General features: G+C 37.6%; 3 protein-coding genes, 1 long non-coding RNA gene and 1 pseudogene across 10 annotated transcripts; 3 read left to right on the top strand and 2 right to left on the bottom strand.

Moving 5' to 3' along the window:
• Positions 1 to 59261: 59261 nt before the first annotated feature.
• Positions 59262 to 86682, bottom strand: CYBRD1 (cytochrome b reductase 1). Of its 2 annotated transcripts, XM_010960672.3 has the most exons (4): positions 86227 to 86572; positions 74114 to 74322; positions 63256 to 63410; positions 59262 to 62698 (listed from the first exon to the last, which is right to left on the bottom strand). In XM_010960672.3, the coding sequence occupies exons 1-4, from the start codon at positions 86417 to 86419 to the stop codon at positions 62398 to 62400; spliced, it is 858 nt and encodes a 285-aa protein (XP_010958974.1). In that variant the 5' UTR covers positions 86420 to 86572; the 3' UTR covers positions 59262 to 62397. The 2 variants fall into 2 exon arrangements, with proteins under 2 accessions (XP_010958974.1, XP_010958975.1); XM_010960673.3 differs by lacking the exon at positions 74114 to 74322 and having other exon boundaries at positions 62424 to 62698; positions 86227 to 86682.
• Positions 86683 to 107171: 20489 nt separating this feature from the next.
• Positions 107172 to 111913, top strand: LOC105065125 (structural maintenance of chromosomes protein 6 pseudogene; annotated as a pseudogene).
• Positions 111914 to 117799: 5886 nt separating this feature from the next.
• Positions 117800 to 155007, bottom strand: DCAF17 (DDB1 and CUL4 associated factor 17). Of its 3 annotated transcripts, none has more exons than XM_074363880.1 (14): positions 154925 to 155007; positions 153977 to 154080; positions 148093 to 148183; positions 145319 to 145455; positions 144460 to 144538; positions 143765 to 143854; positions 141478 to 141582; positions 141070 to 141175; positions 133896 to 134038; positions 129986 to 130095; positions 127334 to 127424; positions 126535 to 126618; positions 124474 to 124629; positions 117800 to 123703 (listed from the first exon to the last, which is right to left on the bottom strand). In XM_074363880.1, exons 3-14 carry the CDS (start codon positions 148150 to 148152, stop codon positions 123536 to 123538), a joined length of 1329 nt encoding a protein of 442 aa, XP_074219981.1. In that variant the 5' UTR covers positions 148153 to 148183; positions 153977 to 154080; positions 154925 to 155007; the 3' UTR covers positions 117800 to 123535. The 3 variants fall into 3 exon arrangements, with proteins under 3 accessions (XP_074219981.1, XP_010948479.1, XP_010948480.1); XM_010950177.3 differs by lacking the exon at positions 154925 to 155007 and adding an exon at positions 154497 to 154792; XM_010950178.3 differs by lacking the exons at positions 133896 to 134038; positions 141070 to 141175; positions 154925 to 155007 and adding an exon at positions 154497 to 154792.
• METTL8 (methyltransferase 8, tRNA N3-cytidine) lies at positions 154767 to 229224 on the top strand. 4 transcript variants are annotated; one of them, XM_074363882.1, is made up of 13 exons: positions 181410 to 181562; positions 184326 to 184480; positions 190600 to 190737; positions 194341 to 194432; positions 203320 to 203690; positions 205074 to 205123; positions 209748 to 209811; positions 211036 to 211175; positions 214998 to 215104; positions 215251 to 215316; positions 216103 to 216740; positions 222892 to 223147; positions 224017 to 229224. In XM_074363882.1, the coding sequence occupies exons 1-11, from the start codon at positions 181551 to 181553 to the stop codon at positions 216237 to 216239; spliced, it is 1332 nt and encodes a 443-aa protein (XP_074219983.1). In that variant the 5' UTR covers positions 181410 to 181550; the 3' UTR covers positions 216240 to 216740; positions 222892 to 223147; positions 224017 to 229224. The 4 variants fall into 4 exon arrangements, with proteins under 4 accessions (XP_045368940.1, XP_074219983.1, XP_074219982.1 ...); XM_074363881.1 differs by lacking the exon at positions 224017 to 229224 and having other exon boundaries at positions 222892 to 223272; XM_074363883.1 differs by lacking the exons at positions 190600 to 190737; positions 224017 to 229224 and having other exon boundaries at positions 222892 to 223272.
• Positions 229225 to 244125: 14901 nt separating this feature from the next.
• On the top strand, positions 244126 to 283075 carry LOC141577710 (uncharacterized). Its single transcript, XR_012507022.1, has 4 exons — positions 244126 to 244890; positions 245420 to 245502; positions 279246 to 279341; positions 281855 to 283075. It is a non-coding gene; the product is annotated as an uncharacterized LOC141577710 (long non-coding RNA).
• Positions 283076 to 288358: the final 5283 nt, after the last annotated feature.

Raw genomic sequence — 288358 nt, 5'->3', positions numbered from 1 at the left:
GTTAACCTCAGAGGCTGGAGTAGGAATGAAGGAGCAGGTGGAGTCAGATCCCAACTTTTGGCTTCTAGGACTTTGGGACTGGAGGTCATCACATCAGCTGTCACTGGGTGCTGTCCATAACTCCTCACTAACAGCTTCCTCACTGTTTTAACTCACTGCCCAAGAAGCTTTTCTCTGAATTATTGTAGAATTTCGAACGAACAGTGTTTGTGCCATTGATTTGACTATTCTCAGATGTATTCTAGACTGTCAAGGTACCCAAGTAAAGACAGTAAATTGCAGGGGTGCAGGCCCCTGTCTTGCTTGGCACCATTGCTTCCCCAGCCCCGAAAACAGCATCTAGCCCATGGTGAACACTCAAGAAATAGTCACTGAATTTTGGATGAATTACAAGGTAATTCTAGTGGCACTTATTACTTTGGACCTTACAGATTTACAATTATAACAGTCTAGACATCATATATCTCACTTTTCACATTGTAATAAAACAAACAAGGAAACTTAGGAGTGATGCCCAACATATTATTTTCAAGCAACTCTGTAGTGAAACGTGTATTAAAATCAATGAATGGTCTACGTATAAATTATTTTTTGACATTCAGAGAACTCTTAGAAATCATAGAAAAATTACTAGTAAACTAGGAAATAAATAGGCAAAGACAAAGACAGTTTATAACAGAGTAACTACAAATGGCTAATGTGTATGAAAATGTCCAATCCCTAGTAGTAAAGATATGCAATTTTAAACAAGGAAATATAATTTTGTAACTGTCAAGTTAGTAATTCTGTAAAACTCCTAGGCCTCAATAGTTGGACAAACACTCTTAGATGCTTTCAGTTAAATGTGCACGTTCTTGTTGCTGTCTTTAGGAAAATAATTTTCAGTGCTTGAAAAATGTTTTGCATCATTAAAGAGTTGGTTTTATACCTGAGAGTGCATCCTAAAAAATAATTTTAAAAAGAGTATTTACAAAGCATTTTGTGACTTCTTAAAATAATTGTGAACAATTAGAAGCAATCTGGATGTCTAACTATACCGGATAATTGGCATCAATTGTGGTACAGGCATCATGGTAGAAACGCTTACCTGTTAAAAACGATGCTTCTGAAGAGTGTGATGATGCGAGAAAATCTTCTGTTAAAATGGCAAGTGAAAAAAATAAGAATATAAGTTTGTATATAGATGGTCTCAATCACTTGTAAACAATTGTGCAGAGAAGAAACTAGAGGAAAATGCACCAAAATTTTAACATCAAGTGAGACAACAGGACAAAGAAGAGTTGGCAAGAGAGAGGTGGGTGGTCCTAGAGGGAAAAGTTTTCATCAACTAGGTGAGGATATTAAACCCCTCAGGGAGAACCTAACCTTCTCAGAAAGCATGTCTTCTATACAAAGGACACAGGGAGTGTGATGTCAGAGAACGTGGTATCCTTAGCAGCCTTTAGACAGGTATGGCTGAGAATGGCATGCCTTGTGGGAAGAACTTGATGCTGAAACAGTGTTTGTCAAACTGTGTTCCAGAGAACCCAGAATCTGTATACAGTAGTATTTTAGGAAGTCCATAAGCCTCTGATTCAAATTTCTTCAGTGTTTACATTGCTGACGGCAACTCTCAACTATTAACCCCAGTTTCACATGTTCGTGTTCATCTAAAATGTGCTCTTTGATTAACTTTATAAGTAAATGTTAAATGTTATAAAGCAGACTGTTTAAAATAAATCCATGCTGATAAAATGCTGGTCTTACCTATCTTCCATATTGGGGTTTTAATTTATTAGGAAAAAAAGGTTCTGATGTTTAAAAACAAAAGTGCAAACTGCTGCCTTCTGGTTCCACAGTCCACGTCTTGGAGATGCCCACTGCGCAGGATGGTGGAAACTGAGTCAGGGCTCACGTTACAAATGCTATGGAGTCCGGGTTTTATCTTGATGGCAATAGAAGACAACTGATGAACTTTTTTTTTCTTTGAAATATAGTCAATTTCTGGTGTACAGCACAATGTTTCAGTCATACATGAATATACATATATTTGTTTTCACATTCTTTTTCACTGTAAGCTACTACAAGATACCAAATATAGTTCCCTGTGCTATACAGTATAAACTTGTTTATAAAACCACTGATGCACTTTTAAGCAGTGGGCTTAACATGTTCTAATTTTAACATGTTCATACTTTTGGTAGCTGTTCAAAGATGGATGGGTGGGCAAACCAAGAACAGAGAGAGGTAGGGAGACCAGTTAGTAATTTAAGTGAGAAATGATGAGATGAAAGACAGTGGGAGAGCTGGGAATAGAGTTGAGAAATACTTACAAGGTAGAATCAGTAAGATTCCAGGGCAGGGCACACGTGAGAGTTCAGAGCAGTAGAGTAATTTGGTTCAACATTTATTGAATGAGTTTAGGAACAAAGTGATATTCTATGAATACAATTAGAATACAAATACAATTAAAGATGAAATTTGTTTCTTAATTTACTTTCAGTGACTAAAGCAGAGTCAGTGGGCTAAGAGATGACACACTCAAATTAAGATAATCCAAAAGAGGGTTTATTTACCAAACGGACCGTAACATTCCCGGGCATGAGGGTTGGGGTTTATGAAAGAACCATGAGTGATACTGCAGGAACCAGCAGGTAGCGCATAGCTATAGAGCTGTCCTCACCCCTGAGGTTTGAAAGATGAGCGGAAGGAGAATAACAGGATTCTGAGAGAAGACCCTAGGGTGTGCGCTGCTTTGAGAGGAGCAGTGACTTTCTACCTGGGAACCCAGGCAGCTCAGTGTATCTTACAGGGAAGCAACTAGGGAATAAGCACCCTAATGTCACTCTCACTCTGATCTCTTCCTGGGGCTGCCCGTTAGTCAAACCTACAGAGAGCACAGGAGGTGAACTGTTGCAGGTCAGCCTCTTCAGGCAGAAAACAGGGTGGAGAAGGGTAAAGCAGGGTGGGGGGCAAAGTATCAGGGGGAGAGTATCGGATGACCCAGTAAAGGGGTTTTAATTCAAATAATAGAATAAACCACTTGTTTCTGGTAGACAACCTTGCATTATTAAGTTTTGGATTTCAACTAACTACAACTCCTGGCTTCATCACTCAACAGAGATTAGAACAACGCCTGCAAGGAGTGTGCGTGGATTTGTTTCTTTTTTTACTAGTCAAGGGCAATATTTTCCAGGAATGGGAACAGTGTATATTTTGCCACTTATATAAGAAATTGCATGTGGAAACCTGAGTTAATTTGCACCATATTTCTAATTAATTCTAATAATAGTTAGCACCCCTTATTGGACCATATCTCTACATTGCCCTTTATTTTGAACAGATTGGATACAGAGGAGTAGAGGAGATGGAGGAATCTAGAATGCTTTAAAGGCATTGTATTTGATGGGGTAGATCCATAACACTCCTTTTCCCTCACTCAAAAGTAGAACCATTTAAGAGAGAAGGGGAGAGAGAGACAGAGAGTCAGAAAGTCAGAGAGTCAGAGATAGAGGGGAAGTCAGGCAAGTGGAGATCAAAACATCACCTTATTATTGTCAAAGTTGTTGGATAATGTGGTGTGCTAATATTCACCTCTGAACTAGGTAGCCTTACCCAGTCAGTCACTGGCAGACCCAAATAGCACCATGTCTCCTTGGGGAGGAGGGTGTTACTTCTATAAAACTCACAGCAGAGAACAGCCAAAGGAAAGCAGAAAGAAGAGAGGAAGGAGGAAGCTGAGTATACCCAATTTTTCCTCTCAGACTTACCAGTTAGATAATTCTCTCTTCCTCCTACAGGGAGGAGTAAGGGAAGAGATGGAGATAGGCCAGGGGTGCTGCTCTGAAAGAGATCCCACCACAAGGAAATGTAAGGTGAGGAGAAAGGAATCTCTTCTCCAGTAGAATCCAATCTCTTGGGTAACTGGATATTATTAGGGAACATAGGAGAAGAGGAAAACTGGTAACTTAGTTTGGAAATGTTCAACTTGAGAAGTAGTGGGCATCAAGATGGCGGTGTCTGGCAGGCAGTGCGTATATGGATCTGCAGTTCAAGAGATGCTGGGCTAGAAACAGAGATTTGGGAGTCTTACACATAGATAAATGATAGCTGAAGATGGATATGGATAACAATGCCTTGGATTTAATGTGCATAAAAAGAGAAGAGAGCCCCATATGGAACCCCAAGGAATACCAACATCCAAGGAACAGGTCTTAGAGAGTGATTATAAAAAGGTAATGGAGAAAGGTAGGTAGGAGAAAAGCCAAGAGAAGGTGGTGTTATGTAAGCTATAGATTCCAGAAGACAGAAGCCACGACCTGCTAACCAGGCTGCTCAAAGTTGTCAGAACTTCTTAGAGTATACTGTTCACATATAACCTGGTCAAAGTCACCTTCGTGGACCAGTTTTAAGAGGCACCCAGTGACTCCTTTGGGAAGAGCTAACACAGGTGAAGGTATTCAGAAGAGTTCAATTCAAACCAACAGATTTTTATTATGCACATTTATAAGGTGTGGTGATTGAAGGCGTGGTGGGTAGGGAAAGCAGAAATTAGGAAGATGTGGGGATTTGCCCAAAGTTGGGAAGATACCTTGGTTTAATTTTTCTAGTCTCTCCTCAAACTCTGAAAGAACGTTTAACAGAGATGAAGAGAGTATTGATAAGGAAATAATCTGGCTTGTGTTTCTGTCAAGCTGACCTATTCCTGGTTGTCTCAGTGTGCCATGTTTTCTTTCCAGTTGGTACTTCATTTATGTTACAAACCAACCATAACTAGTCTCATTACTACTGATACCACCTTGGATATCAGAAGACGCTGAGCAACCTGTGCTTGCATTAGTAACCCTTTTACCTTATTTGTGGGGGGCTGCCCATGCTTGCTTGGTGGGATTGTAAATAATTCTCATACACAGAGAAGATAATTTACTTCAATTAAACTTTGGCAAAACTCTCTTCCCTCCTTCCTGTTGGTTCACTACCTTCAGGCCTAATTGTAATGAGCACGTGATTAGGCAATAAGTTAAGGGGCAGTGAGGCAAGATTTAAAAAATTAGAACCATCTCAGGAATCCCAGCAAATATGGTTATCCTAGGTTCTCAATTGTGTAGTTTTTTTGTTTTTTTTTTTAAGTACCAAGGTTGTTGGGCAAGATTCTCAATTTATAGGTTAGTTTTCTTCTACTTGTTTTCTGGGTTAAGAGGCCTTAATCTTCATTACATATTTCCCCATTAGGTTGTGCAGTTTCATTAGCTGGTTTTAGGAAGAGGTGTCTAGAAGCAGGAGGAGCTGGAGCAACCGGCCCAAAGAAGCCAAAGAACGGCAGGCTGTGGACACAACCAGAGGCAAAGCGACAGTGTCTCTCCCTGATATTGACAATGTCCCATGACAATGGCTCTGTTCTATTACAGTTCATTCCATATTTACTGAGCATCCCAGTGCCTGTCACTCTTCTAGATGCTGGAGATACAGCTGTGGACACAGTGTCCTGCCTGATCATGTCTTTTTCAGATGCAGCCATGTAAACTAAGAAAATACAGTTGAATTTTCCACCTCTTAATCAAAACCCAATCTAGGGTCCTTACCTGGCTTCATTTAACCAAAAATTTCACGGGAAAGAGACTTTCCCGTGAAATTTGCTGTGTTCCCAGCTTCTGATCCCTGGGGGGGATCAAGCTTTATTTCTGCGGCAGTTTGTCTGCTTCAAAGTGCGCTCCCACCTCACCACCTCTTGGATAAAGAACTAAAATAGCCACAGCCACCCCAAAGTAGAAATCACTCCCTAATGATATTACACTTGCACAAATTGAAATGGGGTTAAAAGCTCAGATCGTGGATTCTTAGCTTTCTCGCTAAGCTGGAAGCTTTTATGGGCTCACTTTAAATTGAGAGGCAGAGTTTAGATCCTTTTGTTACTTAAGAGACTGAGCAAATTAGCAAGTCCGAGGCAAATCTTTTTTGATTACTGAACTATTACAAATGCCTCCTGGCCAAAGAATAACCTCTCTCCAGAGGGAAATGTTCAGCAGGACCTTTTGCTTAAATTCATAAAATCTGTTAAAGCAAATCTCTCACATTTCCATTAAGTCAGTAAATTACTTCTATGGGAAAAGAATAAAATGCCGGCAATAAAATGGATGGACTATATTAATGACGGGAGGTGGGGCTGCAAAGGTGGAAGAATTGATGCTACATTTACGGTGCAGAGAATTTCAGGCTTTTTCATGTGTTGAGCTAAATGTAAATGATGTCACCTTCTCCTCCCCTAGTGAGAGGCAAAGTTATCCGTCCTCAGAGGCTTCACCGAATGCGTTGTGTGCCTGACATTAAAATGACTACAAGGTTATTTCTTTCCATATCTATTCCCTTGGAAAAATTTTCAAGATTTTATTGTAGATGGGGAAAATGCATAATGCTACAGGAAACAAAGCCCTAGCGACATTCTTGTTGCTGGATTATTGCCATTCTATCTCAATGCTGATTGAAATCCAAGATTTGGTATCGGAGCCTTAATGAGATGCTGGCAAATATCTTTCTGCCCCACTGGAAATGTAATCTTTCTATTGAACATTTTGTCCCAGTGAATTTCATCTGCAACAGCACTTTGCATTTGAATCAGGGAGGTCAGTGCTTGATAGCAGACCATGTGGTGCTGGCTCTGTTCACTTTTGGGGGAAAATGATCCCTGAAGGTGTTGAAAGTACAGCAGAGAGTCATTATACATAATTATCTCATTGTTTCATCCAGATGATTAAAGTCATAATACCACTGCCCAATTTGTTGTTTCTAAGAATCAGATTTTCCTATGAAAATGACTTGCCAATTCCCATTTCCACAATGCTTCCCAAATATATAGAATTAGCATATTATCTCAAAGCATCTTGTATACTGGCATTACATTTACTTAAGGAAACTCATGCATAGCAGTTGTCCCTAAAAAGGCCATATTTTTCTACATTTTTCTCAGTTTTGTGTGAGTGAAGAAGCAGTCCATGCTGTGAACTTGACCTGAAATTTAAAGTTAAAATATTCTGTCCCTTGTCTAACCATAAGCATTTTCTGAGCCTTTGGACAGAGTTAATCATCAAGCAAAGTGCTAAATTATACTCTTGTTTCCTAAGGTTGAGACAGCAGAGAAGGGTGCATCGAGCTAGTAGTTTTTTTTAATACAGATTAGAAGCAACAGCAAAACACATTTGCAAATATTTGGCTTGGTAGTTAAATAATTTATTCCATATCTGTAAGCAATAAAGCATACCCCTAGAATGTATGTACACATATATATGCATATTTTTAAAAATCTGTGCTACCAAAATATAAAAACTGTTGCTTTTCATGCTGTGCTAATATCAAAAGACTGAGCATTTAACTGCTATGTGGACATAGCTTTTACAAGTAAATTTGCACATCAAAAAAGCCTAGCTATTCTAATTTAAATTCACTTAATTTAAATAGTGACAGCTAATGGTTCTATGCAATATGATCAATTTAATGAAAAAATGAATACAACTACTAGAGAGATTTGTCTATATTAGTAGACCAAAAGATTGGGCTACAAACCCAATTATTGAAATTCCAAGTGTAGAAGAAATTCAAGAAAGTAAGCACCTGGTAAATGAAAGAATTTTAACTGAGCAGAAATAAGACCTATTACTATTCAGAGTAGTAAATACATTGCCATCATAATGTAACCTTGTTATGAATCTGTTAAGCATAGAAAAGTGAAGTGAAAATTTTGGTATGACAATATAATAGATCAATAAAATTTTCTCTAAGTAGAGAGTATAATTCATAAAAATATTTAAATGTGCCTCTTGAATTTTTGCAATATGTATTTAAAAACTTAACATTGTACACTTCGAATCGGCAATTCCAATTTTCAGAAATTATTTAAGGAAATTAGGAGTTGAATGAGGATGTTTAAAGGAATTTAGTTACAATCATAGTGCTATTGATTATAACAAAAATAACACTGGAAAAGCCTAAAAATCCTATACTAATGATTTGATTGTGTACATTATTTATAATATAGAACATAGATTCTATATAATGGAATACTATGTAGCTATTAAAATTATAATGCAGAAATATAATTACAGAAATGTATTTGTTGATATGGAAATATATTTGCAATGTTATGCTGTGTGAAAAAAAAAAAAGCCCAGTTTATACAACAGTATATACGTATGATCTACATATATGAATATACGTATAGGTGTGTGTGTTTGTTTTTAGGATAAGTAATCACCAAAAAGTTAAGTGGTGATCTCTGAGTGGTGGGATCTGTGTGATTTTTACATTCATTTGGCTTCTCTATTTTTAATTTGCATAATTTAAAAAATTAAAATATAACAGGAAGTGTTATATAATATTCTAGCTAGAATTAATTTTGGCTTAGCCATTATTCTCTTAAAATCGAAGGAATCTAATCTCAGTAATTTTCCAACCCCCTCTCTTCCCTTGAGATTATGAAAGAACCACCAGGACATTGGAGAAGGGCCTCTGCTCTTCAGTTCACTGTGGCTGGCGCTCCTGATCATCCTCACCAAGGTGGCATACTCCATTTGAAAGAAAATAGCTTTACTGGTGGCCCCTTGCTTCCTGCTAAGTGTGGCCACAGAGGCCTCACTGGGGTTCAGGGCTCAGTCCCCTGGCACCCACTCAGCCTTTTAACTTCATGGTGGTGCTGGTGGAGGCTTGGGAGGAACCACTCTTTCTTTCTCCTCTAAATTAACAGTATTCAACAAACAGTAACAAAAACAAAAAGAAATTTTTTAAAAAGTAAGTTATCTTGTTATGCCCTTTATTTAAAAGAAAATATGCTTATGCCTTTATTTTGAAGGTAATGGCACTTAAACTTTATTTTAAAATTCATAAGAACAACAACTAACTATTCTTAACACTTTCAGGCAATGAACAATACCAATGAAGACATAATCCTTGTCCCCAAGAAACAGCCATTTTTCACTGCTTCCTGGAGAAAAATAAAAAGCAGGTCTATGGACAAGAGAGACTTGTTCAGGGCAAGCAGCTATATTTCCCCCTCAGCTCCCACCTCTTCCCATATCCACCCTTCCCAACCCTTGTTGCTGCTGCAATGTTGGGTATTTGGATAGTCAGCTGGATCCTAAAGCATTAAATTGAGATCCTTTTCCAGATGAATGGATAGGATTTAGGGCCAGGAGATCACTGGACTGGCTGGAGATGGCCTAGTGACTGACCATATACAGTCCCTTGGAAATAACATAACAGTTTTGTCATAGTCTGTGGCGGGGGCTGGCTCTAAAGGATTTGGTTCTGCAAGGTTGGAAGAGGGAAAAATCTTTTGCACCAAAGGTCACTGGCATCAGTAGCACCTACCTGAAAAGAGCTCATCTGTAGAGACAATGAGACTGAAGCCCAGAAAGCTGACACAGTAAAGACCATCCTGATGACTGTTTACTGGACACGTGATGGTGACATTCAAGTCCTACCCTACTGTGTTCCTTCAGTAAGGACACAAATTAACTGGATGTAAGACAGTTCATAGTTTTGGTTTTAGATATTTAGTTGAGATTAACAAATGAGACCCTAATAATGACCTCCCACAATTGTAATGAATTATACAAGCAAGAAATGATCAATTGTCTTCCACCCTCACTAGAGGCAGATTAACAGCCTGAATTAAAAAAAAAAAAAAAAAAAAAAAAGAGCCTGAATTACAGCCTGAGACAGTTCGATTGCCATTTCAAAGAGCCAATCTCTTAGGTATTAATTATCTGTTTCTCCTTAGTGTTACAATATCCTCTTTATTTAGCACTTACAATGCATCAGGTTCTGTGCTAAACATTTCACAGGCTTTTTTTCTCCACTAAATTTGTACAATAACTCTGTATAGTAAGTATTAAATACCATAATATATAGGTGAAAGAACTGATGTTTAAAGATTTTCATTCATTTTCAAGTTTACATAGAACAAGTTAAATGTTGGAAACAGGTTTGCCTGATTTCAAGGTGTTACCCTTAACTGCTGCTTTTAAACCATTTAGGATGCTTTTGGCTGCAAGTGACAGGAAAAAAAAAAACAAAAAAACAACAAAACCAAACCCAAGTTGCCTTAAACACAGAAAATGTTATAAGTAACATAACCCGAGGTCCACAGGACACGTGGCCTTAGGGCAGTGTGTCAGGGTCCTGACTCCTCTTCACAGAGATTCCCTTGTCTCTGCCCTGACCCCATACTCCCCACCACTCCCATCCTCCACCCCCACTCCCCTACCAAACTCCCAATGTCCTATGTTTTGGCTTCATTCTAAGGCAGACAGCAAGATAGCTTATCAGTTCCAGGCATCATATACAAGCAAAACAATTTCAGAGGAAGAAAGAGACCATGAATTTTTCTCTTCTTTAAGAATAAGAATGAGAAGACCTTTCCTGGAAATTTCTCTCATTCCCAGAAGCCTTTCTCCTACATCTGTTTTGCCAGACATAGATCATATACATTATTAATCCACTTCCTGACAAGAGGGATAGGATTACTGTGATTGGCTTAGATTAGTCATCTGGGTTGAAACAGATTCTGATGATTGGGGAACTTGCACCACTTTATTACAACTGTTATTAATTAACTGGAATGCTCAGAACCTTATTTTAGGTCTACAACTAGCAATGTCATGAACGTTGGATATTACCATTACCCTAAGCTGTATCTTATTTTCTACCTCAGTTTTCTCATTCTTTTTTTTCAATATATTGGACCTCAAATATTTTTTAGAATGAGGTGGAGTAAAAATAATAATGATTAAGTAGCTATTTAAACATTCACATTTTAAAATGGTGCTGATTTTATTTCTAACCTGCTTTTTTATCTGTGAACTTCCTATGAAGGAACAGGGCTAGTACAAATTTTGTGCATATTTATGACATTTCTGGGTTATTCAGCAAGGCCAGGTTATATTTTTAAGAGAAACTCCTTGACAGTGATCATTGGTAAGCCTAGGATTTGAATAATGAGAGAGATTATTGGATTTTTTCTAGAGGTTTTTGCATATAAAAAATTAAGACTCTATCCACATGATTGAAGTGTTCTGCTGGATGAAGAGGGATTGATCAGTCAATTACTTATTCAAAACCCATCTCTTATTTTTCTAGACACTGATTCAAATTCTGTCCCAAAGGAGTTTATCAACTAGATGGAGATACAACTGCTCCTACATAAAACAATCAGATAAAAGTCACAGACTCTGCATGATTCAGGCAACTGTGCGATGAACTCTCAGATTTTCCGCCTGCAGTAAAAGGAAGCCAGGCTCCCACATGACTTCTTGGTTCTGACAGTACTTTGTCCTTCTGTAACCTGTGATGCTTCCAATGCTAGGAATCTGCCATTATTTCCACTTCTTTCCTTATCTCTACAATGAGATTTAATAAGGTTAAGAGATGGGCCTAAAACAACACAAAGTCTAGAATCAAACCCTGATAGATCAGGACACTCAGTTGATGGATTTTATGGGTCCCTTTGTTGGGGGGGGGGCTGAAACTCACAGCAAAAGCAGCTTATGTCACATTGGCATTTATTCAAAACAGAAGAGAACTTCCAAGACAAATTGTGAGGTCTTCTCCTAAGTCCTTAGTATCTATAACTAACAAATGAGGCCCCAGAATGGTCAGCTTTGGGCACCAAGAGATCCTGATTTACCAGAGAAAGATTCAAATATGTTCCCTGTGCCATGCTTGTGAAAGAAAGCAGCTGGCACATGGTAGGTGGTTAATAAATATTTATTGATATAATTAAATAAATTGAATGAGTGAATCAATAAATGAGTGAATAAATGAATGGGTAAATTTTCTCAGAATGTTTCAGGCTGGGTTTCCTGTTAAGCAGAATCAAGAGATGGGGTAGGGGTGGGTTGAGGGGCGGGGGGCGTGCAGAGGAGGAGAATGACCAGGTAGAGAAGATGAGCTCTGGTGCAGCCTGAATGAAAGCCTCCACTAACCACAGTGGGACTCTGGGACTGGAAAGTCTTGCAGAGTCATTCCAAGTTGCACCAAGGGGGCCTGGCCTTTATATCCACTTTGATCAGTTTGGGATGTGAGTTTCCTGTAGAAGGAAACCTTGCACAAGGCAGTTTCCCAAAGAGGCAATCCTCAAAGGGAGCTGACAGTGGAGACAGCCTTCTAAGAGTCCTACCAGTAGCTGGGGGAGTAAGTCTGCAGCAGATTGAATAGTAACACCCCCTCACTCCAACATTGATATGTCCACATCCTAACCACCAGAACCTGTGAATGTAACCTCATTTAGAAAAAGCATCTTTGCAGCTGTAATTAAGTCAAAGATCTCAGGATGAAATCATCCTGGATTACCTGGATGGCCCCTAAATCCAATAACAAGTGTCCTTATAAGAGACAGAAGAAGAGAGGCCAGAGACACAGGGGAAATGTCCCTGTGAAAACGGGTCTGGAGCCACCCAGAAGCTGAAAGAAACAAGGAAATATTCCAACCTAGAGCCTTCAAAGGAAGTGAGGTCCTGCCAACACCTTGATTCCAGACAACTGGCCCCTAGAACTGGGAGAAACTAAGTTTCTGTTGTTTTAAATGATTCAGTTTGTGGCTTTTTTTTTTTTTCTTCTCTTTTTTTGCAGCATCCCTAGGAAACGAATACAAAGTTCTTCCTGAATAGGGATCCGGTAACTCATCACAATGTCTACCAACACTAGGATGGAGAAAAATGAGGTTTCTGGTTAAACCTATAAAAACTCAGAAACCTTTTTCTTAATAATCCAGTTTAGGCAAGGTTTTTTGAGGAAAGACTGCTCACAAGAAGTGATACAAAACAGACCTTAGTAACCTTAACAATAAGTGTACATAACCACAGAATTAATCCAGATTCTGAGATTGGTGCATGTTCTCAGTATAAAATGACCTAATTAAGTGGCAGGACCCCGTAGGTTTCCCACAGAGGCAGGCTATACTGGTATTCTTTCAGAGAGACCTACTTTACTTACTTTATACTCTTACCTAGAAATGGTATTTTTGCTCTACTGTATCTTATTTCCAAAAAAAGAACTATAATATTTCTTATTCTAATGTGGTAGCTATGCATTTATCCTTTCTACCAAAAAATTCCAAATTATACACATTATGTAAGTATAATTGCTTATAAACTGTGTATGCTATAATTTAATTATATTTTGAATAAGACATTTGCATTTTGTAAGAGCAGTTGGTATTTAGCCACTAAGTCACTAGAAGAAAAGAAATCAAATTGATATGGATGTTTTAAAGATATTTACATTTCAACAAAAATAAAGGGAAAAAAAGTCCCAGATTTTTCTTACAGAGAATTAAAGTAATCTTTACCATTTAGAAATAATGTTCCATCAAGAAAATTGCATTTGTGCTATTTAAAACAAGAGAGGATACATATCTATGAAATATAAAGCATAGAACTATAGGTTTATAGCAAAACCTGGAAAATCATCATAGCTTATTTGTGAAAAGTCTCTTGCCCCCATGAAATTTTGACGTGTTCTTTACATAGCTGAATTGTTTCCCTTCATTGTTGAATGTCACAAGACAGAGGTCTAGATTACCATGTTATGAATGTGACTGAATTGGTTTCAAAAATATTTCAAAATAGGTAGTTATCAACAGAGGATTGAAATTCTCATTTAACAATCAGTATTATTTTAAATGACTGCAAGACTTTTTTTTTCCACATCTAGGCAGTACTAATTAGTCACACTAAACACAAAGAAATGTTATATTTGGAAATGTTAAGAACATCAGTTAAAATATCCTAATACCTGGGCTTCAGCCCAATTTCCTTGGTGCTTTTAAGTCAAAGAAACTCTTTACGGAAAAAGAAAGTGACTGCAGCAGGAGGGAACAAATAGAGAGAGGGGAGGATGACTGGGAATATGGGATGAGAGGAGTCAAATTAAAAAGCTCAAGGACAAATGGTCAAGCACTGAAGGAAGAGACTTTCAGTCTTCAACTCTTCTAGAGAATAGAAAAACAGAGCATACTACCTAACTCATTTTATGAAGCTGGTATAGCCTTGATACCAGAACCAGACAAGGGCAATGGAAGAAAGAAAATTCACAGGGCAATTTTTTTTTTTCATGAACATAGATCTACAAATTACAGGTGAAATATTGGCATCCTGAATCCAGCAATGTATGAGAAAGATAAGCCACGATAGAGTTAAATTTATTTCAGGAAATAAGTGTTAGTTCAACATACGTTTGTTACCTTTACCATATGAACAGGATAAAGGAGAAAAAGTACATGAACATTTTGATCAATGTAGAAAAAAGATTTGATATACAGCAAGAAAAATTCATGATTTTGAAAAATATTTAGCAAACCAGAAACAGGGAGGAAGTTTCACTCTTATAAAAGATATCTACCAATTACACAGAGCAAACATTAAATGTGAAAAATTAAAGTAATTCTCTCTAAAGTCATGAATAAGACAGGGATGCCCACTATTGTTACTGCTTCCAGTTCAGTATTGTACTGGAGGTACATGAGGGGAGGAAGGGAGAACAAGAAACTAAACTGTCAATATTTTCAGGGGATATAATTGTCTACATAGAAAATATAAAAGAACATACAGACAAGTTATTAAAAATCCAGACCCCTCCCCCACAAAGTCAACACATTTCTAGAATCCAGAGACAGACAGCAAAGGTATTTCTAAAGATATTTATCATTTAAAATATTGTAAAAAAGGAAAGACATCTAGAAATAAATCAAACAAAATATATAAGTCTTGTATAGAGAAAATTATAAAAGTTAATTGAAAGACATTAAAGATGACATAAGTATATGGAGAAATACATTATGTTAATAGATCAGAAGACTCAAACTTATAAAATGTTTACTCTACAAAAGTCAGATTAATAGAATAAAGAAGAAAAACTATATTATCATACTGAGAGATGGAAAAAAAATCAGTAAAATTCAGCAGCTCTTTGTAAGTTAAATAGATAAACCTCCTAGCAAAGTAGGAATAGGAAACTTCATTAGCACATAGGAAACCCTATACTCCATAGTGAAATAATAGCATTTTCTGTAAACTTAGAACAAACTGATGATGTCACCACTCTGTTCCACACTGCACTGGAGGATCTAGTTTGTACAATAAGATAAGAAAAGGTAGTAAGTTATAGACATTATTGAATGAATTAGAGAGTTTATCAGGGTTTTTTTATACAAGATAAATATAAAAACTGAATTTTTATTTCTATATACCAGCAACAAAGAGAAAAGATAAGAACAAAAAATGCAGATTATCCAAGAATTAACATTACACGTAAGTGTAAGATTTTAATAGACAAAATTATGAAACAACAGAAAGATATTAAAGAAGATAAATAGAAAGAAGAAAACTATGATAATCATAGGCAGAGAGACTCAGTTTCATAATTGTGTAAATTTCCTCCAAATTGATCTAAAAATTCGATATAATTCCAATTTAAATCCTGATAGAACTTGTCAATAGAACTTGGTGAGCTGATTCTAAAATCATATAGAGAACAGCAAAGGTTAGGAATAGCTAAGACACTCTTGAAGAATAGCAAAGTGAGGAGACTTGTTCTACCCAGATATCAACACTTAATACAAAGCTATAGTAACTAAGCCACTACGGCATTGTTGTAGGGTAAACAGGATGGAGAGTCCAGAAGCAGACTCACATGTTTGTTGAAACTTGCTCTAGCAGAGAGGTGGTATTGCAGACCACTCAGGAAAGGAGGGTTAGTCAATTAATAGTACTGGAAAACTAGATATCCATATAGGAAAAAAAAAAATGAAACTGGACTCAATACTCTATACCATATCCTAAGTCTCAATTTCAATTTGGATTAACGATTCAAATGTAAAAAGCAAAACTTTTAAAATTTTAGAAGAAATTATGGGAGAATTTTTGTCTCAGTTTTCTTAAACAAGATATACAAAGTTCTAACAGAGGAAATTTGATGAATTTTATTGCATAAAAATTAAGAACTCTTGCTTATCAAAGACCACCATCAAGATCGTCATTCTAAGTGAAGAAAGAAAAAGAAAGAAAAGTCGTAAGATACTGCTTATATGTGGAATCTAAAAAAGAGGCCACAAATGAACTTATCTACAAAACAGAAACAGACTCACAGACATTAGAGAACAAACTTATGGTTACCAGGGGGTAAAGGGGGTGGGAAGGGATAAATTGGGAATTCAAAAATTACACCTCTTGTGAGTGATGGAAATGTTACCTATCATGATTGTGGCAGTGGTTTCACTGGTGTACATACATCTATCAAAATTCATCAAATTGTACATCTGAAATATGTGGACTTTACTGTACAGGAACAATACCACAATAAAGGTGTTATAAAAAAAAGAAAGAAAGAAAATGAAAAAACAGAGGAGCGGGGTAATAGCTCAGTGGTAGAGCTCATGCTTAGCATACCTGAGGTCCTGGGTTCAATCCCCAGTACCTCCATTTAAAAAAAAAAAAAAAGGAAGAAAATGAAAAGGCAAGTAATAATTTGGAAGAAAATGTTTGCAACACTGATAACAAATAAATTTTTGGCATCCAAAACATATAAAAGTGTTTACAAATCAATATAAGAAGAAAAAAAATAGCCCAACAGAAAAAGGAGCAGAAAGTATGAACAAGCATTTCACAAACAGGAAATACAAATGCACAATAAATGTATTAAAAGATGCTTAATCTTACTAGTAATCAGAGAAAAACAAAGTAAGACCATAAGGAGATACCATTTTTCATCCACTGTATTGGCAAATATTTAAAAGTTGGAAAATATCCATTGCTGGTAAGGACATGAAGCAGCAAGAACTCTCATATACCACTGGTGGGAATATAAATTGATGTAGCTACTTTGGAAAACAGTGTGCCATTATCTAATAAAGCTAAAGAGGGGCATACTCTGTGTTTCCACTATATATATACACCACAACAGAAATACATTCATACATTCATCAAAAACATAGGTGTTCATGATATCCAAGAATTGGAAACAATTCAAATGTGAAACTCTTTCCTTAAGTATCAATTAGGATTCTTTGGGCTGCAGAATAACAAAAAACCCCAAGTCCATGGCTTTAAATAGGAAGAGTAATTATTTTCTCATATAACAAGATATTTGAGGTAAGGTAGCTACATAATATTCCACAATGATATCAAGGACCCCAAATCCTTCCAATTTTCAGTTGGGATGTGGTTATGTTAGCTTTGATTTTGGCTAGCATTCCTCATGGCTGCAAAATAGCTATCATAGCTCCAGTCATCACATGTAGACATGACAACATCTAATCCAGTTAAGAAAATAAATGATTATTTCTTCTGTTTCTTCTTTCCAAAGTCACCCAGCAGACCTCCTCTCACGTATCACTGGCCAAAACTGTGCTCCATGCCCACCCATACACCAATCCCTACAAACAACATGGGATTATCATGACTGGTATGGACTGATCAGGATTTACTGTTGAGTCAGGCTGGGAAGAGGGGGACAGCAACAGCCAAATAAAATAAGACTGCCATTACAGAAGAATTCCTTTGCTGCCGGGGCTCTAAAGACAACGTCCACAAGGATTTGCTGTTGAACCCCTGGAATATCCCTGCTCCCTGTATTTCCCAGGTTTAACTGTTAGCTCTTCCTTGAAATCCAGAAACTTCCTTGGAATACCTCTAGGAGATTTATTCTCTCTGTTGCTTAAGTTAATTCATGCTGATTTCTGCTCTTTGCAATCAAAACGACCTCACCTAGTTCGCCAGGCATTTTTACAAATTAGGCATACAAAACAAAAGGTAATACTTTGTAGACAATACAAATACAGAAACAAAAACTTTTATTCAGTTGTGGAGTATCAGGTAGCATAGATTTGGAAAGGGCCATTTATTATTCCAACGGATAACCTATTGTCTTAACCCAAAATTGGGCCCATAATTGAAAAACCATAGATGCATTTATAAAATAGAATATTTGGAATCATGATGGACTTGGAAAATAAATATACAGTTGCTGTAATTAACTGAGACTGACTGATGGTATGCTCCCCAGAATGCTGTGCCTCAAAATTTAGAGTAATAAAAGGCATGGGGAGTGTTTTGAAAACATAGATCATGGGCCCAATCTCTAGAGATTCTCGTTCAATGGGTATAAAAGGCAGGCTTAGGGACGTAGAAATTTTAAGTTGACACTGACTCAAAATATCTGCAGAACAATTATGTAGGTTCATACAAAAGGATATAGACAGCTGTATATATGAGCCTGGCTTGCAACTAAAATCCAAAATGTTCGGCAAACCAACTTTTGAACACCTTTAAATACTATACAATATGGGCCAATCCTAAAATGGCCTGGAACATTTTCCTTCTAAACCATTTCATTAAACTACCAGCAACTGACCCATTAACAAACCAGTAACAGAGAAAATATTCTTATTTTATATAGGCAAAGTATAAAAATCTACTTGGATATGAGAGGAAAATTGGCATCTGGGTTCCGCTTGGCTGCCCTCAAAGTTAATTTACTCATACACATAATTTTAAAGATGCCACTAAAAAAGAAAATATTTTTCAAAGAGTTCTTTCAGAATAGATATTACAGAGTCACTTTTGGGGGCTTTTCCAATTTTCACTAGAAACTCTGTCCCTCAAACTAGGTAAAAATAAAATCTGGAAATGTGAACAAAATGAGACCAGCTCTAGTTGTAAGGGAGAATTAGAGTCTAAAATAAGACTTATATTAACAAAAAAAAACCTGATCCAATGCATTTATGTAAATCTTAAATGCATTTGGCAAGAATAAACATCTACCCAAAACCTTGGTAGAATTCTGTGAGGAACTGTTGTTTTGGTAATGTCCCACCTCACTCAGTCACCCTGAAGGCAGAAAATGTCTGTTCCGTTAGCAAAAATCTGGGTGGCTTTTGAACAGTTGACAAAGAATTGTTGGAGGTTTGGTAAAGTAAGGGTCAGTGATGCGGTAGCCAGCATTCAGGTCCTGTGGTCCTCGGCACACCGCAGTGTGGTCTCATCTCACCGCACAACAGGAGTGAACAGAGGGGAGCAACACACAGGCCCTGGAAAGGGCACAATTCAAATGCGGCAGCTGGACCGCCTGGAGGGTCTCACACACTGCAGTCTCTAATCCAGGTGAGCCCAACGCCACCGTCTGTAACCCAAACGCTCAAACACCACAAGCTACAATCCAGGCGAGTAGAACATGAAGCCCCTCTAGGTCCTGGTGCAAAAGGGCCACTGTACGCAAACACTGTCCAACAAACCAACAAAAAGAACCACCAAGAGTGAGGGACCAACCGGGCCAATGAACTATTTTCCATTTCCGCCCTCAGCAGTTTTTCCAACACCAACTCAGACACCTCACAGAACTGACATTCTGGATGAGAGTGGGGAGTCCTTCCTGGTATGTCTAATAGTACCCACTTTAATTCCAGGTCAACATTTTCTAACTTGACCTCTACATCCAATCAGTGACCATTCACAATCACTGTTGTTATCTGCTTTGTATAATAAATAATGATCATTTCTTCTCTTTCTTCTCCAAAGAATGTAGTTACACTTAAGAGAACAACTATCATTAAAGCAAAAAAAAAAAAATATATATATATATATATATTTTTTTTATATATATAAAAACAATTAATAACATTAAATTGGTATTGAAAAAAGAAGCTAACGCATGCCTTGGCTGAGATTAGAAGTGAGAACTTACCAATGTCATTGATAAAGGCCCACCCTTCGCACCCATTCCCCCTCTGCCATCTTTCCCCACCACCCTCACAAAGGGTCTTTAAAAACACCTCTCAAATTGCTGGGGTTGGTTACAGTGCCCTCTTGTGTCTTTACCTTGCAATGTTATTTTAAGCCTTTCAAAGGATGTATTATTTTCATTCACAGTGTCATGTAATTAGCAATGGCATTTCTAAACAGTAGAAGCGAGTCCAAAATTCTCAAAATATACATACAAGGTTAGCCAAGCTTTGAAGAGCTACAGGTAGCTCAGATTGGTCGCCCCTGGGCTCACACAGTTGATTTTTAAGTTTAATGACAGAAAACCCACACAGATTTGATACCAAGAAAAAAATAAATCTAAGGGGCAGATGATGAAAATATATCTCCCTTAAAGATAAACCTAAAGCCACCTTAAACCTTGACATTTTATGGTTTTGAAACCAGGTTGCCTTTATCTTCTCTGTTCAGATTCTGAAGAATTGTAATTGTACATTTTGTGAGAAGATGCATGTTTGACAGTAGCTAACTCTCCTATTCCCTAGCAGAAAGTCAGAACTATTTATTTCAGAAAGGTTAATTTCAAGTCAAGTTTCACTTTTTGTTTTAAAATAGGTCTTAAGAGAGAATATTTAAGCACAGCCTCAGTTTAATTGGTTTAGCACCCTGGAAACTCACGTTAAAAATAAAGACATATATAACAAAGAGAAACTGCCATGGCAGAGAAATTATTACATTCTCTGTTCTCTTTGAATTTTTGATTCATTGTTTTATAAGCCCACCTCAACTTAATTGCTTTTAATCTTTTTTTTCCCTCCCCTATAAGCTTAATAGTGTAGTCTCAGCCCAGGAAACTGCAACCATTTGTTGAAACTGGCAAATAGGTCATCCTAGTCAGTAATAGCAACCAAGAGCAGGTATCAAAAGATGCAATTTCAAAAACACAGCTTTTAAAAGAACACACATAACGTTTTTCTCCTTGCTGAGAAAGCCAGTAAGTGTTAGCAACCACATTGAAATTGAAATTCTCTGTAGACATCATCCTGATTCTTCATCCCACAAATTTTGGAAGAAAGAGTTAAGTCCCAGGTCTTTCAAGCAGGATCAACCTGGGGAAAAAGAAAGGTTTCTCTCTGACCTTACATTTCAAGTGAAAAGTTCTGAAAGACGTTATTGTCTATCTAGAAAATTGCCTTTCTGTCTCTTGGTTTCAGCTTTTATTTCATTCCCTATGTCACTCTCCATATGACAGAGGGATGGACAAAGATCAAGGGCATTCACAGTCTGGAGAAAGTTTTAACCTGTGATCGTGGAACAGGAACAGGAAGTGGAGACAAGGAGCAGCAGCAAAAGTTCATGAAGACTTTGGAAAAAGTATCCCAGTTGCACCGTGTTGGGTTGGCATTGTACAGAAATTAACAGCCACATTGGTCTAGAAACATTAAACATAATTTTTTTTCCATTTGTAAAGGGGTAATGCACTGTATTAAATATGTAAGGTCTTATCTACATAGGTTTGATTACAGAAACTAATAAAGTGTTCTCTAAATAATGAAAAAAAAATTCATGAAGAGACTCCGATAGCTTAGCAAGAAGGTAATAAAGGCCATAGTCCAATAAAGTCTGAAAGAATGCAGTCAGATATCAAGCAACAAATAAGTGTTTCCAACCCCAGTGGGAAGTTTACAAAATTCTGCTGAATGGCACTGGACCTGTGAGAACTCCAGAAACTCTTGGCACAAACCATTTCATCCAAACCCCGATACTAAGAGACTTGACCAAACTCTACCATGACTTCTAACAGCTTAAAGCTAAGAAGACTTCATGATAATTCAGAATCTAGAACCAGACAATTCCCAAACCAAAACAAATGAACCCCATAATGTTTTATTTAAGTGTTATAGGAACATACAACTGAAATGAATCTTAAGGTTTTTCTTTTTGAAGCCTGGAAAATATACAATGAGGAGGCGGGATAAATAACTTTTTGGGAAAACCACTGAAATTCCTCATACATTATAGTTATCAACTATATTCAAATGGTCATGGTGTTGACTGGAAAGAAAAGAATATTTGTTATTGTGATGTTAAGAAAATTCACTTTTAATAATGTTGAGAATCAAAGTTTGAATACAAAATAAGATAAAACCATCTAAAGGATTATAACATTTTTCTCCAATACCTCTTCCAGTGTTAGTTTTACTAAGAAACTTGTCTCAATACCCAAAACTAAAAGTTAGTGTGAAAATTTAGAATGCCCTATTCAGGGAATGACCTGGAATGCAATCTAAAGCAATGAATTCATTTGATGTGGTGGTGGGTGGGGTGAGAATGTCATGCTGAATGCCATGTGATTTAGAGGACTGTGCTTGGGTGTAAATGTGTGTCCATTTCCCATCCAGAAAACCATAGTCATATGAAACTGAATACAAATTGTCTTGGATCTTGGCTCTCAAATGTTTGAGAAGCTCAGCTATGAAAAGTCACTCTGCTGCTTGAACAAAGACTACAGAATCTGCATTCAGAAACATGAGTGCCTTGGAGAATTAAGAGGAAACACCAACTCAGTTATCAGGCTTGGGGCTAAATGTTTACACTGGGATGTGAATAAACAAACACGCTGAAATCACCCCCTGTAAGGTTGAGGATTTTGTCCTGGGAGAGAAATTTAATAAGTTATAAGAAAAGGGATTTTAATTTTAGAAATATATTATCCAGGAATTTATTAATGTTAAAATACCTGTTTCATTTCTAAAGCTACCCCAGAGATTTACATCTCGGTTTCTTATTCTGAGAAACTGGGACTAACTGGAGAAGAATGGAAGTAGTTTGAAAAACATAGAATTCTTTAATCTGGCTACATCTATGCTAAAGCTATCCCCAGAAAGCGATACAGATATACAATTTGATCCTTACTTTCCTTAATTTACTTGTTTATATGAAAAAATAATATATCTTTTGTGCTCAGGCAAAGAAATTCAGACTTTCTTTAAAAAAAAAAAAAACCACTGTATAAGGAAACTGTTGAAATGGTAACATGAAAGTGATAAGCTAACCCAAGGCTATGATTTATTTAATAAATATTTACTGAGCATCTGCTATGTGAAAGACACTCTGATGATTAGCCTAACAACTTGAATAAGAAAATGTGGAAGTGCTTATAATACTAGTGAGGACTGTCAGAGTTAAAAGGGATAGATTATCTTTCAAGTCAGCTTTTTAAAATCAAAAGTGATAAAGGGAATGTACTGGCCATTGTTAATGAAAAGTTCAAGAACTGCTTCAGGCACTGCTGGATCCCGGGTCTCAATGTCATACTCTTTTATCTCTTGGCTCTGCCTTCCCCTAAAAGAGTTAAATGAGCTAGAAAGGAAACCCCCAATTTAAATGCTTTAAGGTCACATTTACAGTCACCGTTAAAGAAAATCTCCCTTGAGACTCATGTCTCTTGGTCCCACTTTGTCTTTAAAATGAAAGATTTGAACTGTCATTTCCAAGCTTCAACATTTAGATTTAGCAAACAAACAGACAAAAAAACCCAAGTAGATTTGAATTTCAGATAAATAATAAGTAGTTTTTTAGTCTAAGTATGAGCCAAATATTATATGGGACATACTTAGACTAAAAAAGTACTCATTTATCTGAAATTCAAATTTAACTGGGCATTCTGCATTTTACCTGGCTACCCTATTCCTAAACCTTAAATTCCATCCATCCATCCATCCATCCGTGGATTTATTCAAATAGATAGTAACTGAGCACCTGCTGTGTGGCCAGACAGGTGCTAGGGATACAGTAATAAACAAAAACAGACAAGATTTCTGCTCTTAGGGGACTTTCAACCACCCTAGCGGGGAAGAATGACAATAATCACGTAATTGCCAAGGTGAGTTAAGTGTGCTGAAGGAAAGGAGAGCACATTACAAAGGACCAAAAGTCAGAGAGAGCTTCCCCAAGGAAGTGAAATGAGGGCTGAAGGCCGGGCTGGAAATCATTGTGTGGGGGAAAGCGTTCAAGATGGAGGAACTAGCCAGTATTTCTCACCTATGTTGAGATTAGTGACTGCAGCACTGGATTGAAAGATTGATTGGCCTGTTCTTCGGTAGAGTTGGAGACAAACAAGAGTAGAGGCACCCTCTCACCTCCTCAGTCATTCTGGCTCCTGTTATACCCGCAGCCTTGCTTTGTGACCATAATAGGACACTCTCCACCAGTAGTACCACAGTTACCGCAGGTTACCCTTCTTCAGATTTAATTATAAGGAAATGTGGGCATTAAAAGATACAACGTGATGCCAGTCCTGAAAAACACATTTCTGGTCTTATTTCATTTCAATTATCCAAGATGAAACTTCTGCTTATTAACCATGAGTAACACACAGAATTGTTTTCTAAGTCAGGAGACCTGGATTCTGGCAGTCATTGTTTCTAGCTAGCTAGGTGAGTGTGGGCATGTCATTTAACCTCCCTGTGCCTCCATTTCCTCAGCTATCAAATGGAGTCACATCACTTATTCGGCCTCCCTCACTGAGTTGTTGTGAGGATTAAAGTAACATGGAACCTTATACTTGGAAAATGAGTTTTATTGTCCCTATATTATCAGTCATACTGGAATGGTTACTACTGTCATTTTTGGTGTGGAAGAACTTCTATGCACTATTCAACAAAATACATCTCCTGAAGTTATACTGGGTATACTGAAATGTGGACACATAAATATGACGTAAATAAGTGCCTTCACAGGTTTTTCATTGGTCTAATGAGAATAATCGTTTATATAGCATTTGCTAGTTTTCCACCAATGTGGGGTTGACAGGGTTAATGGGCTTAGAGCTTTTTGAAAGTAGGTTGCTTCCTAAACACAAATATAAATCTCAGTTGTTATTATTACTATCATTATAGCCGATGTTTCTCTTTTAACACATTAACTTCCCTCCACTGAGCAAACTGCTCAATTGTTGGGAGGACGTGTCGTCATTTGTCTCTTCTCGATGTGTCTCGCTGCTGTTGAGCTAAACAATTCTTTAGCTCCCAGGGTGCTTATTTAATAAATGATGCTGTGAAGTTCCCAAAGAAAGACTTTCAATTTTCCTCTTGTGTGATGGCTGTGATCAAGCGCCAACACCCCATGGTCTGGTTCAATGAGAATGTATACTTGAAACTCATTCACTAACTTGCTTGTTGTATTTAATCTGTTAAGTTCTTCAAACTGTAGAAGTACCTAATGCTTTTCTTCTTCTCTTGACAATTTTCTCCTTTACTTTCCCCCAAACTTGGGGGTCAAAAAAAGGTTAATTGCTCTGTATTTTTGAGCTAACTTTCTTTGACTTTCATAAGCCACTGCGAAATAAGAAGGTTATCAATATTTTATGCATCTCTTAAAATGCATACACACGCACACACAGACACACAATACATCCTGGCTAGAAGTTGATTGGAAATAATGGTTGATGCACTGAAATTGCAGAATCATGGAGTTATCAGAGACTTTGAGATCAGGTTCAAATTCTTCATTTCACAGATGAAGGAACCAAGGTTCAGAGAGTTTACATGATGAAGCCAAGATCTTATGACAAAGGCAGCACTGAAAGGTGACCTGAGGACCAAATCCAGCCTACCACTGCCTGTTCCTGGAAATAAAGTTTGATTCCAGCACAACCACACCCATTCATTATATTGCCCGTGGCTGCATTTGTGCTACAATGAGATGAGTAGTTTCTTTTTATTGTTGTTGTTTTGTTTCTAATTTTATTTAGTAATAGATTATTTTTTACTGAGGTATGATTGACATTCAACATTGTATTAGTTTCAGGTGTACAACATAATGTTATGATATTTGTATATATTGCAGAGTTGAGTGCTTTCAACAAAGACTTCCTGGCTTGCAAAATCTAAAATATTTACTGTCTGGTTCTTCACATAAAAGACCATCCACCTCTGTCTAGACCTTCGGGAGTCGTCTGCCTCCAGCTGGCAGAAGGGGAGTAAGCATGAAGTACATATGAAGTAGGGGCTGGGGAAGAGGCGGGGACAGCCAGGCCTGGGGGTGGGGCACGTCATTCCTGCTCACATCCCGTTGGCAAGCACTCCTCGTACGGTCCCACACAGATACAAGGAGGGCTGGGAAACGTAGTCCTGAGTAGCCAAATCCCAGTGCAGATGCTGCCCTAAGGAAGTGGGATCATGACTTTTGATGGCTAGCCAGCTGTCTGTGCCACAAGTGGTCAGAACCTGCTGGTCTCCTGTAGCGAGCATAGCAGACACAGTTGGTGGATATCTGCTCAACACATGGCCCCACCTCTGAGAACTTTAGCCTCCCAGAGGGTGCGCCTCTTTGGCCATGTCTTCAGTAACTAATCTCACCATTTATCATATATTATAATTGAATTAAAGGATAACACTTGGCCCAAAACAGACTTCTAGAGATTTTGATCAGATATTGAAAAATGGTAGTCTCTGTGGGTTTTTTTTTTTAATGTTTTTATTTACTAAACATTTTAACTAAAGTGATATATGCAGACTCTCAGTAGGGGCCACGTTTTGTTTTAAATCTATTCTGAATGTTATATATTTCTGGACCTATAAAAATAATACATGTAGGTTTTTTGACTAAGATAGGAGTACAGCATCACAAAGATAAAAATTGCTAATTAGTTATATAAAATGCACAAAGTGGAAAGGCATAAGGTTTCACATTAATTAGGAACTGGGAGCCTTAGCCATGGATACCTTAGTTTGCAGGACAAACATCTGACTACGGTCAATAATCTAGAGAGACCCATTCTCATTCTAGGATGTTAAGGTCCCAAGAGAAGCCCTGACATGTTTTCTCACAGTGACACAGGTGCCTACAGAGGTGGCCTAGGGAGAGGGGATCAAAGGAACCAGGGAAACTCTGGGGAATCTGACAGAGGCAACTCAAGTCCCTGGGAAAGTTCTGTGTTGTGTTGTCTCTCCTCTCAGAATGTTAGCTATAAACCAACACAAGTGGGTGTATGTGTCCTAAATATGTAACCACTCCACCTCCCACTTTGATTTTCTCTAGCCAAGATTTATTCAAAGGTTAAGGTACATGGGCTGTACATAGGAATATTGGGAAAGATGTTTGCCAAAGTAGAAACCGTGGCTATTTCTAGGCAGTGGGAATTCAGGTGGTTCTTATCTTTATAATTTTTTAATTTGATTTTTTTTCAGTGAGCATGTATTAGTTACAAAATCAAAAACTACCTCACTATAATTTAAAAATAGTTGTGCATATGAATACTTTAAAAGTGCATGTGAGATGGTAAACAAAATAATAACAAATGTTTGAGATGGTGTTGAATAGCAGCCCAGTCCATTAATTAAGATTCCTTTGTTCTCTGTAGCTGACTATTCTACAGTGAAGTAAGTCAAGAATAAAGACAGGGGAAAGGGGGGCCTGTGGCTCTCCAACAAGAAGTTTTATTTTCTCTCTCTTCCCTTCCTACCTCTCAAATCTGAGGATGAGGAGGAAGGGAGAGAGGAGGTGAGTCAGAGGAGGAGAAGAAGTGGGAGGCAGCCCGCTGGGTTCAGGGTGTGGCTGAGATCCTGGGCAGCCAGCAGAGGGATTTGTTGGAAGACAGATGGAGAGCTGGAATACTCCAAGTCTATAAAGGGGTTTGCTGAGATTTTTATTTACTCATCAAGTGTGGTTATAACAAAGGGTATTGTATTAATAAATAAATGATTTGATTATACGATATCACTTATATGTGGAATCTAAAGAAAATGATACAAAGGAACTTATTTACAAGACAGAAAGAGACTCACAGACGTAGAAAACAAACTATGGTTACCAAAGGGGGAGGGGGAGATAAATTAGGAATTTGGAATTAACAGATACACACTACTCTATATAAAATAGCAAACAATAAGGACCTACTGTATGACACAGGGAACTAGATCCAATTTCTTGTAATAACATACAATGGGAAAAAATCTGAAAAGAAAATACATATATGTATATATGTATAACTGAATCACTTTGCTGTACATCTGAAACTAACACTGTGACTGTAAATCAACTAGACTTCAATAAAATATTAAAAATAAAATAAAATGCTGTGGTGGATTTCAGAGCACATCGGTCACTGGGGCCCTCCAATCAGTTGCACTCCCTGTAGTTACAGACCTACGAGGTCCATTTTCATGGCTACCACACATGAAGTTCAACCACAAGTGTATTCTTGGTGCCAACCATGTTAATAGTTACCTAAAATGCATTACATGCAGCCCTGAGCAGAGTAATGGACTAACTTATTTCCCCCAAATGATTTCTTTTCCCAGGATTCAGTACATGCATGGTCCTGAATTTCTCACTGAAAATATATGAGTTTTGATGTTCCTATTTCACTACTGCAATCATCTGGATTCAGAGAGAGCAAAGGATATATCAGCAGAAAGTATAAAACAGTTTCAGATCTACTTTGTGATCCTAAAAAAAATAAAAAGAAGTACGAAACAACTTGGCATTTTCAACTGCTGACCAGACCCACACTTACGTGAACTGTCATTGGGACGTTACTGCCATCATCCTCACTTTGGGCAAATCAAAGGGAAAAAAGGAAGGATGGGACAAGTCCTGCCAAAATAAGATGGGAGTGCTTGTGACTCAAGCTAAAGGGTAATTTTTTTTAATTCCAGATTTACTAGACGAAGTGGAAGATAAGCCAAAATCTAATTCTGAAAGATTTCGCAGAGAGATAGAAGGGACAAAAGGAGAGACTAGTGAAAGAAGCCAGACATTTCTGAAATTTCTTTACTCAGATGCTTGACTTTGGAAAGATGTAAACGTTTTATATAACTAAAATAAAATAACTGAAAATAAAAAATGAAATCAATAAGCCCAATTGTGGATTGAGTGCATGGTTTAACTACACAGAGAACTGTTTCAAGGTATTTTAAAACATAATAATTTGACTGAGATGTACCCTAAGACAAAAAGAAATGCAAAAACAAACCTGAATTTTTTCCAGTAGTCATATTCCTAGTAATGAGCTTGGTAGAGTTATTCTAAACTGTTATATACATAATAGGATAAAGCAAATAAGCAATTCTGTTAATTCATTAGGAACCAGGATTTTCAACATAAAAGAGTTACAAATATAAAACCAGAGACGTTAAGTAAAAAACATGTAATCCTAAATTTGAATTAGAAGTATAAATACATGATGCATTTTCTATGAAAAAATATTTCCTAGTTCTATCTACTGGAAAGGCCTAGGAACAATGGTGAACCCAGTCTCACTGATCCACCCTAGCGCCTAAACTGGGGTCTCTAAGTACAACTTCCCACCAAAAGGAACCAGGGCCTCTTGGGGAAATAATTAACTGGGGCAGGAAATGACTATGACAAGCTTGGAACTTGTCCAAGTTGTCCAACTATCCCACGCTCATTACTAGCAATATGACCACTGCAAGAAAATACCTTGTCATATTAGAAAATAATGAAGCGATGAAAAACTACTGAAGTCATGACCAAAGGATTCAGAAGCCAATTTGAAGAGGCTCCCATGGGCCAAAAACTGGGACAATTCAAGCATCAAGATTAATAACTGCAATGAAATGAAACGCACCAAAACCAATGAGCTTCATGTTTGGAGAATGTTAAGGAATCAAATCATTTTTCTGAAAAAGAAAGAAGCATTTATTCTACTTCTCCTGTATAAATTTTACTTCAGGACAAACTGTTGATGAGAGGAAGTTTCTCTTGATAGATTTAGGCTAATAAATGAAGAAGGAATGATGTAAGTAGAATACGATCATTTTGCGATCCTCTAATGAATTAATGGATATAGACAAGGATCATCAATGGGAGGGCTGCGAACATTACAGAGACCAGCAGACATTTTTCGCCCCCTAGTGGAAGCTCACCATTATAACATATTCTTGACAAACAAGCAAATCTGAATCCAATACAGTAGCAACATGTGCCTATTTCACTTTCAATTGACATAATTCAAATTTAAATTGATCTCTATATGTTGTCCAGTATGGTAGGCACTAGCCACTTGTGGCTATGCAAATTTAAAGAAATTAAAACAAAATAAAATAATTCAGTCCTTCAGTCACACTCATGCAACAGCCACATGTGCAGATACAGAACTTCCTATCATTACAGAAAATTCTGCTGGACCTGGGTGAAAATGTAACTACTGGTTTACAGGAAGTACAGGGAGCTGAAGAACATGATTCACACAGTGAATCACCAAATCCAGGATGTGGGAAACTCTATTGGACAAATGATCCAGGTTTTTCAACAAATAAATTACAAGGGGAAAAAAGGAGGGAGTGAGAACCTATGGTTTTAAAGAAATTTAAGAAAAACAATAACCAAATTCAAAGTATGGATCTCGTCTGAATACTGACTGGATATTTGATGATACTATGAAAGTAGTAGTACTTTTTAGTGATAGTGATGCTATGGTTAAATCATATATGTGTATATAAAATTATCTTTTAGAGATATATCCTGAAATGTTCCCAGAAGGAATGACATGATGTCTAGATTTAGCCTTAAAGTAATCCACTAGGGAGAGAAAGGTAGACAAGGGTATAAATGACAGAAGATTTGCCATATGTTGATAACTCTTGAAGTTAGAGATTCCATTAAAGCACTGTCTCTATTTTTTTGTATAGGTCTGAAGTCTTCCATTAAAAAAAGTTTAAAAAGTAACTGGCTTAACTTTTAGGTTCATGAAGCAAGCCTGAAACCATCTGGTATCTTATGCTGTCATATCTTTTTTATTCTCCACATCAGAATGTTTGGAACATAGAAATGGTGGCATCACATAGTGCCACTGTGTTCTCTGACAAACTCTCTCACCCCTTGATAAGCTACGTGAACTTGCTTTCTCATTACTTTAGCGGTAAGACCACTCGGGTAGGTGTCCAGTAGCCATGTAATATTCAATGTACACTACGAAGTAACCATGGCATCCAAAGAACCATGGAAGATGCTAGATGTACAATGATGGATAAAGTACAGTCTTAACTTCAGGGAGCTTCTACTCTCATGAGGAGGTGATCCTATAACTTGTAATAAATAAATTACTAAAATAAAATAGTCACAAAGTTTAGAGAAGCCTGAAGAAAAGACTGGTCTATTATACCTCGGGCTGGTGTTGAAGAAAGGCTTCCTATTATAGAAGGTAGACTTTGCACAACATTTTGGAAACATGAAAATGTGCTTTTCAAGTTAACAGCATGAGCAAAGACAGACAGGCATGGAAGAGGATGGCATGTTTAAGAGATTGCATGCAGTGAGCCTCACTGCTCCGGGGTGTTCATTAGTAAAATTCCTGTGCATTTCAAGTAATTATGGTCTTATTAATTGGAAATTTCAATTTAATTCAGTAAATTCAATTCAGTAAACTTGCAGTTCAATTTAATGAATACGTAGCAAAGCAAATGAATAACTGAAAATATTCTGTCATTTAAGTAGTTTCTGTGCATTTAACACTTCCCCAGAGTCTGTGGAGGGTCCAAAATAAAAATAGGAAAAACTTCTAAAGGATTTTCTGGCCTTGGTAGAGAAGTAGGGTTATATGTGTGGAATAATTACAGAGAATGATTAGAGAATTCCTGAGGAAGGAAAAAAAGCAGAGTTTCAAAGAGACTTAGGAAAAAAAAATAGGCCAGGGTTTGGCTAATTTTGTTGGTAATGACAGCCAATACTGAGGGCTCCGGTACATGTCAGGTCCTGTGTGAAGCACTCACACACCACCTCGTTAAAGCTCATATTCATGAACATAAAAATCTAGGTCCCAGTGTCTTGTATAATGGATATTTTTCTTCCATTAAAATTTTTTATTGAAGTATAATTGATTTGCAATGTTTCAGCTGTACAGCAAAGTGATTCACATATATGCATATGCATGTATGTGTGTGCGCACGCGCACACACACACACACACTCTTTTTCAGATTCTTTTCCATTATAGGTTACTACAAGATATTGAATATAGTTCCCTCTGCTACATGTCTCCCGTATTTTAACTGTAGATACTGGGAACATCATCCCCCAAGTATGCCCCACTCAGCTTTAACTGGTCTTCACGTGTACCTGTGCGCCTGCACGAGGGTCAGGGAATGCGGTGGGTTGGGAGGTGTCCCATGGGATGAGACTAATACAGGGAAGTCTTTGGGCTGCGTAACTATGATGAGCGTTGGTGTGAACAGATGAGCTCTGCCAATGTGATTCCTTCTCTAGGCAAACTGGTCTGCAAACAGAAAGAATCGGCTAGTTGGAAGAAGAGAGAAGGGAGAAGGGAGCAAATACATGAAGAGCAAGACGGTGAGTCACATTAATGGCCAAACACCAATGAGGGCCCAGGCACTGCCCTTTCTGTCCAGGGAGCCCCCCACCCCACAAAATGCTAGCTTTCATGTAACAATGTGCACTCTGCCACATATGATTTGGCCAGGCTGAATGAAACCCAAGTCCGCGATGAGTTCTTCTAGAATCATCTTTTCCATCCCCTGCTCAAAATTCACCTTTGAAAGACAAGCAACCTGCTCTGTGTGTTCACGCATGCTTCTCCTCTCTGGGGGTTGTTGCATCATGTTCTCAGTACTGAGCCCTTTCAGGGAACACAATCTCTCTTGATCGGTCTGGCTCCTGCATTAGAAAATTTACTTCCAAGACTAGTTTTATTTCTTGTCTTAATTTTAAGAATCTAAGTTGGAACTCAAAGGTGAACAATGATTTCTTTGTTCTTGCCTTCATATAGTCTCTTCCTAAAGACAGTGAGCATACAAAGTTGCCTGCCATCTGAAAGGGAGAAGGAATATAACAGTTACAAGAAAGCTTAAGGAGAAAACCTTAATGGATATTACAAAACGTTATGTGCTATATAATAATACTTAAGTATCTTGGAATTTCTTACAACCTGTGCAACACAACACCAGAATCTTCTTTAAAATGCTGATATTTGCACTCCAGGATAATTTAGGGTATAGATTTTCTGAGTTACAGTGCTAGATTTACATGACATCATCCTGTCCACAAGAAACAAGCCAACCCACCATACAACCAATCCTTGAAATAGCTCCATTACTAGATTTTTCTACATAACTAATTCTTTCAATTTTACATGTAAGATACACAAAATCCACAATAATCTACTCACCTCATTTTTTTCACCATTATCTCCAACATCAATCTAAACACATTTTTTTTTAAGGGCATGAGTAATTATATCTAGTAAAATACTTAGAACACTAGTTTGGAGTTTTTATTTCTTTTCCAACCCTTGAGGAAGATACTAAGGAAAAGAGAAAAGGAAAAAAGGCAGGATATGATAAAACGGTAGGGATTTAAAAAACCCAGTCCATTTGGAAGAATTATTATTATTATGACCATACTACATAAAGCAATCTACAGATTAAATGTAGTCCCTATCAAAATACCCAGGACATGTTTCATAAAACTAGAACAATCCTAAGATTTTATATGGAACCACAAAAGACCCCAAATTGTCAAAGTAATCCTGAGAAAAAAGAACAAAAATGGAGGTATAAACCTCCCAGACTTCAGACTACACTACTAAGTTACAGTAATCCAAACAGTGTGGTATTGTCACCCAAAAAGACACATAGATCAATGGAACAGAATGGAGAGCCCAGAAATAAACTCACACACATACCGTCAATTAATCTGTGACAAAGGAGGCAACAATATACAATGGAGAAAAGCTAATCTGTTCAACAAGTGGTTGGGAAAACTGGACAGCTACATGTAAAACAATGAGATTAGAACATTCCTTCACATCATACAAAAATAAGCTCAAAATGGTTTAAAAACCTAAACATAAACCTGAAACCATAAAACTCCTGGAGAGAACAGAGATGGAACACTCTTCAACATAAATCATAGCAATATTTTCTAGGTTCAATCTCCTAAAGTGAAAGAAATAAGAGCAAAAATAAACAAATGGGACCAAATTAAACTTAAAAGCTTTTGCACAGCAAAGGGAACCATTGACAAAATGAGAAGACAATCTATAGACTAGGGAAAAATATTTGCGAATGATGCAACCGACAAGGGGTTAATATCTAAAATATACGAACAGTTCATACAACTCAATATTGAAAAAACAAAAAATCCAATTAAAAAAATGGGCAGATCTGAATAGACATTTTTCCAAAGAAGACATACAGATGACTAGTAGGCACATGAAAAGATGCTCAACATTGCTAATTATTAGAGAAATGCAAGTCAAAACTACAATGAGTTATCACCTCACACTGGGCAGAATGGCTATCATTAAACAGTCTACAAATAACATACACTGGAGAGGATGTGGAGAAAAGGGAACCCTTGTACACCACTGGTGGGAATGTAAATTGATACAGCCACCATAGAAAACAGTATAGAAGTTCCTTAAAAAACTGAAAATAGAACTACCATATTATCCAGAACTAGCATATGAGCAATTCCATTCTTGGGTATATATATAAAAAATGAAAGCACTAATTTGAAAAGTTACAGGCACCCCAACGTTCACAGCAGCACTATTATGATAGCCAAAACATGGAAGCAACCCAAGGGCCCATCAACAGACAATTGGATTAAAAAGATGTGGTATATATACATATACAGTGGAATACTACTCAGACATAAAAAAGGACACAGTGCCATTTGCAGCAATGTGGATGGACCTAGAGAATATTATGCTTAGTGAAATAAGTCAGACAGGGAAAGACAAATACTACGTGATATCACTTATATGTGGAATCTAAAAATAATACAAATGAATCTGTATGCAAAACAGAAACAGACTCAGACATAGAAAACAAATTTGTGGTTACCAAAGGGGAGAAGGGAAGGGGAGAGGGACAAAGTAAAGGTATGGGGTTAACAAACTACTCTGTATGAAATACATAAGCAATAAGGATATACGTATGGTACAGGGAACGATACCCAGTATCTTGTAATAACCTACTGAAATATAATCTGCAAAAATACTAAACTACTATGCTGTACACCTGAAACCAACACAATACTGTAAATCAACTATATGTCAATAAATACAATACAAATTTCAAAAACTCAAACCATGCTAGGATTACAACTATGTGAAATGAATGCATATAAATTCAGTGCATAAAGGAAACCTGGAAATGGAAACCAGCTGACTTTTTAATGAGTCGGGATTGTGATTTTTTTAAATCTTTAAAAAAATTTAGGAAATATTGTGTTAAGTAGAGGAAACATTCTAAAGCACACAGTGCTTTCACCAGAAAGATCACTGTTAACGGTTGAGAGGAAATGGGAGAGAGAGTAGAAAAATAAGGTCTAAATAATCTTTAAACCTTGGTGAATTCTAATTAACCAATTCTCTTTGCCTGGGAAGAAATGACAAGAAATCTATGAAATTTAAAAATCACATTAAAACAAAGCTAGTCCATCTCTGACATGTAGGCTTTGGGTAATTCATTTCGTTAAATGGGTGTGCAGAAAGGAGACAGTTTCCCTCAAACTGAACAATTTAGATGTCTAATTTGAGGTCAGATCCCTTTTTGCAGAAGACGTTTTTCTGTCTGGTGAATACAGCAAACGCCCAGCCTCTCCTACTTGTCCTCTCTCTAGATTATTTGCTTACTCTGGGAAATGAAAGGATGGCATGGTGTGTGAATCAGGAGCTGTTATTCTTTGCCAGTGTATCATGTTGGCTTTTTTTTTTTGTAAGAAAAATCACAAGAATATATAAAAGTTTTTTGATGAATAGAACCCTTTATTTTTAGGAGAAAATGGATGGAACAGTTTGGGCTTTGGGGCCGCCTGTTGCTCTTGTGTGAGCACCTCCCACTGCCTTGACTTTTTATTCTGCCGTGTACTTGTGCCAAGATTTACATGGCCGCGGTGGGGAAGAACTGGGTTTAGCATAAGTAAGAATAACTGCTTTTCCCCTGGGGAGAGACAACAAGGATAAGTGCACAAGGTGCAGAGACAATATTATCGGGAGTTCTATTCCTGTTCAGCTCTTTATTCACTCTGAATCTTGGATTCTGTTGCAAATAATAAAAGCAAGAAGCCAGTTGGCTTGGAGCCAAGGTCTGGGATAAGCAGAACAGACTATTTTATTTGAGGCTAAAAATATGTTTGCCAGTGATGGTTCTATACATTACAAATATGGCCATTTGGATTAAAAATTGTGGGTCCCTCCCCCCACAAATTGAGGTATTGCCAGGAAAGCACAAGTTATTCACGACTTGAATTAGACAGGGGAAGACAGGTTTCTATGAGTGCCTGGGTTCGTGCACACCTGTTAACAGTTTGCCACACTTGCTCAGCTTGCACCACGTTCTCTCAGTTTGGGTTGGATTGTTGTTATTCTCTTAATAACCTGTGTCTTGTTCTCTCCCTTCATTCAAATTGTGAGATACTTTTTACTCTAATACTCTAAAATCAAATGATGTTAATTTTTCCTTTTCACCCTCATTTCAAATATCTCCCCTTCTTCCCCCATAAAATACATCAAATGAATTGCAAAAACTTATTTTGAATTCAGGCAAACCTGGGTGAGAATCCTAGTTTCCCTGCATGCTACTTGACTTTGTGGTCCTAGGGAAATTAATTTTTCTCCACCTTCAGTTTCCTCATTGATAAAATGAGGAATAATAATAGTACACATCTCCTTGGGCTTTGTGAAGATCAATGAAATAATACATAAAGAGCATTTCACATCCCACCTCTGCAGTAGTAATGCTGCTAGTAATGGTGAACACTTACCATTTTATTGTTTATTGTGGGGTAAAGTGGTATTCAGAGGGAAATTTATAGCTTAAAAATATAAAAAATAAGAAAGCCTCAAAAAATGAGATAAGCATTCAACTTTAAAAGTTAGGAAAAGACAAAGAAAATGTTTATGGTACAAATACGATGACTTCCGTTTCTGGTTATCTGGAAGATCATGTCCAGAGAAGTCTTCCAGCATGGAATTAAAATTTTTGGATAAAACATAATTTAAAAAATCTTTTTAAAATACTTGGCTGGCCTACTGGGAAAAGAAGGCATATCCTTGCCATAGATAATAAGACAGTAAAAATTCAGAGATGGGGGTGTTTGCCATGGAGGTGTCTGGCTATGTCAGTCAGCCATACTCTGGGGAGGACAGACAAAAACATGAAGCTTGTAACAGTGAGAAAACATCTGCATGAAGCCAGAATTCCAGAGAGGTTATACCAGGTACATTTAAGAGCACTGACCTGGTGAGGGTGGGGTGCCCCAGAGAGAGACAAGGAGGCATTTACCTATTGTCCTCAGATCTAAATGAAAAGTAACAGTGGGGGAAAATACTTGGAGAAGAACCACAATTTTGTTATCACATGTGTTTGGGGCCAGAATTTATACTATCTGTGTTACCCATCCCCCCCAATCAATCTGAGCCGATTATTTGGTTAAAATTGTTCCCACGTATTTGGTTAACAAGAACAGAATATCACAAATAAATAAAGATTAAGAAAGTAGAAGGATGGAAATCATGACAGAAAAAATTAATGAAATAGAAAGTAAAGGAACAGTAAAGGACATCTTTTGAAAAGATTAATAGTAGTGACAAACCTTCAGACAGCTTGACCAAGAAAAATACAAACAATATTAACAACGTTAAGAGGATATAATTTGCCAATAAATTTGAAAATAGGTGAAATGCACAAACTCCTACAACAGTTTCTCAAACTTCAGCGTGTATCAGAATCACCTGGAAGCCTTTTAAGGACACAGATTGCTGGGATTCACCCCTAGCGTACCTGACTTAGTCGGTCTGAGATGGAATCTGAAAATTTGCATTTTTAGTTAAGTTTCCAGGTGATGGAAGTTTTGAGACCACCGTCCTAGGAAATATAAATTACCAAAACACTCTAGAGGAAATAAAGTTATTTTGTAATCCAGTGCCTTCCTACCTTTCTTCACATCATGATACATACACACAAAACGCAATTATCTTGTGTAGCACACTGGGGTAAACAGATGAGCCTGCTCTTGGCTGAGGATAACATGCTCTTGAATTCTGCTTATTCCGGCCCGCCTTGACCTTACCTGTTCTTGGCAGCCCCAGTGATCCAAGGAGCAACATCTGGGTTCACCTGTAATCCATACTCCGCATACCAGTGTGCTATGGTTCACCTGCTGGGAAGCACTGTGCCAGGATTCACACTCAAATGTAATAATGACCGATTGCAGCATTAAAAATTATCCCCAATATAAACAGCTTAAAACAACATACATTTATTATCTCACAGTTTCTATGGGTCAGGAATCCAGACGTGGCTTAGCTGGGCCCTCTGGCTCTGGGCTCCAATGAGGTTGCTATCACGACGTGGCTAGGTGCTGCAGTCATCTGGGGAAGAATCCGCTTCCAAGCCCACTCACTTTGTGGCTGGGAGGAGTCGTTTCCTCCTGCGCTGTTTGGCTGCAGGCTCAGCTCCTCCCTGCGTGTTGACTGCAGCCCGCAGTTCCGCGCCACGCAGGTCCGCGTAGGTGCAGCGGGCCTTAACAGCTTGCTTCTCGCGAGAAAGCAAGAAGCGACAGAGAACGAGAGCTGGGCGGGTGGAAGTCAGATTTCGGAAACCTACTCCCAGAGGAGGAGCCCCATCATTTTTGCTGTATTCTATTAGAAGCAAGGTGCAGGCCCCCCTTCGGGGGAGGGAATTACACAGGGGCATGAAAACTAGGAGGTGGAGATCTTTGGGAGCCATCTTAGAAGTCTGCTTACTACACGGGAGGAGGTCACGGGTGGCAGGGTTAGTGCGCATGTCCAGCGGTACTGGATTGCTCCCCAACACTGTATGATAGTCGCCGTTATTGCAGATTCTCACCAACACTCGCAATTGTTAAGCTTGTTAATTTTTGTCAATCTGGTGCGTATAAAACAGGGATTCGTGTTTCCCTAGTAACTAATGAGGCGGAGCATATTCTCATGTTTATTTACCACGCAAATGCGATCTCCTGTACACAGATGTTCCTACTGACCCATTTTTATATTAGAATTTTATCTTTTTCTTATTGATTTTAAGGAGCTCCTCTGTCTGGTTACCAACCCCGTGTCTACTATATGTGTAATAAGGATCTTCCTCCAGTTTTTGGCTTCTGTTCTCACTCTCTTATACCTTGATATCCTTTGAGGACCAGCAGTTTTATTATTTTAATGCAGTTGAATTTATGTTTCCAGTTTTATATTAAGAAATCCTTTGTTAACTCAAAACTAGAAAGATAATATTCTACATATTCTTCTAAAGTGTTAAAGTTTTGTCTTTAAGCTCTCTGTCTAGAATTGATATTTATGTACGGTGTGAGGCAAGAGTTCACTCAAGTTTTTCTATCATATGGCTAATCAGTTAACACTTACAGAAGAGTCTGTCTCCCTCTTCCTAACCTGCAATGCCAGAGATAAGTTTTCCTTACACTCATCTATTCATGGTTCTTATCCTGGCCTCTGTTTTGGTCCATTGATCTGTCTCTGAACGGATCACATATTCTTAAATTAAAGAATATTATTCTGATAGTCTGTTCTTGTTAACCAAATATTTGGGAGCACTTTTAACCAAATAATTGACTCAGATTGATTGAGGGGTGGGTAACACAGATGGTATAAATTCTGGTCCTAAACACATACTTCTGCAAAACGGGATTGAAAAAGAATCTGATTCATAAAATTGTTATGAGGATTAAATGAGTTAATCAAAGTTAGGCAACAGAACGATACCAGGTAAACAGTAAGTGTTTAATTACTGCTAGTTGGTTTCCTTCCTCTTCCTTATACTTAAGACTTTGTATTCCCCTTCTGCAGGCTCACCCTGAGGCCCTAGGCTATCAGCAATAGTTTTGACCTTTTTTGGGTCTTACACTCATTTTAGATCATGAGAGAAGCTTTGGATCATTACCCCAGGAAAATGCAAAAATGCCTGATTTTGCATCTAATTTGAGGAAGGCCAAGATCCCCTTGTCTATGTGCTTGGATCTTCCCCTGCCTCCAAAAGATTTATAGAACCAGGTTGAAAATCCTGCTGTAGAACAATCCTCCTGGTTTCCTAGGGGGCTTTAAACTGTTCTAGTGGGATGCCCTGTGGATTTGGAATTCATTTACTTTGTTCCTAGTCTGACTCTGATACTGTGCCCCCGTTCTGATAAATGGGATTCAGTCCTGCTCCTCTGACCTGCAGCCCAGCTTTGGTAATCAGGGCCAGGTCTTTCCTTCTTGAGCCTGTGCCCTGGCAGACAGCTCGGGACCCCTGACATCTCTGAAATAGGGGGCCCTGCCCTGTTAATGTTAGTCTCTAAGGCAGGGTTTGTCCACATTGGCACTATTGACATTTTATGCAAGACAATTTTCTATTGCATATGTCTGTGTGGAGTGGCTGCTCTGTGCATTGTAGAATGTTGAGTGGCATCCTTGGCCTCTCCTCGTTAGATGCCATTAGCATCTCCCAATTATAACAATTAAAAATGTCTCCACACATTGCCACATGTCCCTTAGAGAAATAAAATCGCCTCCAGGTGAGAATCACTATTCTAGGGCCCAAAGTCCTGTCCTTAAACTTCTGCCTGTTGCTTGGAGACCTGCTGACAGACCTCCCTAATACCAGCTACAAGCCGAGTTCTCCAAATACAGCTTGCTCCTGGATTTCCCAGTGCCATGTTCTGCCTTCCTATAAAGAGGCGCCTGGTGCCAACAGCTTGTCTGGACTACCAGTTGTTCTGTTTCAAGATATAATTTTCTTTGACTTGAGTGAATGCCTCTCCACCCCCTACACCTGCTAGTTTTCCTGCAGGCCTGGGGTGGGGCTGATTTCAGCCTTTGGATCCAGTTGAGATCCATTTAGATTCTTCCAAGAGTGGCTGTATCATGAGATACGGCAGTGAGAATTTGTTTGTTTTCCTTACGGAAGTAATCTTCCCAGTGGTTTTATGTGAGAGAGTCTGTCCTTTTCCCATGTAAGTGGAGATAGAGTTTTCTGAAGGCAATAAATTGCCCCATTCTACTCTGCAACAAGTCAGCCGACAATGAGCAGCAAAACTACAGAATTGCAGCCTTAATAGATGCCAGCAGCAAAAGGTGGTGAGCTTAATAACAGAGCCTTGGAGAGAGTGAGAAAGATTGATTGATTGACCGAACGCCTAGAGGAGAGAACAGAATGAGACAAAGAACATTGTGTAATGCTTTTCAAAGAGAACTTATCTAAGAACCACAGGAGAGAGAGAGAGCAGAGAAAGAAAGTACAGAACAAATTGTACCTGGCAGTACCCTAAACCTGCCCTCGTTAATGACAGTGGGGCAGGGGGCACTGGGAGGGCTCAGAGCCTCGCAGGTACTCCAAGGGCTGACACAGATATTGACATTGGGAGAAAATCCGCTCAAGAGGGAAGAAATGGTATCCAATGGCTTTAACAAGTTAGGTGATATCTCTCTCTTGTCAAAGGATGGTGGCTTTCCTGTGCAAAGTAATCACGGGCCCAGGTATTTTTCCCTCTTGATGCTCTGTCATCTTTTGGATGTTGCCCTCTTCTTGATGATCAGGATGGTGCATTCCCCGCCCATATTCCTGCTAGCAGAAAGAGGGAAAGAAGGGAAAACACACCCCTTCCTCTTAAAGGCTTCACCCAGAAGTTGCACACATTATTTTGGCTCACAACCCATTTGCCAGAACTTAGTCATATGGCCACACCATATGGTCACACCTAGCTGCAAAGGAAGCTAGAAATTCTGGAAGGTCATGTGCCCAGATAAAAATCAGGGGTTCTCTCTGAGCAATTTCTCTACCACCACTACCCTGGGTGCTTCTTGGACTCAGTCTTTTCTCCAAGTTCTGTTTCCCAAATGCCCCATGAACCTGTCTGGCAGGTCCATCCTTAGAAGACAGAGGTTGGAAAGGAAAAACGTGGACAAAGATGGAGTCCTCTTTAACTCAAAGGGTTTGCTAAGCACTGAGATTTTGTTTAACTCCTAAAAGAAAAGCAACTTTTAAGTTTAATGCCATCAGGCAGGCAAAGTGATCTTATCTGGTGCTAGGGCCCCACGTCTACCAGAAGAGTTGCTGGCTGGTAGTCGTTGTGAAATTCCAGAGAGGACTGAGGCAATGCTGTGGGCTCTTGGACAGTGAGGGGCCCATGCTTATTGAATTGGGATCTGAAAAACACCCAGTGTTCTAAGGCAATCATCCCCAGTCATGCTCATCTTCCCAAGGAGAGAAATTTTAAGTTGTGGATGCCAGCACATTTCTGAGACTGACAGAGTTAGAAACCTAGAGCAGAAACGTGCCTTTGGCACTCTGGCAAAGATGCCTCAATATACTGAGAGACTCTGGATTACGTGGGATGTGGTCTGTTGGCTGGAAAATCCCAGCCCTCTTGTCTTCAACATCAGGAGGACTGGAGGCCTGTGGTTATAGGACATCACAGGATTGTAAAGTGGTCAAGGCAGAAACAGAAATTAGGAAAGAACTATATATACAAAAGGTATTTTGATATGATGTGTGTAATTTTATGAGATTGTCTTTTAACATTTAAATAAACTTTTTTCAAAACAGTTTTAGATTTACAGAAAAACTGAAAAGATAGTACAGAGTCCTCATACATATCTTATACTTTAATTTTATTTTATTTTCAGAGATAAAGGAATTTATTATAACACAGCAAGAAGCGTGAACAGCTGCATATTTATATCATATTTTTACATGAAAGCTTTTTTATCCTGCATATTTTAACAAGGAAATTAAGAACAAAAATTGGTCAGTAATAAAAAATCAAAAAAGGTACCGTTTTCTCTGTTTGGCTACTCCCTGAATGTGAGATTTTTTTTTTAGCAAATCAATATCTTTGAGCCTCAGTTTTGCCACTTATAAAACAAATAAAACTAACGTTTCATAGAGTTGCTATGGTGACAACATAATGAAGTACATTTGAAATGTCTGTATGTGGACCTATTGTAAAATCTGAAACACTCACCAAATCATAGTCCTAGTAATTGTTCTGCAGTACCCTATGATATTTTAAATGATTGAACACAGTATGTGAGCTGACACACAGGGGTTAATGTATTTAATTAACTTGTCATGGTGTGGGCTGCTGACTCAAGGAAGGGTTGCTAAACTGATGTTGGAAAAAAGTTAAAATCATTCTACAATTAAATTTCCACTTGTGAAAGTTTTCACTATGAAAATAAATATAATATTTTAGATGAGCTAGTAATAATTTTCCCCAAATAAAACATATTTAATATGACTGATGAAGGATGTGAAGAAGAAACAGTTCTTAAGTGTCTCAGATTTACTGTGCCTACCTCCTAGGATAAGGAGCAGGAAAAATGGACAGGATTTGTGTCCTAAGTGGTTGTATGAACCAGAGAGGAAGTGACGATTTTCCTAACTTACTGAGGTTTTACCAAGTACAAGCTCATTCTGCTCACCTCTGGAAGGCCAGTAAATTGAGAGATGAGTTGTTGGGGCAAGGAATAGCGACTTCATTCAGAATGCCAGCTCACCAAGAAGATGGTGGGTTACTGTCCCTAAGAATTCTTACTCAAGTCAGAATTCAGGCTCCTTTTATAAAACCAAAAAGGGGAGGAAGTATGGTTGGTTGTTGCAAACATCTTGGTGTCAGGAACCTTTGTTCTTGCAGCTGTCCATGTAGGTCAGGTCAGGACATTCCTGTAAACCTCCAACAGAACAATGCTGTTTTCTGTTCTGAAGCTTTTTATCTCCATATGAATGAGAAGGTGTTACACCTTAAAAGGTCAGAGCTTTGAGAGTGAGCTATCCTGTATATTTCAAGCTATAGGCAATATTCTTTTACAAAAGGTGCAGAACCAGCACGACTAAGCACAGAAAACAGAGCACAGAGTTAAAGGAACAGATCTAATATCGAGTCAGATTTGTTCTTCCCAACTACAGAGGTATTTGGGGATGTTTATAATGGATTATTATCAATGGCTATATCTAGGTGATTGGATTTAGGGGTAAATTTTTTTCCTGCCTTTTAATCTGTCCAAATTTCCTACAATATTCAAAGTAGATGGTGGGTTACCTTACCTTGTCAAAACCAAAACTGTGAACCGTTTATTTAGTTATTTCTGGTTAAAAAACAGTGTTTCCTGGAAAACCCAACCAACTACTAAGCATGTTCTTTACACTTTGCGTTTCCAAGATAAGCCACACATGAAGGTGGAAAGATTCCTATAATGCGTGGACGACAGGGTAGGTTACCTTATTCACTTTAGGATCTGTGGTATCTCATCAGTCTCAGCTATAAAACCTTGAATTATCTCTTTAATATAATTATTAATATTGAAAGAAAAGCTGCCTAACATTCACCTGGAAATTAGAGACAGCACTGAAAATAAAGAGCAAAAAAATTTTTGTTTCTTTCAAAAGCAAGGTCCAAATGAACTGGCTTGAATAAACACAGTATTGAAAGTAGATATTCACTTCAACCCTGCCCTTTATTTGTGAAGTCATTGTGTTTTGTATAACTGGGAAGCTCCAAGAGGAGACACAAGTGTACTCAGTAATGGGGATGTAATTTTGGTCTTTGCTACTATGCAAGTGTGGTCCACGGACCAGCAGTTATCAGCTTAATCTGGGAGCCTGTTCAATAGAATCTCAGCCTTCACCTGAGATCTGCATTTTGACAACCTCTACATTTGACACCTGATTCATATGCACATTAAGCTCTGAGAACCACTGGTCTATTGACTGCTTGGTTAATTTTGAGCTGCTCTACCTGACAGTATTGGCTAGGAGGTCCAGCTGTTCCAGAGGTACTTGGGGAATGTGGCTGTAGGTCATTGGTGTCAGCACTTCCAAGAAGCTCATCTTGTTCATTGATTGGTCTAGAAACCTGCCCAAACTGGTCAGGAGTAAAGTTGAAAGGTGGAGTAATTATTCAAAGAAATTATCAGAGCTTTGTGAAAAAAAAAATTACAAGCATTCATTGTAATATTTTTAATAATAATTGAATAATTGAAAACAGTCTAATGTTAAACAATAAGAGATTAAAGAAATTATGGGGCAAATAATAGCCACAGAGTAGCCATTAAACACTATGTCACAGAAGAAAGTTTATTGGCATGGGAAAATGTCCACACTGTATTCTTGAGTGAACAAAGTTGACTACAAAACACAGCCTGATTCCATTTTCTTTTTTTTCCCCACCCTTTAATGGAGACACTGCGGATTGAACCCAGAATCCTGTGCACAGCAAGCACATGGTCTACCACTGAGCTATACCACCACCCTCCCCCTCCTTTTTCTTTTTCTTTTTCTTTTTTGTGAGGAGGTAATTAGATCTCTTCTTTTCTTTTCTTTTCTTTTCTTTTCTTTTCTTTTCTTTTCTTTTCTTTTCTTTTCTTTCTTTTTTTCTTTCAGTGTTGGTACTGGGGATTGAACCCAGTTGCTCATGCATGCTAAGCATGCACTCTACCACTGAGCTATACCCTCCCCCTAGCCTGACTCCATTTTCATATTTCAAACATACAAAAATGAACAAGAAGAAAACCTGCAAGAACATGCTTTACAGATTTAGAGTGACTTTTTTTTTGTTTTATTTTCACTGTGCTTTTCACATTTTCTGCATCAAAGCAATATTTATTTTGTACAAAGAGAAAGAGTACGTGTTATAACAAAAGAAAGTGATCAAGACCCAACCTTGTATTTCTGGCCATAAATGGTAGCAATTTTTTTCAACTAGAAACTCATTTCTTCTCTGATTCAATTATAGCCAATATTCAATAATGACACTAAGTTACTTTTCACCAGAGCCATGGATTTCAATCCTGGCTTCATGTTATTATCACCTACGGAGCGTCAAACAACCAAACAATAACACAAAACCAATAGCTGGTTTCTACCCCAAAAAGCCTAGGCACTGGGAATTTGAAAAAGCTTCTCAGAGTTAAGAACTACTGCTGAGTATGGATAGAAGGATATTCATAGTTCATTTCTGAAAACCATGACTACACTATCTGTGTTAGTTATAAAACCCTATGTGTACATATTTTGGGTTGTTTATTGAAGTACAGTTTTTAAAATCCTCCTACATCATTTTATTTAACACTATTCAACAGACATTTATTGAGTATCTTGATATTTTGTCCCATTTGAGCCTCACAGTAACCCAAGAGGTGAGTAGGAGAAGTATTAAGTCCATTCCACGGAAGAGATAGCTCAGATCCCACAGTTCTTCAAGGAAAGGGCTCAAATCTGTGTTCCCAGATGCCAAAGCCAATGTACTTTCTGTCACCACATTGTTCCTAGTGTTCCACAATGTTTAGTTTGGAGAAGGCACTTTTCTAGGTAATGGTTCTTTTCCTTTATACACCTCAAGCATACTTAGCATGTTTACATCTGAGAAATTGCACGAGTTTTCCTTTACACTGAACATTAGGCAGTGTCAGCTCAGAAATTTCTGAGAACCACCGTATAATCATTTTGTTGGGATCCTTGCTCAAAACCCACCAACTATCACCTTTAACAGGAGTTAACATAAATCTTTAGGTCACAAAGTCTGGAGATAAGACAGGAAGCTATAGAAGAGAAAAACAAAAACCAAACTGAACCAGCTAGAACCAAGATGGGGACGAATCTGACCTCCAACAGACCCTGAGTCTCATTACACACTGATTTTACTACATTGATATATTAAATGACACACCTACCAGTGGCCATGACTGGAAGTCAAGGACCAGAAAAGGATAAAAAGAAGGTGGCACCCACTCCCTCGGAAAGCCCTGCCCCTTCCCCAGCACACTGAAGTATATGCCTCCCCATCGTTAGCCTCGCTCCTCCTCCCTTTGTCTTTACTCTTTAAAATCAAATCCCTCTTCCAACATGGGTGAGAAGTTGATCTGTGAACTAAGTTCCCACTTCTCCATTCTCTGGCCATTGAATAAGGCTTGTGATGTTTCAATTTCGGCTTTAGTTTCATTTTTGGTTGCACAAACCCAAATGGAAAAAGAACCTTCTCTACTGAGGCAGAGGGCCTTGGCTGGGTTAAGGCCTGAGCAGAGTCAATACGACTTAATTTGGTAGCACTTTAGGGGGCTCAGGTACGCAGGAGTTCAGAGATTCCAAATCTGGGTACTGTAAGATCGAATAAGAAAACTAGAGACTTGATGTGAATTTCCCAGATGAATCTGGATTTTAGCAAAAGTGTCCTACAAGAAGAGGCCACTGGAACCAGCTGTAATTTACCAGCTGTCAATAAATCATTCTGCCCTTTATAAAATGCAAACTGTTTGAAAGATGGTTTCTCTGAATATTGTAGCTATTGACTTGCACTGTACCTTCACAATAGATACGTATGTCTAATTATTTAAAATTATTCACATGGCCACTACACTTTGGGAAACAGGTTTTAAAATAATAAAGCATATCACCAAGTATATTGAAAAAAGGGGGAAAGAAAAGGAAAGAAGAGAATGTGCGGCTGTTTTTACCAGATATCAAACTATTGTTTGTTAGTTGCGATTAAACCTGAATAATTTTTAATTGAAAATGATCACAAGGTTTTTCTAAATCCCAGCATAAAAAGAAACAACCAAATCTGACTTTGAAACCATGACTGCCCTGTTGGTGATGATGAAGTCAAGGGGGGGGGGGGTGTGTCTCAGCTGCCCTTGGAGGCCACTGGTTGACAGCCGTGATGTTGCTGCCACCTTGTGGTTAGTCCAGATAGCGCAGCCAGGGAGGCGGCCTGGCCACGCAAGGGAGCAAGTGCGCCACAGCCCAGCTAGTCAGTCACACTTTGATAATGCTTCAGCTGAGCTCACTTATTGCCTGGGAAGACGGAGGGCCTATGCGGCTTATTACGGGCTTGTGGTATTTATTAATCCACAACAGTATTGTTTTTGATAGACAACCTAAGATTAAGGCTAATAAAGGACTCTGGGAATGTGGACTCAATAATTTTGTTGGCTTGAGAACAAAGAAGAAAGTCAGTAAATAGTACCTGGATCCTCCAGTAATTACTCCATCTTGTAAATTACTGTTTTCTCTTATTCCAGCCCACCACCTGTCATTCTAAAAAGTATGATATATTAATTTTTAGCTAAGCAATAACCACAGGGAGTAATCAGAGTTGGCCCCGTACAGGTGTTTTTCCAATGAAAAAGGTTACTATTGGAATTATTTATAAACGACATCAGAACACTGAATATTAACAAAGTGATTTTCATCTGCTTATTAAATACCCGGAGATACGTATGCACTAAATCATGTTGTTCTGGCTGACATTTGAAAGGTCGTGCGTCATCTGGGAAAGAAAAGCCCCAACTTCAGGTTGTCCTTGACCTTCTTTCTTGTCCTTTTTCTTTTTCCTTGTACATTTTATTTTAAATTTAATTATTATTAAATAGCTAAGCCCTCCACAACGATATAAAAATATGATATTGATCATGCTTGACCTCACCACTCAGCTTAAGAAACACAATGATGGGGGGAGCGTATAGCTTAGTGGTAGAGCACATGCTTAGCATGCCCCAGGTCCTGGGTTCCATCCCTAGTACCTCCATTAAAAAATAAATAAATAAACCTAATTACCTTCCCCTACAAAAAAAAAAAAAAAAAGAGAAACAAACAAACAAAATGTTATCAACACAGGTGAGGCCCTCTGTGAACCCCCATTGTGGCCCCTTCCTTCCCACTGAGTCATGGTTTCCACTGCCCTAAATTTGGTGTTTCATTCTCACTGTCTCTTTATGCTTTTATCAATATAGATGTATCTATAAATAATATAAAGTATCACTGTTCATGTTTTTAAGAACTTTATTTAAATCTTTTTTTCCTATAACTTGAATTTTTTCCTCCAATGTTATGATATGTGAGATTCATCTGTTGCATTACTTTCTGAGGGCTGCCATAACATATTACCACAAAGTTGGTGGCTTAAACAACAGAAAGGTAGTCTCTCACTTGTTCTGAGTGCTAGAAGCTATAATCAGGGTGTCCTCAGGGCTGTCCTCCCTCTGGGGCTCTAAGGGAGGATCTGTTCTCTGCCTCTTCCAGCTTCTCGTGGCTCCAGACAGTCCTTGGTTGGTGGCTGCATAGCTCCAGTCTCTGCCCCATCTTCACATGGCCTTCTGCTCTCTGTCTGTGCCATTGGATTTAGGGTCCATGTGTGTAATCCAGGAGGATCTCCTCTTAAGATCATTACTTACATCTGCAAAGAGCCTAGATAATACATGGGGGAGGCGGGTTTCCAACCCATGCATTTTGACCGACTGCCCTGATCACTGGATTACATGCCTGTAAGCTCAGATATCTGCGACTTCCGATTATTCAAATGAAGGGCATTTCATGTGGCCTTAGTTCTAATGCTTAGCCCATGTAGGTGAAAACTAACTGGTATTGAGAGGTTACAGGTGGAAGAGATGGTGCACTTGCTGGGGAGGCAAGAAATCTGGGTGCTGGAGTCAATCTTCTGTTGGCCCCAAACTCCAATGGACAGGATGCTGTTTTGTCCCTGTTCCTCTTCCAAATCATTTACCTGATTTAACCAGCTGGGAGGTTGACAAGAAATAACAACTAACTCACTCCCTGGGTTTGGGCTGGGAGTGCACAATGGGATTTTTGAAAATACATTCTTCTATTACTAAAGTAAATAATCCTATAGAAATTTGGAAAATGGAAGGAAAAAATTAATTTTAAGGCCACTAATCCATCTATTTCTCATGTGCACATTTTTACAGTTGTAATCATTGAATCTAGTTTTATAATCTACAATATATCATTATTTTCCTTGTTGCTCTATAATCTTCATAAATGAATTTTTTTTAAGACAAGTATTTTCATCTCCATTTTACAGTTGCAGAAACTGAAGCTCAGGAGACTGACTTGCTAAAGGTTCCAGAGCTAGTAAGTGATAAAGCTGAGGACCATGAAGAAATTGTCATTTGTAATGCTTATCATGTTGTGAGTGTTACCAGGTTGTATTTACATATGTGGCTTTTTCCTTGTAACCGTTTGCACATCAGCATCCAGTTATCTGTTGCCACATAACAAATCACCCTGAAATATAGTGTCTTAAAGCAGTGATTGCATTTATTTTGTCATTTGGGCAGGGCTCGCAAGGACAGTTTATTTTTGCTCCCTGTGGCATATCTGGGGTGGCTTGAAACTGGTGGCTGGGACCATCTGAATACTCGCTGACTCACAGGTTGCCGGGTGCTGCTGGCTGGGAGCCAGGACCTCAGCTGCGCTGTGGCCAGAACACCTACACACGGCCCTTCCCCGTGGCTGCTTGGCTGCCTCCCACAATGGTGGCTGGGTTCCAAAGGCAAACATGCCAGGAGAAGAGAAACAAGGCAAAAGCTGCCTCCCCTTTTGTGATCTTGTCTGAAATCACAGGATCGCTTCTGCCGTATTCTACTTGTTAGAAGCAAGTCACGGAGGCCAGTCATTTTCAAAGGGAGGGGAATTAGGCTCTATCTTTTGTAAGGGAAGAATATTAAAGAATTTGTGAACATATTTTAAGACCATCACAATTGGCCCATTGGACATGAATTATTTACATTTCCCCCTACGTGTAAGATATACTCACTCCCCTCCTCCATGTCCCTCAAACATTGTACCTCTGGTAGCATCAGGGTGAAGGTCCATGATCTGGACATGTAAATCAGGTCCAGGAGTGCCTGAGGCTCCTTGGGTACTGCCCTCTGAGTGCATCTCCTCCCAATCTGAAGGCCTGTGAATCAAGAGACAAGCCATCTGCCCACCACACCCAATACCCACTTGTGGGACAAGCTGTAGACACTTATGTTCAAAAGGAGAAAAACAGGAAGCACACAGCACCCCCTGTCCACAGCAGTTCTGAAATCCGCCTGAGTGCGTGCTGCTGCTTCCCTGATCAGGACTCTATCCTCCTTCCTGGAAGCCATTCACCATAGCTGGACCTTTGATTTCACCCTTTGAGTCATTTTTTTCTTTTCCACTAACAGTAGCCTCTCTTTCCAACTGAGTAGTACTCTTAGATCGCTTCCTGCACTTTGGGAATTCAAAGGCCTGAATGTCTCTTGTTTTAGGTTGATTATAATGCTTTAAAAAAACCCCCAAAACTTCGTAGGCTTCTCATGAATCAGTTTATAACCAACTCCGTGAGGCAAAAGCCACACCCACAGATCTCATTTAGCCTTTCTCTGTCTTAGTCTCTCCAAAACTGCTGGCTGAGAATGTCTTTATGGGTTGCAGGTCTTTTGTAAGAAAGAGTCTATGCAGCAATACCTTAAAACTTCCTGGAGTCTTAACAAAGAGTTTTATACTCACGAGCCTGGCTTCACCTTCGGGCCGTGTCTCATGACCACTCTGGATTGGAGCTTCACCTGGAAGCCACTTCTTTTGCTATATAGAGAGTTGAGGAAGGGAAACCATTACAGGGTCCAAACTCTTTCTCCTTGCTGCACGACAGGCCAAGAAATCCGGAGACAAGGTGTTGGGGCAAGGAATAACGACTTTATTTGGAAACCAGTAGACTGAGAAGATGACAGGCTAATGTCCTGGAGAACCATCTTCCCCAAGTCAGCGTTCAGGCTCCTTTTATACTAAAAGGGGAGGAGATGTGGTTGGTTGTTGCAACTTCTTGGTGTCAGAAGCCTTTGTTCTTGCAGCTGTCCAGGGAGGTCAGGTCAGGATGCTCCTGTAAACCTCCAACAAGACCAATGTTATTCTCTGTTCTACAACTTTTTATCTTTGTATGAATGGAAAAGTGTTGTTATACCCTTAAAGTCAAAGCCTTGAGAATGGGCCATCCTGTATATTTCAGGCTCTAGGTGACATTCTTTTGCAAAAGGTGCAGAACCAGCATGACTAAGCACAGGAAACAGAGCACAGGGTTAGAGCAAAAGGAACAGATCTAGTATGGACTCAGATTTGTTCTTCTCTGTTAGAGAATTGTTACTTCAAACCTAGCAACGCCTGTGTATTTAACAGTGCTTTCTTTAGTTTCTCTCTCTTGCATTTTACTGTAGACGATGAGAATAACCAGGCAGCACCAGCAATGATCTCCCCAAAAATCTCCTTCGATAGGTCTTTCAGGTAATTTGGTATATTTCCTTTCTTCCATGTTACCATCGGTCACACACGCAACTTCCTACCACTGTGTGACAGCTCCCAATAACACTGCCTCACATTCCTGTCAGCCTGAACCAATCACTTCTTTAAGAACTATGAGGTTTCCTTCAACAGTCCCTTGAAGCCCCTGCCTATTTCTGCCTGCTGGCCAGTTCTGAAGTCACTGCCACATGTTTTCATTTTTTTGTTATGGTACCAAAATCTGTTCCAGTTAGCTGTTGCTGCATAACCAATCACCCACAAACTTAATGGCTTAAAATAGTAATGACAGCTATTTGCTCATTAATCTACACTTTTGGGGAAGAATTTAGAGAAGACAATTTCTGCTGCACTCAGAGTCAGCTGGGCTGGCTCAAAGATTGGGGGCTAGAATATTCTGAAATCTCACCCACTCACATGTCTGGTGGCTGATGTTGGCTGTCCCCAGGAGCTCATCCCTCACTGTTGTTGGAATATCTACACGTGACCTTTCTGTGAAACAGCTTGATTTTTTCATCAAATGGTGAAGTGATTAGGCTCCGAGAGTAAGCATTCCAAGAGAGAGAGAGTCAGGGGGAAACTCATCTCCCAGGCCACACAGTATTATTTCTGTCACATTCCATTCTTTAGATGTGAGTCACTGAGTTTGGCTCACACATAAAGGGAGAGGAATTGGAAGCTACCATTTAATGGGAGGAGTGTCAAAGAATTTGAGGACCTGTTTTTAAACCACCAGTAAAAAGGCATTCTTACCCCCATTTTTTACAGATGTAGAAGCTGTAATTCAGAGAGACTGACCTGCTGACGATCTTACAATTAGTCAGTGATAAGATGTGGAACCACAGAGCTTACTTTCCATATTTAATAACATAATATGTAAGGTACAATCTGTAAAGCACTACAATGCCACAACATTTGACTAGGAAAGCCAAGCTCTAGACATGTGAGGGAGAGGGAGGCAAAGGCAGAAGCTTTAGTAGGTCTTGGCACACATAAAATTGTCCAGTAATGTTAGAATATACACAGAGCATGTGTCTATCCTTGTAATATCTGGAAAAATCCTCAAATGGCACATTTCTGGATTAATATGATCCCAGTTATTAATTGAGTGACATTAAGATGATCTTAATTGAGCTTTTCTAGCTTCTTAACATGAGGAGGAGAACCCATCAGCCATGTGTGATATGAATTGAAGAACTTTATTATTTGTATGTGGAATGAAACTTGAGCTTACTTTGATGCTCATGGTCTTTTAATGAATTAAACTGTCAAAATAGCCAGAAACATCTTCAGTCCCGACTTCAGAGCACCTAACTAGGGTCTATATCCCCATCAACCACCCTCTAGTTCGACACACAATGCACTTTTACCTGACGGGCCCCAGATTTGGCTAAGGCAACTGAGCAGAGGGGAGTCCTTTAAAGCTGCATGACACTGGACTCTTTGAATTCTCCTAAAGAAGGAATGCATCCATCAACTTTTGCCCAAAGGTATTTTTGGTCTCACAGTTAAAATTCTTAGATAGCATTTTTCCATGTCTGTTTGTGTGTGTTTGAACACAAGCGCATGTCTTTATGTGAGTGTGTTCCAACTAGTTTGTTTTCCCATTGTTTAATGCTGATAGGCCTTTGAATTTTCTTGGTATGCAAGCTGTTGTGCAATAACGAAAAACAATCCAGTTATAATATACCAAAACCAAAATATAATGCTGTGTCTAGTAATGTGTCTAAATACCTTCTGAGAAGGGTAAAAAGAACTTTTCCCGACGCTATTCTGTCCTTTGTGATCATGTTTAGTCTGTGTAGTTTTTCTAGAACAAAACACCAGTGTCTATTGATGTGGGCGCATGGTCCCTATAGTTGTGAAAACCAGTGATCTTAACCATTAGGTTCAGTATTAAATCTCCAAGGACAAAGATGTTTAGCTTAATCTCTCCCTCTCCTGCCATAACAGCAAACAAATCAGCATTGTTTGGTTCAGGCTGTGGTTGCCTGAAAAGACTAGTGAGTTGTACATTGAGGAAAATAAGGCATTTAGACAATCAGGCTTAGGAACTTGCCACCATGATCTGCACCTTTCCCCACCACTTTTGCTCAGAGGCTCTCCACGTTGCCTGCTTCCTCCAAGCTGTTCTCAGCCACGTGGATTCGGTTCTGGTCCATCCCTCTTTCCTTTGTTTAGCCCTTACCCCAGTCTTGCCTCTTACATCATCTTTACAAGGACCACTAACTTTCTCTTATTTCTAGAGCCTTCAATACCTAGATCACAAAAGGTTTACTCCATTCTTAAATCTTGAGAATTCTAGATAATTCTCTGCTGTAAGATGGGAATGGTGGTGTAAATTAAATTGGGTAAGATTCTGTGAAATAACAGGCTCAAAGCATCCCAGCCTGAACCTTGGGCAGTGCCTGTGCACACAGGAGCGCCTCAGTGAGTGAGTGGTGAGTGAATAAGAAAGGCCTGTTTTTGTAGAGGATACTAGATCAAGTGACCTGTTTGAAGTTACACTCCTGGATGGTGGCAGAGTTCTTACCAGAATCTAGATCTTCCTGTGTTATCCAGTGCTCTGGATTCCACTTGGCTCGGTTTCCAGGACTCTGCATTACATTTGGAAGACTTGCGCAAGTCTATGCCTCCAGAGATGGGGATCCACAGTGCTGCAAAGCAAGCGGTTCCTGGGGCCACCTGGGTGACTGACCAAGTTGGGTTCTTGGCAGATGCTCTGGTCTCTCATTCCTGGTGTTAAGAAAGTATTTATTTTGGTTTTTAAAATATTGTCTTTGAGTTCTTGTTAATTTAAACTGAACAAGGTTTTGGACACTTTCAACTAGGCAGAGTTCTTGGGTTCTTTAATCAATGGAGATTGATAAGGGGCCAGACGAGAAATTCAGGCGAGGCTTTATTGCAACTTCTGCTGCAGCAGGAGGGAGTGAAAACAAGCAACAGCTGCTCTTGCTCGCTCTCCGAAGCGGTGGGACCTGAGCCGGCCCCATAAATGGGGTGAGGGTAGGGGTGGGTCCGTGGGTCTGGGCAGAGGAGTTGTTTAGATGATCTGCCCACAGCCTTGGTGGTGCTGTGAGCAAGGATCCTCCATAGTACCCTGCTTTTGCTCCCAGCACTTCCGAAGTGGCAGTTGGACTTTGGCCTTTTTATATTTTTTTGTTCATAATTCACCCCAACTGTGCATGCATGCAGTTAAGTTTTAGTCCTTTATAGTTTCTTTTTATTCTGTTGCTGGAGGAGACATTTGTCCAGGTGCAAGCACTCCAGTAAATAGTCCCAGGTCTCAGGTCCCAGCCTGTCTCAATAACATATAATTTTAAGTACTTGTAAATGTTTATGTTAGTACAAATTAATACATATTAATTATAGGAAATACAGATAAAACAAAAAGAGGGAAATTTAAAATGTCCATTATCCTACTCTGCCCCAAAGAGAAACACTATTAACTAATTAACTATATGATACATTATGTTTCCAGTTATGTGTATATGCATATGTATTATATATATTCACATCCACAATTACAAATTGTTTTATACATTGTTTATTTTACTTACTAATATTTTATGAACATATTTCCATATTGCTAACTACCTATAACATAATTTTTGACAACATAAGTTTTTAGTAGTATGACATTGTATTTGTCCACTCTCTTTCTACTGGACATTTTTTCCAAAGACAAGAAATCTTTAAAGATAATTTGCAGAGGGAAAGTATAGCTCAGTGGTAGAGTGCATGCTTAGCATGCATGAGGCCCTGGGTTCAATCCCCAGTACCTCCATTAAAATAAATTAATAAATAAAAACTTAATTACCCCCCAAAATTAATAAAGATGATTTTCCATACAGCCAATTATTTCCAAATTAAAAGCTTTTTCTTCTTTTTTTAGGTAGAAGAGGGACTATAGAAATGTAAAATGATTTGAACTCTTGTTAACTAAAAAATGTATATAATTTTAAAAAATGAACAGAGCCTCAGTGATCTGGGAACAATATTATAAGCTCAAACACATTGTACACAGAGTTTTAGTATGAGAAGAGAGAATGGGGCAGAAAAATATTTTATGATACAATGGCTAAAAATTTCCCAAATTTGATAAAGAATACATTCAAGAAGCTCAGAAAACCCAAAGCACGATTTTTTTTTTTAAAAAAAGCTTACACCCAGGTATATTTTAATTAAACTGCTAAAAACCAAAGCTAAAAAGAAAATCTTGAAAGCAGCCAGAAGCAAAGGACACATTACACACAAGGGAACAATAAACAACTGATTACTGTCTTAACATTAGAAATTATTAAGGCCAAAACACAATAGAATGACATCTTTAAGGTGCCAGAATTAAAAATCTGTCAGCCCAGAATTCTACCTCCAGTGAACATATCCTTCAAAACTGAAAATTATATACGTATTTCAGGAAAATGAAAGTAAGAAGAATCTATCATTAGCAGACCTGCTGTAATGAACTGTCAAGGGAAGTTGTTCAGGATGAGGGTAAATAATGCCAGATGGAAACTTAGACTTCAGGAGGGGATGAGGAACACCGGGAAAGTAAATATGTGGGTAAATTTTAATAAAAGGCTATTTTTTAACTTCTGCATTTCCTTTGTCTTCCCTTCTTTTTTCACTTACTTGGTAAGAAGATTTTTTAATTTACAATATGGGCTGAGTATGTCTTCATTTCTTTAAAATACATATGACTATATAAAGCAAAATTTTTAACACTATATTTTGGTTTATAACATATGTAGTTGTAATACAGATGACAGAGTGCAAATTTGGTTCAATATTCATAAACCAATCAATATATTCTACCATATTAACAGAATTAAGGAGAAAAACAATATGATTGTTTTGGTAGATACAGAAGTCATTAGACACAATTTAATAATTCAATTCATGACTCTTTAAAAAACTCAACAAATTAAAGTTCCTCAGTCTGATGAAGGTTGTATATGATACATGTAATGATAAAATATTGAATATTTTCCCTCTGTGACAGTGAACAAACTAAGAATGTCCACCTGTACTAATTTACTATTGTTTGTAATGTATAAAAATTTTTGAAATGTATAAAAATTTAAGATTGAATATTTGATGAATAAAGGGGTGGATACATGGATAGAAATGTGATAAAGCAAATGTAGCAAATTGTTAATTATAGACTCTATGGGGTAGGTATGTGCATGTTTACTCTGTAATTCTTCCCATTTCTCTGTATGCTTGAAAATGTTCATAACGAGATGTTGGAGGGAAAAGTTTGCAAAGTTCTACATTAGAGAAACCTGTTTAACTTTCTTTAACCCTGTTTCCAAAATTTCTTTTTTCATCAAAACAAAATAAAACCCCTAAGGAAAATGTAATAAACCCTGCAGAACATACTCTGGAAAACACTTTATATTTAGATTGAGTCTACACCCATTTAGATTTTTAAAGTAAGAATGATGTATCACATCCACCGCTGTGTAACAAACTACCACAAAACACAGTGACTTAAGGACAATGTTCTATTTCTCATGATTCTGTAGGCTGACTGGAACTCAGCTGGGTAGTTCTGCTGATCTCACTTGGAATCTCTCATACATGTGAGCTCATCTGAAGCTTGAACATCCAAGGGGACTTCTCACCCTCCAGGGTCTCTCTCCAGGTAGCCTTCAGGTGTTCTGGTCTAGCTTTCCTCACCAGCATGATGGCTCAGCTCCACTGTCCACTGTGTTTCCTGTCATCAACTACCAATTCTTCCTCTTTCCCATCAGCATTTTCTCTTTATTACATAATTCTTGATTTCTCACCATTTCAGCCTACCATGAACTATCACGGCCCTACCTCACGGTCTAGACCAGGGACTGGCAAAATTTGGCCTGTGGGCCCAATGTGGTCTGCAGTGCCTTTGTAAATAAAACTTTTTTGGGACATAGTCATACTCATTCATTTACTATTATCTGTGGCATCTACTGGCTACAAGGGCAGAGCTGAGTAGTTGCAACAGAAACTGTGATCCACAAAATCTATTTGGCTCTTTATAGACTTTTTCCTGATCCCTTATGGCTTGTGTCTCCAGACGTTCATTTAGCTTCTGTTCTCACTGACTTATGCTTGAAGTATTTTCCAGTCTGAGTTCCTAGAAGAGAGAGAACCAAAATCCTCTGAAATCCTTATTCATCAATCTGGAATGAAATGAAAGAGGACATTCTCATTTCATGCCAGGCCACTGCACGGTGTGTTGGCCAGCTATGAAGAGGCGGAATGTGGGCGATGTGTTCTCTCCCCACCTTATCCAACTAGCTGTGGCTGAGGAAATGTGGGTAATGCACAGGCAGTAAAACGGAGCTGCCTGGATGGGTCGGGGCATCGTGGGCACTATATGTCTAGCGCAATTGCAAATCAAACTGAATGAGCTAATATATTTAAAATTACATGATACTGTGTGTGAGCCATATATTACAAAATGTCGAAAGTACTTGTCATCATCTTTTGAGACTCCAGTGAAGTCTGTTAAGTGTCCATTCACTGGTCATAAACAAGAATCTAATGTATTAAGGACGTTTCCGTCTATGCTTTTCATTCACAATAATGCTTTTAGAAGTACTTAAGCTTGCTTAGGTATTGTTCAATCTATGAATGCATTAATTATATCGCTCTGTCTAATCAACCTCACAGAACTGAAAACCAACCTTTAAAAGAATTTTTTTTGTAGGAAGATGTGAAAATTAATATAGCATGTAGGTGCTGTTTGTTCTAATTAAAATCAATATCTGTCCTTAAAAAAAAGGACTTATCAATTAAGATCAATTTGAAGTTAAATACAGTACCCTTGAAATTAATAATATAAATCAGTGACAAAGTATGATGTAACTTATACAAATCCAGTTCGCATAAAATATTATAGCTCTATTGCATAATAGGACATATAATATTATAGTGTTATTATACCTGCACAACATAATATACCACTAACACTTCCCAGGAGACAAAAAGTAGGTGAAAAAAAGACTACATGAGCAATTAAACTAAGACTGGGTGAGTACTACTTAGATACTAATTGTTCTTCTTATTTGAAAAAAATCCAATAGTTCATCCAGTATGAATTACGCACTTTCTCAAGGATAAGTTACTATAATCACAGAGTTGTAATAAGCAGCACTTTTAACAGGTTCTTCTTCCGTGCTTTTCCAACTTAAACTTCATCAGCTTTGGTTGCCTACATCTTGCCTCCCTTCCACACTACAGATGGCTCCAGTTCAGATCTTATATGGAGGAGAACACCCTGACAATCCTGAAACTGTCCTCAGATCCTTCTAGCAGTGTAAAAGGTATGGTACTAGAGTACACTTTATGGAGAGATCTGACAGCATTTTCAATAAACAAACTTCAAAAAAAATTTTCCCCACTGAAAAACAAACAAACAAAACATGGGAAAGAGACTTTCAGAACAATGCCTACAAATTCTTGCCTGGACAAATTGTAACACACACAAATAGCTTCCAAAATAACTTTTATTACTATATAAAAACAAGCCAAGAAAAAAAAATAGATGTATATTTTTTCTACAAAATTATAAAATATTCAGGCTATTTAATATTTTTCCATAAATGTGTTGAGACAAAAAGGCAAATTTAAACATAGAAATCTTTTCCACTTAAAAGTTTTCAGGTACCTTGTAAGGGATAAATAGTTTTCGTTCTTCTATACTTTCCTATGCAGCTCTAAGCAGTTACAGTTTTCTGTCAGTTATCTAAAAAAGGACATACAAAGATAAAAATGCCACCATGTTGCAATAAAATTAGCAAAAAGCTTTATTTTTTCCTTTGGGCTTTCAGATTCGGCAGTTGTAGTCAACTGGTATTGCACTGGAATTTCCAACCCAGCAGGGAAAAGAGCCTAATTAAAAGTGAGACATCTTTATTTTGTCCTTTAGAAAACAGGAGCCACTTGTCAGTATTTCTTAAAAAGGGCAATTACCTTCTTTGTCATTTGATTGTAAGATCTAAGATACTGTTTCTAACCCACACAACTTAAATGAGACCACGCAAAGAAAGGGAAGAAGGACTTGGGAGGGTGGATTTAGTTGGACACGAGGCAAACGGGAAGCTGTACACATTTGATAACATTAATTTAAAAAGGATATTCCTTTGAGTTTCTCAATAAACCCTTTGAGACAAAAGGCTTTAGTGTTGATTTAGACAAGTGTTAAAATAAGGCTTTTTTTCTTCTGAAATTAGATTATGGGGTAAGCCAAGCCAGGCTATCTCTGCAGATGATATAAGCTATAATTATTTGGGAAGATTTCAATCACTGTTTTGGAATTGATACTTAAGGCTTTCTTCTCTCCTATTCTTTTTGTGGGCTTTTTAATGAGATATTTTTGGGGGAGATACTTTAGGTAGGAAATCTCAGCTTTTGAAAGATAAAGGTACAATTATCATTAGAATAAAAAAAGCCCATTAAAAGAAAAGTCTCAAGCAGAAAGGTTTCCTAGATACATTTTACTATGCATTGTTTTCATAAAGGTTGAGAAAGAAAGAGAAGTTCCTATAATATCTGTAAGATTACCCTCACATTAGCCCACAAGAAGGATAAAATAAAGGGCTGAGGTGAGGGGTGCTCAAAGTCTTCTCAATGGAGCAGAAAAGTCTAGAGCCAAATCCAGAATTAACTGTTCACTAATAACCTCCTTCTTGGCCTACATGAAATGGAATGGCAGCTTCTATCCTTGGGGCTGTCACCAATCCCTTCCCCTCAGAAAACTCTGGAATTTTGTGCACCTCTATGTAATGAAACATCCATTTACCAAAATACATCTGTGTGTGATGATACAATTACTCCTTCCACTTAACACCAAAATTGCAGCATGCTCCACTTATACTGAATTTACTTCCTACTGCATGCCAGGCACTGGGCTGGACACTGGGAATCATTACGACACTACTGACAATTTGGGAAATAGAATTAAATAAGAAGAAAACAGTATTTTGGCCAGAGACTCTTCAATGGTTATCCATGAAGCTTAAGGGACCTTATGGAGTGTAGCTCATACTCAGTCTATGGAAGTAATTACCAGTTACCCTAAAAGGAAATTCACTAAGCACCAAAAATGTTAAGTTTATTTGGTATAAACTGTAAGGTTTTAAATCAACATTAAAATGCTCCAGTATAAAATTGCAGGGAAACCAAAAATCAACCCCAAAATGAAAAGCATCATTTCAGCATAGGCACTGTTCTAGGTTTTAATTTAAGTCAGTCCAGAGCCTAGACAGAGGTCTCCATGCAGGAAAGTTGTCATCTCTAAGTCTCCATCCAAAACTCAAGATATCCCCTAAAATTCCACCAAAATCAGGAAAGACCCTAGCTCTTGCCCCTAGGGAAAGGCAGACTATGAAGTCAGTCTTTCCTATCTCGAAACCCAAAGTTGTTCAGCAGCTAAGATCCTGAAGAACAAAAATTGAAATTGAGGAATCTTGGATGCTATGGATATTCTTGCCTAATCCTTTCTTTGTCACCAAGACACAACTTAAAGATCAAAGAGGCATCAAGGTAGACACTTTGGCAGTGGCAGGGTGCCCATGATGAATTTCCTGGCCAAACTGCCCATGATGAATTTCCTGGCCAAGCTCATAAGTGGTGGAACTGAATCTCAGTTCCACCACTTATGAGCTGTGTGACCTTCAGGCAAGTGACAGCTCTCCAAGCCTCACATCTCTCATCTGTAAAACAGATTTTAACAGTACATACTGCATAAGTTTTGTCTGGGGATTTAATGAGCTAAGGTTTACAAAGTGCTTAGAACAGTGTCTGGCACATAGTAAGTTCCATGTATAAACAAAACCCCAGAAACTTGGAGTAAAGTACTCTTTGAGATTTGTTAAGTGGTTTATACTGCTTAAGCATTCATGCATATTCTCATTCTAATTAAGTTTGGAATCTGGATCATAAAGTACACTGAACCCAAGTAAGCCTTGAGACTAAGTCGGTTTTGGAAAAACTTCCAGGACCAGCTGGAGATTTCTTCAGCTACCTACAACCCAGTCACTGCTCCAAAATACCCTAATACAAACCCTGGTCCCCAGGGCCAACCTAAGGCCAAACCGGCCAGGGAGGGAGCAGAGGGCAGGCACAGGGTAAAGGGAACCAGTTACTTTCCTACATTTTTTTCTGTACTCTAGTCATGATATCTGTGGAGCATAAACCCTGTCCCAGATATTCATGACCTCATTCTAAAACTTCAAGACTGGACTCCCAGAATTAACAGAAAATGACTGCAAGACAAGAGGCCAGGGATAGTTTAGTTTATCAAATTTACCAACCAACAGACACATTTTGATTGTATGTTCTATCATATGTTCAAGGCACTGTGCTAAATGCTTTGGTCCTCAACCAGGGAGAGGTAACATCACCACAATTTATATCCACTATTATTTACTTTGATCATCTCCTTTCTAATTCAGGTAAGTTCATAGGCCTCAATCAATACAAATGCATTCAAGATATTCTGCTTTATGATTAGAATAAATATGGACTCAGTGGAGCCCAACCATCTTAGGGCTAAATACGAGAAGCTAAACTGTAGAGCTGGTTTTTTAAAGTGAAGTTACGTGGCTATATCTCTACCCCGTTTTACATGGTGGATCTCTGTCCAGCCTCGTCAAGGGTGAAGTTCCTTTTCCTCGCTGCTGCTTCACTGTTTAACTCTGAATCTGATTTGTCCACATTGCCAAAGTTCATTGCCATGGAACTTTCCACTCCCTCTGGAGCGCCTCCATTTGGCTGAAGAAGGACAGAATTTGGTTCTTTAGGGCGTTTCCACTGTGGTCTGGTGACTATCCAAAAAATGAGAGCCCCATACAGTAGAATCAGAAGGCTGAGGGTATTTGTGAAAACACCTTCTGGCGGGAATGTACTGTATGCAGGATCTTTCCTACAAAAAAGGAGAGAGTGTGTCCAGTTACAAATAGGGTGATAACAGCGACATGGCAAACTGTCTTGAATTTATCTGCTCAAAACACACATTGGCAGAACTTCAGTGTAAATTCCCTTAAAGCTTGATATTAAGGAGAAATTTAAGTAATGTTTATAATTCACTCAAAGGAATTGTATGAAATACTGTAAGTATGAAAACAATATAGCATCTGGAACACCCGTATCACTTAAAAATTGAAAAAAGGATAACACAAAATGTACGTACACTACAATTATAGTTACTATAAAAATATGCACATCAACATGGCTGAAAGGGCATGTATAACTTCAAGAGTTGTTTTGTAAGAGTGGTACAATTTGTTGGACTTTTTGGTTCTTCTTCCAAGCATTATTAATGGTACATTACATGTATAATAGTCTTCATTTGCAAAAATAAATATCCAAACTTTTTATTTTCAACATTTAAAAAATGTTATTACATTTTCCCAATGGAACAAGTATTTAACATTATACAGTTTAAGAATTGAAAAGTATTAGGAAAACTATGCAACTTACAGGGCAAAAATCAGTTTCTCGGTCACTCCCATAAGTACTGTCGCAATCACTGTCCCAAAGATGAGAAGCCCAGAATAAACATGCAGGGGTATGAGAAGTGCTCGGAGAGAGAGTGGAGCCCAAGGAAGCAGAAAGACGAAAAAACCTAGGAGAAGCTAAACATCAAAAAGTTCAAAGGTTATCATTTAATTTTGTTTTAACTGATTTTAAAATTATTATTATAAAAGCAATATGTACAAAATGAGAAAACATGTCATATAGATCCAAAGGCATAAAATGAAGTTTCCCCACTTCGGTTCCACTCAAAAGTAACACCTATTATCACTTTCTCAAGTCCTTCCAGAAAATTTCTATGATGAAATAGGTATAGGTGCATGTGTGTGTAAAGAGAGAGAGGAGGAGAGGTTTTAAAAGCAGTAGTGGGTTTTACTATACGTATTTGTTCTGCATATTGCTTTTTTTCCCCTGAATAGTGTATCTTGGAGATCTCTGCATGTCAACACATGCTTACCTAGTTTATCCTTTTTCATGGCTAATATTCTAATTTAAGATGGTAACATAAATTATTCAGTTCCCTATTAATGAATGCTTCTGTGTCCAGTTTTTTGCTATTGTTAACAAGGCTACAGTGAACATTCTGATACATACTTGTTTGTTTTTATCAATGTCCCCAAGGTTGCCAAGTAGGAAGGGAAGTAAAAGATTCTTAAGTCACTACATCCAAAAACAATAGGACACATTTAGTCAGTTCACCCTAAAAAATTATGTGGAAAAAAGTTGGCAATTTTGTTTTAGGAGGAAGAAGTGAGTTCTGCAGAAAAGTTCTCTCCATTTCCTTGATAATTAAATCCCTAGTGGGATAATTCTCTGCAGAGAAGACAAGATTCCTAGGTAAACTATTCCGCTAATGATTTCGCAGTTTTGTTTTTATTACCCCACACCCGCTGCCTGTTAAGTAGTCTGTTCTCCTCAAGAAAATGAAGATGACTTAGTGACCATTAAGTTACTGAGTTTAAAGGGACTTTTTTTTAGGTATCTCTTTGGGATCTACCACCCTAACAAAGCAACTAGGAGCAGATAGGAGAATGAAGAGAAAACGCTAACATCATGTTCACTATTCCTGGTTGAGAACAAAGGCTTAACGGGGGATAGAGAAGAATGAAGGCTGAAGGGGAGTGATGCCCTAAAACACATTTAGAATCAGCTTACAGGCAATGGTGATGAATGGAAAGTAATTGAAAATGCATTCGATAGGCAGGTTTGCATGTTTTATCGTCCTTTAATACCACAAATACCTGAATAGATTAGAAATGGTTCAGAGAGTCCCCCCTGGTGTTTCAGAATGTTCCTAATTCTCCTTCAGTGAACTTTGGTGATTCTATTAGTATCCACGGGCCAGCATCCTCATGTACAGGCTGTGCTTTCTATACAAAAATGGGGCTCAGGTGAGTGGCTGCCTAGGATTTAGCACAAATATATTTCTATGAGTAAGTCACCATATCTTTTCTGTGACTTACCTATCGAAAAATATATTTTCCTTATTTCTGTTCTCCTGCCTCTTTTCATTGCTAAGAGTCTTACTGTTCTGAATGATTCTTGTTTTCTCTTCTTTCAGGATTTATCATGTGTGTCTCTTGTAATCCTGTAGAGTTCAATGATCTAAGCAGATGGGACATCAGAAATTTGCTTATAGGAGCAACCTACTTAATTTGCCTAAATGTCACTTTCACAATTAAAAAATTTTCTTCAAAAAATTAAAAATAAATAAATTTTTTTTTCAACAAAGGAAAATCACTTTAAAAGGAAAGGAAAAAACTATAGAATGCTTAACTTTGATTGTAAGTGTTCCAAATGATGCAAACTTATAATTTATAAAACTTTATAGTTTATAATAATCACTCTTTATTTCCTTTTAATCATCTTAACCTTACCATCTTAGAAGTAATATGTCAACTTAAAATCTAGTGGACTGAATATTACAAAATCCCTTAGCCCCTTTAAGTTAGTGGTTCCTGAAGTATTGTTCATAGAAAACCTGCACCAGAAACACAAGATTTTATTTAAAGAGACCCCTGGGCCACATCCAAATCTGCTAACTCAGAATTTCTGGAAGCAGGGTCCAGGAATCTGCATTTTGACAGAATGTCAGGGTGATTCTTAACACATACTGAAGTCTAAAGACCACTGCTTTTGAGTCATTCAAATTATTTTGGAGATACAGGTTAACTGCAGTCTGGAAAATACCTAAAAGTGAAGGCAGTAGAATCTTCCATTCTGTTCAATCTAAAACACTAAGTGCCAACTATGTGCAAAGTGCTCCAGTGTTTAGGAACCATCACCTACAGAAAACTGTTCTTCATCAAAATGGAGTTCTTATGAGAGCTAAAGAAAAGTAAAATCTCATTTAAAAAGTTATTTTTTAGATATGAAAGTGAAAATGTAGTATGATCCTATTATACTTAAAATTTTCTAAAACTATGTATTCATAAACATAGTAAAAACCTGAAGGAAATAAACAAAATACTATAACATCTCTAGATAATGGCATTATCAATGTTTTGCAGGGTTTTCTTTATATTTTTCAGATTTTGTGAATTTTTCAATAAATGTATATTACTTTTATAATTAAAAACAGACAATAAAAGTTTAGTCTTAAAGTTCCCGTGTTAAATACCTGGGCTTTTCTGAGTTAATTATTATTGTCTTTTAAAGATACAAATGTACTTTACTTTGACAATTTTATCTTACTTTATGAAACTGATGAGTTAAAAAAAGATATGTGTAAATTTTTAGACATAACAAAAAGTTTTCTTTGCAAAAGTCATTAATGAGATCAGGAAACATGCCTAGCTAGCTTTTGTTTTGGGTATGATATGCTTTTTTTTTTTTTAAAAGATAGAGGTGGTTTTAATGAGCAATCAAGGGATTTACAGATTATTATATGAAGGCTCCTCCCAGCTCCTCTTCATTTTTCTGCGATGTATACACAGTCAGCATGGATTCAAACAACTGCAGACTGAAAATATTTTTTAAAATTCCAAAAATTTCCAAAAAACAAGACTTGAATGTCAGGCAATTATTTACATAGCATTTACATTGTATTTACAACTGTTTACATAGCATTTACATTGTGTTAGGTATTGTAAGTAACCTAGACATGACAAAGTATACAGGAGGATGTGAACAGAATATATGCAAATACTACACCATTTTATATAAGGGACTTGAACATCCTTGGATACTATGGGGGTCCTGGAAGATATCCCTCGCAGGTACTGTACTCACTCATCCCTTCATTAAATCACATATTTCTGGTCCCCATCTGTAGAGTTTCTGACTCAGTAGCTCTAGAGTAGAACCTATCTGAGGCTCTGTATTTCTAACACCCCTGATGATGCTAATGTTACTGTTCTAGGAACCACACTTTGAGAAGCTCTGTCTTAGGTCATTTGCAAGTTGTGTTCTTCAAACATGGCTGGTCGGAACCAACTAGAATATGTCCATAGTTTTTTATAAAAAGAAATGACAGACATTCAAATTGGACACTGTCTCCAATATCCTACATCTTCTTGCTGCACTGTCTTTCATCAAGTGCACCTGGGAATACCTCAGCCTGGCTTAGCCACCCTCAGGACTACCCCTGGTCTGCTAGGCACCAGTGGAGTAGATCATGCAATCAAGGAGATTAGCACTGCTATAAATGGGTGGTTATGATGCTCACGGTTACAAGCACTTCAGCGCTGATCAACAATCCTTCTATTGTCTGATTTATCAACTGGTCCTCCATGCTACCCCATACTCACAATTCTGGCTCTCCTGGGTGCCTCCCCACTATTGGCAGATGACCCTACAACCACTGCATGGGAAAAACAGAGGCAACTTCAGAGAACAGCCTCAATTATCTGCCACCAAACAAACCAAAAAATCATCCCAAGCCAATAATTCTTTGCCTTCTTGGATTCCAATGGAGTTGGTGGCCTCCAATTTTCTAGCAGTCTCAGAAACCTGCTTCTCGAAGACACAGCTATGATTATTGCACCTCTCCAGGATTCACAACCTTTCCTTCTCTACTGATGCAAAGTCAAAAAAAAAAAAAAAAATTGCACCCAAACATCTGCCATGACTCTTGTCTCTGACCAGTACTACCCACTTTATCCTCCCCTTCTTACCCAAACCTCTTGATTGAATTGTCTCTATTTTCTCACTGTAAGCAAAGGAGCATTTTTTCTCAACATCCAATTCTGCAAGGATTAACCTGCTGTGGTCACTGACCAACAGTGCACTCTGTGCTTCAGACAGAGGAAATGAAGACAAAAACAGGATGCTCTGTGCTTTGGACAAATAGTCCCCTTAGATATTTAGATGTGTGTCTCAAGGATTCTAGTCAACCCAGATTCTCGCATCTTCTCATATATTAGAAAAACACTAAAATCATAAACTTGAAATATATGTTCTTTGTGACTAGCAGTAATCTTTTACCAAGATGAATACTTGACTGCAGTTATTTTCTGGCCCCAAATGACATATATACTGGCTTCTTCCCTACTTTGTCAGAGCAGTTTACTCAGAGCTACTGAGTGGATGTCTCTCAGGCTACAGTTCTTAGTAAGACCCAGAATAAAACCTAAATTTACAGCCCTCACGTTGTGCATTTTTCTATCAGTCGACAGTTTTGGCAACCATGAAGGGACCCAGAGCAGACTTCTCTCCTTCACCTGAATGCTGCAAGGATCCAGAGCCTTGGTACCAGCAAGGGACCAGACCCTTGTGCCCGCTGTCTCTTTGGAGAGTCCAGATGACCAAGTGAGTCTCTTCAGGGTCTTGGATCTCCCATCTTGGTTGAGAATCAGGAGTTTTATTGGTGATGGATAAACTCACTATGAGGTACAGGTTTTCCTTGAACTTAAGGCAGTTCAGGAAGAGGTACCTGAATTCTCAGTTGAAAGTCACTAAGAAGGTTTGGACTGGGCAATTAGGTAAGGAAGGGGCTGACTTGGCATCTTTTCTTGAATTGGCTACTTTAACAGAGTTTGTTGGACTAAAAGTGAAGATACCATATGAGAGCTGTTAGCTCTGAAGATAAGGGACAATAGCTCCTGGCCAGCTAAGACTCTGTCAAGCAACTGAGAAACTTGTGGAAGTCCTCTTATCACGCAGCAGTCCCACAGAAAAACCCATGCACGGATTAAACACCATTTGTCCAGTGCTCTGTGTGCCAGAGGTGGTGTTAGACTGCTGAAAGGGAAGCTGAGACACATAAAAGGACTAAAACTACTCTAGGGTGACACCTAAAGGAATTAAGCTCACAAACAGCACACTGACCTAACACAGTTTTCAATAGCAATTTTATCCTTACAAACAGACTTTAAAATAGGGGGAAAGCCTCCCAAACAGAAGAAGGAGTACCAGATGATCAACCTCTGACTAACACACCGGCCAGGTTTATGTACATATGAAGCTTATACTTGCAAGTACTAACTGAGATGGGAAAACTATGCTAAAGAAGATCTCACCCTGAAATGGCCAAGATGGAGCTCTTTTGACATCCCCAGATTGGCTTTGTGTACACAACTAGAAAAGCTGGTTTGGAACACACACACACACACACACACACCTTTTCAAAATTCTGACTTTAAGGGAACAAAAGTCTATCTTAGGAGGAGCTTACATTTATCTCCCTGTGCCTCTGAGACGTAAACATTTTACCAGGTCTTCTCAGGAAACTCTTATCTAGACTATTTTTTAACTGAGACTGATGGGGGAACAAATGGGAAAAGAAACCTTTTTAAACTCAGGTGAGTAAACTTAATTTATTCCAACTGTTATAAACTAGTGAGTTTTACATTGTAATATCTGATTCATGACTAAGTTTTAAAATGAAGCTATGAGATCTCTGGTAGTGTCTGCCTATATGCCCATCTGTACATTATAGTATGATGTGTTTCTGCTTTTGGATGATATTATCAAAATTAGTTTGTAAAAAAGCTCTTTAATTGGCTTAAAAGTAATTGCTTATAAATTAAATATTTCTAAATGTAATAGAAACTAACCCCAATTTTTCCAAGATCATGTGATCTAGGATTAAAACAAGTTTAAGTTTGTTAGTTTAACAGGACTATCTTTAAAGTTAACAGCATTAAATGTAAAACTTTTATTGTATCTAGGTTTATTAAAAGTCAAATAAGTTCATGTTATCTCTGTTACAAAATCTGTCAGTAAGAAAAATAATTGGCATGATGATATTTTCATAAGTAAATTATCTGTAAGAGATAAGAGTGTGTAGGTGAACTCTTTAAGAGTAACTATGTTTTACGATATGTCTACTTAAAAATAGTTTCTTCAAATCTTTTTGGTAACTTGAAACTTTAGAATTTTGCTATGTTAAGTTAAATGATGGGAATTCATTGACTGTCGAGATCATTTCCAAATAAGATAAAATACTGAAAAATTAATTATTAAGCAAGTCTAAATTTACCTACTTTTGTCTTCTTATTAGAGACAAATGAAAGATGTTTGGATTTTTTACACACATATCTTGTACCACATTGAGGAAAGAAATTATGCTATGGGGAAATGTATGTTTCTAGAAATTATACAATGCGTCCCTAAGTTTGCCAATCTGGAAATGCTGGTGCAACAGGCAGTTCATAATTGCGCATATCACATCATGAACTAAACTTGCATCCAGATGAATTAAGTACTTAAATAACAAAGACAAAACTTTAATACTCTTAATAGAAACCATAGGAGAAATTAGGATTTCCAGTAGTATGACTGTAGTGTAACCTGTTGGCTATTTACAGGCTTTTCTCTTAGGCCAATTGTTCTCAAACATCAGAGTGTATCTGAATCACCTGCAGGGCCTGGGAAAGCACTTACTGCTGGGCCCCACCCTCAGGGTTTCTGATCCTGCTGGTCTGGAGTACAACTTGAGAATCTGGTTTGTTTTGACCTCAGGGTAGGGGAGGATTTCATAAACAAGTCATCAAAACAAAACAAAAAATAATAACCTTAAAGGAAAAGATGATTAATTTGTTTCATTAAAATTAAGAATTTCTATTTATCAAGAAATACTAACAAAAGAGAGAAAATACAAGCTCCAAAATGGAAAATGTAAGCAATATATATAAATGAGAAGGAATTTAACACAACTCCCACAAATCTTGAAGAAAAAGAAAAACAAACTCATTTCTTACACGGACAAGAGACATGAATGCAGTGCCAACAGGTGCCTGCTAAGGCCCTGTGGCCCCCAAACTTCCACCCTTAGGCATCTGCCTGCTCCTCTTCCAGAGATAAACTCCCGACACGTGTTCGCCTTCACAGAATGAACAGCCCTGGGAAATGACAGCCTCACTGCAGCTCAGGCTGACTTGTCTCAGCCCACATCTCCTCCTTATCAGGGTCATAAATTCCACTGCCTTACTTGTGTCAGCCCATGTCTCCATCTTACTGGAGTCCTAAATCCACTATCCTCCCACATACCAAAGCCCCTTACCTCACTTACAGCCAATCAGAAATCTGTTCCCCCATCCCTTTGTGTTCACAGCGCCTTTCTCAATAAACGACCCTGCACATTCCCACTCGGTGGACATGCAGCCACCTCTGGTCTGTGTGGCCTGCTGTTGCCGGTGGCAACGTACCTATTAAACTTTTCTTTGTTCTTAAACTTCTCCCTTTCTGGTAAATTCTTCTTACCAACCCATGTCACTGGCCCTGCCAAGTGTCCCCCAATCCTCTGCAGATACAGAAAGATGACTAACTTTTTAAAAATTTTATGTAGGCAAATACGTCTTTCTCTTCCTTTCTTGTTAACTTTATGGTCTCCCCTACTTCTGATTATACACTTCTTAACATTCTTTTTCTCTTCATTGACTTAGAGATTTTTATACTCATATCTTTAATCTATCCGGAATCTTCTTTCTTCCTTTGTGTGATGTACAGAGTCTTTTTGTTTGTTTGGTTTCTTCCAAACAGATAGTCAATTATGATGGTAACATTTGTTAAATAAACATTCTTTCCCCAGTGAATTGAAATACCATAGTGTCACAGAAAAAGCTTTCAGACACACCTGGACTTTTTCTGTACTCTCTATTCTTTCCATGAATGTATTTTGTTTATTCCTGTGTTAATAACTTGTTTTGAATAAAGCAGGGCTCCCTTCACTACTTTGTTCAAAATTTTCTTGGTTATCCTTGGGCAGTTGTTTCTCTGCATAAAGTTTAAGACTCCCGTTGGGTTTAAAGTGAGAATTATATTAAACATAAATATTAGTTGAAGAGGGAAGGATGTCTCCATATGAGATTTTCTTTCAGTAACGTGGTATCGCTCTAATCATACCATGTTGTCTGTTTTTCAGTAAGATTTTATAGTACTGTACTCTAAGATTTATAGGATTCTACTTTCTATGGGCAAAAGATACTGAATGGCTATCTTATATCCAGCCACTTTTCCAAGTTCTCTCTTTATTCTAGTCATCTCTTGGGTTTCTAGACATACATTATATGATCTGCAAACAGAAAAAAAAAAACTCACAAATTTTCTATTATTTATACAGATTTCTTCATTATCTTGTATATTAGCTAAAACTGCTAAAACAAATTTGAAAGACAAATGGTAGCAAGCATCAATATCTTACTTATTGAATGGAAAGGTCCTCAGTATTTTAGAGTTTAGGCTGATGTTTGTTGCTGGATGTTGGTAGAGATGTTTACCATCAGAGCCGCCACCTTAGATGTGAAGTATGGTACACATTGGGCCACATCTCAGAGGAGTTTGTTTCCTCCCAGTGTATTGGAACAGCTTAAAGCATCTGTTCCTAAAGGTTAAAACAATCTGGACTTGATGCCTTTTTTAGTGATAGACTTCAAATGACCTTACCAATTTCTTCTAATGTTATTGGTCTTTTTAGGTTTTCTAATTCCTCTTGGATCAAATTTTGTAGTTTATATTCAGCAAGAAAATAATCCTTTTTCTTTCTTTAAGATTTTTTCAAAGAATATTATCATATTAAAATCTAATAATCTGTCCTTACTTTAAAATATTATTTGTATTTATGATTATATTTCTTTCTTATTCTGAATGTTGTATATTTAATTTTTTCTCAGTCAGGTTTGCAAGGGTTTACCTATTGTAGTCTATTTTTTTTAAAGTTTTTTTGGGGGGTGGGTAATTATGTTTGTTTATTTGTTTGTTTGTTTATAGAAGAGGTATTGGGGATTGAAACATGTGCTAAGCACGTGCTCTACCACTTGAGCTATACCTTCCTCCCCCTTTTTTTTAAAAAAAAGAATCAACTTTTCATTTTACTTATAGTTTTGATTTATAGTTGTGATAGGTTAAATTATCCAACCCTAGAATCTGGCCCTAGAATCCCACATTCTGGAGCGGTGCAGAGGAAGTGAGGCAAAGTGAGGGTAACAGACCAATGAAAGCAGAACAGTGGGCTGAGAAAAAGTCCCCAAGAGATGCCAGTAGGCCAAGGGGATCCCCAAAGCAACTGGCAGCATCTCAACAGCCCCTGCTCTTACCATCTGACTCTCTGAAGGGGGAGGGTCCATCAGCGGGCAGTGGAGGAGGAAGCTGCCTCCCAGATGAGAACACCAAGGGAAAGTCAACTTTGAGGACAGGAGAGCTGAGCTCGGCTCAGACACCCAATATGAGATAGTCTTCTTGTTCATTCTTGATCAGGAAGATCATGTTTGACACAGGATCTGCCCTGTGCTCCCCTCATGTCTGGCACCTTTCAACTCCCCAGTCCCTACCTCCAGGCATGCTAAGGCAAACTTAAATAATCAATCATATCTAGATATAAACTTTTATTTGATTAAAATTCAAAGAGACTTAAGGCTTTAAAAGTCTTACTTTAAGAAGAAAAATCACAAATTAATGTCTGCTAAGAGGTCCTTTTTTAAAGAGGTCGTACACTCATATATTGTAAGCTATGCCTTGGGGTTTTGTGGATTCACTCCAGTTTCTTACTCTCCTATGACTACAGAAAAGTAAAGTTAAGTGATGTCCTGATCAGGAGTTTGTATATGTACTGACTAAAGAAAGGAAGTGAATCGACATAGTTTACAGATTTTTCAACAAAGTGGTTAACACCAAAAACTTTAAAAATTAACCTTAGATAAATAACAAGGGATATCCCACTGTACAGCACAGGGAGCTATATTCCATGTCTTGCAATAACACATATTGAAAAAGACTATGAAAAGGAATATACATATATATATAACTGAATCACTATACTGTACATCAGAAACTAACACAACATCGTAAATCGACTATACTTCAATTAAAAAAATTTTTTTTAATTAAAAAGTTAATGAAAATACAAAATTAACTTTACTCTAGTGACCTAGAACAGCCAAACTCCTATCTCACTCCATTAATTTACATTCAAAGACAGTGCTCTCAAGAGTATGTGTTTTTAATAAATGAAGACGGGAGGAAAATAAAATAAATACCAATTCTTCAAAATCTAACAAAGAGATAAAAAGTCACCTCCTTACTCATAAAGTTAAACTTAGGAAATAGAAGTGTCAGAAAATATGGGGAAGAAACCTAGAGCTCTTGCCTGTGTTAGTTTATCCAGCACATGGAATGTAAAGTCCAATCAATGGCAGCTTAGATGTTATGAGATGGCAATTTCCCTCCACCCATGTGTCTATATTTAAAACCTCACATTCAAGCAAATTCTGCAGTTCCAGGGCCCCCTCAGGGGAAAATACAAATAATGGAAACAAATGGAACAATGACCAGTGGGAATGAAATGATTTCTAAGAAACTATGAATGAATAGTATCTAAATTGTTTCACTTTTTACATCTCACTTATAAATACGCTGAGATACTGACCTGTAAGATGTAGAAAATGACAGCTATCAGACCAACCCAGCTGTGCAGACTGTACATATTGGGGATGTTCCTGGAATTGTGGAAATCAAAAACGGCCACCAGAGCAATAATGGCGAGAATGGTAGCAACCGTGTGTAAGCCCGCGTGGATGGATTTCATCAGGAGCTTGCTGCATTTCCAGGTCCATGGCAGTCTGTATACAATGATGGCTAGAGAGACAAGAGGGGACAGAACATTTGGGGTTTTTCTGAATCAACATAAGATGAACAGTTTGACACACTGAACACTCCCTATCGTGAAATCCTTTTCTCCTGGCTTCTCCTTCTCCCTTCTTCCCTGCCTCTCAGTGGTTCCTTCTTGGGCTGTTTGCTGGCATCTCATTTACTCCCAACTTATGAACAAATCTTGGTGCCCCTCAGGCTCAGTCCTAGGACTTTTCCCTCCCTCTGCATGCTCTATGGGTGATCTCATTCACTATTTCACTGAAATGCAACCCACATGGCAGGGACTCCAAAATTCTCATCTCCAGCCCAGAACTTTCTTCTGAACTCCAGACTCACATAATCCAATGGCTTCTCAACATCTCCATATAGATGCCTCTCAAATATCTCAAACTGAACACATCCAAAACTAAATTCTGAATCTTACAATCTGGTTTCTTCATCTAAGTGTCTTTGTTTGATAAGAAAAAGACTAAAGAATAGAAAAATATGCACAAAGATTTAAATAGACGAAAGAGTATGTCCAAGTTTTTCACAAAAGAGAATATCCAAGTGGCTAATAGACATAACAAAGATATCAACTTCATGAGTCAACAGAGAAATGAGGATAACTCAGCCACATATGTGAGTGGCTAAACATGGAAAAATACTGAGTACTGGAGAGGTTGTGAAGCAATCAGAACCCATGTTTTGCTGGTAAGAGTTTAAATGACAACAAACACCTTGGAAAACTAGCAGTATCTACTTAAGCTAAACTTATGTATACCTTATGATCCAGCAATTCTACTCCTGGGTATATAACTCAAAGAAATATGTACTTATGTTCACCATAAGAATATTATTAGCAGCACCATTTGTTGTGACCAAAACCTGGAAATTTCCCAAATGACCATCATTAATAGAATGAATTAAATAAATTGTGATATATTGATAGTATGTTATAATATATAGCAAAGAGAACGAATGATCTAAAAGTAGAACTTCACCCAAAGATATGGACCAAGCTATAATGTCAGTGCCAAGAACCCAGACATATACAAGTATATACTGTATGATTCAATTGACATGAAGTATAAAAACAGGCAAGACTCTTCAATAAGAAGTCAGGATAGTGGATGCCCTTGTGAGCGTACAGCAACTGGAAAGGAATGTACAAGAGATTTTTAGGCTTCTGCTAATATTCTGATTTTCAATCTACGTGCTGGTTACGTGGGAGATCACTGAAGGAAGAGTCATCAAGCTATATATTTATATGTACGCTTTTCTGCGTGTACATTAAGCTTCAACAAAAAGATTTTTGAAAATCTTTTCTTTTCATTTTTTTTAAGTGTCCTGGTTTAGGTAGTAGATTATATGGCCACCCTAACCAGCATGCAATTAGTTTTGGTTCTGAAAACAGTCTCCTGCCCCATCCACCTTCATCCTACTCCTTCAGTCCATGTCAGGGAAAATTCAGATAGCTGGAAATGTATGGCAGATGGTAAAAGTTTAAAGGCTGCTTTCTTGGAAGATGGATTCCATTATATCAGCAGTGAATCATCTGTATTTCTTAGTGCCAGAAAAGAAGGAGAGGAAGATGAAGCAGCAGCAGCAGCCTCTCCCCACTAAAGACATAATTTGGATGTATGAAATTTCATTGGATCATAAAAATATAGATTACCTAGTCCATTTTCAGGCAGAAACACAAAAAACCTACAAAGACAAATGTGAATTCAGCCTCTTTAAAGCTTTCAGTGCAAGATGTCAGCCTTCCTGTTCCTTGGCTTCATTCCAACACTAGAGATCCCTCACCATGAGGACAGAATTCCTTTTATCTAATCCAAATTCTAAACGATCACTACTTACTAATTTTAGTGCACAAATAGGTGTCTTATAAATGTTGATTGATTATATTTCCTTGAGGACATGGAGACTTTGTAGATAATCATTTCTATATTCAGTAAATCTTTTCAAACCATTTAATGCAACACCTTAATAGGTATATTTTTAAAAGCTAATTCAAGGGCCCTTCTCATCCCTACTTCATCCTCTCTGAGGGCAGGAAAGTGTCTTGCTGTTTCTCCTTGTATCTCCAGGGCCCAGGACAGCCCTGGGCTCAAAATATGTATGAAGCTCCGTAAGTATTTTTTAAGTCTTATTTTGAGATAACTGTAGATTTCTATACAGTTGTAAGAAATAATGCAGAGAGATCCCACATACTCTTCACATAGTTTCCCCCAATGGCAACACGTTACATAACTACAGTACAGTACTACTACAGGAAATTGACATCAATGTAATCCACTGACCTCATTCAGATTTCATTAGTTTTATCTGTGTTCATGAGATCCTTAAGTATTTTTTAAATAAATAAATGTAAAAGCACTTTCTGCAGACTGATCGAAGTTCAGAAATCAAATTGATGGCAACTCCAACTTTACAGTTTCCCCTCCTCATGCTTTTTCTCCTCTGATGATTCAGAGGCACACCCTCCTTGTGTCTCTAGTGGGTTTTTTGCTCTGTTTTTTGCATTTTAAAATTATTTTTATGCTTAAACTTATATCACAAACATTGCACACATCGTTAAATTATCTTTGAAAACATGAATTCAGAGTGTTACTATATTCTCATACACATTTGATTTTCTAGGTAATAGACTAAACAATAGTATATTATTGAAATGTAATTGACATATAGATTATTTCCAATATTTACTAAAATAAATTTCATTGTCATAACTATATCATTCTCTAGTTTTTAAAGAAAGCAAATGTATCTTCACCCAATGGCTTAGTGATCTTTTATCCAAACAGTCAAGCCTTTTACAATCTGTGTGATCAGGCAGCAGTAAAATAAAAATGGGCAAAATATTAAAACCTAATGATACATCTCCCTTTCTCCTGGTTTAGCCTCATTTAACACATGCGCGCGCAAACACACACACACACACACACACACACACACACACACAAATACCTGAGTCCTTGCAAGGTGTAGGTACCATGCTAAATGCTCTACATGTTTACATAATTCTCAAGTCTGTGAGGAAGGTGTGATTATTATCACCATTATACCAAGGAGGGAGCTGAGGCACAGAGAGGAGAAGTACCTTGTTCAATCTCAATTAGTGTTTTAAAATCAGTACCATTGTTGTTATCATCACCATCACCATATCATCCAGGCACTGCCCCAGGGGAAGGACTCTTAGAATGGGAACTTGAACATCTACATGTGAAAAGGAAATACTCAGGATGTGCGCTTGAAAAGCAAATCATGAACAGTAAGTCCCAACAGCTTTTCCTCCTCAATCTGGACTGTATTATACCAAAAGTTTCCAAAATCAAAACTAATCTCAGATGTTAGAACTCAGGAATAGTCATCGTGACTGAGGAGAGTTACAGGTGTTACCAGGGGGTTCCGGGGTGCCTGGAATGTTGTTTCATGATTGGTACATGAGTGTTCATGTGATGAAAACACATCACTTATAATTTAGGTACTTTTCCGCATGTATGTGGTTCTTCAATAAAAAGTTTACCTAAAAAAGTGTTGCCCAAAATGCAAAGACAACTATGTTCCCAGTAAAGAATTTTCACTCTTGTCAGTACTATGGGCACCACAGAGAAATGTGTTAAACTTCTCATAAAACTGCAGTCTACCCACTGTGAGTGTCAAAATTTGACTTTTAAGCCTTTCACATTTACTCAAATGTTTTTCAGATTGGTTGCACACTAGCTTTCCTTCTCCAACAGTAGCATGAATGGAACACAATTTAATTTTTTATTGACGATTTTGGGTTATCAATAAAACATACTATACTATTACAATAAGGGAAAGCCCCTAGGGACTTCTGAAGCAGGAGAGGTCCCTGCCTCTGATCCCAAGGGGCCCAGACAATTGTGAGTTTTTAGTCCCCGGGTCTAATTTAGAGTTTTTCTATTTCTCTTTTAGTTTCTTGCTCACGTTAGGGTGCCTGCCTCCAACCTCTCCCCTCCATCATCCTGCATTATCTTTTATTCCTATCAGCTTGGCTTGTCAATTTTTATGATGGCAAAAATCTTACCATCTGTTAAACCTGGGTGGTGAGTATGTGGGTATCTGTTATATTACTTTCTGTATGGTTGAAAGAGTTCATAATAGCCTTAAAGTTAGAACAATGTTTTTGTAAGCTTGCAAACCCCAGAGCCAATTAGTCTCAACTCTTAAGCAGGCAGCTTGTGGAAATCTGAGGGGCTCTCACATGAGTGAGGCAGTTTTCAGCCCATACCCTGGCGACAGAGAAATCCTGCTGGATAGCTGAACAGGCTTCAGAACACTCTCTGGATAAACGAAGGAAAACCGCAAAATGGTGCATTTGCATAAGGTGTTTACATGCTTTTAAAAATGTATAAATAACCAAAATATGGTGGACTTCAGGAGAAAGGGGCAACCTTAACAAATCAACCGCATTTCTTAAACAAGAAGCTCTTCTCAACAGTTGTAAAAACCGCCTGGAGAGCGGAATTTAAGTAATTCCTGCTTCTTTGGCTTGGCACTCACCTAGACATCATTCCTGAGGCTCAGTGAGAAGGAAGAAAAAGGTCCCACGAGCCCATGAGGAGGGGAAATGGTATCAAACAGCTGCTTGGGATGGAAACAAGGGTTTTCTGTTAGATGCGCTAGTTGGCAAGACCATTTTTGCCCAGAAAATGAGTGGAAACATCAACACATATATGGGAAAAATACATTTTAAAACTTTTTAAATGAAAAATTATTGGTGGTGAAACATGCTACTGTTGATAAACTTAGAAAGAAAGGGAGGAAGGAAAGAAAAAGAAATCCACACCTGTGTACAGTTATTCTTTCGACAATGAAGGGAAATATGAAGTCACTTGAATTGAATTGAATTATTAGAAAATTTCTTGGGGGAAGAGTGTAGCTCAAGTGGCAGAGTGTGCGCTTAGCATGCATAGATCCTGGGTTCAATCCCAGTACCTCCATTAATAAGTAAAAATAAATAAAAACTTAATTACCTACCCCACAAAAAAAGTTAAAAATACATAAATAAATTAAAAAATTTTTTAAATTACCTCCTCTCCAAAAGTATAAAAATTTAAAAAAAGAAAGAAAATCTCTCCCTTCCTAGCAGCATAATCAACTCAGGAATATGTGAAATACATATTCTCTAAGATGTAATCTCAGGGTTGACACCAGCCTTGTATCCACATACGATTACAAAACTATCCACAGACACCAGTTTGTCTCACAGCAGGCAATGCAAATACAGAATTTGTCAAAGTGTATGTGGGGAGAAGGGCATTTGCAGGGAATGACATAGAAAACAATTTGACTCTAGTTCTGTGTTTAAATCTTGTGCTTCAAGAAGGTAGCAGCATGTCTGTCTTGCCTATTGTCACCTCCCAGCATTTAGCACGGAGCCTGACACATACTAGGAATTCAGTATGTGTTGAATAAATAAATCTTAATAAAGTACAGTAATTCATTCAGTATTTCCCAGCAAACGAGCAGATCCTCTTTTAGAATACATGAACTAAAAAATAAGATAATTTGTAGCGCTGACCCAAGTGTTAGCTCACATAGAACCAAATGGTCTCCTTCACATAAGTAAAAAGTATTCTGCACTTGGATCCATGTAACAGCTTTAGGGAAGCTTTAAATGAACCCCCAAATAAAATAAGAGTAAGTTTCTGAGTTTGAAGTATATTAGAATTTTAAGACACTTATAATCTACTGAACTATGGTGTGCCCATTACACTTTTCTTCACTCTTTGAAAAAGGTATTATTTTGATCTCCTTGGTAGAGTGTTCAGAGCAGGATGATCAAGATTTATAACTAATTTCCCTGTGCACCTGAGAATCTACCAGACTCAATCCAGAGGACCTCAAGTTTAAATGGAAAAGCAGAGAACCCTCTTTAAATACACTCCTTGAAAAGATTCCTGCAGTGGCTATCAATGGGAATCTGAGCTTTGAAACACGCCTGTGAGGTCAGACTGTCTCATGGAGAAGTATCATGAAACTGAAAACCTTTGGAGAATTGAAATGAGGGAAGTGATTTGGGTGGTTTGGAAGATTTGTTTTAGCATCTTGGCTATAGAAGCATCTCTTTGAAGTGACTGAAATCCTCACAAAGGCAGCTACTTGGTAACAAATAGTGTATGAAAAGAGAAAGATTCAATTAATTGACTAGATGTTTACAAATACCAAGAAATGTTGTGTTGTTAGAGACACTGGCTATATTTTCTTGTGCTGCATATCAGTATTATGACAGATTAGAAATACTATTGGCTCTGACATCATCTGATGGTCTAATCCTGGTCAGGCATTTGATCTCTAAAATTAGGAGGTGAACTTCAAATCCTAGACAGCTCTGAATATTTAGGGCTCCGGTTTCCTAGAAGAAACCATAGCTCAGCTCTAACAAACTCTGATGGGAACAGCTTGTAGACAGGGCTATAGATTACTCACTTGTTTTACAGTGTCTGGCATATAGTAAGTGCTTAATAAATGTATGTTAGTTTCCTTGTAGGTAGGGCCCCTGGCTTAAAGGACTGGCCAAGCTTTCACTAATTTAGTAAATATTTATTAAATGCCGACTATGTGTTAGGTAATTTTCTATACGCCATGAATACAATACAGCAGTGAAGAAACAGACAAGGGAGCCTACACTCTAGTAGAAGACAGACAATGAATGAATAAATAATGAAAATAGTCAGTGGTCAGAATTTGGATAATACTATATTTTGAATCTGGAGTCTATATGATTTTCTGATGGGTTGGATGAGAAACATGGAAGAGGAGGAGGAATGAAAGACAACTGTACAGACGACTATTCTGTCATGATCCAGAAGGATGAAGTTGCCATTTACAGAAACAGGGAAACCTGGGGGAGGAGTGGTTTTGGGGATGTGAGGAAGATGGAGAGCTGAAATTTGGACATGCCTATTTGACGCCCAAGTAAAGAGTCTGAGTAGACAGATGGGTCTGGAGTTTAGGGGAGAAGTCCAGGCTGAAGATATAAATATAGGAGGATTCAGTGAATACATGGTGTTTAAAGCCACGAGACTGGATGAGATCACCAAGGGGATGAGTGCATCGGGAAAGGAGAAGTGGTCAGAAGACTGGCCCTTGGGCTGTCTGTCTTAAGCAATCAAGGAAATGAGGAAGAACCGGCAAGGGATACTGAAAGGAGTAGGCAATGAGGAGAAAAGAGCCAAGAGTGTCCAGTGTCCTGGACGCCAAGTGAAGAAGCATCCCAGGGAGGAGTAAGGGGTCGGTTACACCAAAAGCTGCTTTCTGGTCCAGCAAGGTAAGGACTGAGAATTGATGAGGACTGGAATTAGCCATGTGGAGGCCATTGATACTATGTTAAGAGCAATTTTGGAGGAGTAGTGGAGTAAAGCCTGACTGCAGTGGGTTCAAGAGAGAACAGGAGGAGAGGAATTGGAGACAGCAAGTACTGACAAAAATTTCTAAAAGTTTTCTGGTATAGCAAGCAGAGAATTGAAGGAGGAGCTGAAGGGGGAATATGGGGTCAAGAGTGTGGTTGTTTTTAAGATGATATAAATTATAACATATTGGACATAATCCAATTGGGGAGAAACTTGATGCACAAGGAGAAAGGGAGAGTTGATGACATGATGTCCTTAGGTAGGCAAAAGGGGACACAAAGAGTAGTCAGGCAAGTAGCATTCTAATGAGCTTGAGGCCTTAAGAATAAAGATGCATTTCCAATATAGTATCATCATGCCCTTTCTTCCCTGAGGTTGATGGAATCAGTGCTTTCAAACTGGCTCTCAACAGGAGAATCACTGAGGGCAGAGGAGGGCGCTTTTACTTTAGATCCTTACCATTGTCACCACAAATGAACGGCTGTAAAATTGCATTTTGTTACTCACAATTAACGATGGTACCGGAATAAGCACTCATTCATTCAACAACTATTTACTGGATGACTTTATGCCAGTGCTAGGTGTTATTCCAGATGCTGTGGATATAATCGTGAGCAAAACAATCATGCCTAAAACATTTTTAATAGTTACATTAAAAAGAGATCTGCACGTACTTACTTATAACAAAAAAATGTGTTTCGGGTCGCCTTGAACGCTGTCTTTATGCTTTGTAAAAAACCCTTGTTTCTTTTAGATTAATAGGTTTCATTATCTATGGTGTCCCAAAGGATGGTTTTGGAGTAGGTATTTGGGGCACCTTGTCCATTATCTTCTTTGCCAGGTTTTACCCCATTTGCCAGGTTTTACCCCAATAGCCTTTTAAAATATATTCTTGAAATTTGGTCACTTTTAGAGACATTAATAGGATCTTGCATTTGGCTTTCATGAACCATTCTTAATTTCTTTTAAATGTTACTTAAATGAAGTTATATTCTCTCACAAAACCAACCTGAGATCATTATACTATTGAATTTCTCCTCCTTCAGTTTATACAGTGACGAGTTCTACGTGTGGAAAAGTAAGGAGTACAGAATTGCCGAGACTTCTTTTCACTAAATTTATATCCTTGAATTTCCTACTTTTTACTAAAGAACACATTCCACCTTGCTGAACCTTTTAAAAGGTCAACAGCCACTTTGAGAGCCTTTATTTGTTTCAGTCTTTTCTGTGGCCTTTTCAAGTTCTGTTTCTCTGATTTCCTGGCAGTATACTTATTTCATGGGAAACATTCCTTCTAGAGAAGCACAAAGCCTCTTCTAAAGTTCTCTTTGGAACTTCCTCATTCATGTTTGCTAGATTTCCGACTAGCTTAAAGTTTTATTTCACTTTTAGATATCCTATAGTCTGTTAGATGTTATTTTAGAATATTTATGTTTTCCAAAATACAGACACAGATACTTACTTTATTCCTTCTATGTCAGCCTTGCTTTCTTCAGCGCTTACTTCTGAAAGGTGTTTCAAGGGGCACATACTTGTTCTCATTTAGTTTTAAATATTGTTTACTGTTTGCATTTGTAAAGCATTTTATGCTTAGGGTAATAACTAAAGGTACTTTAGCCTTCCCTTCTCATCTCTAAACAGTTGTGTATCACAGAAGAACTCAATTACATCATGTTCATTATTAGAGATCTGAAACAGCATAGCCTAAAAATTTGCAATTGAAGCAATTACACACAGGAAAAAAGCTTTTATAACATGGCTAGTCTGTAACATGTGTGTTTTCCACATGGTCTATAAAGTCAAATATTTACTCCTAGTCCTTCTGGAGGCTTCAGTACTGCTGGATGTGAGGGGGTGCAGGTGGGCCAAGACTTGCAAGAACTCATAAGTGCTATGTATCTGTATCTATGTATGAAAACATTTATAATCATGCCTATTAAATGTATTATCTGATTAAATCTGGAATCCAAACAGGATGAGTAATGTTGACAGGACAAACATTCCAAAATTAATACAAACACAGTAGCTAAGCTTAAATAAAAGCAGCAGATGAAAATTTCCAAAATACCCATTTACACATTTTTGCCGCAAAGTGAATATAAGCAGATTAGGAACAGTCTAAAGTTCAGAGAAATCAGAAATTCTTTTAGGAAAACTATAATGGACTCTAAGTTTCAAAGTGTATTTTAGATGGCTTTTGCTTCTCTAAAAAGGATATTTTGCAGAAAATCAGCATATTGCCATAAAAGCAGAGAAATGAACCTCGAAAATAAAGCCACTGAAAACATTTCTACTACTTGTGTGGGTAAGTTGCTGACCTGCTCCGGTCCTCAGTTTACTCTTAAATATCTGTGAAATGATGAATTTAGTGGGCACACCAAAGGCACTCAATAAATGGTAGACTGTCTCCTCATAACAAGGATTATCATCTATGTTTCCCTTACCCTCAGTCATGAGAAGGTATTCCAGTCCCTCTGCAGTTTCTTAGTATTAGGAGCTGCTCTGAAGAATTGGTAGAGAGATGAAGAGACTGTTCCTACCGCTTTGAGCAAACAGAAAGTGTTGACAGCTCTGGCCAATCTTAAGAGCCCCACCTCGAAGGAAAGAGTGCTTCTGCTGACAGTGACTTTGGAACTTGAGTATGTTTTTCTCATTTTAGTGGTGAAATAACTGGGACTTACGCAACAAAATAACTCAGCTGGCCAGTGGTACTCACACCCGGGTGCCAATCTCACAACCAGGAAGCCTCCCAACCACAGCTGGACATTAGCAAAGGCTTCCACTACCTCCCAGAGTGTGAGGATGCTGGCCAGGCCAGCCAAGGCGGCTGCCCAAGGTTTGAACGGAAACAAAAATCTTTTCTTTAGGAATGAGGTCGGCGCTTTTTTGTTCTCATTTGTTTGTGGAAAGTTAAATGCTGGTGGAGAAAAGGCAGCCTTGCTTAGAGGCAAGGCCAGAAGTTTCAGCCTATGGGCACCTCTACCCTAGCCGTTTCCACTCTTCTTTATTTTCTGCGACATTAACCCCAGTCCACCACTTTCTACCTTTACCTAATTACTTTCTCCGCCAAGCCCTTGAGTTCACTTTTTGGAAAGCGGTTACAAAGAAATGGTGTTTGCACCACTAACCAGAGGTTCCTCCAGCCCAATAGCAGCTGAAGGAAAGGAAACTGTGAGGACATTGTGAGCAGCACTACACAATGACAACAAAAACTGCCATTGTGTGGCCGGGGGAAGGGGGCAGGTGAAATGGGTGAAGGTGGTCGGAAGGTGCAGCCTTCCAGTTATAAGTCCTGGGGATGTGATGTACAGCATGGTGATTACAGTTAATTATAGTATATCCCGTATCTGAACGGATCTTAAAAATTCTCATCCCAAGGGGGAAATTTTTTTTAAGTCTGTGAGGTGATGGATGTTAACTAAACATTGAGGTGATTATTTCCATATATAATCATGTCACACACCTGAAATTAATGTCAATTATATCTCCAAAAACAAACTTTCATCGACTGAGTCCTCCTCCCTCCGTGCCAATCTCATCCCAGAGAATGCAGGCCCGCAGCTGGCTCACCCGAGCCAAACGCCGACACGGCAAACCCGAAAGATGTCCTAAGTAGAAGCATCTCTTGGATCCAGGCAGCCGCGGGTCCCCTGCGGGCATCTCTGGCCCTGCGTTCCGGGCCAGCGCCCAACAGGAAGCCCCGCAGGGGAACTCTGGCCAGTTCGCAGCCACAAAAACAAGTCGGGCTCAAGACTGTCCAATGACCAGGCAAGGCAGCGAAACACCCTTTTGAGTCCTGGCAGCTTCTCGGGCTCTACTGCGTTTAACGCTCTAGGAGTGAAACCAGGGCTGATGCTGCCTTCATTCACCCCGGCCACCGGCAGCCTGGCCCCTTCACTCAGGGGTGTGGATAAGACAAGAAGCAAATTGTTGCCCCTCCATTTTCCCTTGCTGCCTTCTCCTAACCGGTAGCTTCAAGCAAGTTTCATGAAAGGCCTCCCCTAAAGAGATCTCTGCGCCCCTGATTGCATAAGATCGGCCCACTGGGGGCGATTTTCGGGGGCTCGTGGTCTGCCGAGGTACACCGCGCTCCCGCATCTCTCCTCCACTCCCGCGTCCGGCGTCGCTGGCGCGCCTCAAGTGGCGTCCCAGCCACTCGCACCAAAGAGTTAACCAAGTGGGGCCGTAGCGCCCAGGCTGGCCCTCCCCGCCGTAGCAGTGCCTAACCGACCCCGCTACGCGTCTCGCTGCGAACCCCGGCCCCGCGGGCCCCTCCGCCCCGCCCCAGCGCCGCGGCTCCCCCGCTCGCCCACGACCGCCCTGCCCGCGGCCCGCGGCCCGCGGCCCGGGGAGCCCGCCCTCCTCCCCTTCCCGCGCCGTGCCGCGCCCCGCCGACTCGACTCCCAGGCTCCGCCGCCCGCGCTCTGCTCCCTCACCCCCTCCCTCGCCCAGCCCCACTCGGTTGGAACTGAGTCGGGAACCCCTGGCCCCTCCCTCCCCGCCGCCTCCCAGGAGGTGCCAGTACCTATGCCCTGGATGAAGACGAAGCCGGTGACCATGAGCACCGGGTGCCAGTTAAACTCGAGCGCGGTCCCGTCCCAGCCAAGCCCCTCCCGGTAGTGGAGGACCCAGATGAGGGTGAAGATCACGGACAGGAAGCCGACGAGCAGCGCCGACACCAGCAGCCCCAGGAAGCCCCTGTAGCCCTCCATGGCCATCTGCGCCCATACTCCGCGCGATGGCAGCCGCAGGAACTCGGCGAGGCGGCGGCAGCCTCTGGGTACTACTCGGGCCCGCGGCGGGACGCGGCGTCTACTTCTAGGAGTCGTCTCCGCCCGGGGGAGGGGCTTTCTCGCGGGCCTGTCCCGGACGTGGGGCCTCCACGGGGTGGGCAGCTGGCCCTTGTTCAGAGACGAGCCCCACCCTCGGGATCTCGTGGTCGCCTAGAGCTCTTGCTCCGCGGTGGCCGCCCCTGGCCCGCATCTGAGCTTGCAGAGAGCTCGAGATACCGATCCGGTTAGTTGTTCAGAATGACAGCCCGGAATAGTCCATACCCACCATTTTCTTTTAACTCTTCCCGTGTCTCTTATTTGAGCACACTCTCGGTCAACAGAAGAGGGGGGTCCTTTGGGTGGCGACGTGTGAGTGATTTTGACTCACGGACCCTCCTGAGCCGCAGTCCTAGAGGACTGGCGGTCTTTGATGTCAAGGATGTGCCAAGGAGGAACTTGGGGGACAGTATGGGCTTGGCCTTACCTAGCAAGGAAACTGCTTGCAGTTTGCGCTTTAGAGGGAAGGCAGACACATCCTGAACCCTGGGCTGGCCATATAGTGTGATAAAAATGGATCTTAAAAGAGCCCACCTGCCCAAACCTATTTGGACTAAAGCCCCACCTTGGTGGAGTGAAGCTCTCTCACTCCCTGCCCTCTTTCCAACATTAATTTCACCCTTCTCCATTGGACTTTGAAAAGTGTCAGTGTTATCTGTCGCTGTTAGAGAAAACAGTCCTCTGGCTCTTAGGGTTCCTAAAATGCATTTGGGAAGGTTCACTTCTAGCCCTCTCCTGTAGCTTATCTCCAAGGACTAGTTTATTATATTGTCTTGTTGCCATTTTGAAACACCTGAGAATGTGCAGGAAGTATACGTACCAGTGTCAAGCACTGGTAGTGGGGCAAGATTAAGGCTTAAGGGTAAGAGGCTGCAGACTTTACTGGTGTCATTTTTCACTTGATAGGGAAAAAGAAAGGGAGAGAAAACAAATGGAAAATTAGGACCCCTCCCCACAGTATAAGGCTTTCTATGGTCTGGCCCAGCCTCGGCCCCTACTCTAATCCTCTACCACAACCTGACTGGCCCTGATGTCCATTGCTTCTCTCCCAGCTCCTGAATAACTCCCTACTCATGTGTCTGCATCTACATTTGACTGACCCCATCTCCACTAAGAAACCTCCCTGAGCCTGCCTATGCCCCTGGCTATTTCACATCTCTACCCACCTCACTTCCAGTGCCTCTCTGCATCACTTACCAGGATGTGATATAACCATCTGTCCCTGTGGCTATCTCCACTTCCCAGATAGGGTGGTAACCGTCTAATTTATCACTTTATTCTTCCTTGACATATAGTAGTTACTCAGTGAGTGTTTGTTGGGAGAAAAATGAGATCGAGTGTGTCAGTCAGGGTCCTGACAGGAAACAGATGGCTCATTCCAGCTGGGCAATTTAATAACGAACTGAACTATTTACAAAGTTGTGGGAAGGGTGTGGGGAACCACAAGGGTTTTGCAGTGCCCAGGCCTGAATGGGAGAGGGTCACTGAAATCCAGAGAGAGAGAGTGAGCAAGCAAGCTGTGTAGAGAGGGCAGTCAACTGGGGCTGTGACCTTGAGTTGAGGGATGCAGCCAGACTGCAGGGACCCCACAGGGAAGAAGAGTGGGAGGCTGCATGAATATTCTAGCCTTTCTCTCTTCCCCTCCAATCTCTTGCCTGCCTGGTCCCACATGGCTGAACATAATCTGAAACCCATAGGAAAGATGATATAGCTCGTATAGGTCCCTCCAGGACACAGCAGAGTGGAGAAGGGTAAGAGTAGATCCCTAGGAATAAACCAAAACTATCACTGACTCTTCCAGTTATATTTTTTCAGACTTTTAGGTTCCTGAGTGCTACAAAGTTTCCCTGTTTAAATTTATGCTGTTTCTCTTCCTCTTCGACCTTTAGCTAGTAATTCTTTAACAACAATGTCATTGTGTCCCTAATCTTCTCCCTAAAAGTATCTAGTCCTTGTCCCCAGTTACCTTCTTCACCCCCTTAATCCAACACCTTCACTCTGCTCTTGGTTGATTTTGCTCTGCAGCAGCAGCAAAGAAGAATCTTGGGGATTCCAGACTCCATTTAACAAAACACCTCAGGAGAATGAAAACACAGCCAAATAGTATGGATGGTGTCGAATCATCCTGAAGTTATAAGCTAAACTGAGAGAATTTCAACATTTAAGCTGTCCTCTAAGGACCTAACTTTGATAAAACGTGTCACTTGAAAGAGGAAATTTTTAAATAAATATTGTTGTTATTAAGAACTTTTGAAAATGGAGTTGTTAAATAATATTAGTTTCCCTTGGGGTGGTAAACAGTTTGTCACTGAAGTAGTTACTAAAGTACTTGGTATAGTAATCAAGTACTTTACTCAAGTACTTGTTACTTCAGTGCTATCAAAGGGCTTCCTGATGTGTGAGGGGAGGACAGGGGCCAGGGTGGAGGCATTGAACGATAGCCTTCCTAAAGACCTTTGATTCTAGAAACATGTACATATTGACACAGAATTTTTTTGAGATTTTTCTTTTTTTTTGAGGAAGGCCTGGATCACTATGAACTTCCATCTTAGTACTGCTTTTGCTGCATCGCATAGATTTTGTGTGGTTGTGTTTTCATTGGTATTTGTCTCAAGGTATTTTTTAATTTCCTGTTTGATTTCATCATTGACCCATTGTTTTTTAGTAGCATGTTGTTTAGCCTATGCAGTCATTCTTTTCTCATTTCTCTTTGTGTGGCTGATGTCTAGTTTCATGCCATTATGGTCAGAAAAGATGCTTGAAATAATTTCTATCCTCTTAAATTTGTTGAGGATGGTTTTGTGACTGAGTACATGGTCTATCCTGAGAATGCTCTGACACAGATATTTTTTGTCCCTGATAGACACAAGATGCAGAGTAAGGAGATAGGGTGTGAAGCGATGTGGAGAAAAAAGTCCAAACCCCACCCATCATGGGATCAGGAACCAGGTACCCAGTATACTATTTATCTATTAAACTTGCATGAGGCAGTGTCGCCTTTCTTTTGGTGCATAGGGTCCAGTATTCTAATGTAAAATATAATAAGTTGTACATAGCGGTTTGCTTTATGGGATGAGTGGACCATGTTTTCAATTTTCTAATGCTGACTGTGTGTTGGTTACTCTACATTTGCCCCTCCATTCTCCACCCTGCTTGGCCTCGTCCTGTGCCCTGGCAAGCTCCTTGTCTTCCGGCTTCCAATTGACTCTGGCCAGTAGGTGGCGCTGGAAAGAGATCAGAGGAGTCATGGACCTATTTACAACCCTGCACCCTCTTGCCAGACCACCGTCTTTACAATGGTTGTGTTCCTGTTTGTCATGGTGACTTTCAAGTGTCCCTTCTTCTATTGCTTCTCAGCCTTTTGACCAAGATCAAGTGTAGAGTGTCCCTTCTTCCCCAGCTACAACTCTCCCTGGGTCCAGTAACACCATGGCCCCTCACTTCTGCAGGCCTGCATGTGGCATCGGCTACCTGCTCCTGCTTGTCCCTGGTCTTCATTCCTTGATGGGTTCTTAACTCAAACAGACTTAAGAAACTGTTTGCACCCATGTAAAAAGTCCCTTTATTAGACTCCCTTAATTAAAGCCTTTGTGTAGACCAGCTGTTTCCTGACGGAGTTAAGTAGAAAAATACTCTTGCCTAATACTGCCCTTTCCCCAGCCCCCTCCAGTCATCTATGCCTTCTTAGGACGTACCGTGAAGGAAGAATATATGAAGCAAGAAGAAGTCACAGGCAGGAGGAGTAGCTCACACATCTTCCTGTCCTCTCTCCCACTAGACAAGAGGGTTGGGGATCAGAAAGCTGTTTCAGGTGACTAAGATAAAGCGCCTCACAGCTGACACCCTGACTCACACTGTGAGCCAAGCCCAGGCCGTGGTCAAAGGACCTTAGCAGACCAAAGCAAGGGTTACGGTTTTGAAAAGAATAAAATCAAACCTATGTTAATAAGAGGAATATACTTTCCTCATGTGAGGGTAGACTGTGTGGTGTCCTCAGGGCAAAAAGCACATGTCTGCTTTGCTGAGGTGCTTCTCCTCGGAGGAGATGAGCCCCAGCTCTGGCTGTGGGGAGCCCGGCTGTGGAGCCTCCCTGACCCCAGGCTCTCAGAGTCCCGCTGCCCTAACAGGGCAGTGAGGAAAGATTTCATTTGTATCTGGCACAGCCTGAGGAACCCCAGGGTGGCCAGAGGTGGGAAGTAACCCTCTTCCTGAGGAGGCAGGCCCAGGAGAGGAGGAAGGTGTCTGGGGAGAGCCTAGGGAGCGAGGAGAGTGTGTTGAGGGGTACCTAGGCGAAAGGCCTAAGGCCTAACTCGACAGAACTTCTTCCCCATGTCGGGGGAGGGGAGAGTTCAGACCAAGGCATTGCTTTTGTTCCTGCCCCCCTCCGCTGCTTTGTAAAATCTACCTCACCTTTTGTGGAATGTTTGAAATTGCTTACATTATCATCTCATCCCAGTTTGGTGGAGCAGGAAGCACTTAGGAAAGAGACTGGTGACTCTTCCTAATTGTCTGGCAAGATAAAATCAGAATGACCCTGTCCTGGCCCTGTTTCCTCAGCCCAGATATTAGTAGGTGGCATCTAGTCCAAGCAGAGTCTGGCCCTCACCCACGTGGACAAAAAATTAATCAGTCGATCTAAAAAGAAATGGAAAATTTTATTCGAGCAAAATTTGAGGATTATAACCCATGAAGAGCATCTCAGAAAGCTCTGAGAATTGTTCCACTGGTTAGAAATCAAGGCACAGTTTTATAAGTTTTTTTGAGACACAGTGTTGTACGTAAAATGTACTGACAGTTTATGTATTCCAGATCTAAGTGTCATCCTGGCAGGTCATTTGACCCCTTACAAGATCTAGAAGGAATGTGATCTTTTAAGGAGCTGTCTTGATGCTAGGAGAATGCTGCTCTTTATGGTTGAGCAGGTGTCCCTGCTGATGGGGGAGGCTTGATCGCTGCACAGTGCAGATGCACAATGCACAGTAGGGGGAGAGAGGAGGTCAAAGGGCAGAGAAGAATTTTTTATGTTTAAATTTGTTCTTGTCTGGCCATAAAATAGAAATTTTATTTCACACCCAGGCAGAAGAGAAATAGGATAAATTCCTCGACAGTCCAATTTTCTTTTAGTACCTTTACCCCGTAGGTTAGCAGGAAATACCCAGGTGAAGAAGAAAAGAATGGGACTTGACTGCACACAGGTTCTGTTTATTCCAGAGCCCTCCTCCCCATGCAAATGTATAAGCCCTGGATTGCAATATAAACTCTGTCAGGGTGAGGATTTGGTCTGTCTCATTTGCTGCTGTTCTTCCAAGGCCAATGTTCTAAAAATGTGCTGGGATTTGTTTTGAGCAAGTGTAGCATGACACACAGACACAAAAACGATTGCCATGAAGAAAGCTCTTTTTTTTTTTTTTTTTTTTTTTTGGTAGTCACAGTTCCCTAGGAGCAGGAGGCAGGGCTCACCCTGCAGGGCTGGCTTCACAGGGAAGCACCAAAATGGGATGAGCAAAGAGAGAGGGCAACTGCATTGTGGTTTCTGAGCAGAGGAATGGGCCAAGCAAGTTAAGCAGGTGGAACGAATTTACAATTGGTTCGTTTGGGTAATGTCGGCCGCCCTGGTTATAGGGGTGTCCTCGGTTGTCCGGCACCTGGCCCTGTAGTGATGGGGTAGGGGTTGGTGTCCTAGACTAGGAAAGTCTCGTAAAAGAAGCCCAGTGGGGGAGATAGACTTCAAAGTGGTCGGTCTGAATATCAAAGGCGTGCTGGCGGGCAAATTATCTCTAGGAATCAGTTAACCCTGGAAGGGTGGGTCCTGGTCAACAAGGCCCCAAAGGCCAGAGCATGAAGAATACTGAAAAGAATGCAAACTTGCAACTGTAAGATAAATAAAGACTAGAGATGTATGTACAACATGATAAATAGAATGAACACTGCTGTGTGTTATCTATGAAAGTTAAGAGAGCAAATCCTAGGAGTTCTCATCACAAGAAAAAAAACTTTTTTCTATTTAATTTGGTATCTATATGACATGATCAATGCTCACTAGACTTATTGTGTTAATCATTTCATGATGTATGTAAGTCAAATCATTGTGCTGCACACCTTAAACTTATACAGGCTGTGTGTTAATTATATCTCAATGAAACTGGAGGAAAAATATGGAAAGGAAGAAAATATAGTTAATACAGCCTAGAACAGACCTTGACGAGAAAAGGCATTTAAAAAAGCATTCCTAGACTGACTACCTGACTGACCAGAAGCCTAAAATCAAGTCAGAGAACTAGCAAGTGAAGGAATGCTCTGGAACATTTTTCTTAAGACCAAGCTTTCTTCTACATAAATCAAATTTTATAAGCACTTTGGACTATTTGGATGAGACATCATAGTGTGAGACGAACTGGGTTATACTATCATTAATGGGTAGCCAAAAACATCATTTACTTTTGGAGAATTTTTAGTGGATGCTTCCTTGTACGGCTTTGTAGTAACAGGAATAAGTGGTCTAATTACAGTCCTCTTTGTCATTGTGCATTTTTTAAAGGGTGTTCACAGACAGAGTGTCTCAGAAATACATTTCCAGAATTTTGGCTCACAGATGTCAAGATTGTATTAAAGTACAAAGGAATTGTGGATTTCCAAAAAAGAACTCTGAAGGTAGACCAGAGAGGCTTTCTTAATTGGCCAGATATTTGACTAAATAAATTTTATCTGCAAACAGCTTAGACAGATCTCATGGAATCTTGGGAAGCCTTGATAATTTCTGTTAGCAGGTAAAACTCTTTTTTAAAGAGAAAACCAAATGGTGTTAAGTCCAAATTTTACTTTTGGTCCAAATTTTACTTTTGTTCCAAAATAATTTAGCATGGCTCCTGTCATTTATATGTTTCTCCAAGCCTAGATCCCTGAGATTCCGGTCAACAGGAAGCAGTCTGGAATAAAAAAACATACATTGTTCCAAGATTTCAATCTGCTACCAGCTCGCTGTATAACCAGACAGTTTATAGGAGCCAAAAACCAAGAGGCAGTTTGATAATCTGTGACAGGACAGCTTCAGACTAGATCAGGGTATTTTTTTTTTTTTAATTAAAGAATAGTTGGTTTACAATATGTTAGTTTCTGGTGTACAGATAGTGATTCAATTATACTGTATATTTCATATTCTTTTTCATTATAGGTTATTACAAGATATTGAAGGAGAAGATGGAGAAGATGGCGGAGTAGAAGGACGCTCGCAGGTCACCCTCTCCCACAAATACACCAAGACCCACATCTACAGACCCACTCAGCCAACCAGAGCACCTGTGGAACTCCGACAGAACATTGCCCTCTTCAAAAGACAAAGACGCCAAAAATCTGGTAGGAGAAAAGGAAAAAAGAAAGAAGGAGGGAGCGGCAAAGGAGGACTGGCGCTCGCTCGCTGGGTCTCCCCTCTCCAACTGAGAGGCCAGCGGGACGGATGGGGAGCCTCCGAGGCTCGGATCTGTACAGAGCAGCCCTTGACTAACAGAACTAAGTTAAACGGGCACAGAGCGTCCCCCCGACACCCAGCCTGAGACGCGGGCCGGCAGCGGCGGGCAGGGCCGGGCTGCACAAGCCGGGCGGAGGACGGAAGTGTCTGCACGGAGGCAGCCCTGGGGGAACGCAAGGGGCTGCGCGCCGTGGCTGTGGGTGCACAGGGCAGAACAACCTGGGCCCTCCATAAAACAGCAAGGTTGATGTGCTCTCGGGGGAAGGGTGCACACCCCCATCTCTGAAAACCCGCGGAAAGTTTTCGGGGGAAGAGAGGCGGGGCTCAGGCACAGCCGCCGTATCCTCCGCGCTTAGCACTCAGGCGGGGGCGGGCGCGAAACCTGCATCCGCACGGAAGGGCTTAGCAGCCTCAAAGGCCAGACTGAGACTGGCCTGCAGCCCGGGGCAGATAGGATCCTTCCATCCTGGTCCCTCAGAGAACTTGCTCCACAAAGACAAACAAGGAGCTGGGTTTTGGCTCGGAGCAGGGACAGGGCTGTCCCTCGGTCTTCCCTGAGCCAACCTGCGGAGCGCCGACCAGGGCGGAGCGCGCAGCCGCACAGAGAGCGGAACTACCGGCAGCGCAGGTAGAGCGAGAGCGGCTCCCCGCCTTTCGGGCAGGAACACAGCACCTGACCGAGGTGCTGGGAGGGGGCACGACCCGCCCTCCTACCCGGCCAGTCTGCAACATCTGACTGCGGCATCTGGAGGGGCAGCGAACCGCCCGCCCACAGCAGAGAGCTGCACCTGACCCAGTGTTAGGAGGAGGCGCGATCTGCTTGCCGACAGGTGCTGGGAGCAGCACAGAAGAGGGCGCCAACGGAGGGCCTCTGAAAACAGCAAGCTGAGCTTCCAAAACAGGACGAAGACAGAAAGACTTCACATTAAAAGCACACAGACTCCAGGAGAACACCGACAAACCGCCCCCCCCCCTTTTTAAAATCTATTTTTATCTGTTCTATTTTCTATTACTCTTTAATCTTTACTTCTTAATTCATTTCTATTTCTCTTGGGTTTTGATGTCCTGCTATTGATTAGACACAGGTTTCAAATACATCTATTCATCTCCCCCCCCCTTTTTTGTAAAGGTTTTAAAAGGACGTCTCAACCCGATTAATACTCTGCTTCAACTCACTCTTCTATTATTCATTATACACTGTTTTCAAACCCTCTTTCTCCCTTCTTTTAAAATTCTTTCTCTCTCTCTCTCATTTTTTTTTTTCTTTTTTTCCTAAGTTCTATTCCTAAATAGGCATCAGATAGATAAAATCCTTAAGGACCAAAATAAACAACTGATACTCCATAAACCACAGTGCCAAAGAGGTATGAGCAAGATGAAGAAGCAGAAAAACCTTTCCCAATTAAAAGAACAAGAGAAATCCCCTGAAAGAAAGATCAACGAAATAGACATCGATAGCCTACTAGATCAAGATTTCAAAAAAGGGGTGATCGAATTGCTGAAGGAATTAAAAGAGATAGTGTTTAGAGATATAAAATATGTCAAAAATGAAATTGAAGCTAGAAAGAAGAGCCAAGTAGAATGGGTAAACTCATTGACAGAGATGAGGAATGATCTAATAGCTGTGCAAAGCTGACTAGATAATGCAGAGGAACGAATTAGTGATCTAGAAGACAGGGCAATAGAAAGCACCCATTCAGAAGAACTACAAGAGAAGCAAATAAAAAATAATGAAAATAGCATAAGGGACCTATGGGATAATATAAAGCGTCCCAATCTTCGCATAATAGGGGTCCCAGAAGGAGAAGAAAGATCAAAGGGGATCGAAAAGGTTTTTGAAGAAATCATGACTGAAAACTTCCCAAACTTAAAGAAGGAATCAGATATCCAAGTACAGGAAGCTCAGAGGGTCCCAAACAGGAAGAACCCAAATAGACCCACACCAAGACATATCATAATCAAGATGGCCAGAGTCAAGGATAAAGAAATGATTCTAAAGGCAGCAAGAGAAAAGCAAAGAGTAAGTTACAAGGGAACCCCCATAAGGCTCTCAGCTGATTTCTCTACACAAACACTACAGGCCAGAAGGGAGTGGCAAGATATATTCAAAGCCCTGAATGAAAAAAAGATGCAGCCTAGGATCCTTTATCCAGCAAGGCTATCCTTGAGGATAGAAGGAGAAATAAAGAGTTTCACAGACAAAAAAAAGCTGCAGGAGTTTAGCAACACTAAACCCATGCTAAAAGAAATATTGAAAGGGCTATTCTAAATAGAAAAGCAGCAGGATGCTACAGAAATGAGAAACACACAACTGGAAAGGTGATAACTCATGAATTACAAATAAAGTAAACATGAAATTATAAAAGAAGACATACAAATCACTGAGAGTGGGAGAGGGAGGCAGGGAAATATAGAATATTTTTTTCTTTCTTTTTTAATTTTTTTTAACAGTAGGATGGGTTTGAGATCATGTTACTATCATTTTAATAAAAACAGTTATAGTAATGGGTTGATAGATTTACAAAAAAGGATAACCACAAGCCAAAAATTTACAAAGGAGTCACAAAAATTAAATAAAATCCATGATAATACAAAGGAAAATTACCAAACCACAAAAGGAAGAAGAAAGGAACAAAGAGGATATACCAATTCAACTGCAAAGATAAGTTCAAAATGGCAATAAACACACATCTATCATTAATTACTGTAAATGTTAATGGACTAAAAGCTCCAGTCAAAAGAGACAGAGTGGCAAACTGGATAATAAAGCAAGAACCTTCAATATGCTGCATACAAGAGACCCACTTTAGGGAGAAGGACACATATAGATTGAGAGTGAAAGGATGGAAAAGGATAGTCCATGCAAATGGAAAAGCCAAAAAAGCAGGAGTTGCAGTACTGATTTCAGACAAAATAGACTTTAAAACAAAGGCCATAAAGAAAGATAAAGAAGGACATTTTATAATGATTAAAGGAGTGATACGAGATGAGGATATTACACTCGTTAATATATATGCACCCAATATAGGAGCACCTAAGTACATACAAGAATTACTAACAGAGATAAAGGAGATATTGATGGGAATACAATCATAGTTGGAGATTTTAACACTGCATTAACATCACTAGACAGATCTTCCAGACAGAAAATAAACAAGGCAACAGAGAAATTAAATACTACAATAGAAAAACTAGATTTGGTGGATATTTTCAGAGCATTACACCCCCCAAAAATAGGATATACATTCTTTTCAAGTGCACATGGAACATTTTCCAGGATCGATCATGTACTTGGGCACAAAAGAAACCTCAACAATTTTAAGAAGATAGAAATTATCTCAAGCATCTTTACTGACCACAATGCCATGAAACTGGAAATCAACAACAGAGAAACAAAGGAGAAAAAAAGGAAAGCATGGAGATTAAACAATATGCTATTGAAAAAACAATGGATCAATGAGGAAATCAAAGCTGAAATTAAAAAATACCTTGAGACAAATGAGAATGAAAGCACAACCACTCAAAACCTATGGGACACAGCAAAGGCAGTGCTAAGAGGGAAGTTTATAGCGATACAGGCCTTCCTCAAAAAAGAAGAACAATCTCAAATAAACAATTTAACCCACCACCTGAATGAATTAGAAAAAGAAGAACAAAAAGCCCCAAAAAGCAGCAGAAGGAAGGAAATAATAAAGATCAGAGAGGAATTAAATACAATAGAGATTAACTAGACCATAGAAAAAAATCAACCAAACCAATAGCTGGTTTTTTGAAAAAGTAAATAAAATCGACAAACCTCTGGCCAAACTCACAAAGAAGAAAAAAGAGAGAGCACAAATTAGCAAAATAAGAAAGGAAAATGGAGAAATTACAACAAACAAAATAGAAATACAGAATATCATATGAGAATATTATGAAAAACTATATGGAACCAAACCGGATAACCTAGAGGAGATGGACAAGTTTCTGGAAACATACTGTCCACCAAAACTGAATCAAGAAGAATCTGAACACTTGAACAATCAGATCACTAGAAAGGAAATAGAAATAGCAATTAGAAACCTCCCTACAAATAAAAGTCCAGGACCGGACGGCTTCACCGGGGAATTCTACCAAACATACAAAGAAGAACTCATACCAGTCCTTCTCAAACTCTTCCAGATGATCGAAAAGGAGGGAATACTCCCAAACTCATTCTATGAAGCCACCATCACCCTGATACCAAAACCAGGCAAAGACACTACAAAAAAAGAGAATTATAGGCCAATATCACTGATGAACATAGACGCCAAAATCCTCACCAAAATTTTAGCAAATAGAATCCAACAACACATAAAAAAGATTATACATCATGACCAAGTGGGGTTCATCCCAGGGACACAAGGCTGGTTCAACATACGCAAATCAATCAGTGTAATACATCACATCAACAAGAGAAAGGACAAAAACCACATGATCATCTCAATCGATGCAGAAAAAGCATTTGATAAAATTCAACACCCATTTATGACAAAAACTCTCGCCAAAGTGGGTATAGAGGGAACATATCTCAAGATAATAAAAGCTATATATGACAAACCTACAGCCAGCATAGTACTCAATGGTGAAAAACTCAAAAGCTTCCCACTAAAATCTGGGACAAGACAAGGATGCCCACTATCACCACTCCTATTCAACATAGTCCTGGAAGTCCTAGCCACAGCAGTCAGGCAAGAGAAAGAAATAAAAGGGTTGATCCAAATTGGAAAAGAAGAGGTAAAAGTGTCATTATATGCTGATGACATGTTACTATATATAGAAAACCCTAAAAGGTCCACACAAAAGCTACTAGAGCTGATTGAAGAATTCAGCAAGGTAGCAGGTTACAAAATTAACGTTCAAAAATCAGTTGCATTTCTTTACACTAACGATAAATCAACAGAAGAAGAAAGTAAAGAAACAATCCCCTTTAAAATAGCACCCAAAGTAATAAAATATCTGGGAATAAATCTAACCGAGGAGGTGAAAGAATTATACATAGACAACTATAAACCATGGATGAAGGAAATTAAAGAAGACTTTAAAAAATGGAAAGATATTCCATGCTCTTGGATTGGAAGAATCAATATTGTTAAAATGGTCACACTGCCCAAGGCAATCTACAGATTTAATGCAATCCCTATCCAATTACCCAGGACATATTTCACAGAACTAGAAAAAATCATAATAAAATTCATATGGAACCATCAAAGACCTAGAATTGCCAAAGCATTACTGAAGAGAAAGAAAGAGGCTGGAGGAATAACTCTCCCAGACTTCAGACAATACTATAGAGCTACAGTCATCAAGACAGCATGGTATTGGTACCAAAACAGACATATAGACCAATGGAACAGAATAGAGAGTCCAGAAATGAACCCACAAAATTTTGGTCAACTCATCTTCGACAAAGGAGGCAAGAATATACATTGGAATAAAGACAGTCTCTTCAGCAAATGGTGTTGGGAAAACTGGACAGCAGCATGTAAAACAATGAAGCTAGAACACTCCATTACACCATATACAAAAATCAACTCAAAATGGATTAAAGACTTAAACATAAGACAAGATACAATAAACCTCCTAGAGGAAAACATAGGCAAAACATTATCTGACATACATTTAAAAAATTTTCTCCTAGAAGAAATAAAAGCAAGAATAAACAAATGGGACCTAATGAAACTTACAAGCTTCTGCACAGCAAAGGAAACCAGAAATAAAACAAGAAGAAAACCTACGGAATGGGAGAAAATTTTTGCAAGTGAAACCGACAAAGGCTTGATCTCCAGAATATATAAGCAGCTCATACGACTCAATAAGAAAAAAATAAACAACCCAATCCAAAAATGGGCAGAAGACCTAAACAAGCAATTCTCCAAGGAAGACATACAAATGATCAAAAAGCACATGAAAAAATGCTCAATATCACTAATTATCAGAGAAATGCAAATCAAAACTACAATGAGGTATCACCTCACACCAGTCAGAATGGCCGTCATTCAAAAGTCCACAAATGACAAATGCTGGAGAGGCTGTGGAGAAAGGGGAACCCTCCTACACTGCTGGTGGGAATGCAGTTTGGTGCAGCCACTATGGAAAACAGTGTGGAGATTCCTCAAAAGACTAGGAATAGACTTACCATATGACCCAGGAATCCCACTCCTGGGCTTGTATCCAGAAGGAAATCTACTTCAGGATGACACCTGCACCCCAATGTTCATAGCAGCACTATTTACAATAGCCAAAACATGGAAACAGCCTAAATGTCCATCAACAGGTGACTGGATAAAGAAGAGGTGGTATATTTATACAATGGAATACTACTCAGCCATAAAAACCGACAACGTAATGCCATTTGCAGCAACATGGATGCTCCTGGAGAATGTCATTCTAAGTGAAGTAAGCCAGAAAGAGAAAGAAAAATACCATATGAGATGGCTCATATGTGGAATCTAAAAAACAAAAACAGAAACAAAAACAAACAAACAAACAAAAACAAAGCGTAAATAAAGGACAGAAATAGACTCACAGACAGAGAATACAGACTTGTGGTTACCAGGGGGGTGGAGGGTGGGAAGGGATAGACTGGGATTTCAAAATTGTAGAATAGACTACACTGTATAGCACAGGGAAATATACACAAAATGTTATGATAACTCACAGAGAAAAAAATGTGACAATGAGTGTGTATATGTCCATGAATAACTGAAAAATTGTGCTGAACACTGGAATTTGACACAACATTGTAAAATGATTATAAATCAATAAAAAAAGTTAAAAAAAGATATTGAATATAGGTCCCTGTGCTATACAGTAGGACCTTGTTGTTTATCTGTTTTACATTTAGTAGTTTTTATCTGCTAATCCCAAACTCCAAGTTTATCCCTCCCCGCTTTCCCCTTTGATAACCATAAGTTTGTTTTCTATGTCTGTGAATCTGTTTTTATTTTATAAATAAGTTCATTTGTATCATTTTCTAGAATCCACTTATAAGTGACATCATATGATATTTGTCTTTGTCTTGACTTAGGTCACTTGTATGATAACCTCTAGGTCCCTCTATGTTGCTGCAAATGGCATTATTTCATTCTTTTTTATGGCTGAGTAATATTCCAGCCATAAAAAAGATTTTATATATATATATATATATATGCCACATCTTTTGAAGTCCAGTTTTCTGTCAGTGGACATTTAGGTTGCTTCCATGTCTTGGTTATTGTAAATAGTGCTGCTATGAATGTTGGGGTGCATGTATCTTTTCAAATTAGAGTTTTTTCCAGATATATGCCCAGGAATGGGATTGCTGGATCGTACGGTAACTCTATTTTTAGTTTTTTAAGGAACCTCCATACTGTTTTTGATAATGGCTGCACCAAACTACATTCCCACCAACAGTGTAGGAGGGTTCCTTTTTCTCCACACCCTCTCCAACATTTATTGTTTGTGGATGTTTTTATCATGGATATTCTGACCATTGTGAGGCATAGATCAGGGTTCTTAACCTGATGTCTATGGATAGAACCTGAATAGGAGTAAAATTGCACCCTTATTTTCATTAACTTCTAACTGAAATCTCACAACTTCATTAATCATGAATGCAGACAAGCAGCTCCACTGGTGTTTGCAGTGGTTATGATTTTGTCACCAGTAGAAATCAGTGATATGCTCACGTCCCATGGAGAGTTCTTGCAGATATCTTAACTTATCATTTGTGCTCAGCACCTCTTCAGAGTCACAACAGTTAGTAAGCCTGCAGCTGGATCCTATAATGCATCAATAATGAAGCACAAATACTGTTGTATCACAATTTAAAAAAATTTTTGATAACTCCTCTTTGGTGTAATTGGTTTCCTTTTTAATCCCATGTTTTAAAAAAATTGTATGCATTTTAAAGCAATATTTGGAGAAGTCCATAGACCTTATTAGCCTGTGAAAGGAGTCATGACACACAGAGGTTGAGAATCCCTGAGCTCAGTGACCTCTAAGGCTTATCCCTTACCTTTAAATCTATCCTTTGAACAGCTGAATCCAGAAATCCAGGAGAAGGCTGTCAACTAAATTAACCTCACATCGTACAAAGTGCAGTCACCATCCTACCTCGATAGGAATGTAAACACTTGAAGTTGATAGGTCTCTTGGAAAACCAACCTAGAAAAACCTTATTATCTTAATCCAGAGTCATTGTTAAATGCTGAGTTGTCCTGAGTGTCATACTTCCTCAAGAATAAAAAGCCTGTCTCCTGATTGCTTAATCTTTGTCTACTGATGGTCTGATAGATGTGTTCTCTAAGCACAGCCAGGTGAGGCAAGACTGTCAGACCCTGCTTATCGTGAATATATTGCTGCCCCTCTTTCTACACCTCTCTCCCCTACCTTGGCTCTTCTCCCTCCCAGCAGCCACATTTTGGACAAGAACCCCCAACACTCAGACCTGCCTATCACCACCAAGGTCCCAGATGGAGACTTAACCTCCTTCACCCTCTATCAATACAGAGTGATTACAGGTCTCTTTTGTGCTAAGTATTATGGTCAATGGTTATACTAAGCATGAAAATTATTAATACTATGATCACTTAGTATATGCCAGGCACAGTTCTGTGAACTCTCCAGGTATTTATTAATTTAATTCTTACAACAACCCCATTTTATAGATAGGAAAACTGAGCCACACAGAAGGTACAAAGTTCCCAGGGCATGGAAGGAGTAGGACTGGGTTTCAAACTCAAGTACTCTGGTTCTGGAGCCCTCACTCATAGATACTGTGCTAAACTGACATGATTTCTTTAATAAATTCTCTATCTGTTGGTATTGGCATTTATGTTTATGGTTTTTCACTACTAGAAAATTGCCTTCATGAATGTCTTTATACGTAAATAATTTTACACATTTCTGGTTGTTTCTTTAAGGCAAATTTCTACAAGTTAAACTGCTAGGTTAAAATTTTTTAAATAATTTACTAAATTACCGCACAAAAGATTGTAGCAATTTGACCAGAACTGTATGATCCTGCCTCTTCACACCATTGCCAATAAAGGGTATTATTGTTCTGTATTTTAAAAATGTTTGCCAACCTGGTAGACATCACATGATGTCTCACTATAATTTGCATCATAGGATGCAACGTTTTTCGTGTATCAATTGGTCATTTGTATTTCTTCTTTTGACATTGCTTATTCTTTCTTTTGACTATTTTCTTATTTCTTTTGTAATAAATTCTTAACATAGTGCTTTGGAAAGATTTAACCAAAAATAATAAATGCTTGTTCTGTGGATGGACCTAGAGAATATTAATGCTTAGTGAAATAAGTCAGAGAAAGACAAATATCGTATGGTATCACTTAGATGTGGAATCTAGGAAATAATACAAATAAGTGTATATGCAAAACAGATACAGACTCACAGACATAGAAAGCAAGCCAGTGGTTACCAAAGGGGAGAGGAAAGTGGGAGGGGCAAATTAGGGGTATGGAATTAAGAGATACAAACTACTACATATAAAATAGATAAGCACTGGTTTGAGGACTATGATTTGGCTGGTAATTTCCACTATAACAGCAGATAGAACCTGCCAACTATAAAATGAGCTAGGGTATTTTCCATGTTTCCCATCTTTGTTCTGACTCACGTCTTGCCCATACTTGTCTGTGTGGCAATAGTCTTTATTTGGGGGCACTGATGACTTTTTTTTTTTTTTTAATTTGCATGATTCTCCCAGGTTAAACTCATGGGAAGGTGTTCTGTGGAAATGTATAATGATCTAAAGTCCAGCCTTAGTGTTCTGGTTTGACATAGACATTGAAACCGAGAAGAATACATTCCTATACGCTGCCCTTAAATAGTTTTCCAAGATTAAATTTAGAATACTTTACATTGATTCTAGAGTGGTGTGGCTTCAGGAGCAAGGATATTTGCCATCATCCTTAAATTTTTAGTGGGAGCCTTTGATTTGATACTTCTCCATAAGCACTAGAATGACTACTTTAGTTGTTCAGAATGTCCTCTTTATTACTAAAATCCAGCTGTAAAGAATGAGAGGTTATTTTCTTTGGATGGTCTCCTTTCATACATCAAAAGTGAAACTTAGAATGGAATGATAATTCTATTAATATCCTGGAAGCAGACTTAATCAAAAAGTTTTGTATATTTGAGCTACTTTTATCTGTTGGGCAAACCACAATCTCTCTGTGCCTCACTTTTTACTTAGGGTGAATTAGGGGAATAATCGAGGTATTCAAAATTCCTCTAATCCTAAAATAACTTAATCTTTTAAAATCGGTATTTACTTGTGGCTCAAATGTTTAAAATGGTTATTAGTATTTTCCAAGGGCAAGTGCTAAAGAGCACATATGTTGCAAGATTAATAACTTGAGATTAACCGTCAAACTTTCTAACCACAGGGTTAAGGCTATATGCTTAGTTTGGATATATTCTGAAGTAGAATTGTCAAATTCTTTTGCAGTTTAATCAAATATAATTTAATCAGTGGCTCAAACATAGGAAGTATAAGAATATATTCTGTTGGTCAAATACACAAAATTATTGGGCCCCCAAAGACTTAAAACTCTTTAAAGTGATGTGAGTATGAACTAGCTTTACTTTGAAAACAGTCTACCTTAGATACTCTAGGGTCCTAAATTGAAAAACCTGGATGACATAAAAATCTTTTGCCCTTGTTTGCTTTCAAAGGAATTTACTACTATAATTCTAAAACAAGAACAGAGTTCAGTTCAATTAACAATGTACTAAGTTAATGATTAGTGTTTATATTCTTAAGGTTTAGCTATATTTAAGTTTATGAATGCTGAAGAAACTGGGCTAATTGTCTATCATCAAAGTATCACTGGAAAGTGCTATTAGCTTTAAGGGCAGAGGAAATAAGATAATGGATCTGTTACCCATTTTAGCTGCATACCTTCAAGTCCATGACATCTAATCTATTATAGGACTTCAGACTTGTATGCTTATTTAAATTAATTTAACTAAATGATTCACAAGGTAATTGACTAGATTAAAAGTTCGACAGTAATAAATCTTTGTAAAGTTTGGTTCTTTATAGAGAAAGAAAAAGAAAGCCTTTCATATGTAAAGAATAACACTTGGGACACTTGAGAGTTGCTTTATGGTAAGCATTTGACCAGTTTTGCTTAATATTCTATGTGTACTTTTAAAACTCTACTTTTTATCCAAACTCCATAAAATCTCCTTTTTTAATGGCTCACTAAAATATTTAAATTGCAATCACTGCATCTATTCTTTGTCAAAAAACCACTGTGGTATATTTCTTTAAAACTGCATAAAGCAAATATTCTATCTTTATTTCAGATTTATAAACAATATTCTTTGAACAGAAATACGGCAGTAAGGCAACAAGACCTTGCAAACTTTAGGATTTTTAAAAAATTACACGGAAAATACAATAGAAAAAAAAAGACAAAGACTAGGAATATAACAGTTCACAGAAAAGGGAATATAAATTTATCTTAGATGTATAAAAAGGCATTCAATCTCACCCATGGTGAAAAAATACAAAATGAAATTAACAAAATATCAATTTCAACTATTAGATGGATAAACATAAAAGTTCTATAATGCACTTAGTGACAATGTGGAAATTTAGGCATTCTCCTACATTTCTGGAATTTCAACTGATACAAACTCTAGGCTGGGAGTGGGGGGTGGGGCATGTAATCCAGTAATTCTATTTCTAGGAATTTATAATATAGACAAACTCACATAGATGTGAAATGGCCCTGCAACATTGTAATAATAAATAATTGGATAGAATCTAAAGGTCCACCATTGGGACTGGTTAAATTTTATATAATAGATTATCATTTTTCATTATAAAAGAATGAAAGTCTCTGTATGTACTGATCTGAAGCAATATGCAAAATATATTGTTAAAGACTTCCAAATTATATTATGGCTGATTAGGTGCACAGAGGGACCCTTCTGCTAAGGAACTAGACCTTGGATAGAACACATCTGTTTGAGGCATTGTTGGTCTCTCAAGAGATAGGGGAGGTCTCTGAAGACCCTTTCCCTTCAAAAACTGAAATAAAACCAGAGTTATTCTAAGGGAAATAATAGTGACACTGCTATCAGGGTACTTAGGTTTTGGCCAACACAGGCTTGGGAAGGATGAACTGAGCCAAGACCTGGAAGTCGTCCCAGAATGATGGCATCTTTGGTTATAGACAGAAGGAGAAATAAATCCTGTCTGGAGGAGAGCTTTCCCAGTTTGGGACTATGGGACTCTCACAGATTAAGATCAAGAAATGGCTCATAATCAAGATCATCAAGCTTATGAAAAGGCAAGGCAAGGTACCATCAGTGAGAATCTGCACAAACAATAAACAAAATATAGAAAAACAATGATTAAGGTGTTTAAGAACACAAAATCCAGTCCTAGGTAGATTAAAGCCTAGATAAGAAAGGCAAAACTATACTGCTCTTAGAAAAGAATGGAGGAGAGTATCTTCATGGCCCCAGGACAGTAATGAATTTACAAAAGGAGATACAAACAATAACAACTATAAAATAAAAGACTGATAAGTTTAACCACATTAAAATTAAGAACTTCTGTTCCTCAAAAGACTCCATTATTATTAGGTATTATTAGAGTTAAAAAAGAAAGAAAAAAGACAGGAGAAGGTATTTGCAATACATATACTATGTATTTGCAATACATATTAGGAAAGCCTAATAAGCATTACTATTACAAACTGATGGCAAAACAGCCAAAAAGGAAAATGGGTAAGAGACTTTAATAGGTACTACACAAAAGGTGATATCCAAATGACCAGTAAACAGACATTCCCTTTAGTAGTTAGGGACGTACACATTAAAACCAAAACAGGGATGCACACCTATCAGACTGGAAAATAAATTACAAGTCTGACAATATTAAGTGTTGGAGAGAAAATGGAGAAGGAGGAACATCCAAACAAAGCTGGTGAGATGGCAAATTGGTATAATATTTCTGAAAGATCAGGTGGCATCCAGGAAAGTTGAACATATATGTAACCTTTGACCCAACACTTTAAATCCAAGATCTATATGTTAAAGAAGTACTTGCAGATGTGTATCTGGATGTATGTATAAGAACATTCAACCGTGGTATTGTTAGTAATTGGCCCAAACGGGAAACAACCCAAATGCCCACCAACAGTAGAATGGATAAATATATTTTGATACAACTGAGTATTATACAGTAATAAAAATCAGCTGAAATGCAACAAAAGGAACAAGCTGCAGATACATACAACAACACAAATGAATCTTACTTATCTAATGTTGAATGAAAAACAGGACACAAAACAATATGTACAATGTGATTATATCTTTAAAGTTCAAAAAGAGGCAAAGTAAGCCCTTTTGTTTAGAGATGCATACGGAGGTAGTACATTTATAGAGGAAAACAGGGAAGTTACTATATGTTAGGGCAATAGTTACATCTTAGGGGAGAGATAGACTTGTGATCAGAAAGGCATACACATGTGGCTTTTCCAGTGCTAATAATATTCTATTTCTTGACCTAGAAGATGGGTTATGTGGTTGTTTTGTGGTTATTTTTTGAATTATGTTTTTTTCCACAATGCATGTTATATTTCACAGTTTAATTTTTTAAAAAAGGAAATCACCACTAAGATAAACAAGCCACAAGAGAGTACCAGGAATGAACAGGAAAATTTGGGGGAAAAGTAGAACTTTTCAAGTGTACATGGAGAATTAAGCAAAATTAACCAAATACTGGACCACAAAGCAAGTCTCAACAAATTTCAAAGAACTAACATGATATGGAGCATATTCTCTGACCATAGGAGAATCAAGCCAGAAATAAATAAAATTAGAAGTAGAAAATTCACACGTTTGTAAATTAAGAAGTATATTTCTAAATAGTCCATTTTTCAAACAAGAAATCATTAAGGATATTAGAAAATTTTTATAACAGATCAATATTAAAAATACAACCTGTCACCACTTGTGAGATGCAATAAAAGCCATGCTGAGAGGGAAATTTATAGCATAAAATACACGTATTAGGAAAGAAGGAAGACTGAAAAACTTATGATCTAAAAATCTATCTCATGAAATTAGAAAAACTGCAGAGGCAAGCGTGGAGCATGGGGGGTCAGGGGACAAGCACATCATTCCCAGAGGCCAGTGGCAGCCAGGAGAGGTCAAGATGCCCCCAAGAGGTCCTCAGCATAGGGTGACACTGAGGAGACTTCAACTTGTTCAAGGCCTGATGGGCAAAAGAAAGGAAGATTTCTTCTTTCCAGAAAAAGCCAAAGACCAAAACAAGGGTTGGAGGATCTTGACAAAGATGGTGATGTAATGCAGTTTCTTTCACTAATGGTACTTCTAACTTTGCACAGAAGTTGGAATAATTGAGAATTTTCAGCTAAGAAACTGCATGGGTCCTTCAATGCTTGGATCCCTTAAATTTGGCTCCAATGCCAATCTGCTTGTTGGCAACAGTGAAACTCAGCAGACACCTCAGTAACATTAAGGAACAGCAGAGGTGATGTCTATAGAATAAATGTGTCCAATGACTCTATAACTGTGCAACATCCCACCAGCATGGATGAAGTTGATGTTATACACTAAAACATGAAACGGGAGCCATGGTTTCTAGTAAGAGAGAAGAGCTGATAGCAGTTCTCCATCATTTTAGCAGATGGATACACGGTCCCTGTTTTAACACAAGAGATGAACAACCAGCTCTTGCTGCTTAAAACTGAGGGAGACAAATACAAATTCTCCATGAAAACAACCCAACTTGAACAGTTGAAGGAAGATTATTTATACATTATGGAAACAAAAGAAAAAACAAAGGAGTAGATAAGTCAAGGAGAAGAACAACTTACTGAACTAAAGCACCACTGTTTAGAGAAAAAAGAATGTTTTCAAAGTATTGCTGGTTTAAATACGATGAAAGTTAATTTAGAATACTTGAAACGTGAAATGGCTTGGGCAGTGGTCAATGAAATTGAAAAACAATTGAATACTATCAGAGATAATATAAAAATTGGAGAAGATCATGCTGCTAGACTTAAGTGGAAGAACAGCAGGTCAAGCGTAATGAAGCAGAAAAAAATACAAGGATATTCAAGATAAAATAGAAAAGATAAGTCAAGAGACAAATGCATGAACACCAGAATGTATGGGATTGAAAGCAGATGTTACTCCTAAGAAAAGGGCCTGTAATGAAGCTAAAGTTTTATATAAACATTTCCTAAAGGCGTAGAGAGCATTAAAGAAAGGTGATGAGCAGCAGCTTTGCAAAAGAATTGAAGAATTAAAGAAATAAGTACCAATCAATCTTTGGAACCTGAGCATCTGGAAAGGAAAAAAAAAAAAACAAACCTTAAAAAAAGATGGTTAAAAGAGGGTATAAAGGCCTTACATGATCAAGAAAATTGTCAATCAAGAGATGGAACAGTTTTAGCAAGCCATAAAAAGGGACAAAGAAGAACATACCAGAATTAAGAGAGAAGACTTAGATGTGAAGCACATGCTGAACTATAATCAGAGGCAACTGAAAGATAACTAATACTGATGGACAAAACAGATTTGGCCCTCGTGTTCCAGCTCTTCTTGAAGCCATAGAGGATGCTTGTAGATATGGACATTTAACTCACAGACCTGTAGGCCCTCCAGGAGCTTGCATTCATCTTCGGGACCCTGAGCTTGCTTCGGCTGCTGAATTTTGCTTGAAACGACTTCTGCAAACCTATTGTTGCCAACAGTCATGCTGATGAACAAATACTTCAGGCACTGATGAAAAGGTTTTATCCACCAAGGACCTCACAGCCACAGATAATAGTTTCTGAGTTTTGGAATAAGATGTCTGATGTTAGACACAGAGCTGCTTATCATCCAGAGTTTCCAACAGTTCTGACAGCTTTAGAAATAGAAAATGCAGAGGTTGCAAAGAGCCTAACTGATATGCAAGGCATGGAGACAGTGCTACTAATCAAAAACAATTGTGTAGCTCATGCAGTAATGAAGTCCCAAAGCCATCCAAGAAGCTTTTACTGCTGATGGTGATCAAGTTTTTGCAGGATGTTATTATTCATCTGAAAATACAAGACTTAAGTTTCTAAGCAGAGATGTGGATTTATTTCAAAGTGACTTGGAGAAGGAGATTGAAAATAAACCCAGATATTAAATCTTTAGCAACATTTGTCTGTCCTTGAAAAGGATATTAAATACAATGAAAATTTTCTTAGAAGGAGCCAACTACATTATAAGGAGTTAAAAGTGAAAATTAAAAAAAAAGTAATTCTAAAATTTGGGAACTTGAGAATGTAGAAGAATATAAGTTTATAGATATTGCAACCTTGGAAGATGAGGCTCAGGAAAATAAGATAAAAATGAAAATGGTTGAGAAAAATATGGAACGTCTTAAACATCTGAAAATAGAAGCAGAAAACAAGTATGATGCATTTAAAATGAAAAATAATCAGCTAGCAGATCCACTTAAGGATGAATTAAACCTTGCTGATTTTGAACTGGATAACCAAAACAAGGGAAATGGCATTATAAAGAAGAACAAAAAGAACACTTGGATACTTTAAATAAAAAGAAATGAGAACTAGGTATGGAAGAAAAAGAACTAGAGGATAAAATGTCACAAGAAAGGAAGACAAATCTGCCCAGAGCGGACAGAAGAAAAAAGTTTAGCATCAATTCTAGATAAAGACATTAATAGATTAAGACAAAAGATGAAGGTAGACTATGCTGATCATGGAGATCAAGAGGAAATGATGAGACAGTACTAGGGAGTAAGAGAAACCTATCTTGACCTGGATAATTAAGGGCTTTTAAAAGGTTTATTAAATTACTGGAAGACGTAAGGACACATCAGCAATGTAGGTGTTTGACTTTACAATACAGATTGTACTTGGACAAGTTACTGTCTTAGCAGGCCTATTGTGGAAAAATAAATTTTGATCACAAGAATGAAACCTTTATTATATCAGTTCAGTCTGGAGAGGGAAACAAAGCTGCTTTCAATGGCACGAGGGCCTTATCTGGAGGTGAGTGTTCTTTTTCCATGGTTTGCTTCATTCTTCCTCTGTGGCCTATTGCTGAATTTTCTTTCAGATGCTGGCTGAGTTGGATGTCCACATGATATGCTTAACCAAAGAACTGTAATGGACATGATACTCAAGATGGCAGATTCCCAATGTTTCAGACAGTTTATCTTGCTTACTCCACCAAAGCATAAGCTCACTTCCGTCAAGAACTGATTAGAAGTCTTCAAATGTCTGATCCTGAAATAGGACAAATCACATTGCCTTTCTGACCTGTGACTTGAGAGGAAGAAGACTGGAGTTGATTTGTAACTTAAATGCCATGTCCTCAATGAAAGATTTGTAAAGGGAAAAAAATTCAGGACTATTCGATGAAATAAAATGAAACTGAAGATATTCTAAAATAAAAGGAACGCCTTTATATATCTGACCACAATAAAATATGTAAATAAGCCTAGAAAACTAACTACAATCAGCAATTTTAAATTACTATTTCTTTACTTCGAGGAAATCAATTTCATAGTACCAATTTTAAACCTTTTTTTAACTGTCTACTTTCATAGATTCTTTTTCAGAAGTAAAATTTTGTAAATATGTACATATATGTATCTGTTTAGTTTGGGTTTATTTCTATCGTATTTTGTGGGAATTAAAAGTTTGAACACCTAAAAAAAAGAAAAAAGAAAAATAGCAGAAATAAAACCCAAAGAAAGTGGAAGAAAGGAGAACATAAAGATAAAAGGAGAAATTAATGCAATAAAAACATACATATGATGGAGAAAATCAAAGATACATCTTTGAAAAAAGCTAATGAACATAATAAACTTCCTATGAGACTAATCAAGGGAAAAAGTAAAAATATCTCATATTACCACAGCCTGGACCACCTGTGAACTGAACTTCCAGGTGCTTCACATGTGCTTGCCTTTATTATAAATCCTTTAGATGTTAAACGATCACAAAAGGATATTATAAAACAACTTTGTAACTTTAAAATTTTAGAGGAGAGGGACAGATTTCTAGCAAGGCCTAACTCTCCAAAATTGACACAAGAAGAGAGAGAAAACCAGATAATTCAAAAATTCTTAAGCAAATTGAATCTGTAATTTAAAACCTTCTCAATGAAAGGATGAGTTTGCTTCTATTATTAGTATTTTCTCTTGGTCATTGGTCACCTTTTTCTTCTTTACATGTCTAATAATCTTTTATTATATGACAGACTGTGTGTGTAAAAGAAGAAAGCTCCTGCTGATATCTCCCATAGTGAAGGGTCCCCCTTTCCTCAGTTAGGCAGATAGAGTGACAGACAGATCGGCTCAATCCAGTCAGTGATTGAACTGGGTTAGGGTTTTTGAGTTTGTAAGGTCTGTTTCCTTAGCCCTGTAGCTCCATCCTTTAGAGGTTTGAGTTATCTTTTTAGCATCCAACCCCATTATCATGGCCTAAATTGTGTGTCCCCCCCTCTATTTATATGTTGATGTCCTAACCCCCGGTATCTCAGAATGTGACTGTAGCTGGAAATAGGGTTTTTAAAGAGAGGTAATTAAGTTAAAATGAGTTCATTAGCATGAGCCCTATCCAACATGAAGGGTGTCCTTATAAGAGATTAGGACACAAATGCACACAGAGGGAAGACCATGTGAAGACACAGGGAGAAGACCACCATCCAAGGAAAGAGACCTCAGAAAAAAGACCACCATCCAAGGAAAGAGACCTTAGAAAAAAACAACCCTGCTGACACCTTGATCTTGGACGTCTGTCCTCCAGAACTGTGAGAAAACAAACTTTTTTTCTAGGCTGCCCAGTCTGTGGTACTTGGTTATGGCAGCCCTAGCAAACTTGTACACCCACATACATACACCTGAGGAGGAGACTAGCTGTGAATTTGTGAAAGGCTTCTTTCCCCTAGTAGGATTTTTTCCTTTGAGTACCACAAGACAGTGGGTGATCACAATCTACCTTTCTGGCCCAGCACCCAGCTTCAGACATCACTCTCAGGCAATATCTCACAGGGAAAACCAGCCTTGCATTTGGGCTCCTCGAGTTTCTAATAGGTCACACCAGCCCTGTATTATTATTAAAAGTTCTGCTGGCTTCTTTTTCTTCTAGTATGGTCTCTGCCTAAGTCAAGCCCACCAGGGAAGAAAACAAAGACAATTATTAGTTCACCTAGGAAGGATTCTTACTGTTCTGGAATTTCAGTTCACCTGAAATTTGATTTCTTCTGTATAGCACAGGGAACTATATTCAATGTCTTATAATAACCTTTCATGAAAAAGAATATGAAAAAGAATATGTGTGTGTGTGTGTGTGTGTATACACACATGACTGGGACATTATGTTGTACACCAGAAATTGACACATTGTAACTGACTATATACTTCAATTAAAAAAATGAAATTTGAAAAATACCATTTATAATAACACCAAAACATATCAAACATCTAGTAATTAATTGAAAGAAAGATAAGCAATGCATCTATACAGGAAACTTGAAAACATTTTTAGAGAAATTGAAAATGACCTAAATAAATGGCAGGATTTATTCTGTCAATATTTTAGAAGACTCAAAAATAGTGAAGATGTCATTCTTCCCTAGATTTCTCTATATAGAATCAATGTAATCCTAATCAAAATTGCAGCGAATTAATTTTTTGTGGAATTGACAAGTGGATTCTAAACTGTAAGAGTAAAGAATACGTCAAGGGTCAAGAATGACTTTGTAAGCCCCCTTTGCCTGCCCACACCACCCCTTACCATCTCACGCTATAAACGAAATTCAAGTTCAGGTGGATTGTAGCTCTAAATGTAAAAGATTAGGATCAGAAAATGATTGCCCAGAAAAGACCCAGGAAAGGAGTGAGAGAGGGATTTACTTCTCACTGTTGAACATTTAAAATTTTGTACCTGAAATGGAAATGTGAGGAGTCCAGTTACAATATATCGAAGTGACACTGAAGATATAGTGGCTAACAGTAACTGGTGTTTTAAAGAGATCTAGACTCCTTTCTTGAAATGCAGACCCAAACTTGGGAGGGACACCATCAGAAATCATTTCAAACTAAGTTTCTCCCTTTGTGATAAGGACCTTGAGGTCCTTAGCTTTGATTCCCAGGTTTCCTATCCTCAGTAATATCCCAAATGGGACATTTCCATCTGCCTTCCAACACCCTGGATACATTAAGGACATCCTCATAGTCCTTTATGAGACTGGGCTGTTCTGCTGCTAAAAAAAACAACTTGGCAAATTCCCCTCCATTGTGATTAATCTGTTAATTCTCCTTGGATCACCAATATATTTTTCAAAACTTCAAAGATGAGTAAATGTCCTAGGTATTAAAAAACACACTAACTGTAGCACTATACCCCAAATGACATTGTTTATTAGAATGACTGTCAGAGACCATGCACTTTTGAATTCACCTACATGTAGCATTATCACTCATCAGAATTTTAGAATAACATCAGCAGACACACAAATTCTTCAGGATTTTTTTTTTAATTTTCGTTTGTTTTGGGGGGTAATTAGGTTTATTTATTTATTCTTAATGGAGGTACTAGGGATTGAACCCAGGACCTTGTACGTGCTAGGCAGGCACTCTACCACTGCACTGTACTCTCCCCTTAAAGTGTTACTTCATTAATCTGTATGTAATTTTAGTATTCATTAACACGGACATTTTATTACTAGTTGCACTTCCTTGCATAACATACGTTTCTTCTAGCAGGCATCAATAGTTATTAAAATGCATCTTGTTTTATTCCTGTGTCATTAAAGGCACAATTAGCAGTGCTGTTCTTTGAAGACAGAGCACCTAATGAGTTCAATGATCAAACGCATGAGCCGGTCACAGAGGTTGCTGTGTCTAAATGTTTCAGTCTTTATAGGCAGGAACGTCCCTACAATGACTCAAAAGCATTCTTGGGCATTTCTGTGTAGTCTATTAAGTTCAAAATGGGCAACAAATATTTATTATAGCACATTATCAAAATTCTAAGATAGATTCTGAGACAGAAAAAGTGAGTACTTGCTCAGAAAGTCATACAAGCTTGTAACAGGGCACTTGTGTAGTGTTTTAAAATCAGAATTAAGGGCCACCATTTAAAAATTAGAATACTTAACATAAGTTAAGATTTGTACCCTTAAAAACATCGTAAGACCTGGCAACACTGATTCTTGTAGAAACATCTCAGATATGTATGAAATCTGGGCCTGCTGAGGGATGTCAAACCCAGGGAACTGACCTTCTCTTTACCTCGTCTCACAGTAGAAACCAAGGAATATGCTGGGTCTGCTTTGTACTGGTTGTACCTGGTTAACAGGAGGCACAGAGCCAGAGTCTCCAGAATCAGGAAAGTATAAAATTCCCCATGACAAGGCAAAATTGAGTGGCTCATGCCTGGAGGAAACTCACGTGCATAAGTGGTATCTTCATCAGCTGTACATCCTTGTGAAAATTTGTAAAGCCTGTACCTTCAGCATGCTTTGTGGTCCCCTGCATTTTGGAGGTAATCTCTGTAAATTTTCACACACTTTTCTATTACAAAACTTTTGTATCCTCTAACTCTCTCTGTTGGTATCTTTGTATCACTTTTCTGTCTGATGATACAGCTTGATGTCAGAAATGGGACTGACAGAAAGACCCTAGACCTTAAAATGGCTGGGTTGATTTGAGGGAGACATAGGCAAATTGGAACACAAAATACCCTGGAATACAAGGGAACAACAGGACCATCTTTGGCATAGGGAACTGTAAATGGTTTGTAGATGAAAATGAGAAAATGTTTCAACGGAGTGTGTCTATTACCTCCTTGATTATGAGAAGCTGGCGTTCTAGTTGAAAAGAAAATACAATATAGAAACAGGCAGATTTATAATTTCCTGGTTACTTCTATTAGATCTGGGTAGGGGGACCATGCTCCCAAGAGGTTTATGCCTGTTGTCCAGGAATGATTAGTAATGTTTCCTTTCACTCTCAAAAGTGTCTGTGTTTGGACAATAGGCTATATGATCACTCTAACTCCAGATAAAGTGGCAGAGGCACCTGAGACTTTCCAGAAGAAACAGAAATGGAAACCAGTGGACCAGGAATCTAGCTGGTAAGAGAGACCAAGAAAAACTCTGGGAATGGGACATATGGGATGTTATATTAGATGAGGTAGTGGGCCCAAGGACCTCTTCAGGTTCACACCAGATTCTCAGTCAGCTCATCTTCAAGGAGCTATTCTATAATACATGAGATTTTAAATGTGGGGAGGGGCCTGGCTGGGAAATGCTTTAACTCTTACTGGCTTTGCTCTCTAAAGAGAGAAAGACAAATTACAGACTGTAAAGTTAAGTGTTAGAATAGCTTTTAAACGAATTCTTCAACATGCTTTAACCAGTCTTGTTGCTCTTACAGATAAAACTTGAAAAATTATGCCCTTGAAGCCTGTGATTTTCAAAGAAAAAAAAAGGTGTTTAAAATAGAAGGATTCAGAAATGACAGTCTGTTGAGCACATGCCCTTCTAAGAAAAAAGACTTTAATTGAGCTATAAAACTTATTGGTAAAAGAATTAGTAAAGAAATTATTCGTAAATAATTTTCTTTTAAAAATTTCATTTGAGACATCAATTTAGGGATGCTGATTACCTGAGCAGGTAGAGTGACTTCAATATGAATCCTTTCACTGATTTTCTCTTTATGGATTCAGTTAACTGCAAATTTTTATCACTTCTGTAGTGGACCTAAGTTTCAAATTGACCTAAAATGGGTTCAAAACAACAACTGAGGTCACAGCAGCAGGTATTAACTGACTTTTCTACTCCAGATATAATTTTATTTAGTGTATGAACTTTCTAGACTGAGATAAGACAGGAAGAGTTTGGCAACATGCCCAGAGCGTCTCCAAATTAGGTTAAGTCTTAACTTGCTAATAAATTCTGTTTATGTGAGAATAAAACCTCTAGCAAAGGGCCAAAAAAAATCTGGAAATTATTTGTAAAAGCAGAATGTCATCTAAATGTAAAGAACTTGAAATCATTCATGTGTACCATAGTACAAATGTGATGGTCAATTTTATGAATTCATTATTTTTCACATAATATGAAACAATGGAACTGCAGATATTGTCTGACTTAAAATATGGTTAGAAATTTAGAGGTCTCTGGTGGGTTTATCCCAAGAATTCAAGGTTTGTTTTAACATTCACAATCAACCAAGGCAACTTACCATATTAATAGACTGAAATAGGAAAACCATTTGATCATCTCACTAGATGCAGAAAAAGTATTTAAGACTCCAACATCTATATCCAATAAAAAAATCAGAAAATAAGGACTAAAAGGGAACTTCCTCAAGTTGCTAAAGGCCATCTATGAACCACCTACAGCTAATATCATACTTAATGGTGAAAGACCGAACGCTATCCCTCATGCATTCAGTACCCATATGCAGAAAAGACCACTGGCCCACACCTTGTGCCATATACAAAAATGAACAAAAATTGGGTCACAGGTCTAAACGCAAAACCTAAACTTAATGGCTAAGATTAAAAAACTGACCATATTAAGTGTTGCCAAAGATATGGGGCAACTGGAACTCTCCCATACTGATGATAGAAATTTAAAATGGTACAGCCATTTTGGAAAAACAGTTTGGAAGCTTCTTAACAAGTTAAGCTTATACCTAACATATGACTCAGCCATTCCCTCCTTGGTATTTACGAAGCAGAAATAATGCATATGTCCATACAAATTGGTCCACAAATATTCATAGTAGTTTTATTTGTAGTAGCCAAATGTACATTAACCAGTAAATGTATTAACAAATTGTGATTATATACATATAATGAAGTACTACTCAGCAATAAAAAGAAATGAGCTATTGACACATGCAACACAGATGGACCTAAAAATAACAACACCAAGTGAAAGGAGTCAGAAAAAAAAGTACTTGCCATGTGACTCCATTTAAATAAAATTCTAGAAAATTCAAACTAATCTTAAGTGACAGAAACAGATTAGTGGTTGCCTTGGGAAATGGGATGAGAGACAGGCAGGAGGAAGGGATTACAAAGGAGCAAGAGGAAACTTTTTGGGGTGATGGATGTATTCATTATCTTGATTGTGGTGATGGTTTCGTGGGTGCATACATGTCACAATTATCAAACTGTACAGTTTAAATATGTGTAGTTTATTGTATGTACATTATACCTCAATAAATTTAAGAAAATTAAAAATTTACACATAGCAAGTAAACACATGAAAATGTGCTTACTATCATTAGTTAATAAGGAAATATAAATTAAAACCACAGGGAGATCTAATATAGTTCTTGGGGAAAGCAGAAAGCTTGTTTAATATGCTTTCATATTAGCATAAAAAATTCACCTGGTTTAGAAATAACATTAACTCATCATCTTTATAGGAAGTCATGTTCTGCTTTTATTGCAGTGTTTTACGTAGCCTCTTGTCTGGGGCCATCCTGTCCAGCTCTAGCACTCATGTGGATCAGACTAACATGTCCCCTTAGCAACCCCGGTTTTTTCTTAGATGCTGATCTCCATTAAAGGAAATAGGGTTCCTTGGTGAGCAATGCACTCCATGTTTGAGAAAGAATAACTCAAGCTGAGTTTTGAGTTATCTTAACTATTATTACAAAGAAAGAATGTTTTCAGCAGTTCCTGGTGGGAGATGGTGTTAAAAAGGAGAAGGGGTCGACCTGACAAGAGGGCTTGAGAGGCACAAGTAGAAACAATCAAAGTATCAACTGGAAATGATTACACACCCACCGTAAGTACTAAGACAAAAAAGATCAACAACCACAAATGTTGGAGAAAATGTGGAACAACTGGAAGTCCCCATTGTTGCAGGCATGTAAAATGGTACAATCCTCTGGAAAAAAGGTCTGGCAGTTTTTTTATTAAACTAAATATATACCTCCCCGAGGACCCTATGATTCCATCCTTAAATGTTTACCCAGGGGAAACAGAGACATGTGTTCAATTAAAAAAAATTTGTACAAGAATGTTCACAGCAGCTTTATTCATAATAGTAAAAAAAAAAAAAAAAAAAAGGAAACAGCCCAGTCCATCAACATGAAAATGGAAAAAACAAACTGTGATATTCATGTAAGAGAATATTTAGCAATAAGAGGAATAAATCACTGATACAGGAAACATGAATTAATCTCAAAAACATATTGAGTGAAAGAAGCATTATGCTTTGTATTATTTCATATATGAAGTTTTAGAATAGGTAGATTTAATCTTTGGCAAAATAGAACAGTAGCTACATCTGAGAGGTGGGGTGGAGATGACTGGGAAGGGCATGAGGAAACACTCTGGGATGGTTGCAATCTTCTAAATTTTGAGAAGGGTTTGGGTTACACAGGTGTGTGGATTTATGAAAAATCAGCAAATTTACACTTAACATTTATGCATTACAGTGCATATAAATACACACTAAAAATTAAAAAACTAAACCATAATAAACTTTATAAACAATATGCATTTTAAAGTATTAGGGGGATGTATACTGACGCCTGCAATTTATTTTGAAATGAGTCAAAAAATAACATGGATAGATAAGTAATAAAACTTGTAGACTAAAATGTAGAATCCACGTGGTTGGTATTTGGGCATTTACTGTAAAGTTCTGTCAACTTTGCTGTATGCTTGAAAATTTTCATAATAAAATGATGGGGAAAAGTTCCCAGTTGGTCTTATCTATTTTATATCCTTTGCCTGAAATAAACTATTCTTTCTGTAGAAACACAGGGACCAGAAATTAGCCCCTGCGTTCTCTCTGGGATTCTAAAAGGTAGATGATACATGTAAACATTGTAAGAAAGATAAGAAAATAAAAGTTATTGAAAAGGAAGCCAAGTTACATTAAGAGTAATTACTAATACTGGTGTTTATTATCACCACAACAAGATGAGAGTACCTTTGTTGTACCTTTTTAAAAAATGACTTTTTTAAACCATTGATTGAAGAACCATCTTTTATGTCAAGATATATACATGAATAAGTCAACTGTGTCTCATCCAAACTTCGTCCAAAATTTAGACATCCCATCATCATTTAAAAAACAATTCTAAGCATTTTCCTACATATCCAATATTATCATTGTTAATATTCTATATATGGGATAAAATAACATCCTTTGCCTTTTGAGAACTTTAGAAGAAATGTGGCATAAGTTTGTGTCAAACGCTGTACTTCAATTAAAAAAAAGTTTGTGTCAAATGAATCTGAGTATCTCTGCACTTATTAGTTGTAGGACCTTGGGCAAATGAACTTCTGTAAGCCCACTTTCCTCACTGGTAAATGAGGAAGGATGATGGTAGTTCATACCTCATACTTGGTAATTTTTAAACATTAAGTGAGATAATTCATTTTACATGTATGACAATAATTAGCAGATAGAAAGCAATTAATAAACATGTTATCATTAAGAAAAAGTATGTACAAGAAATGAAACATTCAATTAATGGAAGAATGTGTAATACCTTAATTTGTTTAAATAGAACCGTATCATCCTCACAAGGTAGCACAGATAGCAGCTATGATAGGATTTGTCCTGTATTCTCTCAGAGTTGTGAGAAATGTTCTAGGAAGTCAAAGAACAATAATCTAGCTGGACTGATACTGTGAGAATACGGAATCTTAGATCAAGGAGCGAAATACAGAAACACACCTCTTGTCAGCTTACTATCGGGACCTGCTGAAAGAAGCTGCCCTGCTTCACCCAAACCTGCATTAAACACTCAGAAACGTTACCCATGATGTTTTATGCCTGTCACTAGCACCTGTTAAGTAGGTGGGCACACAAAGCTCTAAAATAGTCAGGGGGTGGGGGTAAGGTGGGCAGGAGGATATTAACTACCACTTCCCTCCACATTAAGAGAGCGGCAGTCTCTTGGCCGGCAGGTGGCAGAATGAGGAGTGCATGCCACTGTGGGGAACTGGGGAGCCCATTATTTGGGGGGAAGCACGCTGCACTATCTCCTGCAATGTGTGTTATTTATACATCTCCCACACTCTTTGCCGCCTTCTTTATCTTTTGGCATCTTTTGATTAACCTTTCTATTAACAACCATGCAGACCACATTCCCATATCATTTTATAATTGGCGGAAGCTAAGTAGTAAGCAGCTTGTCCTTTTACTAGGGACGCAGCTCTCCGGATAGTTTATATTGCCCGCAACTCCCTATTGTCTTTCACACGAGGTGCATTTCCTGCCTGACCCATATGGCACGTGGATCCTGGTCCAGTCTGATTTTGGCAGCGGTGAGACATTAGGAGTTTCTTAGTGGTCAGTTTCCATCCAGACTAGAAGTATTCCACCCACCCTGCCCCCACCAAAAAAGCAGCTAGGAATCTCATATAGTTCTCAGGTGCCTTTCTGAATAGATGAGTTCCTTTCTATCATTTCATCAAAAGAAGGCAATGACTTAGAGGAGAAGAGGAAGCTCAGTAAACCTCTTTTTAAAAAAATCTGACAGGATTAAAGTCTTAACACATCTTTTTCTGAAAGATGTTTGGAAATGGAGAGCAGGCTTATACACAGCACTACATCTGCTTTGAAATCCACACACACTGGGTTCTTTTCTCTGGTATTTTTGATCTGTTCCCTCTTACTGGACTTGTTTTTCAAGATATAAATTCCCTGGGCAGGATTGTTTAGATATAGCTAGGGTCCAGTTGGAAGTTTGGTGCAATATCCAGAAAATCACAACTACTGAACTGCTTTTTAATCACAATCATGTCTCCAAAATATCTGAAAGCTTCAAATATTAAATATTATATTAAATAATACTATTAAATGTGCATAAAACAAGAATGGATTTTTCAATTAGTAGATATAAAAGTATTAGAATTTAATGTATGAAGGTAGTCTTATCATCCTGCTCATAAGGTAATCACATTTATTACTTTCCCAAATGGTTAGTATACATAGGAACAGATTCAGATTTATTTTAAGCCCACATATAAATATTTTCCCTTATTCTAAAATGTTAGCAATCTTTTCTATTGTACAAAAGACAGTTTTAGGTTTGTTCCCTTTATTTCTTTTAAATTTATGGACTCAGCTACTAATTTCTTGACTTAGAATAGCTAACACCTTTCTCTCATCAGCCTTGTTGAACATAATAAGGTTGAAATTTATCTGCAAACTTCCAGGGCAGAACAGGCAGAATTCACATTGTACTTAACATAGCATCAAGCAAAAACTGAAGGAAAAACTGGAGGATTTTAATGTAAATCATCCAGGCTAAAATCCCATATTTTAACCTTGAATTTGAATCAGCAATGATTTTTATTGCTGTTTCCTCCCCTTTTATTTTTACTAGGTGTTCTTTTGAGCCCGATTCTGAGAAATGTGCTAAACATGTGGATTGTAAGCAACTGGATTTCTCGAATAGGAAGCACAAAGAAACATTTTCTCCCTTTACTTAGGCTGCTTTTATTTAACATTCTGAAGAATGATTATCTGAGTTCAAGGATCATATTTAGATTGGTTCTAACAAAGAAGAAAAAAACTACTCATTTCACAACTAAGATAGAGCCAAAAGGTTTTTCCAGCCAAGCAGTTTCCAAGTTAGTAAGAACTCCTGGGACTTTATCTACTCTTCCACAGGGAGCAGAGCTGGTGCAACCCAGGATACATTTATCTTATTGCTTAGGTATGAAAACACTGCCTAAGCAGAAATGGAAGACTCACCAAATAAACAGAATAGTGAAGTGAGTACAACATTCTTAGAGGTATTAACAGGGAAACAGGCTACATATCAGAAAAACAAAATTCACTTAAAGTTTGCCTGGGATATTTCATATTAGACTAATAGAAACACAAAAAAAACCAATGGAACCATCAAGCCAAAAGAATAAAACTAAGGGAGAAAAGATAATTTAGAAACGATACAGCCAATTCCCGATACTACACGCAAATACAAAACATATATACATATAAAAGATTTTTTAAAAACTGTGATGACACATTTTTGGGTGAAAGTATGCTTTCATATTATAGATCTCATTTTCCATCCTTAAGCAAAGTTTGGTTTAGAGGATATAGGATTTCTGTCTGTATCTTTTGTATCTTTCTTTTTGCCTCTCCCTCCTAGTTTTACTAATCAAAATTCCATGCCATTCTTTAACAACCATGTTAAACACCTTCTTGTCAATGACCCTCTCCCAATGATTGGAACTAACCTGTCCTTCTCCGTCCAATCTTTTATATTTGGATCACCACCCACCTAAAAGCTTCAAAATGTTAGACTTCTTGGGATGTCATTCTAAAAACCTTGGCATAAAATGAAAGTCCTTACCCTGTTGTATGGCAAGAATTTTAAAAAAGGAATCATAGTCATCTGAAGTCAACACAAGACCCTTTCTGGAAAACATCAGAGATATGCTATACAGATAATAAAAAAGGAGGACTGGACATGAACACTGGGATGTTTGGCTAGAAGTCTCTTAAGTTACATCTCAATATTTAATATTATCTCCATCTTTCTTATAACTTCTGTTTATGGTTTCTTCTTCTTCCCCAGGGTCACATACCATTTGGTAAACATAGCAGCTGAAGACCCTGCTGGGTTTCTGTTCTATGTGTAGTACCAAGTCTCTGTCAAAGTAGACTTCATGGCTATATGTCTGTAATGAAAACACAGGCAAATGAAATCTCTTCACAAAAACATATTCACTATTGTGTCATTAAAATGTCACAGCATGCTAGGGATGTTCAAATATACACTTGGAGGCAAAATAATTCCCAGAAATAGTTTATTTTTCATTATTTGTGGATATGTGGGTTACTTATGAAAAAGAAGCATTACACAAACTGTTGAGAATGAAAAGAGCCCTGGACTTAGGGGTCTGAACACCCAGATTCTACTGCCAGCACTGCCACTATTTCACTTGTGACCATGGTCAAGTTGCTAAACCTTTCAGGTTCTCTATTGATAAAACAATGATTGGATAAAATAATGCCTACTGTTATAAATTTTATATTCCATAATACTCAGAAGAGCAGACAAACACTTCCAAGAGTGCTTGAAAATCCTACATGTTTAGCTTTGTCATTATTAAATAACTTTGGGGATCCAAATAGTATATTTTATTTTTAAAAACATTATCAAACATAAAATGGGAGAAAACCAGACTACAGTAAGGAAATGGACAGCATGACTCAGGAAGAAATACAAAGCTTGATCTTCAAGGTCATTGCAAGGAGGCATCCTCTACTGCCTAGTGGAGGGAGGCTAAAGAAGTACTCATTTTGTCCTGCATGTAGGATGATTCCCTCTTTCACGTGGTCACTGGTGTAGGTGAACCTGGACTGACCTGAACACAATAACAACTGTTCCAATAAATGTCACCTATAAAGAAACCTCTTACAACTTGGTATTCTATGGACTACTCACCACATCCCATGACTCCACAAGTGGAATGCTTTTAAGTAAAGTTCCATATTCATTACAGTGGAAATCCAGGTGAGCTTTTCCTTCGGCATCTATTTGAGTAACAGCTACCACAGAAAGCAAATCCAACTCATCTTCATAGTCCACAATTTTGAAAGTCTTGGGGAATACAGGGATAAAGCAGAGGAAAAGACAGGGCAAAATCCAGTTAGGATTATTTTCACATTTGCTGCTTACCTGTTCTATTACTTATAAAAATATATAGAAAGGAAAACAAATGGGTAGGAGCATAGATGGAAATGTGCCTCTACTTACATGTCTAATTAAACATCAGTCCCAAGATTTTCAAGACTCAAGCAGTATCCTACAGATTTTGATGAACAGAATCAAGTCTATGCAGATCTCAGCTGAAGTATAACTGAAATTCTCTATTATGCCAGCAAACTAGAGCTTCTCCAAGTTCAAAAGAGGTTTTCACTGCTGCTGCTGACCTGTGTGTTCACTGGTTTCCAGACAGGACTAAACAGATGAGGCTCAGTTCTGAAACACGAAGCTGCCCACTGTGCTCAGAAGCTTCTTACACCAGAAAACAGAAGTCATTTCAAGACGAACTGATAGCCCATCATACACTATACATGACTCTATCTGCCATCCTTTTTTTTTTTTTTTTAAACCCTTTTTGGTTCCCTAAAGAAACTAAAAATGGCTGCTTATACTTGAGGGAGAATATTAGGAACTGAAATCCAACCCACAGAACAGGACTGGGATAAGAGACGTTAGCCAGGAATGATTAATGATGGTAGACGTAAGACAGAAAATTCTAACCCCAGAACTCTGTCTCAAGAAGAAAATCTGGGACTTCAACAGCCTCATGGGCAAGCAGATCTGTGCACACCCACCCAGGGATGGCACGTCTTGGCAGGCATAGGAGGTTTCTCTTAATCACCAAACACTCAGCTTTCACTCACATTTGGTCAAACTGCTTTTTAATCTACATATATTTTCTGCTTTTACCACCTATGACATAAAAATTTACATAAATTTATTATCAGTGATTTCTTTTTATTTACTCTTTTGCCTTAATCTTACCTTGGTCAAACTTCAAAGGGTGACTTCTTGCCTGAATGTCAATGATTTTACAGATTTTAGTCATAACCCCTTTCAACTTTTCCTTTACAGGTGAAAAGTTATTGTTTTCCAATCTCACAATGTAGAGTATCTTTCTCTTTACTATTACCTTTTCCCTTCTTAATTATTCTTACTACCATTTAGTAATTTTGGTATGTTTTTTCTGAATACAGTTTTATATACACAGTAGGAAGCTTTCTGCTTCATTCTGAATAAATTTCTATGGTCCAAAAGAATATATATACTTTTTTTTTTTGAGAGTAGCTATATATTGGGCCACCTCCAACCTACTTTAGAAGATTTCAAAAACCGTCCTTAGAGGGCTACTCTAATATTTCTACTTAGAAATGGTCACACAAACAATTCAGGCTTACAAATGGATTTAGTATTTCTGCAATGGCTATATATTTGAAGCACAATCACTTTCAGCTGATTTCCTAAGTACTGTTAATGCTTTTTTTTAAAAGAAAAGGCTAAAAATGTATTGCTCAGGGACTGGCAAGGTCAAGTTGAGGCCAAAGGCTGAACTGATTTACCACACCCTCGTACCTTCTTCCTCTGGCTCATGAAAATTAACAAATATATTTATATCTAGTAAGTGAAAAATAAGGCAAAAGCCACAGTCATCAGGATATAACTCAAGAATTTTCTAATAAAAGATTTCTCTAGGAAGTGTGGACATCAACAAAACAATAAGCCAATAATAGTATTTTCAAATTATTTCAGTACTCTGAACTCTCCTGCAAACAAAATTTTATGAACAATTTCAATATGAAAAGAGAGGATAATGGGGATGCACTGGTTCAAAAAGCATGCACAATTCTTCAAAGGCTGCATGGAGCTCCCAACCTCTACTCCAGGGTCTGGGAAACATAATTTAAAAACCACAGGCAAGTTCACACTAGCTTGGTTTATTATTTCTGGCTTAAATAATACCTCTTGTTCCGGGTCATCATCCAGAAGGTTAAAACTCTTTTTTACCACCCGTCCAGAAGCTGTAACAGTGGGTAAGTTTTCATTCTATCATATGGAGAGAAATAAAAAGATGTGACAAGTCCTATTACATGCAGTCAATGGCAAAATTGTACTAACAAATTCGTTAAAACTATCCAACCTTTCTCTAACATTCACAATTCTTTCCTTACCTGAGAAAATTCTGGCTCAGATTTCAAATCCTCCAATTAGTAAAAATATTTTATTAAAAGTTTTAAATGGATAAAATAGCAAAAAGGCAAAAATAAATGCAAAGGTTACAAATTTGCTACTTCACTCGCCTTTCTGATTTTTGCCTTAGTATTGGACAGCAAATAAAGAGTGGATCTGCTTTTGGAAATTTCCCTCTGTATGATTTTCTTCATGTTCTTAATTTGTATGCTAAAGAACCTTTTGAAATTAAAGAATGGAGTGTGATTTTTTAAAAGTTTGTATATACCCCAACTTACCATAAGTTTGCATAATTAATTAAACTCAAAGGTTGATAATTCATCAATAAAAACTTAAAAAGAAACCCAGAGAGGAAACAGAAATAAGCAAAAGATAAATTCAACATAATCTACTCTCTCAAATTTCATAGGTACATGGGGCTAAGACCGGCTGCCATGTAGACAAAATGAACAGACTTCTTAGGACTGTGCTGTTCTTTTCAGACACACTAAAAGGCAAAAACATTTGGATATTATATTCTTACACAGAAATACAGTGATATACAAAGAATTTTAAAGGACTCCCGACTTACTTTGTTCTTCTCCCTGTTGGCCAAAATGACAAAATCTTCAGAGATCTGATGCTGGGCACTATTATTTTCTATTTCACTTAGCTTTAAAACTCTGAAAAGGTAAAAAGGATTCTAAAAACCTAAGACCTCAACACACCATCAAAGTGTCAAAGTTGAACTACTGAAAAGAAACTCAACAAAGAAATATTATAGTAACAATACAGAGTTAGTTCTCTTTTCCCAATTAGTCCAAAATATTAATGTCTGATAATCTAAAGTGTCCATAAATTTCTTCAAATTTAGAGATTCTGTTAAACAGAAAAACATAGGAAAGGTGATAACAGGTGCTGCTGAAGCAGGCACTGCAGCAGCTTGCTGAGGCTCACGCCGCTATCCCCTAGGGCGGCTTAGTCAAAGTTACTCTAAAGCGCCTCCTCTCTGCCATGCTGCGGCAGGTCTTCAATGCTTTCGCTTTGACAATGGTATTGATATCCGCATTTTCACTTCTGAAGATCGAATGAGGTATCAATGAACAACACTTAGAGTTAACTATAATACAGATTGGATTAGAAACGAAGCCTAGACTAAGAGTTTCCATGATAGAGCAATATTTAAAAACTGCAAATAACTTAACACTTTTCTTTTTCTTAGGATTGTATTTAAAGATTTGGGTTTTTCTGAGTGCAAATGGCCTCAGGGATCAAGCTTATTAAGAAAGAGAAAATAATTTGCTCACTAGCCACACAAATCTGTTCAAAGTCTTAACAAGCATCAAAAGTACAATGTCCTCAAAGCTTAAAGTCTCAAATGCAGGCCAAGAGGACAGCAGAGAGAAGCAGCCACTGTGGCCAGGGAGAGCTGGAGGCCTTAGAGTTTGCCAGAGACAAAGAAATCAGATTATATTTTAATCTTAATTAGTTATCTTCATTAGTACCAATATTTAAAAGTGCCTACCTTTTAAAACCTGGCTAAAAGGCACATTCTGTTTGTGGACCTTATTTCCTTAAACTCAAATGGATATAAAAGATGGTGAGTAACAAACATTAAGAATAAGATTAACTAGAGCTGAACCACAGTTTTCATGAATTTCTGTAAATCATTCAGTCCTTTCATCCTCCTTATAATCCATTCAGAGTAGACTAATTATCATGAAGCATACAAAATAAAGAAGGCAGGCAACGCCCTTCTTATTCAACAAATACTGAGTTCCTATTCTGTGCTAAGCCCTGTGCTCAGTGCCAGGGTTATAGTGTCAGCAAACAGACTCTTTCCCAGTCATTATGGAGCTCATGATTCTAAAGCTAGATATTTAAACAGATAATCACTCAGATAATTTAAACTGCTGTAAGTACTATAAAAGATTACACAGTGGGTGCAATGAAAATACGATAGGGGAGCTAATCTAATGAGGGGTATCAGGGAAGGACTCTGTGAAAAGGGACATTTAAGGGGGCATAAAATATGAATAGAAATTAGGCAGGAGAACAGATAGGGAAAACACTAAACAGAGAGAATAGGTCCTCAGCTTTCTGAACAGATAGCATGACTGAACTAAATAAATTGAGTGGGAGGAGTCTTTCAGACCAGCTAAGTATGCCTTTCTTTATGTTAGGTGCAATAGGAAGTCATAAAAAGATTAAAGCAGATTTCACTAGGTTTTTGTGTTTGTTACTGTTTCAAAAAATCACTCTAGCTGCTGGGAAGAAAACAGACTTAAAGAGTAAAAGTGGATTCTTGGAGTCCTATAAGTAGGCTATTACTATAGTCCAGGCTACTGATGACAATGGCTTGACTAAGATGGTGACAGTGGCCAAGAGCAGAAAGAAGGAAGATGTAAGAGATATTTAGTAGTAAAATAAATTGGATTGACAGGATATACGGGGGGTGTGTGTCTGTGTGTGAGAAAAGAGAGAGAGAATGCAAGTGAGTGTTTAAGTACACATACACTGATGAAAGACAAGATGGTAAGAAAGTGTCGAGAATGATTCCAGATTTCTGACATAAACTTAGATTAGAGGAGTGGGCTACAAAACAACTTTTGGAGTTTGGGTGCACACATGATCTTTTTGAAGCCAAGGGCATTAATAGAAGAATCATGCAGAAAGGGAATGAAGAATGAGGAAAGAGGTCTAAGTTCTAAGAGCATTCAGTCAGGAAAGAAGAGGAAGAGCATGAAAAGATACTAAGAAAGACTGCTCAGAAAGGGAGGAAACTGTTCAGGAGCACTGTGGTGTCAGGGAAGCCAAATGAAGTATGTTTCAAGGAAGGAGAGGTCAATTGTGTGGAAGACGTGGCTAAACTACATAAAACAAGGTTTACATCAAACAACCTGCTACTTCTCTGGTAGTAAGGCTGCCTTTTGGAACAAAGATAAATCAATCTCTCTCATTAATCCTGGAGAATGAATTATAACCTGACAAATCAATGTGTAATCTCCTTTCACTCATACATCATCTATCATCCACCAAAGAATTTATACAAGTGTAATGTTTCAAACAGTAATGATGAGCTTGAAAGAATAAAGTCAGGTTTTCTAAATGCCAGTCTGAGGAAGCACCCTACAAGCTGATTATCTCCACAATTGGCTCAGTAGTTAGCTGGCAAAAATAAAGATGCCCCAAAGTACCACCAAAAGCTACTTTTAACTTTAAAGTAACTAAGGAAAATACTCACTTGACCTGATTTGGACCAACGTGTATTATTCTACCAGAAGCATCAGGATGAAAATAGATCCAGTCAGATTCTAGAGAACAACACTCCATTTCTTGGATCCCATTTTTTGCCTGAAATTGGGAAAAAATATTGAAAATAAACATTAAGGGAAAACAAAATAGTTTTTTCAAACCTAACATCAGTGATAGATCAGTAAGTCAAAAGTAAAGGGAAGAGAAAATATTAACCAGCTGAACTGGGGTGTGTATTAACGCTGAATTAGGACACTCAAACTTGAGATATCCGGAACACTTAAATTCAGAAATTTCATAGATTTACCATGTACCATATATTATAGTTCACAGGTAATAACTTAAGTCACCATATCTCAAGCACCTAATTTGTGTCTGGCACTGCAGTAGATGTTTTTATTTATTATTTCTTTTGGTCTTAGCAAATATCAAAGCATACATGGTTATCTCCATTTTATGGATAAGGAAACTGATATGCAAAGAGGATAAATCATTTGCTCAATGTTCTGCACCTACTAAGCAGCAGTTTAGACTCCAAAGTCCATAGACTTTCCATTATTTAACTCTGCCATAATTATGTAATGTAATCCCCTACAATTTCTTCCTCCCTCCCCCATCTCCAACAAACTGTCAATCAGAACAGGGATGGATTCATACTAAGTGAAGCAAGTCAAAAAGAAAAAGACAAATACCATATGAAATCACTTATATGTGGAATCTAAAAAAATGACACAAATGAACTTACTTATAAAACAGAAATAGACACAGACATAAGAAACAAACTTACAGTTACCAAAGTGAGAGGGATAAATTGGGAGTTTGGGATTTGCAGATACTAACTACTATATATAAAATAGATAAACAATGAAGTCCTACTGTACAGTACAGTCAACTATATTCAATGTCTTATAATAGTCTATAGTGAAAAAGAATGTGAAAAGGAATATATATATATATATAAATAAAACTAAATCACTATGCTGTACACCAGAAACTAACACAACATTGTAAATCGACTACACTTCAATTAAAAAAAAAAAAAAGAGTGGATAGCTCAAAAATAAACATGCAACCAAACAGGTCACATAATCTCCTTGGATAAATCAGATATTAAACTCTAATGCTGAGGAAATGGTCTAATATTGCTTAGTATTTAAGGTAAGTAGAGATTTATTTCACAGTAGTATATTTAGACATTAAAATAAAGAAAAAGATACTTCCATATGTGATTATATATGTAATAAATGTTTTACCTTATACACAGGGGCACTGGGGACTAATACAGCACAGATACATTAACTTCGCTTTATCCAAGTCATTTAATTTCTCCAATGTAAAAGGAAATGATACCATCTTTCCTATTGGATATTCATTAAAGTTTCTGACATACAAAATTATTAATTTCATTAGCATATACTGACAGGACACTATGTTTAAGGTATCACACTAGGTGTCCATACCTGACATGCATTAAATATAATACTTGTCATTGAGGAGCTCATATTCAAGAAGGGATACAGAAACAGAAACAGAGAATAAGGCAGTGTAGAAAACAAGGTGGTCAAGCCATGCACAGGATATTATCAAGCATCCAACCCCAGTAAGCAGAATTTCAGGAAGAAAAAAAGCTCGAGTTCAGCCTTGAAAAGAGAAGAAAATGGCTAGAAAGAAGAAACAAAATCAAAAGCACAGAAGTGTTAATCCATATAGCATGTATGTGTGTAAACATGAGTAGCCCACACAATTAAACTGAGAACTGGAGTGTCCATCCACGAGACTAGAGAGGTAGGCTGGGGCTGTATCACAAGTGCTTTGTATGACGTGCTTTTTTTAAAAATTGGAATTTAACATATTTTATGTATCAAGTTAATGTATGAGTTTTAATTTTTCAAGGATTTTAATAAGTATCCTAATAATTTCTAATAGAAATGGTGGTATTACTACATTCTACATATAAGAAAATCAATGCAATGAAACATCTTGTTGCAACCATTGAAAATAATGTGTCCATTTTGGCATTAGCTCCAAAAGCTCCTTTGTTTAATATAAAACTTTTTTTATACTCTTGTGTGTGTGTGTGTGTGTGTGTGTGTGTGTGTGTGTGCGCACGTGTGTGTATACACACACAAGAGATCTTTCTTTAGGAGACTATTCTCTTTATTATGATATCTAAACATATCTGCAAAAGAAACATCTCTTTTTGTGTTAAGCACTAGGCAGCATTATTAGCAGCTTCTGTAGTTTCTATTATTTGCTCAAATGCTAGTTTAAAGCTCAGTTTAAGAGAAAGCTATGAGTCATTTTCTGAATTCTTCAGTGTGGCTGCATATGTGTTTTGGGGTTACCTACTCTTCTGACCGACAGGTGAGGAGGTAATGGGCATACGCATCATTATGGTAGTATCACAGCAAGAGGTGTCCAGCAAAAGGACTGAAAACTTCCCCTGGATTTAGCAGTTATTTATAAATATGTTGAATTACAGACCTGACTAAATGTTACAGTCAGTAATTACAGAAGGCCAGCACTTGACAGGCATGCTTGATGTAGATGTTGAAGGCCATTTTATATACACACACAGGAAAGAATATGTATTATCAGTTCTTATAAGAATATACACTAAATGTCCAGAATGTGAACTGTGCAGGGTTTGGATGGAAAAGTTCAGCGAAAAAGAGATGTGACAGGTCCTGGTGGCTGAAGATGTCCACTGGCTGGGAGGTGAAAAATCAAAACACAGACTTGTCACAGTCAGGAACAGTCCCTAGGGAGTCACTTGTAAAAGAGGATGTCACTGGCCTCAGCCAAACAGGAGCTGCCACATGTGATAGGTTAATGAGAAAATGGAAGGGAACAATGCTCCTACAAAAGAAGAACTAGAAGACACTATACACCACGTCCCCCAGTGGCCATGACATCACGAGAAATGGACAAATGGACCCAAGACTGTGCAGATCTTCAGTGTGGTGGAAGGTGACCTGTGACTCTAAAAGCCACTCGGTGCAACAATGATTAACAGAGCAAGATCCTGGAAAAGAAGGGTGTGGAATAAGCTGAATTTGTCTCAGAAAAAGTAAGTTCATTTGACATATCAAGAGGTTCCAGAAATAAACTAAACTACATCAGCAATACAAAACAAAGACAGAATGCCCCTTCTCTGTGAACTCACTTTTCTGTACTTCTCTCAATCACTGTACTTAATGGACTCCATCTTATTTATCGACATGTTTGCTTTCTTTTGAGAGTATAAGTAACCTGTAGGAAGGGAATGTGTCCCCAGCCAACTGTGACACACAGTAGGCCCTCAATAATGTTTATTAAATGACAGATCAATGCCTAGATCTTTTTAAAAAGAAAAAAAGAGAAAAATTAATTTAAGAGGTAGAAATTTCTACTGTCTTACCATGTACCCTTTCTTTCTATTTTGCCATATATAACTTAAAAATGTCCTGGAAAATTAGAAGTGTTTCAATGCTTATACTGTGACCAAAAGAGTTCTATCTGGTTCTGCTCTGGAAAGCAAGGAGCAACAAAACCATGAAGAAGCAGAACCAACAACACATTCCACCAGTAATTTCAGACGCAGCCTGAATATATTCCATCAACAATTCTCACTATGGGGCTTCAGAGATGTCTTACATGGGATCAAGGAGATTGGTAGGGAAAAAACTAATAAATCTTTAGTGCCCTGAGAATTTTCAAATGTTAATGTTTTAAAATTCTGGATAGTATACACAAGTGTTGCTATATTCTTTGTACTCGTCTGTACTTTACATTGTTCATAAATTATTAATACAAAGAAATAAAAAAGTAATTCTTAGAAATGTTGACCTATTAGAGAAGTAGAGAATAAAGGATTTCTGATATAAATTTACTACTAAAGTCTGATTATTATGATTTACCAAGGAATTGTCCTTTAAGGCACAAATATGGAAAACTCCTCTCTGTTTCTTCTTATTAGGTGTGATGATGTAGTGCCAAGGATGGCCTCCAATCTGAAAAGCATTCTCCAGTGAGGACACCTCAAAGAGCAGTGGTGGTGTGTCTGCAGAGATGGGTAACAAGAATTTATTAGTTTCTTTGTTCTGGTAGTTTCGGAACATTCTTTAACTGAATTCAACCTTTCTTTGCATGCATCACCTATAAATTTCCACTAATGAAAAATTGCTATGTTCAAGGAAATAAAATACAATCAAGAAGGAGGCTTATTACTAAGAAAAGAAAAAGCTGGTAGGAAACAACTGTTAGGCTATGAGTCAATTTTCTAGACATCTGTTTTCAAGGCATATGTGACATGCAGCTGGATGGAGGTAAAAAGTGGGCTGAAGGTGCTGATGATGGCAAAAAATGCCAAAGTACTCCTAATAAAAGCAGCTGCCATTTCCTAGGCACCTGCTTGTCTACAAGACTCTGGGTTAGATACTATTTCCAATTCTCGTAATAACTCAGTAAGGTAATTAGGTCTAATAGTTCCCTCAAACATGAGGAAGAGATCTTTCATATTCTAAGCTACACTTAGCAAACTTTACAAGAGAAGTCTTGCTTAAGATCTCCACTTTAGAAGTGGTATTAGTTATAATGAAAGTAGCCAATTAGGATGGGTCCTATCACAGTGGAGCTTTATCAAAGGATAGCCACTACTACTAGGATAATCATTAGACAACTTAACTTTAAGGTAGTTTAGATACATCCAGTCACTCATTGTCTTTTGGAGACTGACACCATAAAAGAACTATCTGTTGTTTGTGTTTCCTAGTCGTCTTTTTGACGACAATTTTAGGTAGAGTGCAGCAGATTTACTTTTGAACAAATGCATAAATGGAAGGTACTGCTGCTTCAGAAGACCGGAGCTCTTTGGGGCAGCCCTTATTAAACACCACATAGCCTGTGCAGGAAGGTGGCTAATTTATGAGCCCCCTGTTCACCCTCTAACTTGAGAGTTTAATCTCTGGTTTATGAGGCGACCACTGTCAATAAAGGGACTTGTTTTTGGGAGACCATTCACTGAAGAGTCACATGTTTCATATTGAAATGTGAGCCTCATTAGGCCTCTCCATAAGGGCAATTTACTACTTAAAGCCATGTAAAGGAGAAAAACAAGTAATGAAAAGTGAGTTCACAAATTGACAATCTTAAGGAGAAAGAAGAGATAGATGTAAACATATCAAATGTATTTAAAGTGTTTTTTTTTAAACTTTTAAGAAAAGGGTAATATTCTTAATATATAAAGAAGTCTTTTTTAAGTAATAAGAAAACTATGAACACTCCAGTAGAAAAATAAGCAAAGGACATCAGTGGGTAAATTATGAAAGAAATACAAACATCATATGTGATAATATGGTGGCAATGACAGTGGATGAGGAAAAGAAGGATTATAAAAAGAAAAAAATACTGTTAGAGTTTGAATTGGGGGTTAATATTTTAAGGAGGTATGCTGCAGAGCATATAGAATAGGAATTCAAAATAGAAAAAAAAATCAATGTAAAAAGATGTATTTAAAAAGAAGTATTTTTCCCAGAAGTTGCTACAAATGGCCCAAAAGCAGCATCAGGACTCTGCTTACCACAAATCTGATGGGTTCTTGTTAGTCCCAAGATCCCAAATTCTATCTATAATACCATTCTCAATTAAAAAGGCCCAGGAGTTCTCAGAGAATAGCTGATTCCATGTCTTGTGGTAAGGAAACTCTAGGATAGGTCTAGACCATTCAGTTGTTGCTATAAAGAAAGGATATTTAACAAAAATGCCAGAGTAGTGTGAAAAGAGTAAGAGAGCCAGCAAAAGGGGTTCCTACTCGCTAGACTGTGGAGAGACATTAAAAAGAAGGTAATAATAATAATATTAATTATAATGCTTTGAGTCTATGAAAGGTCAATGACACTTCAAAGGAGAGTTTTAATATAAAGTGTACAAAATGAGTGTTATATGGTTTATAAAAGATGAATGGCTAGAATAGGATGATTTTTCTGTGATTTTCAAATATAGAGGATACTTCACCTTATCTATTTCTTCTAGTAAATAAATATTTAAAAACATAGATATATGTTAAGTGAAAATACAAGGTACAGAACAGAGTATATAATATACTACCTTTGATATAAGAAGGGAGGTAATATATAAAGGATACATACATGTATTTGCTTATTTTTACAAAAAGAAACAAGAGAAAGATAACCTAGAAACTAAAAATAATGGTTACTTATGGGGACAGGATGGAATGGTGGGGAGGGAAGTAAAAGAATGGAAGGACCACGTATGGAAGCAGAATTTCTCAGAATATCTTTTTTACATAGTTATGACTTTTGAAATATACACATTTCTCAACTTCAAGGATAAAGTCAAAGGGGAAAAGAAAACCAAAAATTGAAAACAAATTAAAACAATGAACTTAATTGTATAAAAGTGGTAACAAATAACCCTTTGAACACATTACTCTGATAGTACATTTACTGGGCTGTACACTAAGGACAAAAGGAACTGCGGAGAAATCTCAACCTTCACTCCATACTTCACTTTTTAGTAGTAACACTGATGTGACAATTTTAAGACTATCATATACATATTATAGGATAAAGTTTTATTAGGAATCAAGAAGTTCCATGGGAGCTAAAAGAAAAATAAATAAATCAAAGAACAGTTAAATTTAGAAATACGAAAATGAACTAATTGATTTTTGTTTTTATGTATTTCCTAGCTCTGTTCATTGAAAGGGTTTAAAAGGAAAGACTCCCGACTTCAACGTGCATAACTATATCTTGATCTTTGTTCTGGGTTGAACGGTGTCCCTCAAAAAGATATGTTGAAGTCCTAACTCCCAGTATCCGTGAATGTGACTTTATTTGGAAATAGGGTCTCTGCCGATATAATAAATTAAAGTGAGGTCATACTGGATAAGGATGGGCCCTAAATCCAGTAATTGGTGTCCTCATAAGAAGAGAGAAATCTGAAGACACAGAGGGAAGAAGGCCATGTGAAGACAGAGACAGAGATTGGAATTATACTATCACACGCCAAGGGATGCCAAGGATTGCCAGCAACAATCAGAAGCAAGAAGAGGCAAAGAAGGATTCTTTCAGGGTCTTCAGAGGGAGGCTGTTCCTGCCAACACCTGGATTGTGAACTTCTAGCTTCCAAATCTGTGAGAGAATAAATTTCTGTTGTTTAAAGCTACCCAGCTTGTAGTGTTACAGCAGCCCGAGGAAATTAACAGTCGATGAAGACATTCTCTAGTAAAATGGCTCGTTGTCAGATCCAGGACAAGGAAAGTAAATGGTAAGCTTGGGACATAGCATTGTTCCAGAAAGCAAGGAATTTCTCCAAGTCTACTGGGTATGTCAAAATGGAGTTCTCATTGGTCAAATTTGGAACAATTTGAACATCACTAAGAATAATGACTGTAACTATATAATTTTGGATAAATAAAAATCCTTAAGTCAGTTGTGTTTGTATATGTGTGTTTACTTATAAAGTATTTTGCCACTTTTTACTCTGAATATTGGTAATTAAAGGGAAGGAATAAGTATTTACTTTGACTTTTTAGGAGGAATTATAATTCATCCCTAGGTGATTAGTGAAAGCTTTTATTTACAGAAAAATGTCAGTCGTTAAAGGTAGAAGGAATGACAGAATTTTTAAAAATTGCCATCCTGCAACCCATAATGACTTAAGTGAGTCAAGCAAGGATCAATTATAGTTACAGGATATTCTTGTACTATTTATAGTCACAAAAAATTAAAAACAACCTAAGTGTCCAGAGTAGGCTGCTTCAATAAATTTATAGTTCATGCATAAAATGCTACGTAAGTCAAGTTTTAAAACCTCAAGGAGCTTACTGTGTGTGCACATACATACAGGACCAGTTTTTGGCAAAGGTAAGGCAAAGGTAATACAAGCACTGCATTCAAAAAGTATCAGAAGAAATATAATGAAAACCAAGTCTTCCTTTCATCTGTATCCCTCAGAAGTAGCTACTATTATCAGGTTTTTGGGTGTCCAGATATTTCAAGCAATCCCCAAAGCATATGCTCATATATATATACATTTTTAAGATATGAATATGAATACTTAACACAAATGAGGTTTCTTTTATATACATAGTTTTTGCACTCTTTTTTTTTCCACTTACTAATATATATTGGAAATTGGTCTATACCAGTAAAAGAAGAATTCCTGTTTCTTTTTAACAATTAAGTTTATGATATAGCCAAACAATTAAATAATACTGTCGGCACCTATCAATGTACACACTGTTTCCCATTTTTTGCTATTAGAAACAATATTGTAATTGTACATTTGCCATTCTGCACACATGCGAATACATCTGGGAAAAATTCCTAGAAATGGAATTGCTCAAAGAGTATATGCACTTAAAAATTTGATACATATTGACAAGTTGTCCTCCATAAAGGACCCCAACGAGAAATGAAAGTGCCTCTTCTATACTTTTATCAACTTTGTTACCTAACTTTTTATTTAAGAATCTGAAAAGACGTATCTTATGATAATGTTAACTTGTGCTTCTCTTATCAGTGACATTGGGTGTTGTCCTCCCCTAATTAAAAGCCATTTATATTTCCTCTTCTCTTGAACAGTATCCTATGCTCATTCTGTTGCTGTTGTTGTGTTGTCCTTTTTCTCATTGATCTGTATGTAATCATATAATGAGGAAATTACCCCTTTATATGTTGCAAATATGTTCCATGTTTCATTTTTTAGTTGGTTCATGTGTTTTTTGCTCTTTTAATATGTAGCACTTAATTTTTATGTAACCAAATTTAATCAATCCTTTATTTAAAGGCTCTGGGTTTTGTGTCAGAAAAGGTCTTCCCAACTCTGAGATAAAAACATTTTCCAAGTTTTCTTACAGAATTAAAAATCTTTGATCCATCTATTATTTATATTGATGTAAAGTGTGAGACAGGACGCCAATTTTATTGTTTTCACAAGACCACCAATTAAATAATCTAGATGGAAATTAACACTTGTGATGTGTTAACATTTAAAAGTGGGTTAGGCTACAAGTATATGCAACAATATGCAATGAATCTCAAAAATAATATGGTGAGTGAAAGATGCCAGACAAAAGAGTACATATCACATGATTCCATGTAGACTAAACTCTAGAAATGTAGAGTAAAAGGAAGCAGGTTCATTGCTTGCCTAAGTCTGGGGATAGGGAGAGAACTGACTGGGAAGGGCACAGGGGACCATTTTGGAAAGATGAAAAGATTCTAAATCTTGATTGCAGTGGTGGTTTCATGGATAAATATGGCAAAACTCAAACTGTACAGTTAAAATGGGTACATTTAAATGCATGTAAATTATACCTCAACAGAGTTGACATTTTAAAAAGCAAGTTATGAAAGATGACTGTTCTTTAGTTTTAGATACAGAAATACATACATTATAAGATTATGAAAAAAAAAACCAAGGTGATAACTGCTAACTCCTTGCAGGACTATGAGTGTTTTAAACTTTATTTCATTTATCATTATTTCCTAAATTTTCTGTAATGAAAATGAACTGTTTTGCATTAAGGAAAGTTATTTAAAGTTAAAATAAATATTATTTTGCATAGACGTTAATGATCTTAAAAAACAAATCTGGAGAAATAAACAGGATTTCAGTCAATACAGCTTGAAAAAATACTCAAAGTTTCTAATATAATATGCTCCTTTTCTTAGCCAAATGTCCAACAATCATTGCATTGTTTACAGTGGCAAATGATTTCACAGATCATATTTTGAGACATTATTTTGAAGTTGATAAAAGTGAGGCCCACAGAGGTCAAGTAGTTGGTCTATTCTCCATACCACCAGTTAACAGTGGAATTTCACTCTTACTAGTAGAAGCCAAGACTGTGATCCCAAACCCGGTCTTCTCTCTACAAACAAGGATCAAAATAACAGCACAAAGGTTCTATAAGCTTTCTTTATTACTCTGTTCTTTGTTTTACTCTCTTACTATTTTCATTTCAACAAGAACAAAGCTACCATTTGGGGGAATTCTCTAATTCATTTTAGTTACCCGTGGAGCTTATAGTTTTAAAATTCTTAATAGATTCCTGCTAGTGTACTTGTATCAAATACAGGAGGTATTGCTGAGGCTGAGTTTTCACAAAACTGCCTAATTCACCCTGTCCAAGATACCTAAAAACTTGAGTAATTTTTAAAATACTGATTTTGAATTTCTTGGATAACTTAATTGACTATCCTGGACTCTCTCAGTTTTTATAGTTGGTCATTTACTAATAAAAAGGATATCTCCTTTCTCACAATGAAATATTTCATTTGTTTCTTGATCTGTTGATGATATAATGTTAAATAATAATGACAGAAAAAACCTGTCTTATTCAACCCATATTAGAAAAACTTTTGGTGTTTCAACTAAATATGTGATGTTTATTGGTTAGAAATAAAAAATAAATGTACTTAACATGATAAAGAATAATTCTTAATGAACTAAGAATAAAGATAAACAGGTATTAGGATAAGAAAACACATTTTTTAATTTACTCTTGTGATTTTTATATCTATCTGCATTAAATTAGCACTGTATTTCTGAGATGAACTCTGGTCAGTAATGGTTTATTCAACATACAATGCTCAATTTGAATAACAGTTGATTTCTTTTTTAATAAACTGCTGAATTTGATATGTCAGTTAAATACAGAACAATTTCTATTATATTTACAGAACTGTGAATAATTTTCTTTTTTGTGCCTGTTGATTGTTAAGTTGGGTAAATTTCACACAATTGTAAAATATTAAGTTATAAAGGAGCTAAGATGGTATCATGTACTGCAACTCATTATTTTGCAGATAAGGAAATCAAGACCAGAAAGGTAAAGTAACTTGCCAAAGGTCACAGATCTCTGACCCAGCATACCTAGGCCTTTATCTCAGTAAATAACAAATTTTTGTGGATACCTATTCAAAAGCAAGGAATACTCTGCATTGGAGTAAAATGAATTGAATTTATAATTAAATTATGAGAAAAACATCTGGATGATTATAGTAACTATTAATATGACCACTTGATTTTTAAGGTGAAGAAAGTACTAGATAGTAGCCATACCTGTGATTTTAATATTACAAGGAATGCCAAAAGGAGCCTCTCCTACAGTTCCAGTAGTCCCACCCCATCTGCATGCACACCCTAAGTCAAGTTCCTGTTGCATGAACTAAAAACAAAACAAAACAAAACAAAAATGGTGGCTTTAGCACCTGCTTATTTGCTGTCTGGAGAGAGAAAGAAAATCAAATTCACATGTATTTGACAGAGGAAATGTCTTTATTTATTTGAGGGCTTTTCTGTTTATCTTCCCACCCCTCTTTTAAAGGTTACTTTGTCTTTATGCACTTGTACAGTTTTGCAGAGTTGAAATCTACACAAGTGTCTTACTTTAAAAACATCTCATTAAAGAAATCAGCTCAGTCCAAATCTCAAGTTAATTATAATATGGCAAATTTCAGTTTTCTCTACCTGTTCAGTGATGGCCTCGAAGCTATAAAGTCTGACCAGTCCCGAGCTGTACATCACAATCAGTATTCCATGAGACAAGGTAGCATCTGTAACGTTCCCGAAAATCTGAGGGAAAAGGTAGATATCACCTGAGAAAAGACCAGAAGGCCAATCCTCTGAGTGCTCACAGTGGTTTGTGTATTTGTTTAATATTCAGGACACCACCACAACACGACTGCCTAACAGTATAACTTCATTATAATTTAGAAATGTGAAGCTAAGGTGTTATTACGAGTGGGTAGTAAGCCACCGGAGTCTCAAACTGAAGCACTAAAGGGAGTGTAGCACATCTCTCAAAATAATGCAGCAGCATTCATTTGCTTCATAGTTTTGTCAACATCTTTTAATAACAAATCCTCTTCCTCATGGATAGCAGTGTAAACTGAGTCCATTTAATTCTACTGTATAGGATATGCATGACAGAATAAATATAGGGACCTATTCTTTATGCCAAAACGTTATTTACAAAGAGACATTTTTAGCTAAAGGTGAAAACGTTAGGTCTAAGAAAGTAATTCTAATATGAAACAGCCAACTCCAGAATTTTATCATTACCTTGTTCTTTCAATATCTAATACTGTTTGAATTTTTTTAGTCATATAAAGACCAACTACATACAGAGACATTTAGCCTAGCTGCCCTTGAGTAAAGCTTTGGCTCACTGTTCCCTCTCTGTTTCTGTCCTACACGCTGGATCATGTCATGATTCTCCAGAGCTCTGATAAAGAACTTGATTCTGTGCCTATTTTAAAATTTAACAAAAGCCAACATAGACAAATACTCATAGTGGTGAAAGAACAAGTAGAAATTAAGTGAAAATCTATTTCTGTTTCTACTCAAGACATATGACTTAGCAAAGATTTACTATCCCAACAAATAGCTTAAAAGCACATTCTGAGTCTGGCCCCTGAGCAGTCTTATTGTGCAGGGTAAGTGAAAGATACATTTCAACTCCAAATAAACATAATCAAGATCAACTCCCTCAAACGACTATCTTGAACATGTAGAAATAAACAAAAATGAGTTATGACTTTGCTAAATGTTCATTCTTGTTATCGACTGTAATAAATGTACACAATTACTTAATCCACAAACACAAAGAGAATAGTTAAATTCATGAGTTGTGTTTTTTGTCACCTCTTAAAAGAATAATTATGGTTTGCTTTGTTCTTGACAAACCCATGACTTTTTATTCACTGATCCTCATCCACCATTTTGAAAAGAAGGACTTGTGTAATTCAAACGTATTTTCAAATAATGAGTGTTATAATAAAGTAGCCACTCTATTTTAAAATTTGGTTTAATCTTTGGAATCAAATCTAGGTTCAAATTCCAGCTTCTTCATTTACTCCCTTTAAGATTTGGGTAGCTGCTTAACCTCCTAGTTGAATACCTTATATATTACACTATTATTATATGTTGTAAAATACTCAGAGTGTTTGGCACAAAACAAACAATTAATAAATAACTGACATTATTCTTTAGCCTTTATGCAGTTTAGCATATTATGCTTGTACAATATAAATTCTTAAAACTATACTCCTCTTGTTTGCTAATGAATATTAGTGGACCCTCAGGATCTGGCCTCAAAAATAAGCACCTACCTCATGTGCTTAATTAAAGACCAGTAGAATAGATCAATAAATAACGATTCACCCAGACTAAGTAGCATTTTCTTTTTAAAGGAAAGTAGGAAACTATTGATTCTTTTACTCAAAGGCAACCTGCACTTTCTTTCCTCTCATATAACCACCCCACAAATCAGGAACAATGGCAACAACAATAAAACTCAATACTGAATGAGTTTAAAAACTTGACATTTAATTATAAGACTTGTTTACATATCATAAAACAAGTTTTAGAGCTATACCTTGCAATTTAAACCAGGCACTTTGTTGTGGCTTTCACCTTTCTTTAACGATCATTTTAACAAGCTTTAGAATATTCCCTCTGAAAAAAATACTCATTTCATAATTTTATAGAACAGTGGTTTGTTAATGACCATGGATACTCAACATTATCCACCTGAAAAGCATAAAAACATTCAGAACAGTGAAGGGATAGTTAGGCTCCCTTCCCAAGTCAAATGTTCTCATGTACTTTGATAGAATTAAACTGTATCAGAAAGCATTTTATAGTCAGGGGAACATTTCCAATTCAAACAGCTGATAAAAAATAATTAAACAATGACATTACATCTTATTGTCAAAAAATTAATATGAAAATTAAATCAGAAATAAATTCTTACCTTTTTGTTGATCTCCAGAATCCCTATGAGTGAAAAAGGTAGTACACGGAACACAGCAAGGTACAGCAAAACAGACTGTTGAATGCCTGCCTAAAAGGAAAGACCAAAATTACAGGCAGCTCTCAAGAGAGCTACAAAATGCACATACGAACATCTATAAAAGTAAACATAACAATAAACATTTCTTAACAACAAAATATATTTTATATATTATACACTAGATTACAATGTAATATAAATTGATGTTTCTGTTATATAAATTATAATTAATATACTGTACTGTAATATATTATCATACAATATAATTTATATCATAAATTGGAATTCTAACAATGAAGGGCCTAATCAAAAGACACGCAGTTTTCATGGTCATATCATTTGAAAACAGCATTACACTGACATGTCTAAGTTAAATATAAAAAATATCAACAATTGGGGCTTGAGTGATTTCTCTGAAAAAGACAGTTCCCTTACTTTGCAGAAAAAGGTTCAGTCAATTTCTTTCCACTATGGAATATAAAATAATTGGTTGTACTTCCTCAAAGTGGACTGAAGGAAGTTTCTTAAATTTGTGGTAAACAACTTTTACAGCATGCTTTAGAAATCAAACATCATTAGTTCTTTCATAAAAAATTTGCAGACAAATTCCTCTGGAACCGAATTCTTCATTTTATTGAATGTTTAAAGATATCTACCTGTCGGGCCAATGCTGAGCCTTTGTTCTGAGCTGACTTGACTGCAATGACTTCTTGAGGAGTGTCCCAGCTCAAGTACCTTTTAAAAGAATGAAGAGAAGTTTATTCATCTGGATCAGTTTCCTTACACTTAAAATAAAAATATAATAGATATTTTATAAATGAACAATTTTTCAGTTACTTAAATTATAAAAGCAAAGTAATTTATTTTAAAAACAAATAACTAGAAGAATTCCCTCCAGATCCTTATATGCATTTATTCCTATTAAAATATAGATGTATAATTTTAATCCTTCTAGAGTTTCAATGAATAAAAACTGTGTTTGATCTAACAGTGTTCAAAATTTAGAAAAACAAAAAACAATTCCTAAAAGAAACTAAAGAAGAAAAAAAAATTCCCGCTTTAAAATGGAATTTACAAAAAGCATTAAAAATGTTACATTCACATTTTGTATGCACCTATTCACTCCAAAAATGTATATGTAATTTATAAAACTACTAGTTAAAATAACAGTTCTCAGATTATATTTGATAGTTAATTTTACTGCACCAGACTAGTCTTCATGAAAACCTACCATAAAATACATCCTACATATAAAATACTATTTGTAGAAGGAAAATTTTTTTAAAAGGGTATCTGTCAACTACTAGAGGTTGGTTACTTATGAGGAATACAAAGATAAATGATAAAGGGTCTCCATCCTCAGATCTTCTCAGGAAAGAGAAAGAAAATAGGTTTATAAATTGAGATCCAGGTATACAATGGAAAACTAAAAAAAAAAAAAACCTTGAAATATCCTGACTTACAAGTCACAAGTTTTTATAATGAAAATTTAAATAATAAAGTCATAGTTAATACCTGAATTTGCAATATGAAGCAAGATATATTTTCTCAAGGATTTCTCCTGTAGCTGCTGATATACGAAGTAGCCAATTATGAGCAGTCAGTGCAATGAGTGAGGATTTATAATCTGATGGATTAGGAAGCATTTCTCCCTAAAAAAATCAGGTATAAAACTGAAATTACTAGGTTATGAACAATCTGCAGTAATGTATGTCCAAAGAAAATAGCTAAAGACTCAAAGAAATAGTCAAGTAAGTTAATTAAAGAAGAAATAGTAAATGTACAAATAAAGAATTAAGACAAGGAAAGATTAAAATTGTGAGTAATTATTATCATCATTAATTTATTAAGTGAGTTTATTCAGAGTGCTTAAACAATACTTGAAATAATGTATTATTACTTATTATTATTTATCATTAAGTATTCAACAAATGTTAGCGAAACATCATCACCGTAACAATGTAATAGGAGTACTACTAATTGGGCTGCTGTGATAACAATGATGGCACAGTAACAGTTCTTAAAACCCTGTAAAATAGCATAAGCAATTAAGAGTCATCACTGGAATAGATGCTTCTTTATTCCAAAACTTATTTTCCTTGCCTCAGTAGGGCAAAAGAGCAAATTATCCCATTATTCACTGTGGCGCTACTCGAACCTAAATGAAAAGCTAAAATCCAGGATCAAGGCAGGCACAGAAGATCAGAGAGGGACCTGGTTTTAAAGATAATGACTGTCACCAATGAATTACTCCCAACAAAGGGAGGGGATAGCTGCTTGGACGTACCTGACACTGAGGAGCTGCCACAAGGTGGAAGTCTAAGGCAGGAAGAGAAAGAAAAGCAAAAGGTTCTACTTTGATTTGTAGAATAAACATGAAGTTACAAGGGGAAAGTTAATATGGAAGTTGAAATTCATCTAATATTCACTTAGGCTGAAAAGTGACTAGAAAAGAATGTAGATGTAGTTATTTTATTTATACTCTTTTAAGATTTGTCTTCTCTTTCAAATGTTAGTGAAAGAAACAAGAGTTTTTTTCTGTTTCTTGGTTTTGTCTGTATGCGTGTGTGTTTTAAGTTTATTAGCTACTGAAGTCTTACACTAAAATCACAGGCAATGGTGTAAATATTTTTATTCTTTGGTGTCTTATGTAAGTATCATCTCATGGAGATTTCGAAGTTTTAAAAATGTACCATTTATACCTTAACTATTTAAAAAAAAAAAGAATTTGAAGTAGCATATGTAATAGGTTTGAGGTATTTTCCTAAACCAAAAGTTGTATTTCACACATTGTCTCAGAAAAGAAGGGTGCCAGTTTTCATATAGTTTCATATCAATATGTTAATATAATGTGCTTTTTAGTTTTTCTTAATGAAAAATCTTGCTACATTTCAAAGAAGAACAAAACGTTCGAAGTGAGAAGAATTAGGTTACTAGAAACTTTATTTTTGCATGATTGCTCTTAATTTTTGTTGTTTTGTACCAGTGTCTTCAAAACTTTTCTCAAGTAAGGAATCTGTCATCCTCCTCCCTTTTCCAATGAAAATGGATTATGAGGCTTTAGATGTTGGGGGCATAACAGTTATGTTTAACTTTCAATAAGGAGCTGGGGAAGAAAATGAAGATTTAAAGCTTTCTGATTTTTAAAAAGGAGATTTCCATGAAAGAGAGTAACTGTCCAGGGAAAAAGAAAGCAGCAGCTCTAGAAAACTAAAATTTTATGTAAAAACAACAGTCTTAATAAAAAGAATTTTGACAGTAAATTCAAAGCAAAGCCTCTTATCCTTTAAACTTTATTTTTAGTCATACATTCTGAGTTCTATTTTTCCTAAAAACACAGCCACATTCAAAGAACTGATTAATTTGTTGCAGTACTTCTTTCTTTGGGGGCGTGGGGGAGGTAATTAGGTTTATTTATTTAATTTTTTTAGAGAAGATACTGGGGATTGAACCAGGACCTTGTGCATGCTAAGCATGTACTCTATCACAGAGCTATACCCTCCCCCTATCCTGTGGCAGTACTCTTAAGTGTGTTTCTTGGAACACTGATTCCATGGAAAACTAATATTTAGAAATATATCTCAAAAAAGGATGTTCCATGATCAAAAAAATCTAGGAAAATGGTTTGAAAAATCACCATGCACATTAGTATTTTCGTAAGTACTATTAGCATTAAAGGTTCTGAGAAGTAATTCTATAAATAAATTTGTTTAATCCTTTAAATAACCCAATTCTCCCAACTCCTCTAGCAAGCATAAGATGTTAAACATTTATAAATACAGTGTTCTGAAAAACACACACCATTGCTGGTCCGATGGAATGAGGTTACCTATTATTTTATTTTTATCTTATTATTTTTCTCACAAGATTCATAGAAGAAACTCTTAAGAATCCACTTTCAAAGAACCATGTTAACATAACTGTTGCCCTAAATAAATATTTTACTCTCCAAATATATTGAGTAGAATGGTTTCTTAAACACTAAGAATGACTATAAACTAGTTTTATTGCTTATAAAACTTTTAATCAGTTCATAACTTTTTCTATTTTCAAGATTTACAAATGGTATCAAAAGTTAAAAAATATTCATAAATATATAATTTTTTAGTAGAAATTATGTCATGAGGAAAAATGATTAATGAAAAGATAGATTCTCTTCTTGATTTCTTTCAAGATTTAAGAATCACTATGATAGTTAAGTTTCATTTCTTTATACAATGTATTAACAATAATCAGTTCTTCTAGGCTAAAAATGCTTTAGAAATAAATGTTCTAAAACTAAATCTTACCACTGGACATTCCCATAATAAAGCATCCTCTATTTTTTCTGATTTGGAACATTTTGGCATTTCATAAAGTTTTCTTGGCTCTGATGCGACACTGGGGAAAAAGAAAAGATTATTCTACTTGATTACTTGATAAATGAGATACTATTTGCTCAGATTTGAGTGATTTTTTTTCAATTCAGAAATCTGGAATATCAGAAATACAACTTGCTACTTTCTTTTCCTTTTCTAATTTTAAATATTTTTTCTCTGATCACACAATTCATAACACATTCATAGAAAAAATTTTAAAATATATACTAAACTAAAATGAGTTATATCACTATGAAACTATCAAAAATAACAATTATTAACATTTTGGTTCATTTCCCTCTAGTTTTTCTTTATATATGTAAACTTACTTGCAGATTATTTTCCAAAATTGGATCATATTGAATTATTTCATTACCCTTGAACATTTATTATGAATATCTCTGTTGAAGTCCATGTTCATAACAGTCATTCCAATATTGTAAAATGAAAATTAGATAAAAAGAGTCCCTTTATATTAGGGTGAAAATTAGATAAAAAAGGAAATACGCTTTAAGGTTTTTTATTCCCAGGTTGCCTTTCAGAAAGGTTGAACGAGTTTATACTCCTGTCACTACTGAGCATTTTTTGATGTGAAAAAGTCTCTTACCTTTAACTTATACTTCCCTGATTACTAGTGAGATGTGATCATAGATATTTTCAATTTTCTAAACTCATCAACTTTAAAATTAAAGTACTATTTAGAAGTAATTTTCAAGGTGACAGTTCTGTTCACCTTTGGTGTTCTCTCACTGATTCAAAGGTTTAAACCAAAATTAAACAGAATTTCACAGGAATGAAAGAAACTTCATATACAATTCTACCTAATGAATAAAATTCTCTTGAATGGCATATTAAAGAACTCCAATACTATTTACCATTGGATCACCAATCAATGCCAGAGACTCTGATTTGGTAAAAAATTTTAATTAAAACAGATACCTCTAAATTGGGAAAGTTACAAAATGGGCATTAAATGATACCAAAGAACTACTGTTAATTTTGCTAGGCATAATAATGACATTATGATCATATAAAGAAATGTCCAGATTTCCACTTCCAAGGAGCACTATGGGCATGCTCCCCAGGAAAATGGTGAAAATTATACAAGGACAACTAATTAAGGCCCTGAAGAGGTCCAGGAGACACAGCAAATAAAGAAACATTTACTCAAGAAAACGTACTAGAGCTCAGTAAGAACAGTGAGAGCCCATGGTGTTTGAAATAGGATGTGCTCCTCCCCACCATTCTTAGCTCAGCAAGATGAAAACGCCACTCCAGACTGGTACAGCCAAGAGCACAGGGTTCCCTCAACCCTTAGCTCCCAGAGGGTTACCTTCCCTGGAAGGGTAGGATGACAGCATTTTTCATCGTGGGTCAGTGCAGCCAAGAGGTAGGACTCCTTTCTTCTGCCTAACCCTTACTCATGGGACGGAGGCTCTACCTTGGGCCTTCCATGCCTAAGAATACCCAAGCCCCAGTTACCTATATCCTACCTCATAAAGCAGTGGTTCCTCACTGAGAGAGGCAAGAAAATCTGAGGCTAATGTCTGCCCCAACTCCTAGTGCTTAGCTTTTAGAGCGGGGGAGTCATTCAGCGGGAAGAGTGCCACTGACATCCCCAACATCACCATCAGCTAGAGAGCCTTGGTCAAAGATTTTGTCTATGGGGAGAAGCAGGCCATAAAGCAGATAGCCCCTTGCCTGTTCTCAGAGGAACTGACTTCATTTGCAAAAGAATGTGGAGAAGTTCTAGCCTAAGAGCACTCTCATAACCAGTGGAGGCTGTGGTGAAAGGTAAATGAGAAGAGATTTGTAGATTCACTGGCCATATAGGCTAAATTGTAGGCTGGCTAATTTGCCAGAAAGGAAAAGGGTGCTGGGAGGAGCCCTTCTGGGATCAAAAAAAATCTCAAGCAGTACCTAAAAAAACCAGTCTCTAACTTCTGGTTTCTGGTCCATCACTCATGTCCTCATGACAAGAAAAAAGCTGAACAAACTGAAAATCAACAACTCTTATTAGTTACATCAGGGAATTGTGGTCACATAGCAAACTGCTGCCCCAAAAACTAGAGTGAGAGATGGACACCAAGAATCGCAGCTTACTAGGAGCAAAAACCCAGGTGCAAGCTGCTGAAGTCGGTACTGGGGAGATAAAAATAAGGACACTAGAGAAAATTTTAGGCTCTGACACGTACAGCTATAGCCAACAACAAACAACGCCTAACTCCTAGTCATATAAACATAAAACCTTGCTCTAAAGACCTATTTACTGCAATTCCTTTTACCAAATGTATCACATACAACTTTCAACAAAAAAATTATAAGGCATGCTAAATGCAAAGTACAAACACTGAAGAGACCTAGCAAGAGTCAGAATCAGACCTTGTTATAGTGGAGATTTTGGAATTCTCAGACTGAGAATTTAAAATAACTATGATTACTACGTTAAGGGCTCTAATTGAAAAAGTGGAAAACATGTAGAAGCAGATGAGTAATTAAGCAGAGATAAAAACCCTAAGAAAAAATCAAAAGGAAATGCTAGAAATCAAAAACACCATAATGCAAATGAAGAATGTCTTTGATGGGCTCATCAGTAGACTGGACGCAGCCAAGGAAAGAATCAGTGAACATGAAGGTATCTCAATAGAAACTTTCCAAACTAGAAAGGAATAATGAATGAAAAAAGCAGATTAGAGTATCTAAGAACTGTGCGATGATTAGAAAATGTGTAATGTACACATACTGGGGATACCAGAGTAAGAACAGAACAGAAGAAATACTTGAAATAATTGGTGAGAATTTTCAAAAATTAATGAAAAACACCAAACCACACATACAGAAAACTTACAGAACACCAAGCATAGTAGATACCAAAAAAATCTATACCTGGCCATATCATATTTTAACTGTAGAAAGTCAAAAACAAAAAGAACATCTTGAAGGAATTCAGAGGGAATAAAAAAGCCCCTTACCTATAAAGGAACAGGATAAGGATTACATTGGACTTCTCTTCAGAAACCATGCAAGCACGTAGAGAGTGCAGTGAAATAGTTAAAGTGATGAAACAAAACAAAACAAAAAACCCCTACCAACCTAGCATTCTGTACCCTGAGGGGTTATCCTTCAAAAGTTGAGGAAAAATAAGACTTTCTCAGACAAACAAAAATTAAGGGAATGTGTTGCCAGTGGACCTGCCTTATAAGAAATGTTCAAGGAAGTTCTCTAAAGAGAAGAAAAATGATATAGGTCAGAAACTCAGATCTACATAAAGAAAAGAACATTGGAGAAGGAATAAATGAAAGTAAAATAAAATCCTTTATTTTTCTTATTCTTTTTTTGTTGTTGAAGTATAGTCAGTTATGAGTCAATTTCTCATATACATATTTTTCTTATTCTTAATTGATTTAGCAGATAAAAATTTGTTCATAATAATAATGATATTCACAACAAGGTATTCAGTGATTATAGCTTATGGATAAGTAAAATGAATGACTGCAATATAAAAGTCAGGAGGGAAGAATTAGAAATACTGATATAAGGTACCTGCACTACCTATGAGGAGCGGAGTGGAAAGTGATTTGAAAGTGACTTAGACTATTGTAAATGTATACTGCAAGTTCTAATGCAACCACTAAAAATTCTGAAAAAGAAATATAATTGATATGCTAAAATGGAAAGAAAATGGAATCATATAGAATGACCAATTAAAACCAGAGAAGGCAGGAAAAGAATGAAAGGGGGGGGAAGGAAACAAATAACAAATGCAATGAATAGCAAATAGTTACAAATATGGGAGGTATCCAACCAACTGTACCAATAATCACGTTTAATGTGAAAGGTCTAAATACACCAGTTAAAAACCAGAGACTGCCAGAGTGGATAAAAAACAAGACCCAAATATATGTTGTGTACAATAAAGCCACTTCAAATATAAAGACATTGGTAAATTAAAAGTGAAGGGATGGAGAAAGTATACCATGCAAATACTAATAAAAGAAAGTTGGAATAGCCATATTAATTTTAGACAAAGCAGACTTCAACAAAGAAAATTATCAGGGGGAAGGGTATAGCTCAGTGGTAGAGCATGAGCTTAGCATGCATGAGGTCCTGGGTTCAATCCCCAGTACCTCCATTAAAAATAAATTAAAAAAAAAAAGAAAATTATCAGGAATAAATAAAATTGTTAGGCATTACATAATGATAAAGGGGTCCCTTCACCAAGAAGATATAAAAATATTTAATGTGTATGTATCTAACAAAAGTGTCAAAATACGTGAGATTATAATGTACAGAACATAAGGAGAAGTAGACAAATCTACTAATAAAGTTGGAGACTTCAGCATAACTTCTTTCAGTAACTGAAAGCAGAGTCAGTACATAATTGGACTGAGCAATACCATCAATCAACTGGATCTAATTGACATCTGTAGACTACTTCATCCAACAATAGGAGAATACACCTTCTCAAGCCTACATGAAACATTCACCAAGATAGACCACACTCTGGGACATAAAATAAACTTCAACAAATTTAAAAAACTGAAATAATATAAATGTTTTCAGACCACAGTGGAATTAGATTAGAAATCAGTAACAGAAAGATAGGTAGCTGGAAAATCCCCAAATACTTGGAGATTAAATACATTAATTAATTACACATGGGTCAAAGAAAAAGTCTTAAAAAGAAATTTTAAAATATTTTTAACGAAATGAAAATATACAATATAGCAACACTTGTGGAATGCAGCAAAAACAGTGCTTACAAGGAAATGTATGGCATTAAATGTATACATTAGAAAAAAAGAGGTGCTTCTGGGTTGGTTGAACACACGGAGATTTAGGGAAAGCAGCATGCTCAGAGAACACAAAAACTCTGTGCTCCTTCCCCCATACCTTGCCCTATGCATCTCTTCCACTGGCTGTTCCTGAGTTATACCCTTTTATAATACACTGGTAATCTACTAAGAAGCCAGTCCCCCCAGAAATCACATTATGTGATTCAATTTATATGAAATGTCCAAAATAGGTAAATCTATTATAGAGACAGAAAATAGACTAGCAGTTGCTTAGGGCTGATGGGGATCAAGGTATTGTGGTGACAACTAAAGGATATAGTGTTTCTTTTGAGGTAATTTTAAGGAACTAAAAATCATTGACTTGTACACTTTAAATGGGTGAATTGTATGGTATGTGAGTTATTTCTTAATAAAGCTGTTAAAAAAAGAAAAATAAAAGGCCCATTTTTTAAGAAAAGCTAACTTAAATACGACATGATGTTTGGAATATGCTTTAAAATATTTAGCAAAGAGGTAAGGGAAAAGGGGACAATGGGATAGATAAACAAATGTGGCAAAATCTTGATCCTTTTTGAATCTAAGTAACAAGTATATGAGGGTTCATTATACTATGCTACTTCAGCAAGTTTGAAATTTTTCTTTTAAAACAAACCAAGGCAAGTACTTCCAAAACAAAACACAGAAATTCTTCTCTAAAACATCACTGAACTACTAGGTAACTGACTCTCTTGACTCTGGTATCTTTTAGGCAGAATAAAATACTACACTGCATTCAGCAATCTATCATTTTACCTGCAATATAAATTCGCTTTAAATTGGTATTTACAAAGATGAAACCTGAAGCTTTAGACTTAACAAGATTTTTAAATTATACACATCTTATCACCTACTCTGATTTTGGATCCATTTTCCATTCTCCTATTTCACTAAGCACTAACGTAGGCATGTGTTTCTATAAAAATTAGAATAAAGATCAACAGTCAAATGAATTACAGCAAAAATTTTCACCAAAAAGATACCTGCTGACACAGCACCGATAATTGTCAAAATATATTCTTCCTCTCTCATAGGCTATAGGTGACTTGGAATGAGTTGTCCAGACATTCTTAAATTTAGTACTTTCCTAAAAGACACAAGGAATTCCGGTTTAGGAAATAACTGATAAGCTCCACTAATTTTAAGTTGGATAGTTAAATTTACAGTTTTTAAAGTAATTTTCAAGTACTTAAAAAAAACATTATGTTCAATTCTTCCTCATTCTGCCCTCACACTTTGGTTTAGGTGGGGGTGACCAATTTTTATAAAAATTGTCTGCATGAAGATACAAGAAGCTTAAAACAAAAAGCATCTGGCGGTGCTATTAATAGCTATTTACTAATCCCCCAGGTTCAAGGCCTGGCTCACCCTGCCCCATCACACGTGATCTCCTTAAAAGGGGGCTGGATTTTGTAAAACTGCACCCCAGCTGGCGACTTGACCTCCCCCCACCCCGCGTCGCCCCGCTGCCCTGGGTCCCGCTCCCGGCCGGCGGGCGGTCACCTGGCACACCAGCGCCCGCAGAATGCCCAGGTTCGTCCTCTGCACCACGCCCGCGTCGCGCGAGAAGAAGCCCAGCGCCCGGCGACTCAGCCGGCGGCACACGTTGGGCCTCTGGGTTGGGCCCATGGAGGCGCGGGCCGGCGCAGAATTGTCTGGACCAAAGAGGGGCGCGCCCCTTACTCCCGCGCCGGGCAGCCGCCGCTGCCTCCGAACCTCCAGGCCCCACCGCCTGGAGGGGCCCAGGAAAAGCCAGCACGAGGAGCCGGGCAGGAGGCGCACGGCGGTGGGGCGAAGGAAGGCAGAGCCGGCGCCGCCCTGAAGCGGAGAAGTAGGAAGGAAAAGAAACCCCCTTCCTGGCTGGCCCTCAAACCCTCTCCGGCTCCGGACCTGACCCCGTTATGCGCGGTCTGTCGCAGCCGTTCCCTCACCGGGAAATGTACTTCCCAGGGCCCTCTCAGGAGCCTGGCTCGTCCCGAGAACTACAATCCCCATCAGGCCGCGGGCAGCCAGCCCTTGCTCCGGCCCCGCCTCCAGCGCGCCGCGGCCCCTCCCATCCTCCCTCCTCTGGCCGCGCGGAGGCTGCGCCGTAGGGCTGGCGCGCCGTTCCGGGTCTGCGCGCGGCGCTGTGGAGAACCCTGGGGGCGCTGTGCTGCCGCCTTTTGGTTTCCGTTCCCTGTGAGCGCCCTGCACTCAGGGATCCGTCCCTGGCCGCCCCGGTACCCCTACGCCTCTCGCTCTCCAACTTTCCCTCTCAGAGGGCCTGGCCGGGGGCAGAGAGGGGCGCTGGTCCTGTGCGACCCGCCCAAGGCAGTGTCCTGTGCTAGAGAAAGGTACGCCCGCGGCTTTCTCTTCAGTCGCATGTTGGACATGGTGGACGAGGTTGTCGGTTAAACATTTTGGGTCCGTAAACACTATGCTTTTGTATTATGAATTAGTGGTGGACGATGCTGCATTCGCACCAAACTATACTTGAATTTTTCTCTTTCCCAGAGGCCCGCCCTTCTGTGGCCTGCGGGGTCATAGGTTGGTTTTGCGATAATTGATGCATTTTTCTTCCTCACGCCTTTTATTTTCACTCCTTGTTGGGAATGAAATATGAAATGTTTACATTCTTATTGGACTGCCTGAGATACTCCACGTTGATTTCTCTAAAAGGTAACTTTATGACTAGCCCTGCCTATAGGGTCAAAATTCCCGCTACATTACATTTTCGGTAATCATGCACCAGATGTGTCTCATTGCTTTGCTTCTAAGTCCCTTGAGGGTGGTGTCTTTGCATCTCTCACGTGGCCTCTAGTTCAGACGTAGGCACGGGAGTGATTGCATCTGACTGACGGAGCAAAAAGTACAATACTGGGTTAGTGCGTTGGGATAAGTGTTTAGTAAAAATTTGTCACATCTCTTTTTAACCTTGCTGAATTTCCTTTAGGGCCTGGGCTTTTGCTGATTTTTCATGACTTATTTACAGCATACTGTGGAGTGCTTTGTATATTTTTAGAGAGCGCTATAATAGTTAATTTGGTAATTCATGAATGCAGCTGTCACTGAGAAAACCGGGACCCAGAACAGCTAACTGGATTTTCTTTGGCTGAAATGAAATTCAAATCATTGCTGAATTGAATTCATCATCTCTTTTTTTCTTTCCCTTTTACCCCGACTTGTTTGTCTTCCAGTGGTCTTTATCTCACCACCAAGTCACCCAAGGGACAGTCATCCTAGAAACACTCTTTTCCCTCACCCTCAACCAAGTACTTTTAATTCTGTTATCCATCCCCTCTTCATATACCCTGGAGTAATTTAGAGCCTCACCATTTTATCACATTATTATGTTAAGTAGCCTCCTTTCTGCCTTACTTAAATACTTTCAATTCCAACCCTCCACACTGCTGCCAGAGTGATTTTTCTAAAGCACAAATCTGTCATTTCTCTATTAAATCTTTCAGTGGCTCCCAGTCACCCAGAGCAGAATTTCTCAAACCTAAGTAGATACCCAGGATTCTCTATTGTTAACTTAAAATATGCTCAGTATGTTAAATATATGCAATGTAAAACCATATATAAACTTATAATATTGTATCTTTTATACAACTATAACACTCAAACAGTTATATGTTAAATGAAGCAAAACTATAAAACAAATTCCGATGAATGCTTATTTGTTGTTCCAACGAGACTGTTTTTGCTGAACCTGTCATGCTCCTAAAAAGTGAACCTTCACTGTTTTCCGGGACATAAATTCCTTATAGAAAGGCCTGTCTATATTACCCTTGTGTTGAGAGATTATTCAGTGACTTCACCTCTTTATTTAAACCACTGTAAAACCTTCCTTTGTTCAATGTGTCATGATTTCACTTGACCCTCACTTCGCAAACATCTGTTACATCTGTTACATCGTCTCTATGTCCCTCATTAACCTGCACCAATGACAAATGGTACCACTTGTTTGCCAGTGCAGCCCTAAGCACAAATATGTGAACTGAAGTCTTGTGACAGTGGTCCATTAAAAGGTGGTCATCCAGATGATCCAGAGTATCCTCTGTTCAAAAAAAGTTTTTGTTTAGATTTTTATCAAATTGAAAGTAACAGGTTTCTCTAGAGAACTCTCATAGCCTTGAGGCTACATTCACAAATCCCAAGAGGTCTGTATAGATATCACATAGGACAAAATCTGAATGCCTTAGTGTAGTATACAGGGCAGTCTATTGTCTGCATTTTGCCCTCTTTTTCAGCCTCATTTTTGCCCAACCTTCACATTTGCTCTTGTGTTTCTGACATGTTGCCTACTTGCTCAAGCCACAGTACCTTTACATTTTAAACTTTCTTTGTCTGGAGCTCCCTTTCTCTCCTCTTATCTGTCTCAAGACTCATCCCAGGTATCTGAGCTCCACTCAGACATTTTTCCTAACCCCTCCATCTTAGTTATAGCTTTGCCTCTTCTCACTTTTACTCTGCATACATTGGTTATGGCACTATATTAGAATTGTTTGTCTGTCTTCCCAAATGTATTGTATTTAGATTAGTCCGTTCATTCATTCAACATACATATGCATTAACTACATTTTAGGTAGTATACCAAGGATGCATATGATGTTTAATGAATGGACTACTCTAAAAACAATGTTCATATAGATTCTGTTATCAGCAACTAAGTACTTTAGACATAGAATCAAATTTAGGCTCCCTTTATTTTTTAAATAAGTAGGAAACCACAATATTAATAAGAAGAAATAACTTAAAAAAATTTCATCCCTAATAGTTCTACCTCTAAAGTAGGTATTTTCTTGTTAAAGGAAAAATGGCATGAACAGCTATCCCTAGCTTAGGATTTGAAAATGACTTCCCTTAATTTCAGGAATAGAACAGACATTGTTTTTTGTTTTTTGTTTTTTTTTTCATTCTGCGTCTATGTGCTGTTTACAGAGTACTTAACCATTTTTGCCATGATACTTTAAAGACAAGAAAGAGGAGATATGACTTCAGATGTTAATAAAATGCTTTTTTGTTAATATACTTTGTTTAAAGAGACATAGTATAACCGAATACATATATAAAACACTCGTTATTAAACCTGAACATTTGTTCAGAGACAAGGAAATCTGAACTAAGGCCACAAGAGGTCATTCATTCAACATGTAACTATTTTATCTACATTTGTGCTAGGAACTATTTGGGCATAGAGTATAACAGTAAACAGGGATTAAGGTCCTCACATGTCGGGGGAGATAGACAATAAACAGATTTTAAAAATATGGTTTTCAGGTAGTGATAAGTGCTGTGAAGAAGGTAAAACAGGGTGATGTGGTTGACAGTGAGTGGTTGGGAGCTGTGCTTTTAGCCAGAACGGTCAGGGAAGGCCTCTCTGAAGAGTGGCCTTTTGAGCTGAGCCCTGAGTGATGAGGATGAGCTGATCTGCACATAACTAAGGTTACAGTAGTTCAGGCAGAGGGTTGCTCCGTACAGGGTCCCCAAGGCAATAACAACCTTGGCTTATTCTAAAGCCATCAGAAGGCTAGTGTGATCCTTTAGTGTGCATGAGGGAGGTGAACCTGGAGAGGTAGGCTGGGACCAAGTCATGTCAGGTGTAAGGAATTTTGGATTTTACTCTGTTGTGCCATAGGACACTTTGAAGAAGGAGAGTGACATGGCCTGATTTGTTATAAGATCATTGTGCCTGTAGGGTGGAGAATGTACTGCAGTGGGGCAAGAATGGAAGCAAGGAGACAGGTGGCTGTTGCATTGGTCCAGGTAAGAGATGATAGTGGACTAGAGTAGTAGCAGAAGAGATGGAAAGAAGGGAGCAGATTCAGGATATACATATTTTGAAAGTAGAGTTGACAGGACTTCTGATGTAGTGGATATTAAAGATGAAGAGAAGAGTCAAGTGAAATCATAATAAAGCAGAACCATGAACAAACATCCCCAAACTCCCCAGAACAAAGGGAAAACAGGGAAATACTCATGATGTGATGTCAGTGAAATGATGCCTAGATTTTATTAAATGTACACATTAGCATTATAAACATTAATGCTGGAGAATGTTAGGATCTGCTCTGAGACTGGATCATGTGGGAAGACAGGAATAAAATCAAGTCACAGAAGTAGGCAGGGGTCAGAGCATGTGGGACCATGGCAATATGATTGAAAAATCTCTAGAGTGATTCGACATTCCCTCTAAGAGATAGTTGGATCAGGAACAAGAGTGAAGTAGAGGGATCAATTAGCAGGTAGTTGCAGTAGTCCAAGTGAGAATAAGTCATTTTTAGAAATATATTTTGAAATTATTGAAGCTTTTGACTATAAATTTGATTCTGCTATTTCCTATTCTTTGTATATTTTAATGATACTGCCTGAATATGTAGCACATTCATTCGTATACAAAATCCAGGAAGATTTAGGTTTAAAGGATTGATAGTAAAGTTTGCAAACTATTTCTCTTATTTAACAAAGTATGTTATTTATTCAAAAGAATATGTATAGATAATATAGCATAATGTGTAAATAATAATTATAAAATGAATACCCAGATCAACTTTAACAAAACAGAACCTTCTTAAACTTTGATGTCTCCTATGTACCCCTCCTGGTTCCTGGCTCTCTCTTTCCTCTCTATATAAATAAAATATTAAGTTTTGAGTGCTTTTGAATGTGGTATAAATTGAATCATATGTATATATGTACTCTCCTACAACTTGTCTAATTTTTCTTCAACATTACACTTGACAAAGTACCTGTAGTTCATTTCATTTATTTTCACTAATATATAGTATTTCATTGTGTGAATTTACTAAAGTTTATTTATCCACTTTCTACTGTCTAGGCTTTTGTTTCTTTTGGACTTTTTATTCCTAGAAAAGTGCTGCTGCAGACCTTAAATTTGTCTTTTTGGTACACATATTAAAGAAGGTGTTCGTTTTCTATTGCTGTGTAACAAATTACCACAAACTAAGCTGCTTAAACTGACACCCATTTATCGTCCGTTATTTTTTTTCTTCACCGACAACTGCTTGTCCCAGGACCATTTATTGAAAGGTCTCTCATTCCTCCACAGATCTGCAGTGCTAACTCTGTTATATACCAAGTTTATATTCATAGTCTATGTTTCAGCTCTGTTTTCTGTTCTGTTGCCCTATTTTTCCATTCCTGGGTTAATGAATACCTCACTACTTCTATGATAAGTCTTGTGAGCTGGTAGAACAAGTCCTCTACCTTATTCCTTTTCTTCAGCAATGTCTTATTTCTCTTTTGCTATTTGCTCTTTCATATACATTTTAAAGTCAGCTTAAGTTCTACGAAAACCTTTTTGGAATTTTGATTGGTATGACATTAAATCTACATATCAATTTGAAGTGAACTGACATCTTTACCATATCAAATTAGCCTATCTCTGAAGACAAAATGTCTCTCCATTTATTTAGATCTTCTCTAGTGTCTTTAAATGAAGCTTTGTAATTATTAATGAATTGCATATTTTGTAACTTCCTAAGTACATTGTATTTCTAGTCAGTGTTGTAAATGGTATATTTTTAAATTAGATTTTCTAGCTATATTTTTGCTAGGATATAAACATGTAATTGTCTTTTCATATGTTGATCTTTTGTTTAGCAATGTTGCCAAACTTTATCTTTAATAGCAATAATTGTCATTTCTAAGGCTTGTGGAATTTTTCTACATAGATAATCATGTCTCAGGAAACTCTGACAGTTTTGTTACTTCCTTCTTGACTCTTCTACCTTTTTTTCTTTCTTTTCTTACTGTACTGGCCAGGACCTCCAGTGCAGTGTTGAATAGAACCAGTGATAGTGGACATCCTTGTCTTATTCATGTTTATAAATGGAATACTTCTAATATTTCACCATTTAGGATGATGTTATAGATTTTTTGATAGGTACCTTTTATCAGGTTAATGAAATTCTCTTCCATTCCTTCTTGTTAATCTTATTTTTTATCATGAATGGGTGGTGAATTTTATCAAGTACTTTCTCTGTATCTGCTGAGGTGATGATATAATTTTTTTCCTGTAATCTAATAATCTGGTAATTATGTAGATATATTTTCTAGTATGTTAAACTAAACTTGAGTTTATTTAGATAAGTTTTTGTGATGTGTTTTGTTTTTTATACACTGTAGGATTTGGGCAGCTGCTGGCTTTGCTCTCTCTGCTCTTTGGACCTTTGCTAGTTTTTGGTCTGTGAGGATTTCTTTCTTGCTTTCTGGCTCACTGATGTATTTACCAAGATATATTTTTTAATATATTTTTCTAGCCTTTTGGGAATATTTTATAGCAGAATGGTTTTGGGGGTATCAGGTTCACCAAATTACCAGAACTATAATTCCACTTCCCATATTTTAAATGTAAAAGCTTCCGTTCATGTAAGATAGGATCAGTTACCACCATTTCTGTTTTCTCTTCTTGTCTCTGTGCACAACCATGCTCCTCCCTGCTGAAAACACAGAAACAGAGTTGTGTGGTAGAAAGAACATCACACCAGGGGTCAAAAGGCACAAGTTGTAGCACTAGCACCACCGCTTAGTGAGATGTTAACCAAGCCACTTATTCTGTCTGAGTTTCAGTCAGTCATCTGCTAAGTGGAAACAGGATTGAAGTGAGAACCACGTGAATTTATAAATGTGAACACTTTGCTGTAGGGAGTTTGGAGAGGAGAGAGGGTTGATTAGGTAGCACAGAGGATTTTTTTTTAGAGTGGAAGAACGATTTCCTGTGATACTGTAATGGTGGGCACATAACACTATACATTTATTAAAACCCACATAGCTTTACAGCACAAATAGTAAGCCTTAATGTACACAAAATTTAAAAAACAAGGGCAAGTAGGGATTCCAAGGTGGAATGCCAAGGGTGACAAAAGACTCTAACTGAATTACAAATGTATGCAGTAACCTCACTGAGAGGGGCCAGGGATAAGATGTTGACCTAAGTAATTTTGAAAATGAGACCGTAAGACTAAAGGCAACAGGAACTATACAAAAGCACAGTACTCAAGTTGATAAAAGTCCCACGGAGGTATGGGTTGACAGTTCTGAAACTACTACACATGTGTGCTGGAATTGAACAGTGAATACTTGCACGGTGGATGATAGGAACCAGGTTTCTTACTATTGGAGTAGGAGGCTATAGACAACCAAGTGGGGAAGGCTAGAATGAGCCATGTGGTAATGGGTTAGTATTAACTCTAGCTTACTATAGATACAGATGGATACCTATGGAAACATTTATAAATATGCTTATATACGTGGTTTAGTATACACGCAAATATTTCCTTGCTTTGTCAGTTGAGAGGGCCTAGAAGCAAGGGCAGCTTGGTAGCAAGGAGCACACCCAGAGCCCAGACCATTCTCCAGTAAAAGGAACAAATACTTTTTAGAGAAATGGCTAATTCTAGAACTGGGTCAAGGAATATACAAGAGCCTACAACATCTTGTAGTGCCGAAAAGTAAGGAGGTGCTCCAGCACACAAGGATAGGAGTATGTGAAAAGGATACAGAAGCCAACCGAAAGAGCTCTTAATGGCCAGCGCAGGAACAGTTTGAACAATAAAATAAAGTAGTATTAGGTTATAACCCAAAATTAAAAATATATATATATGAGTCCATACTGATATAAACAAATGATTGAATAAATAAATGGAGGAGAAGAGACAAATCTCTCATGCAAAAAAATTCCAGATAATTTATGCAGATATTCTACCCTTAAAGAAATGGCACATAACTCCCTGCTCGTTAAGTGTTGACCGTGCATAGTGACTTCCTTCTGAAGAATACGGTATGGAAAGCAGGGAGATAACTTTACAGTGGAGAAACCTGTCAGTCACTATGTCAGCCAGTTTATCAAGGTTAACATCAGCAGTGATAAGTCATGTTCATGTCATGTACCCCTGATATGAGGTGGTAAGAATGATACTTTACCTCTGTGGTTTTCCTCCCTAAACTCCAGTCTAATTGTGAGGAAAATATCTGATACATATTTTTTTGAGAGGCATTCTAAAGATACCTTATCAGTACTCCTCAAAACTGTCAAGGTCTTCTGGGAAAACTGGACAGCAGCATGTAAAACAATGAAGCTAGAACACTCCCTTACACCATATACAAAAATCAACTCAAAATGGATTAAAGACTTAAACATAAGACAAGATACAATAAACCTCCTAGAGGAAAACATAGGCAAAACATTATCTGACATACATTTAAAAAATTTTCTCCTAGAAGAAATAAAAGCAAGAATAAACAAATGGGACCTAATGAAACTTACAAGCTTCTGCACAGCAAAGGAAACCAGAAATAAAACAAGAAGAAAACCTACGGAATGGGAGAAAATTTTTGCAAGTGAAACCGACAAAGGCTTGATCTCCAGAATATATAAGCAGCTCATACGACTCAATAAGAAAAAAATAAACAACCCAATCCAAAAATGGGCAGAAGACCTAAACAAGCAATTCTCCAAGGAAGACATACAAATGATCAAAAAGCACATGAAAAAATGCTCAATATCACTAATTATCAGAGAAATGCAAATCAAAACTACAATGAGGTATCACCTCACACCAGTCAGAATGGCCGTCATTCAAAAGTCCACAAATGACAAATGCTGGAGAGGCTGTGGAGAAAGGGGAACCCTCCTACACTGCTGGTGGGAATGCAGTTTGGTGCAGCCACTATGGAAAACAGTGTGGAGATTCCTCAAAAGACTAGGAATAGACTTACCATATGACCCAGGAATCCCACTCCTGGGCTTGTATCCAGAAGGAAATCTACTTCAGGATGACACCTGCACCCCAATGTTCATAGCAGCACTATTTACAATAGCCAAAACATGGAAACAGCCTAAATGTCCATCAACAGGTGACTGGATAAAGAAGAGGTGGTATATTTATACAATGGAATACTACTCAGCCATAAAAACCGACAACGTAATGCCATTTGCAGCAACATGGATGCTCCTGGAGAATGTCATTCTAAGTGAAGTAAGCCAGAAAGAGAAAGAAAAATACCATATGAGATGGCTCATATGTGGAATCTAAAAAACAAAAACAAAAAACAAAAACAAACAAACAAACAAAAACAAAGCGTAAATAAAGGACAGAAATAGACTCACAGACAGAGAATACAGACTTGTGGTTACCAGGGGGGTGGAGGGTGGGAAGGGATAGACTGGGATTTCAAAATTGTAGAATAGACTACACTGTATAGCACAGGGAAATATACACAAAATGTTATGATAACTCACAGAGAAAAAAATGTGACAATGAGTGTGTATATGTCCATGAATAACTGAAAAATTGTGCTGAACACTGGAATTTGACACAACATTGTAAAATGATTATAAATCAATAAAAAATGTTAAAAAAAAAACTGTCAAGGTCTTCAAAAACAAAGGAAGTCTGAGAAACTGTTAGAGCCAAAGAGGAGCCGAAGGAGAGCTGGTAACAGAATGTAATGTGGTGTCCTGGATGGAATCCTGGCAGAGAGAAAGGACATTAGGGAAAAATGAAGGAAATCTGAATAAAGTACAGATGTAAGTTTACAATAATGTATTAATATTGGCTTATTAATTGTGACAAAGATACCATACTTATGTAAGATTTTAATAGTAGGGGAAACTATTGTCAGATGTGGGAGAATTCTCTATACTGTCGGCAACTTTTCTGTAAATCTAAAACCATTCTAAAATTAAAAGTTTTAATTTAAAAACTTTAAAAATGCAACAGGAATATGGTAGATATTACTATTAGAGGCAGCATGGCTTTAGTGCTTAAGAAGATGAACTCAGGTTCATCTGCTTGGGTTCAGATCTCAGCCTCACTACTTACTAGCTGTGTGACTAGTTACCCTAAATAATTAGAATCACAACCTCTGTGTGCCTCAATTTAGGTATCTGTTAAATGGGTTCTTGGGAGGACTAAATGAGTTACTATATATAAAGCACTCAGAGTGATACCTAGCACATAGCCACCCCTACATAATTGTTTGAGTCTATTTATCATTATCTGCTTTGCTTTGCTCTTCAGTTCTGGGGAATCTCTGTGATCACAGCTGGATTTCACTGACTCTCTCTCCTTCAGCACACTGATTTTTAGCTTGGCACTGTGACAAACCAGTATTCATAATGTTTTGTTCATAATGGAGAAGTCATTAAGGTTGTAAAGATTCAAGAGAAAGCAGGACCAGGACTTGAGTATCTCCAACCCCAGTTTCCTGCTACCTATATATAATAGTGGCTAAGTGAATGCAGAAACCACAAAACCCGACAGGATCTACTTTTTATGGGCATAGACGTGTCACACATAGAAGTTCTGAAGTTAACTTTGGTTTTCAGTAGATTCCTTATTAAAATGCCCTTATCCCTTGTTAAACTGTTGTTCTTTTAGGACAAGGCAGTGCAAACCCCTCAGATTTAGAGTTTAGCACGTAAAATCTTGGGGATATTTGAAACAAAATGGAATGAATGTATCATAGAAACATATGTCTTAGGCCTTTTACTTCTCTGCCTAGAATACATACCAACTCTTCAGAAAACCTTTTCTAGATCAGCAGCTTGGATAGAATAGTGTTCTGAGTAGAACGTAGAATTTGGAGTCAGGAGACCTGCTGGGAGCGTGGGCTTTTGCAGCTGTGTGATCGAGACAGCTCATGTGACCCCTCTGAGCCTCAGCTCCCATCTGTAAAATGGTGATAACAAATGCTTGTCCTGCCTTCCTCCCTCGTTTATAGGATTGTGGTTAAGGATTAGGTGTGGAAATGAATATCAGAATTCTTTGTAAGTTGTAAAACCTATACAAATATTATTTGTTATAATAATCTCAGATTTTCAACCAGAGTAAAATTCAAATAGAGCTTTATAGTCATATTAAGTGTTGCAGTCATCTGCACACCTTATTTATTATGTAATAAGCTGAAATCATTTGAATCTAAAATGCTTTTGATGGTGTATTTTCTCACAGGACTTTGGTTTTTACGATGTTTTACTTCGGTATAACAAAGGAAGGCATTGTTTGAATCTGGAAATGTCTCTTTCAGGTGGCAGTTTGAGGAAATGGTTTCCAAACTCTTCACTGAAATTGGCTCAGTAGAGAACACAAGTGTATGCCTGTGACTGGGTAGGCTGTCTCCTGCAGACACAGACCACCTTGTGGTGGTGTGGGGCTGACCAGCAGAGGGTGCACGAGCTTTCCCGGAAGTTAGGCTGGGCTGACCTGGGCTGGTGCCATCTGTGTTTGCTGCCAATGATTAACAAATACTATAAATGAAAAGGTTCTGGCACATCAGAAACACAGTTACCAAATGGAAAGAGAGAGCAGCCATAGCGTCACACAGCAGTGTAGCAAGTACCTGCCCTAGTTAATGAATAGAAAGTTTCTGGATAACTGGAATTTGACATTCTAACATGTCTGTTTTTTACCTCCTCCTGCTACTCTGCCTTTTCCACTAATTTCTCTTTCAGGGTTCTTTGCCCCACCTTCTCAGCATCTGCAATTGTCTGCCTCACCTGGTCTAACAAATTGGGGTCTTTTGAAAACAGCCTTTCTCTGGACTTCTTTGTCACTAAGGTATTTGGGTCCTGAATCCAGCTGGCCACAGCACCCTGTCTGGGTCCCATTAACCAGGCTCTCACAAGCTCCATGGCATCTTTTCCTCCATGGATATGGGGGACCATCAGAAACATTTTGTAACCTTTTAGTGTTACTGTCACTATTGCCCATGTATATCTTTCCCCCTTCCTTCCCAAGCATGGATCCTCTACCCATGAGTATTATATAGAATTATATACTTAGTGGTTTAAAAAATACTTTTATGTTTTCTGATTATAAAGGTAATTTGAATTTACTTGAAAAGAACATTTTGAGACATATTGAGAAAATATAAGGATCTCCTTGAGCCTTTCAATCAGAGGTAACTATTGCAAACTCTTTCAGACTTTCTATGCATACATGTATGTATTGGTATATATATTAATTTTTTTAAATGAGATCATACCATAGGTGCTCTTTTGTACCTTTTTATCCTTACCTAGTAAGTCATAGACTCCATTCCATATCAATAAGTTTAGGTTTTTAACAAATTTTAAGTAGCTACATAATTTTCCTCAATTTGGGTATACAATAATTTAGTCAGTCCTCTAAAGATAAGTATTTGGATCGTTTGCAGATTTTCAGTATAATGCTATGGCAAATCCTTAATATATTCTTCTGATTATATTCTTAGGATATATTTCTAGAAGTGCAATTTTCCATCAAATTTCTGATTTAAAAATTTTCATATGTGTTGCCAAATTTCCTCAGGAAAGGTCTCTCAGTACAATCTCCCTGACAATGTGTGAGGATGTTTGTTCCTGCACACCACTGATCGCAACGTTTCACTTTTGCCAAAATGATAGTAAGTAAGTCATTGCGCTGTTTTTTAAAAAATAGGTGGACTTTCCACTCTCCATGTCACCCCAGAAAACTAATCTAAAGCAGTGGTTCTGAAGCTTTTAAATCTCAGGACCCCTTGACACTCAGAAAAGTTACAGAAGCCTCCCAAGAGCTTTTGTTTATGTGGATCATAGTTACTATTACTATATTAGAAATTAAACCTAAGAAAAAATTTGAACATTTACTTAAGTTGTCTTAAAATAACAATAACAAACATATTGCGTATGTTAGCATGAATACCCTTTTTATTAAAAGTATTTTCCAAAAGAAAAAAATTAGAAGAGTGGCATGGTTTTTTACATTTTTGCAAATCCTCCTTAATGTCCGGCCTAAGAGAAGATGACTAGATTCTTGTATTTGCTTGTTATGATATGTTGTTGTGGTTGAAATATATGAATAAAATCTGATTGTCTGTTATGATATGTTGTTCTGGTTGAAATATATGAAGAAAATCTGATCTCACACAGATATATAAGTAGTTAGAAAGCGGGGGAGTTCTTCAGTAGTCTCTTCATACGAGTGTGAAGAGTCTCCTTTGATACTATGCCAAATCCCAGTAAGTGGTAGTTTCTTAAAGGTTAATTGCAATATAATATTTAGAATCATATCTGTGAACTTTTTATACTCTCTTACATTAAAATCCATTGGTCTGTCTGCACCTTGAGTGGATCTTTTACCCATACATGATTTTGTGATAACCTGTGTTGGCCGTCTGGAAAATATTGGCTCACTGAGTTGTACAGGTCTTCCAAATGTTGACACATTTCATTATACAATATCAAACATACTTGATTCTCATCAGAACAGTCCTTAAGTGTCAGTAAGCTGTTAAGCTCACAGTGGAGTACACAGGTTTTCCAAAATTCTGATTTTTGCTTGAAAGCTTGAATTTTATCAATGGCAACAAATACTGTCAGTTATTTTCTTGACAGGTGTACTTTGTTTTTGAGAAAATGCCAAAGTAAAAATGGTGTTCCATGAAAACAGTTTCATTGCTTCATCAAGGATATGCTTAAGTGAAACTGGCTTTTTCTTTTTTTTTCTCCTTCAAATGCGTGGTTGGTGAAGAAGGTAGTGACCTCCTCCTGTAGAGTTTGGTGCCACTGCCCTGATTCAGATCAAGGTGCCAGCAACTTTATCCGCCACTGCCTGTGCACCATCAGTGCAAATGTCACCACAGTAAAAAAAAAAAGAAAAGAAAAGAAAAGAAAAGAAAGCATATAACATGTTGATGGTATTATGAAAATAATTCTGACTTTTTGCAGACCCCCTTAACGTGTGTTAGGAGGTCTCTAGGGATCTGTGGACCACAGTCTGAGAATCTGGTCTAAGGTAATCATAGGAACCCATTCTCTTACCAGAGACTGGTTTAGGAATCATTTGTGATCCAATTCTGGCCGGTGAAATCTGAGAGCAAGTCTATTGAGAAGCTTGTGAGAAAGTTTCCTCCTCTCTGAAAAGAGACATAAGAAACAGATGGTCCTTTTCTTCCTCTGGGTGTTGCCATGTCAGTATGATGCCTGGAACTGCTGCAGCCATTTTGTAACTGGCAAAGTGAACCAACCTTAGAATGAAGGTGATGCTGTGAAGAGCAAGATGGAGAAATGGCATGCAGCTGGGTCCTTGGTAACATAGAACTGAAACCACACCTGGGACTTGCCCAACCTCTGGACTCCCTGTTATGAGAGATAATATTCTCTTATTATTTGAGCCAGTTTGAATAGTGTCTTCTGTTACTTAAAGTCAAAGCATCCCCAAAAGATATTTATTATTAGTGTGATAAACATTTTTAAGTGTTTAGTGGCCATTTGCGTTTCTTTTGTGAATGCTTATTGATGGTATTAACACATTTTCTTCTGAGGTCATTTCTAATTATTTTCTAAACATTCCTTATATATTAATAATATTAACACATTGTAGTATTTTGCATTTATTTCCACAAATGTCTTTTATAATGTATTATCCCATATGTTCTTATAAGCAATCAGTCTTTCTTTTTTCTTTTACACCGTACGGCTTTGGTATTGTGTTTAAAAGAGTCTTTTCAAATTAAAAACTTTAATTCATCTGGAATTTACTTTGGTGTTAGGTGGAGTAGGGATATAACTTTATTTTTTCCAAATAGGTGGCCCCTTTTCTTAAGTCACTTCTTTGAATAGATCAGACTTAATCTACTGATTTGAAATACTAGCTGTATTACAAATGGAATTCTTACATATATTTTTTGACTAGTTTCTGGACTTCCTATTCTGTTCTACTGCTTTGAGTGTATATCCTGGTACTATAGACATGGCTATACTTGTTTTATAGAGTATTATAACGTCTGGAAGAGCCAACACTCCCCGCTCTCCTTAACCCTACTCCACCACAATCAACAACACTCATTTCTCCTCCAGTATTTTCCTGGTACTTACTGCGTGTTTATTCTTCTAGATGAACCTCAAAATTATTTGTTCAGGTTCCCCCAAAACATTTTTGTAACTTTGATTGGTATTACTTTAATTTTATAGATGATTTTGGTGGGAATTAACATTTTTTACAATATTGGATCTTCAGCTCTAGAAACCCATGTAACGTCTTCCTATTTATTGAATTATCTTCTGTGCCCCTCTTAGAGTTGTATAGCTTTCTTCAGATCAGTCCTGTACATCTCTGGCTAACTTTACTACTAGGCATTTCATAATTTTTTTGTTATAGTCATAAGAAAGATCTTTCCCCCCTGTATATTTTCTATTTTTGTTATCAATATTAAAAAAACTTAAAAAATTTAGCTCATATTTCCAGATAGTATTGGCTTCTCAAAAAAAAAAAAAAGAATAAACACAAAGGATACTGTCATTATTTGTGGTCATACAGTGTGTACTATGTGGACTTGATTTGTGAGGTATGACTGCTAAAGACTGTTTAAGGAAACAGAACATACCAGAAGCTATCTCTCAATGGATATGATCCTTCCAAGCTGGTTATGTTGAGAATCTATATGTTTATGGCAACAAGAACAACAGCTTACTCTCAAAACCACAGAAGGCATATATCCTAAAGCAAAAAATTTTCCACCACTGAGGATATGAAAAAGAATCAGTTAGCTTGCTAGGAGGACATTATCTGAAAATAATGTTTTCAAGGATACTTTACTATTATTGGAATAAATAGTAGTCTCTTTAGTTGATTTATTTGAAAGGGCAATGCTTATTTTGATGTAAAGGTGTAGGTTTTAGTTAGACATTACTTTATAGACATACCGTATGTTATCAGGTGGCAAAGAGATGGCTGACAGGTTTTACATTTGTTGTTGTTGTTGTTGCTTTAAAAGAATCATTTAATCAGATTGTTTTTGTATTAAATAAGATTCAAGTTGCCCCAGGCATTATGGTGTGGCAGTGTTTCAGCTGTTTGGGAAAATGGAATTTGCCAGTTTTCTAAGATCATTTAAAATAAACAAGCACATTTCTTTTCATCCACATTATGGATTTTAAAAACATGTGTAGACTAGCCTGGTATCTTAATCACCAATTAAAATGTTCCTGTAGAAAATGTGGTTCTGAGCTCTTAGAACTGACTTACACATGGTCTTAGAAATTAGGCTTTTTATAGACTGAAGATTACTAAGATTTCTCTACATAGTGTGGTTCTTGGAAGTTAAGAATATAATCAATATTCTCAATTATTCTAGGTTAGTTTTCTTTAAATGATATTCTACAGGGCAACATATGTCCCTTCTAAAATAAAAAGCAGAACTTAAAAAAAATTCTCAATTATTCTTAGCAACTTGCTGTGACATTATTATTCACGGACTTTTAAAAAAATCATTCTTAAATTTATTGATTTTTTTTAGTTTATATAATTTCTTGGAATAGGTTTATTATATGTTAAGTAAAGAATGCTTGTATTTTTTTTTTTTTTCCTTTGGGTAAGGAGTCAGAATCATATATGTGATCTTTCAGGCCTGACCATAGAAGTTATAAGACTTTTTCTGCAAGGCCTCATCAGGAGAAGCTGCCTTCCACACACTAGAATTGGTGCACAACTAGGGCATTGCAATTTTGGGGAGGAATTGCACCTTCTCCCCCGACCCCCGTGTAGCCATGCTTATGTGTATATCTTGCACTCTGATAAAGTTAATCTGTATATGGGAACCCACAAAATGGATGTCGCCCCAGTGGCCTGGTCCAGGTCACTTTTCTAAACCTTAGATAGCCTGCACTTACGGGAAGCACCTGTCAAGGAAACTACCATACTCCAATCACAATCCTCCAGTCCATTTTTAGCTAGCTCACCTTACACCAGAAACCAGAACCTGCTTGCCCTATAAGGAAGTCCCTGAACACCCAGCCAATCATGTGCTGTTTCCATGTTGCCTCTTCTAATACTCTGTAAAACTTGCTTTTGCCCAAAATCCCTCGGGAAGAGTGCTCCACTGCTTGTGAGTCACTGTACTCTCCCAATCCAAGGGTGGTTTTCCCTTGCGTAAAGGACATCAATGTCATTGCTGAATTGTTTTAGCCTCTTTATCTGACAATTCTAGACCAGATGACTGCATCCAGAGGACTCCTTATTGGGGGCCTCTGCAGAGACACTTTCTCCACTTTGGCTCAGTACCATTCCACTCTTAGCTCTTTCCACCCCCATTACTGCACCCATGAGCCCACAAAAAGACACCAGCCTCTTTGTCAGGGGTCCTGGGCAGTGAGGCAGTTTCCTCCATCTATATTGCATCCACTTGATCTTGGCCTGGTGACATTCCACAGGGGGAAACAGAACACTGGGGAGCTGGTGCCTCTTTTTGCCTTTTGCTTGCACTGTTTGTTACAGGAAGTAAAAGACTTGATTGTTACTTTCAGTTTGCCTTTTTGTCCTAATCAGCCACCTCAATATCTGATTACTTGACAGTGGGAAGTGGGAATGGTGTTCCTACTTATTTATTTTGTGTGATTTTTTTTTTCCTTTCAAGCTTTAAGGGGGCTCTTTAGAAATGTTTCTGGAATTCACTGAATAATAATTTGACTTTACATTTGTGAAACACTGTGTAGTTTATGCTCTTTGTAAGAACTTTGTGACTTAGGAATTATCTTCATTTTACAAACGAGCCTCAGGGGAAGTAAGTGACTTTTCCAAAAATCATGATTAATAGATCTGGCTGGGACCATAATCTGAACTTGAGTCTTACTGTGTTCTCAGTTCAGCACTGTCTACTAGTCCAGCCCACTTCATTGGTAAATTAGTCTTTAACCTTCTTGGGAAGTTGCGGCTACTTTAGGAGTGTTTAAACTGATAAGCATAGTGGAAGGCTTGATCCTGTGGATTCATGAAGCCCTATGGAAGTTGTAAGAAGAACCAGACTGACTAGTGGTAACAACAAAAATATTAACTAAAGTTTATTGAGCACCTGTGTATCTACCACTGTGCAACATATATGCTAGACAGATGCTAAATAGATCACCTACAGCCTTCCCATATTTTGAAATAATTTTTTTAGTCACATTTTATTGAGGAAAAGTTGAGATTAACAAACAAGTATTATGACAGAGGCTGTGTGGTAGTAAGTGGTAGAGCCTGGATTCAACTCAATTCAAACCCTTTGCCTCTTCACCTGCAATTGTTTTCCAAGGAGAATTGAGGTGATTTTGCCCTTGGAGTATTTCTGCTGCTAAGAAGGAGTGGGAGAAGAATTCTCTGGAACAGAATCTTTTAATAATGTATGTCTTGGAGGGTGGGTAGAGATCAGTGGCAGAGCATCTGCTTGGCATGCACAAGGTCCTGGGTTCAATCCCCAGTACCTCCATTAAAAAAGTAATATTAGAAAAAATATATACTGTATGTCTCAATGTTGAAAAATATATAAACCTCTGTTTAAAGGGAAAAAAATCCTCAGACCCCTGAGTTGACTTAGAATATTTTTCCTATATTATTACACAAATCTAGGTATATTCTTATTTTACATAGAGCTCTTGTTCAACTATAAAATCAAAGTAGGTACAAATACAATCACAAAGCCAATGAAATTTGAATTAACATTATAATGTGACTGCTGATGCTTTACCAAAACTAAATCGCAGCTCTCATTATAAATAAGGTACTGATCACCACCCCACATTTCTTTTGACTGTAGCTCATCTGTACTGTGTGTGCTGTGTGTCTTCTCAATTCCCTCACTGCTTTCTCAATTCACAATGCTGCAGAATCTTTTACAGTGTGTTGTACATTCAGATGCATCATTTCCATCTTATATCTGTGCTGCTTGTTGCCAAGAAGATCATAAATGCACCTACAGGCACTGAAATTAAGTGGTAGTTATACTTTTCCTCTTACTGATTTTATTTTTAAGATGATCATAATAAATATACAATTTAAAAAATTGTCATAGGGCCTGAGATGTGTCCAGTGGGGGGTTGTTCCTGAAGAGCAAAGGATGGAGATTTATTATAATGACCTTCTGAAGGTTACAATGAGGTGGTGGATGGGAGTCCATGTTTCAGCTTTTTGTCCGTGCTGAAAAGTTTTTCATGGCAGGGAGGGTATAACTCAGTGGTAGAGTACATGCTTAGCATGCATGAGGTCCTGGGTTCAATCCCCTGTACCTCAGTTATAAATAAATAAACAAACAAATAAACCTAATTACCTCCCCACTCCATCAAAAAAATTTTTTTTTAAGTTTCTCTTTTCGAGGTGTTAATGGCTTTGTGGTTCTCCTATACTGTAAGAGTCTGTCATTCAAAGTAGGATTTGCTTCTCATTGTTACAGTATTGTTTTTGTTACTGAGTGACATGAGTTAACAAACTCAGAAGGCCTGATTACTAACCAGTACCTTCTGCCTGTCTTTCCTTCCCCTTATTTCTGTTAAGCCCAGACTTTAGCCACATCAAGTCCATCAACCTTCCCCCAACCCCTCCTTCTCGTCTCTCTTCTTTATTTTTTAATTTCTAGCCATTTGGGGCTTACTACTGTGGTCATCAGTTACATTCTCCCTCAGTTCTCAATTCCACATCATAAGTCACTACGACTTCCTATACTACCAGCCTGGACAGGCCTTATCTAGATAAAACCAAATATTTTCCCCCAGACTGCCAAGTGGTAGAGGAAGTCACATAACTGCCATATCAGTTGGTTACTTTTGGTTGGAGATAGCAGGAAACTCAGGCTGGCTTAAACAGTAAAAGGAACATATTGGCTCAGTAGACTGAAAAAGCCAGAGGTGGGACAGACTTCAAATGAGCCTTAATCTAACAGTTAATGGTGGGAGTGAACTTTTTATTTTCCCAATTTTCCTTCTTCAGAGTTGGTTTCATCCTGCCATCATCCGAAGGCCAGACCAGCTCATGACTTCAGGATGGTTTTTGCTATGGACCAGATTGTGTCCCCCCACCAGATTCATATGTTGAAGCCCCAACCCTACCATGTGACTGTCTTTGGAGACAGGGCCTTTATGGAGGTAATAAAAGTTAAGTGAGGTCATAAGGGTAGAGCCCTAATCCAACAGAACTGTGTCCTTATCCGAAGAGAAAGAGATACCAGAGATCCCTCTCTCTGCACAGGCATGCAAAATGGAAGGCCATGTGAGGTCACAGGAAGAAGGCAGCAAGAAGGGCCTCAGCAGAAGCCAACCCTGATGTCACCTTGATCTTGGACTTCTAGCTTCCAGAACTATGAGAAAATAAATTTCTATTATTTAAGCCCCACCCCAGCCCAGTCTGTGGTATTTTGTTAAGGCAGCCTGAGCTGACTAATACAGCTTTCAGCAGCTCCAGAGTTTCATGCTTCCTCTTTCATGTGTAGCAGGTATGAGAAATCATCCTTGTCCCCAGATCTCTAGCACTAGACCTAAACATATGCTGTTGGCCAGGTTTAGTCTCATGCCCACCTCTGAAGCAGTCACTCTGCCCACAGGTTTGGAATATGCTGATTGGCTTTGCGTAGATTATGCAGTCCATCTTTGGCTTCAGCCAGGTTCACGTTGCTTCTCTGCAAACTCACCTTGTTTGTTCTCATGTAGAAATTGTATCATTCCTTTGAATTTTGCTTTTCATTTTCTAGTGCCTTTTCTGACTGTGTTGTGCCTCCTGTAGTGTGGTATCAGAATTTTACTTGTTAGTCCATGGTGCAGTTTGCCTTGCTTTTTTGCAAGTTATAACTGATGGTAGTTCTTTAAAATCAAATTTACACACTGCTATAATCTCTGCCTACCTAATCCCACATTCTTGTGAAATTATGGAAATACATTCATTTGGACGCTTTTATTCACTAGTGTTATATTTCAAATTTTTTAATATATAATTGCCATTTATGACTTGAATTTTTTTGTAATATTCCATTTTGTGCCAGGACAGCCTTATTGATACATTAGTCCAAACATCACTGGATAAATCCTTCATACAGGTACAAACATCTACCATCTAGTGTACCTAGGGATAGAGACATTTGCAGTGAACCAGAGAGCAGAAGTCTCATTAAGGGTAGAACTCCATTAACCTTGGCCATGTGAGTTTTTTACTAGAACTTGTAAGGACTGGTAACACATAAAGTTTGCACGTAACTGAATACCTTTTCTCGGCTCACCAAATCTGATTAATACTTCCAGAAGTTACTACAGTGCACACAAATGTGAAATGCCAAGTGGATGAGTTAAAACAGATTTCATTCTGGTCCAGCATGATGTTTTTGGAGACAACTTCCAGAGCAGTTAGAATAGTATACCCTTCAGATATTTAGGATTAAGGCAGCTTTGCGACGGGTTTACATGAAATCCCTGATGTAATGTGTGAGTCCCAGTAACGTCTTTGTGTGTAAGTACACTGTGACGCCTTTCAGGATGGTCATAGAGAGCAAATGCAGCATGAGATTCCCATTTCAAAGCTGCAGAGTGGACTGACGTCATAGTGTGATCAAAGAGCTCTGCAAATACTTACTGTAATTATTGTTGTTGTTCTGTTCTTGCTAATAACCTTCTTTATACCCTGAAATTATAATCATCCAAAGAAAGATTAAAACAAGATGTATGAGTTGCCTGAGCTGTTTGCCTTGCAGATGGTCACCCTCGGAGTTCTCTGAAATTGCCAGGGTTAATTGAAGCTTCAGTTTTCACCACGGTGTAGTTGATACTTAAGTGTTTTCTTACCTGTCGGTTTTCACCATCCAGAACAGTACCACAATAGCACTTTAATTTGCTCTCATTAATGGTAGCCTCTCAGGTAATGTTAGTGCGGCTTTATGTAGATGATGTTTGTTCCTCTGAATGAAACCTTTGTACCAGCTTCCCAGCCGAGCAGAAAAGCTAAACAGTTACAAAGGTAAAAACATGAATGTCTCACTAATTTATTTTTTTAAAGGATGCTCAGAACCCAGGAAACATCGAAGGGAAGTTAACTTTTAAACGAAAGGCAGGCACTTAGTGTATGATTAATGACGGTGTCTTTCCCTGAGATTTCAGTGAACTGAGACAACTGGGAATCATTCTTAGGGAGGCAGCTCAGAGCCAGCAAAGTGCTCCAAGGATAATCATTACAGATTCACACAAACAGTACTCTTTGCTCTAGTTCTTTGGTGCTCCTCCAGTAGAATTGAGATGTGAGAAAGCAATCGTAGGCTCAAGCGTAAATGGCAAGGGAAATAAGTCCTTCTGTGCCTCTACTCCTCGGCTGTGTAAAAGTAGACCAGTGGAAAGAACTGTGTGTTCAAATGTTATGTTATTTAGGTGATGCAAGAGCACTTTGCCTGTATCTTGAGATTTGAGTATTGAAAAGAGAATAACTCTGCTCTCCTATGTCTGGGGACTGGTTCCTCCCAGTGGCTTCGCTTGCTTTTTGATTAAAGCCCAAGAGAAAAAAACAGGATTGAGAAAGATGAAGGGAGAGAAGAAATTCTGGGCCTCCTTAAATCAAGTACAACAATTAGCAACCCCAGTAAAGACTGGGGAATCAGTACCATGATCCTTCTTGCATGTGTGGTTTACAAAAGTAGAATGCAAGTTCTATGTAAACGAATAACAAAGGTGTTAAAAACAAACAAAAAAATACAGCGTGTAGGCTCTCCAGTTAAACTACTTGGGTTCAAACTGAAGCCCCATCAGTTGTTGGTTGGGTAACTTTAAGCGTGCTACTTTACTTCATTCTGTGTGGGGTTTTACTCTGCAATATGGGTATAAAAATAGGACCTTTTGATTGAGAAATAGAGGTTAAATAAGATAATACATGTAAAGTGCTTAGAACAGGGCCTCAAGTATGGTAAATACTTAACTTTTTTAAAATTAAGATTTATGTGACAGATAAGTTGGGATTGGTGCTTTACTTCCTCAAAGATTTTTTTCAAATTACAAAATATAGTATGGAGTATTTCCTTTAACTAAAATCATTAGAAAATACTTAAAACTATTACTTTACAAAAATAAACTGTGCAATTACTTAAGAAATACTTTTTCATGTTTGTAATATGAAATAGCCTGTATACATCTTTTCTATTCTGGTAGAATATGATATAGTTTGTTGGTATGGTAAGGGCTGTGAGTCATTGTGTAAAGGACTGCATTTGAGTGGAAAACAAAGTAGTTGGCCAAAATTTGGAGGTAGGGCAGAGATCTCTTCCATACAAGGCATCCCTCTATACTAAGGCTGCTGCTTTTGCTGCGAGCATAATGGGGTGGTAGTGGTGGGCTCAGAAAACTTTTAAGTGTTAAAACCACCTTCTCCTTGACTTAATATACTACATATATGTGGAACTCAAGTCATTTCGTACATTTGTTCATTTGCTTACATTCTTAAATGGGTACACACTTACTTACATCTAACAGCTGGAAGGAAGTTTGTCAGCTCTTCATGGCAGACCTCTGTGTACTTATAGCATAATAAAAGCTGTGGATAATGAAATTCTGGCCCTCTAACCCTATATAAGCTTCAGTTCCCTTCTGGATCTGTACTTCGGTGATTGCTTTAGCCAATTGACTATTCGTGACTGAGTCTTGGCTTTGAGTTAGTTCTCAGAGGCCATGACCCTAAAGTCATGCTCATTCTTCATTGTTTCATTTTGATCTTGGTAGGACTTGAGGGGAAGAACCTCCATAGGATGGTGAGCTGAAAGTGAGAACCGATAGACAAAGTAAGCAGCAGAAATGCCTCTTGATTATATGGACTAGAATTTGATAGGGCAGAATTAGTGTGAGCTAAGTTAAGTGAAAGGTCAGGACCACAGACCTTTTCAGGTTCTTCCAAGAGTAAATAAAAACTCTCTCCAACACCTAGCAAGGAATTGTGGATGGAGGTCCTTATTGCCTTCATATTCCTCTGCTCTGGACTGGTGTAACTCAAACTAAATATAAGCCTTAGCAATTAAAACACACTGAGACATGCCTGGAAAACTCTTACCTTTTTAGATTTCTTCAAGTTTTATTCCTGACAAACACTTGATAACTCAGAGCTATAAAGAGAAACACCAAGTCTGTGGGAAAACTCCACTATAACAATGTGACCAATATTCAAACCTTTATTTCATGCACATGTACTACTGTTTCAGGTTATGCTGGCCTCATAAAATAAATCAAGAAATGTTCTCTATTTTCTGAAAGAGGCTGTGTATGATTGGTGTTATTTCTTTCTCAAACATTTGATATTCACTAATGAGGCCCTTAGGGCTTCGAGTTTTCTTTGAAGGAAGGTTTTTTTGGTTTGTTTTTTATTGGGGTAAAATATATATAAAATTTACCATTTTAACCTTTTTTAGGTGTACAGTTCAGTGATATTAAGTATTGTCACATTGTTGTGCAAACATCACAACCATCTCCAGACTTCTTCATCCTCCCCCAACTGAAGCTCTATATCCATTAAATACTTAAAGCCCCATTCTCCCCTCCTCTCCAGCCCCTGACAACCCTATTGTACTTGGTCTCTATGAACTTCTGATCACTCCAGGAACTTCGTATGAGAGGGATAATATAGCATTTATCTTATTTCAATTGGCTTATTTCACTTAGCATAATGCCTTGAAGGCTTATCCATGTTGTAGCATAGCCAAAGTTTCCTTCTTTTTAAAGTCTGAATAATATTCCATTTTATGCATGTATCACATTTTGTTTACCCATTCATCTTTCAGTGGTTCCACCTTTCATGTGTTGTGAATAATGCTGCTGTAAACATGGTGTGCAAATATCTCTTAGAGCCCTTGCTTTCATTGCTTTTGGTTATATATCCAGAAGTAGAATTGTTGGATTGTGTGGTCATTCCATGTTTAATATATTGAGGAATGACCTTACTATTTTCCACAGTGACTGTACCATTTTATATTCCCACCAGCAATGCACAAAGATTCCTATTTCTCTGTTTCCTCAGCAACACTTGTTATTTTCTGTGTGTTTTAAAATAATACCCATCCTAATAGATGTGATGTTTATTTTGCTTTTAATTACAAATTTGATTTATGTGATAAATTTAGGGCTATTTAGATCTTTTCTTGTGCTCTTTTGGTAAGTTATTATTGGTAAACTGTATTTTTCAAGGTATTTATCCCTTCTAATAAATGGAATAACATTGTTCATGATATCTCCTTATTAGCATTTTTAAGGTCTGGAGGGTCTGTGATAATGTCTCCTTTTTCATTCCTGTCATTAGAAATTTGTATTTTCTGAAACACAAATGTTTATCAATCTTGCCAGAGGTTTATCAGTTTTAGTAATATTTTCAAAGAACCAGTTTTTGACTTTGATCTTCCCTGTTTTGTCCATTTTCTATTTCATTGATTCCTGCTTTTTAAAAATTATTTCCTTCTTTCTACCTACTTTGCATCAAATTTACTATTTTTCTAGCTTCTTGAGATTGAAGCTAGGATCATTAACTTCAGATCTTTCTTCCTAAAACTGTATTTTTCTCTAAACATTACCTTAGCTACATCCCATAAAATTTGATATTTTAAGATTTCGTTATTATTCAATTCAACATATTTTCTAATTTATCTTAAGATTTACTAACTCCTGTATATCTTTGACCCATAGGTTATTTAGAAGTGTGGTGCTTAATTTCTAAATATTGGGGAATTTTTCTAAATATCATAATGTTAAGTTTGGATAAAAAAATCAAGAATCAACAATATGCTCCTTCTGTTTTAAATATAAACACATAAATATATTTTTTAAAGAGACATACCATACACAACACTGCATAAGCAGCTGGTAGGTTATATTAATATTAGACAAAAATAAACTTCAAGAAAATGACTATTATCAGAGATGAGGGATATTTATTAATAAGACAGTTCATCAAAATATTAACAACTAATGTTGTTATTATGATCAGAAAATATTCTCTGTATGATTTTAATACCTTGTAATTTATTAAGACTTGTTTTATAGCTTAGCATATATGGTTTACGTTGGCAAATGTTCTAGGTTCACATGAAAAGAATGTATTTTCTGCTATTGTTAGGTATAGTGCTCTTTTTATAAATGTTATTTAGGTCAAGTTGATAATATTTAAATTTTCTGTGTCCTTATTGATTTTTTGATAGTTTATTTCTGAATGTTGTTCTGTTTATTACTGACAGAAGGGTATTAAAATCTCCAAGTATTACTGTGAATTTGTTCATTTTTCCTTTTAAAAAATTTTGCCCATTTTTGCTTCATGTATTTTGAAGCTCTGTTACTAGGTACATACACATTTAGGATTGTTATGTCTTGATGAATTGGCTTATCATTATTAAATGTAATCATCTTTTTTTTTTAAGTCTAGTTTCTCTCTCCTTATACCTCCACCAGTTTTTGCTTGCAGCATTTGCACAGTGTCTCATGTTAATTGTAATCTCTTTGTATCTTTAAAACACTTCTCTTATAAACAGTATGGGCAGGCCCTGCTTTTCAGAAGTTTGCTTTACCTACTTCAGTTTCTTGAAAGACCTGCATTGGTACCTGTTTTCATTAAATGAAAGAAATCTGAAGAGGATTTTCACTTTTGTGAAAAAAGGCAAAAAACGAAAGTATCATTCAGCATTTGTTTTGCAGCGAGTCCCTATAGAGGCAGCACGTACCCTGAGCATCGAGAGTGGCACCTCCAAGCTCCTTCCCTGTGAACTACACTCAGCATCTCAGCGTCGAGCCGCCATAGGTTTGAGCATCTGTGCTTTACCCTTGGTTTATTTTGTGCATCTATTAGCAAAATGTGTCCTAAGGTAATTGCTTTTTTGCTTTATGCCATTTTGGCTTATGAAAAGTTTCATAGGAGTGCTCTACTTTTGGATAGTGGGGGGAACCTATAGATGGTTAGTCTTGCTTTTTCATACAAATTGACAATCTGTGTCTTTTAACTGGAGTCCCTTTATATTTAATGTAATTACTGATACGATTGGGTTTAAATATGTCATCTTGGTATTCGTTTTCTAATTGTCTCATCTGTTTTTAGTTTCTCTTTCTTCCTTTCCTGCCCTCTTTTGGGTGAATGGAATATTTTTAGCTCTGCTCCTTTGTGTTATTTCAAATAAAAATACTGCTTATCCATACAGTTTCATTAAGCAGATAATATCTTAGTTAAATCTGTATTCAAATTAGCATATGCCAAAAGAGAGTGAATAGAGGGTACATAAGGAGAGTGGGACTCCCTGGTGGCAGAAACCAGCTTTCTCTACCAGCCTTCTGAATGGGGCTGACCCTGCCCTTCTCTTCTTTTCCCATCACAAAATGGAACCATGACCTGGTAAATATTAAGCTAACATGGTAGTCATAAGGTAAAGCACACATTTGTTCATCATTGCAGTGACCATAACTGGATAGCTGTCTGTATACCGTCACACTCTTCTGTCACTTCCTTCTTCCATACTGCAAGAGTCTAAGGAGCCGTTTTGGGAAATATGAAGTAACTTCCCTCCAGTTAAATTTATGTCAGACAAGTATCATTTTTGTGCAGTCAGTCAAGCAGTTAATTCACGAGCAGCTTGGTGCTTCCCTTAGAAGTTTGCAATTTGGTTGAGAAAGCAAAAGCATGTATATAATTTTATTACATATTTATCTATATTATATTTATTATATAAATTTACTATGCATGTATATAATAAAAAGATAAAGAGCAATGCAAGGCTATGTGTGCCTGTTACAGATGATACATAAATGAAATAGATAAAGATGTTTGTGTGGTTAATTAGAAAAACAGCTGCCTAAGCAGGACAAATTGCCACATGTTTAGGCCCTGGGTTTAGCACGCTCTCTCTGTGGGCTAGCAGCCTGCAGGGCACACACTTCTCTGACATTTTTCTGAATTGTGTAATATCCAGTCTGGTTATGACTTTTTGTCTCCCAGCTGTCTATAGAGGTTCTTGGTCATTTATAGTGAGAGAAACTCACATCTTTTTTTACCCTCTTCCTCTTCTATATATAGATAGATATAGATAAGTATCACATGATTATTTGAAGGATTGAAATTTCATTTTGATTTGGCTTTCCTGGGTGGAAAACATTTACATCATTTTACACTTTTGAGCATGAATTGCTTCTTTTTCTAGGTGTAATCTGTTTCTACTCTTCAGCATACAGAAGATTTTATGAATAATATTCAGTGCAGAAAGAGAGCTCTAAAAATAAGTGTGCTGGTAGGGTTTTGTTAGTCTTATGCGGAACAGTTGCAGGAGAAAAGAACAAAGGCACATCAGAGGAATGGTAGTGGTAGGCAGAGCATTTGATTTCATTTTCCTCCACCAAAGAGCTTGTATTTAGTGAAGAAAGAAAAACAAATAAGAAACAGGAGACCCGCACTAGCTATTAAATGTTTCATTTCTCATTGCTGTTAGTCACAATTGAATGGAACCACTACAGTCTTTTCGGTGTGTATGACTAAGCCTTTTTTTTTTCCCCAAAAGGAAAATCTTGAATTTTATGTTTAAAAGCACAATGAGATATTTTTGACATTCTACCATTTGTTTTGGAATTCATAGTCTTAAAACCCATTGACTTTCAGTAAGCTGGTAAAAGGTGTATAATACATATCATTTTTATGCCTAGTAGCAACTTGGATAGTCTCTAATGCATATTATATATACACACCTTTTAGCGTCTGTTTCTACCTGACAGCTTATAGCGTTAGACTGAATGTTATGATGAACAACTGAATGGGGATGAAATGCCGAGCAGCATCACTGTAGATTCTTATTGGAAAAAACAAGCTCTTTAGAGCTTCTTTTTGATACTTTTCTGTAAAGATTTTAAGCCAACATACACACCAATACATAATTAAAATAACATACTCTTTAAATGTTTAAGTTATTCTTCCAGAAATGGAGTTAGATTTGGCTAATCAACTGATGATTTTCCTCTTGGGGCTAGGATTTAAGCATGCGGAAACCTATTTTGCAAATGTATTACTGACGGTTCTTAAAAATGTATGTATACAGGGTTGTTAGATTTTAAGAATTGCTGGGATCATATCTTAACACAGTATTTACTTATTTATTTGACTAGTTTTCATATTATTCAGCTCAGTCCAGGAAATGAGATTTAATAGATTTGTTTACTTAATTCTGCTCCTCTACTTGGATTTTTGGTATAGTGGTCATCAGATATTCCCTAGAAATACATTTGCCTAGAATTCCCAGAACAAAATAATAAAATCACTTTAAAAACTTTTTAATATACAAAATCCAGATTCTGGGCTTACATGCTTTGGCCATGTGCTAAAAATTACATAAGCAAATACCAAACACAGCAAAGTTGGTCAAGGCTGTGACTTATAAAGAATGCCAGCCAATGTTGCACATTCCAAATATTCTTTTCACTTCTTTTGGCCTGAAAAATACTTCAGGATAGAAGCTATCATGCCCATCTTTCATTTAAAAATTTTTAGTTTTTGTATCCTTTCTTAGTTTGTAAGCCTTTTAGATTAGTTTTTGACTATTAGATAAGCAATACACTGTTTAATCCATATTGACTAATCATTTGTAACTTTCCAGGTGCTGATTAGAATGAATGTGATTTGGAGAAATTCTATTGCCTGTCTAAGGATCAGAGAGGTGCCACACAGATACCAAAGTAGTTGTCACCCAGTGGCTCCTCTGGGATCAAGGATTTTAACTGACCCAGCCAAAGTTTTTGAACACAACATGTGGTGAGTTATCTTTTTAGGTCTGATATTACGTGTGTACATTAAGCATCATCAGTGTTATTATTGTGATTTAGTGCCAAAAAAGGATTTTTAAAACTGAATATATAAGTTGTTGAGGTCCAAAAGCCGAGGTAACTCATCCTAACTTAAGTGTTGCCAATTCTGAATTTCTTTGCAAATAGAATTGGAAGAGTGAATTTTCCCAAGTGCTTTCCTCAGCTTTGGGCTTCTTGCAGGCCCTCCCTGCTCACCTCTGATCTGGATTTGAAAGCGTATCACTGAGGGGGACCTCTTTTTTAGGTAGAGCCCTTTACTTGCCCCACAGGCCCTTCCCTCTTTTACAAGTACTTGTCAATTAGCAAATGTGTACTCAGTACCTGCTGCTTACTGAGCACCAGGGAGAACACACTGGGTTGACCTTAGTCCATGCTTTTAGGAAATCCACTCTCTATTTGTGAAGATAAATGGATATTTATAAGAAAAATTGAGAATTAGCGATAGAAGATCGTAAATGGTAAGGGCCCAGTGTGTTCTTATAAGGCATATAGACTTATAAAGACTTATGCCTTATAAGAAGAACTCAACAGTGCAAAACCACTTCTGTTTTGACATAGGAAGACTCTTTTTTCTTTTTAGTTTCAGCTTTATTGAGGTATAATTGACATATGAAGGAAGATTTCTTCAAGTGGGGAAACTGAGGTATTTATTCCATCTCCAGTGCCTAGTACAGTGCCTGACACATAAGTATTTGTGGTATAATGACTTGGATAGGTAAAGGGCATTCTAGATGGGTAGAAAATCATACCCACCTAGATAGGGGTGTATGGGGCATATTCAGGAGAACAGAACAGTTTGTCTAAAATAAAGGCTCTCTAAGGGATTGGTAAATGGTAAGGCTGGAATGCTAGGCCAAGTGTGGGGGTGGAAGTGAAAGGTATTACAAAGTCACTGAAGAGAGATGGCATTCATTATACATGGTATATTAAGAATAAGCATTTGGATAACAGTACACTGGACAATCAGCAGGTAGAACAAGAAGCAGGAAAGGGCCAATGAGAGAGAGACTGCAAGGGAAGAAAAAAATAGAACTTGGTGCTTTAGTAGAATAAAGGAAAAGAAAACATTTGACTCTGAAGGTTTGATCCTAAATGACCAATAGAAATAGGAAAATCAAGAGATTAATTGATTTTTTTTTATTTTGGAATAAAGATGGTGAATTTAGTTTTAGATATTTTGAATAGGTTTTGGGAGCAGGACATTCTGATAAAAATGTCCGGAACATAGATTCTGCTTGCAGGAAGAGGGAGAGAGGTCAGGGCTGAAGATGTGAGGTTGGGTACGATATCTGCAGACTAAATTGTTATCTGACTAGCCTTGGGAGCAGGGCCTCAAGGGCTGGGAAAGAAATGCATGGACTGTTTGTGTTTTTACTGCAACAGAACATCAATTTAAAAGGAAATAGATTGACTTTTTGTTAATTAGTCCACATGATACAATATGGTGGCCACTAGCCACATGTGGTTATTGAACACTTGAAACCTGGTTAGTCTGAATCAAGATGTGCTGTAACATTTTGAAGACTTAATACAAATAAAAGGTAAAATATATCATTAATAATTTTTGACTTAAATATTGAATGATATTATTTTGGATATATTCAATTTAATAAAATATATTATTAAAATTAATTCCATTTCTTTTCACTTGTTTTTAATGTGACTACTAGAAAATTTTAAGTTACATATGTGACTGACATTATACTTTCTTGGATAGTTGCTAAATTAAATCATTTTGACTACTACCACCAGTATGGACAGTTGTAACAGGCTGTGAGATAATTGCCAGGCAGTAAATCTCCAGAGGAACTTCTGGTCCTAGGCAAATTCCTCGTTTGCCAGTTTTTTGGTTTTTTTTTTTTCTTCATTAGACTCTAGTGATTTAGTTGTCTCCGTCTCTTTTTCCATCTGCTACCACCAGCTCTTTTGCCCAAGATTCCTGCCTGCCCATGTAAGTTCTGTTTTGTCGTAGGCACTCAGGGAAGTAAGGGTCATCTGGTTCAGTGCCTGCCAACACTGTGGGCTAGCTTAGGGCTACTGCATAAGAATCCCTTGGGGAGTTATTATTTCACTAGGACTAGTGGTGTGGCCCAGGAATTTGTGATTTGAAAAAGCTCTTTTAGTTATTTTTGTTGAACAGCCAGGTTTAGGTATCCTTGATCCAGTCCATGATTTTCAGACTTTTCTTTAGCAGTAGAGTTTTTTTTCCAAGTGAAGTCTTAACAAAGAATCCCAATATTTAAAAGATAAAAACAAACATACTCCGAATTAAGTGAGCACAGAGGCTTGGGGGATCAACAGCTCCACCTCCCTTTTCCTCTCCCACACCTCCCTCACTCCAGCAGCCTGGGGACCTTTAGGGTCTGGTTGATCAAAGTTTGAAAAGCCTTGATCTTGTCTCTACAGCCATCCTCCTTCACAGCATACCCCCCAAGAGGTTATTCTTCCTTTGCCAGGATAAGTAGTGAATGCTCTCCAAAGGCAGATAGATATATACTGTAATAATAATAAAAAAATAATTTCCTCCAAGGGAAGAGGAAAGTAATTGTTTCACATCACCTCCTCATGGTTCCCCCCTCCTTTTTTCTTTGGTTTGGCAAGAAGATATGTAAGTTAAATGGAAAACCAAAAGACTTGTCTACATTCCCCTTACTTCAAGTCCAAAGTTCTGTCCAAAAGTTCTTCCTTCCTTCCTTATTTCCTCCGTGATATTTAAAAATAATGTTTCCTCAGGCTAAATCTTGATTTTTTAAAGATGTTTCTTAAAAAATACATGTCAATTTTCTCTGAGATGTTGATCAGAATTGACTACAATTCATTTTTCCCTTTGGCCTCTAGTTTAGTTAGTAAGAACTATTTGTTCTATATATGAACCTCTTTTAAAAAATTCTTTGAGAAAAAATTAAAATACCCTTTTTTTTTTTTCAGTTTCCAATGTCCTTAGTAATATTTGCCCTCTAGATTCTAGATTTCTGTATTACTGGTATTCACATCTGCCTGTAAGCTATAATTTTTAATAGTTTAGTGAAATGAATTTCATATAACATAAAATTAACCATTTTAAAATAAACAATTCAGTGGCATTAATTACCTTCATGAATTTGTAAATTATGTGTGGTCTTAAATTCACAGCTGAAGTGAAAGGTATTACAAAGTCACTGAAGAGAGATGGTGTCTCTACCTAGTTCTGAAACATTTCCATCATTCTAAAATTGTTTATCTGTTAAACAGTTTATACTTATGCTGCAGTTTCCAGCGCTTGGCAACCACTGATCTGTGTTTTGTGTCTATGGATTTACCTCTTCTGGATATTTTGTAAAAATGAGATCATTCAATATGTGACCTTTTGTGTCTGGCTTCTTTCACTTAGCCTAATGTCTTGGAGGTTCAGCCACATTGTAGCATGGTAGCAATCAGTACTTCATTCCTTTTGATGACAGAATAATATTCCATTGCGTGTACATAGCACAGTTGGTTTATTCATTCATTGTCTGGACTGATGTTTAAGCTGTTTCCACATATTGGCTCTTGTGAATAGAGCCACTGTGAACAGTGTGCACATGTACTTGTTTAAGTCCTTGTTTTCAACTCTTTGAAATATATACCTAGGAATGGGATTGTGAGGCCATCTGGTAATTCCATATTTAACTTTTGGAGGAACCACCAAACTGTTTCCCACAGTGACTAAACCATCTTATATTCTACTTACAGTCTTTTCATTACATTTAGTATATTTATCAACTTGGGGGACACTGACCTCAAACTATATTCAGAATGTTTGTGAGACATGGCCTAGACATCTGTGTATTTTGAGCAACTTACGTGGCTACTCAGAAAAATCATTCCTTATTCCACACTGTTCCTGGTTTAAGTATATAGGAACTTTTCAGGGCATCCCTGAAATTTATAAGGAAGCAGTAAGCACTTGTATTATCATATGACTAAATCAGCTAGGCCAGTGACTTTCAAACTTTTTGGCATGATCCACACAAAGAAGTACAGTTTGCATCATGGACCAGTACATGTACTACACATAACACATACACGTATATGAAACAGGAACAGAAGTTTCCTATCCAGTTTTACCATGTGAGACATATACTGATAGTTTCCATTTACTCTTTTCTACTCAATTTCCATTCATTTCTCTTTTTAAGTGTAGGTTAGACTAACTAAATTGATTTCATGACTCACTAAAAGGGTCATGGCCTTTAGTTTAAAAACACTGAGCTAAGCAATTCTCTGTAGTTCCAAGGTAAGACCTGTATCTTGCAAAATAACTTTCTATTATATAACCCATTTAAGTAATAAACTGTTTCCAGAATCCCAGTAGAGTTCAGATATCAAGAATTCTTTCTTGGGAGGAGGGTATAGCTCAGTGGTAGAGCACCTGCTTAGCATGCACAAGGTCCTATGTTCAATCCCCAGTGCCTCCATATAAATAAAATAAATAAACCTACTTACCTTTCCCCAAAAAAGAAAAAAAATTTTTTTTAAAGAATTCTTTCTTATTATATATAGTCTGAATTCTCCTTATATAATCATTTGTTTTGAGAGGCAGTCCATATGTCTAACCTTGGGAAGTTACTTAATCGCTCTGTGCCTCAGTTTCCTCATCTCTAAGATGGGATAATAATAGTTATATTTACCTCACAGCATTGTTGTGAGGACTGAATTAGTATATATTATAATATAAATTGTATGTGCATGATAAATAAGCAACACATAAGAGTTAGCTATATTACTTTTATTATTATTACCATTTCCTAGGATGTACTTTAGTTACTTAAGTGTCTGTTTTATCTTCATTATTAGATTGTATAATTCTTCACAGAAGAGCTTAACTTTTATTTGTTTCATCAGTATATTCCCTATATTTTAGGTACCCAGTAAGTATGTTTGAATATCTGAGTCAATATAGAGAAATATGAGATCCAGTTCATGTCTACTAGAAGCTTACAGCTAGACTGAGAGTTAATATAGTGGGTAAACATGGACTTTAGAATCCAAAAAATCTGAATTTAAGTCCTGACTCTGCCCTTTTCCAGGTGTATGAATTTGAGCAAGTTTTTTTCATGGGGTGTTGGGAGTATTAAAGGAAATAAATATGTAAGTTTTCTTGCCTGGGGTTTACTGTACTTACTGGATTTATTGATTGTACTTTTATAAAAAATCAAATTTGGAGAAGTTTCAACTAGTATTTCTTCAGTTTTTCCTCTCTCTCTCTCTCTCTCTCTCTCTCTCTCTCTCTCTCTCACTCTCACTCTCTCCTCTATTTCTGGGACTTCAATTTATGTGTTTCTTAGACCAATTTGTGTTATCCTATAGATTACCAAGACTAATACATTTTTTCCAGTCTTCTCTTTCTCTCTTCTTCAGTTTGGATACTTTCTACATCTTTAAATTCACTGACCCTTTTCTTCCTGCAGCATCCGTCAACTTTTAAGCCTACACAATGAATTTTTATTTCAGATATTGATGTGGGTTAGTTCTAGAATGTCCTTTTAATAGTTTCCATTTCTTTGCTGAGGTGTCCTACCTATTCATTCATTCTATTCATCTTTTTCTTTAAATCTTTGCACTTTTTTTTAAAAAGCTGTTTTGAAGTGTGTACCTAATTTCAGCATTCGGATTTTCTTAGTCTGTATAGAGACTTAGTCTGTAAAAGAGAATACCTTTTCTCTTGTTTAGGGATTACACTTTCCTGTTTCTTCACATGCTAATAGTTTTGATTGTATGGTGGACATTATGGATATCTTATATGGAATCTGGATTATGTTGTCTTCCTTCGAAGGTGTTGGGTTTTTTCTGGCAGGTCAGTAAATTATTGCCAAATCTTCTTGGTCAGGTCAGATTTAATTTTAGGTGTTGTTAGGGTGAAAATACTTCGGTACTGTTCTGAATCTAGTATCATTATTATTCCTATAGCCTGGCATTTCTGGGCTCTTAACTGAATACCTGAGATGTTCAGAGAGGTCTCTCCACTCTGGCTTAGTACTGCCTATGCAGACTTCAGGGGCCCTCAGTTTTGTCCAGCGCCTTCTTATTCAGTATTTTGCTGCACAGCCTCACCATCTCAGCAGCTCTGAACACTGATACCTGCCTTCTCAACACACGAAACTGTCACTCAGTGAGACAGCCGGTTTCTCCTTGGGCTCCACCTCTGCACCACGGTCTAGAACATGTCCCAGGCAGAAAGCCAGGGTAAGTGTGAGCACTGGCTTTTTGTGTTTCTCTTAAGAATCACAGTCCTACACTGTCTGAGGTGTAGTCCAATGCCTAAAAACAGTTGCTTTATATACTATTTTATCTGGTTTTATTACTGTTTATGTCATGAGGGTAAGCCTATTACCAGGTACTCATGACCCAAATCACAAGTCCTATTCAGCAGTTTTAAATCATAATTATGAAGATTTTGTACCTATATAGGAGAGTGTTTGTATATGTGTGTGTATCCACAAATACAGGAAGGGAACTTGAAAAATTATGAACTGTTAATAGATGAGGATGTTTAAACAAAAGATAAGACTTTTCTCTTTAAATGTTTCTGTTATTACTGTAATTGTAACTATGTAATAAAAATGACTTTGTTTTGGAATTAAAGATTATTGAAATAGTTTTAAGCTGAAACTAATAAACTCCACTTCTTCCTTTTACCTAAGAATATTTTATTTTTAATTCACTAGGCACCCAATACGTCTATTAAATTTGTCTTTAAATTTTGTTCTATAATGACACTTTTACATGCACAGTAAATGACAAAGACAGAAAAACATTTTCTCCACATAGCTTACACTGAGTGGTTTGGTTTATATATGATTGTTAAAATTATAATAGGAAGTGGGACCACATTTAGCAGAGTTTTCTATAGGTAGGATCCTCAAAAACATTTTTACTCAAGCTAAACAGTTGGGGAGTGTGTGTGTGTGTGTGTGTGTGTGTGCTTTAACTTTTCCAAACCAAACTAAATACACAATTATTTAGACAAAGCATCATCATTCAATTGCTCTGTACATGTAGAAGTCATACGAGATACACACACACATGCACACATATGAACTGAAGTCATAGGACTTATGACTACTCCAAAATTATGACTTAATTCTACTAGCCATGTTGTGAAAATTTCTTACTAAAAATCGTTTTATTTTTGAGATTTCTTTTTCTCAAATTCAAATTTTTTAGGAAAAATAGTATATTTTGTATTTTTTTGTCAATTCTCTTTTTTAGGAAAACATACCTTCTTTTTTATTGTAAAGATGACTGGGTTTTCCCCCAAGAAGAACTATATGAAGTTTTAATGAGCATTGTTATATGTCTTAAACATATAGTATAGTTTTTTTTTGTAAATATAGTTTTTAAAAAAATTACCTCTAGTTGAAGCAGCTTTATAATATTAAGGAAATTTTAAGACAGTTACCTCTTAATTCCACTATTCTAATATAATTGTTTTTTATTTCACCCAGTGTGTATATAATTTTACATAGTTATGATTATAATACATATATAATTTGGGGATCTGCTTTTTTAACCTCATGCTATTCATATACACCTTTTCATGTTGTTACGTAACCTTCATATCTCTCCTATTAAATGTTGGCATAATATTCGTTTATTGTCATAATATTACTTATAATAGTTTTGTTATCCTACCACTGAGGTTGTTTCTAATTTTTTGATAATATATTTGGTATTCCAGTGAATATTGTTGTACAGATACTGCTCAGTACAGAACTTTTCTGTTCTTTCTAGTTGTTCTGTTACAATAAATTCCCAGAAGTACAATTTGCAAGTCAAACAGTATAAGCCATTTTCTTCCTTCAGTGGTTGTAGTGGTGCTGCTGGTGGTGGTTGTTAAATACTTGATTATTTTGTTTTGTTAGTTAGTTGTCTCTATGCCTAAATTCTGTTATAATTGTATTTATTACTCATAAACCCAAATGATTCTTATTGCTGTCTGCTGGGTTTTGGTATACATGAATTAGACTCTTCTAATATAAAGAACTGCCATAAAGCAGCAGGTCTAGAGGAAGTCCCCATAAATACAGTAGAAACATTTTATGGGTTTCTATGGGAATACTGTAACTGTACAGTGGAAAATCTGTTCTGTAGGGGCCTAGGGTATAATATTCCCCTCACTGAGCAGTTAAGAAAATGAAGCAACATAAAAAACAGTGTAAGGAAGTTAGAGTAATTTAAGAAATAACTAAATCTATTAAATACTCAGGAAGAAACAAGTTAAACTAATAGTTTAAAAGAAATGCTTAAAGCTAAAAACCACATACACTCTCATTGTCTCAGAGCTTTTTTTTTTTACAGGGACTGTTCTATTTTCTTTCTTATGTTTTATAGAAATTCATAGATGAGAAGCTTGTCCTCAGCCTTAGTAATACTGTTTTTTTCAAGAAATGACTTACTGTCTTTAATGTCATAGCTATCATGTAATAATATTCTCTATTTATGTGTACAGAATATAAAATGTAGTTACCAGCTCCAAGTTATGTGATTGCTTAAAGTAAGTCAAAGCAAAAATTTGTTTGAATCTCATTCGTTAAAACAAGTGACAAAGCTGTTTAATGATTATTTGGGTTGTAAGTGATTGGGTTTTGTTTGCAATAATAGTGGTTAAATTTTGATCTGCAGAACACTGATTTTTACATTATCATATACTTTTTCTGGGAACTTCAGTGTACCGGTTTTGATCCTTCTTGAAAGAAAGCAATTTCTCACCTTTCAGTGGTGTATTTATAGCCAGGTCACTGGAATATACCCTCTCATATCTGATTGCATAAACTTGACTTAAAATAGTACGAAGTTTGTCTTCATTCCACCCAAAGATACTCCTTATTCTGTTATTATTACCCCCCCTACTTTCCTCAATACTATTTTGAGACCTAAGAATCATTCTGACTCTCATTCTTCTCTCCTTAACATATAGTTAATCTTCAGGTCATAACGCTCATTCTCTTTCACAGTGTCTCTCTCTCCATTCTGCCTTTTTGCTTTTTATTGCTGCCACCTTAGCCCTGGGACTCATTACTCCTAGATGACTACAACAGGCTTGAATTTTGGCTGTGTGATTTCTTTATTGTTTAGAAAAATGGTTTATTCCAGGAAACGACATCACTCACTTATAGTCTTACCCATTGCAAAAAAAGAAATGCGCGATTTATAAAAACAAAACCAAAGGAAAAAAAAATCACCTTTTTTATATAAAGATGTTGCTTCTATTCAAAGAAAGACATCTTTGCAGCAGAAAATAATATCCTCTCATATAGAGTAAATTCTGAAACTGAAAATACTTATAGAAAGTGCCAGATCTTAGAAAGATGACCTTGTTATATGCTCTATCAAGTAGTCTGTCATTTAAATGTAAATGAATTCATAAACAGGAATTAAGGCAGCTAATAAGAAAAGTGTAAAAGGAGTATTAAAAACTGTTAAAGAATGCCCTGTTCATAAATTAACAAAAAAGCAAGTAAATTTAGCTTAGAGTGAAACACAGCAAACCATACCAGCACCCAGACAGACACGTAACATAGTACTCCTGGGACGTTACTTCAGCAGTCATTTCCAGAAAGTGGCTGGGGCTTGCAATATAACCAGATTTAAATAGAAGAACTGTAGGAGTTCCAGGGTTGTACCAGCACTATCAGAAGGAACATCTGACACAAAATATATTCATTTGACTTGAAATTTGTTTGTGTCATTTGTCTGACTAATCTAGAATGAAAGATGTATCTCTTGTCACCCTTTTTCTGCCTTCTTCAATTATAAAGCATGTTTTATATCTTCATTTTTTAAAAGGGATCACATGCAGTGGTCAAAAGAAGAAGAAGAAGCAGCCAGAAGAAAAGTAGAGGAAAACTCAGCTGTGCGGGTCCTTCTGGAAGAGCAAGGTAGGCAACTGCTTGTAGCTCCTGCAGCCTGGCTTCTCTGTTTGATCATCCACTGATTTAGTTCACACCTTAGACCCTTTCCCTCCTAATTGTGTCATTAGTTTGGAGAATTCTTAGCTTCCACCCATGCCAATCTACTTGTTCCTTTGGGAGAGTTCCCAGTTACTCCAGTGTAGTGGAGCCAAAGTTAATGAAATAAATTATGTATTCACCCTATACTTGCTCTTTTAATAGTCATATTATTGCTTTCTCTGAGAGATACGAAAGATGGCATTTCAAACAAGATATGAAAACATAATTCTGAAATTTTCCTCTTGCTCTGCATCCTGTATTATGCTGTTGTGCATTTCACCTGCTAGGAACCTTCAATGAATTAAAAAACTTTGAGCAAAGAAGGTGGAGTCATATCAAAATGTTGCTGGTCTTTTGGGATGAACATAAAGTTTTAATAAGGATTTAAGGTACCTTTCTTGGAGGCCTTTAATTTAGAGTTTAATTTAGGTAAGGCCTTGCCAGTCTTCAAAAAAGGCTTCCAAAGAATTGGGCTATGCTACAATCACAAAACCAGAAAATAACAAGTGTGGGTTAAGATGTGGAAAAATGGAATCCTTATGTACTGTTGGTGTAATTATAAAATAGTGCAATGTCTATAGGAAACAGTATGAAAGTGCCTCAAAAAATTAAAAATGGAACTACCATATGATCTAGCAACCTCACCTCTGGATCTATAGCCAATAGAATTGAAAGGGTCTTGAAGAGATATTTGCACACTCTTGTTCATAGCAACACTATTCACAATAGGCAAAATGTAGAAGCAACCCAAATGTCCAACAGATAAATTGATAAACAAAATGTGGTCTATTCATATGGAATATTATCCAGCCATAAAATGAAATGGAATCCCTGTTACATGGTATAATCTGGATGAACTTTGAGGACATTATTATGTTAAGTGAAGTAAGCCAATCACTAAAAGGCAAATACTATATGATTCCACTGATGTGAGGTACCTAAAGTAGTCAAATTCATAGAAACAGAAAGTAGACTGGTGGTTAGTAAGGTCTGAGGGGAGGGGAAACACACAGTTGTTGTTTAATGGGTGTAGAGTTTCGGATCTGCAAGATGAAAAAGTTCTGGACATCTGTTTCACAATAATGTGAATATACTTAACACTACTACACTGTTCACTTTAAAAATGGTTAAGATGGTAAATTTTATGTTATGTGTTTTTTTACCATAATTTTTTTTTAAAGCACACTAAAAATGTGGCCTCTGTCCTTCTCACTGCATAGCTAGGAACCCACAGACAGTTGGCCCAAACTCTACACTCTCTAGAGAGGATTTTCTACCTTATTTTTCTTGAATGACTTCTCCTTTAAAACAGGTTGGGTTTTTTTCTTTAAAAAAAAGTTTATTGAATTTCCAAATACACACAGAAATTAACACAACTCATAAATAAGTTCTCTCAAAACTCAGTGAATTTTCCCAACACCCACATTAAGAAACAGTATTACCAGTAACCGAGAAACTTCCTTCTTCTCCATCCCAATTACTTTCCCAAACCCCTCCAGACTCCACAAAGAGCAACCACTATTCTGGCTTCTAATACCATAGATTAGTTTTGCCAGAACAACTTGATTCTGATTGTCATCATTTTCGATTACTCTTGTAGCAACATCAGTGTACCTGTTAGAATAAGAGGTAGCACACTATGGCCATGGGCCAAACCGAGCCCACTGCCTGTTTTTATACATAAAGTTTTATTGGAACACATACTCATTCGTTAACATACTGTCTATAGCTGCTTTTGAGCTGTATCTTCAGAATTGAATTGTTGCAACAGAGGCTTTATGTAGCACACACAGACTACTTACTATCTGGCCCCTTATGGAAAATGTTTGCCAATCCCTGAGATACAATTTTGTTTCCAGATTGATCAGCTGTCCTGAAACTTCCCAGGGAAAGATGTTTGCATTCCTCTGTGCAAGCCAGGCATAGGGAAAATCACTGATCCTACTGGTAGTTAACTATTGTTCAAGTGACTTTGTCCATAGTTAAGGCTAAAGGTAACTATTGAAACTGAGCCAATAAGACAGCCCTCATTAGCTGCCCTTAACCAGTGAGGGGGGCAGTGTGGCCTGATCTGTCTTCTGGCATCACTAATAACCTATCTTATCCTCTGGCATCATTTGTTCTTCCTCAGAGCTAGTTTTCCTTCCTTACCCTAAGCATGCATGTGTCCTGGAGGACAGACAGGAAAGAAGAGCACCTGATCCACAGTGGAACCATTCTATTTTTATGAGCTTCAGCCATGCCATTCCAGAATGGGATGTGGCCAGGGAGTGTTGGGATTGAATTGGAGAATGCATACCAGTGGCAATTCTGCTTGCAAATCAGCCAACATTGCATTCCTTTGCAGGAACTCTGTCACACTGTTTCTGAGGAAGTATAATTTTGCTTCTTCGCCAGCAGCTGCACAGACATATTTTCCACATTACTCAAGCTTCTGCTAGTGGCCACCTGGATGTGACAGAGAGAGTCAAGCCTAAACAGAATTAAAAGATATCAGTCATCTTAATTCGTTTCCAGGAAGTTAAAAATTATCCACAGTGTATTTCCTGAGAATATGAAAAACCAAGGATTTTTTTTTTCATGCTCTTTTGAATATTTCTACTGAGACCATAAATAGATGAGCAGTACTGATAATGTTCCCTTAAAGTGCTCTGTACGTGGCTGCCTATTTTGGCCTATTTATGTTAACAATGAACTTGAGTGAAGCTAATGAGAAGGTTATTTTCGGGCCTTGGAAACCGCAGTAAAGGAAAATGACAGTTCCCACAGAACCATAATGTGACTGAAATAGAAAGGTGGTGACTGGCCTCTCTCTATAGAAGCAGGAAAAGCAGGCTGGAGAGAACTGATGATACTGCTTTGAAGCATTTGGTTTGCTTATTAGCATGTCCAGTCTCTTTCTGAGCAGGCTTTCTGTCTGCCCTGGAGACACAGAACAAAAGAGTCCATTTTAAAGTGACTCAAAATGATCGAGGTTTCTGCTGGGTCCCCTCTGCGTCCGCCCGTAACACTGCTTAGTGCGGTGGACTTCACAGATGTCAGAGAACTGCTACAAGGAGAGGAACATACTGTGAGGGTGACCGTTTCATCACACTTAAGCAAGGCTGCACAGAGCAGCAGCTAAGGCTGCTGTGAGGGTGGCAAAGAAAGAAAACTTTTGTTCTGAGGAACTATGTTGGGTGACAGGACGTTACAGTGAAAGTAAATACGTACCCAGCCACCCAATCCAGTCTCCACCAGGGATCACCTACCTGCTAGTCCGCAGAAGCCCCAGGTGAGGCTTCTAATTTGATATTCAGTGTCTCCGATGAATATGGGTCAAGGTGAATAGATCTGTTTAAAAGCTCTCCTCCCAAACGTGAAAACCCGAAGGAAGCTCTGACCCGGTTCTTCTCCCAGTGCCCCTGTTAACTATCATCTCTTCTTATCCAGGAGGGTCCTAAGTCTTTGGAAGAGCCAGTTTTCTCCCATCACAGAGTATTCCATTTGCAGATGATTATACGGCATGAGCACTGTTTATTAATTTTCTCTTACTTTAATGCCACTGGGAGGAAATACTGGTTGTTCTCCCATGCTGGCCAACTCCCTGGCATTTTTTCTTTTGGTCTGTGTGTGTGTCAGTCTCTCCTGTCACTCCCATTTCCCATTTCTCACCTATTGTCTCAGCTGTTGGTGAGAACTGAAGTCCGGAAACACCCGCACAATTCTGAATATAAGAGCTTATCCATCACAGATAGTACAGTCTTTTGCCGTATGATGGTCAACTTTTTGTTCCTGTGATTAAAATGTATATCCCCTAGGCTCTCATTAGCAGTATTTCTTTCAACTAGATACCCAAATTAATGATTTTTAATTCCACATTTCCTTTTGGTAATTTATTTCAAATTTTATAATAGCTCAGATTTCTTTTTAAAGCAGGTTAATTCAGAGAGACCATTTGGCAGTTTTTGAGTTAACATGATTATATTTTATAATTTCCTAAAAATCCCCAAATATGTTATATCTCAGCTAGTTATTTAGCAAATGTAATGAGTTTTTAAAACTTAATAACAAAAGCAGCTGCTATTAAAATATCTTTGTAAATAACTATCTACCTAGGATGCATTATCTTGTCAAGCAAAATAGAATACCTTATCACTTAAGAGTGTCCTGTGTGGGGAAAACAAAAATAGAGTAGCTGAAAGTTTTGTGTGCTGATAAATTTAGGGTACTTCTTCATAAGTCAACTTCAGTTGTTTAAAATTTCATACAGTGCTCTTAGAAATATACTTTAAATTTCATAACTTTGAGAATTTTCTTTTATTAGACAATTAACTTTGTCAGTGACATGTGGAAATTTCCAACTTTGAGAGCTCAGGTGTTTGCGTAATTGATGTGCAAAAATAACTTTAAATTTCTTTTTGTTACATTGCAACTTAGAATAGATTTTCATAATTCATATTAATCATATCATACATGTCAGATACATAAATGGTTTAATTCAGTTTCTTAGTTGCGATATTCAGTGTGATTCAGGGTGAATTCTGAATATGTAAGTATGGTTCATGTGTCATATTCTTTCTTCCCCTCAGCAGTATTGAATTTAATAAGTGAATAATTGAGAAGTTGCTTCATCTGGCTGTGGTTAAACAGAGCACTCCATCCCTTTTACTGCCGTTGGCACAGAGCAATTAACTCTGAACTGGCAGCCTAGGAAAGGAAAGGGAAAAAGACTCCTCCAAGAAAAACTGATCATTAGTATACCTGTTTAGAAAGTCAGTTGGACAAGATGAAAACAGGGCAGATTTCTCCACACTATATTCTTTTATCATTATTGGCCTGAACTTGAGATGACTTAACAGCAGGTTTAAACTAAATTTTTCATTCGTGGTCGGGAAAGTCACTCTTCCAATCCCCCTGTTATCACAGATACTCTTGCAGTTCAGGAAATTAAATTATATGCTGAAGGTTTTTACCTTGTCTCATAACCGTAATTATGAGTTTGATTGAGCTTCTGTGGGGTCTCAGAAGCTATCACACACTACTGGGAAATGTGGAGTCGCCAGCATTGATTGGAGGTACTGCTGAAAAGCACAACTTTAAAAAGCAAAAAAAAAGTTCCAGCCCATTAGCCTTTATCCCAGCCCATCCTGTTTTGTTTATGTTTTGTTGCTGCCCTACAAACCCATCTATTTTCGTAGAGCATTTTATGTTCCCATTGCTCATCATAATTTCATATCACATTGCATAGTTTATATTTTATATAATTTGAATGAGGTTTAACTAATTCTGTATTTCTGATCTGTTTTTATGTAGGTTCATTCCAATTGGCATTATTTTTACTATTTAGTTATACTGATTATAAGTCATACTGAAGTTTTAATTTCAACTTGATGCTTCATAATGAGAGGAAAGTACAGACTCAGAAAAACATAATTTGCAGGGGGAGGGTATAGCTCAGTGGTAGAGTGCATGACTAGCATGCAGGAAGTCCTGGGTTCAATCCCCAGTACCTCCAATAAATAACAAATAAATCTAGTTACTCCTCCCCCCAGAAAAAGAAAAACATAATTTGGAGGGAGTTAATCTTGACTTTGTGTTAGGAAAGCAATATAGTGTAATGGTCCTAACAGCATGAAATCTGATAGACTTGGTTCAAGTCCTGGCTCTGCTGGGTGACCATGGGCAAATTTTTTATCCCCTCTGACCTTGACCTTTTGCCTGTAAATTGAATTATAATATGTTTGTCTGAGAGTTATTAGGATTAAATGGGAAAAAAAATCCAAGTAAAGCATCTGATGTAGTGCCTGGCACATAATAAACACTCAGTGTATGCTATTGTTGTTATTTTTAATGCTGCTGTTGCTGGTATCATGACTTATATAATTGGTTTTTTTCCCCTCCTGATTCCTGAGTGGGAAATACTTGAAAAAGGCTGGAAAGTGTATATATTGGCAGACCTTGACCATCGTCTTCTAATCCTAATCAAATCTTTTTTAAAGATTGAATAAAATAGGGTTGAATTTAGGAGCTTGATATATTTGGTATCTGAACCAGATTCTAGTCACCTCACTGCAGATTCATTTTCTTTATAAACTGTAGAAATTAAAACAGTAGTACAGGCTCATATTTATGAAAGCAATCTGATCCAAGATTTTGCAGTCTGTAGAACTGGTAATGTTTAATGTTCTCCATAAATTCATGGGATTAAATAAGAAAGTACATAGACTTTTTAGAGCTTGAACATAGAGATACTGTAATTCAATCCCTCATCAAATGAGGAAACTTTTTAGCCAAGTGGAATGAAGAATTCAACCAAGATTTTTTATCTTTTTGTGAGATGTAGATAAAACTTTGCAAAAGGAAGAACTACCTAATTGTCATTAAATTGTTACTATCACTCCAAATTTTCATCTGACTGTTATAAATGAATATAAAATAAATTTTAGAGTTACAGTCAGTGTATAAACCATTGTGTGAGAATGCTTTCTCTTAATATTATTATCCTTTAAATTTTAATTGCTACATAAGATTACTCTTTTTTGACATGAATGGTTTGCTTGGTCATTCCTATGCTGTTGGCAATTTGAGTTATTTCCCACTTTTTCTTACTGTAAATAGGACTGCTATGAACATCTTTTCTTTCAGGTTACTCCCCTGCTGTCTACCCCTTCCTTCCCCTCACCCCTATTAATTCCTAGGGGACTATTCCCACAAATTAATCAAGGTATGGTGTTACATTCTAGTTTCTGATAGTTAGGTTCAAACTCACTTCACAAGTAGCTTGGTATTGGAAACTCAGATACTAGAGATTTGACTAAATATAGGTCTTCTTAGGTGGTTGCTTTTTATTAAGCAGAAAAGTCTCTTACCAGCATAGAGTTACAAAGCGAGCTTTTAAGGTAAAAGGAAGAGAAGGTTTGAGAAGACCCTGGGGAAATCTGACAGTTTCCTAATTCCTCCTGAGTCTAATTTTCAGAGTGTTGTTTTGTTTTCTTACACAGTGTATCAGTAACACTCCAATTTTTTAAAGTAGAGACAGAACTATTTTAAAGATATATAACATTTTTAGATTAATCATAAATAGGCTTTCTCCCATTAGTGCAGATGTGAGCGCGTTTTGTACTCCAACATAACATAATTCTTTCGTTACACAGATATACTTTCATTTCTCAGACCTTAAATACAGACGGGAGTTTCCGTCTTTATAGCAGTCCTGCTGCCAGATACAATTCAGTCTTGATGGGAAGGAAGTCTTGTGGCCAGTTGGGTGGAGATACGCGGTACAAGGCCATAAAGATAAAAGTAGAAAGAAAAGGAAGACTGTAAGGGCTTCAGGACAGGGCTCTGTAACAAAGATGAACCTGACTACAGGCTTGTTCTGAGGGTAGGGGCATCTTCAAAATTGTAGAAGGAATGAGTCTGTTATTTTTAGTTTTAGCTTAATTTATTTTTGGAATAGATGGTAATTTCACATAGATCAAAATTCAAATGAAAATTCTTCCTTAAACCCTAGTCCCCAGCCACTCAGTTCTACTCCTTAGAGGCAACCAGTATTAATAATTATGTGATTATCCTTCCAGAAGTATTCTGTTTATATACCAATGTATGTATATATATGTGACTGTTTTTCTGTGTCTGTACACATATGTATTCTTTTTCTTCTTTTTTTTCCTGACAAATGGTTGCATCATATACATACCGTTCTACATTTTGCTTTTTCACATAACATTAAGTCTTGGAAATTATTCTGTATCAGTGGAAGAGTTTGTTTTTTTGTTTTTCTTTTTTCTTTTTTTGAAGGCATTTAAAAAGTGTCATGTGTCTACACTGGGTGAAAGTAATTCTTAACCCAGGGATTAGGCCTGGTATGTAGTAGTATCCAAGAAATGTTTGTTGAATGAATAAATGAGAGTGAGTGAATTAATGATTTTATTCATTTAAGCTACAGGTAGAAAGAAGCAGAAAGCTAAATATTGCCTGAAGTTCTGAGACTGTTGACCTAACCCTAACCCTGGGACCCGGGGCAATCTAAGGGATGACATTGCAAAATGCGTATCTCTTTTAAAATTGCATCAGAAATTCTCTTTAAGGCTTCATATTCAGAGATGTCAATAATATGAGATGCCTCTGGAGGTAGGGGAAAAATGGAGTTACAGGAAGGCCCCGAGACTCCAGCAGTCAGGATACATGGTCCTGGTTCTCCTATGACAGGGCTCCGGGACCTGGAACAAGTGGGTCCATCTCTCTATGATGTCCATTCTTCAAATGCAAAACAAAGGGATTGGAATAGATTATTTCAATGGACCATTCTAGCTCTAAGATTATGTCATTTATAATTCCAGCTTCCTGTCTGATTACCCATTTACACAGACATTTGTTGTGTTGAAACTGCATTTACAGAGACATAAAAAATGAGGTGTCCTTTCTCCAAGATAATAAAGAGCCTTACGGGTTACTGGTGAAAATGTGATTATTAAGATTCCAAGATTAGACTGTAGAAAGTTTGCAATGATTATATTCTTCACAAAAATGTATTGGCTAAACTATGAAGACAGAAGTAGATTTACAGGGATAGGCCTAAATATCCCACACATGAACACCTTTTGAGAGGGTTAATACCCCTGTACTTCCAACCTTTAAGAGGTTAAAAAAACAGACAAGTAAAAATTATTGTAATATTAAGGTTATTCAATAATAAATATAATTGTTATATATGATAAATAGTACACATAGTATATTTAACAGTATTTAATTATTATATTTAGTTATTAAAACAGTAACTAATAGTAAATATAATTCATAATAAAATAAATCTTTTTTCTCTTTATTTTAGTTAAGTATGAGAGTGAAGCTAGTAAATATTGGGACACATTTTACAAGATTCATAAGAATAAGTTTTTCAAAGATCGTAATTGGCTGTTAAGGGAATTTCCTGAAATTCTCCCAGTTGATCAAAAAACGGAAGAGAAAGCAAAAGAATTATCATGGGATCGTGTAAAAATTAATGCTGCAAATTGTTTCTCAAGAATGCACTGCCCTACTATACCTGAAGAAAAAAATCATTATAAAAAAAGTTCTGACTCGTCAGATGGTCAAAGCAAAGCAGGATCTGACGTTGACAACCTAGACTCTAAAGAACATGGAAAACGACCCCTGAAGACTGAACTGTTTCCTGGTAGCAATGCCACTTTCAGAATCCTAGAGGTATGGTACTGCAGAGGCAAAGACGGGAGGTAGCAAATCATTTTAAAGTATACATTTCATATTACTTTATTAACGACCCAGATGTTTTAGGGGGAAAAATGATCAAGTCTAACTAAATAAGTGTTCATATACTTTTTGTGCATAAAAAATATCTAAGGGACTCATATCTTTTATCAGTCAGGTTTTAAGTTTGTAGTTTTAATTTTTTTAATTTGTCTGTTTTAGTTTCTACCATAAAGGCAGTTTTAAATACCAATATAGTTTTGGCCTTAATTTCTATCTCTTTCTGTTATTACCCCTTTTTTAGGTGAAATAAAAATGAGTGAAGTATGTAATTTGCTATATAAGCTGATGTAAACCTTGATTTTCTATTTTAGAGATAAACCTTTTCCTTCTTATTATAAAGGTAGTATATATTGATTACAGAGAATTTGCTTAAGAGTAGGTAAGGGAAATAATAAAATTATGTACAATCCCATAAACAAGGGATTTAAGCATTATTAACATTTAACTGGCTTTTTTCTCCTTTTGTTTATACTGTTTTATATAGTTGAGCTATACTGTACTTGCATTTTAGGGTTTTCCTTTGTTTCTATTTACATAGCAGTTTTCCCTGTCTTTAAAAATTCTCTATAAATATTTTCATGGCTGCAAAATGCTTTACTATGTTTAGCACTGTAAGTCTACTTATCTATTTTCATTTGATTAGGCATTTAAATTGTTTTCAGGTTTTCTACAGCAAATATCTTCAGGTATAAATTTTTCTGCATTTTCTTTTATCATTTGGGCTAGATTTACCAGTTCATAATTTATAAAAAATTTTAATACTGTTAAAATATATTGCCAAATTGCTTTCTAAGAAGTTGTACTGATGCCAGTTCACAGCAATGTAGTTCTGTTTCATCACCTCCTCATTGATTGGAATATTCTTATTTTAGTCCTTTCCACTTTGTTAGACAAAAATTATACCTTGTTTTAATTTGCATTTCTTTGATGTTAAATAGGTCACATAGTTCTTCAAATATTCAGAAGTCATTTGTACTTCTTTTGTCTTCTATTTATTTCCTTTATTTATCTGTTGTTTTTTTTAAATGAGCTCTGCCTGTTATCATATTTAATGCAAATGCTTTTTTCACAGTGTGTTAGTCACCTTTTCATTTCGTTTATTTTGGGTTTTGGTGTGTAAAAATTTTAAATGTTTCCATAGTCAAGTTTCTCAGTACATATTATTCTTGTGATTTATTCCATTGCTTTTGAGTTTAGAAAACTCCTATACCCGGAGACCCAGTAAATTTCTTTTAGTAATTTTTTTAGTAAAAAATCTCACATTGTTGAGGAAAATTTAACTTTATTTTCATGATATTGTTTATTCTTTGATTTTAGGTTGGCTGTGGTGCTGGGAATAGTGTTTTTCCAATTCTGAACACTTTGCAGTGAGTTTTAGAATCTTCTCCTACAAAATTTTACATGTGTATGGGATGTTGAGAAATTCTGGGAAAAAGTTGTCATGTATATGCCAGTAGTGTTCTTGTTCCCATATAAACAATGACTAAAGCAAACTTCAAAAGAAGTGTCTTAGTCCCAGTGTCTAATTTCATGTGAACTGGGAATTACTCTGAAAATAATGTTTCACAGGCATGGATTGTCCACCATGAGTTGAAGTAATTTTTTAAGCTTGTGTTGTGGATGAGGGAATAAGAAAAGAGCGAGATTTGATTCTTCTGCTAAACTGGGAATTGCTAAACTTCAGAGATGTATTTGCTTCTCCAGGATACTTAGGTGTCATTTTACACTTAGAGAATTGAGTTTAAAGCTTACAGTTTATTTTGTCGTCACTTCTGGAGCCACACCTAGTATAAAACCTTCCTGTGTCAAATGCCTGCTACTAGATTTGAAATTGTTTGGAGTTACAGCACCCAACCCTAAGATTCAAAAAAGCAGAAGGAGACGATGAGAGCAGAGTTGTTCTCCTGACCTTCCCTTCCTGTTCACCACCTCACCTTACGTGTTTTAGCAGGTGACGAAGAAGACACACTTCACAAAACTTTCTGTTAACATCTTTTACCTACAGCTGGTCTATCAAGTCTTGTTCTTTTTTTTTTTTTTAAGTTCACACAATACATTTCCCATTATTTTTCCTTTAAAAAAATCAACATAAGCACATTGCAGAACATTTCCATTAGATGAAAAGTGGGGAACCACCTATTATTCCCAGCATCATAACATAGTTGCTGACAGAATTTTTGTTATGTCCTTTCAGTCCTTTCACTATGCATATTTATAAGTTTAAGAATGCCTGCCATTTTTTAAGTTTTAATTGTGAAAATGTAAAAGGATTCAGCAAAGGAGAGTAATAAAATGAATTCTTATATCCACTGCCTTGATTCAACAATTATTAACATAATGCCAACATCATGACACTTTATTTCAAATACTTAAGATGGATCTCCAAAAAATCAGAACATTCTTCATTACTATTATAAACTTAACCTAATAATTCCCTGGTATCATCAAATTACCAGTTAAAGTGGCCAGGCAGACGTGATGCTGGGCAGTGTGCTGTTCTGAATAGCCTTTCTCTTTTGGGATTTATTTTCTTGGTTTTTCCTTTTCCAATTTCTGGGCCACAACTTCCTGTTCTTCTATACCATTTGGCCAGATTCCTTCACCCCAGTGATCTCGGAACCTATAATACACATAAATCTACTACATCGGCAGTTGATTGTGTTACTTTATGACTCATCTCAAGTTGTTATTTAGCATGTCATTTCTTTATGCCTTGTCTCTCCAACCACTGTTTATATATTCCTTGCGGTAGAGAGCACATTTTACTCTAATCTGATTTTCCAGGTAGCCTTATAGACAGAGCACAATACCTACTGACTGATTAATATCTCTGACTCCCTAGTTGTTAGTTGTATTTTTCCCTCTCTACTTCTCCCTCTAGCTAATAATTGCAAGCCCTTGCCTCCTCACCACCTGACTCTTTGTGGCTGTGTCCTTGTTGCCTCTTATCCATATTTTAGAAATCACTGTAGTCCAATAACCTGAGATAATTAATTCATCTTTAAAAAGAAATCAGTGATTAGTCTTTCAAAGGAAGGATTAGACTTTTTTTTTCCCACCGAAGAAATTATGTTTTATTACTTTTGGAGAGTACAGGATTAATGTTTTACATTTTCAGAATATTTTACCATAATTAGACCTCTGGAATTGAGAGGTCATATAATTCTCCAAGGATCATTTAATTCTTAAGCCCCCTGCCAAGAGAGCGATTGGTGGTATGGTGGTAGTTGTGATATTTACACCTGTTTGCTGGGTGAAGGGCCAAGCCAGTCAGCTGATTTTACAGAAAAGCTCTGGAAAGTTATTGGGTGGTCACAAGACTTCAACTTGGGCTGCTGACGCAGTGGGAATTCAGTCTCGGGGAATTCTGCTGCCATCTGGTAGGACACGTGGCAAATGGCACATGCTTTCCTTTAGCTGCTAGACTGTTCAGTATCTTGCGGGTATTTTGTAACCACTGCCCAAAGGTAGACTGCATACCTTTCGTAATGAACTAGATGTGCCAGTTCTCCAGAGAAGCATTTGAAGCTATATGGAAATTTTTACAGGACAATGCTACATCCTTAAATTTTTAAGTTCCCAGAAGGCAGAGGCAGATCTTCCTTTGATGATGATGATGGTGGTGGTGGTGGTGGTGGTAATAAGTAATAACAGTAATAAGTAAAAAATAGTAATGAGAATGACTAGCACTTATTAGGTGCTAACTCTAAGTCGGGCACCTTTCTAGAAACTTGACCTATTTGAGTCCATTCAGTCCTCACAACCACCTTAGATGCCATATTTATCTCTGCTTTATAGATGAGGAAACCACTTACAGAGAGAGATTAGGTAAGTAATTCCATGGTCACCCAACTAAGTGGGAGAGCTGCAATTCATCCATAGGCAGTCTGGTTTCAGAGCCCTTGCCCTGGTTTCAGAGCCATCCTACCACATAGTGTTATATGTGTATCTGAGTGTTTACTGAGAACATTTCGAACACATGTGACCACCTAACAAATTACAAGTCACAAATACATGGATTTCATAGAAAACAATAAGGGTATATGCTGCAATAAAGCACTATTTTTATATGGGATGGACGAATACAAGTTTTAACTTTGTTTCAGTACTGGTTAGCTTTTCATAACCAAGTGCTATTCATCACACCTTTATTTCTTTGGACAATCTTAATTTGAATGCAAATCTCTAGTGCCACAGAATGAATGAGTTATACATGAATGTTGTATTATTCATCAATGAGTAGCATTTAAGAATGTAATATGAGCCTGGGTGAGATTTTGCTGAATGCATATTGTGCTTGTCTTCCATGTTTGTTTAGAAGTCTTCCTTGCTTGAAATGCCTCTGGAATCAATTAGAAGTTCTAATTATGTGCTTCAAATCCTGTCTGTATATGCTGCCACATACTAGTCTTGGGATCAACTCTGCTTCTCATCCCTAGCATGTGACTCCCACCTCTAAACCCTTTCCCCTTCTTCTCCCCACCTTGCAATGCCATCTCCTTCCTTCAGAATTCTTAAAAGACTGTCACCTCAGGGTGCCTGCCCTATTCACTCTTCTACAGAAATTGTATCTGTCCCCAACTAGGCTATGAAATCCACAAGAGCCAGGACCATACTTATAATTACTGTTTAAGGACTTACTGATCTCTTTCCATGATTCAGATACAGTACTAAGCAAGATGATGCGAGAATTCTTTGAGAATAGCATGTAGGATATGATCAGGAAGGGTACTGACCCACAAAATTCAAAGTACAGTTGACCCTTGAACAATGTGAGGGGGTTAATCCACAAATAAATTATAGATGACCCTTCATATTTGTGGTTCCTCTGTATCCGCAAATTGAACCAACCACAGACCATGTAGTACCGTGGTATTTACTACTGAAAAATATCTGTATGTAAGTGGACCTGTGAAGTTCAAACCTGCATTGTTCAACAGACGACTGTAAGTCCCTGCCCATTAGTAACCATGGTTCAGCCATTGTTACTGAATTTCAGATGAAGGCCAAATAGAACTTGTCTAAGTTCAGTGGAGGCCAATTAATATTAGTCAGGATTTTCATATGGATAAATACCCCTCAAAAAAAAAAAAAAGCCCTGAGTTTGCTTACTTTATTTACATATTGTAAATAAAGCCACTGAGTCTGGGAGAAGTCAGAGTTAAAAAGTGGCAAATCCAGGATTTAAACACAAGTGTAATTGCCTCCCAAATCCATACTCTTACTATTTTATTAGACAGTTTCATTTACTACTTTGTATTCTAATGCTTGGTACATATATGAGGCTCAATAAAAGTTTGAAAATAACTTGAAAAGATAACAAAGAATTAATGTCAGTTTTATTTTTTTAGAAGTTGTATTTACCTGCTATTAATATATATTTTATATATATACAGCACATAAATACAACTGCTAAAAATATACACACACATACACACACACAAACACACCAGCCTCAGTGCATCAGAACCTCTGTGAGAGATTCAGGAGCAAATGAGTTGTACACACAGGAAGAGGGATGAAACACCAAGGGACACAGGGGTCTTCGGATCCTTGGAGAGGGTAGAACTTTGTTACACCAAGAGAAGTTACAGGCCACACTGGCTGGAGGCAGAGAAGAAAGAGTGTCTGTGGAGGTTGGAGGAATATTGAGCAATGCTGGTGGGTGGTTTTGGAGGTTTCCCATGTGAGAGGATGGTGGGATATGAGGCAGGTGGGCCCAAGTAATGGAGGGCCCTACAACCAGGACAGGAATTTGAAAGTTACCCTGTAATTGATAAGTATTTGAGACAGTGCTGGTTCAGAAGCAACATGAAGGCACCCACACACCACTGTAGAGAACGGCATCTAAAAAGAAGAAATACCAAGCCAAGTGTTGTCCAAAATTCTACTAAAGAAATAGTTATTAACAAGTTCAAACCTACAGTTTCCTTTCTTCTGTGACTTCAGCATATCTGGACTCTAGATTTAAATGTTTCTTCCATTTCATAGGAATGCTCCAGAGTTCTTTCTTTATTGTTGTGATTTTGCTTCTGGAGCTGTGGAGCTAGTAAAGGTATGCCTTATATTTTCTGTAAAGTGCTATATAAAAAGTCTAATTTATATGATGTTGAAGTGACTTTTTTTTAATGTTACTGAGTCAGATGTTATCTGTGACCATTTATAACTGAGCTTTTACTATTTCTGTGAATCATATCATCAACTGATTTCTAAGCTGTTGTCCTAAAACAGTAGAAGTTGTTTTGGATTCGACATAGATTTGAGCTAGAAAAGCCGATAGCTCCTATAAGGTCATATTCCTGTTTGTGCCCCTAGAGCTTTACACACAGTCTGGCAGATAGTAGGCACTCATTAAATTAAAATTTTTGGAAAAAATGTCTGAAAAGACATAATTACAAATCTAAAACGTCCTAGACTGTAAGGAAAACAGTAATGGAAACCTGGCCTTATTTGACCTGTCCCCAAATGCTAGTAAGCATTATCATAGTGAAAAGAGGTAATTTTAGCAAATGGAAAAGGAAAGGAAATGCTACTAACAAAAATATATAGTAAACACATGGAACATAATTTCTGATAATGAGTTAACAGTGTTTTATTATAGGCATTTTCTAAAATACTGAAAAGCCTGAAGGGGAAGATAAAATTCACCTATAACCTTGCTTCGTAGAGTCCCAGGGTGAATCAGTGCTACTATTTTGTTATATATCCTTCCAGTGTTGTTTTTGTAGGCAAATTGTGTGTGTGTGTGTGCACTCTAATGCAGTTTTTTTAAAATAGCAGCTTTATCAACATGTATAGTTCACATACCATAAAATTCACTATTTTAAAGAAATCACAGTCCAGTGATTTCTAGTGTATTTACAGAGTTGTGCAATCATCACCATTACCTGATGTTGATTATACTGTAGAATATTTATATTTCAGCCATAGGAGGCCTGGAACAGGCAGTGGGACAGAGCACCGAGGACCATGTCAGTGCCTCTGCCTTAACACAGGGTGGGCTTCCAACAACGCTGCCTACTAACCCCGAAAGACTGCCCTCCTCCACGTTTAAAACTAAAGAGGGACTGCAGAGAATATTTATTATCAAGTCCAAATGCTAGACTTAATTTCTTACAGCAGCTGGAAATAAGCTAGCAGAACACCTGATCAGAAAATCAGATTTATAGAGGAAAGGCACTTAGGAGAAGTAAAAATAAAAGATCTTTTTAATTTAAGAAAAATACTAGAAGTCTTCTGACAACTTTTTTTTTCTCTTTTCATTCCGTTATCACGACAGTCACACTCATCTTACAGAGCAGCCCAGTGCTGTGCCTTTGTTCATGACGTTTGCGATGATGGCTTACCCTACCCTTTTCCAGATGGGATCCTGGATGTCATTCTCCTCGTCTTTGTGCTCTCTTCTATTCATCCTGACAGGTAAATGAAGACGAAAGGGCAAGGCAGATGTGTACAGCCCATCATCAGGAGTGGCTTTCAGAGCTATCAAAGCAAAAATGACAATTCTTGAATTTATAATGTAGTGAACTACATTATGTATAATATGCAGCCTTTTAAATGCAGTTTTTCCTTTCTTCAGACTTTTAGAAAGAAACTGGTCAAACTACTTCATTAGTGAGCTTTCTGTCACTGTCAGAATGAAGCGAGCATCTTCTGGCAAGACACATACCTATTAAAAGTGACAGTGCTTCAAGGAAATTACAAATTCAGAACAGCCTAATAGACTCCCAAGAGGGAAATTGTACTTGGTGATCAGAAACAAACATCTTTGATTTAGCATCTTGTTGAATGTTTGTGAAGAGGTGGGCTGTGAATCTGTTTGGCTTCACACAGGTCTGTCGATGGGCTTTAAAATATTTGTTTTAAAGAAGCCCAGTAGGGAATTAGGGGTTATTATTAACATTTACCAGATTAACCTTGGACCTTTGTAATCTAAGGTTGGCCTAGTGGCATTATTTAAATATTTATGACTTAAATCTTTTTGTTCACATAATATTTTGAAATAATAAATAACAGCTTTTTCTCCAAAGAAGAAGCACAAAGAGATATTACCAGCAATTAAAGTGATCACTTTTCTTAAAATTTGCCACCTCTTTTGTATTAAGACACATGTGTGGTACATGTCAGGAATTGTATGGCTTCTTAAAATTGGGTTTTCATAATCTTTTGATGGTAGATACAGACTTGGCAGCAACCACTTTTTGTTTAGTGAGTGTGACTCTTTCCCAAAGAAATCATGTTATCTTGTGCTTCTTTCTTTGCTACTACAAGGTCACTAGGGCCCTTACTGCCCTTTCACTTCTCATTCAGAGATGAGCACTTCGAATGCTTGTAGAAAAGCAAATTACATTTCCAAATAATGAATGAAATACATAATTGCACCTGGTGAAATATATCAAGTTCCATGAAGCTACTTTTTCCTCCCAGTTTCTATAACCTGTTTCTTTCTGCTAACCTGTTTAGACTATTGACATTATTCAGGTACTGGTAGAAAGATGTCAGCTATGTATTTTGTTTCATAGTTAAAAGGATGGAGTAGGTGGATAGCGAACAAGATTTTCTATCTGACACCCATAACAGGAAATGTTTAAATTCAAAATAAGACCTCAAAACAACTATTTGAAATTAGTTTAGATACTGTATTTTTTTTCATGATTTGAATTAAATGTTAAAGAGAAGGGGAAGCAGGTATCTTAGGAAGATTGTTTTTATAGTACATATATTCATTCTGCTTATTTTTTATAAAATAAATTCAGTTGTGTCATGTCAGTAGCCACTTCCTTACCTACTTGGAAATGATCTGAAAATAAGGTGAAGGCGTAGAAACTGGTAAGAGTAAGTGAAAGGTAAGGCAGTATGTTTAGGGTCATCTAGCACTGTGATAGTAGATTCAGCCCCAGGAAAATTCTAGAAAAGTAGCTTCTCGCTAGCTTGGAAAATCCACGCACAAATGAATGGCAAGCAGTTCAGCTAGACCTTGGGTCTTGGGGTCACAGCATAAATGGGAATAAATCATAGGAGCCTACAAAAGAAGAGGTAACTGTCCTTCTTGTTAGTGAAATAAAAGTATGATATGTTTTCCTAAGGTCCAAGTATAGAAGAGATAGTAGACACTCATCTTTTTATCTCTTCTTTTTCTCCTCCTCTCCCTCCATCCAGAGATGGGTGAGGATAGCAGAGTTGGCCCAAGTCAGATTTAAAAAAAAAAAAAAAAAAAAGAATTTCTCCTACTCTTGTCTTATTCTTCTCACCCAGCTCCCTGCCACCTGCAGTTCTCGGGAACTGGCTCTGGAATTGCATTATGAGCCAAGGATGGGATGAGAAGAGAAGCAGCTCCCCCGACCCCTTGCCTGTTCTCACAACCTAGACCTTAAAGGATAGTTGGGAGGAAAGGATTTGTGGGAGGAGGCTACATTTTGGAGTATTTGGTTCTTTGTTTTTCTGTATTTTCTTTTCATGCTTGTTTTGCTGATAATTGGAAAAAGAGATTTTTCTCTGTATATAGAACATTTATCCTTAAAGTGAATATTTTAAGGTTTAGATATAGTTTTCTTCCATTGCCAAATCCTAAGGATGTAAGCACGGTATGAAAATAACCTGTAATCAAATAAACAAGGGAAAATACTCTTTTTTTCCCTTTCTCGTACTTATGTTCCAGTTTTTAAAAGCGCTTTTCTTCTCGTCATGCCACCTTTTTCTGTAGTAGTTCTCTCCTGTTTTCAGTTACTTTCACTTTCTCACTACCTGCTTCCTCCATAACCTGACATGCTCTTTCACCCCATTATTCCACTGAACAGTGTTTTAATTGGAAGGAATGTACAGACTATCTGATCCAAACTCCTCGTTTTTAAAATATGAAAGGCTCAGAGGCTTTAAGTAGCTTGATGAGGCAGAGATGGCAAGGACTTAGCATGCAGGCTGCCGTTTGCCATACTCTCCCCAGGGCAGACACTGATAGCTGATTTTGTAGATTGTCATTCCCAGTGAGTCTTAAGAGTCCTTCTCAGTGGATCTCTGTAAGCAGCCAGTCAGTCACTTGGCTTGATATGAGATCTGAAACCTTTGCCGTCTCTGTCCCATGTGCACATAAGGCCTTGAATACTTAACCAATGACATTAAGTCAAGAGTAGTCACAGGGGTCATACTTGATTGGGAACCAGATGGGTAGGAAAAACAGTAAGAGAAAGAAAGAAAAGAGTTCCCAGTATGGAGCTGGGGCTTGGAGTGTGAATAGAATTTAAACAGGCAGAGAGTAAGGAGGAGAGAATTCTTTGAGAGGAAACCATGTAGGCAAAAGCATGGTCTGTTCAGAGCCAAATGTATAACAGTTTGGCTAAAGATGCTTTAGATTAGGACGTAGTGGGAAGGATGTTGGAAAGATTAATTGAGGCCAGTTGTAGGTGATCTTTAGGATTCAACTAGGAAACTAAGATTTTTACTCTATGGATTAAAATCATGAAAATTTGAGCAAAGGGATGATTTGACAAAACCAACATTTCAAGCAGAATAATTCATCAATAATATGCAGGTAGGATTGACAGGGAGAATAATAAAGCCTGTTAGGCAGTGATTCTGTTTCTAGCCGGAGGAGGTTGGAGTTCATACTAAAGGAGTACCAGTGGGAAACAAAAGAGGGAGAAAGTATCCAATATGTCAAAAAAAAAAAAAAAGAAAAGAAAAGTAAAAAAAAAAAGACATGCAATTTAATGACCAGATGGTTGTGGAAGAGAAAAATAAAAGAGGTCAAAAATTTCTCTGAGGTGTTACACTTTGGTGAATGATGGTACCTTTGAACTGAATAAAGAAGTCAGGAGGAAAAGCAGCCAGAAAAAGATGATCCCTGTTAGGGGTGTACAGTTTGGGACAGCTCTGGCGTATTTTTATGTCTTGCAAGGAAAATGACATGATTGCAGTGTTTTCTGGCTTGGAAGTACCTTAATTTGCTATAAATACCAGGAATGTCTATGGTTTTGCAGTTCAGCTTTGACATCACACATAAAGCTCTGTGAAGTTACTCTTGTCATTTGGGTGATTTCTTGATGTTTCAGGCTTTTTGGATCTGATTATTTAGCACGTCCTTTTTTCTTTCTATACAAAATATTTTTGTTTTTGTTGCCCTTATGTCTGTGGCTTAGATTTCCTTGGCCTTATTGAGCTTTGCTTATTTTATCTTTAAGAAGGTTAGATGTGGCTTATGAAACAAGACTTGTGCAAACAGAGTCTCCTGCTTTGTTTTCAAAGGATGCAAGGTGTTGTAAACCGACTGTCCAAGTTACTGAAACCTGGGGGGATGCTGTTATTTCGGGACTATGGAAGATATGATAAGACTCAGCTTCGCTTTAAAAGGGGTAATGCTATATTCAGTTCAGAGTTATTTTCGTGTGTTTTAAAGAACGCTGTGTTTATATTTCATATCAGTTTTGTTGGTGGTGGTGGTAGTGGTGGTGGATTTTTTTAAGGAATACTAAGTTTCTCTTGTCATAATTTTTTTTAGGGCATTGTTTATCTGAAAATTTTTATGTTCGAGGAGATGGTACCAGAGCATATTTCTTTACAAAAGGTATGCTTGAATATAAGACAAAATAATTAAGTATAAAACCTCTTCTTGGGTGTTATTTGCAAGGAAAAACTCAAAAGCTCTAAAAATGAGGCTTTAATAGTTGATTTAATATTAGATGTTTTCACACTTTGGTGACTATGTAAAAGTTCTCTGTAAAAGCTTGAAAATGGCCTTTTTGCCTTTTAATCTTTTTCCAGTTGAAACTGCTTTAAAGAATCACTTGTTTCATCCTCATACTCAAATGAAGTTTCTGTTTTGGAGGTACTGTTAGCCCAGATATGAAAAAAACTAATGACATGCCACAACCAAAAGAGGGAATTTGATTTTAAGAGTCCTTAGAAAATTACTTATCTCTTGTCAATTTCTCATTTTAAAAAAGCATTAGAAAAAAAAAGCACTTAAAATGAATCCTGCATTCAAGGACTTTCCCCCAAACTTATGTGAGTACTTACTTTTATAATATGCCATTTGGGGTCTCTGCAAACCAACAAAAAACTCAGATGGGGGGAAGGGCACTTTTCTAAGTATTGAAGACTGCAACCTGTTGTGTTGTGTATCTTTTTACACCTGCTGTGCTCAACTGTTTATACTTGGTGTGTTTGTGTAAAGTAGAAGAAACCCACTTGGTGTCACAGGTTTCCTTCACCAATGTATACTAGAAGGTGTTTCTTGGTATAAATGAAATTTAGCTGGCCCATCATTCCATTAATGTTCCATTGTTCTTGACTGCCCCCACCCCCGCCCCAGTCACATACCATATGTTTGATTGCCATTTTTGTCTCACAGGGGAAGTCCACGATATGTTCTGCAAGGCTGGGTTAGACGAAAAGCAGAATCTGGTTGATCGTCGCTTACAAGTTAATAGGAAAAAACAAGTGAAAATGCACCGAGTGTGGGTTCAAGGCAAATTCCAGAAACCATGACACTTGACTCAAAAAAAGCTCCAAATTGGTATTTTCACTCCTTTCTCATGGCTGAACTATGTATCATGTTAAGATACAAACCAGAGGATTATACTATTCAAAGTCTTTTGTAAATCTTTCATTTTTGAAAAGGCAGAAGAGAATTTGTATATCCTGCTATTTATGATGAATAGGCTCTTGTGAGCATTTTAAGCACATCTGAGTGATTTGGAAGAATGCACAATATTCTGTGTTTTCAAAACTTAATATGCTCAAGCTTTTGGATTTATTGTGTCTTAACCATTTTGTTTGTTCTTTGAGTCTTATAAGCATTCAGTTAAATTACTGACACAAGTCATATCATTTCTGAGAAACCATAACCTGCCATTTTTTAGAAGTGAAAAACATCATCTGCTTTAGTTATGTATTAGTTGAACACAGTTGAACTCTCCTCCCTTGTTAACTGTTAGCAGAGAGGCAGCTCACCCTGTTTCCAAGGAAAGTCACAAGACCAAGACAAAGGTATATTGTTTTCATTTTGTTGTTGTTGTCTGTTGTCTGTCCCAAAACTTTTTTTTTTAATTTAGAGACTAATATCTGAAATAGAATTTGAGTTTCTCTTTCCTTTCCTAAAATTGTGGAAGTATGACCAATGCTAACATTATTTTCAGGCTATTCTTAGGTATACAAGTTGTAAGCTCTAAGACAACTGTTTCATCTAGGAAAATTCTTAAATTATAGTGGTTACAAATTTATTTACCACTTTGCCTCAAAAAGAATATAAGTTGGTTTGCAAATTGCACTTGGTAAAAATGGAATTTCTGACTCCTCTTTTCATTTGTTGTACGACATTTACTGAGTACTCACATTGTGCTGAATTATATGGAATAATACAATAAATAAAGACCCAGCCCTGTCTTCTGAGAGCATAAACAGGCTCTAGCTGGCAAAGCAAAATGTGCACATCCCAAGCCTCTAAATCATGGCCTAAGATAATATACGAGGAGGTACTCAAATAGGGAGCTTATCAGTTAACAGACTTTGATAATGAGCCACAGAAATCTAGGCGAAATGGACTATCTCTTGATAGGACCACCAGCATAATAATCAGTTCCAACTTTTTTTTTTTTAATTCACTTAAAATTCAACTTCCTAGAAGAATGTGATTGGTCCGATTTGAATCATGGATGCACCTCTTGAGAGGCTGGGGCAGAGCTGCTTAATTGCTAGCACCACCAGACTGTATGGAATGGGAGAAAGTTCCTCAAAGGAAAATCAAGACAGTGTTATCAAAAAAGAGGGGAGGGATGCTGCCTAGTCACAAACAACATGTCACATAGTGGTGGTGGCAGTAGTAGTAATGGTTCTGAAGTGAGAGAAGGATCAGCTGTGGGAAGGGAGGGAAGAATCAGGGTTCTGGGAGGAGGTGGGTCTCAGGCTAGTCCTTGAATGTATGCTCTCAGAAGATAGTGAGAAGACAGGTATGTTTGGTTGGGACATTCATGATTCAAAATGGTGGGAAAAAGGTGAATGGAGCATCAACTTGTAGGCAGCCTAGAGTTAAGAGTGCATTGAGTTCTTATCTCTGGACTGGAGCCATCTGAGGTTGGTTTGCTTCTGTTTCATCCTAGCCATGGCATGTTATAAACAGATTTAGAGAGACTGATTGAGGAGTTGTCTATAGAATGGAATGCAGTGAGGTCAGAGATCGGGGCAAGGAAGACCATGTAAGGGTTTTTACACATACTTGCCTTGGTAGCAAGTCCTCAGAACTTCAGTATCATAGTTTCTGTTTAAACATGAATCGATCAGTAAATGTAAAAGTTAAAATTTGCCTGAGACTCTTCACTCAGTTATATTTCCTAATTAACGTGTACATTTTAAAAGCCAGACTAGTAACAAAAGTATTACATACAACAAGGGCAGTTAGATAAGTTAATGTTGCTATGGGAACCCCCAGCAGATCTTCTTGTGTCTCCATTTAAAAATCATGGCCCAAGGTGGTTTTAAAAACAACAGAAGGTAAAATTATTCTCACATTCTCACACATGTAAATTGTACTGTCTCTCTCGGTCCTAAATAGCAGATTCAAGCCAGCTTCTTGACTGGCACAGTAAAATTCTGCTTCGTGTCTTTCTATAATGTATTACAGCATGCAGTTAACCTTTAGAAACTTCAAAAATACATCAACCAAATTTGGACTGTGAGACACAGACTGGGCTCTTTTGGGCTCTGTCTAGCGTAGACCTCCTATTCCGCATGACTGCTCAGCGGGCCATTTCTATCGGTGTCTTCTGCTTGTCTGGTCAGTCTTCTCTCCTTTAGCCTACCTGAATCAACCCCCTACTTAGAGTTTGCTGCCAGACAAAAGATAGATTTTTGGCAGGGGAAAAAAAAGAGAAAGACTGGATTTGGAATATTGCCTACAGATATTAAGAAATGATGAAATGTAGCAAATGTATCTGCTTGGGTATTAGTTTAAAATATTTGAAAACTGCATGAAATTCTCATTTCTCCCTCATATCCAGAAAGCTAGGACTAGTTAGACAGAGTTAGATATTTAAAAATTCATCTTCTGAGGGAGCTGAATTTCAAAAGGATCATTTTCTTTCTAACGGAAGAAGGTATATTCTTTCATCTTACAATACAGAAACAATGAAATATGCTGTATTAAAAAGGCACCTTCCATTTTCCTCCATTCTAAAAACTCACTTTTGAGCATTTTCCAAATGTAAAAATTCTCACACACATGAAGTATTGTTTCAGAAGGTTGTGAGAAAGCCAAGGTAGCAGTTTCTATTATTAAAAGTTTGGCATTTCGTTATGACACATTTGTCGAATTGAAACACCCAGTTAATGTTGACTTCTGAGAACTTATTTGCTTTGCTTGTCTCAGTTCCATATGCTCTGACTCTAAATTGTGAACACATCGAGGTTTCTACCATTATGCAGTCTACATCGATGCTATACTCTAGTTTGTACATGAAAATTATTCACTCATTTGCAAAGAGCTGCCCTCCTGGGCATCCAAACCATTTACACTGTTAAACGTCAGATAACTTAAATCCTGGCCCCCAAACTCCTATGCTGTGTTCCTCTGGTTTTCCAGCTCATCAAAGCCAAGTTCTGAAGCCTGAATATATCACACACTGTTACTTCTAATTGGTTTTAATGTTTATTATGCTCCTCACAAGAGCAGATAACTTCACATTTGCATCACTAATAGACCTCTTTTAGGGCCTCTGCTCTTTCTGCCTCCTGCCTCTGTTAGTCATCAGTAGAAATGTTGGCGAGGGTATTTTCCCCCTGCTTGTGAAAGTGCATTGTAAAATCTAAAGCACTGAATATATGAGAGGTATTGTTATTAATAACAGCATAGTTTACAGTTTGCAAGGCAGTGTAAAAACTAGTCCAGCAACAGAAGCTTTTTCAATGGCTTTATAAGACCTTGTGACAAAGACAATAAGATGGGTGTAAAAATTACTGCCTCGGAGTCAGGCAGGAAGCATGGGTCTTGGTCCCTATTGGACCGCTTAGCTGCTCTTAACTTAGTTCTGGGTGCTAAGTCTTTCATATACTACACTTTTATATACTACATTATTCCTTCTTTTAATCCTCAAACTCCTATGAATTATTTTTTATTATAATCATATAACAGATGAGCCTGGGGCTCTGAGGTATTGGGTAACTTGCCTAGGATATTACCACTAGTCTGTGGCAGAAACACATTTGGACCCAGAACTGTCTGATTCCAAAACCTCTACTCTCATCAGTGCACTTTTAGTTGATAGATTCAAATGCAGCTCAGGAAAGCTGCTGGAAGAGAAAAAGAGGTCCTGAATCAAGCAGAGAACTATAGCCATGGGTGGGAGTTTGGATCAGATGATCTTCAAGGTGACAGCTCATTCTAGATCCAGTGATATTATGAAATAAGTAGGTCACACTTGTCCACAGTTACAAACTGGGAAGGAAGAGAAGGAAAGAAACTGAGAGAAATGACAAAGCAAAACCTTGCCAACAGTCCTTTTCTGCATTCTGCATGTGCTTACTTCTGCTCTCGCCCCACCCCCTTGGGCTTCAGCCTTCCCCTTGGCCCCCCTCCTCCACCGAGCATGCAAAGCACCCATCACTTGCATACTCCCTACTTAAAGAAAGAAAAAATCAATCCGAAATGCAAGGGGGTAAAAAACCTTTAAGATGTCCTCAGGGATCTGCTCCAGCATAATTTAAAATATGTGATCAGGGAGTGTCAATAAGCAGGTATGAGTGAAAACGTCTTTATTTAAAACATTGTATGTACATTAATGCCACATTAATGCCAATTCAAGCATAAAATGTTGAGCATTCCTTGGAATATGGTTTGGGATTTGAGAGGCACAAAGGTACCTGCAAGATGGCTTTGGAACAGTTATAAGTATAAATAGAAGTAAAATAACAGTTGCATCTTCATTTATAGTGAATATGTACTGTGGCCTCAAAGCTATAGAGGAGAGTGGATGCTAAAATCTGTCTTTCATTAGCATATGCCTTAAATGACAGGGAAGAGGTGTTAAGACAAAATTACTTTTTCCTCTGAGTATGAATCAGCAACATGCAGTAACAAGCAAGTAACAATAGTTCCACGGGTGAGTGCCTACAGAGGGTCAGAAAAACAGCATCAAATTGAAAATGTAAGTTCACCTGCAGGAGGGGCCCAGGAGGCTGCAGAGCACAGCTCCCTTGGGCACCATCCTGAAGTGTCTCAGGGCAAGCAACCCCACCTCTAGTAAGCCAGGTTGGCCTGAGCTGGATGGAGCACATTAAAACCTCCACATGGTGGGGGGAGAACCTAGCTCAGTGATAAGAGTGCATGCTTAGCATGCATGAGGTCCTGGGTTCAAAACCCAGCAGTCCCATCAAATAAATGAATAAATAAACATAAACTCAATTGCCTCCCCAAACCCCCAATTTGTTTTTAAACTCTCTAGATAGTAAAAGACAGCCCACCCTCAGCTACCCCCGAAGCTTACTAAAGGCAAGCTACAAGGCACCACCACTGTCCAAGAGTTTAGAACAGCTGCTTTGGATTTTACAGTGCGTGTGGCTTCACAAACACTTAACCCTTAGTCAGGAACAACTAGAGGCAGGTGAATGGATAAGTACACCTTAACATTACATAAGGAGAAAAAAAAGTATTTAGGAGCACATGGATTTCAAATAGTTACGGTGTTCAGTTAGCTGTGTCTCTCCTAGGGTTTAGTGCAGGAAAACTATGAGTTTTGTTATCCTTATGCAAATTATTTGGCAGTGTTTTCAACCCATTGCTCCTTTATGTGACACTTCCTAGTTCACTGCAGAAAAAGCAGAAATTAATTTTTTTCTGAGTTAATCTTTATATCTCATCATGAGTTGTTTCAAAAAAAAAAAAAAAAAACTTTGGGGAAGGGCAATCACCCTTCAGGTCTTTAAGCCTTTCTCATTGGGAAAAAGACCCTAAAACTGTGAGACTTCCTAAAATTAAGGATGAGTTGCTGTTTAGCCACTCACACTAGCTTGTTATTTTTGTTGTTGTTTTTAATGTTGTCTTCTTAACACAAGCAACACTATGCAGTCGCTGCCTCATTTCTCTCACCTCCCAAGAGTAACTTGGCTTTCTCCTGAGGCTGTCCTGCTGAACAGAATGTGATGGCTCTCTATGCATCTTTAGTTACAGCCCCCTCCCTCAGGTGAGCTGAGACAGCGTCCTCTTAAGCAGCACTGGGATCTCGCGCTGAAAATCACCTGAAAGAGAAGGGCTGAAATTGCCAATGTCACAGGCTGCATTGAAGCAAGGATATTTGTCTCCGAGGATAATAGCTTTTCTTTTTGCTCATACTTCTTCCTTCACAGCTCTCATTTATTTTAATGTATATATTTCCACTTTGACTCTCTAGAAGACATTTTTAAAGGTTTTTTTTTTTTTTTAAGTTTTTAGGGGAAGAGGTAATTAGATTTATTTTTAGAGGAGGCACTGGGGTTTGAACCCAGGACCTTGTGCATGCTAAGCATGCACTCTACCACTTGAGCTATACCCTCCCCAACTAAAGGTTTTTTTTTTTTTTTTTTAAATCCAAATGAAGATGAAATTCAGGATCCAGAAAAGCATCTTTTCTATTTATCCTCCTCATGAATGTATTCTTAATCAAGCAGGCCTTCTGAGTGTCTCATCACTTGAAGCTTTGTTTTGGAAGAGAATACTGGGGCTCTGGAGATTAGTGAGACAGAGCTTCATTATAACCATCCTGGTTTTACTCCATGTCTTATATGCTTTCTCTTTCTAACTCACTCTCCAGGTGCTTCTTTCTCTTGCCAAATAAGCACAAGGAAATACTTTTGCAGATCTTTTGTTTACTTTAGAAAAAACACTGATCCGGGCTTCCCCATTCGGGAGTGCTGCTCATTTCCTGACTGGCCTTTAAAGTTTGGCTCGGTAGCAACTTGAGGATTTGTTTTCTACCCGAAGTGAAAGGATCTGGGTGCCCAGCAGCCCCAAGCTGGAATGAGAATTCATTCTGCTCGTTCCCTGGATAAGCAGACTGACTCTTTCCCCATAGGTTTCTTTTTCCCCCCATTCCTCAAAAGTTAATGTTTAGTCATTTAGCTTTGGCTTTTTAAAAAGTCATTTTAATAGCATTCTTTCTCCTTGTGCTTGCAGAAGCTGGTCATGAGCACAGGGAAACTCCCAAGAGTAAAGAATTCCCTGTTTGGTGGATCTTATCTACAATGAAAACGACGCACAACACTTGCAGGGCTGACCCCTACTCCCATTGCATTGCCAACTGTCAGGCCTGGTACCAGAGGAACTGTAACACTCAAGGAATTTGGCTTGAACTTCCTCATTTCTAAGTCCCAAAGACTGTCAAGTTAATGAAGCTGTGGTTATTACTCAGTTGAACATTTTCTTATTTCATGTAAGTTTTGTAAGTCTTGTGCGTTCTTCTCTTTGACACATTTACATTAAATTTTATTCAAATTTTGCAACTGTTATCTATACTATAATTATGTTTATATATGAATATAAGTTACTCTTGGTTCATCCTGCCTTGGTGAATTTATTCATAGTCTGTTATCGGGTGTCAGTAACTTTCCAAAGAGACAGGCCTTCTAAGCCTGGAGACTGTACTTTTGTATATTAATGCATTTTTACATTAAAAGATGATTGAGGTGGGAAAGTTGAATGATAAAAATAGAAAACATTGACTGACAGATCTTAACTACATTGGAGTGGGCATTGTCTTTAGCTAATCTGTAATATAAAATAATACGGCAAATAAAATACCATATGCGGGGAGGTACAAGTTACTGGCTTAGATGAGGTCCAAGTGAGGAAGTTTCCCATATTAATATGGTGACAAGGAATCTCAGGTCATTCCTCTAGAGCTCAGCCAGGCACAGAGAGTCACCACTGGGAAAGGCTACCAGCAAAAGCAGCTGGTAGTCTGACTTAGAGAAAGCAGGCAATGTTCACAGGCAGAATAGCCAAATACTGTTTCAGTGACCCAAAGAAAAATGCAAGGTCAGGGAAGATTGTAGCAAGGGTGACTTGTAACTGAACCTCAGAGAACTAAACTATAGACTTAAATGCCCCCTGGCCTGGCTCAGGAAGAGCCAAAGAAAGAGCCCTCACTGAGCCTTGGGAATAGGAAGGCGGCAGAGGCCATGAGCTCTTTTTCTGTTTACCTGAATTATATCACAGAAATGGCTAGTAAGACATTTTGTTCTTGATACTTTTTAGAAGAGGAAAGACATGTCTTTATCTGATTCTTACTTTTGATTCCAGAGCCCTTGTGTTTGTTTTCTACTATGACTTGTTACAAAGTATGAATTTATTCATCTTTGCAAACCTGGAAGGATGGGCTACAGCTTTAGGATAAACACACCCAGAGGGATGCAGGCAGAAGGGGACATTGACCGAGCCAGAAGATCATCCTCATTCCCCACTGTGACAGAGGAAGGTCTAGCTCCTACTTTGCAGAAAGGAGCAGATTAGGTATTGGTATAATAGAGTCACCAAGTGATTCAAGATCTGCTGACCCTCTGCAAGGAAATAAGTGGAGGACAAGTGAAGAATAAGGCCAGAAGAGCCTACGAGACAGTATCACAATGTGCAATCACCACCATCTGTTGAGGTATGAAAGACCCTCGAAATACTATCCCTGTGTTCCCTGCCCACATGTTAAACCAAATGAGAAAGACTGCAGTGTCAACAGATGAAGATTAAAACATGAACTTAATTACTGATGAATCTGATGGTGGAGAGAATGGCTCAGTATGTATGGAAACAATTGCCCTCCTGGTCCTAAACCCCAGAATCAAGACCTGCACTGGACAGCCACAGGGCTCTATTCGTGGGGTCTGCTGCTGTGGAACCTTTTACGGAGTAGCTGCTGGCTACCAAGAAAGAGCAAAAAAGGAGTGGGTTAAACATGCCTCATTCATCTCCCAAATCCACTTATTAGCTAAGTCACTTCACCACTCCCAGGACTGAGAAAGACAGGACCAAAGAGACCAGGAGTCACACCAGTTGCTGTCCCTCCACATGGCAAGAAACAACAGAAGTGGGAATTACCTAAACCTTTCCCAAGTGCTGGATAAAACACACCCCACATAAACTGAGGCTAGAGCAGCGTGGAGTGGACTCTACTCTGTCCTTTTGTCACTTGCTGAGTAGTCTGGTTAGAGAGACACACCAGCATTAACTGTAAGCTGGTGGCAGCTTACCTGGTCTGTAAGCCTCAGCCTTGGTGATGGGTGGGATGTACAGGCTATGCACTGACACTTGTACATGGTTAGAATACTGGGAACTGCAAACAGAATGAACCTCCAAAGTTATAACCAGTGACTTATTCTGGGAACCATACTACACTTAAATCTTTACTAGGTAGCTGATGAATAGCCAGGAGGTCTAGCAGCTCTGCCGAGCACCACTTCTGTATTGACTCACGGTAGACCAGCACTTCTCACTCATCACTCAGCTCTCACCAGAGTTCTCGGTGATTATTGTTCCTTTTATTTGCTCACTTTTTCAAAAATTTGACTTTTTGTGAGGATGTGAATAGGTGCAAAACAGCTTCTATGCTGACGTAAAATGAAAAGAGAGGTGATTCAATTCTTTTGTCGAAGGCAAGACTTGTGATTTTTTTTTAAGTGCTAGGTTGATGCCAAACTCAAAGAATTTGGAGAACTTGGGGAAATGCCAGAGACAGGTAAAAGATTATTAATAGTTTGTTTATAAGAGCCATGATTAAAGGTTGAAGAAAATGTGTCTATTAACCCTAGGAGAAGAGCACACTAGAAGATCAGAGTGATAGCTTGCGGGTAGAAACAAGTAAAAAGGGTTCTCAGAGAAGAAACATGGAACCCCTTTGAATATAAAGCCTAGCTTCACTCCTGCTGGTTGTGTAACCTTAAACAAGACACTTTACATCTCTGAGCATCAGTAATTGGAGATGATATTGCTTATCTGAAGATTGTTGCAAGGGTTAAATATAATGCATGTCAAGTGCAAGGCATGATGCCTAGAGATAATTGTGCTCAATAAGTGGTAATTAATAGATTTTTTTTTTATGAAGGATAGTGATCAAGTCTCTCTTTCTTGAAGAAGGGAGGAGAAATGCACTCTTCCTGCAATATAAATAATTCAAGTTAGCCGCAAGAAACTTCTCTTAACTATGGAGAGTTGAGTTTTCTTATTTCAAATTATTGCTATTTCTTTGGCTTACATTCAATTCTATTCAAACATATATTAAGCATTCGTCCACTATGAGCCCAAAACTGCCAGACTCAGAATATTGAAATGAGTAAGACTTTGTTCTTGCTCTTTAGATGCCTACAATGTAGGATGAGTGTCCATTTGTCCGAAATGTGGTATCTTCTACTTAAATCTCTTGGCTTCAGCTGGCCACCACCATTTGACCACCATAGTCTACCCAACCCATCATGTCAGTTGGCATCCTAACTTTGGAGACCCTTTTCAGAGCCCTCCATGAATAAATCTAGACACGTGCCACCCAGCAAAAGCCAAACAAAGCATGTGAAACAAGTCCTCAAGGTATAGCCCCTTTGGTGTCTAAGGTCACTTTTAGTAATGCTGCCCATACCTCCACACAGATCACCTCCTGCCACAGAATTTAGAACTTCTGCTTACGGTACCTCTCAGTACCACCCAGCGTTACCACAACCCATCCAATCTGTCAAAATTGAGATGAGATCCAGGCTGTCTTCAAGAGATTTGCGAGACCTTCCCCACCCCTGACATTAGTGCTACAAAATCCCATCTCAGTCACCATTCACCTGAGCTGGTCATCCCAGCAAGGAACCTGATCTGACTCATCTCTTGCCACAATCATCACCTGATCACATAAACTCAAAAACTAGCCCCTGTGGAGGCCAGAAATAAGCCCTTGCATACGTGCTCAAATGATTTTTGAAAAGTGTGCCAAGACCATTCAATGGAGGAAAGAACAGTCTTTCCAACAAATTATTTTGGGAAAACAGTTTTTCCACACGCAGAAGAGTTGAGTTGGACCCTTACTTTACACCACATACAAAAATTAATTCAAAATGGATCAAAAAACCCAAATGTAACACCTAAAACTGTAATTCTTAGAAGAAAACATAGAGGAAGAGCTTCATGACGTTGGATTTAGCAATGATTTCTTGGAATATGACACCAAAAGTGCAGGCAATAAGAACAACCAAAATAGACCAATTGGAATCAAATGTAAAACTTTGTATATCTAGATACAATCAACAGAGTGAAAAGGCAACCCACAGAGCAGGAGAAAATATTTGCAAATCATATATTTGATAAGAGGTTAATATCCAGAATATATACAACTCAACAACAAAAAGCCAACCTGATTAAAAAATGAGCATAGGACTTAAAAAGACACTTCTCCAGAGGAGAATTACAAATGGCCAGTGAGCATATGAAAAGATGTTCAATGTCACTAATCAAACCCACAATGGCATAGCACCTCACACCCATTAGGATGGCTACTATCAAAAAACAGAAAATAACAAGTGTTGACAAGGATACGGAGTAATTGGAACCCTTGTGCACTTTTGGTGGGAATGTAAAATGGTGCAGTGTCTATGGAAGGCAGTATGGTAGTTCCTCAAAAAATTAAAAATAGAATTACCATGTGATCCAGCAACCCCACTTCTGGATATATATCCAAAAGAATTAAAAGCAAGGACCCAAAGAGGTATTTGTACATATACATTCATAGCGGCGTTATTCATAATAACCAAAAGGTGGAAGCATCCCAAGCATTCATCAGCAGATGAATGGGTAAACGAAACATGGTATGTACATACAAAGTGATGTTATTTGGCCTTAAAAAGAAAGGAAATTCTGACACATGCTATACCATGGATGAACCTTGAGGACATTATGCTAGTTGAAATAAGCCAGTCACAAAAGGACAAGGTATGATTCCACTTATATGAGGTACATGTAATTCACAGAGACAGAAAGCTTCATGACATTGGATTTAGCAATGATTTCTTGGACTATGACACCATATTCAAATTATAGAGACAGAAAGCAGACTAAGGTTGCCAAGGTTTTAGTTTTTTCAAGATGTAAAGAGTTCTGTGGATGGATCTTAGTGATGGTAGCACAATGTGAATATACTTAATGGCAATGAACTATACACTAAAAATAGCTGAGACAGCAAATTTTGTGTTATGTGTAATTTACCACAGTTAAAAATAATAAAATAATGCCATTTGCAGCAACCTGGATGGACCTGGAGATCATTATTCTAAGTAAGCCAGAAAAGAGAAAAATTCCATGTGTGGAATCTAAAAAAAAGAAAGGAAAAAGAGGACACTAATGAACTTTTCTACAAAACAGAAATAGACTCACAGACATAGTAAACAATCTTATGGTTACCGGGGGAAAATGGAGTGGGAAGGGATAAATTGGGAGTTTGAGATTTGCAAATATCAGCTAGTATATATAAAATTGATAAACAAGTTTCTTCTGTATAGCATAGGGAACTATATTCAATATCTTGTAGTAACCTATAATGAAAAATAATATGAAAATGAATATATGTATGTATATGTGTGACTGAAACATTATGCTGTACACCAGAAATTGACACATTGTAACTGACTATACTTCAAAAAACGAACAAAAACTAGTTCCTGTGTTCAACCTGACCTTCCCAAATCATGTACTTGCTATGTTCTCTCTCTAGCTCTCTGCCCTTCCCATCCACTTTCCACCCACACCACCCTTTCTCCCACCGTTCTTCACTATGCCCAGCGCACTCGGACTCAGCCTAGAACATTACACACACTCTCATCACTCAGTCCCCGGAAAGAAGGCTTAAGTACGAGTGATCCTGGGCTCCCACCACCACAGTACTTTCTCATAACATCCACCACTAAGAATGCTCTAGGATCATCAAACCCTTCACTAAGACTGGAAAGGTTTCAGACTTTTCACCAACTCTTGTGGTTGGAACTGATGCATAAATGGAGAGGGCCTCAAGCAAAGGTGTTAAGTTGACTCCCTGCACAGTGTGCTGACGCAACAGGAAAGAATCACTCCGGCATTTGTTGAGGTCCTTTGTTGAAATTTTAGGCACTGCATTTATTCCAGCTCTCCAGCCTCCTGCCTTCTGACAAAAGTGTTCATTTCTATTTTTCTGATCTTGCATCTGCCTTCAGAGTTCATGCTCATCTTTTTACCTGTGACCTTGGCTTCCCTGCTATGTCAATCCAAATGTTCCCTCCAGATGTGCTCCCTAAGGCTTGGTCCTAAGAATTGTCACAAGTATGACACATGCAGCAAACCCAGGAGGTAGGAGGCAATACGGAAAGGTCCGTGCTACCAATTTCAGTATTTCCTTGTCTCTAAAGAATATTTAGATCAGGTGACCAAGTTAGAAGTTTGGGTTATATAAAATGAGGCTGTATACACTTTCTGTTCTGCCCTTTTTATTAAAAAATAAAATTTTATTTATTGCTGTCTTGTTAGTTGCTTATCTCTGCTCATTCTGTTCTGGAATTGAGATCTAATTCACCTGAGTCACCTGATCTAATTATCCTAGATCCTCTCTGTATTCAAAGGTGGTTTGCAGCATCAGCATTGCCAGGAGAGGTTGTTAGAAATTCAGAATCTCAGGCCCTGCCTCAGACCAATCAAATCAGGATCTGCATTTTAACAAGATCCCCAGGTAATCCACAGGCGCATTAAAACTAGAATTGTTCTAGAAGGATTTTAACTGCTTCTGTTGGAACACTGGATCTTTACCTTGGCTACCTTCCAAAGAAGCACCTGGGAAGCTCTTAAAATATTGATGGCTGGGTCCCACCACCTGATTCTGATTTTATCTGTCTACAGGGACGCAGGGCACTGCTGTTCTGTGTGTGTGTGTGTGTGTGTGTGTGTGTGTGTTTCTTTTTTTAAACAACTTTGTTGTGGTATAGTTTCTGTACAGTAAACTACACATATTTCAGATGTACAATTTGGATGAGTCTTGATAGATGTATACATCTATGAAACCACTGCCACAGTCAAGATAGCTAACATTTCCATCACTCCCCAAGAGGTGCAAATTTTGAACTCCCAATTTATCCCTTCCCACTCCCTTTACCCCCTGGTAACCATGGTTTTTATTTTTTATTCTTTCAGAGATTTTGATGGTTAGCCAGGGTGGAGAACCACGCAGAGTGTGACTGAAAGGAAAATATCACAGGGAATTCCATGAGTTCTGAACTGATTTGGAGTTGTAAAAATGTGGAGTGAGATTGCTAAATCTGAATAGGTTTCTAACCTAAATATATGAATAGTAACTTGAAACTACTGATTGTGTGTATAAGCAATTTCTCCTTAAAAGTCTTCCTCTCTTATTCCTTATTTGTCTCTATTTCCTCACTTTTAGAGTGTCTCAACGGCTCTCTTCTATTAAATGGCGCCCAGAGCTTTCCACCAAGCCCAGTGAGAGGGCCAAGCTCCTGTCCCAGTACCAATGCTGGTGCTGCTTCCTGCTGCTGCTGAAGGTCAAGTACAGGGCATTGGTGGGAGCAGCCAACACTATCACTTTGGCTGCTGGTGCTGTTTGGTTGATGTCCCCAGAAACTCACTGTACCAGTGCACTCTGCCCAGGCATGCTTGAATCCCAGCAGTTAGCACAGCATGGCCTCAAGTTGTCCTATACACACTTCTTGCAAATCAGTCTTGGGGGCTCAACATAACTGCTGCCCCCAACCCCCCTACACTGGAACAACTTTGCTACCACAACTCAAATCTGCCACTTCCAAAATTTTTTTTGCCTCATTTCCATGTTTTTGTTTTTCATCTGTCCTTTCAGAGAGCCCAGCCAGAATCAAATGATCTAAATGGGTTTAAGAGTAGAGCACTTCACCTGCCAGTTGGGTCTTATTTTTCTGAAGACATGCTTTTCTTTTGTGATCACGGGTGAGTAGATGAGGGCCTCTTTGCAAGATCTATGTAAACATTTATATAATACTCATATTCTTCTTTTCTATCCCAGAAATTAGTTTTTAAGAGGTTTAAATATATTTTTTAGTCAGTGTTAGAAAACATTTTTAAAATGCTTTAAAGTTTTAAATTCAAAATTGATTTATCAAATCTTAATTGAATGCCTGCTGTTACCGTCAGAGGAAAATGACTAACAGCTTGCCCATTGTTATTGAAATACTCATCTTGATAAATATTTTGACATTCTTTGAAATGCCAAAAATATGCACGATGTGTACCATACAGTCAAGAGTTAGAGCTCTTGCTTTGGCGTAAAGCTTATGTTCAGGTGGGGAAAGGAGGCAGTTGATAATGCAGATAAGAAAGTAGAATTAGGCTAAAATAGTCATTTTTATGGCTATGATCTATTTCAAGGTACAGTCCTAACAAGTTAATTTCTCTGCAAAAAATGTACCCTAAATGATTGTGAGTCATTTTGGAGTTCTAATTTCTGGCTCCTAATTAAATATAAGCAACTGAGCAAGTCATTCTTTTTCTGCCTGAGTATTTATTTATAAAATCAGGAAGTTGAACCAAGAGTCCGATAAGGTCCCTTTCAGCTCTAAAAGTCAATGATTCCGTAAATTGTCAGTAAAATTATGTATTATCAAAAGGCAAAAACAGATCTTCTGTTTTTTCCCAATTCCTGGTTTTGCCATCATATGGGAAACAACAGAAATAAAGGCAATTAAAAGTAGAGGAAAAATTCTGCTATCCTGACATCTCAAGTGTTTCTATTTTATGTTCCATTCTGGTCCTTGAACGTATTTATACATAATTTTATATAATTGCAAATAGGTAACATTTTATATTTGACTTACCTTAGTTGACATTATCCAACATTTTTATATTATCATTATCACTCATAATTATAGTTTAAATGGCTACATACTATTCCATTTCATTGATATACCATAGTTTACTTAGGTATTTCTATATTTGGGAATTTAGATTGCTTTCAATATTTGATAATATAAAGAATGCTGCAGCAAATTTTTTATTCATATGACTCTTCTTTTGAATAACTTTCTAAGAATAAATTCTTGGAGTGTGATTACTCTGTTTAAGAGAGCCTCTTTACAGTTATTTATACGTATTGACAAATGGCTTTCCTAAAAACTTACTATGATTTGCATAGTTTCCACCGTATCGGAGAGTGACAGTTTAACCATCGCCTCAACAAAGGTGTGGTATGAAATGATACTTAATGGGAATCTACATTTCTTTGATTACTGGCAATCTTGAACATTTTTCCATGGGTGATTAGATTTTATCTTCTGTGAATTGTCTCATTGTGCCCTTTTCCATTTATCTGGCTGTGTAACCATGGATGAGTCACTTAACCTCTCTGTGGCTCCGTTTCCTCAACTGTAAACAGACTAATAATAGTACCTATCTATAGAGTTGCTGTGGGATTAAATGGATTTCTAAATGTAAAGCATGTAAAATAGTACCTGACACACGGAGGACCTTAAAAATAATGTTAGACTTAGAGCTAGTAGGAGCATTGGTATTAGTTATGTCATAAGATATTAGTGATTTTCTTTATAATTTTAAATTTTCTTCTAGTCCTTGTGTCAACACATGTCTATTTTGATTTATAAGAGACTTCTTTATATAATATAGATGTAATTCCTCTGGTCTGCTGGGTTTGGTAAAGTATTTTCCCATTTCTCGTTTTAATTTCTGTGTTAGCTTTGCATATGTATGTGTACACACTTACACAGTGGTGTATCGGTACATATTTTCTCTCACACGTCCAGAAACATAGTGTCTCTGCAAAAGGGGCAGCTGATAAAAATGTTGATTGTGGACAGTGCTTAGAATGGCACACCCAGCTCAGCTGAAGAATTGTTCAACCAAGTCATTTAGAAAAATAACAAATAAACAAAACCAAAAGCAAACCACATACATATATTCACTTATAAAACCCAAACCAAAAACAAACCATGTACACACATGCACATTATAAATAAACTAAACAGTGGAAGTTTTAAGCCAGAGAGATGAAATATAGCCAGATGTAAACCATGGAAATTTCTCTTTAAGAGCAACTGATTCTCTGTGTGCGATCGTTGTCTGATTCCTGGCACACTGAGAGCTGACTCGAGACCACTCAGAAGGAAAAAAAAAAAGGTGGCATCAGTAACAGTAAGTTGCCTTTGGGAGTAAAAGAACTCAGAGTTCACAACCTAATGGGTAGAAGAAATCCTTGGGGTGGGAATGAAGCACAGCTCAGAAGGGCAAAGTTAGCCACGTTCAGGACCCAAGTTAATTGTCTCTACGCTGAATGAATGGAAAGAAAAGGAGAAAGAGAAATTTAAAAATGGTAATATGAGTAGTGGGAGGAACTGAAGAAACCCTCTGCCCAGATGAGGATTGGAAACTATTTAAACTGGATAATACAGTATGTGTTTTGGCTCTGAGAAAATAGAAGTTGAACTTTTGAGTAGTAATCAAGCACTTGGTCTCAAAGTATTTGCAAATAGTGCTGGTATGGAGAACAGATGCTGACATTATTGCCAACGGGAATCGCAATGTGGTAGCTGGACTACGAGACCACAAGAAACCACAGGGAATTTTTGTGGAAAGCTCGGCATTGAAAATGATTTATGGTTGATTTAAGAAGGAGACAAGGAAAATCAGGCTACAGTGTATATACCATCTGACTGCCGCAGACAAAGGCCATAAACAGCCATCGCTCTCCAACCTCCTGGAAATCAGAGCTCTGCTCATCCAGAAAGGCACCAGAATGTTTGTCTGAGTTAAGTGCATACTTCTTTTTTCGTATCTAAGAATAGTTATCCTCCTTTCCTCTCTCATTACTGTTTGGGTATCCTTAAAAATCCTCACCAGCCATTAAGCACAATGGAATTACCCAGAGATACTTTAGGATACTTTATTATTTCCCAAAGAGGATCAGAGGAACCTCGCATGAAGGACTCAGCTTGCAAGGTGAGCCCCTCTGTTTTGTTATTGTTAGATGTGTGAGGTACTTCAATGCTTGAAAACAAGTTGGGGATTCGGGAGAGTCCTGTGAATCTTCCAAAATATCTGATGAAGTATGCTGAGAAGGTAAGTTGAGGCAGGAAAGATGTGACCATTCCCTACTGCCACTTGTCATATCCTCTCTTCAAAGGGCAGAAAACCAGCAGTGCTTCTCAGACAGGAAATAAGAACTTCTTGAGCTGCCCTATAAGGAGTCTGTATTTTGAAATGGGAAAAGTCAGGCATTTTTTTGGCTAAAGGCAGTAGGATTTTCATCTGAGACAGACTTTGGGGATGTTGATATTGGGCCTTAAGTCCTCAGAACCACTAGAGAAATGAGATTCATAAAAGGACAAAAGATGAAAACAGCAACAAAAGAAGCATTTCTGAAGGATAGGAATAATGAGGGGTTTTGGTGGGGAGTAATTAGGTTTATTTATTAATTTGTAATTGGAGGTGCTGGGGATTGAACCCAGGACCTCATGCATGCTAAGCATGCGCTCTACCACTGAACTATACCCTCCCTCCTGGAACAATGAGTTTTAGTGTCTGTCTCGTGACAACACTTATTCAATAGCAAAGGAAACAGATGAGATAAGATGAGGAAAATAAAACTGGGCTTTTTGTACCCAGGAACCTAAGCCAACTAACCCAATCAGTGGCCAGATTAACATTGCTTTGGAAAATGGATCTAGGTTCTCTCAAGGTGTCTCAGGGTGTTTATAGGCCTTCTCCCCACACACGCATTTCACCAGCACCCTCCCCATTATTGCCTTGTTGAGTTCCCTTTGAAAACTTTTCACCCCAGAGCCTGTGCTAAGACTTCAGATATCTAGCCAGATCTGTACCAGATAAGTAGGAGGATTCAAGTGCCCTTAGGTGGTCGGGATATCCATTTCAAGTGTATTCAGAAAAGACCTGATGAGCTAGGGCAGGTGGCAATGTGAGGACTCTCTATCTGCTTGCATTACTCTCTCTGCTCTCCTTTCCTTGGTGGAAACCTAATCAGTGTTCAGGATTCACTTAAGTGTTACCTATTATCTCTTCTCTCTAAACCCCAGTGGTAGAAAGAGCTCTTTTTCCATAGCACCTTGTGCATAGCTCCAGTTATGCCTGTACCACATTGTTTTGTAATGGTTTACTTGTCGGTCTTTCTTACTGGAACATCCACTCTGTGATGGTATGGATATTACCTTTCATTTCTGTATCTCCAGCCCCAAGACAGTATCTAGAACTGCACTGTCCAGGATGGTAACTACCAGCCCCATGTAGCTATTGAGCATTTGAAAGGTGGCTGGTTCAAATTGAGACATGCTGCAAGTGTAAGATACCTGTCAAGTTTTGACATGTGAATAAGGGAATGTAAAATAGGAATCTCATTAATAAGTTTTTATATTGATTACATATTAAAATGATAGTACTTGGGATATGTGTTCAGATATATTAAAATTACTTCTGTTTCTTTTTACTACTAGAAAGTTTTTTGTGTGTGTGTGACTCCCATTATAATTTTATTGAACAAGACTGGTCTAGAAAATACACTGTTCAAGTCAGGGTCTTAGCAGGAAAAAGATGTACACGGCTTGGATTTTGAAGAGATGTTAATGAAGGGACAATTTACAGAAGTGCGGGCAGGTGAGAGAAATCCACAAGGGAGGCTGACGCACTAAGAGCCTGCCTAGCAACAGAGGGGAGTGGTTAACACTCAGCCTGAAGAAGAGGGGGAGGAATGATGTTACTGGAGTTGGTGAGCACTGGAGATGCCGTAGAGGGTCACCGAGCAGCAGCTCTAGTTACAGAGGGACCCAGTCACTGCCAGAACCAGGAACCAAGCAGGAAGAGAAGTTGCTTCCCACCAGCTGGAGGGAACCAAACGCCTGAGGGCAGGCGATCCTAGGCAGTGCAGAGAAAAGTGGAGGATAAGTAGATCAGGGCAGGAAGAGGGCAAGGGCTGAAGAATAACCAGCACAGAGCTCAATAAATGTGTTCAGTGAATGAAAGAAATAAAACTAGCCAATGAGGAGAGAATGGAGGGGAGGGATAAATTAATTTTTTCCCACTTGTGATCTTTTTGTAACAGTGCTTTTCAAACTGTCCTGTGACACTAAGAGTTTAGTGAAATTGGGGATTCCACAGACATTTCTTCTGTTTTAAATACATATACGTATATATATTTTCCTAACTATTTAAGACTGTAAAACAGCATGCACATACACACGTGTTACAGATCAGTATTGTGAACACACTGCAAACAAGTCATCATCAGCTGTGCTGCCAGGTAAGTTTGTTTTGTGATAGCCTACAAATAAGAATCCTCCTGCTGCTTCTGTACTTTTATTTGAATGTCTTAAATGTTATCATTATTTAGGCAGGCTTAGGTCTGCGTTATCTTTCAGAGAAATTCAGACTTACACATGTCCGTTTATATAAATTGTACACTTTAGTACAATACTAGAGCCCAGGTGCACAGACAGTTCAAGGAGTGCCAGGCAGAGTTCAAGCATGTGTGTTTGGCACCTGTTGTCATGTCTCAGCATGTTATATCATGTTTCTGTAGCATGATGTATTTCTGTTAAAGAATGTTACAATTGCAGATATTATTAGGAATTCAATTTGAAATACACTTCTGGCATTGCATCTTCTGTTCTCTATGCCTGGAAGGCTTTTCCTTCAGTTCTTGGCGAGGTTGAGAGTAGGATGTTACTCAGTCCTTTTCATCCTTTTCTCCTTTAATTCTCCACTCAAATGTTTACTCCTCCAAAAAGGCTTCCCTGACTACGTCATATCTTAATTAGGTGTCCCTCCCCATTCTCTATTTCAGCCTTATTTTACTGCCTTCCTAGCACTTACTGGAATTTGTAACTGTTTTAAGTGTCTCTTTATTGGTTTTTGTTTTGTTAACAAAGACTTAAATCTCATCATTGCAGGGACTGGCTACTTAGCGTAGGTAGGGCACTACTGTAAGAGCTTTACCTTTAAGAATTTATCTACTCACAACAACCTCGTGAGGGTCTTTTGAGCCCACTTTTAGAAATGAGGACACTGAGACCCAGGGAGGTTAAGTAATCTGACCAAGGTCACATAGCTCTTACATGGGAGAGCCAGGATCCAAACCCAGGAAGTCTGGCTCCGGTTCTTTAGCTTAGTGGGGGCCCAGGAGTACAGCAGCACATTTGATATTAAAAGCTACAGACTCCAGGCCCCAAAGTGCTAACAATAGTACTGGCTAACATTTATTGAAAGCCTCCTGTGGTGCTGTGTTTCATGTGAATTATTTTTATTATTACAGTAAACTTATGGGTTAGGTGCTATTATCACCCCCATTTTACAGAGGAGGAAATTGCAACCTAAAGAAATTAAGTACCTTTCCAAAGATCATACAGCCAAAACCATGGCAGAATAGGACTTTGAACGTAAACTCCTAACTGTGATGCTCTATAGCCTGCCCAGAACCCCGGTTCTCCTGCATGCCACACCCTCCATGTCTGAGACCGTGTGTGATTGGATGTGTATTTCTCATCTGTAATTTGGAAGAATATGCACTTGCTGACCACATCTGTGTTCTCTGGGTGGAGAGCTGGAAGGCAGGTTTGTAGAGATGAGTTCATCCTGAGCAGAGGTCACCAGGAAACCTTGTGCTTTTCCTAATCTCTCCACTCACGTCCTCCCCAAGTTGTGTTCTTCTTGGGCCTCCCAGACTAAGGAAGGTTAACATGATCATTTCCCTATGGAAAATCTGGGAAACTCACAAATATGTGGAAATTAAACAATGCGTGCCTACATAGCCAGCCAGGTCAAGGAAGAAATCAGAAACTACTTTGAGATGGATGAAAGTGGACATACAACACACCAAAGCATATGGGATGTGGCTAAAGCCTCCTAGGCACAGAATACATGTGCAAGTTGACTTTATTTCTGTCCTGTCCTTTACTTGACTCACCTTCCTATCTGTTTAACCAACACTTACTGAAGGCCAACTCTGGGCCAGGCACCGTGCTGAGGTTTGGAGATATGGATGACCAGAATGTGGGCACAGCCCCCTAGAGATTCGCTAAGCAGACGGAGCACATAAACTGATTACACCAATTGATTAAGTGCTTACACCGAGATTCTAGTCAGCAAGGCTGGAAGGAGGGTGCTATTCTTTTAGTCTGTTACTATCTGATTTTTGATTTTCTCTTATTTTATTCTCCTCCAGCTCGCCTTTTCTCTTGAGGACTTGCTTTCCTGGCTATTCTATGTCCCCTTTCTTTCCCTACTTTTTATTATTTGTACAGCCAATTCCAGATGATCTCTTTTGCAGATTTTGTACAATTAGTGTTTGAAACCCGACTACTGGAATCTGGATTTAATCTTCGCCACCAAACCCCTGCCCCCAGTTGATGAATCCTCAGGGAACAGGGATTAGCTGTAACATTAGCCTAAGGAAAGTTGAATTTGACAGTCATTAGTTCTTCACCACTCCCTATTCCCCTGCTCACCACAAAATTTAGGATCTCTTCCAAAGCTATGTAGGTATGATTTTTTTTTTTAATCTTCTGAATTCTCTGCTTCACCTCCTTTGGCCCAGATATTACAAATAGAGGTCTTCTAACTTCTTTCTTGCTGTCTGTTGAATTGTGGAATGTTGTTTTGAAATTCTTCTTTGGATTTTTATATCCAAATTTATATCCCCAATTCCTAGCATACTGCCTGCCACATAATAGATGTACAATGAATACATGTGAAAGTAAAACCAAAGTGAAAAGAGAGAAAATAAATTAGTAGATCATTTTTGCATGAACAATCTTGCTTTATTTAAATTTCGGGGGTTACATGTCAGCTCCATCCCTGAATTATGTGGTCCTCAAGGCTATAGACTAGTCTTTATTCTTCTTTGTATCTATCCTCCCCTGCCCTGTGCCTAACACAAGAACTGTACAGAGAAGAATCCATATTTATTGAATTAAGAGTGAATCAATGTCATTAAATAAATATCTGTGGATGAGGATTTACATCAGTAATGTTACCTTAAATATTTTCTGGAACAAGGTATAAATAACTTAGGTAAATAAACTATAAATAGAATTAGAAGAACGTCTGTGGACAAAAAGGGACTACGTAACTCCTGCTCTGGGAACCCATCCCTTAAAATGGATGCGCTTACTTCTGTCTTATTCCCCTCGAGAAAAACTGGAGCCGAACTTTGGAGATGGCTCTGCACATGAAATAGGAATACAAAAGTGTGAACATGTGGCTGTGGGACTTTTGTTAATGAAGTCATTTCCCTCCAAACACTTGAAAAATATTTTTCTTTTGTATTTTCCCTTCTGTCGCCATTGCCTGTGTGCTTTCTCCTGATTTCATATTTAAATTCTATAAACCATCCAGTTAATGTGGATATGCATAATAAGTGGACCCAGATCTTACTCTACATGGAAGCCAGAGCCAGTGTCCAGACACTCAGAAATCATAATTACGTTGAGAACAGAGTTGTGTTTTCTGGAAGGGCTTATATCAGTGTCTGTGAAGTCCCAGATGTATGTTTCAGCATTAGACAAGGAAAAAGATTTATGAAACACATAACTCTTCTTTCCAGGGGAAAAAAAAAATCTTTTCTTTTGTAAAAAGACAGTGTGTGTGAGTACATCCTGGCCGTTAAGGGAAAGAAAGAAAATTATATCAGAAATCTATGCCTGCTAAAATAATATTCACTCAAAGTGGGGAATGATTGATTCTTTCCATATGTTCTTACCCTTTTTCAATTTAAATTAATTTTGCAGGAGTCATTAACCATCTCCACAAAATTTGCTGGGTTTGTTCCTAATGCAGGCTTTGGCACACCTGCAGCCAGTGCATGTCTTTATGGTTAATCTGCAGGAACCAAAATTAATTTCAGTGAAACAGCCAAATGGTCCTCAGGAGTCCTTGCTCATATGTCTGGTTAGCATTCACCAGGGGCAGAAAACACAGCCTGACCAGGGTGATAGAAATGTTTTAAAGGATCTTTTCTAAGTTCTCTCTCTCTCTCTTGTTTTTAATTTGCAGGTGCAAAAATTCCATTTGTAATTCTTTAATTCCAAAGGCAATGAGCAACTTGGGGTCTCAGAATTCAGGACAAGTGGCCAGCTGGGACACGATATTATGCTTGCAAGTCATGGCAGGTGCAGAAGGAGGGCAAGCAGTTAAAAGTTTGGCCCGCTCCCCTTTTTTCTCTTTTTGTGCTTCCTTTTGCTCTTCTAGACGGGTGTACAATTACATGAGCTGAATTCGTTATCTCCCAAAGCTGTGCTGTTGTACATCCAGGAAAAGGACTTGATTACTCAATCCATGTTTCCAGGAGCCTTATTTGGGTTCTTTTGTGCAGCAGAAGCAAAAGTGCTGAGTGTACCCTCTATTTGTTTTGCGATTTGCCTGCTGGGCACATTACTCGCTATCACTCTGGTTTCAATAGATGGTCTTTCCACAGAGGTTTTAGCAAGTCTATATTTAGAAAACAATAAAGGATGTATAAGATAGAAGAATTAGGGGAGAGCAAAAGTGCACTGAGACGGAGAGAGAAGGGCAAGAGACAATCACGGATCCCTTCCAGTGACAGCAGCCGTCCCTGGCTTCCAGGCTTCATTTCTTTCTCACCTTGCCAAGGATTTCACTGTGCAGTGTGGAGTTATTAAGTGTGGAGATGAGGAAGGAACAATAGCCAAGGAAGACATGGCCCAGCACTCCATGGTGTCCTCAGAGGGAGCTTTGCCAGGGCACAGAGCAGACACAGTGTGGGAATCCAAGGACTCATGTCAGCTGCAGAAGGTGTATCCGTGTGGCTGTTATGACCACATATAATCTCCTTTGCTGGGGCTTTGTCAGCACATGAGCTGCTGGTAGGTCGATGACTTCTTTCCCCACCAGGAGTAGTTTGTACGGCGCTTCTGCAGGCTGTTGCCAGAAACTTAGGTTCGGGGGATTCCTGAGGTGGCTATCCTGATGTAACCACGATAGGCTCCGGTTGGTCTCCACTGATTTTGATGCTTTGAAAAGAATAACTGACAAAATACTCAGAAGTGTTTTTCTTTGTTTCTTTCTTTTTAATGAAAAAGAAAGGGGATGGATAGCCTGAAAGCAAAAAAAAAAAAAAAAAAAAAAGGAATAACAATTAAGATGGGCTAGTCCCTTGACCTGTATAGCTATAAATACTTCATTCTTCATTATATCAGATAATAACAGGTTTATTTGATTGTCTGTAGGTTTGGTATAAGTTAATCTATTTTTACATGGCCCCTTTAATGCCGTATGGAATACTGTAAACTTTTACCCCTTTATCTATATATTTACTTACTTGTTTTACACTATACCTAGCATAGGGGCAGGCACACTCAGTTGAGTAATTAACAAATCGATATAGGAGTTGCCATAGCTACTAACTTATAATAACAGTAAGGTATACATAGACATTTTATTTGGTATTAAAAAATAAAATGAAAAAAGAGAAAAAGTATTTGGAAATATATATATATATTTGATGTTTAATTGAACACATATCTCTTCCTTGAAAAATCCAAGGCCCATGACCATGAGGAAAAAAAACAACTGTATAATGAAGTAGTTACTGTCAGGTTGCTGCATCACCACAAGACTAGCCCAATCTCAAAACATCAAATTCTGGTATAATAAGAAAGTTACCCCCAAATGTCCACTCATCTATTGGAGGACATAATTTTCTTCCAGCATACACTTGCTTTTTATTTCTAGGCAGAAAGTCTTGGATGTAACTTTCTCAACTGTTTTTCTTCAGACCAGGCTCCCTGGATTTTTCTGGGGAAAGAAAGTAGGCTACAGCCTCATGGCATCCATGCAGACTAGCCAACAGAAAGTACTGCTAGCAGTCTGGAACCCTGGGTTCCAGTCCTGACCCAGCCATCCTCGCTAACTGTAGGCAAATTAACTTCATCTCGCAGGGCCTTGGTTCCTCATGGGTGTAAAGAGGGTGCTACTTTCTCTGGATGCTTCAAGAGACCATTTTACAGAGTAGCAGGTGACATTATGGAGAGACTTTGGTGTCAGCCAACCAGGTTAATTCTTCAACAGATACTTATTTAACATCTACTATATGCCAAGTACTATTCTAGGTACTAGAGATACTGCTGTTATGAAGCTCACATTTTAGTTGGGGGTGAGGGTGATCAATATTAGTCTGTGGCCTTGGGCAAATCATTTAGCTGGTCTAAGCTTGTTTTTTCCAACTATAAAATGGGCACTATCAACATTTCAAGGTTTGTTGTCAGGATAGACACAATGGTATTTAAATGGTATTTAAATTACCTATTATACAGTAAGGGTTCAATTAATGCCATGTAACTAGTACTATATAACATGTGGGAAAATGCTTTTACAGTTGTGTAATGTTATCCAGATACATGAATTATTATTTTTTCATCTCTCTGTACTGTTTGTCTTTAAACCCACAGACTGTCACAAAACTACACTGTAGAGTTCATCTCTTTCTTTCTATCTCCCTGAAAGGGACATCATTTATTAAAGAAACACTTTTTGAGTATCTCCAAGGCTGGCATTGGGGAGATGGAAATGAATGAGATTTTTCCAGGCCTTACTTAGGATCATAACAGTAAACACTTGGATTTCATCAGGGTTTTCACTTTGGAGGACTTATTCTTCTAGAGTTTATATTGGCTATTAACTATTTAGAAAGAGGGAAAGGAAACAGTCGTCTCCTTGGCAAGTGGGTTAAGTTAAAGTTTTACTGGCAAGACCAGAAGCTCTGTCTATAAGACCTCTGGCAATCTCACTCTATTCAAGATGAAACAGACAATAGAAAACATGTTTCCTGTACTTGCCCCAGAAGTAAATGTTCAATCTATCAATGTCCTTTACAAGGAGAGAAGGTCAAGCAAGTTATGTACTATGCCCGGTCATGTGACCAGTGATGTTACAGATATTTCAGAGGATATGAATAAAAGGAAGAAGATATTCCAGGAGATATAGATCGCTGTAAGATGTGACAGTTGCCCTGGAGGCAAGAGGTGGAATGCATTTGTTAGTTTATTCATTCATTTATTCAAGAAAAATATGTTTAGTAGCCATGACCTCGAAGGAGTTGCACTGAGAGCTGGGACTACAAGTGATAGAACCAGCAAAGTTGGAGAACATTTATTGAGCACCTATTGGGTACCAGACACTATTACTTTACTCACATCAGCTCAATTTATTCTCCCATCAACCTTAAAAAAAAAAGTTGTATTCTTTGACCTCAGAGGGTTAAGTGGGGTTGTGACAGGACAGGGAACAATACACAGTGTAAGACGCAATGTCATGAAGGAACAGGCCCAGACTTGTGAGCTCAGTAGGGAGGAAAGGACTAGCTGTTCCCAGAGCGTAGGGGCAGATGACACAGAGGTGGTGGCATTCTAGGTTTTTAGGCAGGAACAAGACTTGTGAAAGAGATTACTATGAGGCAGTAGAGACACAGTCAACAGATGACAGACAGGGACTGATTGCACAGACCGTAAGTGCTGCAGGGGCCAGGGAAACTGAGTACCAAATTTCCCCTCCCTTCTCAGTTGCCTCAACTGAGATGGATTTCCCTGAGTTAATGGCACTGGGACACAGATTTCTAGTCCAGTTCATGGAGCACAGGGGGCCTCTTTTATAACTCATTCTGTTTTTTGAGGAAACTAGATCCCTTCTCTCTTGTGCTCTGTTTTAGAGTCAGGAGCTGATCTTTGAATTAATGCCATGCTACATCTTGATTTGTTTTATGTTGACGATATTTAGGAATGAGAAGTGGGAAACAAACTGATCTTCTGTCTGTCCCACTATTGGGTCTTGACGCATAAAGTGGCTTTCTTGAAGCTTTTCGTCTTTCAGTTGGAAGATATTATGAGATACAAATTAAACAGTAACATATGACACCAGATAGACCTAAGTTAAAATCCCAGATCTGCCCCTTATTAGCTGAGTGACCTTAGGCATGGAATCTCTTCACCCAGATTCGGATCCTGGGATTGAACCAAGCTCGGAGAGATGGAAATGCAGCTCTAAATTTGGAGCCCACCAGAGAAAAGTTCAGAGAAGGGCTCCTTTACCCTTTTGCTCTTTGAATAAATGGGTATAACTCAGTGATCCCACCTGCAGCATTAAAGCCGTAGAAAAGGGAAAAAGGAGTCCAGGCTCCTGTCCAGCTGGTTTACTCTCCATTGCCTAATTTAGCTGCTAAATACCTGATCCTCAAGGACACTGTTAGGGTTTTTTGCAGTAAATATTGTATGTGGGCCCCTTGGTCTTGGAGGTCTATGAGTATACTCAGAAAGTAGCCTTTATTGAAATAACTAAACTTGTAAATAGGTAAGAGGCTGAAACTTTCAACTAATAATAATAATAATAATAATAATAATAATAATAATAATAATAATAATAGAAGATTAATTGAGGGGTGCTTACTGCCAGGCATTATGTTAAGTACTTTATCATAAATTAACTCATTCACTCTTCCAGCCACCCTTTTGTGTAGGTGCTGTCTTTATCTCTTTTTTAAGACAAGGAAGTTGAGGCACAGAAAGGGACAGTGGCTTGCAGACCTGGCCAAACTGGAATTCACACCCAGGCTGTCTGCTTCAGAGCCGGTGCCACGAACCACTCTTCAGTTCTATAAGCCAACTTCTTTAAAAATAATTAAAATAATAATATTGTGTGTGTTCTAATTAGAAAAGTAAGTCACAGTAGGAATTTTTGAAAATAGAGAAAGGGTAAAGAAACCAAAATTATTCATATTTTTAATCACACAGGGTTAATGTTTATTAATATTTGGGCCTGTTTCCTTTTGGAAATTAAATTACACATATAATTCTCCTTTCAAGTAGCATAACACTGCGTATAACTTTTTAGATTTAATGGTGAAAATCTGAGCATTTTCCCATGTTATTAAATATTCTTATAAACCATAACTTTTAATGGCTGCAAAAATTCCAATTATCTAGAGGTACCATAATTTACTTTTAGAAGCCCATAATGTTGGACCATTAAGTTATTTCCAATGTTTCTGAGGCTTCTGTGTCGGTTCCTTGAAGATCCCTTAGCCTTGATCTTTCAAGAGCTGCCTGGGTGTTTGAAGAGCAACTTACCTTCCACTGAAGGGAATCTTCCCACGTCTCCCTCCCCAGGAACTGAAGACAGGTGAGATTTTTGAAAAGTGTCCTGAGTGTCCATATTCTTAATGAGAATCCAGAATTTCATTCAATTAAAAAAAATACATGCACAATTTTTCCCTACATATGTAAATAAAATATTATTACAAGGGAAAAAATTCTTGTAAGAAACTAGAACACACAAATAAGCTAACAAAAACAATCTCAAATCACACCACTCACTTGATAAATACTTATCTTGCCACACACTATACACTGTCTTATTACCTACTTGTTTTACGCAACATCCTTTTGCAATGCATACATATATCAAATCATCACAACATACACTTTAAATATCTTATAATTTTGTCTGTCAATTATACTTCAGCAAAGCTGAGAAAAACCCAGACAGTTACCAAATGGTAACTGATTTCTTCCTAACCCCTCTCCAACCTGCAGGCCTGACCCCTACAAACAATCACTTTTTATCTTATTTGCATTTACATAAATACAAAGCACTTTTCCTCCTTATTAATTTTGCCACACCTACCATGGACTCATTCCTGTGCTTTCAGAGAGGCCAAAGTGCGGTCCCTGCTGTCAAGGATTCTGCCCTCTTCTTGGGGAAGCAAGACCCATATTCCTGGGAGAAAGACAGGTAAGTTAAGACCCAACCTGGTGCTTCCAATAAGGGTGTATGTGAGAATAAGGAAATATTCAGACCATTTTCCTAACCCAAACCGTCTATCCCTTCTTTAGCCCAGCCTATTGTGTCAATTTTTTTCCCTCTGTTTCTCTTCCTCGATTTAGTTGAGAAGGGGCATAGAGTTAGAGATGCCTATATATGATCTCCTTCATCAAATGTCTGCCTCTAACTTTTAAGCAGATACTTCTACCTCACCTCTTCCTAATTTATCCAAAAAGGAGAGTCCCATCAAGTTGTAGCAGAGGCTAAGCCTAAGTTGATTTTAAACGACTGTGTTTGAAATCAGTCAAGACAGGATGTATCTAAATATAGTTAACGCAGATCAAGTGAACTGTTCTATGCCATTTTTAATTCATTTTGATGTTAGAAAGAAACACACAACTAAAGACTTTAGTTGTGAATTAAGAGTGTTAGAACTTTTTACCAAGGACAAAAAATCCTAAATTTAGTTTATTGTTTTACTTTAGGATCCAATCAATAAAATTATATGTTTATACGTATTGCTATAACAAATAACAAAATCTTTTTAAATGTTAATGATAAGCCTAACTCTTTTTTTCACTTACATATTTGATACGTGTAATTTTTTCAGATTTACAGCTTATAAATTTTAGAAGAAAACAGTTCTTTAAATTGTATACTATTCATTCTTTTTTTAGTTTATGTTGTCTTTAATATAATAACAACATCAATATCAATTTATATATATATACAATATCTTTTATATATATATATGTATATATATATAAAAGACAAGACGTGAGCCCCTCTAGTCCTCCAGCCAGACTTTATTAAAAACGGAGTCTTCCTCCCGGAGGAATTGTGAGCCTAGGTATCACTATACTAAGGTTATATAGCATGTGGTAAAAAGATCAGATGAAGCACGATTATCTTGCTTTGTGATCAAACTAATACAAAAAGAGTTTGTTTTGCTAAAAATGGTTTGTTTTGTAAGCTTTCTCTGAGGGAATAAGCAGTTTTGGTTAAAACTGCAGCTCTGCCTATTTCATAGCTTCAGGTTATTCCCATAGCTTCACTCCAAACTTACTTTTATAGTTAATTACTATCACCCCAGAATATATTATTATTTTTACTTTAAATGATCAATTATATCTTATTTATTTTTATTGAAGGATAGTGGACTTACAACATTATATTAGTTTCAGGTGTACAACATAGTGACTCAATATGTTTATAAACTACACTCCATTTAAATTTATTACAAAACAATGGCTATATTTCCCTGTGCTGTACAATGTCTCCTTGTTGCTTATCTATGTTATGCATAGTAGTTTGTATCTCTTAATCACAGCAATCACTTATATTTTAAAGAAATGTTTAAAAATAACAACCCCCACAAAAAAAGAAGTCTTTTATATCTATCCACATAGTTACATTTCTGGTGCTCTTCTCTCCTTTGTGCGATCAGATTTCCACCTGGTATCATTTTCCTTGTGCCTGAAGGACTTTTTATCTTAACAATTCTGGTAGTGCAGATCTGCTGGTGAAAATCTTTTCAGTGTCTCTACATCTGAAGGAGTCTTTATTTAGCCTTTCATGCGGAAAGATGTTTTTGCTGGGTATAAAATTCTAGGATGGTGGGGTTTTTTGGTTTTGTTTTTCTGTCAGCACTTTAAAGCCTCTTCACTGGCATCTGGCTTGCATTTTTTCTGACAAGAAGTTTGCTGGTCTACTGCCATTCTGATTTTTGTTTGCTCTCTGCATAGCCTTTTTTTTTTTTTTTCTCTGTCTTCTTATAAGATTTTTCTCTTTTCACTGATTTCGAATAATTTGGTTGTGATGTGTTTTGGTGTTCTTTTCTTGTGCTTGGGTTTGTTGAGCGTCTTGGATCTGTGGGTTTAGAATTCTTATCAAATTTGGAAAATTTTCAGCCATTATCTCTTCAAAAACCTTTTTTTTTTTGTCCTCTCTCTTTCTTCTCTGTTGTGGACTGATTTGTGTCTCCCCCAGCACCACCCCCAAATTCATATGTTGAAACTCTAACCATCAAAGTGACCATATTAAGGTTTAATGAGGTCACATGGGTGGGGCTCTAATCCAACCACATGGTGTCCTTATAAGAAGAGCAAGAGACACCAGAGATCTGTCTCTTTCCATACATATATACAGAGGAAAGGCCAAGTGAGGACACAGTGAGAAGGCAGCTGTCTACAAACCAGGAAAAGTGATCTCACTTGAAACCAGCCCTGAGGATACCTTGATCTTGGACTTCACACCTCCTGAACTGTGAGAAAATAAATTTCTGTGGCTTGAGCCACTAGATCTATGGTATTTTATTATAACAGCTGTAGAAGAGTAATATAGTAGTACAGAGAGTTCCCTTATTGCCCACTCCACTCACCCCTACCCTGCACCCAGTGTCCCCTATCATAAACATCCTATATTAGTGTAGTATATTTATTACAGTTAATGAACCAATATTGATGCATTATAATTAGCTAAAGTTTATAATTTATTCAGATTTCTTTAGTCTTTCCCTAATACCATTTTCCTGTTTCAGGATCCCATTCAGTACACTAAGTACATGCAGTACTTAGCTGTCATGCCTCCCTCTTGGCTACGACAGTTTCTCAGATTTTCCTTGTTTTTAATGATCTTGAGAGTTTTAGGAGTACTGATTAGATATATTGTAGGATGCCCTCTATTGGATTTTATTTGATGTGTTTTCATGATTAGTCTAGAGTTATGAGTTTGGCCTTACCATAACAATACCTTTCTGAGCACCCTTCCTGATGACCAGTGTAGCACAAAATTGTTCCACTCTGGCTCTGGGAACATGAATTATTCCTCGCTCTGTGTAAGGTCTGAAGATTGTATGCGTGCTTCTTTCCAGTAGGTCTTTTCCCTTACTTGGATAGTTTCCTCTTTCATGTGTCTAGTTAGTATTTAACTGAATGCTCAAAAGGAGCCCTCACTTTCTCTGCAGCTCTCTCCTGTCTGGCACTCTACCCTGTGAATTCTGTCCCCTTAGCTCCTCCAGATTCTCAACTCTGGTACTCAACTCAGGGAGACTGCTAGGCTCTGAATGGGTTCTTCCTCCCTGTGCTGTAACCTGGAACTCCAGGCAATAAACTAGGGCAATCATAAGGCTCACCTCATTTGTTTCTCTTCTCTAGGGATTACTGTCCTAGGTGTTAACGTGTACAATGTTTGAAAACTATCACTTCATATTTTGTCTTGTTCCTCAATTTAAAGTGAGAGGATAAATCCAGTTTCTCAGTATCATAGCTGCATACTAAAGCCAAAATTAATTGTTTGTTTTATTGTGGCAAAATATATATAAGCATAAAGCTTACATTTAAACCATTCTATGGGTACATTTCAGTGACACTAAGTACATTCACATTGTTGTGCAACCATCACCACCACCTATCTCCACAACTTTTTCATCATCCCAAACTGAAACCCTTTACCCATTAAATAATAACTCTCCACTTCCCCTTCCTCCCAGCTCTGAAAACAACCATTGTACTTTCCGTGTGCATGAGTTTGACTACCCTTATGTACCTTATATAAGGGGAATTGTATACAGTCTGTCCATCTGTATCTGGCTTATTTCATTTAGCATAATATCCCAAAGCTCATTTATGTTGTAGCATGGGTCCAAAGCTCATTTTTGTTGTAGCATGGGTCCAAATTTCCTTCCGATTTAAGGCTGAGTAGTATTCCATTGTAGGTATATACCACATTTTGATTATCCTTTCATCTGTTGATGGACATTAAGGTTGTTTCCATCCTTTGGCTATTGTGACTAATGCTGCTATGAATATTGATGTATGTTATGGGCTGAATTGTGTCCTCCTCAATTCATATGTTAAAGCCCTAGCCCCCAGTGTGACTATATTTGGAGATAGGACCTTAGGAGGGGTAAATAAGGTTAAATGAAGTCATAATTGTGGGACCCTAATCAGATCAGACTGGTGTCCTTAATAGAAAATGAAAAAATATGAGAGATTTCTCTGCACACACAGAGAAGAGGCCATTTGAAGACATAGCAAGAAGGGAAGACTACTGTCTATAAAGCAGGAAGAGAGATCTCACTAACCCTAATGGCACTTTGATCTCAGACTTCTCACCTCCAGAACTGTGAGGAAAAAAATTTCTGTTGTTTAAGCCACCCAGTCTGTGGTATCTTGTTATGGCAGCCCAAGCTGACAAATAAAGTGTACAGATACCTGTTCAAGTTCCTGCTTCCAATTTGAGAAACAGAATTGCTAGTGGTTGTTTAATTTTTTGAGGAACCACAATACTATTTTCCACCATGGATAATTACTTTTTAAATCATCTACTTCTCTGCTAGGAAGTAAGCTCTGGGAGGACAGACTAAGTCTTTTGCACACCTAGCACATGGTGCATTGTAAATGCTCAATAAATATATCTTAACTCCATGAACAAATTACATGAGCTTTTACATCTGAGGATTAATTATTAGTTGTAATATAATTTAAGGTAGCAGTATACTGTAGGAAAAAAGCATGAACCTAGCATTTTAGTCATGCCTTCGCTACCAACTCACCGTGTGATCTTGGATGGAATAGTAAATCTCTTGGGGCCTCAGCATCCTCCTCTGAAGATGAAAGAGTTGTACTGAATGATCTCAAGGTCCTTTCAGCACTAATATGTCTTGGTGCTCTGATTCTAAATGTTGGGATACCTGGTATCACTAGCTGTGCAAACTTGAAAATACTACTGCTTGTCAAGTTGCCTGCTGATAGGGCTGAGGCACAGTAGGTTGCAAGCTAAGATCCCAGGTGGGCTACTTCCCACAATGACCAAAGGTAGAGGACACATCAAAGGTTTAGACAATAAGAACAACATCAGTTTTCAAAATAAAGAGTCAAGTGCATGTGCTCTAGGTAGAAGCCAAGGATCCCAGGAAAAGGGCAGCAAATGTGCTGCAAATCTCGACTACAAAGCTAAATGGAGATTGGCTTCATTATGGCAGCCATGGGCAGTACTGGGTCCCCAGAATTCTGTGTGTCAGTTTCCCAGGCCGTAAAGTGGCAGTGTTGATTGCTACTTTTTCTGCCACTTAGGCTAGAGATAAGTGGGAATAAACAGTTCAAAAAGAAACAGGCCTTAGATTTTTTTTCTGAAATAAAAAAATTAAATGTAAAATTATTTAAGTTAGGGCAAAAGATAAACATTGGTGAATTTGGGTAAGGGTATATGAGAGTTCCTTGTGTTATTCTTGCAACTTTTCTTTGTAAAATTGAAATTATATCAAAATAAAAAGTTACCAATAAAAAGAAGAAAAACCTATTTCAAGGAAAGTTAGACAGACAGAGGACACACAGGACCTTGCCTTCCTAAGTGTCCTTTATCTACTCCTTTTCCTAGAGAACATTCTACTCCTCTAAGCCTCAGAATTCCCATAATTTAAATTTATCCCCATTGTCGGGGAGAGGGATATTTACTTCACTCTGGGAACAGTTTATATGAGAAATTTACCCACAGCTCCTTTAGAATAGATTTTGTATGCATAGATGAACTGCTTCTAGGGCAAAATATCCAAATCATCTCATTATAGAGGTCTTTTGACCTTGTCCTTGAGGCTGTATCAAAGCATCAGTGTATTAATATCAAGATCTCTAATTTGACATTAGAAATTCGAGTAACTACACTTTTGGATTTGTCATCTTTTCAGAAAGTCCTCTGGTTTTTAGCTAACTTAAGTCATTCTTTTGAAAGAAAATATTTTCAAAACACGTATCTGATAAAGGGCAGAATAAAGGATTATTAAACCTCAATAATAAGAAGATAACCTAATTTTTTCAGTCTGATGCTCTCCCAACTGAGTTATTTCTGCATCCTGTAACCTGATTTTTTAAATAAGCAAGTGATTTGAATAGACATCTCACCAAAGAAAAATAGAGCAAATAAGTGCATGAAAAAATGTTCAATACCATTTGTTATTAGAGAAATGCAAATTAAACTGGCAATGAAATACCACTATAGTAGCACTAAAATGACTCAAATAAAAAAGACCAGCAATATCAAGTGTTGACGAGAATGTGGAACAAACCACAATGTTTGTACATTGCTGGTGGGAATACAAAATGGTACAGCTACTTTGGAAAACAATTTGGCCATTTCTTATGAAATTAAGCATATTCTTACTGTCGGACCCAGCAATTCCACTCCTAGATGTTAATCCAAGAAAAATGAAAATATATTTCACCTGAAGTCTTGTACTTGAAAGTTCCTAACAACTTTATTCATTATAAAAAACTGGAAATACACAAATGTTCATCAACTCATGAATGGATAGATAATGTGCGCTATATCTGAACAATGGAATAGTACTCAGCAGTAAAAAGGAACATACGGCCGATATACACAACAACACATTTTGGAGTCCCCAAAGTATTATTCTAAGCAAAAGAAGGCAGATATGAAAACCACACATTGTGATTCTGTTTATGTAATAGTCTAGAAAAGTCAAAACTAGAGTCACTGAAAGCAGGTCAGTGGTTGCCAAAGGGAGGAAGAGAATTGCGAAGGGGCAAGAGGTAACCTTTTGGGTTGATGGAAATGTTCTGTACCATGATTGTGAGGGCAGTTAAAAAAATGTGTGCACTTAAGAGAATGCACTGTTTTACACTTAAATTTTGTGAATTTTATTGATGTCAATTATACCTCAATATTTTTTTAAAAACTGTAAAATTAAGGCACTCTTTTTTTATTGCCCCAATATTTTTATCACAGTGGATATCTGGTGTTAGAACCACAATATTGAAAATTAATAATAAATAGCATCAATTGATGAATGTTTAACATGGGACACTTAGAATGACCTAAACTGCCAACTTCACTTTGTTCAAGATAAATTAAAAATAAGAGAGAGAGGGTGGTTAACATAATGTATTTTGCTTCGCCAGAAGGCTGCTTTGGTGTTTTATTTGATCTGAAATAGAAAGGTGACAAATATGGGGATCATTTTAGTTCAGATGTATCAAATCTCCTTATTATTCTAGAGCAAATATTAGTGGGTTGAATGAATCTCAAGCTGTAGACATTTCTCAGGTCTATTTTTAAACTCAAACTGGCTCTTTCCCAGAAAGAAGAGAAACAAAAATTTACTGGCAGTAAAGCCTTTACCTTTTTTCATTGAATTTTCTGAGGAGATTTTTTTTTAAGCCTCTGAAAAATCAGAACAGATGGAACATTATGAAGAGCACTGCAAAACAGAATACTTTTCTGAGTACTTAGAAGAAAATAAAGTGCTCAGAAAGACCTTGTCTTTTTAAAAAGAATCAGTTGACTAGAGACAAAGTATCAGATGTAGTAAATATTTGCCTTTCTTTGAAGGAACTGAAAACAATAAAAGCCCAGTTACATTAAATGGTTCTCAAGGTTGGTCTGTAAGGCATCAGTCCAAAGGATTTCCATCTGAAAAGAGTTTGTAGACTCCCTCTTAGCAATAAGATAGTTGAGTGCTTTGGGTAAAGCTTGAGGGAATTGATTAAAAATGTTGCTCATTAACATTCATTCTTTCTTTTTTCCTAACCAGAAAACTATCCTTTAGATATCAGAAAAGTTAAATTTTAAACAGTGCAAAGTCTCCTTGGGAAAAGGGGTAGCTGAGAAAATCCTAGATATGGCAGCCATGTTTTGCACTGACTAAGGTTTCACAATCTCACACTAAGGTTTCTACAGTTTCATTTTGGAGACGGATGAGTAAGTATTAAAGTAACATGGCTCTCTGCAACATGTAAAGGATGTGAGGTGGCCTATACGGGGTTGAGGGAGAGTGTGGAGGGCTCCAAGTGTTACCTCTGGTTTCCAGTTCGCCGTGACTTATTCATTACACAGACTCGCTCCCAAACTACTGGGGATGAGACAGTGTAAGAGAACACGTTACAGCAGCCAGTGAAATAGACCAAAAAGCTGTCAGTCCCAGGGAAAGTACTGGAGAGGAGCATCACAAATGCTGCAGTGAATCTTTGCCAAACAGATACAGTTGGTTTGTTGGTGTTTGTTTTTTTTTTTTCCCCTCAAACGTCACACTTGACAAATTCTTGCTGAGTTTCACAGGGGAGAGACAAATTAGCTTCCGTTTTGTTATCAATAAAGGTAGCAGGTTGCAAAGGGCTTAAATACTGTCTTAAGAATAAAATAGAGAGGGTCTATGACAAGCTATCATAAGGTAAGAAAAAAATAAAGAAAAAGAAATGCAATGAAAACAATAAAAGCAGAATATTCCTTGAAGGGAAGCTGGGAGTACATTTCCTTGGCTGAAGATCTAGCGTGAATAAAAGGGGAAAAAATAACATCTTGAAAAGGCCAAATGAAATGGTAAACCAACTTTCAGTACTAATGAGATTGTCAAGAGGCCTTTAGATGGGTGATTTGGAGGGCTGATCTTTTGACACCTGAGGCTGTTTACCAAGCTTAAAGAAACTGGCACAAGTCTCAAAAATGCTTTCAGAATCACTTCATTGTGTTTCTCCTTAGTTCAGGAAAATCACATAGATGCCTGTGGCTCTTAGTTGAGTGGAGACTAAAAAGCGTAAGTGTAGTGTTGTATCAAATCCAAATGTTTGGAAACCATTGTGTCTATGTCTTTGAATGTTTGGAATTGCAGTGTTGGCAGAGATGATCTAAAAGTAGATGGTCAGGCCTGGCTGCAGATGGTTGCCTCAATGAAAATGGGGATCCTAGGAAACCCGACTCAGACCTCTCCAAGCTCTAGAAACCAGCATGGTTTAATGATGTCACCTCCTCTAAGAGATACAAGTGATGTATTGCTTTGATCACTTGACAAGCATGACTCCTCCAGGGACAGAGTATGAGGCAAGACACCAGGTCCATTGCTGGACCTGGATCTAATGTCCGGAACCTCAAGGAGGCTGGGAATTGGACCTGGGCTCTTATGGGGGAGGATTTCTTAAGGGAATTATTTTTCCTTCCTGGCCAAAGTGGCACTCAGGAAGAAATAGCTCTTCTTTTGCTGCCATTGCATGAATACATCTCTCTCTCTCTCTCTCTATCTATCATCATGTTTATATTCAACAAATATTTATCAGCATCTACTATGTGCCAGGTGCTGTGGTTAATGAGTAGTTAATGAGACCCTCATGGAGTTTACATTCTAATTGAGGAGTCCCAAAATAAACAAGTACACTTATAGACTGTAAATGCTCTCTGAGGAAAATGGTGATGAGAGAGTTAATTAAAAAGGTCACTAAAGTGAATAAAGGTCACTTTCGTTAGAGCGGTCAGGTCACATAGAGCCAAGTCTTGAGGGATGAGAAAGAGTCAGCTGTATGGAAACAACAGCAACAACAAAGAAGGGAAGAAAGTTTCAGGCAGAGGGAACAGCAAGTGCAAAGGCCATACAGTAGAAAAGAAGGGGCACACATCTAGTGTGGTGTGACGAGTCATGGGAAGAGAAAAGTAGATAGGGTAGTAGACGAGAGAAGGTGAGTGACAAGAACTTAGGATTTTATTTTGAGTGCACAAGGAAATCATCAATGGCTTTCAAGCAAAAGAAAGAGATTTGACGTATTTTAGTAAGATTACTTTGACTGTTACATGGAAAGTGTATTGGAAGAGCACAAAAATGGAGCTGCAAGGTGACGGTGACTTGTACCAGGGATATCTGTTTATCCCACTGAGAAGTGGGATCTACATCCCTTTTAAGTCTGGGCAGCCTTGTGACTACTGCTAATAGAGAAACAGTGAAAATGACCCTGGAATGCCTGGATTTAGACCATAAAAGGTGACGCAGCTTATGTCTCGTCTGCTAGGGCATTGCTTGATCCACCACATCAGAAGTCCACCTACCCTGAGGGTACCTGGCTATGAAGGGGCCACCTGTAAATGTTCCAGTCAACAGCCCCAGCAGGGTCCCCGTTGACAGCCAGCTTCAACCGTTAGATGTGTGAGTGAAGACATTTCCAGATAGTTCCAGCCCCCATTGTTAAGTCACCCCTAGTCTCTGAGTCTTCCCAGCTGAGGCCCCCGATTGGGGCCAGAGAAAAGTATTTTTGCTGCACCTTGTCAGAATTCCTGGCCTGTTAAGATTTGAAGTGAACCATAAAAAAGAATGAAATAATGCCATTTGCAGCAAAATGGATGGACCTAGAGATTATTGTATTAAGTGAAGTAAGTCAGACAGAGGAAGAGAAATATTATGTGATATCACTTCTATGTGGAATCTAAAAAAAAAATGATACAAATGAACTTATTGACAAAACAGAAATAGACTCACAGACATAGAAAACAAACTTACAATTACCAAAGGGGAAAGGGGGAGATAAATCAGGAATTTGGGATTAACAGATAGACACTACTATATATAAAACAGATAAACAACAAAGATCTACTGTATAGCACAGGGAACTACATTCAATATATTGTAATAACTTATAATGGAAAAGAATCTGAAAAACAATATATATATGTATATCTGAATCACTATGCTGTACACCAGAAACTAACACAACATTGTAAATCAACAATACTTCAATAATACTAATAATATAAAAAAAGATTTCAAGTGGTTTGTCACATAGCTATAGTAACTGAAACACTGGGAGAGGGGAGAAATTAAGAGATCCCAGTGGAAATTGAGGGCATTACAGTGAAACAATCAAGTGGAAATATCAAGTAGTTAGCTGGATGTATGAATGTAATCAGACAGCTGGGCTGGAGTTATGTCATTGGCAAATAGCATTTGGATCCTATTTAATTTCACAGGACCAGGTGAGTTCACCTGGGGCAGGAGGTGGGGGGAGAAGAGAGGCTAGTTTAAGACCTTACTCTGAGGAAGCCCAGGATTTAGAGGTAGAAAGAGGAGAAAGAGCCAGAAAGGGGAATTGAGAAGTGCCTGCTCAGTGAAGCAAAAAAAACCTGAGAGAATTGTCACAAAAGCTGAGAGAGAAAACCATTCCCAGAACAAAGGGAGCGGTCAACTTTGTAGGAAACTATCCAGAGTCAAAAAAGATAAGAGAAAAATGGTCATTAGATTCGGCAGCAGAGAGATCACTTGTGACCTTGAAAAAAGAGCAATTTCAGTGGGAGTGGATGGGGCAGAAACATAATGGAGTTTTGATCTCTGAGAAAATGAAGGACAGTATATTATTTCAGAAAAAGTTGGATCAGCCTTGCCGTATGCAGCTAGCTTAAGCTACTGAAACAGCACATTTACCTGCTTAGAGGAACAGTGTAATGGAGTAAACAGCATAAATGTTTGGCATCAGAACTAGGTTGGAAGAGCTCTGGGCAAATTTAAATCTCACCAAGCTTCAGTTTCTTTGTCTGTAAAATTAGGATGATAATACTTCTTCATTGGGTTGTTATAAGCACAAAATGAGATAATATTTTAGCACTGTGCTAGGCATATAGAAGTTTGCTCAATCCTCATTCATTGAAAACACACTTAGTGAGGGCCTACTGTGTACCAGTCCCTGTGCCAGGTACCTAGGATACAAAACTGGGAAGTCTCAGTCCATGATCTCCAGAAAGTTACAGGCTAGTGGGGAGATAAACCAGCCAACAGTTGACTTAGTGTAAGATCCTTATGTCAATGGTACTGGGACAAAGGAGAAGAAAACCTGCAGAGTGACTGGGGGAGTCAAAGAAGGCTTTGCAGAGGGATGCAGGGTGGGTTTGTCAGGTGGACAAGCTGGGGAGGGTATTCCTAGCAGAGAAGACATTGTGTGCCAAGGCCCAGGAATGGAACTGCGCATAGTAAGTTCTGGAACTGCAGGTGGCTGAGTGTTCCTGGAGCACAGCCTGGGTGGAACAGGTGGAGGTGGCTGAAGGAAGGTGGTGCCACGAGGCCAGTCCAGAAAGGAGGAACATGAAGATGGAGGAGAACGCAGAGCCTCATTTGTCTTGTGGAGGAGTGTATACTTTGTCCTGAAGGGATAAGGAACCATAGAATTACTTGGCTTAGGCAGTGACAAAACCATTCTTATGCATGGGAGATGGGCTGAGAGTTTCCTCAGCTTTTAAAATGCCCTGACTTTTAGTTTTAAAAGATGGTACCTCTGACCAGTGCTCAGCAAGACATATGCTATCATTTGTTTTTATTTGTGTTTCTTTTTTTTAAATTGAAGTATAGTCAGTTTACAATGTTGTGTCAATTTTTGGTGTACAGCATAATGTTTCAGTCATTTGTTTTTCTAAATGTGACACTGGCCTATTCTCATCTTCTTGTAGGGAGGAACTCATGGACCAGTTGAACAGAATAGGGAACCCAGAAAGGGTCTATGCTTAGAGGAAAGATTGAATTAGCTTTCTATTCTTTCTATAGAGGCTGATGTCAGTGTCATATGAAGATCAAAGAGCATGTAGCAAAAAAAAAAAAAAAAAAAAGTAGGGAAAAGTATCAAAGAGGTGATAAATTTAATAGTGATATGATGATGGTATTTGTGATTTTGTGATATATTTGTGGTATTTGTAGTTTCACCAGTTGGTGATCTGATATGTTTTCTTCCTCATTCTATATTCATTTTTGTACCTAATTTTAGATCAGTGATTTTGCATTCTTTTTCTTAAAGAAGGTTTTAAAAATTCAATATGCTTTAGAACTCCACAAAACCTAGATAAACCGTTAAGTACTGCATTATCTTTTATTGGTTTCCCTAAACCAGCCTGCAACTTTGTAAAAAGTTATTTTCTTCAATTCTCCTCAATTTCCCAATTTGAGCATGCCATCTGTTTTTCAGACCATGACAGATACAGTAATGTTCATATTAGTCATAATCATTGTCCATCACTTATACTTTATAAGCTTTTGTATGTATGAAGAAATTTACAGTCAAAAAAAAAAAAAAGAATATATGAGATATCTATATCTACCTACTTACCCATCTATTCTCTGTATGTGTGTGTGTGTCTGAATATATATAATGCATTTGTAAATACCATGTAGATTAGGTCTAGATTAACCAATTGTTAACGATGCTTCATGGAGGGGAACAAGGGGCAGAGATTAGATGAGGAATACTTTCATTGTATTCCCCTTATTTCTTGTTGAATGCTTTTCATGTTTATGTATTTTTTTTCAAATTAAATTTTGGTTTCCTTTTTGTTCAGACTAATTCACTAGCTACTTTTGGAGGTGGGACAAAGCACAGAGTTGGGTTTCACTCAAGGTTAGTCAGTATGGTTTATTTTAATGTTCTGTGTTCACCCAAGATTTTCCTATGCTCAAAAGACTTCTGGGACTGGTGGCCATTCCCTAAAGAATAGAGTAGCCTAACATTGCTCATCAGGTAATGGGGATAAAAGTAACACTTTCCATTTTATTCAGATCTTACCTTTGTTAGACTATATTCTCCAAGGTCCTGTGAGGAGAGATTACATTACCAGAGAACCATTTTTAATTTTATGCATTTTTGAGGCTCTCCCAAGGGTTCCATAGTAATTTTCAGGCATAACATGAAATGCTCATTCTATTTTTCACATATCTCCCCAGACATACACCTGATCCCCAGTTCCTCATGAAGCAGGAGCACGTATCCTGGGAACCTGGATATACAAAATATATTCTGGTCCCATCCAGGATTGAGGCCATAGGCCCATTTCCTGGTGGGGAAACTTGCCAGGATTAGGGAAGTGTTGACCTTAAAACTAAAATAGCCAGTTATTTTACCCACAAAATGGGATCATTCAGGAACAGCAGAAAAATTGCAGTTTAGATAAGCATGCAATAGCAAAAACTATAGGCAAGTCTGGAGAAACAAAGGAGAGGAACATTCTTTTATAGAGAAAAAAGGGGAAGTTGGGCTGTTATAAAGGAAGAGTCCATTGGAGGAAACTGGGAGTTCAAAGTGTAGTGGCTTTTCATTGGCTGAATTGTGACACCCTCTCATTGGCTGGGCTGTTGCCAGGCCAGGAGAAAATCTTCCTTCCTCCTGCCAGGGTAGAAAAGTAGTAAGTAACCTTTCTATTGGAGATGCAAGGTAGTCTGTTCCTATTTGGACCTGCAGATATCAACAAGTGGTAGGGCCTGAGAGCTCCCCCTTCTGGCCTCCCCGACTCCAATTTAAATGAGGTTTCCTTTTTCATTTTCACAAGAGTAATTCCGTTGTGAGAATTCCCCTCACACTCACTGAGTATTCAGAAGATTAGAAAGATGTCGAGAATCATTGTAAAGGAAGGGAGGTTTGTTGGGTGAGAGCCCAGTGGACACCCCTGCATCACATTGCAGAGCAGCCTGCCCCTTGTCCTACCAGGGATAGAAGCCCAGAGGCAGGCATGTAGCTGAGGTCTGGGAAGTTCTGCTATGGAACATAGGGAGGAATAGGGAGCCCCTTGCTGTGCAAACATATCCCCACAAACTCAGCAAAGAAAGAACAGAGAAATATGGACTTCAAAGTTGAGCTTGCTTGCTTTTGGTTCTTACTATCTTTTGCCAGCAATTTATCTGCTCCAGTAACTGAAAGCCTTGGGAAAGCTACCGATTTCTGGAATATGGTAGCCAATGGTACTGTACTTTGGATGTTTTGTCCCTACACAAACGATTTCATCATGGCCAGAGAAGTATGCAATCATGTGACTTCACCCCACCAACGACCAAATACTTTCATCTTGCTCATGCCTCAAATTCTTTCAATAAAACAAAGCCTTTTATTCCACAATTAGAGATAAGGCATACTATCCTTGGAGGTGGAGCATGTTGGCTGACATACACAGGAAGGTGGTTGTGGGATCTCCTAAGGAGAATCCCTTCCATGGGGCCTGAAGACACTCTGACACTTCATTGTAAAAGTTCTTTCTTCCCAAGGGAAGCAGATGGAATTAACAAGCTGCGACATTAGTCTTTTGTTCTTAAGCAAGGCACATATGAATCTCTTTGTCCTTTCTCACAAGATAGGCTTTATGTCTGCATCAGGGGACAAGAGCGTCTGCAAATACCCTACTTTGTTTAGGAGTCATGCTCACTCTTTCTGTTTCTATAAAATAAAACAAAGAAACCTACCCACCAGTGACCCAAATGAGATAAAAGAATTGTGATCGGAAGACCCCAAGGGCCTTTGATTTGTACCTTGAAGAAAGAAATACAGAAGCTCAACACCATGGCTCCCACCCCTTCCTAGGACCTTAGATGCCTTTAAAAAGACTTGGCTGTAAGAGAACAGGCCAAACTCCACAAAAGAGCTACCAGTTTCTGGACCTGAACCATCCTGATGACTGAAGGATCTCAGGTTCAAAGAGTCAGGAGGATGCACACAGTATGGGTAATGCCCAACCTGGATTTTTAAAAAATAACTGATGTTTATTTTTTGAGACCTATAATAAATAACACATGGTTGAAAATATTCCAAATAGAAAAAGACTACTTTGCATCTCCAACAGAAATCATCACCACCATCAAGATAGTGAAAATATCCATCACTCCAGAAAGTTGCCTTGTGCCCTTTTGTCATCCCTTCCTCTGTACCTCTCTATCTCCTCATTCACCAGTAAACTACTAATCTGTTTTTTATCACTATACATTAGTTTGAATTTTCTAGAATGTAATACACACACACACACACATACATACATACTCATACAGTACATACTCTCTTTTTGTCTGTCTTCTTTTGCTCAGTATAATGATTCGGAGATTCATCCATGTTGTTGAATGTGTGAGTAGTTCATTCCTTTCTATTGCTGGGTAGTACTCCATTGAGTGCATATACCACAGTTTGTTTACCCGTTCACCCATCAATGGGCATTTGAGTCGTTTCCAGTTTGGGGCTACTGCAGTGAAGATGCTATGAACATTCATATACAAGTCTGTGTGGACATATGCTTTCTTTTCTCTTAGGTATATACCTAAGAATGAATTTCTGGATCGTATGGTAGATGTGTGTTTAACTTTCTAAGAAACTGATGGACTGTTTTCAAAAGTAGTTGTGCCATTTTATATTCCCACAGCAGTATATAAGTGTTCAAGTTCCTCTGTCTCCTTGCCAACATGTGGTATGGTCAGTCGTTTTCATTTTATCCTTCAGTAGATATATAGTGATATTTCATTGCAGTTTTAATTTGCATTTTCCTAATGACTAATGATGCTGAGCATCTTTTCATATGCTTCATATGCTTATTTGCCATCCATGTCTTTTCAAATCTCTTGCTCATTTTTTAAATTGGGTTGCTTGTTTTCTTATTATTGAGTTCTGAGAGTTTTTTATGTATACTGGATGAAAGTGCTTTATCAGATTAAAAACTTTGCAAACACCATTTGCAAAAGATTCTGTTTCCAAATAAGGATAATCAACCAGCTTTCAGTTTCATCAGTTTCTTCTGTTGGTTTGGTTTTCTGTTTCATTCATTTCCACTCTGATCTTGAGTATTATTATTTTTTCTACCTACTTTGAGTTCCTTTTGCTCTTCTTTTCCTAGTTTCTCAAGGTGGAAAATAGAATCATTAGTTTGAGTCCTTTCTTCTCTTCTATATAGGCATCTAGAGCCATAAATTATTTTCAGAGTACCTCTTTAGCAGTATTGTACAAATTTTGATATGTTGTATTTTCATTTAAGTAAAATGCTTTCTAATTTCTCTGTTGACTCCTTTTTTTCCTGATCCATGATTTACTTAGAAATGTTATTTAATTTTCAAACATTTGATAACTTTTTGATTTCTAATATATTTCCATTGTAGTCAGAGAAAATACATTTCACTATTAAATGTATTGAGACTTGTTATACAGACCTTTATACCAAGGTCTTTCTTGGTAAATATTTTATATGCAATGAAAAAAATATTATTTTGCTGATGTTTGTTGATGCCAATGAAGTCAACTTGGTTGCTAGTATTGTTCAAGTCTTCTATACTTGCTATCAATTGTTCTATCAATTTTTGAAGAGTAGTATTGAAATCTCTGGATATAATTATAGATTTGTCTGTTTCTCCTTGCAGTTCATCAACTGATGAATTGACCTTTTATCATCATGCAAGACCTTCTTTATCCTTAGTAATATTCTTTGTTCTAAAATATACTTTTTCTTTTACCTATATAGCTACTCTAGCTTTCTTTGATTATTGCTAACATGGTACATATTTTTCCATGCTTTTTCTTTTGACCTATTTGTGTTCATTTTGTGTAAAATGGATTTCATTTAGGCAGCATAATACAAGGTCTTGCTTATTTATGCAATCTCTGCATTTCAATTGGGGTGTTTAATCTACTTACATTTAATGTGATTATTGCCATGGTTAGGTTTAAACCTATCATCTCACTATTTGTTTTCTATTCAACCCATACATTCTCGATTACCCTTTTCTTCTTTTTCAGTCTTCTTTTGGATTGAGTATTTTTTATGATTCCATTTTATCTCCTTTGTTAATTTATTAGCTATAGCTTTTGTTATTTTAGTGGATGTTTTATAGTTGTTACTCTGTGTTTAATTTATCACATTTATGTTCACATATTATACCGCTTCTCATATACTACATGAATTTTATAATGGTATACTTCCATGTCTCCCTCCCATGCTATTGTTTTCTTGTATTTTACTTATGTGTATGTTTTAATCCCCATAATACATTGTTATTATTTTGTTTAAACCATCAATTATCTTTTAAAATATGTTCAAGTCATAAAAAAAACAAATTTTACGTATTTGGTCATGTAGTTACCATCTTTGTGACTATTCATTCTTGTGTATATCCAGACAGACACCTTTATTGTGCTTCATAGATATTTTGGAGCTTTTTACAAATTGAAGGTTTGTGGCAGCGCTGCATCTAGCAAGTCTGTCAGCACCATTTTTCCAAAAGCATTGGCTCACTTTGTGTCTCTGTGTCACATTTTGGTAAATCTCAATACTTCACACTTTTTCATTATTATATTTATTATGGTGATCAGTGATCTTTGGTGTTATTACTACAACTCACTAAAGGCTCAGATGATGGTTATCATTTTCTAGCAATAAAATATTTTTAATTAGCATTATAAGCAATAAAGTATTTTTAATTGTCATGCACATTGTTTCTTTTTTGACGTAATGCTATTTATTGCACACTTAATAGGCTACAGTATAACATAAACATAACTTTTATATGCACTGGGAAATCCAAAAATTTGTGTAATTTGCTTTATTGTGACATTCACTTTATTGCAATGGTCTGGAACCGGATGCCCAATATCTCCAAGGTATGCCTATATTTCCATCTGGTGTTGTTTTCCTTCTGCCTGAAAGATTTCCCTTAACATTTCTTATAGTGCAGATCTGTTAGTGATGAATTCTTTCAGCTTTTGTATATCTGAAAGTCTTTGTTCCAACCTCTTCTTTGAAAGATATTTCACTGGGTATAAATTTCTAGGTGACACTTTGTTTTCCTTTCAGTGATTTAAAGATGTTGCTCCACTGTCTTATCACAGCATTGTTTCCTATGAAGAATTTTCTGTCATCCCTATCTTTGATTTTCTGTACATGTGTCTTTTTTCTATGGCTGCTTTTAAGACTTTCTCTTCATTGTTGATTTTGAGCAGTTTGGTTCTGATGTTGCTTTAGTGTAGTTTTCTTCATGTTTCTGTGCTTGGAATTCATTGAACTTCTTGGATTTATGAGTTTATAGTTTTCATCAAAATTGGAATATTTTCAGCTATCATTTCTTCAAATAGTTTTTCTGTCCCTCTCCCAGCTTAGAGACACAATCACATGTATTTTAGGATGCTTGAAGTTGTCCCACAGCTCACTGATGCTCTTTCCTTTCCTTTATTTAAATCTTTTTTCTCTGTTTCAATTTTGGATAACGTTTATTGCTATGTATTCAAGTTCATTAATCTTTTCTTCTGCTATTAATCCTATCAGCGTAATTTTCATCTCAGATATTACAGTTTTTATCTTTAGAAATTTGCTTTTCCCCCATGTATCTGCGTCACTTTTTGAACATCTAGAATGCAATAATAACAACTGTTTGACTGTCCTTGTCACTGACTCCTATATTTGTGTCAGTTTTGTATCAGTTTCAATTGGTTGATTTTCATCCTCATTCCTGGTTGTAATTTTCTGCTTTGCATGCCTTGGAAGTTTTTACTGGATGCAAATATTGTGAATTTTACTCTATTGGGTGCTGGATTTTTTTTTATTCTCATAAATATTCTTGACTTTTGTTCTGGGATGCAATTAAATTATTTGGAAACAGATTAAACGTTTTACATCTTGCCTGTAAGATTTGTCAGCTGAGACCATCTCCCCGCTAAGATCTTATTTAGTACTTTCCTAAATGCCCTGTGAATTTTGAGGTTTACCAGTCTAACTGGTGGGAACTGACAGTATTTCTGGTCCTGTGTTACCAGTGAACACTATTCTTTTAAATCCTAAGATTGCCCTTTCTTCAGCCTGGGACAGTTTCCTTGCTCACGTGGGTTGGTGAGTACTCTACTGAATGCTCAAGTGGGAATCTCTGCAGGTTTCCAGAGTTCTCTCTCTGTGAAGCTGTTTCCTCCCTTGAACTCCAGCCTTCTTGATCACCCAGGTCTCTCAGCTTGTTCTCCTCAAAGCAGAGTCTGCCATACTCTTTCTGGGTTCTTCCTCCCTGCGCTATTCTCCAGAAACTCTCTCAAGGTCAATCATAGGGCTCATCTTGTATCTTTCAATGCCTGATATCCAGTGCTTAGAAACCCATTGTGTTATGTATTTTGAGTGGGTTTTTTGTTTGTTTGTTTGTTTGTTTAGTAGGTTTGGAGGTTTTTGGTGGAAAGGGGAAGATCTGGTTATTCTGGGCTGGAAGGCAAATCTGGTCCCCATTACCCCATCTTGGCTAAAAGTGAAAGTTTCCCCGACATGGAATTTTAAAGAGGATAAGGGGATGTGAAACTCTTTGATTTTTTTTCTTAAGAAAAAAATATTTTAGATTTTAGATCTAGGACTTTTAGAAGTTTTCCCAAAGTTTCCATGTTGCTGTGGTCAAAAAGAATTAAAGTAAATTCTGACCCAGATGTAGGAGGCAAATCCTGATTCCAAAGTGGGAAACACTGATAGCAACTCATTTCTGGTGCAGGGAATTTCACAAGGGAAGGAGGGAGAGACAAGAGCATGCCATGCCACTGCAGAGAGGTTCTTCAATCAATGAGCCCCACTTTTTCCCATTTCTTATTTTTTCAGAAACAATCTCTAGATCCAGGAAGGTTTGTAAAATGTTAGGATGCCACGTGGGGATATTTCCCAAGGAGAAAATGGGTTCATTCAAGAGGCAGCAATTTTCAGGGGAAATGATGGAGAGGAACAATGTAAGAACAAGTCATTTTAACATTGTGACTTGCTGTTAGATTGTACCTTGAAGGAATTTGCCACATTATGGACTCCCCACCCCCATCACTACAGAAGCTCGTTGTCTCAGTGTCCCTTACAGCTGTAGGTAACACAGACACATAATCTGGGATCCACCAATTAGAGTCACCCATCCTGTATTTTGCATCAAAAGTTTGTGTACAAATAGCAGACACTGGCTGAATGCATTCTGGTGAGGTGCAAAGAGCAACATTGCAGTTTACAGAGGCAGCAGTGCCAGGGATCTTAGCAGTCCTGTCCAGCGTCTTGTGCAAGAGGTATTAGCAGCCCCTTGAGGTGGGAGAAGTGGAGTCTCCTTGAACCAATTTACAGTGCATTTTGTGAATTTCTTGGCTCTGTTGCCTCCAACACAGTTTGTAGCATGGTTCTGTGGCCCTCTTGGAGAGTCAGTATGTGTCCTCATATCCTTCAGTACAGAGATTAGCAAACCTTTTCTGTAAAGGAATCATTAGTCACTAAAGATTGAATTGTGTCCTCCTAAAATTCATATGTTGAATTCCTAATGCCCAATGTGATGCTATTTGGATACGAGGCTTTGGGAAGTAATTAGGCTTAGATAAGGTGACGAGGATAGGGCCCTCATGATGGGTTTAGTGTCCTATAAGAAGAGACACCAGGGAGCTTGCTAGCTAGTTCTCTCTCTCTCCTCCGTGTGAGTACATAGCAGGAAGGCAGCTATCTGCAACGCAAGGAGAGAGCTCTCACTAGAAACCAACCATGCTGGCACCTTAATTTTGGATCTCTAGTCTCCAGGACTGTGAGAAAGTCAATTTCTGTGTTTGACACTCAGTCTATGGTACTGTGTTATAGCTGCCTGAGCTGACTAAAATATTAGTAAATATTTTAGGCATGGTGGGCCATATATTCTTTGTCACAACTACTCAATTCTGCCACTGTAGCATGAAAGCAGCTGTAGACAATATGTGAACAGGGGAGTGTGATTGGGCTCCAATAATGTTTTATGTATGGACACCAAAATTTGAATTTCACATAGTTTTCATGGGTCAAGAAATAGCCTTCTTTTTAAAACTCTTGTCCAACTACTTAAAAATGTAACAATTATCCTTGACTTGTCAGGCCATACAAAAATAAGTGGCAGGTCACATTTGCTGACCTCTGCAAAAACATTCCTTTTGTGCTTCAAGGACCTACTGTTGGTTTCTGATTTGCAACTAAGAACACTGACTAATACATTTAGCTGATGCCTGTTTCAAGAGAAGCTTATTCTTAAGCTGCTGAGACAGACAAACACCTATTCTGCTTTTCTTCAACTGCCAGAGAAGAATTTTCTACATAAACCTCCAGGGGTCACCTGCTGCAATTTTTAGCCACCCATAGACTCCTTGCACTTGTCTAAGGCATTCCCAGAGTCTCTTCATGGGGAAGGGTTTTAAATAGTTTTTCGTTTCCCCCTGCTACTGATCACCCTGCTCCAGAGAGCCCTTGCTCATCTGAGTGAGCTATTTGTTTTCTTGTCACCTGAACCACACGACTGTGGGGAGACACGGCTCAGCAGCCACAGCCGTAGCTCAGCCTCTCGATCGCTGACAGGAAAGCTATGTGAAATAAGACACACAGAGATGGCAGTGAAATCAAGGAGGCTGCAAGATGAAAGCAGGTCATTCCCCAGACTCGTTTGTAAGGTGGATTTAGGAGACTGTACCACACTTGTCTGGAAGCTCAAACTGACCAAAGTCACTGACATTTAGAGTCTGTCCCCTTTTTTCCCAGGCACTTTACTATCAGACCCAGACTCTATTTGCATTTTCAAACAGAGTACCTCACCTAATAAAAATACGATGCTTAGCAACAGAAATGGATTACAACTATATTTAGCCACACGAAAGCTGTGCAGAAATATACTGGACAATATGATTGACACAACTGGCACTTCCTCTTGTCCTTTGCTGACAGTCTCACCTGGTTTATACGCTGACGTGAGAAGAGCCTCGTCAGTCTGAGGTGATTTGATTTGTCAGAGGAACAATGAGAAGGCAGAGGCTTAGATGACAAGGCTTCTCTCTTCACCTTCTCCCCAGTTACAGATTGGGAATTTATAGAATTCCCGCCTACGTTAGGGACTCTCTCTGCCTTTCAATATTAGATCTTCAATATTTTTGAAATTATAATAATAAGTAATTGGAAGAGAAAGCAAGTTTGGGGACCTGGAAGAAGGTACCTAAGAGAGAAGAAAGGACTTTCCAAACATCAACAGTGACAAGTCATGTTGATAGCATGTACCCTTGCTCTGTGATGAGACAGAGACCTCACCTCTGTGGTTTTCCTCCCCAAAACCCACAACCCCAGTCTAATCGTGAGAAAAACACCAGACAAATCTCACTGGAGGAACATTCTACAAAATGCCTGACCAGTACTCCTCCCAAATCATTGAAAACAAGGAAAGACTGAGAAACTGTCAGAGCCAAGAAGAACCTCAGGAGACACAACAACTAAATATAATGGGGTGTCCTGGATGGGATCCTGGAACAGAAAAAGGACATTAGGGGAAAACTAAGGAAGTCAGAATAAACTATAGGCTTTGGTTTATAATATATCAATATTGTCTCATTAATTGTAATTAATCTGCTAGACTCAAGTAGGATGCTGACAACAGGGAAAATGGGGTGTGAAGTATATGGGAACTCCGTACTATCTTCACAATAATTCTTTAAATCTAAAACTGTTTTCAAACAAAAAAGCTTTATTAAAAAGAAAGAAGTAGACTTTCCCTTTTGCTAGACTTAGTCCCCAGGCTTCCACAGACGAACAGACAGCAGTTGCTGTCTACAGTGAGCTCAATCTGCAGTTTATTATCTGTGGCTGTGTAATAGAGGATATAAATGATCAGCCGTACAGTTTTTAACTAATCTAGACAAAACCACAATTACAGCCTGTAGACACACACACACACACACACACACACACACACACACACACACACACACACACACACACTCTTCCCAAGGCGTTTTGTTATTTGTCAGTGTGAATAGAACATAATCTGAGAAAAACTCCAAGATGAAATCCGACCTTTTGTTTTTAACACAACAGCTGAACTCTCAGTGGTTGCCTGCAATAACCACAATCATTGCCTATAGACAGCACCTCTTCCAAATTAAGGAACGTTCCTTGAAGTTCTCATTAAACGCACATGACTGTTTTGGGGTTGATATCCTGGGAGCTGTGATTGCTCAAGTTACTCTTTACAGAGTTGAGTTTTATATAAAGCAGAAGCATTAAGAAGAAACTGAAATGTTTTCTGCAAAGTAGGTTTGTTTTAAGTATGTTATTTGGTACGAATATCTCCTTTGGGACTTGTATTAGAGAAAGCCTTTCTGATTACCACTCCATGACTGTGTTTTTAGCAGTAATTGCTCCTCTTAAGATAACCTTACAGAGGTTATTCTTAGAGAGAATTGATGATTGATTTATCTTGTCACTGCCCTTCACAATTGGTCACAGTCTAAGCTGGCCATAGAAAAAGGAGAACTCTGTTGATACGTCTTTTTAGCAATAATACAAGTGAGGAACATGAAAGCCCTTTCTGCTGCCTTTAGATCCTGTTTCGAGCTGAGGGGCTGCCTTGACAGAATCAGCTGCCTCAAGTCATTTTGATGCTGGTCTTTACCTTTCTGTTCTTTATCCATATTGAGTTCTGATACTGGACCTTTCTCTCTGCTTTGCTTTTGCTTTCACAATAGAGATTTAGTAAAGAAAGAAGAGATAGATCTGGGACTGGATCTCGACATTCTCAGCTTTGCCATTAAGTGGGCTTTGTTACTTGGGCAGAGCACTCTGGCTCTCTGTGTCTCCGTTTCCTAAACTGGAAAATTGGATTCGTAGTATGTGCACCAATTATTTAAGTGTTACTATGGTCAGTGATCACAACTGATGTCAACCTTTTTTTAAGATTTCAAATGCAGGAAAGAATCTTATTTAAATACTTAAGAGAACTACTCAAAATTTCAAAGTGCCTTTCAGACCCCCTAAAGTAGCAGTTTACATGTGACTAAGGTGTCAGAGCTACAGTTTGGCCACAAATTTCATACAACAAAAATTAATTCTGGCTGATTTAAGGAAAAAATATTTTTTTAAAGGGAGAGTGCGAGAAAGAAATTTTTTGAAACAATATTGAATAACTCCCACAATTCCAAGGCTTGAAAAATGGGTAAGAAAGAGGAGGACAGGAGGCGGCCAGGGCCATGGCCAAAATCATGTCACCAAATGAGGCTGCTGCTGATGCCACCGCCCCCTGCCAAAAAAAAAAAAAAAAAGGATTCTCTGCATTATGTATCTATTTGGGTTACTGATTCAAAGTCTGATGCAGCTTTTTCTCATTGACTTTACCCACATTGTGGCACAACCTTCCAACATCTACCGTGAGAGGTAGGCATTGTTTCCCACTGAGCCTTGTAAGGTAACATTTACTCCCCAATCGTAGGAGGAAGTTTCAGATGCTGAGTATCAACATCAATGACAATAAATACCTCCTATATGGTATTTAAGAGGGGATGACTGATGCTGGAGAAATTATGTACACATTCAAGAACTGGCCTCTAACCTGGGTATCTTCCCAGCGGTCCCATCTGTGACCTCTTATCCTTTAAATAGCCAATTTTTTAAATTAGTTTTAGTTTTCCCAAACTTTGGACTTGTTCTTGCAAGCCAACTCCAAAACCCACTTCTGACTCCCAACTGGGTCACAACCGTTTGTCCCCAAAAGTCACAGCTTGGGGCACAACCCAGAATTGACACTGTAAAAGAAAAACTCAGCCACACGAGCAATGTATACCTCGACCATATCCCATAACATTAGCAAATACCTCATTTTTCAACTAGGATACAAGTGGCTCAAATTATTAGGATGAGGTATGTTTTCATATGAACTCTTAAAGTTATTCTTTCAAACTTTGGAAATGTTAGTAGTATTCTCGTGATCAAAAATATTCCCTAAACAATTTTTTTAAGGCATTCTTCTGATGGTGCCTGGGAGTACCAATTCAATTTTTAAAAAGCTCCTTTTCACGTTTTTATTTGTTGAGTGTAAAGCCAAAACCCTGATCTGAAGATGAGAAAGACCTTATCGTATCCAAATTTTCAAAGAATGCCCCAAATTATAGGGATACTCAGCAGGATGATAAGGCTAAGTGACTAGAGGGATGCTCAGAATCAGGGCTGCAGGGAATTGGAAAGCCTCCTTATCTCCCAGGGGATCTGCCAGGCCTCTCTTTGCTTTTATGCAGCAAGAAGAGACAATGAGGTGTGTGCTGCAAAAGTCATTTTCAGAGCTGTTAGAATTTGATCCCTTCACTGTTTTTAACCAGAGTAACCTCTTATTTCTTTTACTACATTGAAACAAATATTTAAAAGGAAAGATCAGACAATCCCTGACTTAGAATAATTAACTCAAAACACTTACTCTTACTCCTTTCCTTCCCGCTGTCCTTTGACAGGCTGCACACAGATGAACTCTCTCATTCATTCACACACTCCTCAGGTACTTGTTAGGTACCTATTTTGTGCCTGGCACTGTGCTAGGGAGTGGAGAATTTGATGTGAAGCCAACAAATCTTGATCTTCAGGGACTCACAAATTCATGTGTCCTCCTCAAGGGAGACACCTAGCCATATTTTCATTGGTCATATGTTTTTTTGCAAAATTTGCAAAAGTAAAATATTTTAATCACAATTGGTTAAGATGATTATCTCTATCCAATCTGACACCCTCTTTATCATAAGTTTTCCTTGTGTCTGATGACCTTTGAGAGTCTGGTCATTTCAGGGATTCAGCTTAGCATAGTTAAGTTAGGAACACATTTTCTTTGGGTTTAGCGGGATAAGTTCACATGGCTGGCAGTCATTTCTGCGAAGAGTTAAGTTATTGCTGGCCGCCCCAGCTTAGGAATGGCTGGCAGGAATACTCCTGCCCTTCATTATGCCAACTCACCTGCTGTTGTGACCTGAAGGTGCAGAGCCATTGATGACACACTGGTTAATATGAGTGTGGTCAATTCAAAGAATAGTTAAGATCAGACATGGCACAACATAACTTGAAATGCCCTGAAATATGACAGCCCACATATGAAAGAAACTTGGTAAAGGTTTTCCCAAATCAGGTAGAGGTTTTTCCAAATTCCCAAAAACATTCCTATAAATGTACTTATGACTTACCAGTAATGAGTTGGGAAACTGAAAGCTTTTTAAAATGATCAATAATAGAAAACATGTTGATCAGCCATGCTGGAGAAAAGCAAACTATCTTTCTAATTGCTATAGAAAATGAACTTAAAAATTGTTGTCCCAAGGAAGAGGTAAAGAGTGTGAGTCCAAGAAGTAGGGGAAAATGTATTATAGAGATGTGTCAAGCAGTCAAAAATATTTCATGTTTATGGATTTGGTGGTATTTATCAGCTTTTTATATTTGTAATTTGTTACAATTTCTTCCCACCTAGTTTTATATTCCTTTGAAGAATCCTCACTTCCCCAAATTCTATAAGCTTTAGGCCCATGGAACTTAGATTTGCCCCTGATATGTGGCTTTTAGAATGGAGATGCATTCCAGCCCAATTCCATCTTCCAAGTGCTCACAGTCTAGTAGGTCAGAGAGCCAAGAAAACAAGCAGTTCGTCATAGTGATACAAGTGCTACACAGCGGCATCATCTGATCAACTGGGGGAAAGTGGATCCTGTCTTACTTAGTCCTCTAACAAAGGACCATAGACTGGGTGGTTTATAAAGAACAGAAATGTATTTCTAACAGTTCTGGTGGCTGGGAGACTGAGATCAGGGTGTCAGCATGGTCAGGTTCTGGTAAGAACTCTCTTCGGGGTTGCAGACAGGCAACTTCTCATTGTAATCCCACACAGCAGAAAGAGAAAGCTCTGTTCCTTTCATCCTCTAATAAGATCACTAATCTCATTTGTGAGGGCAGCACCCTAATGACCTATTTCCCAAAGGCCTCATCTCCAAATGTCATCACATTGGGGGTTAGGAGTTCAACATACGAATTTTGAGGGGACACAAACATTTAGTCTAAAACAGATACTAACCCTGCATACATCCATGTGTGTTTTTTTCTGACAACAAATGTGTGGTTTCTTTCCAATAACACTGTCATTCCAACATCAGTTTTCCAATTTTCCCACACCAATTCAGTGTCCTGCAATTCCACTCAATTCTGACGCTAACTATCCAGAGTTAGTGCAGACCCAAGTTAAGGGCTCAGTCCCACAAGACCACCCCCACTTCAGATGTTGGTTGCCAAGTCATAGGTCCCCAAGCTACCTGCATTTCCACCCAACCTGGCTACAAATTCAGAGGTCTCATTACCCTCCCTCAGGTATGATAATTTGCTAGAGCAACTCATAGAACTTAGGAAACGATTTTACTTTTGTTTATTGGTTTATTATAAAGGATACAACTCAGGAACAGCCAGTGTAAGAGATGCATAGGGAAAGGTGTTGGAGGTAGAATGGGATCAGTGCAGATTTTTCATGCTCTCCTTCCCAGCGCATCAAAGTCACCAACCAGAATTTCTGAGTCTCAATGTTCGAGTTTTTATCGACATTACATTAGTTAGGCAAGATTAATTAAATCTTTGGCCATTAGTGATTGAACTCAATCTCCTGTCCCCTTCCCCTTCCTGGAGGGGAGGGTTTGCTGAAAGTTCCAACCCTCCAATCACATGTTTGGTCCTTCTGAAACTATCTAGGGGCCTTACCCTGAGTCATCTCATCAGTATAAACTCTGATATGTGTGAAAGTGGCTCCTTATGAATAACAAAAGACACTCCAGTCACTCAGAAAATTTCCAAGTGCTTTAGGAGCTCTGTGCCAGGAACAGGGGCAAAGTCCAAACATATATTTTTATTATACCACAATCCAACAGCATTAATTTGCTTATAGGAAGCTAGACAATGAAACAAACTTTTGTGAACAATATACCTTAAAACTCTTCTTTCCCCCCAAAATATCCCTCAAAGTTTCTTTCCCAGGAAGCTTTCTCAAAATTTCCTTAGAAATGATTTCTTTGGCTCAAGGTATAATGATCCTTCACTATTTGCTTTGGTACAGTAAAAATAAGGAACAAATTATGAAGAATATTTAAAATGACATTTTATAGTGTATTTATATGTTGTTATCATGAAAACTGAAGTTGTGTGTGACGGATGACTGTTTGGATTACATAGATTTTTGAAAACTATACACTATTTAGCATTAAATATATAATTTATCAACTGTGAAGTATGAGGTTGTTATTCCATATTTGTAAAAAAGAAGAAATGGAGCCTCTGGTTGATTTTTAAGTCTTCTACCAGTTTCTCACTTGTTTCATTTTAATGAGTTTCTAGCATTCATTAAATCATGGGCTTCAGGCCCTGAGTCAGATGCTTCATCTCCTTCCCATGGCTTTCAAAGGAAAAATCAGATTCAACTTACATCAATTTTATTGATGGCACCATTTTTGAGACTATAAATCAAGGGAGGTGTATGGACTAGCTGTACCTATACCTTCATCATAGATAACTTAATTTTAAATGGTTCTAGTCTGTTAAGAACTATTTAAAGTGTTTTGTCTTACGTAAAAATATCTCTTTGAAGACACAGGTTGGCCAGAGCAGATTGTAAAACTGCAGGGTTTAGCGAAGAATTCACTTAAGCCAATTGAGAAGGGATGAAGGAGAAAGTTAATTGAGTGAATTAGTAACTTGGTTACAAGGGTAAATGTTTTCTGGTTGAAAGGAAACAGAGTGGTTAGACACAGACCTTTGGACAGCCCAGGAGAGTGAAGGGGTTCAGAACATGCCACCCCAAAATATGCTGCTTTGACATGTAGATTATTTTGATTTGAAGGTAATCAAGACCCAGTAGACTCAGGAAAAGCTTTTTACTCCCCTACCCCTTGAATATAAATTTCCCCACTTGAGGGGGAAAATCTACATTTTTAAAGGAAATTTACATTAGAAAGGGTAACTGGACGAGGAAGAGTTACTACTAGAAATAAATTTTTCCACCTGAGAGGCTTATCTGTGGAACAAGGCATTCATTATTTACCATGCATTCTCCTCCTCTCACCTTCGCAGAAATCGCCTCCCCACCACCGCCACCTAGAAACCCCAAACCCCTATCTCTTTCCTTAGTGCAGGATGGTATGTGTCTCCATTGTCTAGCTGCCTTTTGAATCTCATACCTTGATGAGGCTCCTATTCCCATAATTAAATTTTCTTTTTTCCTCCTGTTAATCTGTCTTATGTCAATTTATTTCTTAGACCAGCCACAGAACCTAGAAGGGTAGAAAGGAAAACTTTTCCTTCCCTAAAAGAATATGATTTTTTTTCCAAAAAGGTTGTTATGGCATAGTAACAAAATTTTGTGTCTAAACTTATTTGACTACTTTTAAAATTTGCTTGATTTTGTATAGCATCTGAAATATATTTACATATTTGTGATCAGCGTTTCTGTTTAGTAAAGTGTTTAAGAACACAGTCTTCAAAGACAGACGAGACTGGATTCTAATTAAGGCTGGCCACCTAAATTCTCTGAGCCTCAGTTTCTTCCTTTGTAAAAGTGGTTACTGACTTGCTGAGGGGATTAAAAATTGAGAGCCTGGACAATGTCTGGTAAGTCAGGATAGCCAAATAAGAATTGGTTTACACCTGAGCCTTTGAACAGGTCACCATTCTCAAGTAGTTCTCGGTGAGGCTTATTGTCAGAGTGTAGCTCTCCCTTTGCCCCATCAAGCGTCCTGGAATCATAGAACGTCTAGAGGTCATCTCATCCATCCTCCCCAACAAGGCCAGAATCTGTGCTACAACATCCATTAGTTGCACCTGAATATGTCTGCGTTGGAGAAATCACTTAGTACAGTGGCCCATCGTGTTTTAGAGTGACTCTATTAGGAAATTTTAGCTTACATTCAGCCAAAACTTGCCCCTCACTTCTACTCTGGGGTCTTTGTTCTGCCACTTGGAATTCACAGTCACTTCCTTATTTCAAGTCAGCAAAGGGCCCTGCCCTCACTGCCATTGGTCTTCCCTTTCCCACGCTCTTTTCTCCCAATCCCACTGCTGCATTTTGGGGTCCTTGAACAGAAGGAAAACCTCACGGGGAGGGTACTTCTAAGCACAGCAATGTGAAGAGAGGATCTTTTGTAATTTTTGTTTGTTTAGGGTCAGGATAGAGGGCATAATTTAAACTGACACAATGGCTGTTTATCAATCATCTGCTACATAATAAAATCAGAACAGAGCTGCTCTGAGAAAGTGTCAACTGAAGAGGATAGAGACTCTTCTTGTCACTGCCCTGGACTTCACTATAGAAATCAAAGAATGTTGGGTTCTTCAGTCAAGTAGAGCCTAATCAGAAGCAAGGAAAATAGAGCAGAAAGTAATCACTTGGTTACTGAGGGACTGAGAAAATACTGGATGAATGAGGCTCGTAGTCTCTCTCTCTCTCTCTCTCTTTCTCTCTCTCCCCCTCCTCTCCTCTTCTCTCCTCTCTCTTTGTTTTACCCACTCAGAAGAGGTCTTTTGGAAGAGAAAAGCATCAAGAATTAGAGCACATGAGAGTTTGGGTCTGCAAATGATTTACCCTTGTCTCGTTTTAAAGCCTCTGGTGGTTGTATTTTCCAGGGTCTGATTTTAATAATAGCTACCATTTATCAACCACTTACTATGAGGCATGGAATTGTTCTAAGCAACTGAGCATATTAACTCATGCAATCCTCAAAGGAAACATTGGGGCAGAGACTATTATTATAATCAGTTTATGGATGAAAGCAATAGGGAAGGGAATGGTTAAGTGGCCTGCACAAGGTTACATAGCTAGTAAAGGGCCATTTGCTTCAAACTCAGGTTGTCCAACTCCAGAAGCTACATCCTGTCCATTACATGGTATTCTCTTCCCTGTAATGGAGAACTTTTTTCCCAGACCCTGGACCAACAAAGTTACCAAATGACTATAACAAGCTGTACAGCCTTGCATGGCAGGGAATTGGCTATTTAAGAAAAGTTTTGCTATGACAGAATCTTCTGCTGGAGTTCAGTTTGTTTATGAAACAATCATAAAGTGAGTTGGTTGGCCTTGAGTCTTCTTTATTTTTATTGCTGGAAGAAACTGCTTAAAAAAATAATTATCCTGAAACACTCCTAAAGTTGTGTATTTCTTCATGGTTAACTAAGGCAGTCTTTATTTTTGGGCTCCTGACTCAGCATATTATGAGGTTCTCAAGATATTCTAGCAAAATACCTTTGCCACTTCCTTCTACCCTATGTCTTGTTTCAGTTTTTTTCTGCACGTGCCCTCATTGTTTCAGGACAGCTATAACTATCATCTAGACTCATGGCTGTATTTGTGTCCAGGCTTTAAAATTCTGTATGTGACTCGCACCTTAAACTTCAAAAATAAGGAGTTGTTTTTTTTTTCATCTCCAGTTAGAAAAATCTTGAGAAAGACACTTGACCTAGCCTGGGCCATGTGCCCATCATAGACCAATCACTGTGGCAAGAGAGATTAAGTACATTTGGTCCATCCTGGGTCACATGCTGTGCTCTGTGGCCAGAGAAGTAGATACAGTGATTAGCAGTGGCCAAACGATCAACAATTTGGAGTGATGAAACTTTTGATTTTTTTCTTTAAAAAGAAAAGAAATGCTGTTTTGAGCAGACAAAACAGTAGTTTTTTAAGAAGTAAGCTCAAGTTTCATGAACTGAAAAAGAGAAAGTATTTCTGGTTAAAAACAAAATGTCATTCACAGCACTTTGGTGGTTAAATAAAGGAGAGCTTTCTTCTTCAACCAAGTAACCAAGGAAATAATTGTTAGCACATTTCCAGAGTCCAACAGGACATAGGTGTGGCAAGTATTGCTGGTTGCCTATCAACGGCCGTTCCCTCCCATATTGCTTACCAACAGAACCCTGATTTGGTTCACCTTTATCATGGCCACATGCTCAGTGAAGGAGGCCCTCACCAGCCCCAAAAAGTGAATCTCTGTTAGCAAAATCCATTGTGGAAATTCCATTTTTGGAATTCCATTCAGGAATGGATGTGTGAGGTGCTTCTGGAAAATGAAATGTAAAAGAAGCTTTTCTGTGGTGAGTGGTAGCTTCTGGGAGAGTTTTCCTCTAATTGTGAGGAAAAAACTGCCCTTTTTGGTGTGTCTATGTTTTCTGTATAAGGGAAAGAAGCCTGGAGATGAGGCAACCACCTTGGAACCAAGATGAGACAAGCAAAGGGACAAAAACCCACACACGGGGGATGGGAGCAAGAAAACATGGAAAGAGCCAAAGTCTTTGATGACAATCTTGAGCTCTTAAGTTAACCAATCTGGAAATCATTCTATCTCCAAAATTCCTACATGGAAAAATTAATACCTTACTGTTTAGCCACTTTTAGTTGGGTTTTCTGTTATATATAGCCAAAAACATTAGAATTAAAACCTGGGACATCACTTATCGTCAGCTTTCCATCAGCAAATAGCATATTTGCTTGGGAATTGGATCCCTTTATCTTATGAAAAAATAAGAATGGGAATATTAGGGCTAATAAAATCAGCTAGAGCTCCTCTCACCTCAGAATCACCCAATGTTTTTGGGTGAATTCCCACACACAATCTGATGTCCACACAGATTGAGATTCAATCCATGTAAGGCAAATGTGCCTCTCTTTACAAGTGGATACAGCCTTCAAAAGACAAAGAAAAAAAAATCCACCTTTTCAAAGCAATGTCATTTGCCAGGGAGACAGACATAGACGTTTGAAATCCATTATAGCCTTCACAGCCCATGTGGGCATCTCTCATTTGGAATGCCATCTGCTGAGCTCTTCCGAAACTGTACTCGACAGGTAATTCTATCTGTGAGGAATGCATTCAACTGACATGCAGCTATTTGGTTTCTCTCAGCAGGAATGAAGGGATATATATATATATATACATATATATATATATATATACACACACACACACACACCCCTCACATTGATCTTCCTTTTACAGTTTTTTTCTGTACTACACAGTTTAGCCCTTAAATATATTCCGATTTAAAATTTTTTATCTTTAAAAAAATGTTTCTTATTATAAAGATTACAATTTCCTGGGAGGCAACAAGGTAGGGAAAATGGGTGCTTTGTTCTCAGAATCATAGCTTAAAATCTCAGTTCTCCCATTTACTGTCTGTAACTTTCAGCAAGTGACTTACCTTCTGAGCCTTAGTTCCTCCCCTATGAAATGTGAATAATAGCATATCCTTTCACAGTGGCATCACTCACTTTCACATAACATTTTACTCAGTGAGTCGTTACGCTTTTTAATTACACTGATCTAAAGTCAACAGGGATTTTTGGATGGAAAAGAATATTATTCTTTGGTTCTCAGTTCTAGGCTCTTGTTGGAAAGCACTTGACTAAATTTTTTTTTCTCATGATCTCACAGAAGAGTAAAGAGGATTTCAGACCCTTCTGATTCATCAGCATTGATAACAGAGCTGACAAAGAACCTCTTCCTGCTGTAATCACATAGAAATGCTGGGTAAACTACTATTAAATCATTTTTAATGGGAAAAATGAATAAAGAAAAAGACAAGAGAAATAAAACAGTGAATTCTGGAAATAAAACAAAAACTCAAAGCCAGAGTAATAATAAGATCCAGAAGTTGCCAATAGCTCAGTGTAAGACCAAATCAGGATGTTGGCCCTGGGGAATGCATACAGTCTGAAGACTCCATAAGATTTCCAAGTAAGATAATCTACCTAGGAACATCTTAATGAGATAGCAGAACATTAAAGACAAAGGGAAAAATCTTTAAAAACAAACAGCAAGGAGAGATGGATTGCCTGCACTAGATAAACAATTGGATAGACAATAAAATAGAGGCCAGAGACAAAGGAATTAATGCCCTGAAAGTGCTGAGAGAATAACTGCCAACTTTGTACATACCTAATAACCAAACTTCAGAATATAAAAAGCAAAAATGAACAGAATCACAAGAAAAGTTTACAAATCCAGAATCATAGATTTTAATATATCTTTCCAAAACTGACAGATCAAAAAGTCAAGAAAGAATCAGTAAACTTCTAAGAGATTTGAACTACATAATTATCAGCTTAATATAAAAACAGAACTATACCATAAAAATTATAACATATTCATTCTTTTCATGCACACATAAACACTTTCAAATACAAATCGTACATTAGGCCATTAAAAAAAAAGAGATATCAAAAAATTGATATGTTTTCTCTGAATAAAATGTTAAATGAATTATTAAAAAGATGGTAAATAAATGAATAAACAAAATGCTCATGTATTGTAGATACTAAAAAGTACACTTTTAAATGATTTAGTTTTCAAAGAAAAATTAAGATAGAAGTAAAAAAATGTAGAACCAAATAACAATGAAAATACCTCTTATTAAAATTTGGATACATCTGGGAGAGAATTGCCTTAAATGTATGTGTTTCACATAGTAGAAATATTAAAAACCTATGAGCTTAATGTTCATTTGAAAAAGCTAGAATAAGAGCAACAGAGTAAATTCAAAGGTAACAAGATGGCAGCAAGAAGAAGAAATAAAAACAAGACTAGAACATCATGAAATAAAAAATGAAGAAACATCAGGGATAATCTTATATTTTGAAAGACTAATAAAATAAGGAGATGTTTGCTGATAAACCAAAAGTATGCGGATGTACAAATAATGATATTAGGAATGAAAGAGGCTCATAATTACAGATGAAGAAAGTTTAAAACTGCAAAAAATTATGTCATCACATGGAATTGCCAATATTCAACCTTTTGATTTTATAAAACCACAATTTCTTGTTATTATGAACAACCATAAACTCAAACATTTGAAAACATAAAGTGGATAATTTTCCAGACAAATATAAATGACAAAAATTAACTAAAAAGGAGATTTTAAAGCTTAAATATACTGATAGTCATTAAAGAAATTAAATTATAGTGAAAAAAATCCATCCCCAAAACAGAATCAGGCCCAGTTTATAGCTTAGTATTAGCAAACCTTCCAGAAACAATAATTAATGTCTATATATTCTCTTTGATATTATAGAAAAATAGAGGAAAAAAACCAAACTATTGATTCCACTTCTAGGTATCCACCCTAGAGAAATTCTCAACACATGTGTATATAAGGATAGGGAGATACATCCTGAATGATCGTGACCATAAAATTTATAATACTCCAAATTATAAAAGACTAAACCTCTTTTAACAGAGGAATGGATAAACAAATTGTGGATATTCATGCCATAGTCAAAACAGGTAAATCAGAGCTACATGTATCAGCGTAGGTAAACCTTAAAATATCAGTGCTTAGTGAAAAATGCAAGTTGCAAAAGAAAATTTATGGGGTGGTATCATTTATAGAAATCTTCTAGTCTTATAAAAGTAGTATCTATATATAAACAACTGCAAATTCTTTGCAGATACAAAGGTAGTCAAAGTATGAAAACAGATATGGCAGCAACACTTAGAATAGTTGTTACAACTGGGGATGAAATGAAGTAGATGAAGGTTGGGGAGGGAACTTCAGTGAGATCGGTGCCATTTTATTTGTAAGGGTTAAAGTAAATAGTTGTAGTGGGTTGAATGGCAGCCCCCAAAAGATATGTTTCATCAAAAGTCTATGGGAAAATGACCCTATATGGAAAAGGGTCTTTGCAGATGAAGTTAATTTAAGGACCTTGAGAACATCCTGAATTGGGGTGGGACAAAATCCCACCAGTGACAGGTGCAGTCATCCCTTGGTGTCCACAGGGTACTGGTTCTCAGACCTGCTGCGGATACCCAAACTCAGGGATGCTCAAGTCTCTTGTATAAATGGTGTAGTATTTTATACATATCCTCCCATATACTTTATCTCTAGATTACTTATAATGCCTAATACAATGTAAATTATATGTAAATAGTTGTAAATACAATGTAAATGCTATGTATATAGTTGCAGGCGTGTGGCAAATTAAAGTTTTGCTTTTTGAAACTTTCTAGAATTTTTTTTTCTGAGTATTTTTTATCTGCAGTCGGTTGGATCTGCGGATTCAGAACCCACAGTTACGGACAGCTGACTGTATCCCTAGAAGAGAAGACAAGGGGAGAAGTCACATAAACACCAAGGATTGCTGGCAGCCTCCAGAAGCCAGGAGAGAGGGATGGAAAAGATTCTCCCTCTGAGCCTCCAGAAGGAATCAGCCCTGCTAACATCTTGATTTTGGACTTCTGGAATCCAAAACTGTGAGAGAATAAGTTTTTGTTGTTTTATGCTGTGAAGTTTGTGACAGTTTGTTACAGCAGCCAGAGAAACTAATACAATAGTACAAAAAGTGAAAACATGTCAAATCTGGGAAGTTTGTGGATACTATTCTCTGCATTTCTATACACTTTCGATATCTCCTTTACATAACTCTGGCCATTTCACCAAAAATGTTATAGTTCTTGCTTTTGGTGTTCTCCATAGAATATTCAAGAATTCTTTTTCTTTCTTTCTTTCTTTCTTTTAACTCTACTCTTTTTTTATTGTAGTATAGTCAGTTTACAGTGTTGTGTCAATTTCCGGTGTACAGTATGTTTCAGTCATATAGATACATATATATATTCCTTTTCAAATACTTTTTCATTATAGGGTACTATAAGATACTGAATATAGTTCCCTGTGCTATACAGTAGAAACTGGTTGTTTATCTATTTTATATATAGTGCATTCAAAAATTCTTGCATCAAGCCCAGCAAAAGTGGTTACACAAAGTTTTTTATTTCTTTATTAATTATGCAAGGCAATGGAGTGTTATTTAATGAGTTTGTGGCAGTTAATGGTTGAAGAACTGGAGGATGGGCTTCTGGAAATGTATATTAATGTTTCATGTTAATCATTATGGAAACAATTACCTTTCACTAGTCTTTTGTACTGTGAAGTTGCATTCTCCTGGAACATAACCTTGACCTGCAATATGAACTCCTAGACAGAGGTGGCCCCTTACTAACATGAGTGCAGCCCAAGGAAGGGCAAGGAGAACAGCAGGCCTTGTGCACTGAACTGGAGCTTTATGCAAAGTCAGAAAGTCTGTCTCTTTCTCTCACCAGTCAGCTTCCTCTGCTAATTAACTCATCATGCCTCTGACTCTAGATGCCACAGGACGCCTGGTGAGGTACAATTTTAGAAATTATTTTGGTTGTGTCTGTGTTCTTAGGTGGAGACAATAACTAAACCAGGAGCCAAGTTTCATTGTCAATGAAGGAATCCTTTGAATGGCCCCCTTAATTAGGCAAATATTAGGGCCATTAGTACATTTCTCTTGAGGATAGGACTTCCTGGGACAGAAGAACAGTGACCTTCTACCCATTTTTTTCTTAGAATTGAGGTCCAGTAGCCTATCAGGATCAACCAAGGCAGTCCTCTCCTCTGGTAGAACAGGACACTACAGTTTCCAAAAAAGATAGCACCAAGAGGGAAGGGTGAGTTTAAACTGGTGACCTGGATTAAACACAAAATTCTGACAGCTGGACTCTCTGTGAGACCCAGCACTCCTGGCATTGTGTTGAGTAAGTGAATGCAAGTCAACAAAGATCTGATCTTGGGGGCCAAGCATGAGTCTCTGGGCTAATGAAGACAGGCAGGCATCCAGCAGCTGGCACAAGCATTATGCTGTGTGGCAGGGACAAGACTGAAACTTCTAGTGAACTAATCACATTTCCAGTTCTTTCTTTTTGAGATTTGACAGGGTAGATCCTTTTGCACCAAGAAAGCCCCTGAGAGTCTTGGACAATTCAGGGAGGAGTCCTCACAGGGAGCTCCTGGAAAAGTGCATATGAGAACTTGAGTAAATTATTGGAAAAATGAAAGATATAAGACCACATTGTTCCCTAAGCTGGAAAAGTGCACCTTATAGGTAACACAGGCCTTTTCAGCTCAAGAATCTACCACTGAGCGAACTTCCTTCTGGGTCTCATATTTAAATTCCCAAGTGAATGGATCTAATTACCAATTACTAATTTTCTGGCAGGGTGTCCTTTTCTGGTCCATGCAGCTAAGCCCTCAGGAGGAAGAAGATCAATTGTCAGGGGTGAGTAGGCAGGTATTGACAGAAAGGGCACTATTGACAAAATATTGACATGGGAAAAGAGACAGGCAATGTTGTTTAGAAGAGTACAGACTTTGAGCCAGAAAGACATAAATTTAAATGCTGAGGTCACGTCAGAGCTGATTCACCTCAGGAAAATTTATCTCTCTGAGCCTCAACCTTCCCATCTGTAAAGTGAGCATAATAATACCAACCTAATAAAATAGTTGTGAATATTAAATAGGGTAAAGCTGTAAAATGCCTCGTACAGTTCTTGGCACATAGCCTATTCTCAAGAAAAGGTCAGTGTTATTCTCAAGTCTACTAACAAGAGTTATGTGTTCTTCCAAGGTGGCTCTTATATTCCAGGGTACTGTTTTCTGAGGTTGTAAATGCTTTCAGAGTATTTGGGAAAATGTACTATCTTGGGAAAAAACTTTATTTGTGTTTCTGGTTCAATGACTTGTCATAGAGATAAGACCACGGAGAACTATAATATTTTTCTGGCTGTTTGTCCTATAATTGTGAGTGCATTACTCAGAATTCCTATGGTCGTAAATGAAAGAAATCCAACTGGCTTAAAGGAAAAAAGGATATTTACTGACTCATGTGAATGAAAAAGTGCAGGGTTGGTGGCTTTGAGATGATTTGGATCCAGGTACACAAAAGATAAAACCAGGAATCTCTTAGTTCTGCTTTCCTTTACATGGCTGCGTTGTCTGACAGGCTCTCCTGAAGCAGTAGCAAAGATTCCAAAAGCAACTCCAGGCTTGAATTCTATCCATTGGAAAGAGAGTATCTCTTTCTTAATAGTTCCAGCACAAAATGGAGGAAGACTCTCATTGGCCCAGGTTGGGTCACATCCCCATCTCTGAACCAATCATGAGGGCAGGACATCTGGGTATTCTGATTGGCCAGGTTTGGGTCCTATATTCATCACTAGAGCCTGGGGATGAGTGTTGGGGTCAGTTCTACGTGGGAAGGGTGGGAAGGGTGGGTAGGGAAGGCTTAAAGTATTACTGGGATGCTTTTACTAAAGGATGGGGATGGTATGCGGGAGAGGAAAACAAACAAACAATTTCTACAGAAGGAACTGTAGCTGTGGGAGGGAAGTTAAAACAAAGTGACTACATTCTGGTTTTTTGTTACTACAAAATAAATATATATCTACCTCATGGTGGCCACTGAATTATATCTTCAAATTCTATTTGAAAGAAATTATGTAAATCTGACCAATAATATTCTTAGATGACAAAAATGAGACCAAGGACATGAAGGCTGACTTATCAGAAGCTGCAAATAAATTCCATAAGAGGAGCTATCTGGATGATTTTTTTGTGTGCATGACCACTACCCTAATCGGCTCATCCTGCAACAAAGGAAATTGCCTTCTGTCACTTTGCTTGTATGAAATATTTCTGGAGGTGGCTTGCCAACTTCAGCCAGAATTACAGAACTAATGAGTTTTGAGCTACCATATGCACAGAGTGTAATAATAGCAGGTTCTAGGCAAATGTTGTCTCCTTGCTTCTGGGAGTGCTTTCCCTCCATGATAGGAGCAGATGCCCGAGGCACTATTAAGAATTCTGTTTTCTTCATAAATCTGTACAGTGACATGGAGTCCTCATATTCTAGTGAAGTGATTTTTATGTGAAAAACATGGCCCTTGTTACCTTGTTTCTCTTGGAGTTTTAATCTCTGTTATATAGAGACTACCCCTGATTATGTCAGAATTGAGTACCAAATGCCTCTTAGAAAATTTGGCCAGTTTGAAATTTCTGATAGGTCTTCTGCTCTGTTGATGTGTTACTGAAAGCGAACAAGATTTTAACTTCCTGATACTTCTTGCTATTTGTATTACAGTGACTATTTGTATCTAGCCCAGTGCTTTGTGCATAATTACTAAAACAGTCAGACTAGGCTAGATTATGTGGTTGTGACAAATGACCCCAAATCTCAATGGCCTATGATAACAGAAGCATATTTCTCATTCTCATTACATGTTCCATTTTCCATGGATTACCATGCAATTTGTTTCCTTGGGGCTCTAGTTTGTGGGACTCCATCAAGGGAAATCCATAAATACTCACAGAAGGCCATGAGGTGGGTGGGTGAGTATCTTATTAGTTTATAAATTTAAATGCTTTATTTTTTAAAACTAATACCAGAAAACCCAGCTCTGTCCACTGATAGTACCTAGAAGCAACTATAGTCCAGTAGCGATGAGTATACTTAGTGCCCAGATCTGGGGTTCTAAACTCCATTCACTAATGATGAAAGAAACCAGGACTCCTTTGAGAAGTGGCTGGTCTAGGTTCGGGTCAGGTAAAAATTATTTCAAAAATTAAGGAGGCATTAAAAACACATGTGTATCTACTCAACAACTGACAGATATTGGAATTGTTTCCATTGGGGCTATTATAAATAATAATGTATGAACATCCATGTACAAGGTTTATTTTTGATTTATGTTTTCAGGTTTCTTGGGTATAAACCTAGGAGTGGAAAGTCTGGGTCATAGTAGCGCTATGTTTAACTATTTAATGAAATTCCAGGCTATTTTCCAAAGCAGCTGTACCGTTATACATTCCCACTAGCAAGGTACAAAAGTTACAATTTCTCCACATCCTCTCCAGTGATTTTTTCCTTATAGCCAGCCTAGTGGGTATGAAGTGGTATCTCAGTGTGGTTTTGATTTGCATTTCCCTGATGACTAATGATGTTAAGCATCTTTAAGTGCTAACTGGCTATTTGTATCTTTTCTTTGGAGAAATATCAGTTCAGATCCTTTGCCTACTTTTACATTGGGTTAGTTCTCTTTTCATTGTTGAGTTGTAAGAATTCTTTGTATGTTCTGCATACAAGACCCTTATTACATATATGATTTGTAAGTATCCTTTCCCTGTGAATTGCTTCTCACTTTCTTAATGGTGTCCTTTGAAGCACAAAATTTTTAATTTTGATGATGTCCAATATACCTATTTTTGTTGTTGTTGCTCATGCTTCTGGTGTCATATTTTGCTCTTACATTTAGGCCTTTGATTCATTTTGAGTGATTTTTGTATATTATGTGAGGTAGGGGTTCCAAATTCATTCTTTCAAATGTGAATATTTAGGTGTCCCAGAATCATTTTTTGAAAAGACTATCCTTTCCTTATTTAGTTGTTTGGAAACTGTTGAAAATTAGTTAACTGTAAGTGTTTATTTCTGGGTTCTCAATTCTATCCCATTTACATATATGTCTACCCTACGCCAATACCACACTGTCTTGATTACTGTAGCTTTGTAGTGGGTTTTAAAATTGCAAAATTTGTTCTTTATTCAAGATTGTTTTGGCTATTCTGGATCCCTTGCATTTCCATATGAATTTTAGGATCGGCTTATCAAATTCTATAAAATAAAATAAAATATAAGTGAGATTTAATAGGGATTGTGTTGAATATGTAGCTCAACTGGGAGAGTATTTCCATCTTAACAATACTAAAACTTTAGATCCATGAACATGGAATATCTTTCCATTTACTAAGTAGTTCACTATGGTTGAAGGATAAGTTTTAAGAATTAGTCAGGAAATGCAAGGTTTTACTTAAGTACAAATTTACCCTGAAATCACAAAGGCTTAACACCACAAAAATTTATTTCTACTTTGTGATACATGTCCAGCACAAATTGACGGGAGGTTTTACTTCAACATAGTCATTTAAAGACCCAGGCTAATGGATGCTATGTCATCTTATACCTACATCGTCTGGAATATATGGCTTATAGGTCATCGGGAGGAAAGTAGAGAGAACTGAAGGTCATATACCAGCTCTTAAAATCTTCAATCAGAAGTGTCTTTTGCTACAGCCAGTTGGCCACCAAAGATCACATGAACCCTGACTGACTGTAAGGGGCCTGGGAAATGTTAGAGAGCACATGAATATTAAGTGAGCAGTAAATGTCTGTTATGGACTGATTGTGTACCCCCCAATATACGTATGTTGAAGCCCTAACCCCCAATGTGACTGTATTTGAAGACAGACTTTATCAGCACCTACTATGTGCCAGGTGCTGTGGTTAATGAGTTAATGAGACTACTCAGGTGTCTTTTTTCTTCTCTCTCTCTTTTTTAATAATTAGATACAATTTTCCTTCTGTATATCAAAGTGATGAGGAGGAAGGCCTTTGGAGTCAGACTGTGCTGGATTTGAATCCTAGCCTTGCCATTTACTATGATTGCGATCTTGGGCAAGTTCCAGTACCTCATTTTCTCCAAAATAGGGTTAAAAATAATACTTCCCTCAAGCATTTAGAGCTTTTTTTAAAATCATGGTAAGATATGCATAATATAAAACTCATCATCTTAACTATTTTTAAGTGCACCTTGAAGGGATGTACATTTCCACTGTTGTGCAGCTGGCCTCCAGAACCCTTTTCATCCTGCAAATCTGAAGGTCTGTACACGTTCAGTAACAACTCTCCATTCCC

This window comes from Camelus bactrianus, chromosome 5 (assembly GCF_048773025.1).
Source record: "Camelus bactrianus isolate YW-2024 breed Bactrian camel chromosome 5, ASM4877302v1, whole genome shotgun sequence".
Classification (NCBI taxonomy): Eukaryota; Metazoa; Chordata; class Mammalia; order Artiodactyla; family Camelidae; genus Camelus; species Camelus bactrianus.
The sequence above is the reverse complement of the archived record's forward strand: the minus strand, read 5'-3'. Positions and strand labels throughout refer to the sequence as shown.

Coding starts and splice junctions, on each gene's coding strand:
- CYBRD1 (XM_010960672.3), bottom strand. CDS start 86,419: ATGGCCATGGAGGGCTACAGGGGCTTCCTGGGGCTGCTGGTGTCGGCG. Junction 63,411..74,113: donor TCATTTTCTACATCTTACAG/GTCAGTATCTCA, acceptor TTTGATGTTTAG/CTTCTCCTAGGTTTTTTCGT. Junction 62,699..63,255: donor GAGAAACTGATTTTTGCCCT/GTAAGTTGCATA, acceptor CCTTTTTTGTAG/GAAAGATCCTGCATACAGTA.
- DCAF17 (XM_010950177.3), bottom strand. CDS start 154,622: ATGGGCCCAACCCAGAGGCCCAACGTGTGCCGCCGGCTGAGTCGCCGG. Junction 141,176..141,477: donor TCGAGGCCATCACTGAACAG/GTAGAGAAAACT, acceptor TTTTGTTTTTAG/TTCATGCAACAGGAACTTGA. Junction 126,619..127,333: donor CCAACAGGGAGAAGAACAAA/GTAAGTCGGGAG, acceptor TCCATATGATAG/AATGAAAACTTACCCACTGT.
- METTL8 (XM_074363882.1), top strand. Junction 184,481..190,599: donor GTTTTTGAACACAACATGTG/GTGAGTTATCTT, acceptor TTTGCTGCACAG/CCTCACCATCTCAGCAGCTC. Junction 203,691..205,073: donor CCACTTTCAGAATCCTAGAG/GTATGGTACTGC, acceptor CTTTGATTTTAG/GTTGGCTGTGGTGCTGGGAA.